This window comes from Mesoplodon densirostris, chromosome 3 (genome assembly GCF_025265405.1).
Source record: "Mesoplodon densirostris isolate mMesDen1 chromosome 3, mMesDen1 primary haplotype, whole genome shotgun sequence".
In the NCBI taxonomy this organism is placed as follows: Eukaryota; Metazoa; Chordata; class Mammalia; order Artiodactyla; family Ziphiidae; genus Mesoplodon; species Mesoplodon densirostris.
In genome coordinates, this window is record NC_082663.1 from 174,120,147 (window position 1) to 174,408,504 (window position 288,358).

At 42.4% G+C, this 288,358-nt stretch overlaps 4 protein-coding genes and 1 non-coding gene across 11 annotated transcripts; 2 read left to right on the plus strand and 3 right to left on the minus strand.

Annotated features, from left to right (window-relative positions):
• Positions 1-48,148: 48,148 nt before the first annotated feature.
• On the plus strand, positions 48,149-80,642 carry PWWP2A (PWWP domain containing 2A). Of its 6 annotated transcripts, XM_060094976.1 has the most exons (4): positions 48,149-48,811; positions 67,389-68,353; positions 77,621-77,740; positions 80,209-80,642. In XM_060094976.1, exons 1-4 carry the CDS (start codon positions 48,222-48,224, stop codon positions 80,220-80,222), a joined length of 1,689 nt encoding a protein of 562 aa, XP_059950959.1. In that variant the 5' UTR covers positions 48,149-48,221; the 3' UTR covers positions 80,223-80,642. The 6 variants fall into 6 exon arrangements, with proteins under 6 accessions (XP_059950959.1, XP_059950962.1, XP_059950958.1 ...); XM_060094979.1 differs by lacking the exon at positions 77,621-77,740; XM_060094975.1 differs by lacking the exon at positions 77,621-77,740 and having other exon boundaries at positions 67,389-69,090; positions 80,209-80,267.
• Positions 80,643-89,791: 9,149 nt separating this feature from the next.
• Positions 89,792-145,536, minus strand: TTC1 (tetratricopeptide repeat domain 1). 2 transcript variants are annotated; one of them, XM_060094980.1, is made up of 8 exons: positions 145,460-145,536; positions 144,041-144,402; positions 111,218-111,278; positions 109,859-109,971; positions 105,782-105,818; positions 101,360-101,508; positions 98,835-98,889; positions 89,792-90,422 (listed from the first exon to the last, which is right to left on the minus strand). In XM_060094980.1, exons 2-8 carry the CDS (start codon positions 144,368-144,370, stop codon positions 90,289-90,291), a joined length of 879 nt encoding a protein of 292 aa, XP_059950963.1. In that variant the 5' UTR covers positions 144,371-144,402; positions 145,460-145,536; the 3' UTR covers positions 89,792-90,288. The 2 variants fall into 2 exon arrangements, with proteins under 2 accessions (XP_059950963.1, XP_059950964.1); XM_060094981.1 differs by lacking the exon at positions 89,792-90,422 and adding an exon at positions 92,765-93,189.
• On the minus strand, positions 108,647-108,753 carry LOC132487323 (U6 spliceosomal RNA). Its single transcript, XR_009531606.1, has one exon. It is a non-coding gene; the product is annotated as a U6 spliceosomal RNA (small nuclear RNA).
• LOC132485870 (large ribosomal subunit protein uL13-like) lies at positions 119,558-131,747 on the plus strand. Its single transcript, XM_060092470.1, is given in 3 exon segments — positions 119,558-119,897; positions 130,628-130,694; positions 131,123-131,747. Coding segments are annotated over 3 exon segments (1,032 nt in total).
• A 34,114-nt stretch (positions 145,537-179,650) lies between the features above and the next one.
• Positions 179,651-238,115, minus strand: ADRA1B (adrenoceptor alpha 1B). The gene is made up of 2 exons (XM_060092619.1): positions 237,167-238,115; positions 179,651-180,258 (listed from the first exon to the last, which is right to left on the minus strand). The coding sequence occupies exons 1-2, from the start codon at positions 238,113-238,115 to the stop codon at positions 179,651-179,653; spliced, it is 1,557 nt and encodes a 518-aa protein (XP_059948602.1).
• Positions 238,116-288,358: the final 50,243 nt, after the last annotated feature.

The window sequence follows — 288,358 nt, forward strand, 5'->3', positions numbered from 1 at the left end:
CCGCATGGACTGAGAGTGGAGGAGGGATTGTTTCTGGAAGGATAACTGGGGTGCCGCTAACAAAAGGAGGGAAGTGGGTTCCAGGCGAGGGGAAACCACAGACGTCCTCTCTACAGAGAGACACCTACAGTGTGAGAAAAGCTGGATCGTAGTCATGGACTCACAGTCTCAGAAGGTTGAAAGGCCCCTTAAAAGTGAACTCCTGGGCTTCCCTGGTGGCGCAGTGGTTGAGAGTCCGCCTGCCGATGCAGGGGACACGGGTTCGTGCCCCGGTCCGGGAAGATCCCACGTGCCGCGGAGCGGCTGGGCCCATGAGCCATGGCCGCTGAGCCTGCGCGTCTGGAGCCTGTGCCCCGCAACGGGAGAGGCCACGACAGTGAGAGGCCCACAAAAAAAAAGAAAAAAAAAAAGTGAACTCCTGCAGCCCTTTTGTGACAGCTGCTTGCCTGGTGCCTCAGGGAGCACCATCCTGTCCCTGGCTGATGCCTGAGCCTAGGGAGCCTGAGAGGTCAGGGGAAGGGTCCCCCTGGTCTTCCTCCTCCCTGCTTACTTCTGTTCTGCTGGAAGATTCTGGGTCACAGCTGCCCACCAGGGGCCTTGTTTACGCTCCTTCCCAGTGTGCTCTGGGCTCTGGCCATCTGCCAGGCTGGCGGTCAGCCATGCTAACCATGGGCTATAAACTCCCTGCTTGACACAGAGGCCCAGTTGGAAAGATATCCTGGGCTCCTTGGGAGCTAGAAGCAAGCCAGGGAGCAGGCAGCAGTCCAGCCTGAGGCTGAGGCCCAGGGCCCGCCTCTGGCCTAGGATGCTGAGTGCCCCCTCCCCTCCCCCTCTCCATCAGCCCTGGGAGCCAGGGCACCGCCTCTCCAGCCACAGACCTGGGCCTCCTGTTCAGACCTGCTCAGACACTCCTGAGGCCTGGGGCCATTATGTTTCTCCCAAGTGAGAACTGAAAGCAATGGAGAGGATGGTTTACTAAACACAGCCTCCCGGACTAGAAGGGCCAGGCCTTCCTCTCCTCCTCCCCCTCCCCCTCCCCCTCCCCTCTGCTGAACTAGCAGAGGTTCACAGGCTCAGCAGAGGCCAAACCAGGTCTCAGAGAGATTCCCCTGTGGCTCCTGCCATCTCTCCTTCTTTCCTGTCCTCCTGCTCTCTTCACTTCTCCCTCCACAGAATGTTCCAGCAGAAAGGGAGCTTTAAAAACACCGGCTCCAGAGATTGCAAATGGGTGGATCACAGTTCAGAACATGTATTTGGCCCTCCCACTGTTTAAGAAAAATTTGAGCCAACATTCTAAGAATTGGGAGTTTCGCATAAAAATTCATGTGTCTGGCTTCTTTAGAAAGTGGGTAAGAGACTTCACTTGTCGTGCAGTGGTTAAGAATCCGCCTGCCAATACAGGGGACACGGGTTCGAGCCCTGGTCCAGGAAGATCCCACATGCCATGGAGCAACTAAGCCCATGAGCCACAACTACTGAGCCCACGAGCCACAACTACTGAAGCGTGCGCACCTAGAGCCTGTGCTCGGCAACAAGAGAAGCCACCACAATGAGAAGTGCGCGCACCACAACAAAGAGTAGCCCCTGCTCGCCGCAACTAGAGAAAGCCCACACGCACAACAATGAAGACTCAACGCAGCCAACAAAATAATAATAAAATTTATTTTAAAAAAAAGGAAGTGGGTAAGGTCTGCTATCACCAGGTCTCTGTGTCCACATTGGTGATGCTGAGTGTCAGACGCTCCTATAGACAAAGAATCGGCATCCCACAGCTGCCCCTGCAGACGGGAAGTGGGCGACAGTCCCCTTTGGTCCCCTCCACTGAGACCAAGTGCTCATTGCCATTTTCTTCACCGCTGACAGTTTTGTCTTTATTACTTTGGATAGTTTGCCTCCAGGGCTCCATCAGAAATAGAAAAAGAGAGTGGTCTTCTTCTTTGTAGAGGAAATAAATATTCCTAGATATTTCTATCATTAGCTTGGCCTCAATGAGCTTTTGGGTTTGCAGCCTCAATCTAATCAACGCCCCCTAGTTTTGCAGAAAGACTAACCTGGGCCCAGAAACATGCAGTCCAGCCTCTGACCAAGCGTGCATAGCAAGCCAGCAGAAGGGTATCCGCACCTGCACTTCTTGGATCAGGAGGGCTCTTTAGGCTCCTTCCATCCATACCTGCTCTCAGCAGGGACAAGGACATCCTTTGTGGAGCAGCATCACCCTCATCTCTACTTCTCTTGCTTCAAGAGGGAGACAAACAACTAGATGAGAGGCCAGGGCTCCCTGCCTATCAGAAGCTTTCCAGGAAGCAGGGGTGGGATGGGATGGACCCAGGGCTGTCCTTTGAAGAGCTGTCTGGGAGCTGGAAGCTGACTTGCTCTCCAAGACTCCAGGCTCTGTGCAGCAGGCTCTGGGAGGCAACATCATCTCACCAGAGAGGAGAAGTATCTATTGAATCTTGCTGATTGAAGAATGAGCTGCCTGGGAGGTAGGACGTTCCCACTCTTGGAGATGGTAGAGCCAGGCTAAAGGACAATGATGGAGCATGTTAGGGGGAGATTAGAGGGTCTGGATTGAAATGAGGTTACTTTTTGGAGGTTTTCTGATACATATCAGACAGAGGCTTTGGGAAGCCCCTAAAATCACAGAGAGTTATGTGTCTGAAGAGAGTATTTATGGCTTTGTTTTTAAGATTCACAAAGGGTCACCTGAGCCTACAAACAGCCTACCAACAGGTTATCAAGCAACTGGGCAGGTCATTTACCAAGAGGCAGAACAGGGCAAAGTGCAGACACAAGATTGCCTGTGGCTTGCTTGGGTTCAGCTCCCAGCTCCACTCATTGGCCATCAGCCTCGCCATTCCAGTGGCCACTTTCTTAACCTCTCTATGCCTCTGTTAGACAAGAATAATAATGGTTCCTACTTTGTAGTCTTGCTTTTAAAGTTTACATGAACTTACAACAATAGCTGACACAGTATTAGCTGTTATTATTGCTAATACTCCTGTCACCTCTGAGATTCTACTGTGAACAGATTCATACATTTTGAATATGTCCATAACTGCCAGGGCTTAGTATAGTCTTATATACTATACCAAGTATAGCATATAAGATGCTATGATCCCTGGCGGTACAGTGGTTAAGACTCCATACTTTCAATGCCGAGGGCCCGGGTTCGATCCCTGGCGGGGAACTAAAATCCCACATGTTGCATGGCATGGCCAAAAAATAAGAAAAAAAAAGATGCTGTGATCCTTAGGCAGGACTCTTTAATACTGGAATGTCAATCTGTGGTGGGGCAAGGAGGCAATGCCACATAGTTCCACTTAGAGCTTCCTTATTTTTAATTTTAAAAAATTTTTATTTATCTTTTTTTTTTTTTTGTCACACCGTGTGGCTTGTGGGATCTTAGTTCCCTCACCAGGGATTGAACCAGGGCCCTCGGCAGTGAAAGCGTGGAATCCTAACTACGGGACCACCAGGGAATTCCCTAGAACTTTCTTAATATGACCTTGAACCAGTTAAACTTCTTATGGTCTTAATTTTCACATCTATAAAATGGGAGTCATGACAGCTCCTACTTCCTAGGATTGCTCTGGAGAATAAATAACAGTCGTTTTAGGCACTCAAACTATGTCTTGTACATATGAGAAAGCACTCAATAGACTGTATTAGTTACCATCATTCTGGATAGGAGATTCTTTCTGAAGATCCTAATATCACAAGGCATGGGTCTACTTGACTACACATACTAAGCCTCATTTGTCATCCTTGTAGTTTCCTGAGATTGATTGATTGGTTTGTTTGTTTATTTATTATTATTATTATTTATTTATTTATTTATTTGCATTACGTGGGCCTCTCACTGCTGTGGCCTCTCCCGTTGTGGAGCACAGGCTCCGGACGCGCAGGCTCAGCGGCCATGGCTCACGGGCCCAGCCACTCCGCGGCATGTGGGATCTTCCCGGACCAGGGCACGAACCTGCGTCCCCTGCATCGGCAGGTGGACTCTCAACCAGTGCGCCACCAGGGAAGCCCCTGAGATTTATTTTTTACATATTCAGGTTCCCCTCTTAGACCCAAGGCCCTGGGGACAAGAGATGGCAGCCACAACAGATAGAGGACAGAGCATGAACTGGGAGCAGTGAGTTCTAAGCTCTGCCACCTACTGGAGTCATGTCTCTACGCTAGATCTCAGCATTTCATCTGAATGAAAATATAGCTAAGAATGATTCTGCTGCTTCTCTGTGCTGAGTGCTGTTACAAATGAGTAAAGAAGACAATTCAGGGACTTCCCTGGTGGTTCAGTGGCTAAGACTCTGTGCTCCCAATGCAAGGGGGCCCGGGTTCAATCCCTGGTCAAGGAACTAGACCCCGCATGCTGCGATGAAGAGTTTGAATTCCACAACTAAAGATCCCGCACGTGGCCATGAAGATCCCACATGCTGCACCAAAGACTCGGTGCAGCCAAATCAATAAATAAATATTTTAAAAAAAAAGAGGACAATTCAGGTGATGCAAACACTTTATTTAACACTTCATGAAGCAGGCAGTCTCGGTTCCCAAGTTTCCAAAGAATTGCAAACTGGGACAGAAGGCAGGAAGCTTTTATAGGATAAAGAATAAGGGACAAGGAAGAGCAAATTAGTAGATGAATAAGGGACAAGGAAATAAGTATAGAGCCCAGAGTTAGCTCGGCTTTTGGGGATTGGCTGCCTGGGTATACTGTGTTCCTGGTCAGGTGGAGCATTTGCTGGGACATGAACGTTATCTAAGTTTTGGTTTGCTGACTTGGCACCCCAGGTGGGAGTGACTCCATCTTGGGACTAGAAATGTATTTCAGTAGCACACTATGCTAACTGTTGGGTGACTGATCTCATTTAACCAGGGAATAAAGTACCTTGTATTGTACCTGTACCAAGGTACTTGTAAAGTACCTTGTATTTTCAAAGTGCCTTGTATTGTTATCATCCCATTTCACAGATGAGGAAGCTGAAACCCAGAGAGGAAACAAACCTGACTCCAGATTGTTACTGAGCAAAGGGCTCACTGCCCTACATGCATAGAAGCCAATACTATGGCACCGGCATTTGAGAAAAGAAAGAATTTATTGCGAGGTTGGCCGGCAAGGGAACAAGAGGCACAGCTCAAATCTGTCTCCCCATCTGGGGTTCTGTCAAACTTTTTTTTTTTTTTTTTTCTTGCGGTACGCGGGCCTCTCACTGTTGTGGCCTCTCCCGTTGCAAAGCACAGGCTCCGGACACGCAGGCTCAGCGGCCATGGCTCACGGGCCCAGCCGCTCCGCGGCATGTGGGATCTTCCCGGACCGGGGCACGAACCCGTGTCCCCTGCATCAGCAGGCAGACTCTCAACCACTGCGCCACCAGGGAGGCCCCTGTCAAACTTTTATGAATTAGGGGAGGAGGGTTGGTATGTTGAAGGTCTGGCCAGGCAGGTTCTGATTGGAGGGCTCTGGAACTTGGCCATTTAGGGTAAAAGGTGTGGGAAAGGGGCTTCACCACCAGATCTTCCTGGACAATGGATCCTTCCCTTCTGGGTTCCGTCATTCAAGTTCTGGTCATGTCCCAGGTCCTTTGGTTTCTTGAGGGGGTGGGGGGATGGGGGAAGGGAGCGAATTTGTTTGAGGTCAAAATTTTTTCCTCTGCAGATGCTTTGGCTGCATGACTTGCGGTTTTGTTCTGTCGTCTCTGAAAAACAGCTCAGGGTCTTGTTAGAACCAGAATAAGCCACTGTGGGACTGGTTCTGTGGTGACAAGATCACACAGGAGGTAAGGGATGAACCTAGGTTTGGACCCACAGCCTATGTATTTCACTACTATGATGCCCTGGTTCAATACAGTGCTTTCTAAGAACCCAACTCTGCAACGTACTGCACAGCCAAGAGTCAGAATCCTAGAAAAGCCAATCCCCACTCTGGGTTATCTTATTCCCCCCACTCAGCCTTACCCTCCTCACATCCATCTTCTTCCCACCTGTACCCTCAGAATCCCAGTGTTTCTCCCACGTTACCTGAACACTGGGTTCCAGCAAAGGAGGGACTGGTACCAGAGGCCTTCATTTTATTTACTCTCCTTGTCTAGGCCTTGGAGATATGAACTACTTCTGGTCCACACAGCTAAATGTATCTCTCTTAGGCTGATGACTTCTCAACAGTTACTGAAATAATTTACCTAAAGTGCCCATGCCCATGTGTTGTATGGCAGTTTGAAGAAACGAGGCTTGATCTAACCCCAGAGTAACTCTCGAGGGCCATTTATTCCACAAACGTTTACTAAATGCCATTAATGTGCTAGATCCAGCCCTAGCTGCTGAGCCAGAGTGGGTCAGAGTTACTTTCTGGTGGAGGAAGGGGGAAGAATAAAACCAATGAGTTGGGGCTTCCCTGGTGGCGCAGTGGTTGGGAGTCCACCTGCCGATGCGGGTTCGTGCCCCCGTCCGGGAAGATCCCACATGCCGCGGAGCAGTTGGGCCCGTGAGCCATGGCCGCTGAGCCTGCACGTCCGGAGCCTGTGCTCCGCAGCAGGAGAGGCCTCAGCAGTGAGAGGCCCGCGTACCGCAAGAAAAAAAAAAAAAAAGAAAGAAAACCAATGAGTATACACATAAACAATTTCAGGTGAGGATAGATGTCAGGGAGACAATAACACCAGGCAAGTGATGGAGTGTGAAAAGATGTGGCTGGTACAGAGAGCATTCTCGGAGGAGGTGCAGCCAAACTTCCCTCCAGCCAGCTGCCACGAGTTGAAACTTCTCCTTGACCTTCATCCCTCAGAAGATCTCCAAGAGACAGGTATTACTATCTTTATTTTACTGAGGAGGAATGAGGCTTCCAGAAGTTAAAGAACTTGCTCGAAGTTGCACAGTTTGGAAGTGGCCAGCTGGGATTTGAACCATAGCCCTTGCTCTCCAAGTCTGTCGACTTCCTTGGCGTTGTGCTGGCTTCACTGTGAAATGAGTGGGTTAGACTAAGGTTCCTAAAAGTCTTTCCCCTAAAATGGTATATGTATAAAGAATGCCCCGGGGAGATCTGGCGCCAACTGACGCCTCTCAGAGCAGGTGCTCTGGCTACTTTCTCTCTACACAAGGAATAGAATACTAATTATGACACAAAAGCCGGGAAGGCCAGGCTAACTTGTTTTCTGTCTGCCCATTGGGTTTCAGAGAAAGCATATCATGGTTTAGCAGCTGCTGGGACAGGTCAGCAATCAAGATACCAAATGCAGATGTCCCCAGGCCCAGATATTCCTGCCTGGTGAAGACAAAGTATGGGCCCTCAGGCCCTTATGGGAAGGGCTCACCCAGGCAGACCACCGCACCCCTCCCCCCCACCCCCCAGCTCCGTGCAGAACCCCCTTCTAGAGCTTGATAGTCGTGGTGGTTTCAGGCTCAGAGGAGCTGCAGCTTTGGCCTCTCAGAGCCTCCCCCTCCAACTCTGTAGCAAAGTCTCAGTCCAGTATCATCTCAGCTGTGAACGGTCCCTGAGGCAGACCACACACAGTTAGCCAGCTTGCTTGCTTCTGCGCCCCTAGCTCTTGGTTCCTCTCTTTATTAGAACACTTCTAGGAAAAAAGTGATAATAATGAATATTTGTCCCTATGCTAAGAGGCCTTATAAAATGATCTCATTTAATCTTTTTGTCGTGGTGGTGGTAAAATATATGTAGCATAAAATTGACCATCTTAACCATTTTTAAGCATGCAATTCAGTGGCATTAAGTACTCTCACATTGTTGTGCATGGTAACCACTGTTCTACTTTCTGTCTCTATGAATTTGCCTATTCTAAGCATCTCATAAAAGTAGAATCACAAAATATTTGTCCTTTTATGTCTGGCTTATTTCACGTAGCATGACATCTTCAAGGTTCATGTTTTAGCATGTATGAACATTTCATTTAGTCATGTATGAATAATATTCTTTGGTATGTATGGACCACATTTTGTTTATCCATTCATCTATTGATGGACATTTGGGTTGCTTCTACCTTTTTGCTATTGTGAATAGTGCTACTATGAACATGGGTATACAAATACCTGTTTAGGTTCCTGCTGTCAGTTTTTTGGGGTATATACCCTATCGACTGAAAGAAAAATGCGTAATGTCAAAGTTGTGAGTTAAGTTTTTTTTAAGTTTTTTAAATAATTAATTAATTAATTTTTGGTGGCATTGGGTCTTCGTTGCTGCGTGTGGGCTTTCTCTAGTTGCAGTGGGCAGGGGCTACTCTTCGTTTCGGGGCGCAGGCTTCTCATTTCAGCGGCTTTTCTTGTTGCAGGGCACAGGCTCTAGGTGCGTGAGCTTCAGTAGCTGTGGCCCATGGGCTCAGTAGTTGTGGCTCACGGACTCCAGAGCACAGGCTCAGTAGTTGTGGTGCACGGGCTTAGTTGCTCCGCAGCCTGTGGGATCTTCCCGGACCAGGGCTTGAACCCATGTCCCCTGCATTGGCAGGCGGATTCTTAACCACTGCACCACCAGGGAAGCCTGTGGGTTAAGTTTTATTTGGGGACCTTACTGAGGACTCTAGCCTGGGATACAGCCTCTTGGATAGCTATGAGGAACTGCTCTGAAAAGATAAGGGAGGAGCCAGAATATCTGTGAACTTTTGCCAGGAAAATATGTAGTCAAGCGTGAAAAAATTACTGCTAATCACAAAGAACAAAGAACAGACATCTCAAGTTAATGATATTAGTGCTTTTCTATGTATGGGGTAATTTGAACTTTTTCCTTAGATATGCACCTTAACTATCTAGGAGCCAGTATATACAAAGCACAGAATGTTTCCTGTTTTTTTCTCCATCCTGAATTCTCCTCAGGTGGGTGCCTACAGTGGCCAATGGCTTGACTCTTGTAAAACTGGAATGGCAGGCAACATTTCTTCTTTACAACCCAGAAGTGGAATTGCTGGATTGTTCATTTAATCCTAATACTTAGGTAAGAAGGAGGGTTATCAGTATCACCTGCATTTTACAGATGAGAAAACCAAAGCTCAAAAGAATTAATTTGCCCAAGTCTGGGAAGTGAATTAAAAGTTATGCCATCCCTGCCTTCTTGGAGCTTCAGTCTAGGGGGGAGAAGAAAGACATTAAGCAGTTAATTATGTTACTGAACTGAATTTGGGTCCACTCGCCTGCTATGCAGCAAAGCCAATACACTGACACCAGGTTGTGGTAAAGGAAAGCACAGCACATATGTGCAGCGTGCCGAGCAAGGGGTACAGTGGCTTGTGCTCAAAAGGCCTAAATTCTTCGATGGCTTTCAGAGAAGAGTGTTTAAAGGTAACATTTGGGGTGAGGGTGGCAGAGGGCATGATTTTCTCCTGATTGGTTGGTGGTTAGGTAACAGGGTGGTGTTTTGGAAGTCTTAATCACCTACCTCCTGGTTCCATCCAGGCTGGGGTCTGTGTGCTTATGCTCAGCATGAAGTCACCTTCCTCCACTTGAGTGGGGGATCTTAAGTTCCATCAGAACAACTCAAAGATATGTGTCAGATGGTTGTGTATATCCCTTGAGGGTGAACTAGGACTCTTATGCTGAACTATTGTTTCTTGACTGCTTTTCCTTTGTTTCTGCATTTCCTCGCTTCCCTAATTAGTAAAAGCTTGAATCTGCTCTTTGGAACTCAGGGAAGATCTAGGAGACTAAAGCCTTTTTCTACAAACAAGAACAGGGCACAGAGGGCCTTTTGTACCCAGGAGGGCCGTGCAGGGTCCTGCTCAGTTTCAGTTACACAAGAAGTTATTGAATCACAGTTGTAACAAGTGCTAGGTCTTCTCCTGTTCTACCACAGCCCATCACCAAGCTCCACGGTCCACCTTCTTTTCTGTGTCTCCATGGCCACCACCATCAACAGCCTCCCCAGAGGTGTCCCAGCTTCCATGCCCTCCAGTCCGTTTCTCACCAAGTAATTAGGGGGTGTCAGGGAGGGGAAAAATTTCCCCTCTACCCTTGTTGATTGCTATGGCTGGACTAATAATAAAATTGGCACAAGGGTTAAGATTAGGGGACTTGCCTGGCGGTCCAGTGGTTAAGACTTGGCGCTTCCACTGCAGGGTGCGTGGTTTCCATCCCTGGTCGGGGAACTAAGATCCTGCATGCCTCACGACGTGGCAAAAAAAAAAAAAAAAAATTCGGGTAGGGGTAACACATATGTTTCCTCTAGCATGCCAGCCCTCATGGATTGCTGACGGCTACCCGGAGCACAGTCTGGAGGAGAATTCTGAAGCCCCATATTGACTTGGAGAAGAAATGCAATGTCTGAGATTTCCCTGGTGGTCCAGTGGTTAAGAATCTGCCTTCTAGTGCAGGGGACGCAGGTTCCATCCCTGGTCGGGGAACTGGGATCCCACATGCCACAGGGCAACTAAGCCCATGCGCAGCAACTACTGAGCCCGAGCACGCTGGAGCCTGCGCCACAGCTAGAGAGACGGCTGCACGCCACAATGAAAGATCACACATGCCTCAACGAAGATCCCACGTGCTGCAACTAAGACCCGACTCAGCCAAATAAATAAATAAGTGAAATGAAATGTGATGTCTGCATGAGCACATGTGATGGATCCTGAGACAGGTTTGTGACTCCAGGACTGAGTCATTTAGTCACCCGTCAGGGGGGAGTGTTGTTGGGACCCCTCTCCAGGCCTTGCCCTTGGCTGAAGAGCACCGCCCCACTGATCAATGTGGGTCAACAATAGGAGGCAACGCTGCCCAGGTCACTCCAGCTCCTGAGCTCCCGGTAGAATGCACTGGGGCCTTTGTTGCATGTACATCATAATTCAACTTCTCCAGTGCTCCATCCTGCTTCCTCCCCTCCCCACAGCTGTTGATTCTGAAAGCATCTTCAGTAAATTTTTCACGTGTAAATTTCTGTCTCACAGTCTACTTCCCAGAGAACCCAGCTCTTAGCACAGTGATGGGGGGTGGGCTAAGGGCAAGAGATTGGTGGTACTTGGGCCATGAACTTGCCATCTAGGGCCTACAGAAATTATAAACCAAGTTTTCCCACAATGGCCCCGGGTACCTATACTACATGACAAAAACAGTAGCCCAGCTACAGCCCTGCTTCTAGGAAACTGTATTCCCACCTGCATCCAGCATCTGGTGCTGCTATTGTTAAGCAGAAGCCAAGTGTGAAAACCAGAGGGAAAGCCCATAGTTCACTAATCTCTGACGGTTCTTTCCAGCTTCTGCCTTGGCCAGAAGACTGTGAGGCTGCTTTGAGCTCCCTGGCGTGCTGGCAGGCCCCAGGGAGTGTTAGAAGGGCAGAGATCTATCTGACATTGACAGAAGAGACAGCCCTGGGAGGAGGGCACTTCAGGCAGCACAGGTCAGGAGCCCCTTGTCCGGGCTTCTCTGCTGTGTGGGATGGAGAGGGGAGCAGAACAGGGTAGAAGACAAGTCTCTTGGTGTACACGTTTGCTGGATGGGTCTGTGTTCCCGGGTGCAAGCAAAAGGTATATTACAAGCATTATCTAATTTAATTTGTACAACCCTGTGTGTGTTAGGGACACTGATCCTGTTTTACAGAGAAGACTAAACTGAGGCTCAAAGAGAACTAACTCACCCAAGATTGCAAAACTAGTAAACGGCACCATTGAGATTCAAACCCAGGACTTTCTGATTCTAATGCCCATGTTCCTTTCTACCACTCCCAGGCCCAACCGCTGCCGTGATTGCAAACTTAGGGGCTCAGATTCATCAGGATATTAGAAACAACCCAGTTCAGGCACATGGCTAGTAGGTGCTAAGCTATGTGCTAAGCTATGGGCTAACTCTGACCCATTGGTGGTATGGTAGCTGATTAGAACGCTATATTGAGAAGGATTCTGTAGCTGAATCTCAAGGGTGGTGTGATCCATTAGTGACGTCTGCATGGCAGGGGTATGTGTAGCATAATCCAGATCTGGTCTTATTCATCCCAGAACTGGTCCAACCCTCTCAGTTTACAAAAGGAGAAACAAGGGCCCAAAAAAGTGATAAGATTTAAGTAAGGTACAGGTTTAGTCGGTGCAGAACCAGGACCAGAATTTGGGCCACCAATTCTTCCCATTGTCTCCATGGGTCAGTCTGCTTTTTGTGCCCTCTGCCGCAGATCCCAGTAAAGGGGTAGCTCGCTGTACTTGCGGTCAGAAATACCACTTCCGGTGGCATTCAACTGGGTGGTGAGCCCTCGGGGGTCAGGGGTCTCAGAGCCACCCAGCGCTGCCTGTATCACTGGACTGGGATTAGGGTCCTGACACGGAAAGCCATGAACTCACATAGAAACTCAAAGAACTGTTCTGCGCCAGAGTCTGGACTGCAGGGCTTGGACTGTTGAACAGAGGCCACAGCCTGACCAACTGGCAGTTTCATCCTCTAGGACTCTCTCATTTGTCAACCAGGTTTATGTAAGAGCTGGGGAAATTGCCAGGGACTTCAACAAAACCAATGTGTTTAGTCCATGGCACTGATTTTGAGAAAATGTTTGCTTTATTTTCTGGTTTTCTCTGCAATTGCTGAATGATTTCTATTTCACTGCCCCAAGGGGAGGCAATTTTTGCTATCTCCCTCTCTCCCACCAGACAGAGAAAGGGAAAGGTGCTATGTAAACATTTCACAAATCAGATGGGCACCAAGTTGAACAAGGAAACAGATTAGTCAATCAGAAAAGGCATCGGTGGAAGCTGAGATTTGGCCATGGAATGACTTCCTATCACAGGGCCTGCAGGAGCTCAGGGGATGTTTGCGGAAGGAAGGAAGGAAGGGAGGAAGGGAGGAAGGGAGGGAGGGAGGAATAATTCAGTTAAAGGCCACCTCCTCAAAGAAGCCTTTCTTAGCAACCCTATTTAAAGTAGCTCACTTCCCTTTCAACCAGTCGCTTCCTATCTTAAAACCCCCATTTAGTTTCTTTCGAATTAATCAGTTAACTGGCTAGTTAATTAATTAATTTATTGAAATATAATTGACCTACAATACCTTGTTAGTTCCAGGTACACAACCTAGTGATTCAGTATTTCTATTCATTACAAAATGATCACCCCCCCATTTCATTTCTGTATAGCATGCATCGATATCTGAAATGATCTCTCTAAAATTTCTTTTTTTTTTACTTTTTTTTTTTTTTTTTGGCCGCACCATTCGCCATGCGCGATCTTAGTTCCCGGATCAGGGATCATAGCCGTGCCCCCAACGTTGGGAGTGCAGAGTCTTAACCACTGGACCACCAGTGAAGTCCTGATCTCTCTAAAATTTCTTGGTCTATATTCTGTCTCCCTGCATTAGAATATAAACCTCGTAAACGCAGGGCCCTTGTCTGGTTTGTACACCACTGTATGCTCAGGGCCCAGAATGGTGCCTGACACAAGGTAGGTATTTAACAAATGTTTGTTGAATGACTGACTGAATGAGAAACTGAGTCCCTGACAAGCCATGTGATAACCCAGGCCTTATTTTTTTAACAGCTTTATTGAGATATAAATCAAATATGGCTCATTCATTTAAAGTGTATGGTTTAGTGCTTTTTAGTATATTCACAGAGCTGTGCAACCATCACCAAAATCAATTTTAGAATATTTTCATCATCTCAGAAAGAAGCCTCTTTTAGTAGTCACTACCCATTTCCCTTTGACTCCCCTCAGCCCTAGGCAACCACTAATCTACTTTCTGTCTCCATGGATTTGCCTATTCTGGATATTTCATATAAATGAAGTCAAATGATATGTGGTCCTTTTGGGTCTGGCTTCTTACAGTTAGCATAATGTTCTCAAGGTTCATCCAGGTTATAGCATGTATCAGTACTTCATTTCTTTTTTTTTTTTTTTTTTTGCGGTAGGCGGGCCTCTCACTGCTGTGGCCTCTCCCGTTGCGGAGCACAGGCTCCGGACGCGCAGGCTCAGCGGCCATGGCTCACTGGGTCCAGCCGCTCCGTGGCATGTGGGATCTTCCCGGACTGGGGCGTGAACCCGTGTGCCCTGCATCGGCAGGCGGACTCTCAACCACTGCGCCACCAGGGAAGCCCCAGTACTTCATTTCTTTCTATTGCCAAATCGTTTTCTGTTGTATGGATATTCCACACTTTATTCATTCATCAGTTGATGGGCATTTGAGTTGTTTTTGCTTTTTGGCTATTATTAATAATGCTGCTATGAACTTTCACATACAAGTATTTGTGTGAGCATATGCTTCCATTTCACTTGGCTATTTATCTAGGATTGTAATTGCTGGGTCACGTGGTAACTCTGTTTTAACCTTTTGAGGAACATCCAGATGCATCTCTTCAAAGCAGCTGCACGTGTTTTTATGTTCCCATCAAGAGTGTATGAGGGTCCCAATCTCTCCACATCCTGACCAAAGCCTGCTGTTCTTCATCTTTTTTAAATTATAGCCATCCTAGTGGGTGTGATTGGTATCTCTTAATTTTAATTTACCTTACCTGATGGCTAATGACATTACGCAGCTTTTCATGTGCTTTCTGCGCTCATTTATATATCTTTGGAGTAATGTCTACTCAGTGTCTTTGCCCATTTTTAAATTGGGTTGTCTTTTTATTATTGAGGTATAAGAATTCTTTATATGTTCTAGATAAAGCTCCCTTATCAGACATATGATTTGCAAAAATTTTCTCCCGTTCTGCAGGTTATGTTTTCACTTTCAACACAGGTTTTAAAATCAGAAAGATTGGGTTTAAATTCCAGTTCTCCTATCAGTAAGTTACTCAACTTCTCCCATCCTCAATTTCCTATCCATAAAATAGGCATGAAAATACGTACCTTGCAGGCATATTGTGAAGATAAAAAGAGATAAATAGTACAAAGCAATTGGCATATGGCTGGACACCACACATGGTAACTACTAGCATGATTGTCATGTGAAATCAATGAATAAATCAGAAAAGCAACAACACATCAAACCCCCAACAGCTTCTGGTGCAATGTGCCCAAACTTGTTTGGGGGACACCTAGAAAGGTTTCTAGTACCCTAGGGAGATCCTGTGAATACCTGTAAAAGAGGTAATGTCAATTTATTTTAGACCAAAACAAAACCTAACCCCACATGTCCTAAAGGAGTCAGGGGTGGGGCTATCTCTGTGTGTTGGGAATGAGTAACAAGGAGAGAGGTGATGATTAAAAATCAAGAAGGGACTTTCCTGGTGGCGCAGTGGTTAAGAATACTCCTGCCAATGCAGGGTTGCAGGGTTCAAGCCCTGGTCCGGGAAGATCCCACATGCCGCGGAGCAATTAAGCCCACGCGCCACAGCTACTGAGCCTGCACTTTAGAGCCCACGAACCACAACTACTGAGCCCACACGCCTAGAGCCCGTGCTCTGCAACAAGAAGCCCGCGCACCACAGTGAAGAGTAGCCCCCGCTCGTTGCAACTAGAGAAAGCCCGCGCGCAGTAACAAAGACCCAAGGCAGCCAAAAATAAATACATAAATTTACAAAAAAAAAAAGAAGCAAACTCACTTTCTCCTGGTGGTCACTGCTGAGTAAGCATCACTACTGCCATCCTATTTAGTCAGAGGCTCCCAAAGAGGGCCAACAGCTGTTACGCTCTTCATTAGAGGCTTTTGCTTTGAAACAACGGATGCTAAGGAGCCATCTTGAGCTGTGGGGAACCCTCGCTTGCGGACTGCAGGTGGGAGAGGTCCAAACACCAAGTGCTCCAGGGCTTTAGGTTTGTCCGCTACACCACTGTGGAGGAGGAAGACACGGCCGTGGATGGAGGCACATGGCATGGTCATGGAACCAAAGAGGGCTGTGTCCAGAGAACATTCTCAATGACCAGATGCCTGCTTAACAGTGAAAAAGGTTTTGTTGGCAGCATTAAAGAAGACACTGAAGAACATCACCCAAGAGGTTATTTTTATTTATTTATTTATTTATATTTTTGGCTAATAATTAAAATACATTATTTTAATTAATTAATTTATTTTGGCATGTGGGATCTTCCTGGACCAGGGCCGGAACCCATATCCCCTGCATTGGCAGGTGGATTCTTAACCTCTGCACCATCAGGGAAGCCCTGTTTTTTCTTAAATTGAAGTATAGTTGATTTACAATTTTGTGTTAATTTCTGCTCTACAGCAGTGATTTTGGTATACGTTTATATACATTCTTTTTTTATATTCTTTTCCATTATGGTTTATCACAGGATATTGAATATTGTTCCCTGTGCTATATAGTAGGACCTTGTTGTCCATCCATTCTGTATGTAATAGTTTGCATCTATTAACCCCAAACTCCCACTCCGTCCCTCCTCCAGTCCCCTCCCCCTTGGCAACCATAAGTCTGTTCTCTATGTCTGTGAGACTGTTTATGTTTCATAAATAGATTCATTTGTGTCATAGTTTAGATTCCACATGTCAGTGATATCATATGGTATTTGTCTTTCTCTTTCTGACTTACTTCACTTAGTATGATACTCTCTATTTGCATCCATGTTGCTGCAAATAGCATTATTTTGTTCTTTTTTATGTATTCCATTGTATATATATACCACATCTTCTTTATCCATTCTTCTGTCAATGACATTTATGTTGTTTCCATGTCTTGGCTATTGTGAATAGTGCTGCTATGAACATAGGGGTGCATGTATCTTTTTGAATTAGAGTTTTGTCTGGATATATGCCCAGGAATGGGATTGCTGGATCCCAATTATTTTTAGTTTTCTGAGGAAACTCCATACTCTTTTCCATAATGGCTGCACCAACTTCCATTCCCACCAGCAGTGTAGGAGGGTTCCATTTTCTCCAAACCCTCTCCAGCAGTTGTTATTTATAGACTTTTAAAAAACAATATTTACTTACTTACTTACTTACTTATTTATTTATTTAGCTGCGTGGTGTCTTAGTTACAACACGCAGGATCCTCTTTGCAGCGAGCAGTCTTCTCTCTAGTTGTGGCCCCCCGGGCTCAGAGCACGCCGGCTCAGTGGTTGCTCCGGGTGGGGTTAGTTGCCCTGCAGTATGTGGGAATCTTTGTTCCCCGACCAGAGATTGAACTCGCATCCCCTTCATTGGAAGGCAGATTCTTACTCACTCGACTAATAGCGAAGTCCCAACATTGGTAAAATTTATGTCAGAGAATGTTTTGCCTATGATCTCTTCTAGGAGTTTTAACAAAGGGTTTTAATGTAGGTTTGGGTTTGTTTGTTTTGTTTGTTTGTTTTTGCATCTGTGCTGTTGATGGCTAAATCTAATAGTCTGATCATGATGCTGGATAAGTTTGTCTTTAAAAAAAATCAAGCAAATCCAATTAGATGTCCATAGGCAAAAAAAAAAAAAAAAAAAAAAAAAAATGAACCTCAGTATAAACCTCGCACTTTATACAAAAGTTAAATGAAAATAGATCATAGACTGTAAAACTACAAAACTTTTAGAAAAAAAAAGAGTGAAAAATCAGTATCTAGAACTAGGTAAAGAGTTATTAGACTTAACACAAAAAGTATGATTCATAAAAGGAAAAACTGATTAATTGGACCTTGTCAAAATATAAAATTTTCGATCTGTGAAAGCCCACATGAAGACAATGAACAGATAAGCTACCCAATGGAAGAAAATATTTGCAAACCACATATTTGACAAAGGACTAGTATCTAGAAGATATCAAGAACCCTCAAACTCAGTAATAAAACAAAAAAGCAATCTAATGAGAATATGGGTAAAAAAACATGAAGAAAAAGCTTATCAAAAAGAATAGATGACAAATAAGCACATTTTCATGTTCAACATCATTAGCTATTAGGAAATACAAATTAAAACTACACAAGGTATCACTACACATCTATCAGAATGGCTAAAATAAAAACTAGTGACAGGCTTCCCTGGTGTAGCAGTGGTTGGGAATCCGCCTGCCAGTGCAGGGAACATGGGTTGAAGCCCTGGTCCCGGAAGATCCCACATGCCACGGAGCAACTAAGCTTATGTGCCACGACTACTGAGCCTGCACTCTGGAGCCCACAAGCCACACCACAACTACTGAGCCCACATGCCACAGCTACTGAAGCCCGCATGACTGGAGCCCGTGCTCTACAATAAGAGAAGCCACCGCAGTGAGAGGCCCGCTCACCACAACGAAGTGGCCCCCACACGTTGCAACTAGAGAAAGCCCACGTGCAGCAACGAAGACCCAACGCAGCCAAAATAAATTAAAAAATAATAAATAAATTTATCAAAAAACAAAATAAAACAAAAAAAACTAGTGACAACACCAGATGCTGGTGAGGATGCAGAGAATATGAATCAGTCACATATTACTGGTGAGAGTGTCAGTGTACAGCTGTGGAAAACTGTTTAGCAGTTTCTTTAAAAACTAATTATGCAACTAGCATACAGCCCAGCAACAGCACGCCTAGGCATTTTCCCCAGAGAAATAAAAACTTACGTTTACGCAAAAAGCCAGTATACAAATGCTCATAGCAACATTATTTGCAGTAGTCAAACACTGGAATCAACCCAGATATATTTCAGTGGTGACTGGTCAAACAAACTGAAGTAAGTACATATCATGGAATACTTACCACTTAATAACATAAAGGAATAAACTACTCACCCATACAACAACCTGGATGAGTCTTCATGGAATTTAGGGGGAAAAAGTCAATTCCAAAGGACTGCATACAGTATGATTCTATTTACATAACTTTTTTGTCTGTTTTTTGGCTGCTCCACACGGCATATGGATTCTTAGTTCTTAGGGATCGAACCCGTGTCTCCTGCATTGGAAGTGTGGAGTCTTAACCACTGGAATGCCAGGGAAGTCGCATACATAACATTTTTGAAATAACAAAATTTTAGAAATGGAGGATGGATGAGTTGCATGGGTTGGGGATGAAGCGGGGGGTGGGTGTGGTTACAAAAGGGCAACACAAGGGATCCTTGTGGTGATGGAGCTATTCTGTATCTTGTCTGCAGTGTGGACACAGGACACTATATAGATGATAAAATGACAAGTCCCCAGCCTGTTGGAACCACTGTAGTACTTTCTATCTTTCTGAATTTGACTACTCTAGGTATCTCATAAGTAGAATCATACAGTATTTGTCTTTTTGTGACTGGCTTATTTCATTTAGCATAGTGTCCTCCAGCTTTATCCATATTGTAGCATGTGTCAGATTGGTCACCTTCTTAAGGCTAAATAATATTCCATTGTCTATATGGACCACATTTTGTTTAGCCATCCATCCATCGATGGACATTTGGGTTGCTTCCACCTTTTGGCTATTGTGAATACTGCTGCTGTGAACATGGGTGTACAAATATCTCCTCAAGATCCTACTTTCAATTCTTTTGGGTGTCTCCTCCAATCCCAGCCTGGTGAAGGCTTCTGTCCTGCCTCCAAACCCATACAAGGACTGTTCGACCCCCCAGGCTCGAATTCCTGCTGTTTGCTGCATTTGTCCATATTTTTTCCAGTAATTTCTGAAAGGTCTTTGATTTATCCAAAGTGCTTGGCACACGGCCTTGTTACAGTCACAACTCTAAAAAGCTTTGGGCTGGTTGCCAGAGTTGCCAGATGGCTGTGTGAGCCGGCCCTGCCTGCCCTTGAACGTCACCTCACACCTCCCTCTCACTCTGTACGGCCACACTGCCTTCTCCCAGTCCCTCCTGCAAATGCCTTCCCTTTGCAGGGCCTTTGCACATGCTGTTCCCTCTGGCAGAAAGACATTTTCCCTCTTGTTTTTAACTCCTAAAATTCTTCAGACACCAGCTTAAATATCATTTCCTGGCCAGGCATGTTCTATGCCTGTACTTCTCCTTTATGGCACTTTTCACAGTTATGCATGTACGGTTACTGGTTTATTTTATTTTATTTTACTTTAGTTTTTGGCCACGCCACATGGCTTGCAGGATCTTAGTTCGCCAACCAGGGATCAAACCCGGTTCTCCTGCAGTGGAAGCTTGTCCTAACCACTGGACTGCCAGGGAGTTCCCACGGTTCCTTAATCAGTGCTCTTCCTCACTAAGCTGTAGGCTTCCTGAGGCCAGAGCCTGGGACTCTATGCTTATCGTGGTATCCTCAGTGCCTGCCATATAGAATGGGCTCCATACATATCGGGTGATGGAAATAATTTACAGGAAGCAAAATGCTTGGACTAGGAGATCTGATGTTATGTAACACCTTGGGGTGCAGGGGAAGATAATAGTTGTACCCAAGAACCTGAGAACTGGGGTAGAAAGAAGGCTAACTTTTCACTTTATTCTTCTGAGTGGTCTGAACTGTTCACTATGTGCATGTATTTATTAGAAAAATGTTTTAATCTGAAAAAAAAAAAAGAGGAAATCAGGAGGCCTACCTAAAAAAGGGACATATGGACCTGGATCTTTGTGTGGACTCCCTCCTGTACCCCTTCCCCTATTCCCACTGGTACTTGGGAGAGTGACTTCAAGAACAAGTGGTCCATCGCCCTTGCAGGAGAGGTTCTGCCAGTTGTTTGCACTGCCAGGCCGGAAGTTTACTCAAGCAACAAAAGACCCATGGGGAGGTGCTTTTGAGTCTAATATTTCCTTATGCTTAAACATGCCACAGTAGCCTGTCCCTACAAAGACACTGTCCTTGGGCTTTCCTGGTGGTGCAGTGGTTAAGAATCCTCCTGCCAATGTGGGAGACATGGGTTCGAGCCCTGGTCCGGGAAGATCCCACATGCCGCGGAGCAACTAAGCCCATGCACCACAACTACTGAGCCTGCACTCTAGAGCTTGTGAGCCATAACAACTGAGCCCACATGCCACAACTACTGAAGCCCACACACCTAGAGCCCGTGCTCCACAACAAGAGAAGCCATCGCAATGAGAAGCCCGTGCACCGCAATAAAGAGTAGCCCCCACTCGAGGGAACTAGAGCCAAGTCCGCGCGCAGCAACAAAGACCCAACACAGCCCCAAATAAATAAATACATAAAACTTCTTTAAAAAATGTTTTTAAAAAAAGGCACTGTCCTTCCTAGCTTGTCATGGGTCCTAGTCAATACTCAGGTCATTTGGAGTCCCAAATCATTCAGTCCTTTAAAAAAAAAAAAAGACCTTTGTCTAGAAAGAAAGAAAGCAAGGGAGGGAGGGAGGGAAGGAGGGAAGAAGAAAGGAAGGGAGGGATGGGGGAGGGAGAGAGATGAAGGGAGGAAGGAAAGCATGAGTAAAGACGCTCCCCTTTTCCCCCCATTTCTGCTTCTGAGCTGCTGTCAGAAGAGAGGGCTTGGCTGGCCTTGCCTCCATTCTCAGGGCAAAATTTTTTCTCTCGATTCTGTCCTTTACAGCTTCCCCATGTGGCTACTTGTCCAAGGCCCTGCTTTGGCCACCTCTGGGAATTCAGAGCCAGGTCTAACAAGTCTGTATCCTAGATACCTTGGAAAAAGAAGAAGACCGTGATGAGAGATGAGCTAGAAATAGCAGAAGTGTTCAGTGAGGGAGCAGGCAGACGCAAGCAAAGGCCACAGCTGCTTTTGTGTCTCCTCTGGAGAATGTTCATCGGAAAAAGCTAGAGCCTTATTAGAACAGTCTTTAGACTGAATTGCAGAAAGGGAAAGATTGATTAAAGAAAGGAAACACTGTGTTGTCTGCCTCCTGCCCGGTATGATGCATCATGGGAGATTGTTTCATGTATATCAGGTCATCTAATCTTCATAATATTCTTGAGGGTGATAATTACTAGCCTACATAGCAGATGGGAGAACTGGAGTCCAAAGAGGATAAGTGATGGACCCAGGATGTAATCTCAGGGGTGACTTGCATCTCTCTGATGGCTGGTGCTTGGCCACGTTGCCTGGATATTCTGTTCAGGCCTGCCCAGGCAGGCATTAGCTCTAGTCTCCAGCAGGTGAACTGTGGGTGTGGCTGCTCCACAGGCCATTAATTAAACCATCAATCAATCAACCACCATAATATGAATTAGTCAAGAGTTTCAACTACGGAGCTTGACTGCTTGGGTTTGAATCTGGGCTTTACAATTGACTAGTATGGTGTGTTTGAGCCTTTTCGACCCTTAAGTGACCACTTGGTCTTTCTATGCCTAAGTTTGTTCATCTGTGAAATGGGAATTAGGTCGTTGTAAGAATTAAGTGACTTAATATATATGAAGTGCTCAGCACAGAACCTGGCACATAGTAGGAGGTCTATAAAGATTAGCTATAATTTACTGAGCACCTACTACATGCTAGGCCTGGGGCTAGAGTTTGGAGATAAGCAACACAAGGCCTAGTCCTTGCTCTCTTTGGTCCAGTGCGGGGGGAAACAAATAATAATCACAAGTAAGGGGCTTCCCTGGTGGCACAGTGGTTAAGAGTCTTCCTGCCAATGCAGGGGACACGGGTTTGAGCCCTGGCCCGGGAAGATCCCACATGCCACAGAGCAACTAAGCCCGTGTGCCACAACTACTGAGCCTGCACTCTAAAGCTCACGTGCCACAACTACTGAGCCCACGTGACACAACTACTGAAGCCTGTGCGCCTAGAGCCTGTGCTCTGCAACAAGAGAAGCCACCGCAATGAGAAGCCTGTGCACCGCAACGAAGAGTAGCCCCCACTTGCTGCAACCAGAGAAAGCCCGCACACCGCAACAAAGACCCAATGCAGCCAAAAATAAAAAAATTAATTAATTAAAAAAATAATAATCACAAGTAAATAGGAAAAGTTCTGTGGGAAGTTGTGATCTGAGAGATGGAGGGGTATATGCTAAAGAGGCAAGGAGGAGGGTTCAGGGTTCCAGGCTGAGTGAAAGGTATGTTCCTGGGCTTGAAAGATATTATTAGATCATCTGGGTTTTTGAGATCCTTTCTGTTAAGAATCCTCTGAGCTTGTGCGCTGGTTTCCATTACTCCAAAGACAAAGTCACATCCTGAAAGCTGATATTTGGACCAAAGCCTTCACAAAGATCAGCAGTGGTTCTACCAAAGATTCTTCTGGGGAAGTAACAAAATACGATTAGTACTGGGTCCAAGCCAAGTGAGTGGTTAAAAAGGTGAGTTTGGATTAAGACCAAACAGGGCCTAAGTCTTCAACTTTTGGTAGGTTTCAGGTCACCTGTGGAGACTTTTCAGTACATCCCAGGGCCAGACTCTGGGAAATCCTGAGTTGGTGACTTCAGGTGGGGTCTGGTAATCTCCATTTCCTCATGCTTAGCAAGGGGTGAAAACCATAATGCTCTCACTTTGGATGCCACCTCCATCACCTGCCATCTGGGTGACCTTGGGCAAGTTATGTAACCCCTTTGAGACTCAGTTTCTTCAACTAGAATAATAATATCTACCCATAGGGCTATCATAAAGATGAAATAATATTAATACACAGAAACATTTCTATTAACACAGTCCTTGGCATGTGGTAAACATTCCAAATATGGGAGTTTTTTTTTTTTTTTTTTGCGGTACGTGGGCCTCTCACTGTTGTGGCCTCTCCCGTTGTGGAGCACAGGCTTCGGACGCGCAGGCTCAGCGGCCATGGCTCACGGGCCCAGCCGCTCTGCGGCATGTGGGATCTTCCCGGACCGGGGCACGAACCCATGTGCCCTGCATCGGCAGGCGGACTCTCAACCACTGTGCCACCAGGGAAGCCCGGGAGTTATTTTTATTAACATTTTTGGCCAACAATGAATTATTCTTTTTAAGGTTGGCAATGGACATGGAAATCCTGATCCATTGCAGGCTGTCAGTGGTTCGTATACCAGTGGCCAGATGGATCAGAGATATTTTTATATTACGTTCTTGTCCTTCCCTTCTCAGTTTCTCTTCTTTGAACTCCTGACTTGAGTGAACATAACAGCACTCTGGCCTTAGGGGAACGTCAGGGCAAGAGTGAATTCATTCCTTCTACAAATCTTTGTTGAGGCCTAATGACAGCTAGAGACTTATCTCAGTGCAGGGGTGGGGACATTGGGGGAGGGGTACAGAAGGGACAACAATCATTTCCTATAGTGATCAGTGATGAAAAGAAAAGAAAACAGGGCTTCCCTGGTGGCACAGTGCTTAAGAATCCGCCTGCCAGTGCAGGGGACGCAGGTTCGAGCCCTGGTCTGGGAAGATCCTACATGCCACAGAGCAACTAAGCCCGTGCACCACAACTACTGAGCCCACGTGCCACAACTACTGAAGCCCGCATGCCTAGAGCCCATGCTCCACAAGAAGAGAAGCCAATGCAGTGAGAAACCTGTGCACCACAACGAAGAATAGCCCCTGCTCGCTGCAACTAGAGAATGCCCGCATGCAGCAGGGAAGACCCAACGCAGCCAAAAATAAAATAAATTAAATAAATTTTTTTAAAAAAGAAAATAAGTAAAGGGGAGTAAGTAAAGAAAGGAAAGGGGGAGGTGCAGAGTCTGAATAAATTATCATGCTTCCTTCAAATTAGTCACTTTGAGTTGCTTTACACTTAGTCCAAAGATATTGATATTATTCATTATGAATTTCCTTCTCTTGGAATAGCTTTCAAAGACCAGACCACATACTTTTTGAATACTCTTTATAATGGCCAATGTTTATCCATTAAGGGAAAAATATCCTTATGGAAAAATTTTTTTTTAATTGAAGTTTAGTTGATTTACAATGTTGTGTTAATTTCTGCTGTAGAGCAAAGTGACTCAGTTTATATACATATATATATATATATTCTTTTTTAATATTCTTTTTCATTATGGTTTATTCTAGGACATTGAATATAGTTCCCTGTGCTATACATTAGGACCTTGTTGTCCATCCATTCTGTATGTAATAGTTTGCATATACTAACCCCAAACTCCCAGTTCGTCCCTCCCCCACCCTCCCTCCCCCTCGGCCACCACAAGTCTGTTCTCTATGTCTGTGAGGCTGTTTCTCCTTTGTATATAGGTTCATTTGTGTCATATTTTAGATTCCACATATAAGTGATATCATATGGTATTTGTCTTTCTCTTTCTGACTTACTTCATTTAGTATGATTATCTCTAGTTGCAGCCATGTTGCTGCAAATGGCATTATTTTGTTCTTTTTTATGGCTGAGTAGTATTCTATTGTATATATGTACCACATCTTCTTTATCCATTCATCTGTGGATGGACATTTATGTTGTTTCCATGTCTTGGCTATTGTGAATACTGCTGCTATAAAGATAGAGGTGCATGTATCTTTTTGAATTAGAGTTTTGTCTGGATATATTCCCAGGAGTGAGATTGGTGGATCCCAATTATTTTTAGTTTTCTGAGGAACCTCCATACTGTTTTCCACAGTGACTGCATCAACTTCCATTCCCACCAACAGTGTAGGAGGGTTCCCTTTCCTCCAAACCCTCTCCAGCATTTGTTATTTGTAGACTTTTTAATGATGGCCATTCTGACTGGTGTGAGATGGTACCTCTTTGTAGTTTTGATTTGCATTTCTCTAAAAATTAGCAATGTTGAGCATCTTTTCACATGCCTATTGGCCATCTGTATTTCTTCTTTGGAGAAATGTATATTTAGGTCTTCCGCCCATTTTCAAATGGATTGTTTTTTTGTTGTTGTTGAGTTGTATGAGCTGTTTGCATATTTTGGAAATTAAGCCCTTGTCGCTTGCATAATTTACAAATATTTTCTCCCATTCTGTAGGTTGTCTTTTAGTTTTGTTTATGGTTGCCTTTGCTGTGCAAAATCTTGTAAGTTTGATTAGGTACCATTTGTTTATTTTTGTTTTTATTTCTATTGCCTTGGGAGACTGACCTAAGAAAACACTGGTACAATTTATGTCAGAGAATGTTTTGCCTATGTTCTCTTCTAGGATTTTTATGGTGTCTTGTCTTATATTTAAGTCATTAAGCCATTTTGAGAGTTTTTGTGTGTGTGCATGGAGTGAGGGTGTGTTCTTCATTCATTCTTCATGTAGCTGTCCAAATTTCCCAGCAACACTTCCTGAAGAGACTTTTTCCCACTTTATATTCTTGCCTCCTTTATCAAAGATTAATTGACCGTAGGTGTGTGGGTTTATTTCTGGGCTCTCTATTCTGTTACATTGGTCCATATGTCTGTCTTTGTGCCAGTACAACACTGTTTTGATTACTATAGCTTTGTAGTATTGTCTGAAGTCTGGGAGGGTTATATCTCCTGCTTTGTTCTTCTTCCTCAGGATTACTTTGGCAATCCTGGGTCTTTTGAATGGTTCCATATAAATTTGAGGATTATTTGTTCTAGTTCTGTGAAAAATGTCATGGGTAATCTGATAGGGATTGTGTTAAACCTGTATATTGCTTTGGGTAGTGTGGCCATTTAAAAAATATTAATTCTTCCAGTCGAAGAGCATGGGATATCTTTCCATTTCTTTGAATCATCTTTAATTTCCTTTATTCATGTTTTATAGCTCTCAGCATATAAGTCTTTCACCTCCTTGGTCAGGTTTATTCCTTATGAAAAATTTTAATCATGCAGAAAAATAGAAAGAAGAAAAATTACAATGGCTTCTATTTCTAACATTCAAATATTAAATATTCAAATGTAAAATATTAATATTTTAGAGTGTTTATTCCCAGGAATTTTTATGCATTTAAACATTATCGTAGTACTTTCTATCCTTTTAGAGTTATGTCATAAGCACTTTTCATGTTAATGCAAATCTTTATGAATACAACTTTTAAAGTTACATAATATACCATTGGGTGGCCATATTATAATTAATTTACCAAACCTTGTTGGTGAAATTTAGGTTGTTCCTTTTCCATCTTCTTTAATAAAGTACATAGTGAGGAATTTCCCTGGTGGTCCAGTGGCTAAGACTCCACACTCCCACTGCAGGGGGCCCGGGTTCAATCCCTGGTCAGGGAACTAGACCCCGCATGCCGCAACTAAAATACCCCACATGCTGCAACTAAAAGACCCCTGCATACTGCAACTAAAAGACCCTGCAAGCTGCAACTAAGACCCAGTACAGCCAAATAAATAAATATAGAATTTTTTTTTTAAAGCTGCATCAGACTTCCCTGGTGGTGAATCACCTGCCAGTGAATCCACCTGCCAATGCAGGGGACATGGGTTCAATCCTTAGTCTGGGAAGATCCCACATGCCGTGGAGCAGCTAAGCCTGTGTGCCACAACTACTGAGCCTGCACTCTGCAACAAGAGAAGCCACCACAATGAGAAGCCCACACACTGCAACAAAGAGTAGTCCCCGCTCGCCACAACTAGAGAAAGTTCACGTGCAGCAACGAAGACCCAATGCAGCCAAAAATTATTTATTTATTTATTTAAAAAAAGAAAAGAAAATTAAGGACTTTGTATATATTATCAAATTGCTATTCAAAAGGGAAACATCAAATTGCAGAGGCTTGAGTGCCTGAAGGAAAGCTCATCTCACTCACCTTCACTCACATTTGATATCATCATTTCTTTCATCTCTACAAGTTTGCTGGGGAAGTCATGGTCTCTCATTTTTGTTTTAATTGGAATTTTGGCTCAATCACTTACTAGCCATGACATGACCTTGGGCAAACTAGTTTTGAGTTCTAAGCTTTGGAGTCTGATAGACCAGGTTTGGGGTCTTGGCTCAGCCATCACCAGCTATGTGACATGGGCAAATCACTTCACTTCCCTTAGCCTCAGTTTCCTCATTTGTATGATGAATAAGAGTTGCTATGATTCGATGATTCCATGTTTGCAAAGCATCTACCAAGCAATAGTCATTATAATCACAAGCCCAATATGACTAAAAGACATAAGGGCCTACCCTTAATCTTGTGGCTTTAAAATGCCAGCCTCCCTAATCACCCACCCTGCAAATCTGCAACTTCAGGATTTGAATTTGGAGGTTAATGCCAAGCAGGTTTCCCCTCAGCTTTCAAAGTCAAGTGTGATCTCCCTGAGGGCTGAGCTCTGAGAGCTGAAAGCCAGGAGGTGGACAAGTTAGAAATCAATTGTTGATCAGGCATGGGAAGCTCGTTTCTAAATCCCCTGTCAGGTGGAAAGAGGGCTGAAGTGGAGTGGTCTCCAGGGCCTCAGGCACTGCCTGGAAGGATGCAGATGAAGCCGTGTGTGAAAAAGAGGCAGGCAGCCCAACTACAGCCTGGACTTCTCTAGAGCTTCCTCATCAGAAGGGAAAATGAGAAGGGCTAGTTAGATAGAAATCCCTCTTTCATATTCATGCAGGATGAAGGCAGAGGTGTTGATTTCCTTTTAAGTACATGTGTCACTTCAACTGTAATTACCTTTCCCCAAATTCAAATACAGACTGAGGTGGGGAGGGAAAGGATATAAATCTATAATGGAATTCTAAAAAAAAAAAACAACAACAACAACAAAAACTCATCAAATTTACAACCTAATGCAAACTGCAATCACTTCCTAGGACAATTATGGGGAGGTAGAACTGATAGAGAACAGGCTTTGGTTGACCAGATGTGGGTTCTCATAAAGGAAATTCATATATCAGGACCCACAAAATGGAGGCTGCCCCAGTGGCCCAGCCCAAGTCACAAATCTAAACCTAAGTCAGCCCCCATCTTTTAAAAACAACCTATCCTGGGCTTCCCTGGTGTGCAGTGGTTAAGAATCCACCTGCCAATGCAGGGGACACAGGTTCGAGCCCTGGTCCAGGAAGATCCCACATACCACAGAGCAGCTAAGCCCGTGTGCCACAAGTACTGAACCTGTGCTCTAGAGCCCGCAAGCCACAACTACTGAAGCCCATGTGCCTAGAGCCCGTGCTCTGCACCAAGAGAAGCCACCACAATGAGAAGCTCGAGCACCGTAACTAGAGAAAGCCCGAGTGCAGCAACGAAGACCCAACGCAGCCAAAATTAATTAATTAATTAAAAAAAATAAAAACAACCTATCCCTCAGAGTGAAAAACAATATAAAATAGTGGGGTTTTCAAATAAGGTACAATGAGAATACCTATCAAAACTGGTCCAGATGACCCTAGGACCAATCTCCAGCAATTCTACCTTTCTACTTTGTGACTCAACCTCTTTCGAGTTTAATGGGCTAAGATCTTTGATCTAAATTACAAGGACAAGGGGAGTTCCTTGGCGGTCCAGTGGTTAGGACTTGGAGCTTTCACTGCTGTAGCCCCAGGTTCAGTCCCTGATTGCAGAGCTAAGATTCTGCAAGCTGAGCGGCCAAAAAAAAGAACAAAAAAAATTACAAAGGCACATAAAGGTCATGCCCGATGGAGAAATAACCCTTGAATTCCCTGACCAACCCGAATCGCAATTATTATGTGCTCTACAATTTGCTATAGATAGTATCGAAGATGTTTCACCCTAGGAGTTATCTGGAGTTCTCCAGAATCTGTGGGCAAACTTATCATCAGACATTAGAAAAATCAAGAGTGCTGAACCCATAAAAATACACTCCACCAAACCTTTGCCTAAATTGATTCAATATCCACTAACATCAGAGGCTACACAAGGACTCATCCCCATTGTTGAATCTTTAATTTTACAAGGGTTAAATTTTACAAGGGCTGGCTGCACCAGCCCTTGTAACACTCCCATCCTCCCAGTTAAAAAGCTAAGTGGGTGGGGCTTCCCTGGTGGCACAGTGGTTGAGAATCTGCCTGCCAATGCAGGGGGCACGGGTTCGAGCCCTGGTCTGGGAAGATCCCACATGCCGCGGAGCAACTGGGCCCGTGAGCCGCAACTACTGAGCCTGCGTGTCTGGAGCCTGTGCTCCGCAACAAGAGAGGCCGCGACAGTGAGAGGCCCACGCACTGCGACGAAGAGTAGCCCCCGCTTGCCGCAACTAGAGAAAGTCCTTGCACAGAAACGAAGACCCAACACAGCCAAAAATAAATATAAAATTAAAAAAAAAAAAAAAAGCTAAGTGGGCAAGGATGGCGATTTGTCCAAGACCTAAGGGCAATAAATAAAATTGTGATTCCTCATCTTCCAGTGGTACCCAATTCAAAGACGTTATTATCACAGGTCCCACAAACTGCTAAGTGTTTCACAGTGGTAGACTTCAGCTCATCTTTCTTTAGCATCCCTCTGGACCCAAATCACCAACATTTTTTTGCCTTTCCTGGAACAATTGGCAAGATACTTGGACCATAATGCCTCAGGGACTTACTGGAACTTCTACACATTTTCCCAAGCCCTCTAGGAAGATCTGAGCACCCTACATTCCCTAGCCTTTACAATATGTGGATGATCTGTTGCTGTGTTCTTCCACACAGGAAGCCTCTAAATTAGACTCAATGCATTTACTCCAACAGTTTGCAAGCAAAGGTCACAAGTCCTCAAAGGAAAAACTTGAGTTTTGCGATCAGGTTATTTGCTATTTAGGACATGATTTACAGCACTAGGGGAGGTTCTTCCCTGGTGGTGCAGTGGTTAAGAATCTGCCTACCAATGCAGGGGACATGGGTTCTAAGCCCTAGTCCGGGAAGATCCCACATGCTGTGGAGCAGCTAAGCCCATGCACCACAACTACTGAGCCTGCGCTCTAGAGCCCACGAGCCACAACTACTGAGCCCACAAGCCACAACTACTGAGCCCATGTGCCACAATTACTGAAGCCCACACTCTAGCACCCAAGAGAAGCCACCGCAATGAGAAGCCTGCGCACTACGACGCTGCAACTACAGAAAGCCTGTGCACAACAACGAAGACCCAAGGCAGCCAAAATAAATAAATGAATAAATTACAAAAAAAAAGCACTAGGGGATTTCACTTTTCTCTAAAGTACATACAATGAATACCAAACTGTCCAAAACCTACCACAAAAAAACAACTTAGAGAGGTTTTAGGCCTGGCAGGATATTGCAGGCTTTGGGTTCCTAATTTTTCCTCAAAAGCTTCCCTGCTTTATGAACTCACCAAAACCACACCAGAACCCCCATCGTGGGAAGACAAACACAAACAAGCACCTACTGATCTTAAGACAGCCCTCCAAAATCCTCCGGCACTGGGTCTACCCAACTATGACAAATCTTTGACAGGAGTCGTCCAAGAAAGGAATAATCAGGCTTTAGGAATGTTAACTCAAGACTCCAGTGGAAGAATGAGACCTGCCGAATATTATAGCAGGCCGCCAAACTCAGTAGCCAGAGTTGACCCAAATCAGCTTAAGGCAGTCGCAGCTGCAACTCAGTTAATAGAAGCCTCAACAGATCTGACCTTAGGAAATGTATTTATCTTCCAACATTTTCTGCTGTTGTTCTAAGATCAGCATCTTTCCTCAAGTAGACCTACTACTTATGGACTCCACCTTTTTTTTTTTTTTAAGGTCTTTATTGAATTTGTTACAATATTGCTTCTGTTTTATGTTTTGGGTTTTTTTGGCTGCCAGGCATGTGGGATCTCAGTGTTAAGCCAAGTTCTCCAGTTCGTGTGCCCAACTCACAGTGAGGCCAAACAAACTGAAACGTCGGAGTTTGGAGCAGAGAAAGGTTTATTGCAAGGCCATGCAAGGAGACCAGGGGGCTCATGCCCTGAAAAGCCTCAAGCTCCCCGAAGGGTTTTGGCAAGGCATTTTTAAAGGCCAGGAGAGGAGGGCGTCACAGGGTACGTGACCAGCTTGTACTCAGTTCTCTGATTGGCTGGTGGTGGGCAGCGGGGTGGTGTCACAGGGGTTAACATTATCAGTCCTTAGGCTCCAGGAGGCCTGGAGCTATGTGCTCATGGTCATCAAGGAGTTCTTCCATTTGGTGGGGGGGAGTGGTTCACATCTGCAAAACAACTCAGGAAATGTGCATCAAATACTGTTACCTAGGTACTTCAGAACAGGGCCGAAGCAGAGGACGTGGGGAAGCACTGTCCTGGGAAGGCCCCATAGGGTCCTGCTCACTTATATTAGCTTCCCGACCAGGGATCGAACCCTCACCCCCTCCACTGAAAGGTGAAGTCTTAACCACTGGACCACCAGGGAAGTCCCTGGACTCCAATTTTTTTTAAAAAATATTTTAAACTGCTTAGTTTGTAATATGTATGTATTTATTTTTGGCTGCGTTGGGTCTTCGTCACTGTATGCTGGCTTTCTCTAGTTGCAGCGAGTGGGTGCTACTCTTTGTTGCGGTGCATGGGCTTCTCATTGTAGTGACTTCTCTTGTTGCGGAGCACGGGCTCTAGGTGCACAGGCTCAGTAGTTGTGGCTCGCAGGCTCTAGAGCACAGGCTCAGTAGTGGTGGCGCATGGGCTTCGTTGCTCCACGGTATGTGGGATCTTCCCGGACCAGGGCTCGACCCCGTGTCCCCTGCATTGGCAGGTGGATTCTTAACCACTGCACCACCAGGGAAGTCCTGGACTCCTGCTTTTATGTCCATCTAACATACATCTTAAACTCTGCAACGTTCTTTTTTTTTTTAATTAATTAATTTAAAATTTTTTAAAAAAATTTTTTGGCCGTACTCTGAGGCATGAGGGATCTTAGTTCCCCGACCAGGGATGAAACCTGTTCCCCCCTGCAGTGGAAGCATGGAGTCCTAACCACTGGACCACTAGGGAATTCCCTTTTTTTTCTTTTTTGAATTTTATTTTATTAATTTTTTTATACAGCAGGTTCTTATTAGTTATTTATTTTATACATATTAGTGTATACATATCAATCCCAATCTCCCAAAGGGAATTCCCTTTTTCTAATTTTAATTTTTGTTTATTTTTTATTTTTGGTGCAACGTTCTTAATCCTCCTGCCTTACTTCCCTTATCAGATGTGGAAGAAGAACATGTCTGTGAGACCGTCACTTTCCAATTAGTTACCCCACGTCCAGATCTAAAGGACATAGGCCTACATAACCTAGATTTAATTCTCTGTGTGGATGGGTCTTATACCGAAAATAAACAGGGAAAATATCAAGCTGGTGATGTAGTCCCTACTCAGTATGAGTTCCTTGAACACAGACCTTTCTCACAAGGTAATTCAGCACAACAGGCAAAATTATTTGCCTTGACCAGAAGAGCATGCATGATCACTCGAGAAAAATCAGTTAACATTTACACTGATAGCTGCTGTGCCTCTGGTGTGGAACATGGCTTTGGAATGTTATGGAAACAAAGAGGTTTTCCAACTTCAAGCGGCACTCCTATTCAGAAGAGGGCATAAGTAGAAGTACTTCTCTCTGCCATTCTCCTCCCTTCTAAACTTGCTCTCGTGAAGATCAAGGCTCACACCAAAAGAACTGAGCCCGAATACCAGAGAAAGGCACCGGCAGATTTTCATGCCAAAGCCACTGCGTCCACAGAGATGGATGAAATTTACTGCGTGGTTCAAAGGTCCATTAATATTCTAACTCAACCCCTAACATCATAGGTCATCATTGTACAACATACTTCTTTGCCTTCTGGGGAACACTGATACTGGAAATCAGAGGATCTTATATAAGTAAAACCTCCAAACTCTGGGAGAGTCAGGATGGCCACTTGGTTCTGCCATAATCTCTCAGGGTACCATTTCTCCATACCTTATGTTCCATGACACACCATGGGAACAGAAAAAAGCTTTTACAAGGTATCAGCACGTTTCTTTCATTTGGGGGAAGGAGTGAGGAAAGTACCAAACAGCAGCAGACTTTTAAACTTTAAATAGTTCTGAGTGCCTGAACTTGCTTTTTTATTTTACTTCATCCCCTAAGGAGTTTAATCACTTGGCATGTCTACTTCACTTCTTTTAAGAGAAAGAATAAGTTTTTTTAAAAGAATTTACTTATTTCTTTTTCTACAAGGAAAACTTTTCTAAAGTTTTTTTTTTTTAATATGTATTTATTTATTTATTTGGCTGCACTGGGTCTTAGTTGCAGCGTGCAGGATCTTTTAGTTGCAGCAGGTAGGACCTAGTTCCCTGACCAGGGATTGAACCCAGGCCCCCTGCACTGGGAGCACAGAGTCTTAACCACTGGACCACCAGGGAAGTCCCTCTAAAGTTTTTAAATGTAGCTTTGATATGATACTGTAAATGGAATGATGAACTTGAAAGTGCCTATAAAGTTAAAATTGAACTTATGATATTTATTTTTTGACTGTTAAAAAGTTTTCTTTTAATAACGTAAATAAAATTCAGACCTTTCTGATTAGAATAAAGAACTAATTTACTGGGGGAAAAAAAGGCCCAAATTATGCCATAAGCCTGCAACTACAGTTTTTAATCGGTGCTTAACCTGTCAAATTTATAATCCTGGTAAAACCATCCAAGTTTGGGGGGAATAGCTCCACCCCCAAAGGTACCATTTGAACATTTGTAACTCCCCTCAATTTGCATTATCAAACAAAACAGGAATTACCAGGAGGCATTCATGATTCAGAATTCCTTTCCTTTAGCAGATCCCTCCTCCTCTGGCTTGAAGTAAGTGCAAAGGAGGCTATGATCAGGAATCTTTCCTTAACTCCCAAAGCCATCACAGAATCTGCTGCTAAAGCAATAGCTGTCCAACAAAAATCCCTGGATTCTCTGGCCAAAATTGTTGTTAATAGGATAGCCCTTGATTATCTTTTAGATGAGCAAGGAGGTATCTGTTCTGTGCCCAACACCACTTTCTGCACTTGGATTAATAGTCTGAGGAAGTTGAGACTCAGCTACATATCACTGAGCAAGCCATTTGGTTTAAGAAGGTGACTCATTCAACAGGGTCTTTCTTTGATCTTTCTGATCTGAGTTGGTTTGGGTCATGGCACCTTGGCCTCAGAGTGCCCTCCAAATGTTGGGTACCATCCTGCTTATAATCATTCTAATAGTCTCCCTTGTGTGCTGTGTTCTCTCAAAGGCTATAAATGCATGCATGCAGCCGCTGGGGACCAGACAAATGATCTCCCTTTGCCTAGAACGCCCAAAATGGCATGAATTCCAGTCAGAGATCCAACCTGCCACCAGCATTCACAAAAAGCAGTAGCTCAGAGCTGAGTTAACACCTTAAATTTTGATCAATACTCTAGTACAACTGAGAGTATTGATCAAAAGTGGGGAATTGATAAAGGACATTCCTATATCGGTACCCACAAAAAGGAGGCTGCCCAGTGGCCTGGCCCAAGTTACAAATCTAAACCTAAGTCAGCCCACATGGACAGGAAACACCTCACTGTCTAGGAAACCTAACTACACCAGTAACAGTCCTCCACCTCAGCTAAAGCTAGTTCACCTTATCCTAGAAAACAGGACCTGCTGGCCTTATAAGGAATCCCTGACCTCCTAGCCAATCATACCCTGTTTCTGCATTGCCTCATCTAATGCTCTGTAAAACTCGCTTTTGCCCAGAATCCCTCAGAAGGAGTGCTCCACTGCTTGTGAGGCACTGTACTCCCCCAATCCATGGGTTGTTTTCCCTTAAGTAAAGGACATGATACTCATTACGAAATTGTATTATTTTTGTCATTTGACAGTTCAAATCCTGTTACCTGAAAAATGGGTTTGCCTCTTGGTGGGTGTTGAACCAAAGACACACCAAGCCAAAGATGGGGAGAAGGAAGGATTTATTATTACTTGCAGGAAGTAAGGAGATCACTAGGGATCTTTCCCAAAGCAGTGTCTCCCCAACAGCAAAATTGGGGAATTTTTAAGCTAAGTGTACACACGTATTCATGAAGGGGCTTGAGCAAAGGAGGATTCACCGTAGAATTGGGGCCAAGGTCACAGAGTCTAAGCTTTAGTTGATTGAAGTCAGGAGGGTCAACATCATCATTCCATTCCCCACCTGGGTGGAGGCCTTAGTTCATGAAGAACTCAAAGATATATTGTTATGTATATCCCTTGAGGAGGAACTAGGACTTTGCTTTATCACTGCACTGTTGTTTGACTGCCTTTTCTCTGCTCCTGCATTCCTTTGTTCTTGAAGATCATTGATTACTGCGACCTGTTCAAGGGCAAGCATTGTGGCCAGGCTTAGATTACAAAATGGCTTAGGCCAAAATGGCTTCTCTTACGTCAAGAAAGTCATTCCCGGTTCTCTTTCTCCAGGGACCCTGTAACCTATCTTCTTACAATCCCACAGCCAGAGCCTCAGTCTCCTCATCTGTTAAAGGGTGATAATAGTACTGACCTCATAGATTTTACAGAACTGAATAAAATAAAGCATATATTAACCCAGTGCCTGCAAAATAATAAACTCTTAAGGAATGCCGCTCCTTTTTTTTTTTTATGGGAGACAGTTGTTGGTGTCAATGTACTGTCTTATTTTACATAGTTGAAATTTTCAATTTTATTCTTATTAAAGAAGTCTTTTCTTTATGAAATGATGATAGTACATAATAATAGTGATTTGGTGACCTTACCTGGCAAAATGAAGGGCTGGCACCCCTAAGCTTGTCCTCCACCAGTAAAATGTAGGTAACGATACTTTCCAGATAATGTTGTGATAATTAAACTACAGAAATGTGAGGAGGTGTCCTACATAGGTCAGCTGAGCTGGAATTAGAGTATTCTATACTAGCTCAGCCTTAGAAAAATACAATGTGAGCCACATATATAACTGAAAATTTTCTGGTAGCTATATTAAAAACATCGAAAGAAATGGGTAGGGGACTTCCCTGGCAGTCCAGTGGTTAAGACTTCACCTTCCAATGCAGGGGGTGCGGGTTCAACCCCTGGTCGTGGAGCTAAGATCCCACATGCCTCACGGCCAAAAAACCAAAACATAAAACAGAAACAATATTGTAACTAATTCAACAAAGACTTTAAAAATGGCCCACATCAAAAAATCTTTAAAAAAAAAAAAAGAAATGGGTAAGATTAACTCTATTAATATATTTTATTTTATTTTTTAAATGTATTTATTTATTTATTTTTGGTTGCATTGGGTTTTCATTGCTGCTCTGTGCCCCACAGTGGAAGCACCGGGTCTTAACCACTGGACCACCAGGGAAGTCCTAATTCTGCATTTCTAGATCTAGGTGCTAACAATTACTGAGCTATGCTCACTATGATTTTGGTTCTGTGTTAAGCACTTCATATATGTTACATAATTTAAAAAACAAGCCCTAGAGGAAGGTAGTTATTATTATTATTTTAAAATTTATTTATTTATTTTTGGCTGCGTTGGGTCTTTGTTGCTGCGCATGGGCTTTCTCTAGTTGTGGCGAGTGGGGGCTACTCTTCGTTGCGGTGCGCGGGCTTCTCACTGCGGTGGCTTCTCTTGCCCCGGAGCACGGGCTCTAGGCGCACGGGCTTCCATAGTCATGGCAGGCGGGCTCAGTAGTTGTGGCTCGTGGGCTGTAGAGCACAGGCTCAGTAGTTGTGGTGTAGGGGCTTACTTGCTCTGTGGCATGTGGGATCTTCCTGGACCAGGGCTCAAACCCGTGTCCCCTGAATTAGCAGGCAGATTCTTAACCACTGAGCTATCAGGGAAGTCCCAATGTTGTTTTATTTAAAATATCATTCCAGGGACTTCTCTGGCAGTCCAGTGGTTAAGACTCCGTGCTTCCACTGCAGGGGGCATGGGTTTGATCCCTGGTTGGGGAACTAAGATCCCATATGCCACATGATGCAGCCAAAAAAAAAATCATTCCAATGGGAAATCAGGATAAAAATTATCAATGGGATATTTATTTTTTAAATTTAATTGTTTATTTTTATTGAAGTATAGTTGATTTACAGTGTTGTGTTAATAACTGCTGTACAGCAAAGTGATTCAGTTATACATACATATACATTCTTTTTATTTATTTATTTTTTTATTTTTTTATTTTTGCGGTACGCGGGCCTCTCACTGTTGTGGCCTCTCCCGTTGCAGAGCACAGGCTCCGGACGCGCAGGCTCAGCGGCCATGGCTCACGGGACCAGCCGCTCTGCGGCATGTGGGATCCTCCAGGACCGGGGCATGAACCCGTGTCCCCTGCATCGGCAGGCGGACTCTCAACCACTGCGCCACTAGGGAAGCCCTTTTTATATATTCTTTTCCATTATGGTTTATCATAGGATGTTGAGTGTAGTTCTCTGTGCTATACAATAGGACCTTGTTGTTTCCAATGGGATATTTTATAATATTTTTCTCGTACCAAGTCTTTAAGATGCAGTGTGTGTTTTATATTTACATCACATCTCAATTTGGACCAGGTACGTTTCATGTTTCCAGTAACCACACGAGGCTGGCGGCCACCGTGTTGGGCAGCATAACTCTGGAGGTATTAGCAGCAAGGCTATAGAGGGATACAGATTTCCACTCTTCCCTTGTCTGAATCTTTTAAAAATGTGAAATCAAGCTATGAAAAGCATCTTTCAAATTCACCTTCCTCTCTTTGGAATGTCATTTTTTCATGTGCTCTGTTCCTTGGCTGACACAAAGGAAAGGCTCTGGGCTCTGGGTGAACCTGGAAGAGGGGTGTAGATTTTCTCTTTTTGTGTGTGACCAGAAGTTCTAGCAGGAGAGAGTACTTTCTAATTTTGGAATAACAGAAACCACTTATTAACCCTCAGGCACAGGGCTAAGTGATTTACATGCATTACTTTATTTAATCCTCACAATGACTTATGAAGTAGGTTCTATTATCATGTTTTTACAGATGGAGAAATAGAGGCTCAGAGAAGTTAAGTAACCTGCCCAAAGTCACACAGCAGGGAAATGGCAGGATTTGATCTCAGTGAATCTGAAGTCATTGCCTGTACTAATGAGCTATTGTGCCATCCTTTATCATTAGTAAATTGCAGAGTTAGCATTCAAATTCACCTCTGACTCCAAGTTTACCCATTCAAACACTCTGAAGACTCAGATTTCTCAATTTAAAAGGGAATAATAACCGTCACTTTGCAGGGCAATTTTAGGGATTAAACGAGCTAATTTACTTGCAAATCTGTACTGGAAATGGAAGGGTTTTGTGTCACTACAGGAACTCTAGTTCTAGCCTTTCACTAGGGGCTCATCACTATCTGATTACCAGTAATTCGATAACGTTTAGTAACAGTCCCAGAAAGTATGCCCAGTGCTTGGCACAAAAGGCCAAGACGTTAGAAAATCTGGAGTGAGAACATGGGCCCTACGCGCACCCCTGATGATGGAGTGCAGTGAGCAGTTGGCCAGGAGTCAGGGCTGTCATATTCCAGTTGGGGCTGTCTCTCGAAGGGCTGAGAAACCTTGGGCAAGTCCTTTCTCCTCTGTAAACCGGGGGGACAGAACCACAAGGGGTCTGAACCCCTCCCCAGTTCTGAACCTTCCCTCTGCACGGCAGAGGACCACCTCCCCGCCATGCGCCACCCCCTACTCTCCTCACTCTCCACCCCCGCCACCGCAGTTTAAAGGCCCAGTGCGTCAGCCACCTGACTGTGAATGCACTTGGTGCCTGTTCCGCAGTGGGCGGAAAAATGCAGAGGTGGCCTTATTATGAATGAATATCCATCAGAAACCATAGGGTTGAGGCTTCAGAGAGAAGTCACTATGGTGACCAAAGCAGAGAGAAGGAGCGCGGGCTCCAAGAGCCCTTCAAGGTTTCTAGTCTTTCGTCCTCGCACTCTGCCGGGCTCCCCCCACTGCTAGCTCTGCTGAGTTAAGTGCCTCAAGGTCAAGGGAACAAAGAGAGGATGACAACTAAATTGGCTTGTCTGTTCCCTTCTTCGTCAGCATCCACAGAGCTGGGTGGAGTGGGCTGAGTTTGTAAGGAATTCGGATTTGGACACGGGGGCCAACACTTGCAGAAGAGGGTGGCCTCTGAGGGTTCAGGGACTGTTGGGGTGGGGGGGAGGGCGTGGGAGCGGCACCACCTCCAACGCAGCAACGCGAAGACAGCCAAGGTCTATGAGCTCCCTATGAATCATTTACAACCCTTGAAAAACACTCTGGGGACTTGCTTCTCGCTTTCACCCAGTAAACACATGAGAGCAAAAAAAAACGATGTCTTGTGGGCCAAAGGAAAACAGAAAGGGCAGGCTGGTGGAGCCTCTGGGTTCTAGGATGGGGACTCCTGTTCCTTCTCCCCATCAGATCCCAGGCAACCGAGTCATGCACACCCTGTCCAGGCAGCCCATGTTTGGAATCTTCCTATTACAAGGCTACCCAGGCTCCATTTTATTCACTTATTTATGTATTTATTTGCTGAAGTAAGATTTTAAACATTTTCCGTGAGAAATACAGGTTCATTGTAGAAAAATGAGAAAATTAGGATAACTGGGACATGTAGATGGGCAAAAAGAAAAAAAAGCCCACAGTGATCCTACTTCCTAGAAATAACTATTCATTTAGTCATTTGTTTATGAATTCTACAAATATTTTTGAAGGCCTACTGTACTCCAGGCACTGTGCTCTGTAGGAGAGGTGCAAATGATGCACAAGACGGACATCACAAGGGTTTTTTTCTATGTATAGCTGTACATACATTCCTTCCTAAAAAATCTCTGCTGTTTTAAAAACAAACAAATACAAATAAAACAGAGAGTAGGAATTTGGTATAAAAATGAACCAAAGCTACTTAGAACTGAATATTCAGTTCATTTTTTATTTGCATATGTAGCAAGTATGTAGTGAGAGAAATGACTGGGGGTAAACACTGAAATAGCTGCGTGGAAGTGAATAGCCATGAACTAAATGCTAAGACCAGGGTCTGGCCTGCAGCTTCTGGCTCAGAATTTACACTGGACGAACCAAATGACCTCCATGCTCCCGCCCAGGCCTCTAGACCTTTGGGAGGGATAATAAGAATAGTTGCTGCTTCTTAGACCTGGTCCAGTTTTTTTTGAGGTAGAGATGATTATTATCATTTGATGTAGAGATGAGGAAACCAAGACAGAGAGAAACTGTGATGACACAGAAGCAATTCTATCAAAATGATCATGGGTTCATGATTTTTCAAGAATGGATGGCATATCACATGTAGCTCTTTAGCTGAGGTTTCCACCCGTTTTTCAGAAAGCTTCACTTAAGTCTGTCAGAACAAATGATAGTCTTTCCAGAAAAAAAACACAGGGAACTCTTTATAATCAATGAGCAAATAGATATTATTCTTTGGTACCTATACTTACTAGCTGTGTGACCTTGGGCAACTTACTTAACCTCTCTGTGCCTCAGCTTCCTAATCTGTAATGGTGATAATTATGCGATGTAGCTCATAGGGATATAAAAGGCTTAATTGATTTAAGGCCTGATGTGAAGTAAGCACTTGATAAATATTAGATATTACTTGGCCCAGCACTGTGCTAAGGAAGCTATAAAATAAAGTCCTTACTTTACAAGGGTCTAAAAAGCTAATAATAGCTATCACATTTGAAATGATGGTAGAACCCAACCTAGAGGAATGTCAAGTAAATACAAGTTCTTAGAATTTTTTGATGGGGTGGGTACAATCAGGGGTGTTTAGAATTTAAGGTCAGGTTTTGTTTTTGTTTTTTCAAATTTTCTACTTTGATTTTTAAGGTCAGATTTAACCTGTGGGCTTGGAACTAGAAGGCTAGACACAAAAATGCACACTTACCCAAGGATTCTGTCCCAGGGGATGGCTAAGGAAATACAAGAAACAGCCAAAAGATCAAAGTTGCCGAGAGCACATTCTTTGGAGACTGAGGGGCCCTGTCTTTAGCTTTGGAAGCTTTCTTTAACCTTTCTGAGGCTCCCTTTCTTGCTGGGTTGTTGCAAAGATCAGTGTTCATTTCTGCAGGACATGAAGCATGAACCCTGACCAACCATTAGGGTTTGCCTAGGACTGTCCCACTTTTAACACGGAACATCCTGTGTCCCAGGAAACCCTTCAGTCCCAGACAAACTCAGATGATCAGCCTAGAACTACTCCCTCCCTTGGGGTCCATTTTTAAGGAACTACGTTGACATGGCAGCTGTTGAGAATATACGGAGGGCGGGGTGGGGGGAGCATGTGAAAGGACACCCGAGACCTTGGAGGAAGATGTCTCAGGAAGTGCCCACCTTTGATGTGCTTGATTCCCCACCCCCCCAGGCTAATCTGGCTGCTATCTCAGCCTGACACATAGTAGGTGCTCAATATGGTTGGGTCAATGATGGCTCTCCTTATGGGGATTGTCCTCAATACTGGGATTTACTTTTGTAATATGATGGCCTCTTCCACCTGCCAGTTTGAAGTGAGGGTCTGTTACAAGGGAGCAGGTAGTGTGGGGTGGAAAGCATCCACATCGAACAAGAGGCTTTGACAGCATCTGTGGATGAATATGTTGGGGTGGGGGGAGGTTTGGGGAAACATCTGGAATACTTTTCATTTTCTTGTTTTAAAAACTTTAAATGATGTGACCCTCAGCTCCCAATGATCCCTGCCTCTTGGTATTCATGCCCCTTTATGATCTTCTCCCCTTGTGTTTGGGCTGGATCTAGTGACTTGCTTCTGAACAGAATACAGCACAAGTGACAGGACGCCTCTTCTGAGATTAGGCTATAAAAGACTGTGACTTCTCTCTTCCTTGCATCATTTCTCTCTGGCTCTTCTCATATGCTTGCTCTGATGAAGCGAGCTCTAAATCACAAACTGTTCTATGGAGAGGGCCACTTGGCAAGCTGAGCACAGCCACTGAGGAACTGAATCCTGACAAGATCATATGAATGAACTTAGAAGTGGGCCCTTCCCTAGTCCAACTTTCAGAAGAGACTGCAGCCCCTGCTGGCATCTTTTTTTTTTTTTTTTTTTTTTTTTTTTTGCGGTACGCGGGCCTCTCACTGTTGTGGCGTCTCCCGTTTTGGAGCACAGGCTCCAGACGTGCAGGCTCAGCGGCCATGGCTCACCGGCCCAGCCACTCCACGGCATGTGGGATCTACCCGGACCGGGGCACGAACCCGTTTCCCCTGCATCGGCAGGCGGACTCTCAACCACTGTGCCACCAGGGAAGCCCGCTGCTGGCATCTTGATTATAGCCTGGAGAGAGACCCTAAATAGAGGACCCAGCTAAGCCATGCCTGGATTTCTGCCCCCAGACACTATAAAATAAATATATGTTGTTTAAGACACTTAGCAGTAAAAGATAACTAATACAAAACTATACACAGAAAAGCACATATGTACACAGCTTGATGAATTTTTATAAGCTGAACCTTCCTGTATAACTAGTGAGTAGATGAAAAACAGAAAATTATCAGAATCCCAGAAAACTCCACTCGTATTCCCTTTCAGTCACTCCCTGTACTGCCCCCCTCCCCCTGCCAAGAATAACCTCTATCTTGACTTCTAACAGCATAAATTTGTTTTGCTTGTTTTCATATTTTATATAAATGTGATCACACAGTATGTAAAACATAGCTTTTTAGTGGATTCTCAGAGAGATCCCTCAATACATTGAGAACTGCTGAGACACATGGAGAGACAGCCAGTGATTGACATGTCTGTTAGTAGTTATCTATCACAATCTTGGTCTGGAAGTGGGCGATCTGATTTTAGAAGAGAAATATCGGTTATTTGGACAAAAATAGGCCTAGAACAGGAGGAGCGATTTATTGGCACTGTGGCTTCTCAGCCATGTGCTGTCAGTTAGTTCCTTTTGTCCTGAGTCTCCACTACCCATGCTCTGTCTGTCGGTAATTTGATTTCCTGAGAGGCCAGGCCCACAAAACAAAACCAAAAACTACTAAGCCATAAGTAGCCATTTATTTCTCTCCATGTCACCCCAGTGTCTGGGTTTTTACTTAGTCTCTCACAAGTTTGGTTATTAGGAGTCAGAGCCCCTGGAGTATGATCAACCCCAGATGCAATGATAATTCTGCATTTCTTATTTTTTTGGCCATGCTGCACAGCATGTGGGATCTTAGTTTCCAGACCAGGGATTGAACCCCCATGCCCCACAGTGGAAGCACTGAGTCTTAACCACTGGACCACCAGGGAAGTCCTAATTCTGCATTTCTAGATCTACGTGCTAACAATTATTGAGCTATGCTCACTATGCTTTTGGTTCTATGTTAAACACTTCATATATGTTACATAATTTAAAAAACAAGCCCTAGAGGAAGGTAGTTATTATTATTATTTTAAATTTTATTTATTTATTTTTGGCTGCATTGGGTCCTTGTTGCTGCGCACGGGCTTTCTCTAGTTGCAGTGAGCGGGGGCTACTCTTCGTTTCAGTGTGCGGGCTTCTCATTGCAGTGGCTTCTCTTGTTGCGGAGCACAGGCTCTAGGCGTGCGGGCTTCAGTAGTTGTGGCACACGGGCTCAGTAGTTGTGGCTCACGGGCTCTAAAGCCCAGGCTCAGTCGTTGTTGCACACAGGCTTACTTGCTCCGCGGCATGTGGGATCTTCCCGGACCAGGGCTTGAACCCGTGTCCCCTGCATTGGCAGGCGGACTCTTAACCACTGTGCCACCAGGGAAGTCCCGGAAGGTAGTTATTATTAAGACATTTTATAAATGAAGTTAAGCCACTTGCCTAAGATTATGCCCAGATCATACGCTAGTCAGAGGCCAACTGAGGAGTCACATACAGGTTCCTTCGTTCCACTTTCTGAGTTTTTAGCCACCAAACTGTAGTACCCACAGAGCTCAGAGATCAAAGTCGGCTTGTGACAGTGAGGATGCACTTGGGTAGTCAGCTGGATTCCTTATCCCTGCCATTCATCTATCCACCCCTCCATCCACCCATCCATCCATTCAACGATTTGTCCAATCAACCAACTATTCATCTGTTACAGTCTGAATGTTTGTCCCTCCAAAATTAATTTGCTGAAATCTTAACCATCCAGGTGTTTATTAGGAGGTGGGGCTTTTGGGAGGTGATTAGGTCATGAGGACAGGGCCTTTATGAAAGAGACTAATGCACTTATTTATTTATTTTTATTTTTTATTTTTATTTATTTATTTTTTTTGTGGTACGCGGGCCTCTCACTGCTGTGGCCTCTCCCGTTGCGGAGCACAGGCTCCAGACGCGCAGGCTCAGCGGCCATGGCTCACGGGCCCAGCCGCTCCGCGGCATGTGGGATCTTCCCGGACCGGGGCACGAACCAGTGTCCCCTGCATTGGCAGGCGGACTCTCAACCACTGCGCCACCAGGGAAGCCCAAGAGACTAATGCACTTATAAAAGGTCCAAGAGAGCGCCCTTGCCTCCTTCTGCCAATGAGCATACAACAAGAATTGTGCAGCCTGGAAGAGGGCCCTCACCTGACTGTGCTGGCACCCTGATCTTGTACTTCCAGGCTCCAGAGCTGTAAGAAATAAATTTCTGTTGTTTATAAGCCACTCAGTCTGTGGCATTTTGTTCTAACAGTATGAATGGACTAAGACATCATCCAACCTTCCAACCATTCATGAAAACCTCTATCCATTCAGCACCAAATACCATGTGGCTATCCATTCCACAAATACCAGGGGCCTCTTCTATGCTGATCCTATGCCAGGAGGAGACAGAAGGCAGGGGAGACTAGGATACAACAGCACATGTAAAAGCTGGGGTCCCAGTATATATGGAACCCCCCCCGAGGGCAGAATCTCATTTTTGTATTTGCCGTACATAAAATATGATTTGACTACTGTCTTCCTTTCCAAACTTAGCTACTTATCTTCTTGCTTATTCCTCTTCAACCACATTGGTCTCTTCCTGTTTCTAGAGTAAGCCAAACCCTCTTTGGCCACAGGACTTTAGCAATTGCTGCTCCTTTTGACCCAAGTGTTCATTCAGCAATGTCAATAGCTGGCTCCTTCTTATCCTTTGCATTTTAGTTAAAATGTCTTGTCTTCAGAGAGGTCTTTTCTGACCACCTTATCTAAATGAGACACTCTCTGCCCCTCCCCCAGCTATTCCCTATCACCTCACCCTGTTGATTTCTCTTATGGCATTGCTCATAATCTGTGAATCATGTTATTTATTCACTGCTTATTTTCTAGCTCCCTAACTAGAAAAATAACTCCAAGGAGGCTTTCATGTTCTTTCTGCATGGCTTCTGACTGCCTAGCCCAGTAACTGACATATAGTAGGCCTTGAATATTTATCTGTGGAATAAATCGATGAAAGATCTTCCCAGTATTAGAAAGCTTGAAGAATAGTAGAGAACAGACCTTGAAAGATAAAGTAGGAATAGAGAGGGCCTTGAATGACAAGCAGAAAAGGATACACTTGATGTGAACATAGGGAACCAGTAGAGGATCTTGAGCTGCAGGCTGAAAATGGTGATTTAGAAGGGTGACTTGATATGCCACCATCTGCTATAAATCCTTAATTTAAATGATTTACTGCAGCGTCTTGCAATGAATTACTGCAAGAGGTAATCAGTTCGTAGGACCTGAACTGTATTTTTCTCCATGTGGGATACTATACAATGTGGGAACTCAGTGTGGGTCTACAAGTTTCATAGGACTAAGTGTTATGTTTAATTAATTGATTGTGTTGAAATATAGAAAATTGATCATGGCAAAAACTCTGTAAGGCGGGATCCATGCCTGTTTTCTGCAGACATCTAGCCTGCAGGGGATAAATTATTTGTTCAGTGAATGAGTGAAACAATCATGCACTTGGAAACACCTGGGTTCTATAGGATCTGCTGCTAGCTATCTGTGTGACTGCTAAGAAGACCTTTAACCTGGCTAAGGATCAGTTTCCTCACCTGTAAAAGAGGGAGAAGACAACTCACAGGATTTTAAATGAGAGCTTATGGGAAAATCTCTGGTACAGAGTGGACACTCAGTAAATGTATTTCCTTCTGTTACTTTGCAGATGCTGATCCTGCCCTGACTGGGATTTCCTACGTGCCTTTCCCAAGAGCCGCAGGGCTTGAAATAGAGCATATGCTGATATTTACTTTTTCCCATTTTCAGTCCTATCAATGTAAAACTAGAATTTTTTTTCTTTTTGCTATTTTATTTTTTTAATTGAAGTATAGTTGATTTATAATGTGTTAGTTATAGGTGTATAGCAAAGTGATTCAGATATATATATAGAGAGATATATTCTTTTCAGATTCTTTTCCATTATAGGTTATTACAAGATATTGAGTATAGTTCCCTGTGCTGTACAGTAGGTCCTTGCTGTTTATCTGTTTTATATATACTAGTGTGTATCTGTTAATCCCAATCTCCTAATTTATCTCCACCCCCCAAAAAAAACAAAACTGGAATTCTGACTATGCAACTTACTAGCTGAGTGACCTTGAGCACCCTTTTTGTGCCTCAATTTCTTTATTTATAAGACGGGTATAATAACAGTACCTGCCTTACAGGAATATTGTAAGGATTAAATGAGGTGTTATACTAAATATTTGTACTAGTGCTTGGCACATAGGGGGTGCCCAATAAGTGCTGGCTGTAATTAGTCTTTAGAATTTCATTTTTTACTCCCCCTCATGTTGGCAACTTTCCTCTCCTCGCTCCTGCAGGCATTCTCAGTGCTTACAGTCTCTTCTGGAGAAAAGGCTCACTCTGAGCCTTTTGAAAGAAATAGGTTCAGTAGATTCTTCCAGACAAAACAAATCAAGAAACTTAAAGTGGGAATAGAGAAGTAGAGGCATTAGGACGCTGGAGAGGCTTTTTGCACCTGTGGCATACGAGCGGCAAGGAAAGATAAAGGCTGAAGCAAGTAACCAGGTGCGACCACTTTCCAGTGAATTTGGGTTGAAAATTGGTGTTCACGTGGAAGTTCAGCAGTGCCTCTGTACTGCTCTCTGGAACATTCATCAGCTTAATCCAGTGTGCATGGTATCCTTCCTGTTTTCATTAGCATTTTCCTACTTTGAAATAAGTAGGTGCATTGTTCCTAGAAAGTGGAAAGAACTCAAGGAAACACCCCTTGTGTGGGAGCTGAAGTGGCTGCCATGAGGTTATGGAGAACGTCTTGCACATCATTCTATCCCCAGCACCTAGCACAGTTTCTAGCATAGGAGGAGCTCAAAACTGTTTGTAGAATTATCTTCAAACTTTAGTTGTCCTTCCCAAAGAAGCCTGTCGTGCTCACACGCGGCTGCAAGCAGGTCCGCGCCTAGAAATAACATTTATTCTAAGGACCTCTGCGCAGAGATTCTTGGGAAGCGGTTCCCCTCCCTCATTACCTCGTTAGCCCTCCCCTCCGTAGCCTTTGAAAGAACAGGCACGCCACGTGATTCCCTCCTTTATCCCACCTCTGAAACCCTGGCTGATAATGGGCAGGAGCGTAGTCCAACCATAAGACTATATTTTCTCTTCCATCCAATAGAAAGAGGCAATAAGTATAAGGCTCAGCTTTTTGACTTCCCCCCGCCCCCTTTGAGCCCGCCCCCCACTCCTCCTCTAAGATTCTCCATTTGACAACTAGTCCGGCCAATGAGAAGTTCCTACTCTGTATGGGAGGGATGGACTGACTGGATGATAGACGTCCCCACCTGGCCAATGGAATATTGCAAGTGCGGGAGGGCTGTAGGACAGAACCAATGGCGCGGTGCCAATAACAAGCATCGGGGTAAGGGCGGGACAAAACTGTTCGCTGGAGGGAGGGGAAGGCCTAGGGAACCAAGCAGCGCTGCCGCCGCCGCCGTAGACTGAGTTGGAGGAGGCAGAAGCCAGGAAGAAAATGGCGGCCGTGGCTGCAGAGGCGGCAGCGACTGCAGCGTCCCCCGGGGAGGGGGGCGCCGGCGAGGCCGAGCCGGAGATGGAGCCCATTCCCGGCAGCGAGGCCGGCACTGACCCCCTCCCGGTCACGGCAACTGAAGCATCTGTGCCGGACGGCGAGGCCGACGGGCAGCAGTCCTCTCCTCAGGCCGACGAGCCGCCGTTCCCGCCGCCGCCGCCGCCGCCGCCGCCGGGGGAGCTAGCCCGCAGCCCGGAGGCGGCGGGGCCGGAGCTGCAGCCTGAGGAGAAGCTGCCCGCCCGGGTGGTGGAGCCGGCGGCAGCCGCGCCACAGGAAGGGCCTGGCCTTTCACCTTCCCCTGCATCGCCGCCCGAGGAGCCCGCGGCTCCCGAGGAGCGCCAGGAACCGCCACTGCACCAGCCCTCAGCCCCGGCGCTCGTGCCACCGGCGGGCGGGGATTCCGCGGTGTCGCAACTGATCCCCGGCTCGGAGGTGCGGGTCACGCTGGACCACATCATTGAGGACGCGCTCGTCGTGTCGTTCCGCCTCGGGGAGAAGCTTTTCTCCGGGGTCCTCATGGATCTGTCCAAAAGGTACCGCGCCCGCCCCCAGCACGCCCCGGCCCGCTCGGTCCCCGGGGAGGGAGCGAGCCCGGGCGGCCCCTTCACGCCGGGCTCCCGCCTCTCCGGCGCCCAGCCGCCTGCGCCGCCCTCGGGTCCCGCGCGGCGCGTGGCGCGCGCTCCGAGTGGGGCAGGCGCGCGAGGCTGTCAGAGGGCGGTCCCTGCCCCAGGTGGGCGCCTGCGAGGCAGGTGTGCCGCCGGGTTGGGGGGGGGGCGCGGGTGCTTGACGGGCTCGCGGGTCTCACCGCCCTCCAACCCCGGCCTCCTTCCGTGACCTGGCACTGGCTCACCCACACTGCGGCGGGTGGGTCAGTGCAAAACGCAGAAGGATTTTCGCAGAGAACGCGGTGCTGGGTAGGGGAGATTGCGCTGTTCTCAAATTAACCTTTAACTTTAATGAGGTCGGAGAAAGGGGTGTGTGCATTGGGGTTCCCAAAAGGTTAACTGCCACTCCTTATAAAGGGAAGAACATTTATTAAAAATGAGCTCTTCGACTGTTATTCTTACGGTTAGAACTAATTCCCCCTGGCACATTTGGCTCATTGGCTAATGATAACTTTAAGAAAGGTCTAAAGAAGAGATGGGATTTTTTTTTTAAACCTTTAATATCAAGATGGTGTGGTATAAAAGTGTTAAGATACTGACTTCTAAAACTGTAGATACAGTTTAAATGGTTGAGTTCACCCACAAACCTCTTGTTTTAGCACATTTTCATTTTTTAATTTAAATTGTTTATGGGCATTGCTTTAAACAGATGAAGATACTGTGTTCTAAATCTAGAGTTAAGTTAACCTTTTATTCTCTTTTGCAGATATGAAGTTCAGAGGTTCCCATTCACGGCTCTCCATTCTGTTTCCTGCAACAGCACACACTCTGATGGTATCTCACCTGTTTAGAAATGGCTTATTTTAGTATGTTTTACTTGTAACTGCTTGCCCTCCCATAAAGACACAAGAATCTTCTCATTTGGGGAAGAAAGCCATTTAAAATACATAATTGAAGTATGGGAAAAGATGGGAGCCTTTACAGTTACTTCAAACATTGTTAAATCTCAAAAAAAATTTTTTAATTAGTTTTTTTTTTTTTAAAGAATTTTGGGTTAGGACTTCTGCACTTTTGTTTTCGGAATTAGAAAGCAGAATAAGACCAGTACTGATGTATTTAATAATAGCAAGAGACAGAATGTGTATGTTCAGTAGTGTGTATGCTATTGAATCAAACAGAAGCGAAGGCCAGTGATTGTGTGAGAATCTGGATTTCAAATCTGCAAAAGGAAGGTGCAAAAAGGTAAGTTGTTTCTGGAAATGGAATGGACAGTGCTGTCCTGTTTTGAGGTGCTCATTGTCTTGGTGTTTTGTTTTTTAAAATTTTCTTTCATAGGGAGAGCCATTCGTTTTTTGAGTTTTGGTCTGTTTTACCTACAGTGCTTATAAACAGCAGCTTCTTTTGTTGGGGGTGCTACTCTTATTATGAACCTTTTACAATTTAATGTTTTGAAGTGAAAGGATCCTGTCATTAAAGTATTTTTTAAAATGCCATTAAGGGAACCATATCAACTTTTCATTCAACAAATATTTATTGACCACATCTGTATAAGGCACCCTCCTAGCTATTCTGAATATTATATGTATGAGACAGTCTGTGCCTTCTAGAAGCTTATATGGGAGTCACACACATTGTGGAAGTGGTGAGGAAATAAAGCAGTGTTTTTAAAATTTAGCACTTCAAGGAATTATTATTGGACCAGTGATTGACTAGTTGAGTATCTTTTTTTTCATAATTTAATATAATTTGGAAAAATATATCTGCCAATATGTTTTGTAATCTGTGCTTACGTTGATTGCATACTTTCATGCACAGTTTTGGGGTTAACCGATGATCCAGGAGATAACTCTTTACAGACTTCACCAAGACCGTGACTGTAGTCATCAGTTGCTTTAAAAATAGGAATTCCCTGGCGGTCCAGTGGTTAGCACTCAGTACTCTCTGCCCGGACCCAGGTTCCATCCCTGGTTGGGGAACTAAGACCCCGCAAGGCGGCACAGCCAAAAAAAAAAAAAAAAAAAAAAGTTTGTATCCTATTTGAATTGGCCATTGAATGAAACCATTAGGTAGAAATAGCGAGAGCTTCCTCTTATGGGAAATGAATATGAAAAAGAATAGACATATGTATATGTATAACTAAATCACTTTGCTGTACACCTGAAACTAACACAATATTGTATATCAACTATACTCCAATATAAAATAAAAATTAAAGTGAGAGCTTCCTCTTATGGAAAATGAATATGAAAAAGAATAGACATATGTATATGTATAACTAAATCACTTTGCTGTACACCTGAAACTAACACAATATTGTATATCAACTATACTCCAATATAAAATAAAAATTAAAGTGAGAGCTTCCTCTTATGGGAAATGAATATGAAAAAGAATAGACATATGTATATGTATAACTAAATCACTTTGCTGTACACCTGAAACTAACACAATATTGTATATCAACTATACTCCAATATAAAATAAAAATTAAAGCAAGAGCTTCCTATTGAGTGCCTGTTAAGCACCAGGCTTTGTACCACATGCTTTAACCTCCATAACTCTGGTGGTATTTTTCATTTATATAGGAGGAAATTGAAGTTCCTTCAATTTGGCTAGCTTGTAAATGGCAAAGTAAGGGCTCAAATGTAGGTTGATCTGATTCTAAAGTCTGTGCTTTTTCTAATTTCATATTAGGAAGGTAGTTGGGCTGGCAGATTTCCTGTTAAGCAGTAAGTAAAGAATTGCATATTTCTGAAATACAGTGCTTATCTTGATGTTAATAGCTATATGGGATAATCAGAGGTTGTGTATGGGTGTTGGAGGCAAAGAGATTCTTTAGTCAGCTCATAGCCATAGAAGCTGCTCTGGAGACTCCCCATTTCCTTAGCTGTCTACTGGGAATGTAGTAGGCTCTGAGGTCTTGGTTCTTGCCTCTTCAGTGAGATCATCAGGAAAGAATTAACATTTGGGAGGCTACTAGGTGCATCAATGTATGTGTGCTTTTCTCCGGTCTTCCAAGTGTCCAGTTATTGCTTTTATTTTTTTATTCTGACATGCACGGTACAGAAATGTCTTAGGGTTGTCCAGCATGTAGAAAAAGTGTTTGATCTTAGAGTACAGGATTTCATATACATGTGGATTGATCAAGAGTCTGCTTTTGTAAGCATTTGTTGGACATTCTTCACCTTCCTGTTAATTGTATTATTTTTTTGCCTTATTTTTAGAATTATTTGATTGAAGAACACATTTTGAAGAGACTCTTTTTGTGGAAAAAAGGAGCAGGACCCATGTAATTAAAAAAAAACCAAAACCTAAAGAGAAGAAAATGGTACTAAATAGTAGATTGATCTGGACAGTGTCAGGGTACTGGGTGCTGACTTCTAGTACCTGCCTCTTCAATTAACACCATGACTTTGAGCAAATCTCTGTGCCTCGCTGGGCTTCAGTCTCTAGTGTGTATGAAGCTAATTCATTTTGAGTTTAGGCAGTTCACTTTAAACACAAATAAACAAACAAACTTAATGCCTCAGTTTATATAGATAAAGTGAATAGGGTGACCAGGTGGTCTGGTTTTCCTGTACCATCCTGGTTTGATTCTTACCTCCTCCTTTCTTTATTCAAAGTAGCTTGCTTTGGCAAATAAATGACTTGGTCACCCTAAAAATGAGGATATTTGAATATCTGGTTAAAAATGGATTTTATGTAGTGGAGTATTTATTTGAATGCCTTTAAGTTGAGGTATGCGTTCTCTAGCTTATTCTAGGCCTCTCCACTATAGTTTTATACGCAGCCCTCTTAGGTAGTTTAAATTACCTGCCTACTCCTGAATTCATTAGCAATGTCTAATGACAGTAGTCTAATACTAGTAGATAAAGTAGATAATCAACTAACTCACAAATTCAGTTTGGTCTTCCTATTCTCTTTTCTTCCTTAACCTTCTTTGAAATTTTGACATAGATACATTTGTTTCTTCATTTAGCATTATATAATAAGCATTCCTTCAGGTTGCTAAACTGTCTTATTTTAGACAGAATAATCAGTGGTTGTATCATATTTGTTTAATTTTCTTATGGTAAATGAACATCCATGTATTATATATTATGGTAAATGAATGTCCCTTGCTGCGACATTTATCAGCTGTTAGCCAAATGTGTTTCATCATATGCCCACCTCCAATGGATTATTTTGAAGCAAATCCTAAACATATAATTTTACCATAAGTATTTCAGTAGAGATCTGTAAAATGATAAGAACTTTAAAAATTTAATTGTACTACTGTTGTTACACCGAAATTGATAGCAACAATTCCTCTACATCATCATGTGCAGTGTCTCAAAATTAACATCTAAGTTTTGTTCAAATTAGAAATCAAGTAAAGTTTATACATTGCCATTGGTTGAGAAGTTTCCTAAGTTTTTCATCTGTAGTTCTCCTGCCATTACTTTTTTTTTTTTTTTTTTTTCTTTTTTGCGGTATGTGGGCCTCTCACTGTTGTGGCCTCTCCCGTTGCGGAGCACAGGCTCCGGATGCGCAGGCCCAGCGGCCATGGCTCACGGGCCCAGCCGCTCCGCGGCATGTGGGATCTTCCCGGACTGGGGCACGAACCCGTATCCCCTGCATCGGCAGGCGGACTCTTAACCACTGCGCCACCAGGGAGGCCCCTGCCATTACTTTTATTTCCTTGCAGTTGATTTGTTAATCCATAGACTTTTTTTGGTAGAATTTTCCACATTCTGGATTTTTTTCCGATTGCATCCCCTTGGATGCATTTCCATAACGTTTTAAAAATAGGCCTTTTCCCTCAAGAGCAAACAGAAGGGACAACTGTAGTCCCCTAAGGGCCTTGTTTTGGGTCAGTAGAAATGATACAATATCTCTTGCCTGCCTGCAAACTTCTAGGCCTATCCCTTAAACACACCTCCAACTTAAGTAATTCCAAACGTAGAAAAATTTAACCAGCCTTCAGCCCAGTCCTCTGAAATGGTAGTTTCTCAGTCTTCTCAATCTATTCTTGAAGGGACATATTTAATGGGACCTGTGGTTTCTTCCTACAAGAGGGATCATTTAAACTGTTTGTTACTGTTCTCCACATCTTTAAAGTTATAAAGCTGCTTTGAAATCCTGAAAAACCTTTCTGATTCCATTTTTTTGGTACGTGATACGAATTAAGGGATCATGAAGTAAATGCTTATGCTTAAAAACCCTTGTGCATTTTAATTTTGTGGTACATGCTTATTAAAGGTTGTAGCTGGTTGTATTTCAGAATTGATCTTTCACAAATACTGCCTTTTCTGTGTGTGTGTGCGGGTTGCATTAAAAAGAATTGAGGTGATTTCTTTAGAAATCTTCAGATTTCACTAAGTTCTTAAGACAAGTTGTAGATTTACTTGTTTTTTAAGGAAATATAAACCAAGACAATGATTTTTTTTCTTTACAGAGATCATGAAACGTATGGTGCAATAGCCCTACTTTTGGTGGGAAAAATATACAGCCATTCTGGTGAAGCAGTGAGTAGTGGTATGAGTAGCTTATACTAAGTGTCCAGGTTGAGAATTTAGGCCCTCAAGTAGTATGCTTGAATGATTGTGTTGAGTTGTACCTATTTAAAACACTTTTAATATTTTTTGATGATTATTCTGCTTATACCCCAAGGTGTTGATAAAAGGTTTCCACAGTGAAATAGCACTGAGACAAGTGCTAATCACCTTCTGACCCAGGCAGCTTTAGGACACCTACTGCTGTACTTGTATATACAGTATTGAGAGTGAGCTGTTGATCACTTGTTGGACTGCAGTGATTTATTTTTTTTGGAAATGATTAGTTGTTGGACATTAAAAGTCTAGTTTGAATGTAAAGAATCTGTGTAACATCACAGTATTAAATAAATTTCATGAACTAGGTAAGTAGATGTGTTACACACAAATTATGCCAGGCATGTTTTATTGGAGTTGGGTCTCTAATGAGGTTAATTTTCAGCCTTTTATGTGTAAATAAGACCATACTTCACAGTGTACTGTTTTAAAGCAAAGCTGATGAAACTAGGTTTAATCTTCCTAAGATCAGTTTTTCTGTGGGGGCCATTAAAGAATTTGTGTATTATGTGTTCATCTTCTCTGTTATGGCTGAGTTAATTTCACATTGATTAAAAATGAAAGATGTTCTTAGTAGTTATTTGTGCCTCTGAAGTGCATCCTTATTTCTTGATATTTATTCATCCTGTTCTACCTTAATTCCCAAATTAATTCAGGCACACCAGCAGAACAGAGCTTGCTTTCGTGGCAGATCTTGCAGGAAAGTGGAGGTTAAGTTATACTCTGGGTGGATTTAATATAGAATGTTTTGGCTAAACATCTTTTGGGCAGTTGTTCTCAAAACAAATGTGCTTAAGATTTCTGAGCTCCACTCCACCAGTTTTTTTTTGGGGTGGGGGGCATTGGTATTCTTGTTTTTAATTAATTTATTTTTGCTGTGTTGGGTCTTCGTTTCTGTGGGAGGGCTTTCTCTAGTTGTGGCAAGTGGGGGCCACTCTTCATTGCGGTGCGTGGGCCTTTCACCATTGCGGCCTCTTCCGTTGCGGAGCACAGGCTCCAGACGCCCAGGCTCAGTAGTTGTGGCTCACGGGCCTTGTTGCTCCACGGCATGTGGGATCCTCCCAGACCAGGGCTCGAACCCGTGTCCCCTGCATTAGCAGGCAGACTCTCAACCACTGCGCCACCAGGGAAGCCCCCACCAGTTTGTTTTTAACAAGATGATTCCCATGCAGATGATTCTTAGAGCATATTTGGAGATAACTGACTTTTAGGGGATAGTTTTGCCAAAATAGTGGGACCGTAAATTTGTTAAACCTGTTTGTTTTTTGCGGTACTCGGGCCTGTCACTGTTGTGGCCTGGCTCAACGGCCATGGCTCACGGGCCCAGCTGCTCCGCGGCATGTGGGATCTTCCCCGACCGGGGCACGAACCCGCGTCCCCTGCATTGGCAGGCGGACTCTCAACCACTGCGCCACCAGGGAAGCCCGTTAAACCCGTTTTTTAAGTTATTGGGTAATTTGCTTGGAATGTAATTGTAAAGTAAGCAGTACATATGGGGATGGGCCACTTGGGTGGCAGATCCAGATACTTTTTGTAGAACTGGTAATTAGACTTGCAAATTGTTTCTTAAATCCGGCTGCCCACTAGAAATTCAAGTAGTCCATAATTTTTGTCTCTCTCCCTTTGTACCAAGTGGCCTTAAAACAGAATAATGTTTTTTTAGCTTTTTAAAACACATACCTTCCATAGTATTTGACTTCACTTTTCTGCCTATTCCCACCATCTAGGAAGGTTGCCAAGTTTTACTTTGTAACTAATAATACCTACTATGTATTTCCCACTCCTGTTTTAGGCACTGTGCACTTTGTGTACATTGTTTCATTTTACTCTAGAAAATCGAATGAAGTAAATTCTATTAATACACATTTCACAGATAAAGACAGGAAGGCTCAGAGAGATTAAATTGCCTAAAACTATAAGTGGTAGATATTAGTAGGTGTATCGAGATGCCTTTTTGCCTATGGAATAAGATGAACAGCTGGGAGTCACAGCAGTTTGTGAGAGTTACATTTTGTGATTTGAAGAGGAAAGCACTGAGAAATTGAAGATGCTTTTCTGAATGATATACAATTCTCTAAGGTTTGAAAACAACCCTGTTCTAATACATTTCTGTATTTTGCCATTACCACGTAGCTTATGATTTTGGTGGGGAATTACCCTGGTAGGTAGAAATGGCAGAGCGCTCTATTCCTCACTCAACCAGGAATAGCTGCTTGGTTTTAAAATAAGAATTGCTCTTCAGTTCAATTTAGTGAATTCTTCAGGCATTTTTGAAAATGGGGTTTCTTCTTCATATATGGTCCTAGGTCTTAAATGTTTTGCCTTGGTTGGCCTGGCCCCGGCAACAGTGGAGTCCACTTCATCATGGGAGGAATCACAAAATGTCAGATTTGAATCTTGTTGAGCACGAGATCAGCATTAAGTGCTGGATGATTGAATTGGAAAAGAATTTAAAGACTAACATATAGTAAGTTGTTGGACAACGTGTTTTTGGTAAAATAGAAATAGTGAAATAAATCGAATAATTTGCCTTTTAGAAAAAGTCCATCTGTTGAGAAATCACTTAGACCTCTGTGTGGTAGACTCTATTGGACATAATACAAAAGAAATATCAAAAGTACATAGAAATCATAATGGAAACATAGAGAACTTAAAACTGCTTATTGGTGTCTTAGGGCCAGGACCAAGGGAATTCTTTTCAAGTGTTTGAAAGCTGTGATGAGTATTTATGCTAATAATTTAAAAGATTCTTTTATATCAGTGTTCATTTTCTTGGGAAAATGTCCAGTATCTTTCTCTAAGTGATGTTGTACAAAAGTGAAGTCGAGATCTGTCTGCTCTTAAAAGTATTTTGCCACTTTGTGGTCATTATCATTTTCTTGGATGGTTATTTTAAAAGAATTTACTGTTAGGGAGTTAAATAATATGAGTACCATACAGATGTTGTGACTATTTTTGCTTTTATAAAGGCTGAAGCGTCAGTGTTTTCTCTATAGTTGTTTCCATCTTTATTTCCAAAATATCCAGGTAAGTTGTTTTTAGAGGATTGTTTGAAGGTACGTGAGTGGGAGCTTAAAATCTGAATTAATTCGGATTTAACTTCTTTTTTCCTTCCCTCCAAAAGCAAAGCTATATTTATAAAAGGGGATTGCATAGACTTTTTAAAAGATTGAGTAAATTCTTACGGTTACAGAGATATTCTTTTAAGACTTTTATGCAGCCCACCCTCAGTTAATTTTGAAAGATACTTCCTGGCATTCTTGTTCATAATTGGTGGATGTTTTGTTTGTATGTTGATAAAGTCATCCTCCCTCCCTCCTCACCCATTTGGGTACCCACAGTCCCTGCAGATTGCCCTTGTAATACTTGGGGCTTTTAATTAAAAACACCATCCATTCACTTAGTTAACAAAATTGAGTATGTTTTAATTTTACTCTAATAATAGTTACCATGTATCATGCCTACTTACTGTGTACTAGGCTGTATGGTAAGCAATTATGTATATTCTTAATTAATCTTGACAATTCTGTCAAGTTACTTAACCACAATTCCGATATCCAGAAAGCTCTGAAAACTGAACTTCCTGTTAATTTTTTGGTGGCAGACCCTAACCTGGCTGAAATTATGTGAGCATATTGTATTTATCCCATTTAGTGTGAACGTTCTTTCATTTCATTTTACTGCTGAAATAGTAATATGCTTGATGATAGGGTGCTTATTATCTTTTGAAAACTGGGAAAATTCTGAATTCTGAAGCCTGTTCACCTCCATGGGGTTCAGAAGAGAGTATGTGTACCTGTCAGCTCCTCCACTTCCTTGGTGGGGCGTGGAGGTGGAGGGAGGGGCGTTAAGTGACTTGAAGTGAGGGGAAACAGTAATAGTAGTAGTAGTGGTTAAGAACCTGACTTTGGGCCGACTGCCTGGGTTCATGTCTTGGTTCTGCTGCTCACTAGCTGTGTGATCTTGGGAAGGCCATTACACTCTGTGTGCTTTAGTTTCATCAGCTACAAATTGTGATGATTAAATCATCTGATGCAAATAAGTACATATTTAGAATAGTGCCTGGCACATAGTAAATGCTATATAGTTGTTAACTAATAATACTTGTATGAAGTAGCTACTAAGTGGCAGCACTAAGGTGACAGCAGCTATTATAGTCACTTCAATGGGTTTGCTTGAATAGCCACTCAACCTAAATGAATTGTGGCCTACAGTATAATCTGCATCTTCAGAATACCTTGAAAAAGCCTGTGGAAGCTTCAGGTAATACTGGTGAAGTATAACTTTCCCCTTTTAATAAGGAAGGGTGACATTTATATTTTAGGAGGGAATGAGATAACTAGGAGTTTTGTGATGGATGGTAGGGGATGTGTCTCAATCTTTTCTTCCCAATACCCCTTGGGGGCAGATGGCTTATGAGGAAATTTTGGGCTTTGTCACGAAGAGAAAGTTATAGTCTCATTAGGGCAATTTAGTCCTTACAGTCTCTGCTTCTTACATGCTTCTAAAACATAATTGAGGGACTTCCCTGGTGGTCCAGTGGTTAAGAATCCAACTTCCAATGGAGGGGACTAGGGTTCTATCTCTGGTCGGGGAACTGAGATCCCACATGCCGCAGGGCAACTAAGCCCACACACGAACACTCTAGAGCCTGCCGGTCACCAACTACTGAGCCCGTGTGCTCTGGAGCCTGCACGCCACAATTAGAAGCCCTCGTGCCGCAACGAGAGATCCCACAAGCCACAACTAAGACCCGATGCATCCAAATAAATAAATATTAAAAAAAAACCATAATTGAGAAGGGCTCACATTTGAGAATGACATACTTCAAAGTTAGGGAAAGGAAGATGTTTTTGTGTTCTTTGTACTTATTAAATGGTGGGAACAGACTAGTAGCTAAACTTTTTAACAAAGTGATGTACACTTTTGGTCTCATCACTATATTTAATCAGAAGCCTTCACTGGTCTTGTCTTTTTAAGAGACTAGTATTTTTTTTTTAACATCTTTATTGGAGTATAATTGCTTTACAATGGTGTGTTAGTTTCTGCTTTATAACAAAGTGAATCAGCTATACATATACATATGTCCCCATATCTTCTCCCTCTTGCGTCTCCCTCCCACCCTCCCTTTCCCACCCCTCTAGGTGGTCACAAAGCACCGAGCTGATCTCCCTGTGCTATGTGGCTGCTTCCCACTAGCTATCTATTTTATATTTGGTAGTGTATATATGTCCAAGCCACTCTCTCACTTCGTCCCAGCTTACCCTTCCCCCTCCCCGTGTCCTCAAGTCCGTTCTCTAAGTCTGCCTCTATTCCTGTCCTGTCCCTAGGTTCTTCAGAACCATTTTTATTTATTTATTTATTTTTGAGACTAGTATTCTTCATCCATCACACTCTTACCTAACCCTCCCTTATACACTCACCAACATGCCCTGTTTTTCCACCAGATGGTTATCTGTATTTTATTGCTTGTTTAAGCCTCTGAATCCTTACCTGTCTCCTATGGAGGGGGGCTGTTTGCTGACTGGTAATTCCTATGCTGCATCTTTTCACCTGTTGGCTTTTCTGCACCTGCTCAGTGTTTCACTTTTTAAAACTAACTTAAGTTGGTTACCAACATTCAGAAGTGGGCAACCACTCTCTGCCTCTACCGTTTTGCTCTTAATATGCTTGGACCCTTCCAGGTGTAGTCAGTTTCCTGCAAAGCTCATTGCCTAATCACTAATCCTCAGTGATTTCTTTCCCTCTAGTCTATAGCCTCTTTTGGCAGTGACTGTGGTCTCACCTACTACAGTTAGGTCCTAGGGTTGGGACCTAGTTTTATACTATATGACTAATTAGCATACTTGTATTTGAATAGATTTTGTGCTTAGTGGTACTTCAGGTGAGTTTACTGGCATTTATGCGTAAGTAGAACAAATCTTTTTTATATACTTTCTTTGCTTGAAAGTTTTTTTTCTTGGCCATGCCACAGCATGTGGGATCTTAGTTCCCCAACCAGGGATCAAACCTGTGCTCCCTGCAATAGACACCCTGAGTCTTAACCACTGGACAACCAGAGAAGTCCCTTCTTGAAAGTTTGGTGGAACTGAGGTGTAAACTAAATTTAAGATTATACTTTTTAAAATAATTTTTAAACTTTATTATGAAATAATTTCAAAGCAGAGAACTCACTCTTTATCTAGATGCACTGATTTTTAACATTTTGTCACATTTGCTTTATCATTCTTTATATAAACATGTTTTTCACTTGAACTATTTGAGAGTAGGTTGCATACATCATTCTCCTCACCCCTTAATACTTGAGTATTTATTTCTCAGGATCAAAGATATTCTCGTACATAACCACAATATAGTCTTCAAATTCAGGAAACATTGATAAGAGAACTTTTATCTGTTTTGTAGCCCATATTTCATTACTCTGTCAATTTTCTCAAAAATGTCCTTTAAAACTTTTTTCGTCCAGTAAAAGATCATGTATTGCATTTAGTTGCAATATAATATAGAATATATGTAATGGGGACTGTTTCTCAATTTAGGGTTGTCTGATACTTGCTTAGGAGAGGCTCAGGTTATACATGCAATGTTGTGTGCTCAGGGCACCACATCTGTGGGCATGTGATCTTCATGTGCCCTCACTGGTGAATGTTCACTTGAGTCCTTCCTCAGGTCAGGGTGTTGTCCTGTTATTCTCCAGTGTAATTACTATTTCCCCTGGACTAATAATTCCTTTACTACCATGGAAATATACTGCTTCTCGTCAAACTTAGCCCTCTTCATTAGGTAGATAGACAATTAAAAACATTTTTAATTGTGGTAAAAAACACATAAAATATACCATTTTAATCTTTTTTTTTTTTTTTTTTTTTTTTTTGCGGTACGCTGGCCTCTCACTGTTGTGGCCTCTCCCGTTGCGGAGCACAGGCTCCGGACGCGCAGGCTCAGCGGCCACGGCTCACGGGCCCAGCCGCTCCGAGGCATGTGGGATCCTCCTTGGACCGGGGCACGAACCCGTGTCCCCTGCATTGGCAGGCGGACCCTCAACCACTGCGCCACCAGGGAAGCCCCCATTTTAATCATTTTTAAGTGTATATAGTTCAGCAGTGTTAAGTACATTCTCATTGTTGTGAAGCAGATCTCCAGAACTTTTTTTTTTTTTAAAAGGGATGTTGTTGGTTAGTTACAGACCCAGCCAAAGCTATTTAGCAAAGTATGTGATTGTCCTGCCTGATGGAAATTTTTTTTTTTTTGATGTTGGGGGTAGGAGTTTATTAATTTATTATTTTTGCTGTGTTGGGTCTTCCTTTCTGTGCGAGGGCTTTCTCTAGTTGTGGCAAGCGGGGGCCACTGTTCATCGCGGTGTGCGGGCCTCTCACTATCGCGGCCTCTCTTGTTGCGGAGCGCAGGCTCAGTAGTTGTGGCTTATGGGCCTAGTTGCTCCGCGGCATGTGGGATCCTCCCAGACCAGGGCTTGAATCCGTGTCCCCTGCATTAGCAGGCAGATTCTCAACCACTGTGCCACCAGGGATGCCCATCCAGAACTTTTTATCTTGCAAAACTAAAACTCTATACCCCTTAAACAAGTCCTGATTTTTCCCTCCCCCAAGTCCCTGGCAACCATTCTACTTTTTCTTTCTATAAATTTGACTACTTCAGATACCTTATATAAATGGAATCATACACTATCTTTTTGTGATGGACTTATTTCACTTAGCATAATGTTTTCAAGGTTCTTACATGTTGTAGCATGTGACAGGATTTCTTTTTGAAGGCTGAATAATGTTGCATTGTATGTATGTACCACATTTTGTTTATCAATTTGTCTGTTAAGAGGCATTTGGGCTGTTTCTACCTTTTAGCTATGGTGAGTGCTACTATGTACATGGGTGTGCATATATCTCTTTGAGATCCTTTTTTCTCAATTATTTTGGCTGTATACCCAGAAGTGGATGTGCTGGCTTGTATTTTTAATTTTTTGAGGCATAGATATACATTTTATTTTGTAAAATTTTCTATTGCGTGTAGCTGACTATTGAACTAATTTCATTTGTCCTGAGATTAAACTCTGCCATAATAACCAATCTTGCAGATGCAGTGTGAACCAGGATAAGCTTGCTTCACAGTTTTCCCTCCTTTATGATTGAACCTGTTGCTAATTTAAGGAGGGAGGGAGTTTCTGAAAACATCTGCTTGAAATGAAATACATCTAGATATTTTTTAAAATGAGTTAGTTGCATGTAATTTTTTCCTACTGTAGCTTCTTTAAGAGAAAAGAATTAAGAGAGGGAAAGCTTTCTTTTTGTCTTTCCTTGATATATTTATTGGAGGGAGCTTTGGTCCAGAAAGAACACTGGGGCCTGTCTCAACTAACACGCCTGAACTTTTTTTCTGAGCATTTGTTTTCCATTTACATTAGCTGAAGATTCTTTTTCACAGTGACTTTCTCTTGCTTTGACACAAAATAACTAGTAAGCCTCAGTATTCTCCCTCCTCAGAATTTTGACACTCATTACTCCTAAATTATTAAGATGATAGCTAGTTTTAAAACTTTTTATAGATTCACAGGAATTTGCAAAGATAGTGCAGAGAGGTCTCTTGTATATTTTACCTAGTTTTCCCCAAAAGCTATTTTAAATTAAGCCATAATACCTGAGTAATTTTCCTTTAGAATTTTTGGGTACAAAAAATTGTAAATGGGTAAGGGTTAGAATGAGTCACTAATACATTAATAAATACCCTCTTGCTGCACAAAGAAGGGGAGGGGAAGGAGCAGAGATAGTTTGAGTCTTATTATTCAATTCATGGAGTATTTGTAAAAGTTCTTTTAGGAAAAGCTCAAGCAAGGGACACTAGTCAGCTTTCCACATCTCCACTGATCATTAAAATCTTCCTCTGCTGAGGTCACTCTTTGGTGAGCATTCATATGGGACACAGATATCTTCACCTTAGAAAAAGCTAAAGCAGACATGCCTGCTAAAAATTTAGATCCTGGGTTCCACCCTAGGCGAGTCTTACCATTCAGTCTTGGGGCAGGGCTTAAGAATCTCCATTTTCAAACACCACCGAGTGTTGTTGTGTTGCAGATTTCCCCGACTATATTTGAGAAATTAGATTTTAGGCGTTTTAGGAGACCATAATTTTGTTGCTACTTTATATTCTTATTAAGGTAATAGTTTCATAAGTCAGTGGCTTTCAAACTTTTGAGCATAGTTACAAATATATTTTATCTGTAGACCCCTGTATATACATATATACATGAAACAGATTCATTGCAGTTACATATAGTTACACTGTTTTTTAATTTAAATCATAGCTGTGACCCATGAAATTTGATTTCGCAACCAACCTCTCCACACTCAATTTGAAAACATGGCCATGGTATTAAATGTTGTCCATGGAAGGGTAACAGAATGATTACTAAGATGGAGTAGGACACTGATTCCCCTTTTCCTCTTACAATAATTTATCCTTCTGGTCTTTGAGGAAGTTTTATTATTAGTTAAAAATATTTTTCTACCTAGAGTCTGTCATACAGAGTGAAGTAAGTCAGAAAAACAAATACCGTATGCTAACACATATATATGGAATCTTAAAAAAAAATGGTTCTGATGAACCTAGGGGCAGGACAGGCATAAAGACGCAGACATAGAGAATGGGCTTGAGGACATGGTGGGGAGGGGGAAGCTGGGGCGAAGTGATAGTAGCATCGACATATACACACTACCAGATGTGAAATAGATAGCGGGAAGCAGCCACGTAGCACAGGGAGATCAGCTTAGTGCTTTGTGACCACCTAGAGGGGTGGGATAAGGAGACACAAGAGGGAGGGGATATGGGAATATATATATAACTGATTCACTTTGTTAGAAAGCAGAAACTAACACACCATTGTAAAGCAATTATACTCCGATAAAGATGTTAAAAAATTTAAAAAAATTTTTTTTCTGCTTTTGCCAATCCACTACCCACAATTACCAGTCTTTTTTTTTTTCCCTTTTTCTTTTGGTGCCTGCAGTTTCCATTCATCATTACACAATTAAGTGCCTCCCTATGTTATTTGTTTTTTTTTTTTTTTTGCGGTACGCGGGCCTCTCACTGTTGTGGCCTCTCCCGTTGTGGAGCACAGGCTCTGGACACGCAGGCTCAGCGGCCATGGCTCACGGGGCCCAGCCGCTCCGCGGCATGTGGGATCCTCCCGGACCGGGGCACGAACCCGTGTCCTCTGCATCGGCAGGCAGACTCTTAACCACTGCGCCACCAGGGAAGCCCCTCCCTATGTTATTAAAAACATTTAATGCTTGTATTTTATATGCTTAAAAGGAAAGGCAAGGAAGAAGAAAAACCCAGAAGTGAAATTAATGTTCTTATTAAACTCCATAAAGGTAGACGTATCAGATTTCACAGCTTATTTGATATAAACAGCTTTAAAGTAATTGGCTGGATCATCCTCACATTGAGATAATGAATTAGAGATACAGAAAGGATCCCAAACTCTGGTAAATTATTAGTTGAAAGTAAGATCATATTACTTAAATGAAGTAAATTAAATGAAGTTTAGCCAAGAAAAATGGCTAATATTTGTTGACCTATTAATCCTCCCCTGAATTCTCTAAGGTAGGAAATAGTGTTACTCCCTTTTACATATGCAAAAACTGAATTTAGAGAGGTTTAGTTACTCCTAATAAAAGGAGGAAATTTGTTCTCTCAGTTAATGGAAACAAGTGAAAGTGTAATGGGGCAAAATGATGGCTTCTTATACAAGTTAGAAAATTTTATTGTTAATACAAATAGTGGTCTCACCTCATAAGTTATATTGTTTTATGTAGCTCTAGATTAAAACACAAGAATAACCTCTGTCTTCCTGTCACCTTGAAAAAGTGGTTGTTGAGCACCTCCATATAAGCTAAGGCCAGATGCTCAAAGTGCCTTGCAGTTAAGTAGTCAGGAAGCAAACACTTGGTTACGAAATACTGTGCTAGAATAGAAAGCTGCTTATTTATTTGTTTGTTTGTTTTTAATTGAAGTATAGTTGAATTGAAAGCTACTTTTTGCAAAGTTTGATATAGTGAGGAATGTGTTCTTCCTTTGTGGATTAGCCCAGACCCAAACTTGTCCCACTCTAGGTAAAAAAGGCTTTCCTCTTCCTTTGTGGTTTGTATTTGCTAAAAGTTGTTGGTTTGTGGTAGCCAAGCTAACAAGACTTCAGGAAAAAAACCATTTAGGTGTTGGAACCAGATATCCTGGTGTTGGCTCTTCCTATATCCCTGCCCAAGTTTAGATGTATCTGCAGCCCTAAGAACTTAATCTCAAGATTTCTTTCCAACAAAGAATTCTGTACCTTTTTGGGGACATAAAGACATTTTCGAGAATCTGAGAACCAAGACTCATTCTCCAGAAAAAGAGATCTATACAAAACATTTGCATCTAAGAATGTCAGGGGTTCTACCTGACTACTTGAAGCCAGTCCTTAGGTTCTAAGCACCTCTGCTTTAGAGGATTGGTGTTAGAATTGTATTGTGTTCAGTACTGTTTGGCCCAGTGAGTGCCTAAAATTAGCATGTTAGCATGTACATGATGAAATCATTTGGTAGTGTGATTTTATTTTTATATGCAGGAATCTGAGTATAGCAAGTTTAGATTTAAGGGTTCTTGATGTTTAGCCCAGGCAGATTAAACCACAGTTTATAGATATAGAAACAGTATATAGAAAGGATCCCAAACTCTGGTAAATTATTAGTTGAAAGTAAGATCATATTACTTAAATGAAGTAAATTAAATGAAGTTTAGCCAAGAAAAATGGCTAATATTTGTTGACCTATTAATCCTCCCCTGAATTCTCTAAGGTAGGAAATAGTGTTACTCCCTTTTACATATGCAAAAACTGAATTTAGAGAGGTTTAGTTACTCCCAATAAAAGTCTACATGAGAAACAAGGTTATTTGACCCCTGTTTTATTAGAAACTGATAATTGTAGAGATTTGTGTTCTATACCAGTGCTTTGCAAACTGGGTCTGGACCTGTAAGGGAGTTTTGAAATCCATTTAATGCATCTGACTAGCATCAAAACAAATGAAAATAGACCAGAGTAGAAAAAAATATAATTATGTATCACATAATATAAGGTCAAGTATTTAATGAAACTTTTGCTTAAGTGTGTGTATTTATGTGCATGCATGTATACATGCATAAACATTTTATTGGATTGCAATGTGAAAATATTTCTTAATGTATGATGTGATTTTTAAAAGCTAGAAAGCTATAGCTTTATACCTGTCTGCTTTTGAGGTTATTTGAGTATCTGAATTTCTAGTATTTTTGAGGTTCTTTTCTTGGCAGGGAGTGGCTGGGTTGGATGAAGGCCTTAAGAGTTAGGGTAGAACAGTAGAGAAGCAAATGCCTTTGAATCTTTATAGTGTTTAAACAATAAAGTTGAGTTGGGATTTTACTGATTCAATATTTTGGGGTAGTTAGGGCTGAATTTGTTTTGTGAAGCTTTTGAAAGCCATTATAACCACAGGAAGATACATATGTTACAAATTTATAGTTGCATTTACTAGACACGTTATCTATAGTTGAGTGAACGTTATATCAAATGATATTAACTATTAAGCTATCTGATAGAACATCCTTACTGATTCAAGACTGGAAAGATCTATTTTAAATAACATCAGCTATTATGGCATTGCTTAGAGCAACTATTAAGTATTTCTTTTTGAATGTAGACCTAAAATGTAAGCCCCCCAAAAATGGAGGACTTTGGGACCCGGGGAGGTTGTCTAGGTTTTTGGTTTTGTTTTTTAAAGTGAAATAGTTTTCAGGAAAGGTCATATAAATAAACATTAGGTGGTGTTTCAAGAAACTGAATTATAGACACTAACTTAATGGCTTCTTTTCTCCTTTCATTTCTTTCAAAGGTTTGGGCCCCATGGGATCCCTGTGACAGTATTTCCCAAAAGGGAATATAAGGATAAACCTGAAGCCATGCAGCTCCAAAATAATACATTCCAAGAAGGGACCGATGTCAAGCGTGAAGTGAATGGTGCTGTTCCTGAAGACCCTTCTCCTGTCCCGCCTCCTGAGCTGAGCTTGGCCGAAAGCCTGTGGACTTCCAAACCACCACCTCTCTTCCATGAAGGAGCACCTTATCCTCCCCCTTTGTTTATCAGGGACACATATAACCAATCAATACCTCAGCCACCTCCTCGGAAAATTAAGCGACCCAAACGAAAAATGTACAGGGAAGAACCTACTTCGATAATGAATGCTATTAAACTACGACCCAGGCAAGTCTTGTGCGACAAGTGTAAAAACAGTGTCGTTGCTGAAAAAAAAGAAATGAGAAAAGGTAGTAGTGCAAGTGACTCTTCTAAATATGAAGATAAAAAACGGAGAAATGAAAGTGTAACTACTGTGAACAAAAAACTGAAAACTGACCATAAGGTGGATGGGAAAAACCAAAATGAAAGCCAGAAAAGAAATGCTGTGGTTAAGGTTTCAAATATTGCTCACAGCAGAGGCAGAGTAGTCAAAGTTTCTGCTCAGGCAAATACATCAAAAGCTCAGTTAAGTACTAAAAAAGTGCTCCAGAATAAGAACATGGATCATGCAAAAGCTCGGGAAGTGCTGAAAATTGCCAAAGAAAAGGCACAGAAGAAGCAAAGTGAAACCTCTACGTCCAAAAATGCACATTCAAAAGTCCACTTCACACGTCGATACCAGAATCCTAGCTCAGGTTCCCTTCCACCCCGGGTTCGTTTAAAACCACAGAGGTACAGGAATGAAGAAAATGACTCTTCTCTGAAGACAGGACTGGAGAAAATGCGGAGCAGCAAGATGGCACCAAAGCCCCAGTCCCGCTGCACCTCCACCCGCTCAGCAGGTGAGGCCCCTTCAGAAAATCAGAGTCCCTCCAAAGGCCCTGAAGAGGCCAGCAGTGAGGTTCAGGACACAACTGAAGTGCTTGTGCCTGGTGAGCAGGATGAACCACAGACACTGGGCAAAAAGGGCAGCAAAAGCAATGTCTCTGTTTACATGACCCTAAATCAAAAGAAATCTGACTCTTCCAGTGCTTCAGTGTGTAGCATTGATAGCACAGATGATTTGAAATCCTCCAACTCTGAGTGTAGTTCTTCTGAAAGCTTTGATTTTCCTCCAGGCTGTATGCATGCACCTTCCACATCCTCTACTTCCTCCTCTTCAAAGGAAGAGAAAAAGCTCAGTAATTCCTTGAAAATGAAAGTCTTTTCCAAAAACGTCTCTAAGTGCGTCACACCAGATGGCAGGACCGTATGTGTAGGGGACATTGTTTGGGCCAAGATATATGGCTTCCCCTGGTGGCCAGCCCGTATTCTTACTATAACTGTGAGCCGGAAAGATAACGGCCTTTTAGTCCGGCAGGAGGCCCGTATTTCATGGTTCGGGTCTCCAACAACATCTTTCCTGGCTCTTTCACAGCTCTCCCCCTTTTTAGAAAACTTCCAGTCACGCTTTAATAAGAAGAGAAAGGGCCTGTATCGCAAGGCTATCACAGAGGCAGCTAAGGCTGCCAAACAGCTGACCCCTGAAGTGCGGGCTCTGTTGACACAGTTTGAGACGTGAACATGGACAGTAAGTAAGGTAGGCAAGAACCTTTGGAAGGCGCCACAGATTTTCTAGTCTAGTTAGGGGTAACTTCTATGAGATAGGTTGGCCAGATTGGAGAGAGAACTTGCACTCAGTTGGCTGCTTTTTTATACTTAACCTTACAGCCATTTTTAGCCTGAGAAGCTTACACTGAACAAGCAATCATTTTGTCGTAAGGAAGTGAGATTTTAGTATTTTCCAGTTTTGCAGTCTAAAACCACCCCAAGGCATAGGGAGCCATAGCCTCAACTGAAAATGAATTTTTGCAGGGACTGTTAATTGCCATTTGTACCTAGTACTGTGTGTATGTGTATACGTATATACACACGTGTAAAATAGATGTGTGTGTATGCATAGATACATACATGTATCAAATATAGCCTGTCACTATGTGACACAGGTTGCATATCTGGAGTCATAGTAAGGGCTGGTGAGCTAGGGGGAATAGTGAGGATATTTAATGACTACTTGTTTTTTAATTAATGAACACTTAACCTTTCCATGTGCATAATGGCACGGGAGTTTGATAGTTAGATGTTTGACAAACTGAGATGCTTGCTGTTGAATTGCACACTGGGGAAATAGCCCAGTATTTGGGATTAAGACTGTCAAGGCTGGCTAGGTCTGAATCAATCTCTCTCTCTCTTGTCCAGTGGGGACTTAACAAAAACTTTCAGACTTCTGGTTTGGGAGGTTAGGTAGGTTTGTCTTTGGATATGTAAATAGGTGATTGCTAAATTTGGTCAGATTTCTCCTGACTGGCTCTTCCTAAATTCTTAGGATACGTCCTGGTAAATTACACTTTGTGAATTAATTGTCATATATGTAATTGTTGCATTTTGGATGTACCTAGTTTGATAATTTTTAAAAAATATTTCCATTTAAGGTATCTGTTTGCAGGTCAGAAAATGAGAAAATGTAATTGTGTAATGCTCTGAAATGTAAAAAAAACAAGCTGTAAATAAAATCGACTAAATCCAAATTATTTGTGTGTGTTTCTCAAAAAGCTTTGAAAAATTTCAAGATGGTAGAAAATTATTCTTTGTAATAGTGTATAGAGGAGATGAAAAAATCACTTATTTTCCTATTTGCCCTATCAGAGAATATATAATCTGAGCATGATAAAATTCAAATAAGTGACTAATCAATATATTCTTAAAATGAGGTTTTGTAGTATAGAGGTCTGATATGCTTCTAGACTTGAGACCCTCCTTCAGCCAATTTCTCATAAGTGTATGGATTTTAATTATTTCGTTTTTAGCTTTAATATTTCATCACATGCTTTTTCTTTTTTTTCTTTTTTTACATTTGTGTAATTAAAATCAATCTCTTTTCTGCTTGATCTTCTGCCTCAGGTATCATTGCTTTTGGGGCTTGTAACTTAGCTCACTATTTTTCTACACGGTCCATCTGTCCCTAAGATTTGATTTCTTATTTTCCATTTTTAGCTTTGTATTGTTAGTGAAAAATCTGATTGATTGCCTGTGGAGGCAAGTTTGTCCCAAGATTTTTTAAGTTGCTTTCATATTTTAGGCATCCAACTTAGCTTTTAAATGTGATACAATGTCAGTTTGACACTTTTGGAAACTTGGAACTTTTAAAGAGAGCAACTTCTTGTGGATTTCTAAGTAATGCAGTTTGAAATATCTTAGTTACTATGGAATTAATTATGAAAAGATTAATGGAGGTTGAAAATCAGTAGTCTTCGGTCAGCTTCCTTAAGGTAATGTACCGATTTCTGCAAAAGCAAGTGGAATTTCTTCTGGGGAACTCAGTCAATGCTTTTTGATTATAATAAACACACAATTTAAAAAAATGTTTCACTTGAATAGAACATATTCTTTCCTGCAAACAGAAATAATTATAGTATTTTAAAAATTCTTTGATTATAACAGGTTGAAAGAAGTTCATAGTGTGATTGAGGGGTTTTAAGGAAGTATCTTAAAAGATTTTCAGAGTATTTGTTTCAGATTAGTGAATTTGTTCATTCAGACACTTGCGAAAGTTTGAAATCTAAGGTTCAGGAAGATTTAAACCAGGCAAAGCAAAGAGTCACCTAAGTTATGTAATTCTAAGGCTTTGGGTAATGATCCAGGTGAGTTTTATCCTAACATAGAAATGGTTTTGACAGTGGATACTGCTGATGTAGTTAAGTGCTTGGGCAAATGTGCTCTTGTGGGATAAACTAAATTTGATTTGTTTCAGAAGCCATGGAGAAAAGGAAGAAAGAAAAAGATAAAATCATGATGAGTATAAAAGTAACACCTAATTTGATATAGTCCATACCTTTAAAGAAAAGGTTGAAGCATAATCACAAATGTGCATGATCTCCTATTATGCCAAATAATCCCTCTGTTTTAAACCAGCAGTCTGGCATATTTCATCTGAAGTTTCAATAGGGAAACAAGTTTGAAAGAATTTCTGTAATCTTTAAGATGTACTCTGTGTTCTAAACACTAAACCAATAGCTGCATACTAAACTGTTTTCAAACAGGAATTTCTTAAGCAGCTAAGATATATTAGTCCAGTACCCACTGTAGATGGAGATAGAGTTGAATTGGGTAATTGTAGCCATTTTTCTCTTACATTTCTCTTTAACAACAACAAAAAAGGAGACACTGAACTCTTTATATGGAGACAACCAAATGGGTATTTGTTTTCCCCTTGCAGAGAGAAAACTAGGCTTAGGCCAGATCTCTAGTGGTCTAAGAAAAGTGGTTAGAATAGGATTAGCAAGGGGGAGAAACTAAGGGAAGTAAGAGCTGTGAAAGCAAAAGATGTCTTTATTTCTAGAAATCTTTGGAAATGTAAAGCATCAGAGTGTTTTTATCTTTCGGTTTTCTAGAATTTATAGACCAGAAAAGGTCTCTTCTGTAAGTTTGGAAGGGACTCTTTATAGATGTGGAACCAGAGACCTGAGATATCAGTGAGACCAAGAAAGTAGAATTCACTAGTCTGAAGCCTATTTACAGAACTAGATGGTGTGACCCTACTTGGTTTTCATGGGGAAAACCTATAGTAATTTTAGATTGGTAGTAAGTAGAAAGGACAACAGACAGGAATATAGATATGAAGATGGACTGTAGGCAAAGGATATGGAACTTACTAAATCAGCTAAATGAATATCTCCTTTAGCGGGTCTGAATTTCTAATTTAAAATTAGAGTTGCACCCCTATTTGAGCAGGTTGTACTTACTATTGGTTATGTTGAAGATACACATTTATATTCTTTTATATACATACACATTCTTTAATATAAAATAACTGAATTGAGAATTGGAAATACCTTAAGAAACCTATAATTTGGATCTAAAATTAGATTTTTCCTTTTAAGTTGTGAATTTTTCTATAGCTTGGGCTGCACTGGTTCACATTTGGTAGTACTCAAGAGAAGAGATTGGCAAATGTCTAGAAAAGTTGATAATGTTTAAATTCAGGACAATGTTTTGATCTGTATCCGGTGATGGCCTCCAATAGGGAAGTTGCCAGAGAGAATTCTGAAGACCCTGTTTCTAAGTTGGGACAAATTTAGTGTTTGCTTTGGAATTGTATTAATATGGTTGCTATTAAAACAATTAAAATGCCTGATAGAGGGAATTCAGAAATAGAACAGGAGGCTGGTGCCGTGCCAATAGCCTGGAGAAATAAAACAGCTAAGCTGCCTTAATTACCTTTACCTGGTTCTGACTTAGTTACTAGGCTCTTAATATTCTGTATTTACAGTTTGTGTACATTTACTGTACTCCATCCAACAAAGAGTGAATAGAAATAAAAAAAATGAAAGCTTCAGTAATTTAAGCCATATAGGTAATCTATATATTTTTAGTTTTCCAGGGTATCTTGGTGTTTTTACCATGGATAGTTGATACTGAGATCAGAGGAGAAACAGCTCAACTCTTTTGTTTATTCTTTACTCAAGTAAGAGATTTAACCTCTATAGACTCAAACAGGGTTTTTTTCCGGTTTACTTTCTTTGGGACTTCAGGTGGAAATCATTTTTTCCTTCATATTAATAGAGCATTGTAATTTGCTGGGTTTTTTTTTTTTGGTATTTAAAAAATTATTAAATATACCTAACATACAGTTTACCATTTTTACCATTTTTTAAAGTACAGTTCTGTCGCACTAAGTACATCCATGTTGTTGTGTAGTCATCACTACCATCCATCTGTAATTTGTTTTTTGATAGAAATCTTTTAAGTTTGGATGGTATTGTTCTGGCAGCCTGGCTTCCAGCCTTCCTTCCTAATCAACCTGCAGTCCTGCACAGGGCTAATGGTGCCCCTGTTTTTAACAACTATCCCTACCTCTTGGTAAAATTTTTAGGTCAATTAGTATGACTGCATTTACCTATTAAATACTCTTTAACAGTAGGTTTTAGGTTAAAACCATCACCTCCTAATGACAAAAAATTTTGTGAATATGGAAACCATTTAAATGATTTTAGTAATGGAGTTAATTAAATTAGTTTCCAAAACTTTAATTATTTACATACCATCACACTCTTTACCATATTTTCATATGTGTACCGTTTTTCCACTTTTTATGTCAGTACTACCAGTGGAAAACAAATATGCCTTGACATGTAGATAATTTTATTAAAATGCTAAGATCATCTTGTATACTACACTTTGGTAGGAAATACTGAATTTTTGTATCCTGCCTTAAAATCCATCATGGATAGAATCAAATTTTAATGTATCTAATTAATCTCTGAAAAAACTAATTGCCAAACTTGAATTTTTTCTTATAGATTCCTATGTTAGCATAAAGTAAAGATTGATTGTGGGGATATGTAAAGGAAATGAAGAAAATAGACTCATGTTACCAGGATTTATCATAATAGTGAATTTCTGAGTCAAATTCTCATTTTCAACTGAATAAATTACATGGCTGTAGTATATGGTCTAAGCTGTGGGCCTTCTTCCGTTAGACACTTTGGTTTGTAAAACAATTTCATAAAACTTTGATGTTGAAAACTGGCCAGTTCTAAAATTACTTGTCTTAAAAGTTGGTTTAAAAGTGCATGAAATATTTCTTCTTTAAATTCCTGATATTTGTAAGATCTCGTTAAAAATAAGTTGAAAACACAGCCATTATTTAAATATGGAATTTTCCTTGTATCATAAGAATGTGACAGTTAACCTTTTGCTGCCTTGGAAGTCTTAGTGCCAGAAACCTCCTTATAATTTTTTCTATCCAGTGTGGTTATCTAGAAGGAATACCAGATACCCCATAGCCAAAGTGTTAAGGCTGTGTTATAATCACTTTTTCCTTTTCATGTAAACTAAAAAACTTGTAATTATAACACATATCAAGTTTTAGCAAGAGCTTGTTTTTTATTTTTTAAATATTTAAGATAATTTTGTAACCCTCAGTATCCCTCACTTAGTTCTCTGCAGCACAAAGATTCACTTAAAAGCTACTGAAAAGTCCTGGAAGGAATACGTTTTTTCCCCCCAGGTAAAGTATAATAGGGTTTTTTTTTTTGGCTTGCCTGGGGAGACTTTTTTCTTTCAATAGAACTGTGAGAGGATCATCCTGTTCAGTGTAAATGATAGAAATACTTATGAGAATGTAACTTGCCAGTGATGCAGGTGAGTTGGGAGTGTCCGTTAACATTTTTGCACTAATAGTGCTCGGTATCAGTCTTTTTATTGAGCAAAGGATCATTTTTTTTTTCACTTTTCAGGCACATGGTTGAAAGTACAGGCTCTTGAGCCAGATTTCCTAGGCAAAGCCTGACTTGGATCTGCCACTTACAAGCTCTGTGATCCTAGGCAGGTTACCTCAGTGTCATGATCTGTGAGATGGGGGAGAGAAATAGTACCTCTTCAAAAGGTAATTGTGAGAATTTAAATGTTTAAAGCAATAAAGTGCCTGGCACAAGACTTACGTAAATACTTGCTGTCATTACCACAACTAGCGCTTTCTGTATGTGGCATAGAAATTTCATTCTGGTAGCTTTTGATAGTATCTTTCTTCAACATACAGGCAGTATAAATTTTAAAAATGTTACAGCGACGTTATTCTTACCTGAAAATTCCAATAATCATAGTATGATGATCATCCACAGATTTCTAGAAGTAGGCATGGTCTGACTAGTCCCAACAGGCATTTGTGGAGGGCAAGTGGGTTGGAGGTCATGGGGAATATGGTGAAGGGAGAAGTCCACTGACATTTGAACTCTTGAATGAGGAAAAGGAATTATGATTCAGACACTTTTGTACTAATGATCAGTAACCATCTGAAAAGCCCAGCACACCCCAGATCCTTTCAAAGGCCTGAGAAGTATCTGAGCTGGTGGGGCTCAGTGGAGTAGACGTCCTCTCAGGACTTTCCAAAGGTATTAGGACCACAGAGCTGGACTTGTCAGCTTGTCAGTAGTGTAAATTAGCTTTTTTGTACAGATACTGTGTTTTCCTGGAACCCTGGTGTTTTATTATTTTAATATCTTGCCACATGGTGAAAAAGTGGACATTAATTTGAACATCCCCTTTTATTGCCACTGGTATGATTAAGTAGATTGTTTCCCATTTCTAGGAGGGAAATACCTCACATTCCAAGGCCTTGATCTGTGTGCGTCGTGGCCATATTTTCCAGAGGGTAGTCATTTCTACCCATGGCTCATGTTTGAGATGCTGTTGATTACAAACGTATGATTTCCCCACACCGTTTAGTTTTTAGCAGGGAATCCAGCTGGGAGTGGCACATCTTGGTGTTTATCCTGGTATGCTGGGAAGAGCTATGTGCAGTTTGTCTAAAACCCTAACGAAATAACTGGTTAGAAAAATAGCATTAGGGCTGGAAAACCAGAACGTCTATTGTAAAATGAGGCACTATGTATTCTTTTCCTGGTTGTTCATGTTGCATCACGCTACATTGTATTAAGAGAAAATTTATATTGAGTGTTCAGGAAGATAGTAATCTTAATTCTTTAGTTTTTAATTCTGGGCTTTGCTCTAAGAGTGTGACCTCTACTTCCCTCTTTCGTGCACTCTACAAAGAAGACTGAAAGTTCTTACCGCGTTCTGATTTGCCCCTTTATATCTGCTGCCTCCCAGGAGTAGTTGCCATTGTTGAATGTAAGCTTTCTCTTCAAGGACAAAACAAGTAATTTCCAATGAAATCTCTGCCTTTCATGAGGGTCTCCTTCCATTTACTGCCTCACTGCTGGGGCTTCCTGGCACTTCCTCATGGATCCTGCAAGTGTGGTCAGTTTCTAAAGAAAAACCTTGAGACCCTAAAAAGCATTGACGGGATACTCATCTTAAACATGAGCACAAGAGACTCACGGGCCAGGCTCTGTGGACTGGGGTCTTGCATGTTACTATGTTACACGGCATTTCTGGGCACTGGAGGGGTAAATGCACAGGAATAAGATCATTCTTTGATTTGACTTTCCTCTTGCCTAGAATTGAAAAGGAGATTCTTTAGAATGATTGTTGAAACCTAAGTTTTACCCATGGAGGGAGAGGTTCAAAAGATAAATTCTTTGTGCGTTCATATTTCTGTTTTTCTTGTGTGACTGCTGTTGGGTTGTAGCTAATAGTATATTTACGTTTTCCCATGAACAAAAGGGTAAATAACCTCATTATTAAACCACATTTAAGAAAATTGTTCCCCTCTGAGTTAAAATTCAGAAGTAATCATGTTTCTTTATAGATCAGCTGTATAAAGTTTCTCCTTTTCAGTGTCAGAAAAGCCTTTTTTAAGGTTTTGATTATATGCTACTGCTTCTGATTCAGCATTAAAAAAATATTACAGGGACTGGACATTATCTAAATCAGTGGTACCAGAGTTGCTACACTGATATGATAGATGAATTTTTTCTTATTTATACTGTACTTAAAGTAGGGAAAGTAAGGAAACAAGCAAATAGGTTAATAAGAAATAAGCCTTAAAATAGTAATCCTTCATTTGCTTAGTATTTGAAGTCTCTGTTCTGAAAGCCTAAGAGAAAGCGTACCTTGTCAAACTTATTTCAAGTAGGTGTTACCTCACTAAGTTCAGGTGCTGAATAGTATGCACAGGTGCCATTGGCATTAAGGAGAAAGGGAAGGCATTCAGGCAGTTTTGGTGATTCTTCAAAACGGTGTCTCTGAGCTCATTAATGATATGATACAGATAGGGATGACAACTTTGGCCCTTATTGAATACTGAGAAGGTCAGGACTACTCCATCACTAGGCTAGTATTAGGCTAGTAAAAATTTTTTGTCAGGAGCATTAAATTGTGAGTTAGCATTGGAGGGCAACATCTTCATGAGCCTTAAGGCATTTTGCAGCTCAACTGACTTGGGCTGGAGAGTGCCCTCTCCTGGACAAGACTGGTGTGTACACACCTCAAGTCTTTCCCTTTAGTACCAGAGCTTCACATTGTGTGAAGCCAGCAAGTTATGTAGAATAAATTCATTATAAAAATTCACCTGAATTTTGGTCTTATTTTTAAATTTTTTTTTGGTAAAATGGGTGAAAAAGAACTCAAATGCTCTATTTTTGTTAACTTGGTTTTTTCTACCATAGGTCTCAACAAATGGCAGCTATTACATCAGACAGTGACGAGTGCTGCTGCTCCCTTACAGTGTCTGACAGACCACTGTGGATTCAGACTGGGAGCATTGAAGTTAACAGTGAAACGGGCAGGTCTGTCTGTGTTAAGCCCTGCCACAAAGTGAAGAGGGCATCATGTCATCACTTACCATTCCCAAAGTAGATTAGGCTAGACGTAAAAGAATGCACTAGTTCTTTTTCCTTTGTTTTCACTGACCTTGGTAGCTGGGTGTACCTCATGTTGGTGATAGTTTTCATGAGTAAAAATAGCTTTCAGTCAATATTACCTGCTGTGTTTTGTTTTTTAAAAAAAGGTAGAGCCGGCCTCCTGAGAGCTTCCATAAATCCAGAGGAATTTCTCGTAGGGTGGTAGAAGTTGGGTGTCAGACTGCAGAATTATGTCAAGTAGCAACTGAGTCTCCATGGAAAGTCAGCTAGTGGATTTCTTTATCTTTTCACTATCTCAGTCTTCCTTTGTCACTTTTATATTCATTACTTTAACTTCTCAGTCATTACTTAATATATAAGAATATATATATATATCCGTATAGGAACATATATATATATTCTTAATTAAACCAACCTCAAAACCATTGTCGTTTACATAAGGCAAGTCAAAACTTAGAGGGTGGCGAGAGATAATGCTGAGGTGTAGTTGTAATCTATTTAAGTACCTTTATTAAAACCTCCTTAGATAATGCTCAGAATCCTTATTTGGGGCTCTTATATGGCAGGAAGGGTTCAGGGATTTTGGTTGTGCTGCTTTTTGAACTTAGGATCTTGGCTTTGCTTTCTTGAATTAAGGCTATTTAACTCTGGTGTTTGAAGCCAGTGAAGAGCTGTAATTGGACTGTATCATTGTGTATGAGCTATAATTTGCAAACCGGGTCAGAATGGCACATTTTGGATCAGAGATTAAGGCTGGGGTATTTTGGGCTCTTAGCTGTATAGGGGTTGTAGCTACCTGGTGACCCCTTGAGGGAACAGCATTTTCAATTTTCTGCACCCCCCACGGGAGTAGTAGTAAGATCTGCTTCAATCTTTGGCTTTCCTGCCAACTGGAATAGGCCTCACTAAGGTTGAAGCCAAATATTGAGAGTCATAAGCAGAAGGAAATGGACTTGTACATGGAACTGGCTGTTTACCTTTTCTTCTCTTTCAGTTTATAAAATGGGGATATTTACTTGCAAATTTCCATGAGTCTAAATTTATTAGTATTATCATATATCTTATTTTTAGAAAATAAAACCTTTTCTTAGCTCAATGTCAAATTTTAAAACCATGTTAATGATTCTTTTGCTTTAGTAAGCAGGGACTGCTGTTGTTTTGATGTGTGCAGTATTTATGGCTAGAAGCAATTTTTCATTGCTTGAGAAGAAATGTGATAGAATGCCCTGTGAAATTTATTTTATAGGCCTTGATCCAATAAGTGGATGAAGTATGGCAGCACTGGGAAGTTAACATAAGATCAAGAGTTCTATCAAAGAATGAGAAATACATCTACTTTGGAGTGTTTCATAGTCAAATACTGGGAAGAATGGGGTGGTTTTTCTTTTTTCCTTTTTGCATTTTTGTTTTGTCTGTTATTATTCCACTGAAGATACCATATCTTTGGTTTAAAAATACATTTGACCAAAAGTAATCATTATTATTTCCACGGCTCACCTCTTATGGAATTCAAACTCTTATTGGTACTTAGGCTCCCAGGTTTGAGAGGCATAACCAGGGATTGTAGAGCATTTCAATGGGATTCTACTACTTCTTGATAGCAAAGGGAGGTCGGTAATGTTGGGCATTCTGGTCATGCTACTTAGCAGTAATTTCTATAAGCCTTGCCCTTTATAAATGTTCTGCTCAGAGCCCGGCTTTTTGTTGGAGGTATGGTGCTGATAACTTGGTTTGCTGTTGTAACGAGGGACACTGGTCAATGGAACCAGTGTACCTAAGTTCTCTTCCAGTAGCAAAATGGTGCTCTTGATGCCTTCTGATGTGCTGTGTGTGTCTACCTCTGGGGAGGCACCCTCCACCCCCCTCTGTTGTGCTCTTGCACATATGTAGACAGTGTCATCTGCAGCTGTTTTTTCCATAGTCTGGTTTTGTATATAAATTTGCTTCTTAAGCCTGTGCTAGAGGAAGGCTCCTGGTGTTTCATACTCCACAGCGGCGAAGCTGACTTGCAAACTTTTATGGTTACTTACTTGTGAAATGGGAGCATAAAGAACAAAGCTAAAATTCCCTTTATTAGGCAAATATTCATAAATAAGTATTTAAAAAAATACACTCAAGTGCAGATTGACTACGTGAAGGTGAAAACCATTTTATTTGTGTTGGAATTTGGCCAGATATACTTCAGAAAGAACATGAATGCTTCTGCTGGTTTACAGTGGCAGTAAGTTGTTTTCTCAAAAAACCTACACTGGTCAGGTTTAACTGATTTAAAGTAAAATATCAGGTGTGATCCCACAGTCTGTATAGGGCTTAATTTAAACAGGGACATCATTTTTCTCATATAATTACTTGTGCTTAACTACCTTTTCTTCCTTTTCTTTACTATATTTCAGCGCAAAGACATTAGCAGACTGCTGGTTTCATGGACCTGTACCACAATGACAGAGAACACCAGAGCATCGGGACTGAATGAAATTGGAGACTCAGATTTTTAAAGCTGCACTAAGAAGTACATATGCAGGCAGTGGTTAAAACCAACAGTCTATAAAGGGGCACTTGCAAATTGTGCTATATTAAACCGAAGAAAAGGTATTAGGGGAATATTTTATAAAAAAAACTATTGCAATAAATTATGCATGAGATGAGGAGAAAAGTGATGTGAAATACGCAAAGAACTCTCTTGAATTTTATGTGTGAAGACTCACTGACAGTACCTTCTTTTGAACATGACGTTCTTCTCAGTACAGTTTGGACACGCCTGAAAGGCATGTGATGATGACAGAAATGCTGAATTATTTTTCATATTAAAACTTTGTGCTTTCTCCAAGGTTTATGTTAATCAGCTCAGATATGAACAAAGGTATTTCTAAAATGGCTCTTCTAATGAAACAGCAATAGTCACAAATGCCGAGGCCAATGTTTCCTTCAGGATGCCAATGGAAACAAAAGATTATCTAACAAACACATCCTACTAAAAGGATGGCAAAAAGTGTCCCCAACCCACTAAGAAAATTTGGATCTTTAGTTAAAGCAGGGCTATATTATCTTAAGTATACATTTGCTTGTTAGAACATATTAAGATGTATTTATTTGCCACCAGTATTTAATATTTTGTGCACATTTTCATAACTACATTCTTATCTTTCAAATTCTGACTCAAAGTGGATCAGGCTAGTGTTGATCTTGGAGTGAAAATGTACTCTAAGAGCCAGTTCATCATTCTGCTGAGCTGGAAAGGCTTGTACTATTCTCCCTATCCTTACTGATTTCTGAACTAGTTCAGAAAAGGTGATAATATCTGAATTTTGGTGTTGACCTCTCTCCACAGAGAGCCTCTCTTTCTAAGTGCAAGAAATCCTCACAGGTGTCAGATGGGACTTGACCCTGGGGAACAAGCAGCAGGAACAGATGCATAAAGATGGTGAACTTTTCATGCATAAAGTATGAATTCTTATTAATGGAGACTGTAATGTTCTTGTCTATGAAAAATACATATTATGAAAAACCTTAATTTTTCTTTTTTAATGAATGGAGAAAAAAACATTAACGAGAAAACCAGATGGACCTGTTAGTACTACATTTTTAAGGCATTTTATATTTGATGGTGCCGTACTTTTAATAAACCTGAAGTTTTTTAGTGGCAATACTGATTTATTTTTTAAACCAGAAAGATAATCCATATTGATTACTTAATACAAAAAAAGGAAAAAAATAGAAAATTCATTTGAAGCAACATAACTTAAGCATTTGGCTCAAGTGTTCAAGCTTTGCATAATCTTACAGTATAGGTTTGGAATTACTTATTAACCCCACACTCAAGATTAACAAAAAGTTCTGGGAGAGTTTTAGAATACTTACTATACCTGACTAGGATTTGTTTTACAACTCAAGAAAAGGTAGGCAGTCTTGCTTCTAGCAAGTTAATGCAAATCCTAATTACACTGTAAGTAACTAAAAGTCTAGATTGCATTCTAAAATTGTCTTTACAGAAAATCATTGATCATGAAGTCATTATACATTTGATCAAGTCTGAAAAAGTCAGCTCAGGAATTGTAGCAGCAGGGCATTCTGAAGATGATGCACACTTCAGTGGCGCCCTGCTCTCTGGCCCCAGAGCTTAGGCTCGGGTCCCTCTTGTTCTTTCAGATATGTAACCCAGCAGTACCTTTCAGGCTCACTTCAAGAACCAGATAACTCCCAGGTCATAGCAGATTTTGTGTAATCAAAGATTCTAATTGCAGAGTGATGGAAATGACCAAGAAGTAATATAAAGGCAAAAGAACTGGGAGAGATCAGGTTGTAAGTATCTAAATATTTTTTAAGACAATTCTCAGTGTTTGTTATAAACCAGATTTTCATTTTTTTAAAAAATGAAACTTGGTGGTATTTAAAATCTAGACATACCATGTTGCTATTTCACTTTCACTGCTTTAGTTGCTTAATATTTAAGCTTTGCTTCGTGCTTCCTTTGTCTGTATTTCAAATCTTCACAAGCCTATTTCATTTTGTAGACTTGAATGACAAAAATTGTTTCTCATCTAAACTATGCTGAGACCTAAATGTTAAAGAATGTTGTGTAACATTTATCCAATAAAGTCTTGATTTTTTTTTTTTAAATTTAGTTATTTAAAAACTATTATTTACTTTTTAGGAGTTAGTTAGTTAGGTTTTAAAGGTTATTTTTTAAATTGTTAAAATTCAACCACATGTCCTCGAGGGACCTGTTTTAACTAGCACTGCTTCCTTAGGAGAACAACCTGTAGTTTTTAATCACTGGGAGATTCAATGGGATGTCTTTATGAAGATAGAGAATAGAGGAAAGGAGAATAGTTTAATTAGGAACCTGTGCACCAACATTACTGTTTTCTTTTCTGATGGAAACGAATAACCCATCATTCAGAGTTGGATGTAATTAAACACAAAGCAACTTTACAGAAGATGGTGATGGGGGTGATTCACATGTTTAAACGCATCTACTGCTGGGCTTGTCCTAATTTTAATTAGCCCTGCCCTTATGGATAAATGGTTGCTTCTTTAAAAGCCCAGTACATCCAACGTTAGGTCAAGTGTTTGACCAGAAACACTCAGTTGTCAGGAAAAATTAGCCTCTTGATACCTACCAGACAGTTGAGATTTTTTTTAGGGCTGACCCGGAAACTTCAGTCAGTGTACGTTTTTGGTTTTTTTCTTTTCTTTTCTTTCCCCATTTGAGTAAAGCAGTCCTTTAGAAGGCTTCCTGTTATTCCAGAGTATCATGGAGTCTTTAATAGCAAACATTCTCCCATTTCAGTTTATCTAAATGAGTGTAAGAAGGAGGCCACTGGAATCTGGCTCCGTTATCTTTTTTTTCCCCTCATGTTTCCCACAAATGAAAATGGAACGAGAGAACCAGGGAAGGTAAACAAGTCATGTGCATATCATCTGGGAAGGCCTTAGAAGAGACCCCCTGCCATACCATTCCTAATCATCTTGTATACATGTCAGTATATTTGTAGATACAACTCCTACAAGATAGAGGGAATGAGTAACAAAAGCCGCAGATGGCAACTTCGGGTGCTGTCTTCAGATAACAGCATAATTTAGATCCATGCCCTCAAATCACGTTAAGGCTGTATCAGTGTCTCCCTGCACACGCTGGGTGTGTCACTGCACGTAAAAGTTAGCCGTTTTCTTGCTTTTATACCTGACAGCTCGTCTCCACTCTTTCAAGTAATGAGTCTTCCCTCAGAGCTTTGAAGAGAGCATACTATGTGTTTTTTAAGCATACTTTCTTCTAGTGATGAGCATCCTGCCAAATCTTTGCTTACTCACAAAGAACTTTCACGGCCTAACTCCTTTGCTTTGATATCAAGAAGGCGATGACCCTGGGATGAAAGAGAATACAACTAAGGCATCCTGTGCCTGAGAAAGAAAGAAAGAGCTGGCCAAACTGAATGCTGACCTGGAGAGTTAATACTTCTAGGGTTAGCCCTTTCTTCATTCCCTCCTGAAGCCCATTTGTAGAAGCAACTTTCTAACATAAAGGAGGGAAAGAGAGTGGGTGATACTAAGATGACGCTTTTATTTGAATAACCTGCTTTATTTAGTCTAAGGTAGAGACATAGACTCTAATCTTAGTTCTATCAGTTACCAACAGAAGAATCACTTAGTGGCCACACTGGCCAAAATGGGGTATGGAAAGTAAGTGTCTCACTCAACTAGCTCTTTAGTTCCTACTCAGCCAAGGCCAAAAACATGGGCAACATCAGGGAACCTTCTTCCCTGAGTGAAATAGTCTATCACCTTAGGCTTCTGAACTCTGTCTGCGCTCAGTGCCTGACTCCTTTGGACACTGAGCGGACCGCTCAAACCTGGGATCTAAAGGAGGTGAACGAATTCCGAAATGGGAAGTGCCCTGAGGCGAAGGGGAGCTTGATGTGTCACAGCCCTAGGAAGGCACAGCCAGGGGCTTCAGTGAGACACAGAGCACCTTTACAGACGATGGTGATGGGGGTGATTCACATGTTTAGACGCACCTTGCTTTAATGCCTGTAGAAAGGGAGCGGCTGGAAAAGCACAAGCTGAAGCTGTAACTCCTGGTCTGATGCCAACCAGCCAGTGGCAGAATCCAGTCAGTGTCACAGACAGAGCTCTAGGAAATTATCAGACCTTTTCTTCCAGTTAACTTCCTGAGGCAAAGTTGCAGACAGCGTATTCTCTTTTGGGGCAGTCAAACCATCCCTACACAACAGTCTAGTGCACTTGAGAACAAGTACCATAGCGTCCACCAAAGCCTATATCCTTTGAAATTTATCAATAAACACTTCCCACCTCACTCGGTTCCCTTGCTCCCCCATCCCTGGCCTCCTCCTGTCTTCAGTTTGCTTGACGACTTTCACGTTTGTGGATTTCCGACTTGCTGAGTTTGGGGAGCTGGAGGGCACCTGTGTGCCTGGCGGCACAGGGCACCTGCCTGGTGTGAGTCGGTGGGGTGTCTGATACAGACATCAGCCTGGCAAAGCACCACACCAAGAACAATGAGGTTCCACTATCTGCAGATCTAGCTCCTCACGTTTGGAACGAAGGGCTTCCCGAGGAGCCTCTGGGTTGACTCCCTTCACATCTCTCATGATGCCTGATGGCTGAGGAGTCCCAGTGCCTGATAGGAGTTGCCATCTGGGTAGGCTGTATTCTTCAGCAAGCCGGAACTAGCAGCCGGGACTGACTCATGGCCAGATTATTAGCTGTGGGCTTCCTTGGCAGTGGGGCAGCAGGCTCTGCCATGCTTCAGCGAAGGGGCAAGTGGGAGCTTACAAGGTTCCCCCTGAGTGAAAGGCAACGGTGTGGGGAGTCGTATTTCTAGTCTGGCTGAACTAACTTCTGTGTGATGGAGCTTATTCCTAGCTGATAGCCCTCAGAGGGTTGAGAAATTAGAAGAAAATGGAATATTTTTTTCATAGACTATTTCAAACATTTGTGAAGTTAGAGTATAACAAACCCCATATACCCATCCCTCCCTCCAACAATTACCAACTCTTAGCCAGGAAGATTGAAATTTTTGATACTTTGAAACATGAGGACATCCTCACTAGTTTTCATAAACTGATTTTATCATTAGTTTCTTTGATTGCCCTTTGAAGGGTCTTAAGCAGTCACTCTGATGCTCTATGGTTTATTTTAGCCCCACCACCTCTTGGACTAGCTGGTAGCAAGTAGTCCATTTCTCATTTTCAGCAGTATTAATGGACTTGGTCTAGTGTGGGCTCAAGGCTGCTCTCCAGACAAGAGAAAGTGACTGGAAACCTCCCTTCTCTGCGTAGCTGTGCACCTCCCTGAAGGAACAGAGTTTTCAGCCACTTCTGGAAGTATGTGGTGGAACGTCCACATAGTTCCTTTTTTAAAGGAAATCCAGGTGATGGAAGGACTAAGCTTGTTACTACTGAAGTGCAGAGGGGGCAGGCTGAAAAGGATCATGAACATCTCACTGAAATTGCTTCCAGGAGATCTTACTAGGGTGTGGGGTGTGTATCGAGTACACAGTATACACCCACAAGAGCAGAAGAGGAAGAGTACAGCGTCTTAAGGAATAATGGAGGGACGAGGCAGGGAGGCGAAAGGCAGGGTCAAAAGCGGAAGTGATCAGAGCAACACCCAGAGAACAGTGGGCTGGTGGCGACCGCTGGGCTGCAGGCTCAGTCCACCAAGGAGACGGCTCGGGCAGCCGCAGGCTTTCCCTTCACACGGCGGGAACACACAGAGCCCAGAGGGAAAGGGCAGGCGCTTAATGTTAAGCTGCTGGTTTCTCCTGTCCTGTGCCGTCGGTTTGGAGGGTTATTGGGCCCTTCCCTTTAAAGATCTTTCTCAAGAAGATTAAAGCAGCCATTAACTTGCACGGCTGTTCCCATCCTCCTTAGTCTCCTATCACAGCCTTCTCTTTTGACATTCCAAGTTTTGCTAAACCAGTTGTAAAAGACAGAATTTGCAGGTCTGCTTAGCTCTTGGGAACAGACAACCTTCCAAATACACCTTCCAATCAGGTTCTGGCTCCCCATTCCACAGCAGTCCAGTCAGACCGGAACACGCCTCTGTAAAGGCCCTGTGCCTGGTCTTCCTAAAGCGGTCTGGATTCTAGTTTGAGAGCTGTGTGAGATGTAACTCAGCGATAGGCTTGGAAACCACCACAGAGACCTGAGGAGCACCAGAAATAAAGCACCTAAAGGAGCACCTAAAGCAGTTCCCTACCTTCCACTACACAAAGTGTTGTAGGATTCAACAAACATTCACACCTTTGACTGTACCTGAGTAACTCTGGAGGTCCAGTGTGTGAAGTCTTGTCAGTTTACTGAAGCTCACATGCGGCCCCTGGCTGCTATGTTCAGGTCATTAGCTAGCAGGCTTGGCCACTCCCAGCCTCCACATCTCGGCATGGTGTTAACATTCTCTAGGCCTATAAGCACAAGAACTGAATAAGAGACGGCGTTTGGTGGGGGGGGAGCACAAAGAGCTAAAGGGCAGGGGAACGAGAAACCAGCTGCAGTGCCTGTGATGGAAGGAAGACGCGTGTGGAAAGTCAGAGTTCTTAGAAAAAGAGGTTGGATTTTAAGACTAGGATTCAACCATACTTCCATGATGTGTGGAAAATGAACTAATCCACAGTACAGTCTGCACAGAAAAACTACCATTCAAGTGTGAATTTGTTGTAGTGACAGTGCCATTTCCTGGGCAAGCCTTCTGCAGAGGCTCCCATGAACGGAAAAGCTGCTCATGTGAGAACTGGGAGACGGTGTGGAAACATATACGGAGAACACAAGATGACCTGGGAGGAGGGGAGCCTGAAACTAGAGGAAAAGTTGGGGATTTCTGAAAGTCTCAACACAAATCCTTGTAAATATACAAGATGCAAAAATGAAAATTTAAAAACCAGGAGGCAGGGCTTCCCTGGTGGTGCAGTGGTTAAGAATCTGCCTACCAATGCAGGGGACACAGGTTCGAGCCCTGGTCTGGGAAGATCCCACATGCCGTGGAGCAACTAAGCCCATGTGCCGCAACTACTGAGCCTGCGCTCTAGAGCCCGTGCTCCGCAACAAGCCACCACAGTGAAGAGTAGCACCTGCTCCCCACAACTAGAGAAAGCCCGTGCAGCAACGAAGACCCAACGCAGCCAAAAATAAACAAAAACAAACAAAAAAACAGGAGGCATATGTTTACAGGCCAGGTTGAATGATCACCATCTGAGGACATTCTACGTGGCTGCACAAGATGCGGTCGACCAGCTTAAAGGGACTCTTTACGAATGTCTTTTTAAGCGTCAAAAAAACAGGTACTAAATAAAGGCCACAGAATCTAGAGACGTTTGGATAGAATGGTTCACTTTGAGACCACTTCTCGTGGAACATCCTTTAATACCCATTTACTAAATTTCTAGTAAAGCAGTAGCTGCTGGTGCTATTAAGAATATAAATATGGCCCTTACCTTCCGGAAGCTCTTGGTCTATTCATGGAGGCAGACAGGGAATAGATCATAGTATTTTTAAACATGTGTTTGAGGCTTCAGGGAAATTCTAGAAGGAGATCCAAAATTATTTTGATCCATTGCAATGTCACTGGCATAAGTATATATATGATGTCACAGTGTGATTACCTTAAAAGTAAATTCTCCTATACCTTTTTTTTTTTTGTGTGAGGGGAGGAAGGCATCACAGAATTTTAAATCATACATCTTAGCAACAGGCCACCTTCCTCCCTCGTACGTACACTCTTCCTACTTTTCAACCCTTTCACGATTTTTCTGTAGGTTTGAACAAACATTTTCAAAAGGTTTGAATCTATCTTTTCTTCCAGATTTTGGAAGCAGAAAAGTAACAGTGATAGATAAACTCCTTGGCTTAAGCAAACTCACACCTACTTAGGTTTCCTTCCTTTCCTCTCCAGGTATAGTACTTGCTTGGCCCAATCACTAGAAGCACTTAATACTGGCCTTGTTTAGCCTCCTTTAAGATTTCAGCGAGGAAGGGGGGAGGAGGAGGAAGGATGCCTAAGAAGCAAAGCCTCTACCCCCTGCAGCAATGGGATTGGGTTAAGAAAGGCTGTTTCTAGGCAAACAAGTTTATTTCCTATTCCTTGGAAACTCAGATAGCCTTCAGGAATCTCAGCCCTGACCATTGCTTAGTCTCAGCAACTGAGCTCCAAAGTCATAATCTGACAAAGTGGTTTTTTCAAGGTGGTCCAAGGCTCCCCAGGGGTTCCTGAGACGCTTTCGTAAGAGGTTATTTGCGTCATTCTGTCACAAGTACACAGGTATGCAGAATTTTCCAGGCTACATGTGATATTGTGACAAAATGAGTCCATAAGCAGATGTGAGAATCCTTCTATATTCTATCAAGCCACACGTTTCTTAACACTGGGAGATTTGCAAAAATGTAAAACGATGTCTCTCTTCTTACTAAAATGTGATTTTGTTTTAGATTTTTTTCTAAAATACTTGTATTAACATGAAATGTATTTTGTTGTTTTTAAAGGAATTAATATTTAAGAAATTTGTTTTAATTTCAAATACGGTAAGTATGAAGAGATGTAATCCACATCAACCAAAGCGCTCTTTAAATTGTTTTGAGTGTGGAGGGGTCCTGAGATCAAGAGGTCTGAGAAGGGCTGCTCCTGCTGGAGCAGCAGTGCACAGCACCGGCTGCACAGGATGCATTCATCACCGTTGGGTGGGCCACACGGCTTTCAGCAAAGCTTTCTGTACAACTTGTACGATTTCTCACACACACCTTTCGGGAAAAATCAGATGCCAGATTTATCATAAAGATAGCAAAGCAAAATTAAAAACCACATTCTCCTTCTCCCTTTCCCCTTATAAAGTGTATGAGGAATTCCATTTCAATCTGGGAGAAAGGCTTCGCAAATCACGAAGTGTGGATATAGCATATGATTCCACTGCCTGCCAACACGCGCTGAGGGGCTTTGAGGAACAAAGCAAAACAGCAGCACAATTGTTAACACTGGGAGCACACCTACTGCATGTCACTCACAGAATTATACGTGTACTTCATGTCTAAGATGAAACCTGCATGTCACTGCCCTTGACACTCGAACCATAACAATTAAAAGCTTTTCACCAGCACTGATGACTAGAAAAAAAAAACCTACCTTTGAAACTTCTGAGTTCATGGAGTCTAAAAGAATATGGTTTTGTTCTGGGATTCACATACCACCATTCCTGAATGAAGCTACTTTAAGTTGAAATTACTAAGTTTGATACTTGATCAAAAACACTGATTTCATAATTATCTGCACAAACCTGGAGAGGCCCGGGACAGCTTGTAAGGTGGAGTTTCTGAATCCTAATACGTGGTACGATGGTCAGCTCTTCAAGATCATCTTCAAGGTGGCAACTAAGACTCTGGGCAGATTTGTGGAATCCAGTAACACTGCTTGAAACCAGCACTGCTTTAGCTGTTGTTACGGGGACAAAATTCACAACCCAGCTCAGACTGTCACAGAAAGCGTTTATTACCACAGAGGAAATTAGGAGATGTTGGAGCCCACGCAAGGCAGCCTGGGCAGTGCGTGTGATCGGGGCGAGGGAACAGCAGGTGGGGACCCCATCGATCGTGGTTGGGCAGTCTCCAACCAGCAGGTTTGCTCGGCCCAGGAGACACCAGCTGGGCTTGTTTTTGTGGAGCCCGGGGAGGTGAGCCTTGACAAGCAGGCTTTCTCCCGGACAAAACAAAGAACAGCCAGAACCAAGGCAACAGCTGCACAGACACCACCTTAAAATGGAAATCAAATTAAATTAGGCTCATTACATCAGGAACTGCGTTTCACCCTGATCATAAAACAAGGGGGAGAAGGGAGCACTGGCCTCTACTAGATAGCCTGTCTTTGAGATAAGAAGCTGTTAAACGTTAAACACTGGCAGGGCCTTTCCCCTTGCTAACACAGGCAGCATACAATTTCCAAGCCAGCTTTAAAAGCCATTGTTATCTTTGTTATCTGTTATTATTTGGATTTTGAACAAAATTGATGGAGTAGGAGCCAGTAGAGGAATCCTGTTTGATCTGGAAATTCTCTGTGGAGAGTCCAAAAGGCCGAAGAACCAAGTTCCCAAGATCTTTTAGTTTACCTGCAATGTAAAAGCAAAAAGTCCAGTAAATACAGGGAGTCAGCAGAAGCAGGAAGACCCCAGGTGCCTCACTATCTGATTACAAAATAAAAAGAGATTCTCTGCAGTTAAAAAGAAACTCCTGCTTTTAAAATCATGAAACCCTCAGCCCCCAATGTACAGCAGAGCAGTCACTTCAGCGCCGTCCACCCTGAGCCATGGCTTGCGTAGAGGAGCACGAGGGAGCCCTGCTGTGACAGCAAAGCTCCTGTCCAGACTGGCCAGAGCCCCCAGGGAACAGGCTCTGGGATGAGCGATGGGCTGCTCTTCCTGGGGCCTGAAGGCCAAGCCTGGCGGAGAGGGCCAAGCACCCCCCCGCCCCACGTCTGTTCTCCATGAAACAGCAGAGCGACTTGCTGAATCTAATTCCACTCTGCAGGTTTCTACTGAACCTGGGTTCAAACTCAAGAGCCTCCTCCTTTTCCAAGTCTCAGCTTCCACACCGAACTCATCATTTCTCAGGAAACGGGAGATCTTGTTCTCTTGCACAGCACCGTCACCTCAACAGCCCAGTCTCCCTCCCCAAGTTTCAGCTTCCCTTATTAATCACCAGGTGCGTTCATGTCATAAAGACAAAATGAAGACACACAGTATAACCATGGATTTTTATGCTGATTCTCCATACAAGAGGGCCATGGAGTTTATACAGAAGTTGGAGTTTCCAGGACATCTGAGAGATTTATAGGGATATGTGGGCAACAGGATGGAATATCTGAAGCTAGGAGTGTTTTGGAAAATCTTGGCGAGGATGGGTGAATACGTATTTCGACCATTTCTACACTGTTCTAATTTTTCTTGCAGGTCTGCTTCCAATGGAGATGAGGACGAGGGTAAAAGGGAAAGAAACCCCAGATCATCAGAGGTACAGGCTCCTTCCCACATTGCCCTTGTCAGCAGCTTTGTCCCTCTGAGGTCTCCCACCTTGAAATAAACCCCAGGTAAAGAACTTAAAGGTGCATGGCCTTTAAATGTCAAGGCCTTTTCTAGTAACTCTTGGAAACTTTTGGACTCAGTCTAAGATTTAGCCCCCTGGCAGCTCACCATATTTACAGTAAGTTCCCAAAACCCAGACTGACCACTCTCCAGGCAGGCTTCCCAAACTTAAACCTGGAACACATATGCTCAGTGCTGCTGATTAAGGAGAATCACCGGCACAGGCCTTGTCCCTGCGCACAGGTGGCAGCACAGAGAAGCCCAGAGCACTGCTGCAGGTAGATGGATGCATGAACAGGGGATCGCAACAAGCCAAGGAAACGGAGGGCCCCCCGCCCAGGAGAGCGTGAGTTAGCCAGAACTTCGGCAGTCTGTCTTGGGGCTGAGGAGAGAGGAGAGAGGACAGGGAGGAAACAAACATTTAAAGAAGCCCAATAAAATGTCACTGCTGGCACCATTCTTGGCTCTTCTGACACGGAGTGAGTAAAAAGTAAGGAGCCTCAAGGGCCACTCACGTCACAGTCCCCAGGAAGAGCCTGTCCCAGGGCCACTGTGGACTGTCGACCAAGCCAGGGGCCACCACCTGGGCTGGAGGGATCACTGCAAGTCCACCTCGACTGCCAGAACAACCATTTGAAGCGCAAATGTACATGTGACTTGGTATCTACTATAGGAGGCACTGGGATCTAAAGAATACAAGTTATTCTTGGCTTCTGAGATGCTCACAGCCTAGTGGGCAGCCAGACACAAGACTGAGGTGAGAGCAGAGTTCGCAGGCCTGTTCAGGGTGTGAGGAAGTCGTTTCGGGAGAGACAAGGCTCTGAAGGACGGGGAGCAGTTAGAGACGGCGGCAAAGCACGGGCACAAGTACTCAAACTGCAGATGGAGAGGGGGCAGGGGCCTTGCGCAGGCCCGGACTTTGCCTAACTGGCTGGAGGACCTGCCCGCCACGAGGAGCCCTGGACCTTAGCTTGGCTGATTCCGTGCAGTGGCAGCCGTGAACACATGCTTCTCCAGACGCAGGGAGCGCAGGTCCCTCCATGCAGAGGTCGAGGGTCCCACGGCTGTCAACAGTCAGTGACGGAGCGGGGCCCCCGTGACTGTGGCTTTGCTGCAGTGCGGGCCTCCTCCGCACCACGCCCTCCCTCCTCCCAGGGCCCTGGCGGGCTCCGCCCACAGCCCGCTCCTGCCCCTCTGCCGCACTGTCCCTCGCAGGCGTTTTCTGCAATAAATCTCGTGTTTCTTTTCTTTTCTTTTTTTTTTAAATTTATTTTTGGCTGCGCTTGGTCTTCGTTGCTGCGCGTGGGCTTTCTTTAGTTGAGCCAAGTGGGGGCTACTCTTTGTTGCAGCGCACGTGCTTCTCATTGCGGTGGCTTGTCTCTGTTACGGAGCACAGGCTCTAGCTGTGTGGGCTTCAGTAGTTGTGGCTCACCGGGCTCAGCAGTTGTGGCTCGCGGGCTCTAGAGCACAGGCTCGGTAGTTGTGGCGCACAGGCTTCGTTGCTCTGCGGCTTGTGGGATCTTCCCGGAGCAGGGCTCGAACCCGTGTCACCTGCATTGGCAGGCAGATTCTTAACCACTGTGCCACCAGGGAAGTCCTCTCTTGTGTTTCTAATCAAATCTTGCCTTCTGTTTCTCCAAGGACCCAACCTAACACATATGGCATCATTCTTTTTTCCTTTTATTCTCGTATCTCTGCCTTTATAACATTCCACAACAGCTTGACTATTATCGCCAGAACAGTAGAACAGGAGATGGGAAGTCTGCTTGCTAAATAGACAACGTACATGAAGTCCCTGGAAGGTAGCAGACACGTAAAAAAGACACATGATTAAATAGTCTCCCCATCAGAGAAGACCTGAGGTTAACCTGACTTGAACTAATTCAACCAACATGTACCAAGTACATATGTGTGGCGGGGAAGCAAAGATACAGGACACTGTCTTTACACCAAAATAAGCTTAGATATGATGGAAGATAAGACACACACAGAAGCCAGTTCATATGTAGCTGAGATATAAAATGCTATGAGAGTCAATAAGAAGAAGATGCCCTCCAGCTTGGGCAGGGAGGAGGGAGATCTGGCAGAGCTCTGTGTGTGAGAGCCTGCATTTCAATCCCCACCAAAGGACAGGCAGGACTGCAACCATTTGAGATAGAGGGAGTGGGCAGGGCAGGCAAAAATGGTAGGATCAGATGTACGGAGACAGGCAGGCAAGGGTGGGCAGTGTGTCCCAAGGGCCGAAAGGGAGGTGGGAGGACGCGGCAAAGGCCACTGATGGTTTGAGAACAGCTTTCAGGGTTAATAATGCTACGGGGCAAAGTGAAGAATAAACCACCAGAGGAGAGCCTGGAGGTGGTTCTGACAGAAAGCTGGTGAGACAGAACGGGAAAGAGGCCGTTTATTCACTGAACAAACATCTGATGTTTACACTGTCGGGTGAAGAAGCTCCGAAATTAGGGGTATGGAAATAAGAGACACACTATATATATAAAATAGATAAGCAACAAGGATATACCGGGAATTATACCCATTATCGTGTAATAACCTCAAATGGTGTATAAACTGCAAAAGTACTGAATCGCTACGCTGTGCACCTGAAACTAACACAATATTGTAAATCAACTACACTTCAATTAAAAAAAGCTCTGAACTTAGCGTAGGGCCAATGGGAACATGAGGAAAGAGAGCACAACACTGAGGTACAGCCAACAAGTTTCGGTGTCTGCAAGATTCACCTTTTACTGTTGATGGTGGCAAGAGAAGCACCTCCAGCAGAGATCATGCTCCTTCCTAGCTCTGTACACCCACCATCTTCCTGCTGCTGTTCACAGTCAGGTCGGGCGCTCAGAGACAAGGGCAGCTTCGCTGAACCCAAGACAGGATCATCTGCCAAACTAGCCTATCTGCCACACTTTCCACGGGCTGCCAAATCCCACCCCTCCCCTGATCTGGGCAGTACTGGGTTCCTTTATTTCCACTTGTAGCAAATCTGACACCATGACTCAGCGTGAATGTGTCCACACGTCCCTAACTGTTAGCATCTCATCTATAAGAGATCCCATGGCAAAGAGAAGAGTCCAACACTGCTTGTGCTCAGACAAGAACATTTATGACTAGAGATCAAGGCTTGGCACTGGATCCGGTTCTGATAAATACTAATTTCTGTGTCTCCAAGCAACACTGTATTATAAAAACCCAACTGACTCATTACACATAATTTCTCTTCGGAGATACTGACTGTGCAGTAGTCAGTTTACCATCAGGAGAGCCCGGAAGGCTATTTGTTTTCACCTCCTTAAGATCACTGAGGTTGGGCCCAGTGGAATAGATCCTTTAGGACTTTCTCCTATTAGGAGAACCAAACTGCATCCAAGTGAATCCTGACACTGCATTTCCTCTTATGAGGCAGAAAACTAAGCCATGAAGCTGTGACGCTTGCTCTCCTCTGAGCAAAACACAAATTAAGAGAGCACAGGATAGAGAAAATAAAATTCACACTCAGTTCAGATGCTTACATATTAGTCAGCTCTTGGGTGAAAGGAAGTGGAAAGAAGCCTTACCGAGAGCTATCAAAGAGGAGAAGCTACAGGAGCAGCAACTAGGTAACGAAGCAAGAAGCAGGACATCAAACACCCAGAACCGACATTCCCTACTGAGGGGGTGACAGCGACACGGAACTGGCTGAGAGATTCTCCAGGGGCCAGAGCACACGGCATGGCAAGCGTACAGTCCGTAATGAGTATCAGGCAGGGCAGCAGGAAGAGAAGTGTGAAAAAAGAGCCTGGATTTCCATACCCACATGTCTGGCTTCAGCAGTTTTAAGGGACAGTAACAATCTCAAGGCTCTCTTGTGATATTTGGCAAGGCAGCTGATTCTAGGCCCCTCTGTCACTTGCAGAGAGGCACACAACGCGCAGGAAGAGCCAAAAAAGATCTGCTGCGTCCTCACAATGACAATGAACAAGTGACTTCCGCCTCCAAATCTAGCTTTTGAACATGGAACATACAAGGTGGTGTTCTTAATTCAGTTCACAACTACACACTCATTAGGATGCTAATGGCCGGGAGTGAACACCTGAGTAACTGCAGGAATCAGGAGACCAGCAACATGTTCCAAGAAGGTGGAAGGAGGGCACGGTACAAGTGGAAAACCTGGGCCGGAGGCGGAACAAGGCCCCTGTGTGTGCCGAGCAGCTGGGTGCCAGGGAAAGGAAGGTAGGGTTTCTGGGGCAGTGCCTCACCCACGTCTCTTGATCCTTTGGGGGAATCAAAGAGTTTCATGTCACAGCTCTAGGTTTTCCAGGTCAGGACGGCCTCTCGACTGAGGTAGGAAGAGCAGATCCCCCGGAATGGTTGGAACAGAAGCTAATGCTCTGAGCCTCCTGGGGTACTCGGTCCAGGACATCCTTCCCGCCTCATCACACCACTGACTATACCCTTAAGGCATTCCCTGGCTATAACAGCCACCAGGCTACCTTCCCAGAGAAAAGGACAAAAGGAAACACTCCAGTTACTGACCCCTTTCCTCAAATCTAAAGTCAGCATGATCGTCCCTCTCTGGCAAGGACTGTGGCACTATCAGTGACTGCCACCCTGGGTCTCTACTCCTGCTCTAAGGATGACATTTATAAATGACAGACTAAGAAGAGAGAAGCAAGTATGTTCCACCCATTCATAATTCCAATTAGAATTTTTTTTTCCCAAGAAGGGGGGTATGTAGCTCTTCTTTCTAACAAAAAGGAAGTCAAGTTACAGAGAGAAAAGGAAAAGCAAGTCAAGATTATCGAACAAACTTAAAGACAATCTCATTTTGTTAAATAATCACATAACGTAGTAAATGCCAGTGACAAATGGTGTTAAGCAGTTTTAAAAATCTTTAACTGCCAACCTTCCAGCAGAAACCATCATTCCCAGAGAAACTTAGCACTCAAAATCGTGCAGTCCACTGCAAAAAGCTTGCTCAGAACTTCTAAGCAAGTGACGTTACTCTGCGCTTCTAGAGGGACCAGCCTCCAAAAATCTCAAAGCACACAAATCAAAGCTGGTTCATCTGTAACAAGGAAGGAAGAACACCAGAAAGCTCTTGTGGGGCTGAGAGAGATTTCTCCCTTTAAGGCTCTCCTACGGGAGGTGACACCCAGAACCAATATTTTATTCATGATCCTTATATTCATTAAGAATATAAAGGAAGGGGCTTCCCTGGTAGTGCAGTGGTTAAGAATCTGCCTGCCAATGCAGGGGACATGGGTTCAAGTCCTGGTCCGGGAAGATCCCACATACCGTGGAGCAACTAAGCCCGTGCGCCAGAACTACTGAGCCTGCTCTCCAGAGCCCGTGAGCCACAACTACTGAGCCCATGTGCCACAACTACTGGAGGCCATGCGCTGAGCCCATGTTCCACAACAAGAGAAGCTACTGCAATGAGAAGCCCACGCACTGCAATGAAGAGCAGCCCCTGCTCACTGCAACTAGAGAAAACCTGCGTGTAGCAAGGAAGACCCAACGCAGACAAAATAAAAAAAAAAAGAAAAAAGAAAAAAAGAAAATAAAAGAGTCCAGCCATTCAGACTACTGATGTGTAACAACAAACTGACATTACTTACCAAGCAACTTAAGTTGTTTATGAAGGGAACAACATAAGTAAAAGCCAAAGCCACAAGACAGGAAACATCAGCTCATTAGAATTGAGTGACAAGGACAGATGGAAGTTTTGATTCCATCTGGAACTGACAATGGCAGTAGGATTCAATTTATACCGATCCCTTTATTTTTCCATATTGTTTCAAAACAAATGGACCCAGAGACCAGTGCCTAAGTGTCTTTTCCAAATCCACTGTGCTCATTCACCAAGTCATCTCTTTCAGCATGAAATCCAGCTCAGCTAAAGGCAAATTCTTTCCTTCCTTTTTTTGCTAAAATAAAGCATCATTGTGAATAGGTAAGAAAATGCTCTCTTCCCTCTTCTTTGAAGAAAAAGTACCTCCAAAATAACTTTTCTGCTCAAACATGGTGTCAAATTTAATTAAATATGTAAATTAGGGAAAGAGCCAATTTTGGAAAAACTGAGGAAGGCTCCAGAAATCTCCCCAAGTCTGAAGCATCTCCCCTTGGAGTCTGAGTCTATCCAGCAGGGGCCGGAGGGCTTTGGATCAACTAGGTTAGTGGCTTCTTCTCAATCAACTTCGCTATCAGAGTGATCTTTGGGGAAATTTGTCTCATTCTCTGGATACTGATGCCTAAAGGCCATAAATAGCCAGGCCCGATTTATTTTAAATGATTTTCCTTTAGTCCCATGTGATTGCAATTCACAATAGAGATTTAGAAAATATTCATAAGGAAAAATATATAGGAGACCTTAACAGAGAGCTATCAGACAGGTTATATAAGCAGACTACGCTGGGCAGGTTCCTGTCCAGGGACATTTACCCCCCTTCGTCAAGCAGGCTGTTCACGAGAGGAACTCTGTAATTCCAACTATAAACATGCTTTGGCAAATACAAGAAGTGACTAAAACATGGGTCAAATGAAACCATTTCCCCGACTCCCCAGCCCAGTCTTTTCCCCCTTCCTAGTTACTACTAATTCTTGCCCGTGCACGTGTTCTCAAACACTAAAGGGACTCTGAACGCCATTTTCAAAACAAAAGTCCCCTTGGTTTTGACATGGTATTGGTTTGTACTGATTGCATCCTAATGAACTTAAAACCTGAAGGTGGGACTTCCCTGGTGGCGCAGTGGTTAAGAATCCGCCTGCCAATGCAGGGGACACGGGTTCTATCCCTGGTCCAGGAAGATCCCACGTGCCACGGAGCAACTAAGCCCATGCTCCACAACTACTGAGCCCATGTTCCACAACTACTGAAGCCCGGGCGCCTAGAGCCCATGCTCCATAAGAGGGGTCACCGCAATGAGAAGCCCACACACCACAATGAGGAGTAGCCCCAGCTCGCCACAACTAGGGAAAGCGCACACACAGCAACTAAGACCCAATGCAGCCAAATATAAATAAATAGATAGATAAAAAACACAAAACCCCCAAAACCTGAAGTTGTTTACTCAAATGAAGAAATTCAACTGTTTTTATGAAATTCATGATCTGAAATAGAGGTTGGTGGCAGCCCAGGTTGGGAGTTAATTATGTTTGCATTCTTGAAGGGAGGAAAATTTTCCAAAAAAAAAAAAAAAAAAAAAACCACCCCACAAAATGGAAGTTTAGTTTTTGAAAAGCTGCTATCCACTCTAAACCACACTGCTCCTTCTAGAGTTAAAAATGGCTAAGAACTCACTAGCCCCACGGTACTGGTGCCCACAACAAACAAAGGGTCCCACAGCTATTTCTAACGGCTGTATTCTCCTCTAATGAATAAAAGTACTGATGGCCCCATCCCCGGCTTCCTAGCTATTTATGGTCAAGAGAAGGTAAGGGAAGCAGACTTACCTAACATATCTTCCTTTAGTCTTTCATTACGTTCCTCAATTTGCTTAGGTAACCTCTGAGGGAAAAAGCACCAAAACGTGGGTTGTGAAAATCTTTTGGCTTTATTTTGAATTTGAGAAACATTAAAAACCTCATGTGAAAGTGAGACCAGGTTAAGTACATATACATGAGCCTATTAAACACAGAGAAGAACAAATGTCTGTCTGCGGGGGAGCTACAGAGACAGGAATTCGGTTTGGTTCAATGCTATATTCCCAGTTCTTAGCAGAGTGGCCCAAGGAGGACCTCAATAAAAACTTGGTGAAACACACACACACACACACACACACACAGAGAAAATGTCTGAAAGGATACAAACCAGATGTTTACAGGGGTATGTTTAGGTGGTGGGATTACAGGTGATATTTATAGTATTAATTTTTTTGCTCATTTGTATTTTTTAACTTGAAGTCCTTTCTTTATATAATCTAATTTGTTGAGAAAGCATCAGATCGTTTCAACCTTGGCACTACTGATATTTTGGACTGGGTAACTGCTGTAGGGCTGTCCTGCGCATCGTAGAATGTTTAGAGCATCCCTGGCCTCCACCCACCAGATGCCAACAGTACCCTCCCAGTCATGACAGAGTGCCTCCCCACACTGCCAAATACCCACTGGAACCAAATCACCTCCGGCTGATCTAGATTAGAGTCTTCGATGGTCTCTTTTAGCTCTGTAATTGCCCCCAAGTACTCTGGGAGTCCAGTATTAACTCAGCTGTAATAATTCAAGATAAAATAAATTCTTTATGTATATAACAGCTAGCTTTAAGACAAGGCTCCCTTTCACGGAACTCTTTTTTTTTTTTTTTTTTTTTTTGTGGTATGCGAGCCTCTCACTGCTCTGGCCTCTCCCATTGCAGAGCACAGGCTCCAGACGCGTAGGCCCAGCGGCCATGGCTCACAGGCCCAGCCGCTCCGCGGCATGTGGGATCTTCCCGGCCTGGGGCACGAACCCGTGTCCCCTGCATCGGCAGACGGACTCTCAACCACTGCGCCACCAGGGAAGCCCTCACGGAACTCTTAAAACTAATTTGACAAGGATAAAGGCCACCAAGAATTTAGCCAAGATTTTAAGAACTCTATTCCCTTTCCTCATGTCAAATTTAAGTTAATCCTAATACCATTCAGAGATATGTTAAAAGTCAGATAAAGGATTAAAACTGCTTTCAAACTGCTTATGTATTTTAATTACCCAAATGAGCCCTTCTCCCATTATTCAAAAGATCTGTTATTACTGAAGGAATTCACCTCAAGTGGGTATAAAAACAAAGCAAAACAAAACCCAAACCACCTAGAATATTAGTGCAGGGAGATGAGTCAACATTTCTCAGGTCTGCTTGGTGGAATAACAGTCCCGTGAACTAGACGGGAACCTGTATAGCAGGGGCTCAGATGCCCTCAGGGGCCAGAGGGGAAAGGTAGTAAGTAATGGACCAGGTGTAAGGCAAGAGTACGGGCATGCTCAGTGTGGAATCGAGAGCGCCAGCTGAGCGCCAGCGTGTGGGAGCTCAAGGAGCAGCCAGCACGTCCGCATCTTCCAATTTCAAGAGGAGCCCGACTTAGATTTTCATCTAGTAAAATCTTTCCATTTGTAAATGTTGGCAAGTGCCCTCAATTCCAAAAACAAAACCGAGAAGTCTGGCTTAAATAAAAGACTCCTGTAGCTCCCCGGCTCCTGCCACCTCTGCGGCATACTGGGTTCAGAACGGACCTCTCCATCCTAATGGCCCACTGAAAAGTCTGGCAGCGAAGAAACCTGTTTGGTTAAAGCCAGTGTTTGTCGAACTTACTTGAACACGCATTATTTTGGGGCAATAAGATATACACATCCAATACTGCAGTATAACCTTCAGAGTGTATGTTGCTCTGTGCGTTAGAGATAATCGAAGAGTGGTGCTAAAGGTAAGAGCACAAATCTGGAGTTATTTTTAAAGGGAGGAAAACCAGTAACATTTAGTTAACTTACAACTGGCATAAAAAATATTATGTCATTTAGAAGCAAAAGGATTTTTAGTGCCAAGGACAAGAACTAGAGTCATTTTAAGAGAGATAAGAAAGTTAGTTTAGGATATATTAAATTGGAAATGTGCTGGCCAAATAACAACAAATAGAAACTTGGTGACTGAGTAAGGAAAAGGACGACAAGAAAACCAGAAATTTGTTACCTATAATATTAAGACTCACTTTCAACTAAACCAGGCACCTACAAGTAGACAAGGTTTCCCTAGTCCAACAGTGAAATAAAGTTCTTGTTAACCCTAGAGGTTAGAGGTTTACACAGATAACACTTTTAGAATGAAGATTAAACAGTACATGGTACAGTGGGTGTGTGGCCACCACTTCAAAGTTCTATCTCCCATATATTCTGATAAGCTTCTCAAAAGCTTAGAAATGGCATACAGTTGTGTCTCTAAGGATCATTTAACATTCACTGAGTAGCAACACAAGGAATAGAAAATATTTCTGTAAAAAAATTAGGTTTACCATACAAGCTTCTCTTGCTTGATGTACTGACGGATCTTTTTCTAGTATGGATTTATAGTCTTCCAGGGCTTCATCCAGCTTGTCAGTCTTCTCGTACAACTCCGCTCTCCTCAATATTGCCCTGATATAGCTGGGGTTTAACTGAATTGCTATAAGAAGAGAAGAAATCATTGTCACCATGAGGATAAAGGGCCTATACATCCTCAGCTATATCAAGTTTCTTTATTATTCTCCATGGGTCCCTAAGGAAAAGTTATTTGTCAAAGGACATACCTACAGTTGGCAAACTTCTTCTGTAAAGGGCAGATAGTAAAGATTTTAGACTTTGTGGGATAGACTGTCTGTTACAACTACTGAACTCTGCTGTTGTAGCACGAAAGCAAGCACAGACGATGCATAAGCAAGTAAGGTTAGCTGTATTACAATAAGCCTTTATTTATGAATACTGAAATTTGAAGTTCACATAATTTTTATGTGTCTTGAAATATTACTGCTCTTTTATTTCCAACCATTTAATGTAAAAAGCATTCTTAGCTTGTAGGCTGTACAACAGCAGGCGGCATGCAGGCTGGATGTGGCCTGTGACTGTAGCTTACCAAGCCCTGGTCCACGCCCAAGCCGTGCGTACCACCTACTTGCCCTTCACCCACTCCAGAACAGGCCAAAACACAGAGCTCAAGGCACAGTGAGAAAATAAGAGGTAATCTGAAGGCATGTATTAAAAAATTGAGGGAGAACGTTGGTGGCAGACTCTGCTATCCTTCTCTCTTTTCTAGGCCTCAGCTACTGCGGTTGTGCCTTGACTCCTGAGGTTACATTTTTAGCTAAATCCTCACTGTTCCTTCAAACTCCTGATCGAACACCCTTAGATCACTGGCACATAACATCCTCTCCTTTTTCCAACAACAACCCTTCCGATAATCCAGGGCCCGCGTTTTGGTTCAAGTATACTACATTCTTGTATTCTTTTTGGAGTTGTTTCTTTCTCTGTTAGAAAGCAATATCACGGCTCTAGAACTTTTTTTCTTTTCAAGTGATATACCCATTTTTAAATTCACTCATGCTTTCAGTAATTATTTATTTAGTACCTAACATAGGCACCGAGTGCAGTGTATCTCTGGAGTATAGTAGTGGCAAACAGAACAGACTACGTCCACGTTCTCATGAAGCTTTAAGCTATTCTAGGAGGCAAGAGAAGATGGCATACAAATAATTTCAGATAGTTTTGTGCTGTAGAGGAAAATAAAACGAGGTGATGTAAGTTCAGGTGAAGAGGGGAATAAGTAACTTTAGAGAGTGGTCAAATACGAAAAAGGATTATTTGAGGGAGGCCAGCCGTTTGAAAAGCTGAGGAAGAGCATACAGGAAAAAGGACTAACAAGAGTAAAGGCTCTAAAGCAAGAATAACTTTGACGTGTTTGTTGGTGACTAGGTAAGGGCTGCGGAGGAGATGAGGTTGAAGATATGCAACAAGCAGGTCATGGATGCCTTGGTGGCCAGGGAAAGGAGCTTGGACTTTTTCTTAAGTGTGATACGAAGCCACTGGAATGTGTCCAAGCAGATTAAGACATAATCTGGTTTACAGTTTTGAAGGATCACTTTGGCTACAGTGTGGAGGGGACGAGGGGAAGCAGAGACAGCTGGGACGTCACTGCAATGGTCCAGATGAGAGAGGATGCTGACTAAACTGCTAACAGTGGAGATGGAAGGGAGAGGCCAGATTAAGGAAATGTCTTTGAATCAGAGCCCAAAGGATTTGCTAATTAATTAAGCCATGGGGAATGAAAGAAAGAGTAATGAGGGATGACTCCAAAGGTTTTAGTTTCAGCAAGTAAATAATGGATAATAATGCCATTCATTAGAATGAAAAAAACTAACCTCAAGTTGTATTCACGTATGCATGCATGGGGACTGCGGAGGCACCAGAGTCTGCTCTGGGCACGTTAAATCTGCAATGCCTACTAGACATCCCAGAGGAGATGTCAACTTTGCAATGTGATACAGGGCTCCAGACTACAGGGCAGAGCCAGAAATATAAACTATAGCATAGAGATGGGTTATTTAAAGTTGCAGAACTAGATGAGATCCCATAGGGAGAAAATACAGAGGGGAAAAAAAAGAAGAGGGCCCTATAGATGAAGAAATAGGGACTTCCAAAGTGATGAGGCTGACAGAGAAACCAGCAAGAGAGACTAAAAAGGAATAGCCAATGAAACAGAAGAAAATGAAGGATGACACACTGTGTTAAAAGCTTTTGGGAAGTCAAGTAAGATGAGGGTAGGGAAGCAACTACTGAACAAGAGGAAGGTGCTGGTGACCTTTATAAGATGGGTTTCAGGGGCGTGAATGAAACAGAAGTCCAGTGGATGTGTGAGGAGAGAAGGGGAGAAGACAAAGGAGACACAGGAGGTATAGACAATCTTTCAATGAAGCAGACCAGAGAAATGGGAGAGGGGTTGGAGGGGGATATTGGTTCAGGAGAAGGTTTTCTGAAAGAACCCAAACCTCAACATTTCAACTTTACATGCTGTCAACCTCCCCTTAGTCCAGCACATCAGTCTCTTAAAATATTCCCAACTACATAATACTCACAGGGAAAAAAAAAAATACTCCAATGACCTTTACTACATCTTTTAAAAAACTGAACCCCCTAATTTACATTTTAACTCAGATACTGCCCCCTTCTCAACTAGTGGATAGCTTCTAACAATGCAAATATGTATTGAAGAGAAAGAATTCTTCCCATGATTACTTTTTTTGGCCACGCCTCAAAGCTTACAGGATCTCAGTTCCTTGACCAGAGATTGAACCCGGGCCCCGGCAGTGAAAGCACTGACTCCTAACCACTGGACAGCCAGGGAATTCCCCATGATTACTTTATAAAAACCTCAAATGTCAACTTTTCACTCTAACTTGTGATTTTCTTTCTCAATCCATATAAACAGAATTAACTTAAACTTTATTTATGCCAAGGCTAAAAGACCAAAGGTGACTAGCATTAAATACTGTTCCATATAACTGGTAGTAATGAGCTCCAAATATGACCTCAGAAATAAGTTAAGTCCTTTGCCAGGGTTTATGCACTGAGTGGGAATGTGTTTGAGGGGTTAGTGGGAGGAGAAGGGTCCTTAATACAAATAAACCATACTAGTGTCAACGTATTTGGCCTATGGGTTCAACAACTCATATGCAGCCCATAACAACTAAGTATAAGCACATGAATACTGATTTAACCAAATCCAAAAACAAATCTGGAACACTTTCCTCCCCCTTCCTCTCATTTTCTTGGCTCCTACACTGAGGGTTACTGCTGGAAATGAATTCTCTTTCCTAGTGTATACCCTGCTAATCAGGCTTACAAGGCATTTTCTCACCATTTGGTTACAGAGAAAAGAACTGAAAATCAGAATCTTCTTCCTAATTTAAACTCTTCAAACCCACACATCTCACAGATTAAGGTTGAACACCTTCTTCCAAACAAAACAGTACATTCAGAATTAGTTGCAGCCCAAGATAAACAGATCAGAAGAAGTTTGCTAGATTCTAATGTAGTAACAGGTTCATTCAGATACTCTATAGAAATATCAAGGATAAAGAAAAGAAATCCAGTAGAGAGGGTGACTAATTCACATTAAAAAAAACCTAAAAAACAAAACAGAAGAGGGAATTCATGGTCTGAGAGTGGGATTAGATAATATATAAGGTTCTTTCTAACTTTATGATTCTCTCAGAGAAAATATTATCCAAAGGAGGAAAATGGAAAAAACAACAACAACCCACAAATTACAAGAGTAGTAAAGAAAGACTAGAAAGACTAGTCTCCACACCAAGACAAGACAACCGTCTGGCCTATCAGGAAATTTGTGGAAAAAACAATGGTGATCCTATGTCTGGGGCTGTCTCTATCAGTTGGTAGAATGAAAAGACCATGATGGAACTCAGATAGCAGAGGCTTGATTCACTGTGTGGAACCTGAAAGGATAATGAAAATGACGGCAAGGAGGTCTGGATTAAGCAGTACACCTGAAGAGAGTACCCATTCCCTAACAGCAACGGCCCTTCCAAACACACAGTCAGCTGCCCCAAGAGCAGCTAACTAAGATCTTCAACTTCAGTTTCAAAGGAGAGTAATTTGGACATACAGGGAATAAACTCTGTTTCTGTGGCCAAGGTAGCTTGGAATTATTCTCCATATATTTACCAATACAGGATAAACGGACAACTATCCATTCAAAAGCATGCTTACACTAAGACAACTACTGGGCAGTACCTCTAAGAAAGGCCGAGAGCTTCTTCTTTAACTGCCTCAGAAGAAGAGTACATGTGTACAAGTACACACCTGACTGAGAGCCTCCTTATTTGCTTGTCTAGCTGAGGTAATGCTTTTGTATGTTAACATGCAACAAGACCAAAAAGCTGTACCTTTGCTGCAGTCACTGATGGCCACCTCTTTCTTGTCCTAAAAGGAAATAGATCATTAATATGTCACCCTAATTCTGTCTCAATAGCCCAAAGGCTCAATGACATATGCTGATCATTAATAATTGCTTATGGAGATGCAGAATGCTTTTCAAGGAAATAACACCAAAACACACGTGTTACTTCCAAGCTAAAATTCAAACTATGCTCACAGCTCTAACTTGAAAGCCTCCTGGTGACAAATTATTTAAGTAGCTTCTTCCTAAAGTATCTTTAAAGACTGTTGCAATTGACTTGTTATATTTGCAAGACGCTTTACATTAGAATGTTGACAGTGAGAAAACTCTGTGATCAATGAACAGGGCACATGACTGATAGATGAATACCTGAATTAATAAGCCTCCTCTTTGGCTACAGCTGTTATACATCGCACCCAAAGTGGTATCTTGAAAATGTATACAGATGGTCCATCTACAGACACTGTATGGCTTCTCGCGTAGTCTCAGTTATGAACCTTAATTTATCCACTGATGAAACAAAAATACAAAACATGGGCTTCCCTGGTGGCGCGGTGGTTGAGTCCACCTGCCGATGCAGGGGACGCGGGTTCGTGCCCCAGTCTGGGAAGATCCCACATGCCGTGGAGTGGCTGGGCCCGTGAGCCATGGCTGCTGAGCCTGCGCGTCCAGAGCCTGTGCTCTGCAATGGGAGAGGCCACGGCAGTGAGAGGCCCGTGTACCGCAAAAAACAAACAAACAAACAAAAAACAAAACAAGTCACTAAATAAGATATCTAACTAATATAACTTGCTGAATTGAGAAGCATGGCACAGTGGAAAGAACACAGGATATCAAAAGAACTAGATTCTAGTTTCAGCTCTGACACTAATCTGCTATTTAACTTTTCTAAGCTCTAAATGTCTATTTTCCCCAAATTAGAAATTTTCTACAATGTTAGAGAAATGTTAGTTCAAATAAACGTTCAATACTTCCATAATGTCTACTGTAGCAAATGCCAAATATTTTGCAGAACATTTTAGAGCAATGTCTACCAAATGGAGTTTCAGGATTCAATCAGAAACAGTTCCAGGATGGGGAGTGACTGCTTAATGGATTTCCTTTTCGGGCCATAAAAAAAATTTTGGAACCAGACAGTGGTGACGGTTGCCTAACACTGTGAATGTATCCAGTGCCACTGTGAATGGCACTGAATTGTATACTTTAAAATGGTTAAAATGGTCAATTTTGTAGCATGTGTATTTTACCCACAATAAGCAAAAAAGGTTCCAGAGTCATTTGGGAAACACTAACTATATTATCTCTTCCAATGTTCATCATAGCAATTCACATATTAAAAACTCTAACAAGAAGTCCTGTAGTAAAGAAATCTGTAAGTCAGTATTTCCCCAACTTATTAGATTTCTATAAATCTAAGATACAACTTCATATTTTAAACTGAAATAGGAGTAAATCTTTATAACTTTTTTAATTTATTTATTTATTTATTTATTCATGGCTGCATTGGGTCTTCGTTGCTATGCACGGGCTTTCTCTAGTTGCAGTGAGCGGGGGCTACTCTTTGTTGTGGTGCGCAGGCTCTATGCACATGGACTTCAGTAGTTGTGGAATGCAGGCTCAGTAGTTGTGGCTCACAGGCTCTAGAGTGCAGGCTCAGTAGTTGTGGCTCACGGGCTCTAGAGCGCAGGCTCAGTAGTTGTGGCTCATGGGCTCTAGAGCGCAGGCTCAGTAGTTGTGGCACACGGGCTTAGTTGCTCTGCGGCCTGTGGGATCTTCCCTTACCAGGGCTTGAACCCATGTCCCCTGCATTGGCAGGCAGATTCTTAACCACTGCACCACCGGGGAAGTCCCAAATCTTTATAACTTACGTTTACAACTGCTGTGGTGGTATTCTTTGTGCCCCCAAGTAACTACTTTTAGAGCCTATTTTTTTAGGGCTTTGTTTGCTCTTGTGTAGTCAGGCCTAGAGCTGAAACTCTGTCCTAACTCCAGTATGCCTTTTCCCTCTCCAGACATGAAACATAAAGCTTGCCCAGGCACACCCAGTCAGGGATGCTGAGCCTGCAAACTTGCCTTTCAGAAATTCTTCTTAAAGCAGTTAACCCATCACTTCCTTAAACTCAGAACATGCTCCTTAAATCACTTCAGTACATTAATCCTGAAAGTCTCCAAGTCTATAATTTTAGGATCTTTTAAAAATATTAGGAATGCAAGTTAAAAGAACAAAACAAACAAAAACCCCACTAACAAACCTATTCTTTGTTCAGGCAAGAGTCACAGAGCAACTCTCTTTTGAGTCCTCCTCAGCTGTGACAGACAGAAGACTAGCAAGGCCATACATTTTCCTAATTCAAGAACCAGTTGATCATACCAGCCCAACACTAGCAATGCCAGTAACTTGGCAATTGTGGGAACAAAGAATCCCCAAACCCAGGAGCCAAATGGGTATGGTACAGAGTTTTCTCCGACACTGAAGGTATACTTGATCTCACTTCACAATGACAATTTCCAGTCTAAGAATGTGGCTAGATGTCTCCAAGAGGCAAAAGTGAAAGACCAGAATTTTCGAGCTAAGTGTAAAAACTATTAGGTGTGAATTCTGGTCAATGGTAGAATATATTAATGACTGTTTTTTTTGTTGTTGTTGTTGCTTGTATTTAAAATAAACTCTTTATTTTGAGATAATTGTAGTCATATGAAATGTAAGAAATAATACAGAGGTATTCCATATACTCTTTATCCAGTGTCCTCCACGGGTAATGCCTTGCAAAAGAACAATACTATAGAACAATACTATAGAACTATTGTTCTATACTATAGAACAATATCACAACCAAAATGTTGACATCGAAAAAATATGGAACGCTTCACGAATTTGAGTGTCATCCTTGCGCAGGGGCCATGCCAATCTTCTCTGTATCGTTCCAATTTTAGTATATGTGCTGCCGAAGTGAGCACTGACTGTTGTTTTAAATAAACTTAAAACAGTTGTTTTATTTCCCCTAATACAAAATGTCTGTTTGTATACTCTAGAATTATTCCTTCTCTCGTGCCACATGAATCACTCTAAAAAACTTCACCTTGGACACTGAATCCAATAATAAAACATACGCGTCTGGGTAGAAGTAAAACTTTTTGCATGTCCAAATATTCAAGCACACCCCCACCCCCCTTTAAAAACCCTGGCCATCCAAAGTGACTTTGGTAGAAGCACTAGAGAATTCCAGTCAACATCAAAAAAGAGAGTGATGTAGATACCTGATCTAAACGAACAGAAAACCACTCCACCCAGTCTTGGGCCTGCTTCGTAGCTGCTTAGAGGTGTGTTAAAAAACCTACCCTTTGTGCTTGGAATACAAGTAGTCACAGTTAAACAAGTGGTATTGTTTTTTTCAAGCTCTCGTCATTTCAATCTGGCAAGATTTACTATGTTGACTAAATAGGAATATCAGACAAATCACACATCTAACTTTTGGTACCCAGCACGATACCAAACAAATATATTTACACTCTCATCTATTCTAAATTCACCCTGTTACACCAGGTTCTCAATCCTTTGGAAATACAAAATACCTTTGAACTTTCCCTGACACCTACTTTGCATTTAAGCGTACCTCTCACCCCAACTCTTGGACGTTTCTCCCTATGTCCACACTTTTAACAGAAAATCAGAATCTCAGGGATAAGCATCTTGAAGCCCAGTTTTAAGCACTGTTTCCTATCCCTTTGGGTCTTTATCTAGAGTTCCAGAGGCCTAAAATAAGCAGCTGTAGCTATTCTAGGAGATGCACTAGGCTCTTTGCTTCATTAACCTGCCCTAGTTTGGCGGAAACTTTGCCAGGCTTCCTTCCATGGAAGTGTTCACTCAGCCTCTTTAATGAGGAATGTGAACAGTAATCTGACTGCAGTTTTTCAAAATATTTTTTCTATCTTCCCCGTGCCCTTTAAATCAGGGAGATATATGGGTAGGAAAAGAGAGGTAGCAACTTTAGAGCCCCTGTGCTTGTTTCTGGAGAGAAGCTATCGTACAAAAACACTAAGTTCATGTGTCAAAGAGACATACCTGTTTCATCCTTGCGGCAGCTCTATTTGAAAACAGAATAGACCTGTCTTTCTGGAAGGAGGATGGACACATCTGAAGGGCTCGACTGTAAGTACTTTCAGCTTCTATATAATCTGAGGATAAGGTAAAGTATGAGAGGTCGTTATGATTTTACACCTGATATCACTGTATTCCAAAAGATCTCAGAACGCACAGCTTTCCATTCACGGGACAAAGGTCTCCAACAGAATGCTCTCTGTATGTTCACCTTTCATTTGGCTTATCAATTTAGTAAAGAGTTTTGAAAGGGGATTAGGGAACTGGACAGATGAAAGAGACTGAAATCTGGGATTAATGGCCCCGGATGAAGAAAAAATTTCTCTGTATATATTTTCATTAAAGACATTGTGCTTTCATGGAGTCAACCCGGCTAAAACTGCTTCCATGAAATGTTTGGAGAGACATTTTATAGAGCCAGAAGCAACAATGTAAAAATCAGCAGTTGACTAAACACCTTAAAAGAGAAAATGGTGATAAATTTATATATTCATTGCCACACAAAGAATTATGGTCAGGGTACTAAAAGAAAAATTGTGTACTCACTCCTTTCTCAGATTTGAAATATTTAATACTAAAATACAAGGAGATACGCTTTCAGAGAACCTTTAGTTTTCTTAGAAAAAAAGAAGTGATGATTGCTAAACCAGGATATAAGAAAAAAAATTTTTTTAACCTAAAAATAACTAGGGGAAGATGTTACTACTCCTAGATTTCTAAAGCATGCACACTCTGAGATGTGATAGAATTTGATCATAAGATCAAATAGTTCCCCCAAATTATAAGAACGAACCCCACTTATTCCTAAGCAAATATAGGAAATGCAGAAGGAACATCTCGCTACTTAAGGCATCCACAGAAAAAGGCACATGAAAGAGCAACCAAAATACAAGCAAAATCCTTCCCTCGGCCACACCGGATGCACTGGGCCAGTATTCACAGCACTGTCACAAGTGAGTAACAGGGACCCTGTTTTTACAGCAATGTAGCAAAATAGCCTTTTAACATTCCAGTTTAGAGTTTCCTAAAGCAAAAACTCAAAAGAGTTTTTCCTTCTAATCTCTGGGTTTATAGACAGTAGATTACAGAAAAGAAAAACTATTCCTGTGTCTAGAGACACATGGTAACTGGTCACTGTCACTTGAGAATAATTTGGACCTGGTAAAAAAAAATAAAATTCCAAGGTGTTGGGAGGCAACAGGGTATTATTAGCAGTTTAGGCCTGCTAGTTGTTTCCAAATGTTCCTTGGTGTTTCTTCACAGAATCTACAAAAGAATGAGGAGTCAAGACGTCCAGCATCAGTGCTGAAATAGGTACCTTACCTCCTTTTTTAAACTGCTCATTTCCCTCCTCCTTTAGTCTAGAGCTCTCTTCTCTCCTTTTCTGAAAGAGATCAGAGAATGACATAAATTCTCACCATATTATGATAAATGAACAAAAAGGTCAGCTTTCATTACACATTATGCTATTCAATAGGCAGCAGCTTGACTTTTGAGAACTGGGTCAGTTTTATCTAAATCTCAAACATACAGAAAAAAACACATGACCATCTGGCTAATCATCAAGTGAATTCTTGATGTTTAAAAGATAAAACCCAGGTTTTCTATGTTTCTAGCTTTTGCATGGAACAGTAATTTCTATTTACTAAAAATGAAACTAAGTATACCCACTGGTAGGCTTACCATTATAAATTCAAATTCTAGATCTGCTACTTACTAATTATAGAAGATCCTGGACAAGTTCCAGATCGTTCTGAGCCTAGTTTCTTCATCTAAAAATTAAGGCTTTAATAGATTTATTGATTAATGTGATAATTTATGTAAAACTCCCAATACACCGACTGGCAAATAAGGGCTCAATAAATATGAGATATTATTTTTCTGTAAAATAAATAATGTAATACTTACTTAGCTACAATGGCAGTTTGTATCATAAAGGAGACATACAGTAGCCAGCAGAGCGCATTATGGAGGACAAGTCTTATCTGCAGGGTCAGGCAGTATGCAGTTAGCAGGCTAACACAGGGAAATCTGAAGAAACCCAGAGGAACCTCTCTTTTCTTAGCTTCTTCTAACAACTCAGAAATTAACACAGATGGCCAAGCACTCTTTGAACTCAAAGGCAGAGGGAATGTTATTCTGTAGAGCAAAGATGACATGTGCCGAGTCCCTATGTGCTTTCAGCCCTGAACATCTTAGCAATATGGTCGGCAGAAGCAGAACCGGCAGCAGTGTCTGCCGGCCACCTTTTGACGGCATTTTTTAAAAAGAGGGAATCTCCAAAAATCTCTTCCTTCATTCTTGAAGCTTCTGACTAAATAAAAACTTCACAGGGAGGAAATAAAGTTAGCAGGGGTTTTCATCCACAATACAAACTGCGAGCCTAAACAACTGGTGCTCTTAAGATTAGGAACTAAGCTAAAAATGTTACGTCTCTGGAGAAGATTTGTAAATGAGCTGTTGAGACCAGGGTGCTTTCCAAATACCTTATTACTATACTCTGGAGGAAACAGAACACTTGAGGAATCTCAATAAAGAAACTAAAAGGTAGGTATAAACTGAATTTAGTTTTTAGGACATCTATTAATGTTCAGCAGACACAATAATAATTCATTTTAAGATACAGCACATCTGAAGAAGGACTACTCTAAGGGAATACAGGAAAAAATAAAATGGGTAGTGGTGATGGCAATCAAAACACAAAAATGGGGCCACATTTACCTAGTACTACCCAGGAAGGAGGTGCTTGAATTATAATATCCTCTATTGTACTGGTTACGATTTTTGGATGCTAGCAAAAGGACTATCTTAGGCAAAAAAAAAAAAATTTAAGGGAATATTTACTGGAAAGCTACTGTGGGGCTCACACAATCAAAGGGAGGCCTAAAATATAGGCTTAGAAAACAGGCAGGACTCAAGGCAGCTCTGTTAAGTCAAAAAGCAAGAAAACATTAAGTGTCTTTTAGTGGAAGAATCTGGCCAAGATAGGACTGTAATAGCAGCCAATAAATCCTAACCATTCCCCTTTCCTTGTCCTGATCCAGATTTAAAGTTTTGGTCAGAAACATGCAATGAGCCAAGCGTAGGTCACATGCCTTGGCTGCCAGAAAACAGAGTGAGGGAATCGGGGGATTGACTGGCACTCAACATGGTTACAGCACAGGGGAATTTCCTTCACATGAGAAAGGGGATTTGATGCTGGAGGCCAAGAAAACCCCATAACAAATCCAGTTAAAAGTTATTTCAACCCCAAATAGATAAAGCAATCTTGAGAAAGAAAAACAAAGCTGCAGGCATCATTCTCCCTGATTTCAACCTATATTACAAAACTATAGTAATTAGAATAGTATGGTATTGGCATAAAAACAGACACATTGATCAATGAAACAGAACAGAGAGCCCAGAAATAAACCCACACACATGGTCAATTAATTTACAATAAAGGAGCCAAGAATATACAATGAGGAAAGGACAGTCTCTTCGATAAGTGGTGCTGGGAAAACTGGACAACCACATGCAAAAGAATGAAAATGAACCATTATGTTATACTAGACACAAAAATTAATTCAAAATGGATTAAAGACTTGAACGTAAGACCTGAAACCATAATACTCTTAGAAGAAAACTAAGGCACTAAGCTCCTTGACATAGGTCTTGGTAATGATTTTCTGAATCTGACACCAAAAGCAAAGGCAACAAAAGCAAAAATAAACAAGTGGGACTGCATCAAACTAAACAGCTTCTGGACAGCAAAGGAAACCATCAACAAAATGAATGGAAGAAAATATTTACAAATCATATACCTGATAAGGCATTAATATCTAAAATACATAAAGAACTCATACAACTTAACAGCAAAAAAACCTCAAACAATCTTATTAAAAAGTGGGTGAAGATCTGAACGGACATTTTTCCAAAGAAGACATACATGGCAAACAGGTACATGAAAAGACGTTCAACATCATTAATCAGCAAGGAAATGCAAATCAAAACCACAATGAGATATCACTTCACACCTGTTAGAATGGCTATTATCCGGCTTCCCTGGTGGCGCAGTGGTTGAGAGTCCGCCTGCCAATGCAGGGGACACAGGAGTCTGCGCATCCAGAGCCTGTGCTCCGCAACGGGAGAGGCCACAACAGTAAGAGGCCCGCGTACCGCAAAAAAAAAAAAAAAAAAAAAAAAAAAAAAAAAAAAAAAAAAAGAATGGCTATTATCAAAAAGACAAGAAATAACAAGCGTTGGCAAGACTGTGGAGAAAAGAAATCCCTTGTGCACTGCTGGTGGGAATGTAAATTGGTACAGCCACTATGGAAAACAGTATGGACGTTCCTTAAAAACTTAAAAATAGAACTACCATATGATCCAGCAATTCCACTTCTGGGTATTTATTTGAAGAAAATGAAAATACTAACTCAAAAAGATATCTGCACCCCCATGTTCACTGCAGTGTTGTTTACAATAACCAAAATATGGAAACAACCTAAGTGGCCGTCAATGGATGAATGGATAAAGAAACTGTGGTGTTACACACACACACACACACACACACACACACACACATACATACAACGGAATATTATTTAGCCATAAAAGAGAATGAACTCTTCCCATTTGCGACAACATGGATGAACCTAGAGGGCATTATGCTAAATGAAATAAATCAGTCAGAGAAAAACAAGCACCATATGATCTCTCTTATATGTGGAATCTAAACAAAACAAAACAAAAAACACCAGGCTCATAGGTTGGGGCCGGGGGGGTGGGGTGGGTGTGGGAGAATGGGTGAAGGGGTTTAAGAAAAACTAAAAAAAATTTTTTAATTCTAAAACAACTTCAATTAGGGTAAAATCAAAACCCTATAAATATTAGGGAATTCATTCGATCAATTTTAAATTCACTCAAAACCACACACACACCCATGTATCACTGGCTAATAAAGTTGTAACAATGAAATGAAAAGTTGTTTTCACATTAGAAAATATATTAATGCAAGGTGACATGTTAATAAGTTAAAAGAAGAAATTATAAGATCATATGAATAAATGCATCACAGGTCTTAAAGGTCTGGAATATATTTTTTAAAAAACAGTTATATCAAAAAAATTCTTTAGAGAAGGGCAACTCATCAAGTTATTAGAGTTTAATGTCCATACATTAACAATTTCAATCTATTTTAACTATAATTTCGAGCTACTTTCTGGTCTATCATCTGTTCTCCAGTGTCAACTTATCAGGAATGTTCTATGAACACAGATGAGTCTTTCAGACTGCCAGATCAGGCTCTTGTGAAGCTCACGTGAGCGCGTGCGTGCATGCGTGCGTGCCTGCATGCGTGCATGTGTGTGTGTGTGTGTGTGAGTGTGTGTTTTAAGAGTTTAATCATTATTTGGTAAATTTAGAACATTAACATTTCAATGAGAAAAGCCTAGATCCAAGGTACACCCAGAAGGAATTACTGATAGGGGCCAGCCTGAGCAGGCAGCCCGAGAAAAGCTCACGGTGTCTTTATAACTAGGCCTGAAAGTTGAACTGGCCAAGAGGTGAGCTCCAGAGCGTACTTCAGAGGCCAATTATTCTAAGGAAGGAATTTTATTCTGTGGTCTGATAAATCACAACTCAGTGATCCATTAAGCAGTAAACCCTGGAAAAAGAGCTGCTGCTTCCACAGATTGTGTAAATTGAGGAGTAATTCAAGTATCAATATCATGCTGAATATCTCCTTGGCAACAGCTAAAAATAGCACTTTGAAGAGAAAGCTGCACTATCTCCCAGCTGTGCCAGGAGACTAACTTGATCCCAGTACAAAGACTAGGATTTATTCTGCTGCCGGAACATACTCTTTTTTCCAAAGGATGGCACGCACACTGTGTCATGCTTTGGAATCCAAGGACAGATTTCATCGTGTATAAGTCTTACTTAGCATGCTAAGTGCCAGCAGTATTCACACATAAGTGAACTGGTAGTACTGGTATCCTGCTGCATGACTGGGTGCAAATCTTCCAGGTTCTCGTCTAACGTGGTCAGGAGCCCTCACACATGCCTCCACAATGCCTTTTAACACATTGCAGAGACCCCACAGGGTAACATCTGTTCTGGAATTGTATTTCCATAAGAATGGGGACAATTCTTACAGGGCTCTTAACTCAGTAGTCCTCCCCATCACTAAAAACTCAGGGAGAAATAGTGACTTTACCTTGCGCTGGAAATCATCACAGGAACTGCCAAGGAAAACCTCAAAAAGACAACGCCCTTGACGAATGGAGTTTATTTCAACAGTTATTACCACAACTGCAAACTTTTCAGCCTGGCACTCAGAGTTCACTAGAACTTATACCAGTATAGCACTTCATTGCTTAACATCTGCTGCCACATACACTGGCTCAGCTCACCTGCTTCCCAAGACAATTCTGAGAGATGGGCATGGAGGTATCTACCTATTTTACAGGTTAAAAAAAAAAAAAAGAAGATTCAGAAATCTTTTATTCTTTGCAACAAACTTCTATTCCAACCTACTCAACCTAATCTCCCATTACTACACAAGTCCTCTCTTCTAGACAGCTGGCTCTCTTATTCTTCACTCCATTCTTTTGCTTACCTACCCACCTTGGAATGCCCCTGTTTTTCTTCTAGATTTCCCTTCCAGCTGCCCAAACCATATTTTCCTGTTTTCAAAGTCTAGCACAACCATATCTCCTCCCCAGGACTACCTTTTACTTCCTTCCCCACATGATCTTCCTTTGAATGTAGACTGTACATAATGCCTCTAACTGGGCAACTCAATTCTACCTCACAGGTTATTTTTAAAAATTACAGGAGGACTTCCCTGGTGGCACAGTGGTTAAGAATCCGCCTGCCAATGCAGGGGACACGGGTTGGAGCCCTGGTCCGGGAAGATCCCACATGCCGCGGAGCAACTAACCTTGTGTGCCACAACTACTGAGCCTGTGCTAGAGTCCACGAGCCACAACTATGGAAGCCTGTGCACCTAGAACCCATTCTCCTCAACAAGAGAAGCCACTGCAATGAGAAGCCCGTGCACCACAACAAAGAGTAGCCCCCGCTCGCCCCAACTAGAGAAAGTTGGCATGCAGCAACAAGGACCCAATGCAGCCAAATAAATAAATAAATAAATAAGAGAATTTTAAAAAGCACTGCAAACGTCTGGAATGTTATAAAATGCTCAGATGGTTTCATGGGTTGAAGAACACTGTACATTCCTTAGGCCTGAGCAAGAGGGGCCCGTCAAGGTCCTCTTCTGACCGCACCCTTCCTCCTGTGGGGCTCCTTTAGACCATGCTCCAGATTTCTTACCTAAGTTTTCTTAGCCCACTTCTAGGATCTGCGTAAACCTTTGCTTGGATCTATCCCCCAAGGGTGAACTTTGCTGCAGGTGTACATTATATCCCAGGTGCAATACTTTGTACCCTGCCTTCCCCATACCTGGAATCAGCCATTTCTCCAAGGAGTCCTGGATTCTTTTAGTGGGGAATGGCATTTAGAAACCAAGATCTAGGTGTTACTAGGGAGTCACTGCTTTTAGGCCCTCTCAATGAAGATACCCATGAAAATACATCTTAAATAAAATAAAAATCCCAGGAGTCAGAGAATACATACAAGTGAAATCTTCTATTATGTATTCAAGTAAGTGAATACCACACCAACTCCCACAGTGAAAACTCTAGTTCCCAGTAACAGCAATATATTTACTCATTTGCTCTATCCTACAATAAACAAAAAGGTTCAAAATTACTATATGACTATCACTACCTATAACCTACTATGTAAAGTTCAAGATTTCATTGCAGTTCTTTCCGACTTTAGGATACATTCTACTAAGGGTATATAGCCAGAATATTATGTCCAAAGTTATTGGAATTATCTTCTCTATGTAATCAATTCGATATAGTTATGTTAACATGTAATCAATTTGATATAGTTACATTAATTTGTTCCTGCTTGTAATACATTTATGCTTAATTTTCCTTATACTTTCTGATTTAATTTTAACATTTGAATGTGTAAAATGTTTAAACAGTTTAAAACTCAATACTAGGTGGGACTTTTATTTTTTTAAAGACAAGCTTTTTTTTTTTTTAATTTAAAAAATTTTTTGCTTGTGTTGGGTCTTCGTAGCTGTGTGTGGCTTTTCTCTAGTTGTGGCGAACCGGGGCTACTCTTTGTTGCGGTGCACAGGCTCCTCACTGGAGTGGCTTCTCTTGTTGCGGAGCACGGGCTCTAGGCACGTGGGCTTCAGTAGTTGTGGAGCACAGGCTCAGTAGTTGTGGTGCATGGGCTTAGTTGCTCTGGATCTTCGCGGACCAGGGATCGAACCCGTGTCCCCTGCATTGGCAGGCAGATTCTTAATCACTGTGCCACCAGGGAAGTCCCTAGGTGGGACTTCTGATGTGTCTAAATGAGGAGGTTTCCAAACCCTCTAACCCAAAAGCAACTACAAAACTGGACAGAAAGATAAAAAAACATTTCAGTGTCCTGGAAATTGATTACAGGATTAACAACAAAGTGAATAACACTTATTTCAGGAAAAACTCATTTAGGAAATAACCATGAAAATCTGTGGCATACTTGCTAGAGACTGCTCCCCTTTTTCTCCCATCATTCAATGTCGTAATTCTAACACCGCAAGGTAGGTTGTGAATAACCAGCAGTTTCACTGCTGGAGGACTGACTTGATTCAAAGAAGGTGAAATAATCCATGCCCAGTGGTGTTGCAATCTGAGTGGCAAGCAAACAGGGAAGCCCAGGGGTTCTACTAATCTGTGGTAGCGGTCCTGGTTGGGCAAACAAGGGACCCATGGGTCAGACAAATGTAACAGGAGGATACAAAGAGACGGTCATAGAGGCACTTGACAAGCTCTTCAAATATCCTGGCTGACTGGAGTTGGTGTGCACACTTGAGAGGGCTGAAACTATTCATGCATCCTTGTTCTATTAGAAGCCTGTGCACATGTGCTGAGGAAATGCAAGAGGGTCCAATGGGGCAGACCTGAAAACTATCTGAACTTGGAACACACTTCTAAATCCACACATAGATCCAATGACTGCAGGTGGAAGCCATAGCGATTTGATGTGTTTGAACATCATCTCTGACCAGTACTGCATGGCCACTAAACTGTGTGGAAACAGAAGCAACCTCAAGAAAGCCAGACTTAAAAATAAAAACAGGAACAAAACCAAAAACCAACTGAGCAGAGCCATCATCAGTGGCCACACATCCCAGAGGAAATGAATCACACAGCTAGGCCCAGGTAAATTACTAAACAAATAAGCAGACAGGCAAAATAGTAACAACAAAAATAATTGGGGAGGTAGGGGAAGGTCAGACTTTAGAGTTGCTACAATATTACTTAAAATGCCCAGATTCAACAAAACAAAAAATTGTAAGACATGCAAAGAGACAAGAAAGTTTGACCCACAATCAGGGGGAAAAAAGCAGTCAACAGAAACACGAGTATATACAGATCATCCGGGGAAGCCCCCTCCCCAGTGGGGAGGTCAGCTGGGACAGAAGGGGAGCTTTGGGGGCTCGGAGGTAGAGCCCAGCACCCCGTCTGTGGCAGGCAGGACAGAGTGAGACCCACACAGATGGCGCCTGCCACAACCCTGAGCTCCCCAGCCTGAGACGTGTGTCTGCTGGTGCAGATGGGGGCTGGGGGCTGGAACCTGGGGTCTGCAGAGCAGACCCAGGTAGAGGACTGCTGTTGGCTGCGAAGAGACAGCCTGAGGGATGGGAGTGAGGAGCTCCGCAACCCAGAATGTTCGTGGAAGAAACCTGGGCCGCCACAGATATGCAGCTCCATGGCTGAGTGGTGCATGAAGGGTGGGGCTGCCACTGCAGCCTTTCCCCATGCACCGGCCCCTGCCTCCACAGGCACTAGGAGGGGCTCCCACTTGGGTGGACTTGCTGCCCTGGTTGCTACCTTGGCCCCGTCCCGCCTGGGCAGGCTCATGTGCCCCAGGGCAGCCTCAGGAGCAGACGCAGGTGGGTGGGTAGCCCAAACGCAGAGGTGGGGCTGAAACCACAGCTGGACCCCAGAGGCCTTGCAACTAAGAAAGAAGAGCTGAAATCTCTCCTCACGGCTGTGTGAACCACGGATTTACACCCCCGCTGCCAGCTTTGTAAATTCAGTGCCTGCAGAACATCCAAACAGACGAGGGCTCCTGCAGCTGAGCCAGGTCTAGCTTTAGCAGCCATGGGCTTTGTGGGCACATACACACAAGGGGTCGGGCCAGGCCAGAGTCTGAGCTGCTTCCATAGCTCCCACAGTGGGTCCAGGTGCACGATAACTGCAGTCCTACGACCTGACTTCAGGGGATCTCTGCGGGTGTCCTGGTGAAAACAATGCCTCACAGACACCAGAGCCAATTGCCAGCATACCCACAGTTAAGGCGGGGCCGAGAGCAGTGCCAACAGTGTAATTTTGTGAGTGCACACAACTGGTGAAGGGTGACACAGCAGAGCACACTCACGGGTGAACAGCTCCAGAGGAGGAATACTCAGTGGCTTCTCTCCCAGTGGGAGCGCTCCAATCCTGCCTATCTTGCACCACAGATCAGAAACGCACCTCAGAAATGGATCTGGGGGCTTCTACTCCAATAACTGGCTAGCAGACCCTGCCCCTGACGGGGCAGTGACAACCACAGAGCCAAGGGGAGGCCCTGCTCAATATCCAGTGCAGGCTCTGGTCACCACAACATCAGTCACACCTCCTATCAAGGGGATAACAGCCAGCATACACTGAGGAAAGAGGTGGCAGACATTCATACAAAAAAAAGCCCTTGCACCTAAAAATATTAAACCCACACAGGCTACACAGGGATGCTCCTACATAAAAATAGCCCTCTAAGACAGTCTGAGGGTCTGGCACCAGGAGGAAGAACCCCAGGGCATTTGGCATTGAACGCCAGTGGGGCTTGAGCGCAGGAGCTCCACAGGGCCAGGAGCTCTTGGAGGGTGCACACAAGGTCTCACATGCGCTGGGACCCAGCACAAAGCAAGGAATATTGATTGGCAGCCCCACCCAATAGCCTGCAGGTTCCAGTGCTGGGATGCCTCAGACCAAACAAGCAGCAGGATAGGAACACAGTCCCACCCATCAGCAGACAGGCTGCTCGAAGCCACCTCAAAACACACCCCTTCACACGGCCCTGACCAAGAGGGACAAGATCCAGCTTCACCCACCAGGGCGCAGTCACCAGAAGCAAGAGGAACTACTATCCTGCACCCTGTGGAAACAAGACCACAAACACAGAAGGTCAGACAAAATGACATGACAGACGAATATGTTTCAGGCAAAGGAACAAGATAAAAACCCACAAGAACAACTAAATGAAGAGGAGATAGGCAATCTACCTGAAAAGGAAATCAGAGTAATGATAGTGAAGATGATCCGAAATCTCAGAAAAAAAAATGGAGGCACAGACCAAGAATCTACAAGAAATGTTTAACAAGGAACTAGAAGAACCGAAGAGCAAAAAACAGAGATGAACAATACAATAACTGAAATGAAAACTACACTAGAAGGAATCAATAGCAGAAAACTAAGGCAGAAGAACAGATAAGTGACCTGGAAGACAGAATGGTAGAATTCAATGCTGCGGAACAGAATAAAGAAAAAAGAATGAAAAGAAATGAAGACAGCCTAAGAGACCTCTGGGACAACAGTAAATGCAACAACATTCACATTACAGGGGAGAAGGACCAGTAGGAGAAGACAGAGAGAAAGGACCAGAGAAGATATTTGAAGAGATTATAGTAGAAAACTTCCCGAACATGAGAAAGGAAATAGCCACCCAAGTCCAGGAAGCACAAAGAGTTCCACACAGGATAAACCCAAGGAGAAACACACCAGAAAACACAGTTATCAAATTGGCAAAAATTAAAGACAAAGAAAAATTATTGAAAGCAGCAAGGGAAAAACGACAAATAACATACAATGGAACTCCCATAAGGTTAACAGCTGATTTCTCAGCAGAAACTCCACAAGCCAGAAGGGAGTGGCATGATATACTTAAAGTGATGAAAGGGAAAAACCTACAGCCAAGATTATTCTACCCGGCAAGGATCTCATTCAGATTCGATGGAGAAATCAAAAGCTTTACAGACAAGCAAAAGCTAAGAGAATTCAGCACCACCAAACCAGCTCTACAACAAATGCTAAAGGAACTTCTCTAAGTGAGAAACACAAGAGAAGAAAAGGACCTACAAAAACAACCCCCCCCCCCCAAATTAAGGAAAGGGTAATAGGAACATACATATCGATAATTACCTTAAACGTGAATGGATTAAATGCTCCAACCAAAAGACAAAGGCTTGCTGAATGGATACAAAAACAAGACCCATATATATGCTGTCTACAAGAGACCCACTTCAGACCTAGGGACACATACAGACTGAAAGTGAGTGGATGGAAAAAGATATTCCATGCAAATGGAAATCAAAAGAAAGCTGGAGTAGCAATACTCATATCAGATAAAATAGACTTTAAAATAAAGAATGTTACAAGAGACAAGGTAGGACACTATACAGTGATCAAGGGATCAATCCAAGAAGAAGATATAACAATTATATATGCATCCAACACAGGAGCACCTCAATACATAAGGCAACTGCTAACAGCTGTAAAAGAGGCAATCAACACCTTAACACCTCACTTACACCAATGGACAGATCATCCAAAATGAAAATAAATAAGGAAACACAAGCTTTAAATGACACAATAGACCAGATAGAGTTAATTGATATTTATAGGACATTCCATCCAAAAACAGCAGATTACACTTCCTTCTCAAGTGTGCACGGAACATTCTCCAGGATAGACCACATCTTGGGTCACAAATCATGCCTCAGTAAATTTAAGAAAATTGAAATCATATCAAGCTTCTTTTCTGACCACAACGCTATGAGATTAGAAATGAATTACGGGGAAAAAAACGTAAAAAACACAAACACATGGAGACTAAACAATACGTTACTAAATAACCAAGAGATCACTGAAGAAATCAAAGAGGAAATCAAAAAATACCTAGAGACAAATGGCAATGAAAACACGACAATCCAAACCTATGGGATGCAGCAAAAGCAGTTTGAAGAGGGAAGTTTATAGCAATAAAAGCTTACCTCAAGAAACAAGAAAAATCTCAAATAAACAACCTAACCTTACACCTAAAGGAACTAGAGAAAGAAGAATAAACAAAACCCAAAGTTAGCAGAAGGAAAGAAATCATAAACATCAGAGCAGAAATAAGTGAAATAGAAACAAAGAAAACAATAGCAAAGATCAGTAAAACTAAAAGCTGGTTCTTTGAGAAGATAAACAAAATTGATAAACCATTAGCCAGACTCATCAAGAAAAAGAGGGAGAGAACTCCAATCAATAAAATCAGATGAAAAAGGAGAAGTTACAACAGACACCGCAGAAATACAAAGCATCCTAAGAGATTACTACAAGCACTCTATGCCAATAAAATGGACAACCTGGAAGAAATGGACAAATTCGTAGAAAGGTATCACCTTCCAAGACTGAACCAGGAAGAAATAGAAAATATGAACAGACCAATCACAAATAACGAAATGGAAACTGTGATTAAAAATCTTGCAACAAACAAAAGTCCAGGACCAGATGGCTTCACAGGTGAATTCTATCAAACATTTAGAGAAGAGCTAACATCCATCCTTCTCAAACTCTTCCAAAAAATTGCAGAGGAAGGAACACTCCAAAACTCATTCTATGAGGCCACCATCACCCCGATACCAAAACCAGACAAAGATACTACAAAAAAAGAAAATTATAGACCAATATCACTGATGAATATAGATGCAAAAATCCTCAACAAAATATTAGCAAACATAATCCAACAACACATTAAAAGGATCATACACTATGATCACGTGGGATTTACCCCAGGGATCCAAGAATTCTTCAATATACAGAAATCAATCAGTGTGATACACCATATTAACCAACTGAAGAATAAAAACCATATGACCATCTCAATAGATGCAGAAAAGGCTTTTGACAAAATTCAACACCCATTTATGATAAAAACTTTGCAGAAAGTGGGCATAGAGGGAACCTACCTCAACATAATAAAGGCCATATATGACAAACCCACAGCAAACATCATTCTCAATGGTGAAAAACTGAAAGGATTTCCTCTAAGATCAGGAACAAGACAAGGATGTCCACTCTCACCACTATTATTCAACATAGTTTTGGAAGTCCTAGCCACGGCAATCAGAGAAGAAAAAGAAATAAAAGGAATACAAATTGGAAAAGAAGAAGTAAAACTGTCACTGTTTGCAGATGACATGATACTATACATAGAGAATCCTAAAGATGCCACCAGAAAAGTACTAGAGCTAATCAGTGAATTTGGTAAAGTTGCAGGATACAAAATTAATGCACAGAAATCTCTTGCTTCCTATACACTAATGATGAAAAATCTGAAAGAGAAATGAAGGAAACACTCCCATTTACCATTGCAACAAAAAGAATAAAATACCTAGGAATAAACCTACCTAGGGAGACAAAAGACCTGTATGCAGAAAACTATAAGACACTGATGAAAGAAATTAAAGATGATACCAATAGATGGAGAGATATACTATGTTCTTGGATTGGAAGAATCAATATTGTGAAAATGACTATATTACCCAAAGCAATCTACAGATTAAATGCAATCCCCATCAAATTACCAACAGCATTTTTTACAGAACTAGAACAAAAAATCTTAAAATTTGTATGGAGACACAAAAGACCCCGAATAGCCAAAGCAGTCTTGAGGGAAAAAAACGCAGCTGGAGGAATCAGACTCCCTGACTTCAGACTATACTACAAAGCTACAGTAATCAAGACAGTATAGTACTGGCACAGAAAAAGAAACATAGATCAATGGAACAATATAGAAAGCTCAGAGATAAACCCACACACTTATGGTCAACTAATCTATGACAAAGGAGGCAAGGATATACAATGGAGAAAAGACAGTCTCTTCAAAAAGTGGTGCTGGGAAAACTGGACAGCTACATGTAAAAGAATGAAATTAGAATACTCCCTAACACCATACACAAAAATAAACTCAAAATGGATTAGAGACCTAAATGTAAGACCGGACACTATAAAACTCTTAGAGGAAAACATAGGAAGAACACTCTTTGACATAAATCACAGCAAGATCTTTTTTGATCCACTTCCTAGAGTAATGGAAACAAAAATAAACAAAGGGGACCTAATGAAACTTAAAAGCTTTTGCACAGCAAAGGAAACCATAAACAAGACCAAAAGACAAACCTCAGAATGGGAGAAAATATTTACAAACGAATCAACGGACAAAAGATTAATCTCCAAAATATATAAACAGCTCATGTAGCTCAATATTAAAAACACAAACAACCCAATCCAAAAGTTGGCAGAAGACCTAAATAGACATTTCTCCAAAGAAGACATACAGATGGCAAGAAGCACATGAAAAGCTGCTCAACACCACTGATTATTAGAGAAATGCAAATCAATACTACAATGAGGTATCACCTCATTGTATACACTGGAATATTACTCAGCCATAAAAAGGAGAGAAATTGGGTCATTTGTAGAGACATAGATGGATCTAGAGAGTGTCATACAGAGTGAAGTAAGTCAGAAAGAGAAAAACAAATATTGTATATTAATGCATGTATGTGGAACCTAGAAAAATGGTACAGATGAACCAGTTTGCAGGGCAGAAGTTGAGATACAGATGTAGAGAACAAACGTATGGACACCAAGGGGGAAAAGCCACGGGTGGGTGGGGATGGTGGTGTGATGACTGGGCAACTGGGACTGACATGTATACACTGATGTGTATAAAAAGAATACTCTACCCAGGGACTTCCCTGGTGGTGCAGTGGTTAAGAACCTGTCTTGCAATGCAGGGGACACTGGTTCAATCCCTGGTCGGGGAACTAAGAGCCCACATGCCAGCATGCCACAACTAGAGAGCCCATGTGCTCTGGAGCCCACGAACAACTAGAGAGAAGCCCGTGTGCCACAACGAAAGATCCCGTGTGCCACAGCTAAGACCTGATGCAGCCAAAAATAAATAAATATAAATTTAAAAGTAATAATGATAATAAAAAGAATACCCAGCAAGGCTCTCATTCAGATTTGACAGAGATATCAAAATCTTTAGAGACAAGCAGAAGCTAAGAGAATTTAGCACCACCAATCCGGCTTTACAGCAAATGCTAAAGAAACTTCTCTACGTAGGGGGATAAAAAACAACAAAAAATGGCCATAACTAGAAACAAGAAAATCACAAATGGGAAAGCTCACTGGTAAAGGTAAACAAATAGTAACAGCAGGAAATCATCCACACACAAATAGGATATCAAAACCAGCAACCATGAGAAGATGAGAGTACAAATGCAGAAAATGGGAACTGCATTTGAAAATAAGAGCCCAACAACTTAAAACAATCTTTTATGTATATAGACTGCTATATCAAAACCTCATGGGAACTGCAAACCAAAAAACTACCGATACACACACAAAAAAGAAAAAGCAACCCAAACACAACACTAAAGATAGTCATCAAATCACAAGAGGCCTACAAAAACAAAAAGATCTGCAAAAATCAAAAACAATTAAGAAAACGGAAATATGGCAATACAAATGTACATATCAATAATTACCTTAAATATATATAAAAAAATTAGAAATGAAAAAGGAGAAGTTACAACTGATACCACCGACTATACTACAAAGCTACAGTCATCAAAACAGTATGACTGGCACAAAAACAGAAATATATATCAATAGAACACAAAAGAAAGCCCAGAGATAAACCCATGCACCTATGGTCACCTAATCTATGACAAAGGAGGTAAGAATACACAATGGAGAAAAGATAGTCTCTTCAGTAAGTGGTGCTGGGAAAGCTGGACATCTACATGTAAAAGAATGAAATTAGGACACTCCCTAACACCATACACAAAATGGATTAAAGACCTAAATATAAGGCCAGACACTATAAAACTCTTAGAAGAAAACACAGGCAGAACACTCTGACACAAATCACAGCAAGATCTTTTTTGATCCACCTCCTAGAGGAATGAAAATAAAAACAAAAATAAAGAAATGGGACCTAATGAAACTCAAAAGCTTTTGCACAGAAGGAAACCATAAACAAAATGAAAAGACAACCCACAGAATGGGAGGAAATATTTGCAATCAATGTGACCAACAAGGGATTTATCTCCAAAATATACAAACAACTTATGCAGCTCACTGTCAAAAAAACCCCCAAACAACCCAATCAAAAAATGGGTGGAGGGGCTTCCCTGGTGGCACAGTGGTTGAGAGTCCGCCTGCCGATGCAGGGGACACGGGTTCGTGTCCCGGTCCGGGAAGATCCCACATGCCGCGGAGCGGCTGGGCCCGTGAGCCATGGCCGCTGAGCCTGTGCGTCCAGAGCCTGTGCTCTGCAACGGGAGAGGCCACAGCAGTGAGAGGCCCGCATACCGCAAAAAAAAAAAAAAAAAAAAAAAAGGTGGAATATATAAATAGACATTTCTCCAAAGAAGACATACAGATAGCCATACTAAGTGAAGTAAGTCAGAGAAAGACAAGTATCATATGATATCACTTATATGTGAAATCTAATAAAAAATGATACAAATGAACTTATTTACAAAACAGAAACAGACTCATAGACATAGAAAACAAACTTATGGTTACCAAAGGGAAAAAGGGGATAGGACGGGATAAATTAGGAGTTTGGGATTAACAATATACACACTACTATATATAAAATAGGTAACTAATAAGGACTGACTGTATAGCACAGGGTACTCTACTCAATATTCTGTGGTGACCTATATGGGAAAGGAATCTGAAAAAGAATGGATATATATATATATATTATATATATATATAAATAACCGATTCACTTTGCTGTACACCTGAAACTAACACAACATTGTAAATCAACTAAACTCCATAAAAATTTTTAAAAATTAAGATGCTGATGTTAAAAAAAAGCAGCTATAAACAATTTGTTGAAAAACTAAAAGGAGGGCTTCCCTGGTGGCGCAGTGGTTGAGAATCTGCCTGCTAATGCAGGGGACACGGGTTCGAGCCCTGGTCTGGGAGGATCCCACATGCCACGGAGCAACTGGGCCCGTGAGCCACAGCTACTGAGCCTGCGCGTCTGGAGTCTGTGCTCCGCAACAAGAGAGGCCGCGATAGTGAGAGGCCCGCGCACCGCGATGAAGAGTGGCCCCCGCTTGCCACAACTAGAGAAAGCCCTCGCACAGAAACGAAGACCCAACACAGCAAAAATAAATTTTAAAAAAAAAGAAAGTATAATTATAAAAAAAAAAAAACTAAAAGGAATGTGTTTAAAGACTTAAATGAGCATGATGACAATGATTAAAAAAGAGAATCATGAAAAAGGGACAGAAATTATTTTTAAAAAACAGAACAAGAAAACAAAGACAAAAAGTTCAATAACTGAAATAAAAAATTCACAGATGGGCTCAACAGATTTGAACTGGCATGAGAAATAAGTAAACTTGAAGTTAGAGCAACAGACATCCAATGTGAAGAACTAAAGGCAGAAAAAAAGATGGAAAAAAACGAAGAGACCCTTCATAATATATGTGATAAGAGTCCCAGAAGAAGAGAGACAGAACAGATATTTGAAAAACAATGACTGAAAATCTCAAAACCAGTGATGAAAAATGTTATCTAAAGATCCAAGAAGCTCAGCAAACCCCAAGTATGTAGATCTGTATCGAGAGACACCAGAGTCAAATTATTCAACGACAGAGAAAATCTGAACACAATGAAATTAAAAACAACTTATCAGGTATAGGCGAACAGCAAAACTATTAATACCTGATTTCTTACCGAAAACAAAGAAGGCCAGAGGCAGTGTAACAACACATTCAAAATGGTAAAAGAAAAAAGACTGTCAATCAACAATTAGATATTTAGCAAGACCATACCTCAAAACCAAAGCAAAATAAAGACATTCACAGATAAAGACAGAGAGAATTTGCTGCTACCATACCTGCCTTACAAGACATACTAAAGAAGTCCCTTGGACTGAAAGATGATAAATTTTCATGAAGAAATGAAGATCATTAGAAATGGTAAATACATCAAAGGCTCTATAAATATGTTGTTTTCTTTCTTCTTTTAATTTCTTTAAAAGGCAGAAAGATTTATAAGATAGTAATTATAACACTATATGGTTGGGTTTACAAAATATATTGATATATGATGATGGTAGCACAAAGGAGGGGGGAGGAAATGGAGCTATACTGAAGCAAAGTTTCTATTTTTTATTGGAATTACGTAGCATTAAAGTAGACTGTAATAAGATGCGTAATGTAAACCATAGAGCAACCACTAGGAAACTTTGGCTAAGAAACAGATGGTTAAAAAATCAGAAGTATTAAAATGATACACTAAAAAAATTAACACAAAAGAAGGCAGTGAAAGAAACAGGAATAAAAAAGACAAGAGACATGCAGAAGACAAAATGGCTGATATAAATATAACCATGTCAATAGCACAATGTGAATGGACTAAACACTCTAACCAAACAGCAGAGACTGTCAGACTGGAATCAAGAAGATCCAACCATATGCTATCTATAAGACACACTTTAGATTCAAAGACACAAATAGGGTGAAAATAAAAGGATGTAAAAAATATATCATGCAAACAGTTAACCATAAAAGAAAGAGTGGCTGTCTTAGTCAGTTTGGGCTGCTATCAACAAAAGTACCAAAGATTGGTGGCTTATAACCAACAAACATTCTGGAGGCTGGAAGTCTAAGATCAAGGGACTGGCAGATTCACTGTCTGGTGAAGGCCTGCTTCCTGGATCATAGGGGTATTCTCACCATAGCCTCACATGGCAGAATGGTCAAAGGAGCTCTCTTTGATCTCTTATTAGGGCACTAATCCCATTTATGCGTGCTCTACCCTCATGACCTAATAATGTCCCAAAGGCTCCATCTCTTAATACCATCACATTGGGAGTTAGTTTTTAAGATGTAAACTTTGGGAGGATTAAAACATTTACTCTATAGCAATGCCTATAGAAGTATGAGACAAAATAGTTTTTAAAAAGAGAGATATTGCTAGAGACAAAAAAGGAACATTTCATGATGATAAACGAGTCAATAACTCAAGAAAATATAACATATAAATGTATATGCACTTAATGGCAGTTACAAAATACACAAAGAGGACAAATTGCCAGAACCTCAGAAACTTCCCATGTGCCTCTTCCAAATCTGTAATACCCTGTCTCTCACCCCAAGCTCATATCCCCAGGCAAACACTCAATTTGTTCTTCATAAATTAACTTGAAGGATAATTTATGGATTATTGACTGAGGTTAGCATAATTCTAAAAATTTGTAATATTCATTTATGACTGCCACCTTGGGGGAAATGTGTCCAAAAATGACTCTTAAGAGATCTTAGAGGTTCCAGACCCCTAAGCATTTTGCAGTCTACACTCACCATTGAATTCTGACTTAGCTACAACTAACACTTTCTGAGTGCTTTTATGTGCTAGTCATTTAATCCTTACAACAACTTTGTGAGACAGGTACTATTATTATCCCACTTTACATCAAGTTAAATGATGGAGCTAGGACAGATCTGTCTAACCTTTTATGCTTTTAACCACAAGACTATATTGTCTTCCACAGGTATGGAAATAAAGAATTGTTCGCAGGAGGAAGTAACTGAGCAAGACACAGAAACTGCTGCAAAAAGGTAATAAGCACAGAGCTTATATGTTTCACTGTCCTAAAGAAAAAATGACTTTAAATTCCCTTGCTACCAAGAATTAGGGCACTTGAAAAGAAGATGACACTGCTCTAGAACATGTCATCAAGTCCTAGAGATCTGATGTTTAGTCATTCTGGGGTAGATGTTTATGTTAAAAATAAACCTCTACCTCACTGAATCAGGGACTTGCACCACAGGTCTTGGGTTTTTCTTCTATAGTTAATCCAAGGCCATTTTCCACTGAGTTAGCAAAATGGATTCCTTGCAGAGGGATGAATTCAATCTGCAAGTGTTTAAAACTTATTCTTTGCCTTTACAAATACAGGGATGCTCGGGATCTTTTATTTTATTCTGTTTTCCAGGAAATTATTTTCTTGCTTCATTGGGTAAAAGAAATTCACATGTTTTCCCAGGCGGCTGGTGAAGGTGGCGAAGGGGCAGGTCCTGCTGCTTGATGGCCGAGGCCATCTCCTGGGCCACCTGGCGACCATCGTGGCCGAGCAGGTGCTTCTGGGTCAAAAGGTGGTGGTTGGGCGCTGTGAGGGCATCAACATTTCTGGCAATCTCTACAGAAACAAGTGGAAGTACCTGGCCTTCCTCCGCAAGTGCATGAACACCAACCCCTCCCGCGGCCCCTACCACTTCTGAGCCCCCAGCCGCATCTTCGGGCGGACAGTGCGAGGCATGCTGCCCCACAAGACCAAGCGAGGCCAGCCCGCTCTGGACCGCCTCAAGATGTTTGAAGGGATCCCGCCACCCTATGACATGAAAAAGCGGCTGGTGGTTCCCGCTGGCCTCAAGGTTGTGCGCCTCAAGCCCACGCGGAAGTTTGCCTACCTAGGGCGCCTGGCTCATGAGGTTGGCTGGAAGTACCAGGCAGTAACAGCCGCCCTGGGGGAGAAGAGAAAGGAGAAGGCCACGATCCATTACCAGAAAAAGAAACAGCTCACGAGGCTACGGAAGCAGGCCGAAAAGAACAGAGAGAAGAAAACTGACAAATTCACAGAGGTGCTCAAGACCCATGGATTCCTAGTCTGAGCCCAATAAAAAATGACTGTTTACTCTTCATGCTTGGCCTGGCCTGCCCTTCCTCCATCGCCACCCTAGGATGTGGGGGACCCCCAGGGGCTGCCATCCAGGTGCCACAGGCAGCCTGGGGCTTAGAAGACTGGATATAGTGAAGGGGCCTTAGCCACTGCTGTTAAAGAAAGGCCTTTTAAAAAACTTTTAAAAAGTTATAAGGGCTGTGCAGGCGTAATTTGCCTGTGACCTGTTCATTCATGAGACTTTTAGGACATGGGCAGCTGGTACAACCAGCGCTGTCCTAATACTGGCAAAAGTGAGCTGGAAGACCTAATTGGAAGGGACCCCCGCATCGCTTACAGGGAGTCTGTTTAAGCTTCCCACGTGGTCGGATACTATACTCTGCAGCTGTTAGGATGTGAGAATGCTTTGGCAGCATGAGTCTGGGGTTCTAAAAGGTGTTTATGGAAGGGAAGTACAGCCCAAGGGGTCACAGGCATAGCCCGTGTGTTAGTCTTCCCTATGTTTTGTGAGCCAAAACTAATAATTTATTTTTAAAGGAAAAAAAAAAAGAAATTCATATGACATGGGGAACAGTACTTTCTTAAAGATGAAAGAGTTGAAATATATTGCAGAAAACCATCTCAACAGCATGCTTCTTACTTCTATACTAACCAATTCTCCAGTTATTTTGAAATTTTATTACCACACAAATCTCTGGTGCCCCAGTCTGAGTCTAAATGAGGTTCTCTGTTTTGACAAATAATGCCACTATAAACTAAGTTAGGTTTTAAATGATTATCTGACAAACAGGAAGAAGGTAAGCGTTTCGGAAAGGATACAAACTTGGTCTTAGTTGATACTAAAATTTAACTAGATCACTGAGGCAAAGATGGACTTTTAAAAACAGTGCTGGGAGAAGTTGGTAGTCATTTGTAAAAAGATAAAATTAGATTGCTATGTCACACCATACACAAGAATAAACTCCAAGTGGATTGCAGACCTAAATGTAAAAAGTGAACCCATATAAGTACTAGCAAAAAACAGGTGAATTCCTTTTTAAGCTCAGTTGTTGGATTGGCTTTCTGTGACTCAAAATCCTAGAGAACTCCAACTGATATAACTTTAAATACTGGCGTAACCTGGCAAAAATGTCAGAAGGTGTTCAACCATTCCCTTATCAATCATAAAACAACCACTCTCCACCAGAGACCCACTCAATGAAGTGGCTGGCTAGGGATATTCCCTATACTTTAGGTCAGTGGACACAACATAAACACACTTGACTTGGAACTTAAAAGTGTATATCCCTTCTATCATTATTTCATTATTAAATGATCAAAATTTGCACTTGCAAAAAATTTTTTACATTAAAAAAATCTTCTCTTAACACGTTACTGACCGGGGGATTTTTGCAGAAACTAACGCCTGTGGCCAGCAATTTGTTATGTAAATGAACATTGAACAGCCGCATTTGAGTAAGTATCAACAAACTTTTTTTGCACTTTATTTGAAACTTTGTACATGTCTCACTAAAGCATTCTAATATTTCGTTAGAGTGTGTGATAGGCAGTACAGCAGGCACCTCTGTGCAGGGGAACAGAACATCTATTACAAATATACTGGGTTTCACTGCACTTTCCCCTGGAAGAGCAGACTCTACACTTTCTGGCAGCATTTTTTTTTTCTTTTTAGTCCTGTGGGTATTATTTCCTCTAGAATATGTTCTTTTATTTTACCTGATAGTCAGCAAGGTGGATCTTTGCGGGGGGCTCTTTTAGAAATGCCACAAGAAGGACTAGGCGCGGGACTACCACTACATTCACCAGCATGGTCAGTTACCCATTCCCTAGCTACTGCTAACAAAAATTGCTTGTAAGTCATTTTATTCTGTGCATTAAAGCTATAATAAATCTTAAACGCACTGAATAAACCGCAATTACTCAAATAGAAACCCACTTTCTTATACCATTTTCGAGTTTTCTGGAAGATACTGAAGTTTGCCAGATATTGATCAGACTGATCAACTCCTTTCATATATCTATTATACTCTGATATACAAGTGGGCTTAGTTATCTGATGGCCAGTCTTCCTTTTCTGTAGATGCCAGGGAGGCGTCATGAATAGCTGTCACCATGTAGACTAGCCTCTTGTCTTTCCATAGAAGAATCACTTCTCCCTTCCGTAAGAATGTCATTTCTCCCCTCTGTAGGTTTTTAGATTTCTCCTTTAATTGGTTTGGTAGACCACAATTCTCCCTTATAGCCCCACAAACTCTGGTTTTATTTTTCAACAATATTTCAGATGTGGACACACTGTTGTAAATCCCTGTTGTAAATCACACTGTTGTAAAAGGTTGCATATATATCCAGTTTCACTTTCCTTAACCATACTGACCAGAATTCCATATTTTGTAAGTTTTCTGGGATTATAGGTTTTGAATCTGCATGATCCTCTCCACTTTCATTGCCTCATCAAGTGATAGCTCTTGTTTGGGTACATAGATTGACTGGAACTTTGGTAGAAAATAATCCAAAAGAGGTTTAACTTTTGAAATTCTGTCTGCAGGAAGTGGAGTTTCCGAGTTATCGTTAAAGTGAAGAAACATCATTATTTGTTCGAACCTTCTTCTCGTCATAACCTTTGGAAAGATAGGTGTTTCATGTAAGGGATCAGTCGACCAATATTCTTTCCAGTGTGACTTTCTTATTTGTCCCATCAAAATTATTAATTCAAGAAACTTCTTCACGGGCTTTCCTGGTGGCGCAGTGTTTGAGAGTCCGTCTGCCGATGCAGGGGACATGGGTTTGTGCCCCGGTCCGGAAGGATCCCACATGCCGCGGAGCGGCTGGGCCCGTGAGCCATGGCCGCTGAGCCTGTGCGTCCGGAGCCTATGCTCCGCAGCGGGAGAGGCCACGGCGGTGAGAGGCCTGCGTACCGCAAAAAAAAAAAAAAAAAAGAAACTTCTTCATGTCACTATTGGTCACATCAGTCCATTTTAAGGCCTCATCATACTTTTTATATGATTTTTCATTCTGTTGGTGATTCAAGTTTGAGAAGCGACCAACTCGAAAAAGTCATTACCAAAACTTGTTATTTCACTAACACTTTGTGGGTGATTATATTCAACAGTTACACCTGACACACCTGTAAAGTCTTCTAATTTTTGTGAAATGTTGTCTTCAATCCACTCTTCTGTAGAAGCAAAGGAGCATTCTCCAGCACCGTAAGTTTCATTTTCACTTTCCGTGTTAGAATCAATCACTAAGGTTTTTTTCTCTTTTTACTGGTCTAATACTCACATCGTCTGAATCAGAACTATACTCTGAAGAACTGTCATCTTCTGAGACGCTAGTATATATGTCGCTCGGACAATCAGAGAAAATATCTGCATAAAATTGACTGAAAAATTCTTCTTCATTCAAAACTTCACGATGCGTCATTTCTGAAAATCTTATGGTAATAAACTTGCATTTATAATATACACAAGGTTGGAACAAAAACCTAACGGAGCAAAATGTGAATGATAACGGCAATCAAAAGTTGTGTAATGAACCCTTGATCAACTTAAGCTCTAACAACTTAGCATGGTGATATTAATTAACTGTATCATTCTCTAAAAACATATTGATACGTCTCCGGTCAATAACATTCAGGTAACAGAAACGTATTAATATGTCCCTGGTCAATAATGTGTTAATTAAATAATTCTACAGTGAGCATGTGTTTAATAGACAACAGGGAGAAAAACAAGAGGTTCACATCAGCAAGTTAATTTCCATACTGTAACTCTATCAGCAGCTATCTGCTTCCCCCTGCAGCTTTGTAAAGTAACTGCTACAAAATAAAACGGCACAAACTTAAAGTCAAGCACAGTTAAGCAGAGATCAATCACATCTGGGTAAAAAGGATGATTAAAAAAAGCTACACACTTGCTAAAAGGCTGGAAAGTGGAAGCATATGCAACAAAACTTTCTGTTTCAGTCCTATTTAGGTGGGATAAGGAAACCTCAAACTGAAAGGGCTAGGGACACCAGTCCTACAAATTATTCTGAAGGGAATTCTTTATCATTAAAAAGGGAACAAAAGCTTCAGTTTTGTTTTCTTTGAAATCAGACATCACTTGCTTTACAGATATAGACACACTTGCTCTTTCCACAAGTCATTTTTACTAGTCCACTAGGAGTTTGGAGGGAGAATCTCTAGATTTCAGTTGTAGTCAGAACCTGACTCTCATTAAGTCTTACCCTTCTGAGGAAAGATGACTGATCTTGGAAATACTTCGTCGTTTCTTAACTCAGAAAATCCCATCTCCCAAAACTCAATTTAACAGAAATAAATTTTCTTATTTTGGTACTGCTTAAATTCTGCCCCCAAACTCTTTCTTTAAGTTTTTTAGACCTTGGGCACAGATCAGGGTAAAAGAAAATATCCTATTATTGAGCTCTTCTGATGCTGGATGGAGTCACTATACAGGCTAATCAATACTTCTTGTTTTGGAAGCTTAGTCATCTGTGTTCATCTCGCCCTCTGTCTCCCGAAGTGTGGCCACAGTTCTACCTGAACCAAAATGATCTGGGAGATAAGCAACAAGGATTTACTGTATAGCACAGGAAATTATATTCAATATCTTGTAATAACCTATAATGGAATATAATCAAGAAAAAATATAACTGAAACATTTTGCTGTATACCTGAAACTAACACAATACGTAAACCAACTATACTTCAATTAAAAAAACCCAAAAAACCTGCGGATGCTCATTAAAGTAGAGTCCTGGCTGCCACCTCACAAGTCTCACAAGATACCACCTCACAAGTGGTAACAAACACTTCTGAGGGCTTTGCATGTTTAGTAAGTTTCCTGTGATTCTTAGACACAATTAAGTTTGAGAACCACTGACCTACACAAAGAGATCTTCCTTAATAAACACCGGAAACACTGAATGCCACTTTAACTTTTCCATCAGCAGATAACTTCCAAATGTTTTAGGGTAAAACAACCCTTATTTCCCCTGGTTTAAACTCAGAATCAGAAATCTAAGGTCCCTTCCTTAGAGACTGTCACACAGAGTGAAGTCAGAAAGAGAAAAACAAATATTGCATATTAACGCATATATGTGGAATCTAGAAAAATGGTACAGACGAACCTGTTTGCAAGGTAGAAACAGAGACACAGATGTAGAGAACAAACATATGGACACCAAGGGGGGAAAGCTGTGGGGGGGGAGGTGGTGGTGGTGGTGGGATGAATTGGGAGATTGGGATTGACATATATACACTAATATGTATAAAGCAGATAACTAGTAAGAACCTGCTGTATAAAAAAAAAAAATCTAAGGTCCCTTCCAGTTCTTAAATTCTAGGATTTTATTTAATCACTTGCCAATAGCATTCATTAAACTCAATACTGGTAAACTCTAAGAAATTGGTAAATATGGCAACCTTAGTTCAAAAGGATGCCCATTAGAAATGAAAAAAAGGGAAACAACAAATCAGAAAGGGTTTTCTCATGAGGTTAACAGAATATGCAGGCCACTATAGAAAAGTTACTGAAAACTTTCTGGAAGCAACCAAGAGAATTGTTCCCTGCAAACATGTCCATTGTTACAATAACACTGATAAGATTATGAAAATATTGCAACGAGGCAGGAGAAACATGGAAATCAAAAGGATTAAGTAATGTGGGATTTAAGAAAAATGAGAGCGACGGGGGAAAGACTGATATAGAACTTTGGCACTAAACCAATACTTCAATAATGGCTCCTGTTTAAAGACTAAACAGCCTTAAAGGAAAAAACAATCCTTTACAGTTTCAGAACCTAAGGAAAACGTTTTAAAATCCCAGAAACCATATGTTGTGAGCCCATGTTCACCAAGCAACAGACTTTTCTATCCATTACTTAACTGGATCTATGTATTTGTAAATGAACACTATGTGCCCGCACCAGGGAGCAAATCCATTAAAAGGATGAAATCTGCATTTGGGCTTACAAATAAAAAAACTTTTTCATTTGCAAGCAAGAATTAAATCACCAGAGCCCTGACGAACTCCAAGTCCCTCCATCATCTCCCTATTTGTAAAGGGCATCACCACCTACCCAGTAGCCAAAGCCAAGGAATCAAGCTTATTTCTCACTCCAGCCCTCCCAACTGAATCCAGTATGTCTCGTCAACTCCACTTCCAAAATGTAGCCTGAAATCATTCACTTACCTTCACTCGATTCGCAGCTCAAGCTACCATCATCTTTGCCCAGCCCGCCATGTTAGGCCCTAGCTGGTCCCCGTGCTCCACTGTGCCCCCACCCCCTGCGTTCTCTGCACAACCACCAGAATACTCTTAATAAGACGGAAATAACTTTCATCTGTCCGCTGGCTTAACTACCCATCTGTTTCCTACTGCACTTGGAAAAAACTTCATATCCCTTACCATGGCTCACAAAGTGTTCTATCATCAGACCCTCTCTTACTTCATCCCCCGATTCTCTTCCTTAATCACTATGCTCCCACTAATGGCCCTTCCGCTCCTCTCATGCCAAGAATACAGCCAAACCTGCAGGGCCTTTTTACTAACTGCTCCCCTTCTATGGAATAGTTTCCTCTCAGATACACATCTGACTCCTTTTCCCCTCCAAGTCTTTCCTGAAATGGCACCTCCCCAGAGAGGCCTTTCCTGACCAACCAATTTTAAGTAGTCCTGCCCATGCTTCCAACTCCCATGCCTTCTTCACTTCATCTTATCATTCCCCCCACCCCACCCATACCAACTAGAATATACATATGAGAGGTGTGTGTCTTATTCACCACTGTATTCCTAAGTGCCTCAAACAAGGCCTGGCATGTGGAAGAAATGCAAACATTTCTTGAATAAATGAATGATAAAATCTCTGTAATTTGTAAGACCAATTACTGGCCCTCATGGGAGAGAGAAAATATTATTCAGCTATTTAATGAAGGAAGACTATGTGCAAGGCCCCATGACAGTGGTCCTCAAACTTTAGTGTGTGCACAAGAACAACCAGAGAATTTATACGTGAGGCGTAAGAACCCCACTTTGACAAGCAGCCCACAAAAGATGATTCTCTTACATCAATATCACCACAATGCAGTATATTCTGTAGGTCCCCAAACTATAAGCATCTTTGTATCAGAATATTATTATAGCAATAATTCTCATCTGCTACCAGATATGTCTTCCTCAGCCAAGCCTTTAAGAATCACTTATTTGGGGCTTCCCTGGTGGCGCAGTGGTTGAGAATCTGCCTGCCAAAGCAGGGGACACGGGTTCGAGCCCTGGTTTGGGAAGATCCGACATGCCACGGAGCAACTAGGCCCGTGAGCCACAACTACTGAGCCTGCGCGTCTGGAGCTTGTGCTCCTCAACAAGAGAGGCCGCGACAGTGAGAGGCCCGCGCACCGCGATGAAGAGTGGCCCCCGCTCGCCGCAACGAGAGAAAGCCCTCGCACAGAAACGAAGACCCAACACAGCCAAAAATAAATTAAAAAAAAAAAAAGAATCACTTATTTGCTTTGCAGATCTAGTACATCTCAAATGTAAGCTAAAATCCTATTCTTCTGGGTAGTCATAGCTACATTTAAGGTTTCACAAATAGTTAAGATTGCTGCTGAAACAAACACACACATAGTGCTTTCCTTAAGAGATTTTGCCAGTTTTAACTGAATTTTAACTGCCTTCCTCCTCTGTTACTCTTGAACTGCTGAGAACTGGCACCCTCTTGAGCCTGGATCATCTTCTCAGCCACAGGGCAAGTCAAGTCAGCTTGAATAACAGACTTTAGCTATTAATACTTGATACATTTAGTAATACATATATCCTATGATAGCATATCTTTCCCAAATCCTCAAAGGTCAGCTTTTGTGCTTTTTTCTTTAGTAGAAAGTCCACCCTGGTTGTAAAGAATCAAATTTTTATTTATTTATATTCTCAAATTGGAATAACTTTTATTGTTGTTGATCATAAATGTAATACATGCTTACCATAAAAAAGCAAACATTACAAAATTATATTAAATATAAATGAAAACTTCCCAATAATCACACCCTTTAGAGCTACTCACTTTTTATAATTTGGTGTATATCCTGCCAAATTTTCATGTATAAACATATTTTCACACAGGTTTTTGACGTAAAAGGAATCATCACTGACTGTTCCATAACCTGCTATAAAGAGAAAACACCTGGGTGTCTCCTCTCCTCTCAACACTCACTCTGAACACTTCTGTGACCAAACGTGTAGGAGTTTCCCCCACACCAAGCAACTCCAGCTCTGCAGTGGACTCCAGCCAATGTCCCACACTTTAACTCAATTCTGACACTATCTACCTAGAGATAGGGTCAGACCCCACAGGTTAAGCGCTGAGTTCCACAAGACTGGCTCCATCCTCACTTCAGATACCAACTGCAAGTCCAGGTTGTCATTTCTGCTTTTTCTGGTCTGTTTATATATTTTTTCTTTTTTTCCTAAAGTATAGTAGATGTACAATATTATATAAGTTATATAAAAGGTGTACAACATAGTGATCCACAATTTTTAAAGATTATACCCCATTTATAATTATAAAATTTTGGCTATATTCCCTGTGTTGCACAAGATATCCCCATAGCTTATTTATTTTGCGTGTAATAGTTTGTACCTCTTAATCCACTACTCCTATCTTGCTCCTCCCTCCTTACCCTCCCCGGTGGTAACCACTAATTTGTTTCCTGTATCTGTGAGTCTGTTTCTTTTTTGTTATATTCACTAGTTTGTTTTGCTTTTTAGATGCCACATATAAGCGATATCATACAGTATTTGTCTCTGTCTGACTTCTTTCACTTAGCATAATGCCCTCCAAGTCCATCCATGTTGTTGCGGTCACCTCTGCTTTTGACCCACGGGCTATACGTTGGCAGCTTCCACGATCACCTCCTCAGGTTCAATTAATTTGCTAGAGGGGCTCACAGAACTCAGGAAAGCAGTTTACTTATTAGATTACCACTTTACTATAAAGGACATAACTCAGGTACAGCCAGATGGAAGAGATGCATAAGGCAAGGTATGTGGGAAGGGGCACTGAGCCTCCATGCCCTATGGACATGCACCCTCCCACCACCTATACGTGTTCACCAACTATGAAGCTCTCTGAACCCGATCCTTTTGGGTTTTTATGGAGGCTTCATTAAGTAAGCATGACTGATTAATCACTGGTCATTAGTGATTACTGGTCATTAGTGATTAACTCAACCTTCAGCCCCTCTCCCTTCCCCAGAGATGGGGGTGGAGTGGGGTGAGGCTGAGAGCTCCAAACTCTGACAACTAGACCTCATCCTTAGGGGCTTTCCAAAAGTCATCGCATTAACATTAACTCAGGTGTGGTTGAAAGAGGCTTGTTAGGAGTAACAAAACGAACCTTTATCTCTTTCCACCTAGGAAATCCCAAAGGTTTTAGGAACTCTGTGCCAGGAACTGGACAAACACCAAATACATATTTATTATAAATCATATTATCACACCTGCTTATTAATACATTTAACATTCAGGCATTACTCCGTGCCAATACTAATATTTATCTCTTTAATGACTACATTGTACACTACCACATAAATATGCCAAAAATGTTTAAAGTAATACACTCTGTTCAACATTAGTTCTAGTTTTCTAAAATTTCTAAAATTATGAATGATCCTGCAATGTATCTTTATATATACACCTATACATATTTTTAATAACTTCCTTAAAATAAGTGATTAGAAGAGAATCAGGTTTAAAGCTGTACTGTCTAATATGGTACTCACTAGCCACTTGTGACCACTTAAATTAACTAAAATAAAAAATTTAAAAATTCATTTTATCAGCTGTACTAGCCACATTTCAACTGCTCAACAGCCAGATGACTGTTAAAATGTGGCAGCCAATGGCCAGTGGCTAGCATATTGGACAGTGTAGATGCCGAACATTCCCATCATTGCAAAAGGTTCCACTGGTAGCCCTGATCTAGAGAAATGTTCATATAAAACTTTGATATCTGTACCCCACAGAAATGATGTAGCAATCCAAACTCCCAATGTTAGTACACGAATTCCTACCTCCTCTTCTTGTCAACATCAGATCAATGTTCTGATCTGAGAGATGAGACATAATGTTTTAATTTGCATTTAAAAAGTATTAGTGAGGCTGAAAGTCTGCACATTTTGTGGCCATTTGTGTTTATTTTCGTTGTTGAATTATCTGAACTTTGTCTACTTTAAAAGAATCAAGCTTAAACATATCCGTTTCCCAATGACTCATAAAACCAAACCTTATGTGCAGCAAAGAGACATTTCTTCATCTGTTTTGCTGGTTTCCTATTATTAATTTCATAAAGATATTTATTAAAGCAGCATAAAAATAGCTAATACTACAATTGGGGTGAGTTACCCAAGTGTACACAGTTGTCAAAACTCACTGAGTGGGACTTCCCTTGTGGCATAGTGGTTAAGAATCCACCTGCCAATGCAGAGGACATGGGTTCGAGCCCTGGTCCGGGAAGATCCCACATACCACGGAGCAACTAAGTCCGTGTGCCACAACTACTGAGCCTGCGCGCCTAGATCCCGTGCTCCGCAACAAGAGAAGCCACCACAATGAGAAGCCTGCGCACCGCAACGAAGAGTAGCTCCCACTCACCAAAACTAGAGAAAGCCTGCATGCAGTAACAAAAGACCCAACGCAGCGCCCCCCACCCCCGCAAAAAAAAAAACAAACAACTCACTGAGCTATACACATCAGAGCTTAAACAATTTCACAACATGTAAATTATACCTTAATTTTTATCATGGGAATGGAGAGCAGAGTATGTAACATTTTGAGGCAAACCACTCAATTGTCAAACCGATGGCAACCCACTGTATCAGGGCAAAACGTATTAAAGTATTAGAAAAGCATTGCTAACATTTTAACATAGACGTTTAATCAATGTTTCTAAAAAGCCTGCGCCAGTGATGTGAAAGCTGAACCAAACACTCACTTTCTGGAAAATCATTGCCCTGATGTTACTGTACGGTACTTGATTTAATTTTCTGAGCCATTTCTGGTGAGGTCGTTCATGAACTTGGCTCATTTTTGCCCTTTATGCTTCTCTTCTGGCAGCACACGCTAACACAAAAGCTAACATATGCATGTTAAAACCAACAGATTTGATCATGAAAAGTGCCTAAGGAAGGACACAGACAAGATGCTTTTCCTCACCTCCCACTACCTCCCCACTCCCATTCTTACACTGCACATTTACCATCTCAGTCCAGCACCAATCCATCGTAACCTGTTCAGTGAGTGAGCTCTTCAGAGGCATAAGCCACAAGTCTCATTCACGTTCTTTGCAAACTCAGATATTACAGTAACTCTTCAGGAGACCTTGCTTATGGGATCAGAAGGAAGGATATATGGAGGACACTAAGCCTCTCTTTCCCAAAGTGAAGGCTTGCTCAGTTACTAGCCCAGGGCAAAGTAGCAGGAAAGTGTGCCTTTTATTAGGACATCTGCTTTGTAGGAAGACAGCTGTTTTTGTTATTAAATTCTACATATTTTGGCTTTGGAATCAAGGAGATCTGGGTTTGAGAATCAGTTCTGCTATTTATTAGATATGTGATTTCAGGCAAGTTTCTGTACTACTCTAAGCTGTTCTCTTACAGGGATGTTAACAGTATATGTCATAGGCATGTTGAGAAGATTAAATGAAAACACAAGTAACATTTTAAGCTCAGTGGTTGGCACATTACTGGTGCTTAACAAATGACAGCTACCATCACACACAATTCTGTTCCTCAAGAATGAAATGTAAATGACACAGGTCCCAGTCACGGCTCTCTGTAGCCAAATCACCACCACCAGGAAATTCAGGCAGTCTTTTTGCTAACAATGGATTAGCATAAACAAGCAGCATACTATAATTCTATAAAGTCTGACCAAAAAAATAGCCATTACGGGAATTTCAGCAGCCAACCATAGATCATTAAAAAAAGCTAAAAGGTATACATATGTTAGAAACAATTACACAAGATGAACATAAGAACTCATACACAAGATGAACATAAGAACTCAAAGTTCACAGGAAAAAAAGGAAATTTCTTTGCTAAGCAGACACACTCAATGCTCCCCCACCGTGCCACTGATTTATCTCAGATCCATCACTACTAAAACAATAATCATATAGATGGGCAAGTCACTCTTTACCACAAATGAAGCAGTCTATGATAGAGCATCAGTCACATTCATTCACTTTAAAAAGCAGTTTACATGGCAGATCATGCACAATTAACAAAATAGTTACCTTTTTCTCTTCATCTGGCATGTTTTTTTCCAGTTCCATTAGGTATTCTTCATCTAGTTCAGAGGAATTCACATCACGATCAGGTTTGTTCTCAACCTCGTCCACTCCTGGCTCCTCCTTCTCAAATGAGGCACTTGCGTCGTGAAAGCACTCCTCTTCTTGGTCCTCCTGGGGATGGGCCTCAACATCGCTGAGCAGCTTGCTCTGGGAATGGTGATCTTTGGCATTAGACACTGGGGGGTCAACACGCTCTGCTTCCTGGAGCTCTGTTACTTTCAAACCACTGAACAGATCCTCTGGAACCCCACAGTTTTCTGACTTCTCCCCCATGCTGAATCAGTAAGGGAGGTGAAGCTGAAACCCTGGGAAAGAGAAAACATGTTAGGTAATGGTATCTATCTACCAAATCCTACCTATCACACCTAAACAAACTTCTGCATCAAAGCCCAAATCACACCCTAACTTCCTTTCACTGGAATTAATTCATTTATATATTCATATATAAAGGTTATCATACGCTCATAAATAATGCCAAATGTAATTTTAACTGATACCCTTTTCAGACTTCTTATAAGCAACGAGACACCGATTTTAATGTGAGTCTTCCACTTTCCACCGCTCCTAGTTTGTCGGGGTAGCAAAAAATAGGCAGAAGCGAAAACAATGCCAAGAAAAATGAAGCGTCTCTAATTTTATTCAGAGCGAATAGCCAGATCGTAAATAAGGAACTATGGCCTGTCTTTCCAGCACCACCACACGAAGCTCAAAAATAAGTTTCTGGTGGAGCTAAAAATACAATCCGTGCCAAAAGAATAATCATCAACTTCCCCCACATGCGTGTGGTAGAGCCAACGCAGGTTATAGTGGGAGGTCCTGGCTCAGGTGGTCCCAATCAGCATTCCCGAGGGGGTCAGAATCAGCCACGAAAAGCGTGGTTCTCAACCCTGGCTGCACAACGTTAACACCTGGGACGCTTTAGCAAGTTCTGCTGCCCAGATCTTATACTCCACAGATTCTGATTTGTTGCTCTGGCGTGGAGCCAGGGCACCTGTATCTTTAAAAAGGCATCCCAGGTGATTCTCACGTGCAGCCAATTGAGAACCAGTGCTGTAGAAGCTGAGTCAGATCGTCAGCACCGCCGCCTCTCTGGTCGCAGTAAAATCACGCCAACGACCCTCGTGTTGCGACAAGAACCCGAATTCGCTCCAGCTCGTCCCAAGAAAACTTAAAACAGCACGATTTTATTACGGAGACTTTGCCTCCACAGAAACGTTTTGTTTCTCCCCGCTCCCAAGTCTAGTGGAAGAACACAGGGGTTTGAGGCCTCAGAGTTAAGGAGGGCCACCCCACCCTTCCCAAAGGTTCGTCCCGTAGCTGTATCCCTCACCGCCAAGAAAAGAGAACCGTGGGGCTACTCACAGCTTCACAGCTCCTCTCGTCCTCACCTTCTTCTCCTCTGAGATCCTCTACTTCCGCTCAGTCAGATGCTCTTCCGTCGGCGCTGACCAATGGCGTCACTGTTGCCGAAGCATCCTGGGAAATGTAGTAAAATCTCAGGGTGACAGGGCGTTGCTGTCGCTGTGTGACGTCATTGTACGGGCTTAAATATGAGCGACGGTTACCGTCTTGGGTTACGGCAACAGTCCGCGCTACTACGCACTGCAGGAAAAAAAGGAAAAGAGAAAGGCTGTCTCTATGGTGTTCCTTTTACATCTCCGATATGACCTCTTTCATGTCAGCTATGCTGTGTATAGCAGCATGAATCTGAAGCATGAACCTTGTCCAGAAATAAAGTTTTCCCTCTTATGTTTCTCAAAATGTGTCTTTCAAGGGGTCTACCGCTAGATCAAAACAGTGTTGACAATAATACTAAGTTGTTATCTGCCTTTTCCATACTCCTTCTTTCATGAACGTACAATGGATTTTTCCAAAGGTTATGTGTCCTGTGATAGTGCAATGAACTGAACGCAGAAGGAGTGATAAGACTCCAGATGTCTTCTATTAAGGCAGAGGTTTGCAAAAATGTAAAACAATGCCACTCTTCTCACTATATATATATTTTTTGTTTTGGAAAACATAGTATCTATAAAAAGATTATTTTTGTTGCATATAATGGGTGTATTGTTATCTTAATTGACAAATTAACATTAGAATGTTTTCATTTCTACTAGTAAGTATTGACAGGTATAACTCACACAAACAAAAGCTTTTCGTGGTCCTCAGTAATATTCGAGAGTGTTAAGTGGTCCTGGAACCAGAAGTGAACTGTTGGCCTATAATTCATTCAAGAAATGTTTACTGAATGTTTATTAGACCCCAAGCATTGCCCACTAGGAATACAGAATTGAGATATCCCTTAAGGTAGCCAGACATGTTACCAGCAAGGTATTAGTTTTCTATAATTCACAGAATCTATTGCAGAGATAGCTGGGAGGGACTTTTTACAGAAGGATATCAAATTTATTTCTTCAATTTATGTCTAAATGAGGTTATGCATAGTTATATTTTTGTGTAAATCAAAAGCTTTAATATACTGAATGTAAACATTAAAAATATATCCGAATTTTGGAAACCTTTTAATATTTCTTAATTTTCTAAATACAGCAAGAACTATAAAAAGGTAAGTGGTTAGGTCTTATGATCTTTAAGAAGTCCTGTTAATAAATTCTGGTGTGATAGAAAGGCTACAAATTTTAAAGCAAACTAAATAAGTAAATAAATAAGTTAAATAAATGCATTACAACGTCAGCTTCTTTACTAGCTGTCCAACTTTGGACAATAATTCTAGTAGCTAACCTTGATTGATTATGTGCTTATTAGGTGCTACATGCTGTGAAAAATGCTTTAGATGGATTATTTGATTATTTGAATTCTAATTCTGGCTCTGCCACTTGACTAGCTGTGTGACATTGGGACAAATTACTTACTGCTTCTAAGCTTAATATATACATTTACCTCATACGTAAAAACTGGGATGGGTAACAATGGTTCCTCCCTCTTTAGTTTTTTGGCAGAAAGAAATGATATAATCTAGAAGACAAGGCCTCACAGGACTCGGCACATAATATTTAATTAATGTGAGAGACCATAATAATATGTGACAGGGCTTGTGACAATAACTGTGTACCGGAAACCTAATAAGAAACAGTCCCTGCCCTCCCCCATCCCAAGGAACTCACAGGCTAGTTGGGGAGGGGAAGGGGGGGATAAAGACACTACTGAGCCTAAAGGAAGAAGCAATCCATTCTTTTCTTTTAACATCAAGAAGAACAAACATCCAGTTGGACCAGCTTGGTAGATCTTCACTAATAAGATATTTGAGTTAGTTTGTTGAAAGAGGAATAATTCATTAAGAGGACAAAAACTGGAGAGGCTGAAGGACATCTTGAAAATATTAGGAGCATTCTGGGGAATGATAAGCAGTCGGATGTTGCTGAGGTAGACAGCACAAAGCAAGAAACATTTTTAGAGATGCAAGCCCACCAATCACTTCTGGAAACCATGGAGATTTTGTCTCTGTGCTTACAACCCCTCTGTAAAAGGAAAAGAAATGTTTTTCATCTAGAGGGCAGTTCTGTTATTTTCCCAGCGCAAAGACCATGTCTGTCTTGTTTACAGTTGTAAAGGGTCAGTGAACATCCTGTTATCACATGGGTGAATGATCCTCTTTCAGGAATTTATGGCCAAAACACTGAGTAACTCAGTGCTCTGATGGGTTGCGTAAGAAGATTTTGAGACTTCTGGAACTTCCTTATACCACTGTTGTAAGAATTAAACACAGAAAGTAAAGGGCTTAAGATAGAAAAAAATACTTAAATATTAATAGCACTTAGCGTGGCAAGTGCCCAATAAATATTTGCTGTTATTGGAATCATTATTAACGAAGGTGTTATAGTATTCCCACTAGTATGACCCATGACTAATAGTAATAGTAATTTAATTATTACTTGTGTTACTAATGATAACCAACAATATTACTAATAGTGATAATATGTGTGAAGTTTTCATTCACCGCCCCCCCCGAGACAAGGGACTGAACACCTAAGTTTGTTGAAAGAATGGAAGCTGAACATGAATGAATGAATAATGAATGAATGATATGAATGAATGCTAGGCAGCATACTAGACCCTGTGGTGGGTGCAGCCATAGATCTGGAGAGTAGCAACATCATCATTTACTCTTTGCTTTTCTTCCTGGGGGGAGCAGCTGGGTGGTTTCTCAGTGGCACATGCCCACCTCTGAATCATAAGGAGTTGCCCACTTGGTCTGGGCCAGCTAGCTCTGGGCTGGGAGCAGAACAGGGACTAGGAAGTGGGTGAGCAAGTCTCAGCAATGGGGAGAAGTGATGGAAGGTATTAGAGAAGGAGTCTTATACTCAAGGGGGCTCCCCTGGGTCACTGGCATGGCAATGGGACTGTTGCCCAGTATGGTGGTCAAGAGTGTAAGTTCTAGTGTCAGACGGCCTGGCTTTGAATCCCTGCTCTCCCTCTTAGCAGCTGTGTGACATGACCTTGGACAAGCCACTAAACCTACCTCGGAAAGTTTCATGAAGCTTAAATGGGATAACGAACCTAAAACACTTTGTACAGACCCCGGCTCAAACGTTAACTGTATTTTAAATTAAAGCAATTTAGTTTAATTGCTTTGTGGAGAATCTGCAGGCAGAGATGGAAATCACTCCTGCCTCTCCCAGTGACTTATTAGGTACACACTGTCCTAAAACTTTAGGAGGCTTTGTGCATCTATGCTCCCTGGAGCTGGAGATTTAAGTCTATGCTACACTGATTCAGTCCTTTTTGTGCTCAATGGGAATATATTAATACCACAAGGCTACTGAGCCCAGCTTTGGGGACAAGGCTTTACACTCTGGTATCCTCTAAGTCCTGGGCTCCTTCTCCCAGAGTTGGGGTGCTTGAATTTGCTAAAGCAGGGTCCAATATCCAGGAATAGTCAGGGATGTATATAAAAATATATAATTAACAGGTAGATCCTGTATTCTTATAGTGTTTCCAAGGGATGCTAAGGCTTTTCATTTTTTCCCAGTTCTAATTTTCAAATTGAGATTTCTTGATAGGACACATAATCAAGAGTTAACAGCCTGTGCATCTAAATTTCTAGATTTCTGTTTCCCTGTGATCAGCATGTCCAATAGTGATAGATGTGAGACATGTATGTGTAACAGAGAAGAACAAACATGACCCCATGTTAGATCTATTCCTTTAGCTCTAACCCTCGTGCTCTGTCGCCTGTGCTTAGTCATGCTGGCCCTGTACCTTTGTAAAAGAATGTTGCCTAGAGCCTGCAATAGACCAGACAGCTCGTTCTCAAGGCTCTGACCTTTAAAGGTATAACACTTTCCCATTAAAAAGTTGCAGAACAGAGAATACCATTTGGCTTGTTGGAGGTTTATAGGAACATTGTGGCCACATCTATGTGGACAGCTGCAAGAATAAAGGATTTCTGGCATCAAGAAGTTTGCAACAACTAGCCACACACCCTCCCCTTTTAGTACGAAAGAAGCCTGAATTCTAACTCAGGTAAGATGGTTTTTTGGATACACTAGTCCACCATCTTCTTGGTCTGCTGGCTTTCTGAATAAAGTCACTATTCCTTGCCCCAACACCTCATCTCTCGATTTATTGGCCTGTCGTGTGGTGAGCAGTACAAGCTTGGACTCGGTAATGTATGCAATTTTTAAAGTTCTGGCAGGGTGCTTCCTTGGTGGCGCAGTGGTTAGAAATCTGCCTGCTAATGCAGGGGACACGGCTTCAAGCCCTGGTCCAGGAAGATCCCAAGTGCTGCATAGCAAGTAAGCCTGCAAGCCACAACTACTGAGCCCACGTGCCACAACTACTGAAGCCCGCGCGCCTACAGCCCTGCTCCACAACTGGAGACGCCACGGCAATGAGAAGCCTGCGCACTGCAATGAAGAGTAGCCCCCGCTCACCGCAACTAGAGAAAAGCCCGCTCACAGCAACGGAGACCCAACGCAGCCAAAACAAATAAATTAATTAATTAAAAAGAAAAACTTGAATCTGTACTCAGATTTCATAAAATTTACAGTTAAAAAATAGATTCATATATCCAAAATTTTCAAAAATACTTCCTAAATGACTGAGTCAAATACTAGTTTTTTAATTTAAATTTAATTAATATGAAATAAAACCATTAATATGGTTGCACTAGTCACATTTCAAATGCTCAACAGCCACATGAAGCTAATGTCTACAGTAACAGATAAGAGAGGCTTAGACTTTCCAGAAAAACAGCTAACATTCATAGAGAACTTAGGTGTGTCGGGGGTGTGCGCATTATTTTACATCTGTAATTGTAGGTAATCCTTACAACAACCCTGGCCTCCCTACTTTCACCCTTTCTTCCTATGATCCCATCACCATGCAGTAGTAACCAGACTGATCTTTTAAACACACGAGTCCTGGTCAAGTCTTAACCATTTTCACTGGCTTCTCAGTCTGATTAGAATAAAATCTAAAATTCCTTGTCATGACCCATAAGGCCCATGTAAGCTGGCCTCTACCTGCCTCTCTGACCTCATCTTGTACCACTGTCCCTCTTGGATGCTGACTACCCTCTTCCTTCCTAAAACACAATATTTTCCCCATCTCAAGACCTTTCTGTTCCACATTCCCTCTGCCTGATGCCATTAACAGCTCTTCCCATGGCTTGCTCATTCTCATTCTGCAGGTCTTGCCTAAATATCACTTAAGTAGCTCACTCTATTACATCACCCCATCTCCTTCATACATTTACCACATCTGTAACAATCTTGAGTATTTATTTACTTGATTATCATAACTCCTTCTACTAGACTGTAAGAGCCACAAGGATTGAGTTCTTGTCTGTCTTCTTTGCTGGGAAATCCACACAGCCCAGCACAATGCCTGGCGCACGGTAGACACTCAAATATTGTATAAATGGATGACATTGATAGGTATTATTATTACAAATGATAAGACTGAGGCTCAGAGAGGTTAAAAGTTTTCCCCAAGGTCACACAGCTAGTCGAACAGAACAAGGACATAAAGCTGGGTCTAACCACAAAGTCTGTGTTTTTCTAAAGAACAAAAGGGGTGGGCAGATATAGTCACCTTAACTGTTAAAGGAGAAGTGGCTTTGAAGGTGATTTATATCTATAAAAATAATATGGATGTATACTTGGCAGGAAAACTCAGCAGTTTTTCATTGTCAAGCTAATGGCTCAGAGCCTGGTTAAAGATGAGGCCTTTAATGCTAGTAATGGATGGATGAAGGTACCATATAAAATGGAGTCTGACAGTCCTGGAGGGAGTCATGCAGAAGACTGCCAAGGCAAGCACCCTGCACCCACTTGCCCTACTGCCCAAGCCCCCCTCTGCCCTCAACCTTGGTCATTTGGATCAAGAAAGGGAATTCGTGCCCCAACCACAAATGGAATGACTGAGCTAGGACATTTTTTCCCCTGGGACTCATCCGCTGGACCAAACAATTTATTCTGAGTTAGGACACAGACTTCCAACCCTCACTTTACTATATTAAATGTCAATGCCCATTTTAAAGCATAAAGCATTGTGTTCAAGATGTATAAACCTTTGCAAGTTCAGGCAGCAGGCCAATTTGGGTCCAGCAGGTGTCCAGGACGGGAGTCAGAGGGAAGAAGGGATTGTTTGCTGAGTGCCAACTGGTTGTCAAGCACTGTGCTCAACATGTTCATCTGTCACTCCCCTCACTGACTCCTCCCAGGCTCCCATTTAAAGGGGGAGGAAATCTTTTCACTCCAGAAAGGAGACTGGTTTCTTTGTCATCCTTCGTTCAGGTCAAAGCAGAGGCAGTGGATATTGGGGGAGCTAAATAACCTACAAATTCCACAGCAAGAAGCTCTGTCCCAGGTTTCAGATCTCAGCTTGGAGGTCCCCTCTCTGGAGGCTCACATTTTAAAGAGAATGCCTCTAACCACACCCCACCACTCCAGTGATTCTCTTTCACAGGGCTCCATTTCATGAATCATGGCACGTTAAAAAATTATTTTCAATTATTTTACTTACTTCTTGTCTTTTCTGCTACAGAGAAAGCATAGCAGTTTTAGAGCAAGAGTTGGCAAACTTTTCCTGTAAAGGGACAGGTAGTAAATATTTTAGGGCCTGTGGGTCATGTGGTCTCTGCTGCAACTGCTAGACTGCTATTATCACCTGAAAGCTGCCAAAGGCACCATGTAAATGAATGAGAACATGTGTGTTCCAATAAAACTTTATTTACAAAAGCAGACATTGGGCTGGACTTGACCAGTGACTGTAGTTTGCCAACCCCTGTTTTAGAGCACGGATTGTGGCATCAGACTGACTGGCTGAGACTGAATCCCAGCTCAGCCCCCGACTAGTCCTGTAAACTTGGACAAGCTCCTTAACTTTAATAAACTCCCCATTCCTTATCTATAATGTAACATGGGGTAACAGTATTTTCCTTCTAGGGTGATTGGGAAGCATAAATGAATTAACATAAGTAAAATACTAGAACAGAGCCTGTCTCTTAAAATTTTTAATGTTATCGACATTAGTCTTAAGTGTCAGGAGGGCAAAGGCCACATCAGTTGTGCTTGGCACAGTGCCTTGCAAAATGTAAGCAGTCAAGGAACACTTGTAAACAAATGAATGAGTAAATGAATGAATGAATGAATGATCTCTCACTAGGATCATAAGAAAACCAGGGTTTATTTTCTGTTTTTATTTATATATATATAAAAGTAGACTTTTCTTAATTTGTTTTTAGTAGCATAAAAATTTCCCCTAATCCTAACTTTTAGCTGGGTTCTTCTCTATGAGGCTCAGACACCAGAATCAGAAGGACATTTTCTTGAAGCCAGAAAAAAAGGGCAGCTTCCATTGTGCAAACCAGACATCCTCCGCAACAAAAACATCCTAAAGTATTTCCATAAATCCTTGGGGAAACCAATCAAAATACCAGCTTGTTTAGGAACCATCTTCCTTGGCCAAGCTGACTACCTCCCAGTATCCTGTGTCTTTGAGTTTAAGACTGTGAAAGCACTAAGTAACACCCCAAACATAATTTGAGGTCATTTCTAAAATATGATTTAGCAAGTTAAGATATTTGTAGATATTTACTTTGCTATTTAAAACATTAATTATGGTCACCTCAGCAGATTTCTTGGATGAATAAATATTTGATAAATATTCACAGATATTTTAAAGGCACAGATTATGAAACAAACCAACTTTCTCAATTTTCCTGTCATTTGTCCAATTATCCCTGTATTTAAGAGATTACAGAGGAAATGACTGGCTGATCTATGATTTTTTCTTTTAACCATGGTACATTGGCTTAAGTTTTTCAGAGCCTTAAGATAACTGGAGTTATATGACCCATTGGAGAAATCTCATTTTATCTCCTTGTGTTCATAAGTAGTTCCATCCAAGTGCATTTAAGGTACAACTTCCTCTTTATTATTGAATTTTATACTAGTTCAATCCCACTCTGGCACTAGGAAAATATATGGCTGTCTCAGGACACTTATCTAGAAGTGACAGAAAAACATCAGCATCTCTGGGAAATAGGTTTAAGGTTGGATAATTTAATAACCCTTATCATTTACTTAGTACTTCAGAAGCTGACTCTGCATAATTGAAAAGGCATAAGCTCTGCATCTGTGTGTGCTCACGTGCAGATTTCTCTGGTTCTCCTAGCAGCTCTGAATTAGATAAGGCAAGTATTATTCTCATTTTACAGAAGAGAAAACTAAGGAAATGGAGAGCTGAAGGGTCTTGTTCAGGATGACCATGATAGCTAGTGGCATAGTTTCATTTACAGCCAGAGGGGCAAAGAGATCTCATATTTCAGAAGCTTTGTCTCATTTGTTCCATGGACTCCTTGGTAGTCTGCTGAAGGCTATGGACCCCTTCTTAGAAAATGTTTTTAAAGGCATAGAGCAAAATACACAGGGTTATGAAGAAAATAAATTATTTTGAAATATAGTTACTAAAATATGAGAAAAAATGTGTAAGGTAGATCTATATAAATATATGTCTCTTTATTAACACATTAAATATGGCAGGTCTAATAAGTACCATAATTTTGAGGTAGTGATGAACATAAATGATAACATATCTGAAACAACTATAATATGCTCTAAAATATCTGTGATTTCTTTTGGTGAAAAAGTCACAGATTCTGCTAATATTACTGTGGTCCGTTGCCTACAGTCATAATAGAAGGAAATGCTAAATTTCAACTAGAGGTTAGGGAAAACAGGAATGAAATAGTTTTCCCCATCCAAATTCACACCCCTTCTCCCTGAATTTTATCCATGGTCCCGACAAGGGTCTGCAGACCTTAAGTTAAGAACGCCTTCTCTAGTCTGGTCCTTCATAAAGCAGATGAGAAAACTGGGGGCCACAGAGAGAAAGTGATTATTTAGGATTGCTTAGCTATGTAATAGCAGGGATAAAACTAGAACCCAGGGGTTGAAAAGGCCTTCCTTACAGGGCTATTATGAAGAGTAAATACAATAATATATGTAAATGCTGGCACAATATCAGGCACACAATAGCCACCTTGCAAAAAAACATGGCCACCTGATGCAGTGGAAGCACACAGAGATGGGACTTTCTGGAAATCTCCTTAAATAAAAGGGGGACAGAGTCAGCTGTATGTGCCTTTTGCCCGTGTCCCTTTCCTTTTCCTGCCTGGAAGGGAGACATTGTGACCACATTAGAAGGACAGTACAGGCAAATGCTAGAAGGGACACGGGGCTCTCCTCATGGTATGGAGCGGCCGCATTAACCCTGGGTCACCTACCCCCAGACTTCTCACACGACAGAAAAAAAAATCTTCTGACTTGCTCAAGCCACTGCTACTTGTGTTCTGTTATGTGCAGCCAACTCCCTCACTGACACACAGCTCTTGCTGGCTGGGTGGCTGACTGTCTCTGAGCTTCTCAGTTTTCTGGTGAGGATCAGAGGATGCAGAGAACTTAACACAGTGCCTGGCCCAATTCCAAGTGCACAGTTAAAGGCAACTGTTGTTACTATTACTGTTTCAGTGCCTCGCAGTTCAGTGCTCTTTCTTCCGTATTGGCTCACAGCTTCAAAACCACACTCACAATTCCTATCTACCCCCCACCTACCCCCAGCACCCCTCTCCCCTCCCTCTGGTACACATGCCTCTAATTCAGCCTTGATTAAATGCTTATCATGTCTCACAGAAAGGAACAGTTTATGAAAATGCTGACAGGCAGAACACCTAATAATTAGTGGCTAACAACCACAGACATGGAAGCAGTTAGGAGGTTTATATAAATTCAGGGGATGAAAGCAACTTCTCATTTATTCCTCAGAAATCTTGCATAAGCCCTTGAGATGTTATTTCTGCCACCAATGCTGACGTCACAGGAAGAATGTGGGATGAGAAGTGAGTGGTTGTAGGGGGCTGTGAATACCCCTTCCACCCCGCTCCAAACACTCCTTCAACCCCGCTCCTGTGGTCACTCTGCTGGACCTTTACCATCACAGCTGGGGCCCTACGGGTGGTACTCTTGGCCTATGGTCTTGTCAACAAGACGGTGCTATTTCCCCACCTGGTCCTTTCCTTCCTTGGACATCCCTTTCCCCAGCACTGATGGACTGGGGACAACTTGGGATGCTAACGCCTTCCAAAGTAGGCTTCCTGAGCCATGGGGCTTAGAAGCGAGGCACATGGCTCTCTACACTCAGGGCTGCCTGGGCCTCGGTAAGTGTACTGGGCAGGCTAAAATTTGGCACCCCTTCCAATTAATATCCTCTTATCATCATCTGTTAAAATAATATCACTAAAAAAATTCAGGTAGGAGGAAAAAAATGCCAGTAGAAGAAATAAGACTAAACTGGAATCCCAGCACCACTCCCCAGAAGTGGTATGAACAAGTTTGTTGCATATCCTTCCAGAAAATGTTCATACACTGTAATGGACTGAATTGTGTTTCCCCGCTAATTCATATGTTAAAACCCTAACTCCCAATGTGACTATATTTGGAGATAGAGCCTATAAGGAGGTAATAAAGGTTAAATGAGATCATAAGGGTAGGGTCCTACTCCAATAAGACTGATGACCTTATAAGCAGAGGGAGAGACACCAGGGATGCGTAGGCCAGAGAAAAGGCCATGTCAGGACATGGTGAGAAGGCAGTCATCTGTAAGCCAAGGAGAGAGGCGTTGGAGAAACCTGCATTGCCAACACCTTGAGCTTAGACTTCCAGCCTCTGGAACTGTGAGAAAATAAGTTTCTGTTATTTAAGCCACCCAGACTGTGGTATGTTGTTATGGCCGCCTGGGGTGACTAATACTCTGACTTCATTATGTAAGTATATGGGCAGGACAATTTATCAAAATATTTCATTGTGCTTAAACTCTCTATTTCTTCCTTCCCCCTCTTACTAAGGAGGCAGTCGGCATCTGCAATTCCTTAGCTCAGGGGTGGCTGAAGTGTCTTCCTCCTTAAGAGGTTTTCTTCACTTCCATTCCCAGGAGTACTATACATGTTTGCCAACATTCTCTCCAAAAGTATATCGTCAAACTTTGCCCTTCAGATTTTGTTTAGTGAGGATGAGGATGAACAGATTTTCTACAAATACAAATGCATAGGGAATTCCCTGGCAGTCCAGTGGTTAGGACTCTGCACTACCACTGCAGGGGGCATGAGTTCAATCCCTGGTCAGGGAACTAAGATCCCGCAAGCCACATGGCACGGCCAAAAAAAAAAAAAACCCAAAACAAAACACATAGAAATAGATTAACCACCCAGTAGGGCCTATTAATGTTCTAAGAAAAAAATCCAGGGGAGCATCTCTTATTGTTCCATGGACTTAGTCTCTTGTTAACTCTCTTTTGTGATTTTTCTGAATCAGACTTTTGGGGAGGTAGGTTAAAGGCTACAAAATTAAGATTATTTAACAAATGATCCAGTCCTCATAAACAGGTGCATTATATAGTTTCAACATTTCACCTCTGGTGAGGTGCCCACTGATTTTGTGAGGCTAACTTCAATTATTTTCAGCACCTGCAGGGTTCACATGAATTAATCACTCTTTACCACCAGGCACTTAGGAAGAAAACAAATTAATTATTTTCTGGTGTGGGCAAAAAGGAACAGCAAGAAGCAACATCAACTGTCTACCTTCCACTCCTCTTTCGCCTGACTTCCAGGCAGAAGACACCCACAGATTGAGACTCCTTTTCTAGGTGGAAGTCTCTTACCGAAAGTTTAACACTCTTTCTGGATCAGTGCATAGAACTCGGGTCTCCCCCTCCTGTGTCTGGGAGAATCCCAGGACAGGGCTGCTTGTGAGGCCATGTGCTGATGGTGACATACAAACAGTCCCGGGGTTCGACAAGGACCCCTCCCATGCCTGACCTTCCAGTCTTGTCCCTTAGCTTCCTACCACCCATCTCCTCCAAGTTTGTAAACAGGACTAGTCTACTCTAGGAGCTGAGTTCAGTTAAGGAGGCTCTTCTTTTGTCTGGGTTCTGCTGGGGAGTTGTACAAAGTTATATCTTGATTTGTGATACCTTTTGAGCCAAAACATAATCACCATTTGAATACCTTTTTTTTAAGCTCTGTTTTTAAAGGGAGAAGAAACATTTGTATGAGAATGTTCCCAGGCACAGGCAGCACTAGAGCTTTCAGAAACATACTCTTTGCCGTGATTACCAGTGGTTTGTTGACTCTGACCAAACACGTGCACTGTACAGAGTTAGGTCTATGTTAGGAAAGAGTGGATTCTAAAAAAAAATCTCCCCATCGAGAACTGCCTTTTAGAGCAGGAATGAGACCAATTAACTTGTCCACTCATTTATCCCAGTGATGTTTTAGCATTTCTTAAAGATCCTCCCTCCCCTCAGGAAGCTACAGAGCTGGTTTGCTATTTAACCCAGCTGTCTACGCTCAAGTTCTGGGGCTCTCAAGGCATCAGTTTGAAGGACATTGGAAACTCCTCAAAATGTTTTATCTAGGAAGATTTTTCTAAGAACTAAAGCACAGAGAGCTGCTTTTATTATATCTTAAAATGAACAGCCCTTTAGATCTTAGATTTAGAAACAGTACTTATTTGGGGGCTTCTCAGTAATCCCTGCTCTGAGGGGCTCCTTGAATAGGATGTATGATGAGAAGAAGTCTGAGTGCTTGTGGAGGCTGCTTGGAGAGCTATTATGACCTCTTCTCCCAGGAACGGACTCTGCCAGTAGCATCCTCTTGGGAGGGTAACTGGGGCCAGCAGGGTGAGCACAACTCATGAAGACCTGTTTCTAACAGATCCTCTCACTTCGGGAGGATGAGGTGGGGTTTGAGAAGCAGTGAGTCTGATCAGGTTGATTGATTCTTTTCACCATTCATCCATCCCTTCCCCTGCTGAGGATTTCTGTGAGGGAGTCACAGCTGAGTCCCCAGTTACCCTCAAGGTCAGCTTCAAGGGCCTTGGATGAGAAGCCAGTTCCTGTCTCCTCAGCTTTAATTTCCAAGCCGCAGGCCTCCCTGGCTCACTCCCCTTGCTCCATCATACTGACACAGTGACAGGGTTGGGGAGAGGGCTGGTACTAGCTGAGTCTTAGCCAGAACTTTGTCCACAACCCATAATTTCCACAGGTTTGATGGCCTCTAGATCCTGAGAAGTAGCAGCAGTAATTGAACAGCGTACTGTTTCCCAGACTTCAGTCATTAGCATAGCCACACCATGATTTTTGCTATTTCTGTGGTCCTCTATTATTTTAAAATATATATTTAAAAATAATTTCCCCACTTAATAAAATCTATTTTAAAAGAAAAACTTTATGTCATCTGCATAGTTGAAATACTAGTGCCACTTGCTCTAAAGAGAAGTTTTCAGCAAAAGTAAATACAATGAAAACAAAACAATATGATTAAAATTGAGCTCTGAGGCTGCCTGCCTAAAGGGCTGCACCTGAGGTGTGCTTTCTCTGTACTTAAACAAGAGAGGGAGGGAGAAAGAGAGAGGTTGAGAGAAAGTGTTAGAGGGGTGTTAGGGCTTTACTAGTATCAAAGTCAGACTTTCAATTTGATGTAATGGGAAGGACTAAAAGACACTGAAAAGAGTACTTCCTCATTTTATGGTCTAATATTATTGCCTATTCAGTGTTTTACTTAAGTCATCCTGTGGGTGGGCAGAGTGCAAAGTACACTAGCTGAGCAGTTATGGCATCTTAAAAAGTTAGGACCAGAAGCATTAAATGAAATCAACTTCCTTCTTGCATAGATGAGGGGATATGAGGACAAACTAAAATTTTTTATTATAGTAAAATACACATAACATGAAATTTACTATTAGTGACGTTTAGTATATTCACAGTTTTGTGCAACCATCACCGCTATCTAGTTCCAGAACACTTTTATCACCCCAAAGGCCTACCCATGATCAGTCACTCCCCATTTCCCCCTCTCCTAGCCCTGGCAACCACTAATCTGATTTCTGTCTCTATGGATTTGCTGACTCTAGATATTTTATATAAATGGAATCATACATCTGGCCTTTTGTATCTGGCTTCTTTCACTTAGCATGATGTTTTTAAGGTTCATCCATGTTGCAGCATGTATTAGTACTTTTCATTCCTTTTTATGGCTGAATAATATTCCATTGTATGGATATACCACATTTTGTTTATCCATTCATCAGCTGATACACATTTGGGTTACTTCCACCTTTTGGCTATTGTGAATAGTGCTGCTAGGAACATTCACATACAAGTTTTTGTTTGAGTCCCTGTTTTCAATTCTTTTGGGTATATACCTAGGAGTGGAATTGTCAGGTCAAATGGTCATTCTATGTTTAAGTTACTGAGTAACTGCCAATCTGTTTTCCTTAGGGGCTGTACCATTTTACATTCCCACCAGCAATGTACAAAGGTTCCAGTTTCTCCATATCATTGTCATCACATGTTACTTTCTGGGCTTTTTGTTGTTGTTGTTGTTGTTGTTGTTGTTTTAATTATGGCCATTTTAGAGAGATGGACTAACTAATTAACTTTGATGGAGCATTAACTCTCCGTTTCTTCTCTAATTAATTCTCCACTCAGCAGCCAAATTAATCTTTCCAAAATGCACATCTGATCACATCACCCACTTTTTTGATCCCAATCTCTTAGGATGAAGACAAAAAAACCCACCTGAAGTCCTCCAGACCCTGCATGGTCTGGTCCCTGTCTGCCTTTCAATCAGCACCATCCACCCTGGCCTTTCAGAAAGCATCCTCTTGCCAGAGCATGGACTGTTCCCTCTGCCTGGAATGCTCCCTTCCCACCCTTTCAAAGCTTAGCTCAGGCTTCATTTCCTCAGGAAAGCCACCCCCCACCAGGCCAGGGGGCTGGTCCTCAGCTGTCAGAGCACTGTGCATCTTGCCTTTTTAACACTTACCCCTGTCTGCAGTTATACATTTATTCATGTCATTATTTGATCCCGTCGGGGAGCTCCACCTTCACTCTGCTTGCAGAGCAGAGTCAGCCAACGAAGCTTTGGACGGTGCTTGAACCTGGAGCAACTGTCTTTTCTCTTTTCCATTCAGTCCTCCCAATGAAGAAGGACAAATTTTTCCTTTCTCTGCATTCTTTTGCTCAAAGACCAACTTTTCCTCCCCAAAAGCCTCATCAAGCATGCAGGGTTGTCTGCCGGGTTTGCTTGATTCTTAAATTCAAAATTTACTTATAGGACAATAAAGAGCACGAACACTGTTAAGGAAATGAAAAGACAAGACACACTGGAGGAAAATATTTGCAAAGCACATACATGTTAAAAGAATTGGGCCTAAGATATATAAAGAACTCTTAAAAATGAATAAGAAGATTTAAAAAAACAATAAGAATGAGCAAAAGGTTTGGACACATGACCGAAGAAGATGTACAAAGGGCAAATAACACAAAAAAGATGTTCAATATCATTAGTCATTAGGGAAATGCAAATTAAAGCCACAAGGGAAACTATACACCTACTAGAATGACTAAATTTGAAAGGACTAACAATACTAGATGTTGGTGAGGATGTGGAGCTTCTAGAAATCTCACATATTCTTGGCAGGAATGCAAATGGTACAGCAATTTTGGAAAACAGTTTGGCAGTTTTGATAAAGTTACCATACAACTCAGCAATCTCACTGCTAGGTATCTACCCAAAAGAAAGGAAAACAGACATACATTCACACACAAAGACCTGTAGGCAAGTGTTTACAGTAGTTTTATTAATAATACTCCCAAACTGGAAACAACCCAATGTTCAGAAACTGGGGAATTAATAAACAAATTGTGGTATATCCATACAATGGAATGCCAATCATCAATAAAAAAGAAATGAATTACTGATACATGCAAAACATAAATGAAAAGCACAATGCTAAGTGGACAAAGCCAGATACAGAAGGTTATATACATATGAAAAAGTTTTGATGCTAGAAAGACCTCCAAGCAGCTCACAAGATCCCACTGTGAGAGACAGGGGGTCTGGAGACCAAAGCGGGGGGAGCGGGGTGTGGTGGTGTGATGAATTGGGAGATGGGGATTGACATATATACACTAATATTTATAAAATAGATAACTAATAAGAACCTGCTGTATAAAAAATAAATAAATAAAATTCAAAAAAAAAAAAAAAAAAAGAGACATGGGGTCTGATGAGGGGAATAAGACTCAGGTTTCCCATATTTAGTTCCTCCAGGGAGGATTTCATCTATATGACACTGGGGAAAACTGTAGGGGAGATCAGTGGTTTCTAGGACTGAAAGTGGGAAGAGATTGACTGCATAGGTGCACGAGAGAAATTTGGGGAGTGTTGAAAATCTTCTACATCTTGATTTTGGTATTGGTTACACGAATGCATACATTTGTCAAAATTTATCAGACAATACTCTTAAAAAAAGAGTTAAAAATTTTTTAAACCATTTTAAAAAAATTGAAGTATAGTTAATTTACAGTGTTGTGTTAGCTTCGGGTGTACAACAAAGTGACTCAGATATATATATATATATATATATACACACACATATATATACACACATATATATATGTATATATATATTCCTTTCCAGACTCTGTTCCATTATAGGTTATTACAAGGCATTGAATATAGTTCCCTGTGCTATACAGTAGGTCCTTGTTATCTATTTTATACATAGGTAGTGTGTATATGTTAATCCCAAACTCCTAGTTTATCTCCCCCAAGAGTGAGTTTTATTTTATATAAATTATACCCCAATAAAACTGACTTAAAAACTTACTTGAGGGGCTTCCCTGGTGGCGCAGTGGTTAAGAATCCGCCTGCCAATGCAGGGGACACGGGTTCGAGCCCTGGTCTGGGAAGATCCCACATGCCGCGGAGCAACTAATCCTGTGCGCCACAACTACCGAGCCTGTGCTCTAGAGCCTGTGAGACACAACTACTGAACCCACATGCCGCAACTAATGAAGTCCGCGCTCCTAGAGCCCATGCTCTGCAACAAGAGAAGCCACCGTCATGAGAAGCCTGTGCACCGCAACAAAGAGTAGCCCTCACTTACCACAACTAGAGAGAAAGCCCGCGCGCAGCAACTAAGACCCAACGCAGCCAAAAATAAGTAAATTAAAAAAAATTTTATATAAAAAAAACTTACTTGAAACTCAACAATAAAAAATAATTTAATTTAAAAATGGGCAAAGGACTTGAATAGACATTTCTCCAAAGAAGATATACAAATGGATAACAAGCGTGTGAAAAGATCCTCAGCATCACTAACCATTAGGAAAATGCAAATCAAAACCACAATGAGATATCACCTCATACCCACTCAGATGTTACTATTTTTTTAAAAAAAACAGAATATAACAACTGTTGGTGAAGATGTGGAGAAATTGGAACCCTTGGGCACTGTTAGTGGGAATGTAAAATGGTGCAGTCGCTATGGAAAACAGTATGGCAGTTCTTCAAAAAATTAGAATTACCAGATGATTCAGCAATTCCATTTATGGATATATATGTATGTAAAAGAATTGAAAGCTGGGTCTTGAAGAGGTATTTATACACCCATGTCCATAGCAGCATTATTCACAAAAGCCAAAAGATGGAAGCAACCCACATGTTCATCAATGAATGAATGGATAAACAAACTGTGGTATATACATACAAAGGAGTATTATTCAGCCTTAAAAAAAAAAGGAAACTCTGACATATGCTACAAAATGAACATTATGGTAGGTGAAATGAGCCAATCACAAAAAGACAAATACTGTACATGAGGTATCTAGACTAGTCAAACTCACGGAAACAGAAAGTAGAATGGTGGTTGCCAGGGGCAGGGGCGGGGAGGTGGAGGGTGGGTGAACTGTTGTTGAACGAGTTGCAGTTTTGCAAGATGAAAAAGTTCTGGAGATTGGTGCACAACAGTGTGAAATGTAAATATATTTAACACCACTGAACTGTACCCTTAAAAACAGGTAAGATGGTAAATTTTATGTTATGTGTATTTGACCACAATTAAAAAAAAAACCTTAGAGTACTTTAGGAATATATGTATATATTTTCTGTATACAAAAAAGCCAAGATAGGGAATATATGAAACAAAAGGAGAAGACCTTCTCTGCTCCTCTTTTTTCCCTAGTACATACTCTCATTCCCATTTCCGGCTGAGAATCATACATTCAAACATACAGCTTTAAAATGTACGTAAATAGAATGAAACTATATGTATGGTCATGTAATCTGCCTTTTCCATAGTGTCCACCTCATTTTAGAGATTTTCTATGTCAGTATACAGCCAGGGACCTCAGTCTTGCTAACCACCACGTTGCATTTCACAGCGGGGATGTGCGTCATCTATCTAAGCGTTTTTCTCTGGATGGACAGTTACATCATTTCCATTTTTCCCTTCTACAGACAAAGCTGCAGTAAACATCCTTGTACATCCCTGTGGGCTTGTAAGAGTCTCCTTGTGGGTCAGAGGCCTACAAGTACTCTGCTGAAGGAATGTTTACTTGAAATGTTTCAAATATTGCCAACCTGTCCTCCAAAATGTCTGCACTAAGATCACCCCTTAGCACTGTATGAGGTTGCCTTTGTCTTCACACAGATTATCAACAGATTATCAATTTAAAAAATATTTCCTGCTGTGCTTTCAGAGGCCTCCAGAACACCACAGCCACGCCGCCCACTTTTTCCACTGACACAGTGGGGACCAGCTAGGTTGTGTTTCTGTTGTCTCTCCCTCTAGGAATACCCTCCCTTCCTCTCCCCTCACTTCCCCCCCACTTTGCCTTTCCAAATCCTTCCAGGTGGGCTGCAGCTCCCCCTCCTCAGCAGTCCTCCTGGCCCCTGCCTCACCTTCTCCCCGGAGGCCTCCATGTAGTCAAGGCTTACCTAACTGCACTTTCCACTGCTTCTTCAACAGCTCCTGTTTCTTTATCTAGAGCTTCTCAGATTTTCCCACTAAAAGATCCCTAACAGCAGGAGAGACTGAATGCAGAACCCAGAATGTCTGGGGAGGTCAACTGCAAGTGGCTATAGGGAGAGGAAAATTTCTTTCAAGTCCCTTGTTTATCTTAAAATTCTAGTTTTATATTAAAAGTGTTTTAATTCTTGTTTTACCCCATAAAACTGGCGCTCCAGGAGATGCCCCACATTTATCCCCTAGTTTCGTGAAGTCCCTGGCACGTCTCTGTATAGCCCAGGGAGAAAAATGCAGTCTGAATCTGATCTTCCTCACTAGTCCCAAAGCTCTCCAGAAAGGGACTCAGAGGTACACCTACCTGTCGGGTACAGGGAAGAAGTTCAGTAAATCCACTCCCTTGGTGTTTGGTGCACTTCCGTCTCTTTGACTTGAATCCCGGGGAGGCCAGGGAATTGCAACGCAACTTGGTGCGTTCACACTCCCGTCGCTTAGGCGCGTTGGACGGCAGGTGGCGCCCGGGCCCGCCTCACCGCCGAGCTTGCCCCACTCCCAGCACCAGCTCGGGGGAAGGGGCCGTGGAGCGGTCTCGGTCACTGCGGTGTCTAAAGAACTGTTTCCCCGTCTCTGCACGTACAGAGGAAGGAAGCCCGGCTCTGGGCGGCAAGGAGAGGCCCCGGGGGGCTTCATTTCTGCTGCGCACAGATGGAGACGCGGCAGCGGCGGCGGCGCCGGCCCCGGGCGCCCGCAGGAGAGCCCCGCGCACCTGGGCGTGCACTGCGCCCCCGCCCGGAATGGCGAAGGTAGCTTGCGGGAGTTGCAGAAAACACAGAAACCGAACGCCAAATGTTAAGAGCCTGCAAGAGGCGGAAATGGAAACTTCCTGGTGTGACTGAAAAGGCATGAAAACAGCTGCTGTTTGCTTTCTGGAAACCGTCTCCCCGAGCTCGTTACAGCATCGCCCTTTTACCCCCTGGCCTAGCTTCTTCCTAGCTGGAGGCAGGGGTGGGGAGGCCAACAATCTGGGGCAGAAGGGTCAGACGAGAGGTTTCCTTTCTCTGAAGCCACCTGGGCTTAAGGCAGGTGGCAGACAAAAGTCAGTGACTAGGGGAGAGAGGAATGGCTCTTCCAACTCAGTGTTTACAAAAGTGGGTCCCCGAAGACAGTAAACCCTCTAGGGGATCTGGAGGGGAGTAAAATCTGATCCTTTTCCTGACGGGGTGCATGTTAAAGTACAGTGCTTCTTAACATGTTGTCTACAGACCACCTAGATCATTTGCTAAAAATGCAGTTTACGGAGCTTTACTAAATCAGATGGAGGCCAGAGGTGGTCGCGCTGAGTCTGTATTTCTAATAAGCCCCTGAGTAGCTCTTCTACCCTCTGAGTCCGAGAACCACAGCCCCAGCTCTGTGTACTAAAAGCTGGCAGCTCTGGGCTTCCCTGGTGGCGCAGTGGTTGAGAGTCCGCCTGCCGATGCAGGGGACACGGGTTCGTGCCCTAGTCCGGGAGGATCTCACATGCCGCGGAGCAGCTGGGCCCGTGAGCCATGGCCGCTGAGCCTGCGCGTCCGGAGCCTGTGCTCCGCAGCGGGAGAGGCCAGGGCGGTGAGAGGCCTGCGTACCGCAAAAAAAAATTAAAAATAAATAAAAGCTGGCAGCTCAGATACAAGAACCAGCCTCTGAGTGCCCATGTCCTTCCAAACTGGGCTATAGCTCTAGTCCCACCCGTCAGAGGGTGCAAATTTGGTCATACAAATAAGCATAATCAATATTTCTGCCTAGTAAACCTCCATCTATCAAGCCTCAGGCCCTCTGAGTCTCCCCCAATATTTCTGGAGCCCCTGTGAGTTCCTTTTCTCCCCGCACCTCCGTAATAACTGCTTCCTGCAAGTTGCATGAAAGAGTAGCCACAAGTGTGACCAGTGCAGCTCCTTCACCTGGTGCTTCCAGAGCTCACCCTCTCCTGTGGGGTTAAGTCCCCACCCGCCCAAAGCTGCAAACCCTCAAGGCCAGTTGGAGGTGTCTTCCCTTTAGGTCTCACAGCACCCAAACCAAGCTTTGTTCCAAACAGAATGCTTCCATTTCTAACTCAGGATCAGATTTTGTCATCAGGGCCCAGAGGTAGCGCTGCTTGGGCTCCCAGTGTCCCAAAGTTCTTTGAGGAAAGAGCTTCTTCAGTGATTAAAAGTGGTATACTGGTAAACTGCTTTCCACAAAAGAAAAATCAGAGCCCCGATTTGTCATGTTTACCGATTTCTGTGGTATAAGTATCCCCATCACTGCAGATTTTCAGCCAAGTTGGAAAGAGATGCTCATCATCAGCCTCACAGCTGGGAGAAGGCAGCACTGGCCCGACACTGCCTGAGGGCTGGCCAGGGACCAGATACCAACACGTCCTTCACTCATTCAGCGCCTGCTATAGGCCAGTTGCCATTCTCTGACCTGGGGATCCGGAAGTAAATACGAGGGATCAAGCTTTTGCCCAGGTAGAGTTCACCTTCTAATGGAGGAGACAGCCCATAAATAAATAAGTAAACAAACAGGTCAGCTCTGGGTAAGTGCTATAAGATAAGGAAAGCCAGGTAAGGAGCTACAGTGATGGGTGATCTATTTTAGAAGGAGTGATCAGCAAAGGCCTGTCTGAGGTGGTGACATCTGAATGGAGTCCCAAAGGGGTGAAAACTGTAAATATCCGGAGTAGCACAGGCAGAGGGAACAGCAAGGGCAGAGACCCTAAGAAAGGCACATCCCTGGTGTGTTCATCAAGGGGGCCAGCGTGTTTCTAGAGCAGAGGGAGGGGAGAGTACAGCAGAGGAGGTGGGAGAAGACATGGGGGAGCGGAGCATTGCACGCAGTGCGGATTTCTTGTAGTGGGAACTCACTGGAGTGTTTGAGCAGGGCGTGGTCTCATTTACTTTTCAAACGGACCATTCTTGCAGCTGGGGAGGGTGGTAGAGATGGACAGTTTTCTAAGGGGGAAGCAGGGAGTTGAGTTGGGGGGCAACTGCTGGAGAAGGTGATGGTGGCGGTGGTGAGAAGTGGATGGATTACAGATACATTTTGCAAAAGAGGCCATCAAACCTTTTGATGGTTGATGTGGGGTTTGAGATCCACAGGGAAGTCAAAGAGACTCTGGGATCTTTGGTTTGTGTCATCAGGTGAATGGTGATACAGTTACTGGGATTCGGGAGGAACCAAGAGGTCAGCTGGGAGCCTGTGAAGTTTGAGCTGCCTATGAAAGGCCTGGGCTGGTGACATGACTTGGGAGTCATCACGGTGTGGATAGACTTTAACACCGCGGGAGTGGATAAAGTCACCAGGGAGGGAAGAGGAAGGTCCAAGGACGGAGCAGTGGGGACCTTCAACACTGAGAGGATGGGAAGATGAGAAGGCTCTCTGCTGAGAAGGAGTCGTCAGCGAGCTTGGCAACTGTGCAAAAGAAGTGCTTAAAGGTACATAGCAGCCTGATCAGTTGTGCTAAATGCTGCTGAGAGGTGTGGGAAGATGAGGACTGAGAAAAGGCTTGGCTTTGGCAGCATCGAGGCCCTTCGTGACAAGCATGGTTCCCAGGAAGTGGTGGGGATGAAAGCCTGTTTACAAAGGATGGGAGAGGAAACGGGGGAGAGCAAGTGAAGACATGGAGTGTAAACATGAAGGGGGGTTCTGTCAAGGGGAATAAAGAAGTAGGTTGGCAGCGGGAGGGAAGGCACTGCAGGTCGGCAGAGGGAGAGTGGTAGAGACCAGTGATGCTGGGAAAAAGACAGTATTGTCTCTCTGTCCCCTGATGCCCACCTACAAAATTGCTCTTGTAGACTCCTTTGATTTCCTGCATGTCAATTCATGCCCAGCAGATGCTGGGGAGGGCCCCTGGGCCACCGGCGCAGGAGGCACAGTCGGACTGTGGATTCCAGTTTCCATTCATCTGGCACTCCTGCCACACCCCCATCGCCGAGGCAGAGAGGCTGGCTGGCTCCGTCTGCTCACCACTGTATCCTAAGCATGCCTGGCTTGGAGGAGGCCTCAGCGATATGTGGCAAATGGTTGAAAGAACAGCGGTCCCTCAGAGACCTTAGGGACAATGCTCAAGGACAACTGTGCTGGAATAGCTGGGGCTTGAACCTTGCAGTGGGGAAGATCCAGTGCCTTCTGACATCTCCGTCTAGGTGATTTCAAGTGGGGGGCGGGTAAGGGGGAGAATCCTGCCCAGGTGTTTCCTTGGGTGCATCACAGCCAGGGGCTGGCCAGCCTCTCGGGCTCTCTTGGGCAGCAGAGTGTTCCGGTTGGGAAGGGGAAGCTCTGCTGACTCTGCTGTATCAGGACAGCCACCAGTCTCTGCCCTGGGAGCCCGCCCCTTCCTGTGAAACCCGCTGGCTTGTCCTGGGGTCAGCTAGGGAGGGATGGAAGGAGGCTGCTTCAACCCTGATGCTGTAGCAGGTGCTTCCGCATCAACCCCTCCTTTGCGGACGCTCATAAGGGATGGTCTTGAGCTAGATTAGCTGTGTGGACTGGATTCCTCAGCCAGGTGTGGAGCCAGCGAGCTTCATCCTGACGTGTATCACACATGCGGAGCATCTAAGTGGCTGGATTCACCCTTTGGATGGGGATAGACTGGACATTTGGGTCGTGAGTGACTGGATGATATTTGTGATTTTCATTCACGTTTCTGCCCCACGCCTTTCTGCCCTTTCCCTTCATTCAAGCAGACAGTAGGCTTTGTGCTTCATTCCTTCCAGCGAGGCATGGATGGCGGAAGCAGGAGAAGCTCGCAAGGTTTCCCGGCTTTTGTTTTCTAAAAGCTCAAGACCAGAGACAGGGCAGAGTCAGAGGGAAGGAGGAGGGAGCTTGGAGAAGCGGAAGGTGAGAGGTGCTTCCTTCAACATACAAAGAAGGTTGTTCCAGGTAAGGGGTGTGTAGAGCAAAGTCAGAGGGGCTGCTCAGTTCGAATTCTGGCTTTGCTACCTGGAAACCACCTAATCTTGGACTAGTTACTTAAACTACTCTAAGCCTAAAAATGAGACAATAATAATGTCTACCCCATTGATGTTTTCTAACATTTTGGCTTTAGTCCCAGGGTTCTTGGGGTACCTGTTAAGGACTGAAGTGTGTACTCCCTGCTGCTGCCTGCCCCCCTCCGCCAAGTTCATATATTGAAGTCCTAACCCCCACTACTTCAGAATGTGCCTGTATGTGGAGATAGGGTCATCAAAGAGGTCAGCAATATAAAATGAGGTCATTAGAGTGGACCCTAATCCAATATGACTGGTGTCCTCAGAATAAGAGGACATTTGGACACATACAGGCACAGAGGAAAGACTGTGTGAGGACACAGGGAGAAGACAGCCATCTACAAGCCAAGGGGAGAGGCCGCAGAAGAAATCAACCCTGCTGACATCTTGATCTAACTTCTGGCTTCCAGAACAATGAGGAAAAAAATTTATACACACACCCAGGACTATTATTCAGCCTTGAAAGAGAAGGAAATCTGTTTGCAACCATATGGATGAACCTGGAGGTCATTATGCTAAGTGACATAAGCCAGACATAGAAGACAAATACTGTATGATCTCACTTACATATGGAATCTAAAAACATTGAACTTACAAAAACAAAGAGTAGAATGGTAGTTGTCAGGGGCTGGGAGGTGTGGGAAATGGGGAGATGTTGGCCAAAGGATACAAAGTTTCAGTTATGCAGGATGAATAAGTTCTGGAGGTCTGATGTACACCATGGTGACTATAGTTAATAATACTGTATTGTACACTTGAAATTTGCTAAGAGAGTGTTCTTGCCACACACACAAAAAGGTAACATGTGAGGCGATAGATGTTAATTAGCTTGATTGTGGTAAGCATGCTCATATCAAAACATCATGTTGTACACCTTAAATATATACAATTTTAACTTGTCAATTATACCTCTATACAGCTGGGGGGAAAAATCAAACCACAAATGACAAACCCTTCCTGGCCCTAGGAGTAATGGTTATAAGTGTGGGTTCCAGAGTCATACTGTCTAAGTAGAAATCTTAGGTCTTCCCTTATTTACGAGTTATCTGTTGCCATAAAGCAAAATTGGTGGTGCAAAACAGCAATAGTCCTTCATTATTATCTATCATGATGCTGGGTGTTAATTGAGCTCAGCTGGGTGGTTCTCACTCAAAGGTCACTTACATGTCTGGTGGTTGAGGCTGGCTGTTGGCTGGGACCTCAGCTGGCAGGTACATCTACTGTGGCCTCTTCATGTGGCCTGGGCTTCCTCATAAAATGACAGGTGGGTTCCAAGGGCAAGCATCCCAAGAGAGAAAGACATGGGGACTGAATTATGTTACATGACTTTGGAAGTCCCACGGGGTCACTTCTGCGGCATTCTATTCAAGGAGTGAATAATTAGACTTCACCTCTTAATAAGAAGAACCTGCAGAACTATTTTAAAACCACCACATCTTCCAAAGTCTACATCCTTAGCTTCTCCAAGCTTCAGTTTCCTCATCTATAAAGTAATGGTAAACACAGTCCCTTGTTCAGAGAAATGCTATGAGAATTAAATGAGGAAATGTGTGTGTAAACCCCCTAGCACAGTGCCCGGCACATAGCAATTGCTCAGAGATAGTATAGTGCTTATTCTAGGGATTATCTCATTACTGTCCACCCAAGCCTTTGAGGTAGGCATTTGATCTCCATTTTACAGAGGGTGGGACAGAGATCCTAAGATGATATGTAACTTTCCCAACCCAAAGATCTTCCCAATTCTCAATAAGGGTTCCCCTCTGGGAAGGACAGGTGACATTGGATAACAGTTACAACTGAGTTTCTGAAGGCCAGGGATAAGCAGAAAGCCTCGCCTGGAACAGTGTTCCTCAAACTACGGTTCTTGCACGGTGAAATTAAGTTAGTGAACCACAATTGGCACTTTTAAAGAAGTGACATCTAATAATACAAAATGCGAAATGTCAGAGTACATTTTGTAAGTAAGGATAAAGTTTATGAAACTTTTGTTCCTTCTATCTGTGTGCATTAGTGGTTTTCAACTGTGGGCAATTTTGTCTCCCAGGAGACATTTGGAGATGTCTGGAGACAATTTTAATTGTCACAACGGAAGGGGGCAGGAAATGCTACAGACATCAAGTGGGTAGAGGCCAGGAATGCTGCTAAATATCCTACAATTCTCAAGACAGCCCCCTCCCCACTCCCTAGTGATGAATTATCCAACTCAAAATTTCAACAGTGAGGAGACGGAGAAACCTTGATATCTGTATATCTATATCTACATGTACTGAGTTGCAGTGTGCACTGTTCCATCCTGTGGGTTGCAGTCAAAGAGTGTGAGAGCCCCTAGACTAGAAGACTCCTTGTGAGTCCAGCTTCTGAATCTAGTTCTGCCACCAAGATTTGCTCACCAGGCCCTGGTAGCATCTGCCCCTACTCAGATGACCTGAATGCACCATTCGTTTTCTCCTGGTTTTCTTTTATTGTCAGCTCTCCCCCAGATAGGACTTCTCTCAGAAGAGTTGGAGTGTGGACATAATGCAGCTTTAGAAGAGAACCCTCTAACACCTGTTAACCCTGGTTCAGACAAAAGCCTTTAACTTTCCTGTTGGTCCTAGGTTTTCCCTGTTTCCTCACAGCAAGGATACTGACCTAACCACTATTACTAGTTGAGCATTTCCTATAGGCCCAACACTTCTCAGTTCCAAGCATTGGCTCATTTATTCCTCATAGCAACTGTGTGAAGAAGATTCTATCATGGCAGTCTTACTAGTGTGGGAACTGAGGCTCAGGGAGGTTAAATCACTCCACTGGGACCACACAGCTGATGAATAGCAGAGCCAGGGTTTGAACTCAGCCCTAAAGGACCAGGGTGTACCGCCACTTTCCAAGCTATGTTTTGATTGGAATCTAGGCTTGAAACACATCTATCACACAGACAGATCCAGTAGGAGAGAACAAATTCTAGGTTGGGGCCACGCAGTGTGGAGTCTTGTTCTGACTCTTCCCTTCATCAGCCATGTGACCTGGGAAAGGAACTTTTAGTGGTTCAGCTTCCTGGTCTGTCAGGTGGGGATTCCCGTACCTGCTCAGCCTGTCGTAGGAAAACTGTGCTCTGGCATCACTTTGGACATGCAACTGCTTGGGCCAGACCTTTACACACCCACCCTGTCACCTCTCACATCTCTCACCTCTTTTAGACCCCTCCTCATCCAGGTTCTCATCTCTGACCTCTTAGAGCCTCCTGTATTCGTCAGCTCGGGCTGCCAAACAAACTCCACAGACTGGGTGGCAGACATTTCTTTCTCACAGTTCTTGGGGCTAGAAGTCCAAGATCAAGGTGCCAGCAGACCCTGTCCTTGGTGAGGACCCTGTTCCTGACTTGCAAGTGGCTGTCTTCTCACCGTGTCCTCCCATGGTGGAGAGAGGAAGCGCCAGTATCTCTCCCTCTTCTTATAAGGGCACCGATCCCATCATGGAGGCCCTACCCTCATGACCTCAGCTAAACTAATTACCTCCCAAAGGCCCCACCTCCTAACACCATCACATCGAAGGTTAGGGCTTCCACCTGCATCCTTTCTCCCTTGAATTCCCAAAGCCCTTTACTTACATGCCTCCAATGGCACTGATGATGTCTGTGTCCCTTCAGAATTCTTGTTTGGAGGGAATGTCCCATCTCCTCTTCCAGACTGAAATTTCATGAGTGCAAAGGCTGCATTTTATTTGCCTTTGTTTCTTTGCCTCCCAGATCAACAATCATTTGTAGACGAAATGAAAGAACAAATGGGGGCGTGACATACAGGTGTAAGTGGTTGCCGGATTTCAGGTGGTGTTTGGCAGAGACACAAACATGCTTTCAGCAGAAGCAGCTGGCACTATATGTGAGGGCAGTCACCAGCCCTTTAGCACTTTCCTCTGCTCCCGAGCAGTTCTGGAAGCTTCTTATATAGATGCTGCTTTTCTGAATGAGGCCATCAGCAAGGGCCAATGCTGTTTATCTTACTAATCACGATGACGTTGTCTCCAAAAAGAGCTTGTCTATGAGGATTGTGCATTGAGGAGAGAACAAAAGTGGCATCATAGATCGGCAGAGCTTAGGGGTTGTCTTTGGCTCAATGCTTCTGATTGTCAGATGGTAGACAGAAGCCTAAAGAGGGTGGAGACTTAGGAGCTGGGCTATGACCAGATACCTGGCCTTCAGACTCCCATCTCCACCCAGCCGGTGTATGAAAGCACTAACAATCGAACCACAGTGGGTGTTGGGTAGGCGGGGCCCAGCTGACATTCTTCAGATGCCACTTCCTACAGGAAGCCTTCCCTGACCACAACTGCCCCTTGCCGCAGCTCCCATCATCAAGTTAGAGGTAGGAGCCCCTGCCATGAGCTCCCCTAGCACTCTGTTCTCCTACTATGATGGCACTCCCATACTCACGGTGAGGTGACATACACTCGTTCATTCAAAAATATTCGAACACTTAACCATGTGGCAAGCACTACTTTAGATGCCGACGATACATCGGTGAACAAAACAGAAAAAAATCCCCACCCTCATGGAACTTGTATTTCTAGTGTGCATGGGGAGACAAACAAAAAACATAAAAACAGATAAAATATAAAACATGCTAGGCAGCAATAAGTGCTATGGAGAAAATAAAAGTGGGAAAGGGCTACAGGAGGGGCTAGATGATGTGGGCAGTGAGGAGGTCAGTTTTAAATAGGACAGTCAGAGGAATCAGATGACCCCTGAGAGGTGACCCTTGAGCAAAGATGCGAAGGAGGTGAGGGAGGAAGCCGTGTGGAGAGGAGGGGATCTAGGTAGAGGGGCCAGCAAGTGCAAAGGCCCCGAGGAGGGAGCCAGGCTCCCCAGTTTGAGGAACAGCAGAGGCCAGCGTGGCTGGAGCAGAGTGGGGAAGGAGAGGGCTGAGAGGTTAGAGCAGGAATGGGAGCAGATTGAACATCTGTCTCCTCCCCACTTCCCAACACCCACACTTCAGCAAACTAACTCATACACTGAGGCTCTGACTGTAGCCAAGCCAGCCAGGAGCAAGCCACTCATTGACTAAGGGAAAGGTTTTCCAGGGGAAGCCAAAGAAAAACATGGCCAATTCTTGGTTCTTAAGTTTCAGAAGGCAGGTCCAGGTGTAATGTGGGAAGACTGTGGAAGGATGCAATTTCTTCTACGTTGACCCAGCCATGCCTTTGTATCCTCTCACCCTTAGCCAGACTAAATAAAGATTCCATGGACTGGGGCGGTAAGGTGAAGACCGTACTGAAGGAATCTGCTGAGAGGAGGTGGGGTAGCTAGAGGCTGCCATGTCTGTTTCCAGGGCTGGGTGGAAGTCAACCCCTAATTTGAGCTGAGGAGTGGTTGCTGTTCTACTTTTTGGCATCTGGTGAGGACCTCTTGGTGACAGCATGCAGAAGGAGGCCTGTTCTTCATCCGGAGCAGTGATGCTCAGTACTTTGCCTAGGTCCCATGCAGCCCGCTCCCAAGATCCCAGGGCACTGATCCATCACCTCCATGCCCCAAATGGAAGATGGAGCCTGACACTTGGGGTCTCACCAAGTGAGGGTGGTGGTAGACGCCCAACTCCTGTCACACACTCAAATTCCCTGGTGACCTGCCCACCTCTCATCCAGGCTGGGCTCCCTGAGGGCTAGCATGTCTCGTGTGTATATTTCTCTCTGGATTTGGCTACTTCTGTATATCAAGGGAGTAAAATCTGTTGAAAAGTTTATGGGTTCCATATGTCTGTTGGGAGATTTGGGGGGCATGAATTGTAGGTGACATTTGGGCTGTTATGCTTACTTTTCTTTGGTTTTCACCAGGTTCTTTTTTTTTTTGGCTATGTTGGGTCTTCGTTGCTGCGCACGGGCTTTCTCCAGTTGTGGTTACTGGGGGCCACTCTTCATTGCGGTGGCTTCTCTCGTCGCAGAGCAAGGGCTCTAGAGCGCAGGCTTCAGCCGTTGTGGCTCGCAGGCTCTAGGGCGCAGGCTCAGCAGTTGTGGCGCACTGGCTCAGTTGCTCCGTGGCATGTGGGATCCTCCTGGACCAGGGCTCGAACCCGTGTCCCTTGCATTGGCAGGCGGACTCCTAACCACTGCGCCACCAGGGAAGCCCTCAGCAGATTCTTAAAGGAGCTTCTGGTTTAAGAAAGTTGAGAACTGCGAGAAAGGAGGATATGTAAGGTGGCCCACAGGTAATAAAAACAATGCCCAGTTTGGGCCAAGCTCTTTCATATTTTGTCTCATCCCAACCTTGTGAGGTCAGTGCTAACCACATCCCCTATTTCCACACAGGGCAATCAGCCTCAGGCCTAAGTAGCTGGTTCAGACAGTGGAGCTGGGCCTTGAACCCAGGTACATGCTCAGAGCAGCCCTGTGTCCCCTCCTCCCACTACTTCATCGCGGGATGCACTATCCCTAAGACACCCAGACTTCTCTCACACACCTATTCTGGCTTTGTCACTCTAGAATGTTCTATAACATTATTTTATTAAATTTCACTTTTCCTTTTAGTTTGGGCTGATCATCACCTTGAGTAATATGTTTTTTCATGCTGTAAGACATAAAATTCTTTTACTCTGTCATAAACTTGTGTCTTTCTTCTTCAAGGTGGACCCTGAGTCCTAAAACCCTGATATCTCATGAATAGCACCAAATTTGTTTTCTTTGTCTTTTTACTCAGATTTTCTAAACTTCATATATCAAAGTAATGAATTAAATAACCAATACCTCTGCAAATAGCTACCACTTATTGGATGTTCTCCAGGTGACTGGCATGGTGTCATTTTTACCCTCATGATCTCATTTGATCCTCCTAATGCCCCTATGAAGTAAGTACTATTATTATCCCTATTTTACATTTAAGGAAACTGAGGTTTAGAACCCATGGCAGGAGTGGGATTTGAGCCCAGAGCTGCAGGATTAACTACTACCCTTGCCAAGCCACTTCCTTCTTTACTTCGGCTGGTGTAAAGATGTATCCCTGTGTGTGCCTCAGGGGTGACAAACGACCCAGCAGTATTTGGGTAGTTAGAGATGATAAAGTAGGCTGCTTTGGGGCCAATTGTGAGGTCAGAGAGAACCTGTTCACCTCAGGGTGAACTCCTGATGAACTCGTGGCCTTCCTTGGGGTAGATAGACCACAGTGAGGCAGCCTGGAGAGGTCAGCATAATGCAGGCCCTGGCTGGGGGCACATATGGAACCTAGCACTCTCCAGGGATGTGAGCCACTGCTTGGCCAACCTTCCTTCTGGAAAGAGGTAGGAGGCTGCCACTGCTTCTTTGTGCTGCCTGGGTGGCCTCCAAGAACCAGTAAAGTGTGAGGTCATTGTAACTGAGCAGCTCAGGAAATACCTTTGGTGACTGTGGCTTCAGATATCTGAAGTCCAAATTATAACTTGCATTTTCCCAGTGATTCACAGTTCAGTATTTATACCACAGTGATCTCATCGAATCCTTTGTGCTTCCTGCTAGGCTGTGAAGATCATGTCCATTTGATAGATGGAGAAACAGATGAGAAGAGGCAGGTAAATTGCCCAAGGTCACCCAGAGCCAAGACTTGAACCCAGGTCCTACTGACTCCAAGTCCCATTCACCAGTGATTTTCAAAGTTCACGCTGTGGAGCCCTCAGGTGCTTGAGGCAGGCAAGGGGAAGGGGCTCAAGATGTGGAGGAGGAGGCCAAGGGGGCGAGGCTCTGTGCCCTTTTCCTCACTTCACTGCAGACTGCACTTGTATCAGGATTCTGTGTCAGACTTGTTTGAAAGACTTGTGTTGCTAAGCAAATGTTTCCAGAGGACTACCCCAAACTGTTCCTTCTTCTCTGGGAATTGGGTGCAGGCTCTTCCTTCCCTAGGACTCCCTTTTCTCTATAGCAGCAAGAAGAAACCTACTCTCTGTTGGAGGATATACTCAACCCCAAGATGGCAGCACAAGGGAGGAGAAAATGTACTGCACAGGGATATAGCAGATCCAGGTCTTAGTCCTAGGTTAGTGTGACTTGGCAAGTTATTTACCTCAGTCTCTCCATCTGTAAAGATGAGAGGATTGGCCTAGATAATTCTGAACATCGTTTTTTCAAACAACTAGTGAATCTGGGATATCATGCTTAGTTCATAGGATCTTAAACAGAGGTGAGTCACTTGAAATTGTATGAAAATGTAATTTTTTTATATGTGCATTTTTTTTCTGGAAGGTATATCTATAGCTTTCATTAGAGTCTCAAAGGGGTCTGTGATACGGAACATCTAGCTTCTCTGGATTTTTTCTTTATTTTTCTTTTTTGGGCAGATATGCTGGGAAATCTTATTTCTCCTTGGGGAGGGGGCTCAAGTTGTAAGAATGGTGTGAGAAAGCTATTTGCAGAAGGGAAATAAGTGTAACATATAAAGATAAGCAGAGCTAAAAGATGGGAGCTAGATGAATGATAAGAGCCAGTGAGCAAGCTAACAATACTGTTTAAGCCCCTGGATCCAGCCATGCCTGATACTCCTACACTTTTCAGCTAAATGAATGACTGCCCCTCCCCCATTAAGGGATTTTCTATTTCAATCGCCCATAGAATAAATGACTGATGTGCTAATATTACTGGGAGAAGCTCTCACCATTTGAAAAATTAATGAATCTCAACTTAGAAAAAGCAAAGCAGGAAGAGAAAGGGAATGGGGTGGGGGTTTTCCTCTTAGGCTCTTTTTTTTTTAATTTCAGGGAAGAAAAGTGCTCCCTGTTTTGTTCCCTATCCTTTATTCTTTTAGCAAACTAGTGGCTTTTAGAGACAGAAAAGACCTTAGAATCAATCTTTTTTTTTTTTTTTTTTTTTTTTTTGGTACGCGAGCCTCTCACTGCTGTGGCCTCTCCCGTTGCGGAGCACAGGCTCTGGATGCACAGGCTCAGCGGCCACGGGCCGCTCACAGGCCCAGCCGCTCCGCGGCACGTGGGATCCTCCCGGACCGGGGCACGAACCCGTGTTCCCTGCATCGGCAGGCGGACCCCCAACCACTGCGCCACCAGGGAAGCCCCTTAGAATCAATCTTGGAATTACATAGATGGGAAACCAAGATCCAGAAGAGATGTGACCTTCTCAAGGTCATAGAGTAAATTGTTAGCAGCACTGAGACTAGAACGGAAGTTACCTTCTTCAAGGTATGCTCCTCCTCTCTGCATGACTTTCCTCAGTGCTCTTTTCCCAGGCAGGCTTGCCAGTTAGCCGAGCTTAGGAGGGTTCCTGTGCCCGTATGTGTTGCATTGACATATGGATCCTTATCTTGTCCAGAAAATTCTGCAGTCTGGCTCTCTTTTTCAGGTTCCATGGGCACAGGCAAATAATGCTGTGTTTGGTCAGAAGATGCTGGAGGAGGTAAGGGACCAGTCCCCTCACAGGTGACAGGCCCACCTAGGGTGCTGGCCTGGTAGCTCCAGCTAGGATCGGGGTCCTGGAGATCAGGGCCAGGCCAGACATTGCCCAATGTTGCCCACAGCAGGAAGATTTGGATATGGGAACGGTCAAAAAGCAGGCAGGCAGGATTTATGGGACAAGTCCAGGGCGTCACTTTCGGCCACAGGGTCAGATTTATTTAGCCCTGAAGGGCAGGAATGGCAAAGGCAGAAACGGGGTCAAGGGGGGCCGGCGGGAGAGACAGGGGCACACCTTAATGTGAACGAAAAGGCAACTCAAGATCTGCCTGCCGCCCCGTTCACAAACTACTCAAAGCCGCACAGGAGAAATGACCTTTAATGTCCGACTTTGCTTCCAACCCCGCCAAAGTGCCACCGTTCAGTGAAGTACAGGAGGGGCTTGCGAGGTACGAAGTCACGAGACAAACAACACCCTGGCTGCCTCCTGGGCACCCACTCGCTCTGCCCCCGCGCGGGCGGCCCCACACACGCACACACGCAGACCACACGTACACCGCACAGACACACGCACGTGCACCCACGGTTAAATACATGTACAGAGGGACTCATTTAGATATATACACAGAGAGAGAGACGGAAATCCCGGCTGGCGTCGGGTCCCCCAGGCTCTCAGCATGCTCGGCCCAGCTCTCCGCGCTGTACCTGGCACCCATGCCCCTGCCAGAAAAGCAGCTGCCCCTCTCCCCGCCCCCCTCCCCCCGCTTCCCCGTGAGGCCCGTGTCTACCGGGCGCCGACACTCCCCTCCCTCCCTCCGCCCGCCCGCCCCCCACGATGATTGGCTCCCCAGGGAAAGGAAGCGGTGCGCGGGGGCCCTAAAACTGCCCGGGCGCCAGCGGCATGTTGCTTTTGAAGCCGGGCTGCCCGTTGGCCACGTCGGCTGCGGCCTCGTGGCCCCCGTGGCTGGCGTCTCCGTCGGTCCCGGGGCTCTCGGGCTCCGCCAGCAGCTTGAAGGTGAAGAGCGGGCTCGAGCCGTGGCGGCCGCGGCGGCCCGGGGGCTCGGGCGCGGGCAGGCTCAGGAGGGCGCCGGGCGCCTTCCACTCCGGGAAGGCGCACAGCTCGACGGGCGGCGGCGCGCCGCGGCCCAGATAGCCGGGGCTCGGCGAGGCCGAGGGCAGGGTCCGCTGGCTGCCGCTCAGGCAGCTGCCGCTGTCATCCAGCGAGTCCTTGCGCGACTGCGAGCGCTCCAGCGAGCCGCCGCGCGTCCACGGCCGGTAGGTGTAGGCGCAGCCGCCCAAGAGGCGGCGACGGCGGCGGCGGCGGCGGCCGCGGCACTGGCACCCGAGGATGCGCACGAAGGCGCGCTTGAACTCCTTGCTGGAGCTCGGGTAGATGATGGGGTTGAGGCAGCTGTTGAAGTAGCCCAGCCAGAACACCACCTTGAACACGGCGTCGGGGGGCTTCAGGGTGGAGAACAGGGAGCCTGCAGGGGGAAGGGGTGGGGTGGGCATGGGCAGAAAGACAGACAGCGGTTGGTGAGTAGTCAGACCCCTCTCTTCGATGGGATCGGCCCAAACACTGTCAGCCTGTGGCATTCCTGCCTCCAGGCCTTTGCCCAGGCCAGTTCCTCTACCTGGAATACTGCCCTTTACATCTCAAAATAAATGACTCCTACATTCTTTTTTCAGGCCAATCTCCATCACTTAACCTTCGCCCATAAAATCCTTTCTGATCTAGCTAAAACAGCATTCAAACTCCCGTATCTCTAGATTTCCTAGGGCAGTGCTTACCACTTTCTACTCAAATGATAATAATAATCACCCACAATTGTACAGCTCTTGGGTCTGAGGCACTGTATTGGCGCTTTACCTGTATTATTTTATCCTTCACAAAATGCCATGAAGTATTTCCATGGCAAATATGAGATGTATTAAAGACCTAAAGGTGAAAGGTAAACCTTTATAAGGTAAAAGAAGACACGGTAAAGGATGATCTTTTTGATGGAGGGGTGAAGAAAAACAACTTAACACTTCAAAAAGATAAACTATGGGGCAAGAATGGGAGAAGATTACTTACAATGTCTAAGACAGTCAAGGGGTTGATATTTAGAATATATAAGGACTCCTGAAAGTCAACAAGAAGAAGACAGCATTCCTAGTAGATAGTGGGCAAAGAAAAGGAACAGGCAATTTACAACATAGGAAACCCGAGGTCTAATGAGCATATGCCAAGATGCTCAAAATATTAGGCAGTCAAATGAAGTGAAAACCACAAAGTGAGAGAACATCTGTCAGGTTGGCAAAAATTAGAAAACTCGATAGTGCCAAGTGCAGACAAGGGTGTGGAGACATGGGAAGTCTCCTGCTGGTGGGGGCAGAGGCTGTGAAGACCTTCTGATCCCATTAGGTACATAGATACCTCCTGACCCAGCAATTCTGTTCCAGGGCAGAGCTCTCAAAGAATTTTCACACAGGTCCATCGGGGCCCATGTATGACTATGCTCAGGGTGGTGTTTATGGTGACAGAGAGTTGAAAAACACCTGGGTGCCCCTCACTGGGAATTATGGAAAGGTAGAGTGGAGTACATGCATAGCACAGCAATTATGCAGTACTTAGAAGTCCTGGATGACATGTCCAAAAAGCAATATGGAAAGATCTTAAATACATTGTTCTCTGTGAAAAAAGTAGGAAACAATGAGATTTATAACATAATATCTTTTGTTATAAGATACAACCAACCACACACATTTTCAAAAACATTTTCAAGTTAAAAAATATTATACATATCAAATACAAAATGGGTGCCTAAGGGTGAGGCAGAGGGAAAGGGGAATAAGGGATGGGAATAAAAGGAAATAAATCAATAAAGTAAGAGAGAGGCCTGGCTTAGATCGATGACAATGAGGTGCTGTGAATTGGGAAACATGATTAACTCATCTCTGTGAATTTGAGGTCCCAAAGCATTTCATGGCAATATTAAGTTAAAAACAATTCCATTTTAAATGCAAGGCAGTTGAGACTTGGAGAAGTTAAATGACTTGCCCCAGGCCACGCAGCATGTTTGTAATATAGCTGGAGTTTAAACTCAATTCTGTTTGAATATGAAACGTGTTTTCTTTGTTTTTAATGCTATTAATCATACCCTTTGTGGAAAAATGAGAAACTATTAAAAAGCAAAAAGAAAAGAAAAAATATTTTAAAAGCACACATACCCATAATGCAGAGACATCACAGTTTGGTACATAACCTTTCAGATTTTTTTCCTGTTGTATATTCGTATGTAAATGCTTTAAAAAATGCAAATATACTTTACAGAACATTTCGTAACTTCAAACCATGTCCCTAAGCCAGCCACTCCACCTGCAGTACAGTGACTTTTGTATTCCTGTCTTATCTCCTCTGTTACACTGTGAGCTTCCTGAGGGCCTGGTCTTTGGGATCACCTTTGAATCCATTTGTTGAAGGAAGAGCATCTGAATGGGAGAAATCTTAGCAAATCACGAAGTCCAACCTCCTCGCTTGGCAGATGGAGACACCGAGACCCAGAAAATGGCTGAAGTCCCCACAGTTGTGGCATAGATGCCACAAGAATCCCTATTTTGGATTGCACTTGAGTTTCCCCCCTGTAACACTTGCCCTTCTTGATTATTTGAGCTTTGGCTTATTGTTACAGGGAGCCTCCAACTTCTCTGCTTGGCAATACAGGGGTGGCGGCTGGGGGGAGATGGCCAGAGTTCCTGGTGCCGGGTTAAACCAGAGAGGGGTTAACTTGGAAAGAAGGTTATCCATACTCCGGGTAAGTGCTAACTATACATACAAGTATGCTGACTCTTCTCAACTGTGGGTTAGCTCTAGGTGGGGGCCAATGAGGGCGCCACCTCGTGGTCTGATTTGTGACAAGGCTTGCACCATTAGGTTTTTGTCCCACTGTCCCAGATTATCCTTTGGAATAAAACACTGGACAGAAGGCCCCAGTGGAAATGCAAATATGACGTGTGAACACCTAGTACCCATGATGAGGTGAGTTGTTTTTGCCCAGGGGGATGGTCTTGTTTCTGTCACCGACTCTAAAGGGCATAGTTAAACTGGTCTTGACAAAAATGGGAAACTGGAGAATAAATTTGGGGAAGTGGAGAGAGGGAGGTAACACTTGGAAACCTTGTGAATTACCCTGGACGGTAAATGCTGGTGAGCGTGTGCACAGGTAGGCACAGCACCCATGAGGACATGTTAAGGCCTGGGATAGAGGCTGGGGAGTCACAGACAGCTGCGGCAAAGGTGGGCAGGATCCAGAGCAGGAAAGCATACTTGCTGAAGACAAACTTGTAACTCTGCTTGCCAATCCTGTTGAAGATGTTAGTAAAATGGTCAGTAAATGGCTTAAAGGGGGTGTATCCTGAGGGACCAGCTTTTAAAGGATACACAAATAACAATAGTGCTAATAGCTAATATCAGAACCGTCAGTCCCATTGTGTGTGCTCTTGTACACATCTTACACTAAATCCTTTACACCATTTGCCCATTTAATGATCAGAGTAATCCCTAGATGAACTATAGTTGGTCCTATTTTTTTTTAAAATATTGACATATGTTGTGAATTTTAAATTTTATTTATTTATTTATTTATGGCTGTGTTGGGTCTTCGTTTCCGTGCGAGGGCTTTCTCTAGTTGCAGCAAGCAGGGGCCACTCTTCGTCGCAGTGCGCGGGCCTCTCACTATCGCGGCCTCTCTTGTTGCAGAGCACAGGCTCCAGACGCGCAGGCTCAGTAATTGTGGCTCACAGGCCCAGTTGCTCCGCGGCATGTGGGATCTTCCCAGACCAGGGTTCGAACCCGTGTCCCCTGCATTGTCAGGCAGATTCTCAACCACTGCGCCACCAGGGAAGCCCCCAGTTGGTCCTATTTTATGGATCAGGACACCAGCATATAAGAGTCGTAGGTTTTTACATTTTTATACATCCATTCATTCATTCGACAAATACGGAGCTCTGCTAAGTGCCAGGCATGAGGCCAACCTGTGGGGATACAGACAAACAGGGGTGTGGTCTCTGCCCTGTGGCAGTCCACAGGCTTGTGGGAAGGCTGATGCATTCACAGTCCATTGCCACAGAACACATATGGCTTTATGATAGGGGCATAAATATCATTCTGTACCCCTGTGCCACGTGGCATTTCTTTCTAGGTTCTTCTTGACCTCCATCACAACGGAAGCACCTTGTCAGGGATAAAGACAGTCTGGATCTTTCTCTTTATTTTCTTACAAAGCACTCTCCAAGGACCATGGGGCTGAGATGTGCTCAGCCAAAGGGAAGGGGGTGATGCTGACTTTTCTTATGGCATTTACTTATAGCCTCAATTTGAGTTTGGGCTCCCTGAGTTACTTGTTCCTCTGAGAAGAAGGTCATTCTTTGCCTTCAGCCGCTTTAGGCAATGTGGCCTGGTGACTTGAGCTCAGAGTTTGGGATCACAGAGGCCTGGTTTTGCATCCTTTTGGTGTACTGGCTGTTTGACTTTTGAAAAGTTAATTGGCTCTTTCAGGCTAAATTTTCTTATCCATAAATTGGGGATAACATCTGCTTCATAGGGTTATTCTGAATACATGAAAAAATCCATGTAAACATACTTGACCCAGGGTCTGGCACCTTGAAAATTCATAAATGGTGGCCATTTTCCAAATATACTTTATATCCTGGCCCATTCATTGCCCTCTTGAAGGAACTCTGCTCTGATTAACCCTACCCGACTCAGACTGAATTCTTCATTCTGTACCCCACAGAATCTATACAATCAGATCTTATTCTGTTACTTTATTGTTTGTCTGTGAATTAAGCCATCCCAGGGCTGGCTGAGTCCTTGTTTACCACCCAGACTCTAAATTCCTTCTGGGCAGAAACCATATTTTTATTTCTTTTCTTTTCCTTTCCAGATTTGTATATTTTTATTACAAAAGTGACACAATGGAGAATGAATAGGGGGAGCACAGGGAATTTTTAGGGGAGTGAAACTACTCGGTATGACGCTATATTGGTGGATATATGTCATTATACCTTTGTCAAAACCCATAAGATGTACAATACCAAGAGTGATCCCTAATGTAAACTGTGGACTTTGGGTGATTATATGTCAATATGGGTTCATCACAGTACCTTCCTGTCAATTTGAATGTGAACCTAAAACTGCTCTAAAAAATAAAGTCTATTAAAAAAAAATCTCACTGACCCTTAAAAAACTAAAAATAGAGTTACCTTATGATCCAGCAGCCCCACTCCTGGGCATATATCCGGAAAAGATGAAAACTATAATTCAAAAAGATACATGCACTCCAATGTTCATAGCGGCACTATTTATAATAGCCAAGACATGGAAGCAACTAAGTGTCCATCAACAGATGAATGGATAAAGAAAATGTGGTGTGTGTGTGTGTATACACACACACACACACACACACACACACACACACACACACAGGAATATTACTCAGCCATAAAAGAGAAAGAAATAATGCCATTTGCAGCAACATGGATGGACCTAGAGATCATCATACTAAGTAAGTCAGAAAGAGAAAGACAAATACCATGTGGTATCACTTATATGTGGTATCTAAAATGTGGCACAAATGAACTTATTTACAAAACAAAACAGACTCACAGACATAGAAAACAAACTTATGGTTAACAAAGGGGAAGTGGGGGAGGGATAAATTGGGAGTAGGGGATTAACAGATGCATACCACCATATATAAAATAGATAAACAATAAGGATTTACTATATAGCACAGGAAAGTATATTCAATATCTTGTAATAAACTATAGTGGAATCGAATTAAAAAAAGAATATATATATATATATATATATATATATATATATATATATCCGAATCACTTTGTTGTACACCTGAAACTAACACAATATGGTAAATCAAATATACTTCAACTAAAAAACCCCTCACTTACAAAAGTGACACCTGCTAAATTAAAAAATTACACATTACAAAAAAATCTATATAATATAGACTGAAAATTCTTTCTTCATTCAAGTAGACAGGACCAGAGTTAACAGTTTTGTTTTGATCCTTTCAGACAGATTTTTTTTAATGGGGTCATACACATACCTTTCCCCAAATTTCTTTCTTCACTTAGAATACATAAAAGCTATTTCCCCATGTCAGAGCATTACATCCTGCCCTCTGGATATAAAGTAGTTCACTAAACTCTTTCCTGATGATAGTCAAGTAGGTGATTTCCAATTTTTGGCTATTACAAACTGCAGTAATGACAAGCCTCACGCATTTCGCTTTTTGCACGTTTGAGTGTTTCTGCAGGCTAACCTCCTTCACGAGCAATCACTGGGTCAATTCCACATTTAAGTCCTGACAACTAGCCAAATTGCCTTCTGAACTGGTTGTACCAATTTACCCTCCTCCCATCGACTGCGTATGAATGTGATATTTTCCCTACACCTCCACAACTCTGGGTGTGGTCAGTTCTTAATCCTCATGTGTTTGGAAGCTGAATAATGACCTCACCTACCCTCTTGTTCCATTTGCATTCTACTTTGCTTCCTCCTCCTGTAGACCCCAGCATGACTCTCGCACCCTGAGCAAGCCCTCAGTGACTTCTGACAAGGACTGCCCTTTTCTCGTTAGATTCCGATTCCTGGGATAGAATCCTGGTTCTCTCACCAGACACATGACCTTGGGCAAGTTTCATACTATACTTAAGCTTCAGTTTCCTCATCAGTAAAATGGAGCTAATAAGAATACCACCTTCCCTAGGTTGTTGTGAGGATTAAACATGGTAAAACATGTAAAGTTCTTACTAGCTTGTTGGGTACTAGGTTCCTGCCACCTAAATCAACTCTGCATTAATGCTTATTAACCAAATAATAATTATTCCTGTAAACCACTCATTGGGCTGGAAATCTAATTACAGGAAACCTGTTTGATAACTTGATGTGTCATTTTGGGTAAGTTGCTTTCCCTTTCCGGGCCTCAGTTTCCCTCCTTTAAAAATGTATTTATTTATTTTACTGAACTAGAGTTGATGGACAATATTACGTTAGTTTCAGGTGCACTACATAATAATTTGACATGGTTTCCCTGCTTTAGTTGAGTGGTTTGATCTGAGTCTTGTCCAGCCTTAACATTCAGAGTCTCCACGAGGCCAGAGCTAGAAGCCCTGCCCATCTCCAGACCCACCACAGAGGGGCAGTGCAGGTCAGGGACTGGACTGCCAGCTGCCTTGGATTCCACACATATGTTGGACCCTTCCCTCCTCCCTCACTTGCCAGCAGCAGAGCAGCCACGTGGATTAGTGGCCCTGTCTGCTACGCCAGCCTGCCCTGGGGGGAGCCAAGAAGCCCTCGTTAATTAGGGAAGGTGCTGAGGCCCTTGGGGCATGAAAGCGGATTGGTGACAGGGATCTTTTTCTCTGGGCACCCAAACAGACCTGTGGGGGCCAATGAAGCTGCCAGGAGAGGAAGCAAATATCAATGGGAAATGTGGGTTCCTGGAAGCCTGCTCTCTCTGCTGGAAGTCAGGGCTATGCCTGCTCTTTGCCAGGGCCACTAACTCGCAGTGCATGTCCCTGAGCCTGGCTCCACTTCTCTTGCTCATGAAATGGTCCCACGCTCCTTGCCCTGTGTCTTAGCATCATGGCTTGGCAGGACTCCGAAACCTTCTTCCTTAACAGAAGGTCAGTCAGGGTGAGTAACTTGCTCAAGGTCGCTCAGCTGGTGAATGGGAGAACGACAGCCAGAACCTGTTCAAATGTCCTTCAATTGATCCAACAGAGATTTATCGAGACAGTGGAGTCCAGTGGTTAAGGACCTGTTCAGACATCACAGGCAGGTACAGCTGGGTTCAAGTGCTGACCCTGACTTCCCAGACGAGTGAACTTGGGGAAACTACTTGAGGTCTGTTTCCCAGAAAGTGGGGATGGTGATTTCTTTTCTGCATGTATGAGTTGAGCTTAGGCTTGGTAAGTGCCTGGCATGTTGAAAGCACTCAAAGCTGTCCTCAAAGTCCAGTTTGACTGCTTCAAACACAACTGCTGTTACTATTGCCAACACTGCTATTACTGCCAGTACTACTGCCAAGAAGATGAGGAAGGTGGCGGAGAGGATTAGGTCTCCCGTGCAGACCAGGCCTCGGGACTCTCACCCTGCTGCTCTTTCCAATACAGGCCCAGGAATGGGACTCCAGGTAGTTCTGGAACTTGATGAAATTGTATGTGATGTTCATGCATTTTTCTGGGGGAGAATCCATAGCTGTCATCATGGGCTTGGGTCAGCAACCCTGAAGGGTTAAGCCTCACCCATCTCAAGTCTAGGGCTTCCTAAGCATCAGTCATTCTACCACCCGGACCACCTGTTTCTTTAAATCAACTCACTTTTGGTATCTAAGTTAAATTTTTTTTAAAAAAGGAAGCTTTCTATCATCATTTAAAAACCTGCATCATTTGCTATAAGCAGAATGCAATGGTAGAGAAAAATAAGATGAAAACTAAACAATATTAGTACCTCTGGATGCCTCCATACAGTAGTGGGTCTGAGCCTGCTCCCTTGTTCAGAAAGGGAGATTAGCCGGGGTTGAGGGGTGTTGAAGACTTGCTGGCCCTAAACTGAGAGGAATTCGTTCCTCTTTGAGGACCCGAAGGATTGAAAGAGAAGTGAAGAGGGAATATTTTCTCACTGCAGAACCCAGCCCCTGGAACATAGTAGTGCTAAATAAATATCTGTTCATCGACTGACTGATTGAATACGTGACTCAGAGTTTTTTGTGCCATCTCTAGCTGTCACTTCAAGCTATCTTGCACATCACTCAGATCTGTAGTCATTTTGAGTAGCATTATGGGTGCAGCCCTGGGAAACCATTTGTGGGAGGCCACGTGGCTCCACTCGGTTGCCTCTTGCTAGCCTCTTACTGAGGTTTTTTAAACAGGTCAAACCAGACAACACCTCTGAAAGGGCTTGGAGGGGTTGAAAGCTGCACACCTGGATGGGGCGAGCAGGAGGCAGAACTTGAGAGCGGAGGGATGAAGCAGCAAGCAGATGGTGCAGTGAAGCCACTCACATCACTTGGGCTTTGCATGCCTGAGGGAGACTTAGAGGCATGGTGAAGGGCAAGGATCAAAAGCTAAAGCGGGGACTTCCCTGGTGGCGCAGTGGTGAAGAATCCGCCTGTCAATGCAGGGGACACGGGGTTGAATCCTGGTCCCGGAAGATCCCACGTGCCGTGGAGCAACTGAGCCCGTGCGCCACAACTACTTAGCCAGCGCTCTAGAGCCTACGAGCCACAACTACTGAAGCCTGTGCTCTGCAACGAGAAGCCACCGCAATGAGAAGCCCGCACACTGCAAGGAAGAGTAGCCCCCACTCACCGCAACTAGAGAAAGCCTGCACACAGCAATGAAGACCCAACACAGCCAAAAATAAATACATAAAATAAATATATTTTTGAAAAAAAGCTAAAGCGGAGCAGGACCAGCACAAGGAGAAGGACTTCTTGGCTGGACCATGGTCCCAATGGGTCACCTTAAGGTGCTATTTAACAAATCTGAACAGTGAACCTCCCTCCATTCTTCAAAACCCCAGGGTATGTTTGTGGAGTAGTAGCTACTATTTAACAAGCTCTTATCCTGTGTCAGCCACTGGCCAAACGCCTAAACATCTTTACGCCCATTACTCCTTCAACCTGTCTGTTCCCAAGGCAGCCCAGCATGACTGCGCCTGGCACAGCTCTAGGGGGCGCCATTTCGCACTGCAGTCTATAGCGTTCCTGGTGACTGGGTCCAACCTGCCGTGCCCGCTGGAGGCCACAACTGCCACACTTGGGGGAATGGAAGGCAAGTTGCTCCAGGTCACAGACCTAGTGGGGGATAGAGTTTGAATATGAATCCAGGAAGCCCTAACAGAAGCTGTCAATCACTTCCAATACAGTTCATGGGGAAACAAAATACACAAGCTGGTGTGTATAAAGGACAGGAAAAATATACATGAAAGGAGACATCAACCGTGTTTATCTTTGGGGGGTGAAATTATGCATGAATTTTCCCTCTCTGGGCTTTTTGGTGTTTTCCAACATTTTCTCCATAAACACGAATTACTTTTGTAATTGGGAAAAATCCAATGAATATTATTTTAAAAAATGAACAATGAATCAAAAGATACTGTGTTTATGGGGTCCTAGATATATGTCAGCCAACTATCTTATGTTCTATTTCATTTAATCCCCCTGACAGTTCTATGAGCAAAGTGGGATTATCCCTACTTTACAGATGAAGAAATGGAGCTGCAGCTAGAAGGCAGCACTTGTGCAAGGTCCCCCACAGGTAAGAGAGAGAGAGAGAGAGGTTGGAAATCGGATTTTTTGTTGTTAAGCCCAGCAGCCTCCTCTGTTAGCTCCTGATGTGCCTGTAGGTCCCCTGATGTGCCTTATCCTCTTACTATAGGGCCCTTTAATATTCCTTCATTAAATACCGGTTGAAGGAATGACCAGTGTGTGGGCTTGGAGACTGCAGCAAGGCATAGAGGGATGTAAAGCATCATTTATCTGGTCCCCCCCAGGGCTGGGTGGTTTGTAACATCCCCCTGAGCTCTGACATTCTGGGTCTGTAGGATTATAAATCTGATTTGACTTATTTCACAGTCAGCTTCACACAAGCAGACATCTCAAGGGAGCCAGTGGGTGGTGAAACCGTTTCGATCAGCTTGTAAATAGAGTGGAGCTCCCTTTCAATGTGGCTGTTATTAGGAGCACTTGGCTACACCTTTAGCCAAGCCAAGTCTCCCCAGTGGAAACAGTCTGGTCCAAAAAAAATTCAAAAATTGAAAATACTAGTTGCTAATTCTTTCAGCACTGGCTTTGTGAAGGAAGTTTCCTTGGATTTGGAAATTCCCTTCGAGGTTTTTCCATTTTCATTTGCTGCTTAACCCTGGAATGAGATCACAAAATTGTCCAACAAATACAATATCCTTGGGGCCAAAGAGACACATGTTAAGATTTACAGCAAATACTGAAAACAATAATAATCACCAGAGCTACCATTTATAATGAACTAGGAACCAGTTATTAGCTACTATGTTTATAACCATTCTCTCATACAATCCTTCCAGAAGCCTTGCTATTAATATATCTCATTTTACGGATGAGGAAACTGAGGTTTAAGACAATGAAGTCACATGTCTAGTAAGTGGTAGAGTTAGGATTAAAGTCTAACTCTGAAGTCTACTCACTGGTTCTTACTCATTGTTTAATAACAAGAAAAAGAAGCTACTATTCATTTCCTTAAGCACCAGGCAATTTCTCCCTCAACTGGGAACAATCTTTCTCTTCACCAAATTGTCATAGTATTTTATCTGAGGCTAAAATACGGCATTTATTACTTTCTGTATTGAATTACAGTTGCTTAGGGCTATGCCACATCTCCTCAGATTAGACTGTGAGCTTCTAGAAAAAAGAGTTCATGTCTGATTCTTCTCTTTCTACTCAGGGCCTAGCACAGTGCCTAACACAGGACAGGCACTCAGCCAACATGTGTTACAAGAATAATATTAGTAATAAAAATGACAAAACCAAAAATACGTTAGCCTCTGGCTACTCAAAGTGAGGCTCATGAGTAAACAGCATCAAAATCACCGGAGTGCTTGTTAGAAATGCAGAATCTCAGTGATCCAGTGAATCAGAAGCTGCTTTTTAACAAGATCCTGAGGTGAGAAGCATTGCCTTAGTCCACATTATAATTTTATTGTAAAAATTGTTTTCCCGGGTGTCTTGGGCTTCATGATGGGCAAAGGCTGGGTTCAGAACCACCTCACCATGGGATTGACTTCCTTGTCCCAAACCCTCCAGTGGCTCCTGTAGGTTATAGGATAAAGTTCAAGCTGCTTCAGCTGGAATTGAAGACCTGCTCAACTTGGCTGCAATGGACTGATTCTTCACAACACGAGTTGACCTTTCCGGCTCCTTTCCCTGTATCTACTCTGTCCACTGGTCTGAGATGCCCGTTCTTTTCCCCTCCTCCTCTCCATCCCTTCCAGGCCTGGCTCAAATTCCTCCTTGTCATAACCACAGCCCATGATGCAGAGCTTCCTGTGACGTGTGAAAGCAGAAGGAAGGAGTGAGCAGGCTGTGAAGACCTGCTCAGATCCAGGTAACCGACACACCTTAGCTAGTTTCACTCCCACAATAAGGCACGAGGGAGGACTGGGTTCTGTAATTCTCAATTTTCAATTTACAGATGAGGAAATAAAGTCTCCAAGTGTATGGAGCTCACCCGATGTTACACGGCTATTAAATGGTAGAGCTGGTATTCGACCCCAAAGCTGCCTGGTCTCAAAGCAGTTTTCACAACAGATGATACTGCCTCTCAACTCTTAGAGTAGTTCTGGGTGGGGGAAGGCTAGAATTGTTTACTTCTTATTTATCATGGTCTTTCTATATATTTTATACGGTCATTAAAACACAGAAGCCAAGAATTTTGTGGCACTCTACCTCGATGGTTCTTAACCTGAAAATGCTGGTTATGCAAATAATTCAGCATCATATAATTTCAGGGGCTCACAGACTCACTGAATCCCATCCATGGGTACCCAGGAGGTGCACAGTCACCAGATGAAGAGTCTTCTGCTATCCTCTCCACAGAATTCTATCACAACAGCTGTTGAACTTATTTATTTAAGAGTCTGTCTCCCTTGTTTACAAGCTCCTCAAGGCCAGGGTCAATCTTACTTGTCCTATTTCTCTAGCCCCAAACACAGAGCTTGGGTTATAGTGAAGGTGTAAAACTATTTGTTGAGCACATAACCTCCTCTTCATGTGCCTAGCCCAGTATCTGGTTCATAGTAGGTGCTAGGTAAATGGTTGTGGAGTGATTCTCTTGCTTGTAACGTGCTTCCTTCCTCTTCTTTATTTAAATGGTAACCACAGGCCAATGCCTAGTCAGTTTTCATCTTCTTCCTGAAATCTTTCCTGACTGCTCCAGGCTTCTTCTCCTATATCTCCCATCAAAACAAAGGCCATACCACATGGATTCATATGGAATGTCATTCTTAAGAGATGTGCCACTTGTCTCTTTGGGCAGCATCAAAGCTCTTTGAAGACGGAGTCTGTGTTCTATACTTCTAGCACAGGACTGGGCATGGGGTCCGTGCCATCAGTTGCCTGCTGGTTACTTGATGGACCCATTCCAACTTCAAAGAGGGAAGCGACCTCTTGGCTCAGGCCCAGAGTTGGGAGAAGATGGGATGGAGGAGTTTCTGCAGCACTTAAGGGTCTATCTTTGATGCCAAACTGAGTGTGTTCCATGCTTTGACCTCAATAGCAATTTCCCCATAGAACCCTTTTAAAACTGAGTGTTGGGGGGAACCTATGTGAAGGAAGCGATACAACTTTATGAAGGGGCGTAAAAAGAAGACATGTATAAATGGAGAGACACAGCTTGCTTTAGTCTAGAAAGTCTCTAACCAAGAAAACTTCAGTTCTCCCCAAATTCATCTGGAAATTCAAGATAATCTCATTAAAATACCACCAGGTTTTCTTCAGGGGGGTGGTAGAGAGGGGAACCTAAATGATCCCAAACTAAATATATGGAAGAATATAGATTATAGAAGAATCACCATAAAAAAATAGCCAGGTCAATTAAAATAAATAAAGAGGAATGGTGGGAGTGGTGTGGGAAGATGGGGAAACTTACCCCTACAGAGAGTAAAACCTATCATACAATCATATCATACCATAAAAGTAATTAAAAAATACCAGGGAAGGAGGTGCAAGAAAATGCAGATAGATCAATGAAATTATACAGTTTATAAACAGAACCAAATATCCATGAGAATTTTATATGCCATTTCAATGCTTGTGGGGAAAAAACAGATTATTCTTTAAGTGGTGTTAGGACAACAGTCTCTAGCTATTTAGAAACAAATAAAGCTGGATCTCTACTTTCTTACATTAAAATAAACCCAGATGGATCTAAGATTTTAAATATTAAAAGATTATTAAGATATAAGAAGATGGAAGTGAATATTTTTATGATTTTGAAATAGGAAGGACCTTTTTAAGCATGACCGAAGTTCAGGATCCATAAAGAAAAGTATTGCTGTGTTTGCCTAGACATTTCTACAAGGTCATAAACTTTGAAAACAAAGTTATCAGAATTGACAGAAACATTTGTAAATTAAAGGACAGTAAAAGGAATATTTCTAATACATAAAACTCTCTTTCAAATCAAGAAGACAAAGCAACTCAATAGAAAACAAAGCAAATCATATGGATAAGGAAATAACAAGAATAAGTACAATGGACAGCCAGTGAATTAATGAAAGCCTCATGAAATCCTTTACAAAGCAAATAATGCAAATTAAAAAGCAGCAAAATATTTCAGGTCTATTAGTTTGGCAAAGGTATGAGAAAACAGACATTTGCATGCATTCTGTGTGGGGCTACAGATTTTGGGTGGAAAACTGGTGTTATCTGATACAATTTAAATGAGCATAACTTTAGCTTTTGATGTAAGTACTCAACATCCAGGAATTTATCCTACAGAAGTACTCTTAAAAGGGAGCAAAGATAAAAATACAGGAAACTGCAGTCATGTTCCCCCCAAATGGGAAATAACCTAAATTCCAGCCATAGGGGATTATGAAATAAACCACGTAGCAGTCACGCATTGAAAAACCATACATCTATTAAAATGGTAAGCTAGGTCTACATGGAATGAGGCCCATGCCAGAGCTAAGTAGAAAAAAACCAAATTTCAGGAGAGAATGTCTAATATCTGATTTTTATAAAAAACATTTTGTGTGTGCGTGTGTGTGTGTTCATAGAAAAAAATCTGGGTGAATGTGAAAAAAACTGTTCATGATGGTTATCTCTGGAGGATGGCTTTATGGGAAGATTTTCACTTTTTATTTAAAATTCTTTTTGCAATGAACAATCATTGCTTTTGTAATTAGAGGGAAACAGGGAGAGAGGCAGGGGGGAAAATGAGAGAGAGAGAGAAAGAGATAGAGAGAGTGGTTGAGAATATAGGGGGAAAGACCCAGCCTAGGGCTAGAAGCTGGCCGACCTTTATTCAGGGTCATCACAGTTGTGGGCCTCATTTCCTCATGTATGAAATGAGGGGGTTGCATTAGCTACCGGGGCTCCCTGCTTCTTGGATTGTCAGCTGTGTTCACTCCATTGCAGAGGTGGAACAGAGATGAGGGGAAAAGTTACAGATATACCTGTGGCCAGAGTGTCTTTGAGCCTATAACAAAAAGGCTGTGCAATACTAGATGCTGCCCTCAGAGGGAGATGAACCTGCTGCTTGGCTGAGAAGCTCGGTACCTTCAGATGAAAGGCTCCAGAGAGAACAGGGACAATTACTGGCTTTGGGGAATCAGGTGGTAAAACGCTGAGATTGGACCACTTAAGCCATTAGGCACCATGCAATGCCTTTCATCCCTTCTCTCAGCAGCTGTCCACTGACGCCCCTGCCTTCCTCTTTCTGACTCATCCCTCTGATCTGTCCTTTGGCTGGTGGTAATCCAAACTTTTTCCTATATCCACTGGCTTGCCAGGTTCAGGTTGGGACCCCTACACAGCTCTGCATCTCCTCTCCACCTGTCAGGCCTGGTCTGGGATGCACTCCTCCTCTGGGGGCCACACCTGGGCGTCATGCCTGCCTTGTCACCTGCAGCCCTTAGAGTGAATGATGCCAGCCTGCTGTCTCTAGGGCGTCTTGTCTTCTCACCAGAGCCCTCGCCTGCCTTTCTTTATCCCGAGGGCCAGGCACATCGCTGGTGTCATGAATATTGTATGATGAAATGATTAGTCTTTGCTACTGCATACGTGCCGCTGTCCAGATTTTAGCAAAGCAGGGCCTTCTCCTGCTTCTCAGTCCAGGTCCACAGACATGCCATAAAATGACCCTGAAATTGCTGCCCTTTCTCATAGCTTGAAGGCTCCTCATTGCTACGAAATTTGCAGATGCAAGTGCCTGAGGGACAATTTACTGCTCAACTCAGAGATGGCCTGTAGGACAGAGAGCTGGCTGGGCTTGCTGCAGCCATGGGAGAATGTTTTCGGAGGGTTTCCATGAAGGGACAGGATGTAATTCAGTATTTACAGGCTATGCTGTTTACATATGTGTAGCCCAGGCATCAGCTGGGGGCCTTTCCACCCCTTGAAAGCTATAGGCGAGATGATCGTGAATGTCCCTTTCCCATAACCCTGGGATGTCCAAAGCCCTCCCTCAAAGCCTCTGGATTCCTGGAGTGGGGCAGGGGGAATAACTTCATTCCCACCACTCTGCTTCTTGGGCTCCATTTCCCTTGATGTCTGCTCTGCTTATACCACCTGGAAGCAGTGATTCCACAAGAGGAAAATTACCCACACCAAGCGTTTAAGGTACTACTCAGTGCTGGGCTCCCTGGCCCCCTCCTTGTCCTCTCTCACCTCAGCTCCTCTCCTCGCAGATTGCTCCAAGAGTTCCAAATTCTTATTGCTTTTTTTGGCAATAATTTCTGTTCTCTCTTGTGGTAGCTTTGGCATCAGCCTTGTTGAGGGCAGCGAGGAAGAGGGGCATGTAGGTTGTGACAGGGGGAAATGGGTTTCACTTTCTACCTTCAGCTCTATTTAAGATTTTGCCTAAAGACAGTTCCTCTCCTCAAATTACTAGATTTTCAGAAAATACAATTTCTTCACCTTTTTCATGTAAATATACATGAAACCTATTCTCCGTTTGATGCAGGTTTTTAGATTACTGCTTGCAGCGGGAGGTCCCCAAGCTTTGTCCCACTTTACAGAGAGTCTTAGTTGAACATCCCTTAGGTACCTGGAACTGGTTGAGAATTTAATCCAGGAGATTAACATTGACTGGGGAAGCAAGGAGATTTCAACAATTATTTTATTCAGTACCTATAATAGCCGGTGAGGTGAATACAATTATTATGCCCATTTTATGGATGAAAAAAACTGTGGCTTAGTGTAATTAAAGAAATTGCTCAAGATTACATAGTGGTGGAGATAGGATTCAATTCCAGGTCTGACCCTGGAGCAACTGATCTTTCTGCACCTCAGTGCTGATTCCCACAGACTGGGGACTTGTTATATCCCTGGAACATTCTGTGTGAAAGCACCTAGAGGAAAACCAGGAGGTGCTGGTTACATGTGGGGATGGAGAGATAAGTGTGGGTGATAGTTTGGGAAGGAGGCGTTACTTGACTTTGCTACTTTCAGAGAACTTTCCTGCAAAAACGATTTCATCTTTGCACATTTTGAGGAGACAGGAGCTGGAAAGGCAGGGAATTGCATCCCCTTTGGGCATGAGGGTGCAACGGCAGTGGGGCAATGTGTCTCAGAGAGCTGGTGACCTCAGGCTGTTTAGAGCCTGAGAGAGGAGGCCTGACTTCCTGTGCAGTGTCCTGATCAGAAGGAAGGTGGAGAAGTCGTGCTGACTCTCGTGATAGTTAGAAATGGACTCAACCTTTATGATGGTGCCCAAGAAAATACAGAAGATGGTGGTGATCTGAATTTAATAACAACAACAGTAAGAATCGCAGTTACCATCTACTGGGAGCTTACAGGAGGCAAGTACATACATTACCTAACATACATTACCTAACATACATTATCTAACTCTGTACTCAAAACATTTCAACATGGGAGGTAGAGTTACTGTCCCCATTTTACAGATGTTGAAACTGAGGCTTAGAAGAGAAGTAATTTGCTCAGAGTCACGGAGATATTAAGTAGTAGAGTTTTTGCTTTCCCATCTTCTGCTATTTGGATCTGGTGAGGAAGGCCATCAAAACACCAAAGACTAAAAGGACATGTAAAAAAACTGAGCAGATTCCACAAGAGAGTACGGGGTGCAGGGGGAAACAGAAGAGCCATGTTTGGGTGTGAATATACTAGTTTTCAGATGACTCATGTTCCCAGCCAAATCCAGGAGGAACTGTAATTATTTAGAATTGAAAAGTCATCGTCTGCCATCTCCTGGCCTTGTGAATGTAAGTCCCAGGGAGACAGGAGTCCCAGGAATGTAAGTCCCACCAAGAAGGTGGGAGGAGAATGGATGTTTAACCCACAAATCCTTCCATCATCTGTAGATGGGCAATGCCAAGAACATAAGCGAGAGGACAGGGCATAGGATGGAGAAAAATTAATAAATAGAGATCAAAAGATAGAGTTAAGCCAGACAATAAAAGGGCAGAACAGCCCCCTTTCCCATCACCACTCCTCCTCATATTTCTGACAAGGATATGGTGGTCTTGTGCAAAATGAGACCCCAAGGTGGCCATGGACGGGCAGCAAGGACAGGGCAGCTCACGTTCCGGCCTGAGGAGCTGCCTGCATCCTCTGTGTGTGTCTCATGGTGGTCTGGCAGCCCTAGCCTGTCTATCCAGATGGAGCTGAATTCTCCACTGGGTCACCCAAAAGGTGACCAGTGAATTAGCAATTCACTCCAGAGTGCTAATTCCTCTGTCTACCTCCTTCCTTGCAGGCTGGGACCAGATGTTCCACCCCCAATTCTGAAAATGCCACTGAGCCTCAATGGATCATTATTAAACACAGACCCAAAAGCACCTGCTCAGGCCAAGAAAAGTTCCCAGAAAAATCTTCCTGGCAAAGCAGCATCACAGCAGATGGATGGGCAAGGTCCTGGCCCTCATGCTCCCCTCCCCTCTTGTCTTCATCTGATGATTGTGATAGGAGAGGGGTGCGTAGGGTGGGTGGAGGCTTCACTGATCTGGGATGAGGCTTTCCAGACCATAACGGAGCAGGATGCGAGGGGAGATCGTGAAAGACAAGAGTGTGTGAAGAAGAGCAATTGGCAGAAGGAGCCTTGTTCTTTGGAGGCTGCTGAAGCGCACCAATGGGGTCAGGCCCAGTGATGGCCTGTCCATCTGCTCGGAGGTCTTACTGGTTTGGTGGAGGACAGCGCGACCTCAGGAGAGAGTTTTGACCGGGGTACCTCCACTCCACAGGGCAAATGGACCATTTTAGTGCCTGGGCATTTTATTCCAGCCTCTTCTGATCTGGTTCCTTACACTGCAGGACTGTTAAAAAGAACAGTCTGGTGAAACCAGCATTTGACTGGGTTCATTAACCCTGTTTTTAGTTTTAGTTTCAGTATTGTTGATATATCGATCCTCTAGCAAGCATAGGAGTTAATGGTGTCTGTGAACTCCTGAAAAATATGGGGTTATTTGATGTGCACATGTGCATTTTCTGTGTAGCTGCTTCATAGCTTCCATCAGATTCTCAAAGGGGCCCATGTACCAAAAAAAGGATAAGAACAATTCGATTAAAGAAAATCAATGTTTCAGTTGGGAGTTGGGTTGCACGCATGCTCTAAAGAGCATGAATAAGCTATCAGAAGTCTGAGCTTCATTTCTCAAATGACAATACAAATTAATAGTGTCTTATGTTGGCGATGATGCAAGTGAGTGGGCATTCATATCCTGACGGTGGGAATATTGATTGGGACATGCTTTCTGGAGGGCAACTGGGCGATATGACTCAGAGACCTTACAATTTTATGTATTTAGTTATCCTGAAATTACAATTCTAAGAATTTATCTTAGTGATTAAGGGTGCTGCCTCTAGAGTCATTATCTATGTCACTGTGGGCAAATTACTCAACCTCTCTAGGCCTCAGTTTCCTCACCTGTAAAATGGAAGTAATATTTCTTATTCATAGGACTCCTGGGAGGGTTAAATTAGATAATACAAATGAGGTACCACCTCACACCAGTCAGAATGGCCATCATTAAAAAGTCTACAAATAACAAATGCTGGAGAGGGTGTGGAGAAAAGGGAACCCTCCTACACTGTTGGTGGGAATGTAAGTTGGTCCAGCCACTATGAAAAACAGTATGGAGGTTCCTCAGAAAACCAAAAGTAAAATTAGCATAGGCATATACCCACTCCTGGGTATACACCCGGACAAAACTCTAATTCAAAAAGATACATGCACCCCTATGTTCCTAACAGCACTATTCACAATAGCCAAAACATGGAAACAACCAACATGTCCATCGACTGATAAATGGATAAAGATGATGTGGCATATATATATACAATGGAATACTACTCAGCCATAAAAAAGAATGAAATAATGCCATTTGCAGCAACATGGATGCAACTAGAGATTATCACACTAAGTGAAGTAAGTCAGACAGAGAAAGAAAAATACCGTATGATATCACTTACATATGGAATCTAAAACATGGCACAAATGAGCCTATCTACAAATCAGAAACAGACTCACATAGAGATCAGACTTGTGGTTGCCAAGGGGGAAGGGAAGGGGGAGAGGGGAGGACTGGGAGTTTGGGGTTGGTAGATGCAAACTATTACATATAGAATGAATGGACAACAAGGTCCTACTGTAGAGCACAGGGAACTATATCCAGTCTCCTGGGATAAACCATAATGGAAAAGATTATAAAAAAAAGATTATATATATATATATATATATATATATTATATATATATATATATATAATATATATATATTCTTTTATCTTATATATATATATATTATATATATATATATATATATATAATATATATATATAACTGAGTTGCTTTGCTGTACAGCAGAGAGTGGTGCAACACTGTAAATCCACTATACTTCAATTAAAAAATAAAAATAAAAAAGATAATACATGTAAAACAGTACAGTGCCTGAGTAATAAATACTCAATAAATGTTATTATGATTAAGATACAAGGATTTTATTGCCACATTATTTATCATAACTAAAATTTTGAAACAATCCCAAATATCCAACATAACTGATTGGTTTAATGATCCGTATATCTCAACCATTAAAGACTAAATTAGTGAATATGATTCACAAGGTGTTCATAATATATCAAAAGACAAAGAGTAGGTTACAAAATAGTATGTACAATATCATCCCATAGAAAAATGGCTGAATAAATATGCATCAAACATTTCAGTAGTTATGTGTGAAGGATGGCTTTTTTACTACCTTCTTTTTGTTTTTCTGTATCTTCTAAACTTTTCTATAATGAGCATATATAACTTCTTGCAATAAGACAAAACAAACCCAGTAAAAGTTACTTGAATTAAAAAAAAGGATGACGGGAGATTGGTTCAAGATGGCAGAGTAGAAGGACGTGCTCTCACTCTCTCTTGCGAGAGCACTGGAATCACAACTAACTGCTGAACAATCATTGACAGGAAGACACTAGAACTCACCAAAAAAGATATCCCACATCCAAAGACAAAGGAGAAGCCACAATGAGATGGTAGGAGGGGCTCAATCACAATAAAATCGAATCCCGTAACTGCTGGGTGGGTGACTCACAAACTGGAGAACGCTTATACCACAGAAGCCCACCCACTGGAGTGAAGGTTCTGAGCCCCACGTCAGGCTTCCCAACCTGGGGGTCCAGCAACATGGGGAGGAATTCCTAGAGGATCAGACTTTGAAGGCTAGCGGGATTTGACTGCAGGACTTCAACAGGACTGGGGGAAACAGAGACTCCACTCTTGGAGGGCACACACAAAGTAGTGTGCACATCGGGACCCAAGGGAAGGAGCACTGACCCCATAAGAGACTGAACCAGACCTACCTGCTGGTGTGGGAGGGTCTCCTGAGAGGCGGGGGGTGGCTCTGTCTCACCGTGAGGACAAGGACACTAGCAACAGAAGTTCTGGGAAGTACTCCTTGGCGTGAGCCCTCCCAGAGTCTGCGTTAGCCCCACCAAAGAGCCCACCAAAGAGCCCGGGTAGGCTCCAGTGTTGGGTCGCCTCAGGCCAAACAACCAACAGGGAGGGAATCCAGCCCCACCCATCAGCAGGCAAGCGGATTAAAGTTTTACTGAGCTCTGCCCACCAGAGCAACAGCCAGCTCTACCGACCACCAGTCCCTCCCATCAGGAAACTTCCACAAGCCACTTAGATAGCCTCATCCACCAGAGGGCAGACAGCAGAAGCAACAAGAACGACAATCCTGCAGCCTGTGGAACAAAAACCACATTCACAGAAAGATAGACAAGATGAAAAGGCAGAGGGCTATGTACCAGATGAAGGAACAAGATAAAACCCTAGAAAAACAAATAAATGAAGTGGAGATAGGCAACCTTCCAGAAAAAGAATTCAGAATAATGATAGTGAAGATGATCCAGGACCTCGGAAACAGAATGGAGGCAAAGATCAAGAAGATGCAAGAAATGTTTAACAAAGACCTAGAAGAATTAAAGAACAAACAAACAGAGATGAACAATACAATAACTGAAATGAAAAATAAACTAGAAGGAATCAATGGCAGAATAACTGAGGCAGAAGAACAGATAAGTGACCTGGAAGACAGAATGGTGGAATTCACTGCTGTGGAACAGAATAAAGAAAAAAGAATGAAAAGAAATGAAGACAGCCTAAGACACCACTGGGACAACATTAAACGCAGCAACATTCGCATTATAGGTGTCCCAGAAGGAGAAGAGAGAGAGAAAGGACCAGAGAAAATATTTGAAGAGATTATAGTCGAAAACTTCCCTAACATGGGAAAGGAAATAGCCACCCAGGTGAGGAAGCACAGAGACTCCCATACAGGATAAACCCAAAGAGAAACACGCCAAGACACATAGTAATGAAATTGGCAAAAATTAAAGACAAAGAAAAATTATTGAAAGCAGCAAGGGAAAAACGACAAATAACGACAAATACAAGGGAACTCCCATAAGGTTAACAGCTGATTTCTCAGCAGAAACTCTACAAGCCAGAAGGAAGTGGCATGATATACTTAAAGTGATGAAAGGGAAAAACCTACAACCAAGATTACTCTACCCAGCAAGGATCTCATTCAGATTCGATGGAGATATCAAAAGCTTTACAGACAAGCAAAAGCTAAGAGAATTCAGCACCACCAAACCAGCTCTACAACAAATGCTAAAGGAACTTCTCTAAGTGGGAAACACAAGAGAAGAAAAGGACCTACAAAAACAAACCCATAATGATTAAGAAAATGGTAATAGGAACATACATATTGATAGTACCTTAAAAGTGAATGGATTAAATGCTCCAACCAAAAGACACAGGCTTGCTGAATGGATACAAAAACAAGACCCATCTATATGCTGTCTACAAGAGACCCACTTCAGACCTAGGGACACATTCAGACTGAAAGTGAGGGGATGGAAAAAGATATTCCATGCAAATGGAAATCAAAAGAAAGCTGGAATAGCAATACTCATATCAGATAAAATAGACTTTAAAATAAAGAATGTTACAAGAGACAAGGAAGGACATTACATAATGATCAAGGGATCAATCCAAGAAGAAGATATAACAATTATAAATACATATGCACCCAACATAGGAGCACCTCAATACATAAGACAACTGCTAACAGCTATAAAAGAGGAAATCGACAGTGAAACAATAATAGTGGGGGACTTTAACATGTCCCTTACACCAATGGATAGATCATCGAAACAGAAAATTAATAAGGAAGCACAAGTTTTAAATGACACAATAGAACAGATAGATTTAATTGATATTTATAAGACATTCCATCCAAAAACAGCCAATTACACTTTCTTCTCAAGTGCGCATGGAACATTCTCCAGGGTAGATCACATCTTGGGTCACAAACAAAGCCTCAGTAAATTTAAGAAAATTGAAATCATATCAAGCATCTTTTCTGACCACAAGCACTATGAGATTAGAAATGAATTACAGGGAAAAAAACGTAAAAAACACAAACACATGGAGGCTAAACAATACGTTACTAAATAACCAAGAGATCACTGAAGAAATCAAAGAGGAAATCAAAAAATACCTAGAGACAAATGACAATGAAAACATGATGATCCAAACCCTATTGGATGCAGCAAAAGCGGTTCTAAGAGGGAAATTTGTAGCTATACAAGCCTACCTCAAGAAACAAGAAAAATCTCAAGTAAACAATCTAACCTTACACCTAAAGGAACTAGAGAAAGAAGAACAAACAAAACCCAAAGTTAGCAGAAGGAAAGAAATCGTAAAGATCAGAGCAAAAATAAATGAAATAGAAACAAAGAAAACAATAGCAAAGATCAATAAAACTAAAAGCTGGTTCTTTGAAAAGATAAACAAAATTGATAAACCATTAGCAAGACTCATCAAGGAAAAGAGGGAGAGGACTCAAATCAATAAAATTAGAAATGAAAACGGAGAAGTTACAACAGACACCGCAGAAATACAAAGCATCCTACGAGCAACTCTATGCCAATAAAATGGACAACCTGGAAGAAATAGACAAATTCTCAGAAAGTTATAACTTCCCAAGACTGAACCAGGAAGAAATAGAATACATGAACAGACCAATCACAAGTAATGAAATGGAAACTGTGATTAAAAATCTTCCAGCAAACAAAAGTCCAGGACCAGATGGCTTCACAGGTGAATTGTATCAAACATTTAGAGGAGAGCTAACACCCATCCTTCTCAAACTCTTCCAAAAATTGCAGAGGAAGGAACACTCCAAAACTCATTCTATGAGGCCACCATCACCCTGATACCAAAACTGGACAAAGATACTACAAAAAAAGAAAATTACAGACCAATGTCACTGATGAATATAGATGCAAAAATCCTCAATAAAATACTAGCAAACAGAATCCAACAACACATTAAAAGGATCATACACCATGATCAAGTGGGATTTATCCCAGGGATGCAAGGATTCTTCAATATACACAATTCAATCAATGTGATATGCCATATTAACAAATTGAAGAACAAAACCCATATGATCATCTCAATAGATGCAGAAAAAGCTTTTGACAAAATTCAACACCCATTTATGATAAAAACTCTCCAAAAAGTGGGCATAGAGGGAACCTACCTCAACATAATAAAGGCCATATACGACAAACCCACAGCAAACATCATTCTCAATGGTGAAAAACTGAAAGGATTTCCTCTAAGATCAGGAACAAGACAAGGATGTCCATTTTCACCACTATTATTCAACATACTTTTGGAAGTCCTCCTAGCCACGGCAATCAGAGAAGAAAAAGAAATACAAATTGGAAAAGAAGAAGTAAAACTGTCACTGTTTGCAGATGACATGATACTATACATAGAGAATCCTAAAGATGCCACCAGAAAAGTACTAGAGTTAATCAATGAATTTGGTAAAGTTGCAGGATACAAAATTAAGGCACAGAAATCTCTTGCATTCCTATACACTAATGATGAAAAATCGGAAAGGGAATTGAAGGAAACACTCCCATTTATGATTGCAACCAAAAGAATAAAATACCTAGGAGTAAACCTACCTAGGGAGACAAAAGACCTGTATGCAGAAAACTATAAGACACTGATGTAAGAAATTAAAGGTGATACCAACAGATGGAGAGATATACTATGTTCTTGGATTGGAAGAATCAATATTGTGAAAATGACTCTACTACCCAAAGCAATCTACAGATTCAATGCAATCCTTATCAAATTAGCAACGGCATTTTTTACAGAACTAGAACAAAAAAATCTTAAAATTTGTATGGAGACACAAAAGACCCCGAATAGCCAAAGCAGTCTTGAGGGAAAAAAATGGAGTTGGAGGAATCAGACTCCCTGACTTCAGACTCTACTACAAAGCTACACTAATCAAGACAATATGGTACTGGCACAAAAACAGAAACATAGATCAATGGAACAATATAGAAAGCTCAGAGATAAACCCATGCACTTATGGTCAACTAATCTATGACAAAGGAGGCAAGGATATACAATGGAGAAAAGACAGTCTCTTCAATAAGTGGTGCTGGGAAAACTGGACAGCTACATGTAAAAGAATGAAATTAGAACACTCCCTAACACCATACACAAAAATAAACTCAAAATGGATTAGAGACCTAAATGTAAGACCGGACATTATAAAACTCTTAGAGGAAAACATAGGAAGGACACTCCTTGACATAAATCACAGCAAGATATTTTTTGATCCATTTCCTAGAGTAATGGAAATAAAAACAAAAATAAACACATGGGACCTAATGAAACTTAAAAGCTTTTGCACAGCAAAGGAAACTACACACAAGACAAAAAGACAACCCTCAAAATAGGAGAAAATATTTGCAAATGCATCAACAGACAAAGGATTAATCTCCAAAATATATAAACAGCTCATGCAGCTCAATATTAAACAAACAAACCCATCCAAAAATGGGCAGGAGACCTAAATAGACATTTCTCCAAAGAGGATATACAGATGGCCAAGAAGCACATGAAAAGCTGCTCAACATCACTAATTATTAGAGAAATGCAAATCAAAACTACCATGAGGTATCACCTCACACCAGTAAGAATGGGCATCATCAGAAAATCTACAAGCAACAAATGCTGGAGAGGGTGTGAAGAAAAGGGAACCCTCTTGCACTGTTGGTGGGAATGTAAATTGATACAGCCACTGTGGAGAACAGTATGGAGGTTCCTTAAAATAATTAAAAATAGAACTACCATATGACCCAGCAATCCCACTACTGGGCATATACCCATAGAAAACCATAATTCAAAAAGACACATGCATCCCAATGTTCATTGCAGCACTGTTTACAATAGCCAGGTCATGGAAGCAACCTAAATGCCCATCGACAGACGAATGGATAAAGAAGATGTGGTACATATATACAATGGAATATCACTCAGCCATAAAAAGGAATGAAATTGGGTCATTTGTAGAGATGTGGATGGACCTAGAGACTGTCATACAGAGTGAAGTAAGTCAGAAAGAGAAAACCAATTATTGTATATTAATGCATATATGTGGAACCTAGAAAAATGGTACAGATGAACCAGTCTGCAGGACAGAAATTGAGACACAGATGTAGAGAACAAATGTATGGACACTCAGGGGGGAAAGTGGCGGGGGGTGGGAGTGGTGATGTGATGAACTGGGAGATTGGGATTGACATGTATACTCTGATGTGTATAAAATGGATGACTAATAAGAACCTGCTGTATAAAAAAATAAATTAAATTCAAAAAAAATTAAAAAGGATGACTAATCTTAGTTGAGAAATACTTTGTGGCCTTGAGTAATCATTTCTGCGAAGGTTCCTTTCTTCGTGTCTAAAATGAGAGCTGTACCTCTTTCTTCTTGAGAAACCAGGAAACCCAAATGAAAGGGTGAGGGTGGATGTGCTTTGTGTAGGGTGAGACCTGGCATGTGCAGAAAGGCAGGGGTTCTTAACCTGAGAAGCTTTCACAAAATAATCTGTGTTGAAATGCAGGAGGGCCCCAGAGACCCAGCTGTCTGTACTTTGAAAACCTGCCCCTGGCTCTGGACTGAAGTCCTGCTATGATCAACTCTGGAGAACTTGGTATGGATCGAGGATGCAAGGCAGAGTGACTTTCAGCTACAAAAATTGGTCTGCAGTCAGGATCCCAAGTTCCATCTCTGTGAAACTGATGGGCAAGTGTGGCCACGCTTACTAATTAGGCAGCAGCAATGTAATTAATCAAATCAATTCCCTTCATGACGCAAAGCCAAAGAACCCAGGGACAGCTTGAGCTTGGAAGGGCTTACAGAAAGCCAGAGAACATGAATTACTCTGCCAGAGATGTTAACATGGTTAATCTGGATTGCTTTGTTAATTGCTGGCTCCCTTCTCAATAATGGATAATATGGTGACACAGTGTGGCTCCCGTGTCCCTCACGTGGCCAGGCTCTGGGTTGGGTGATTTAAATGATGCTTTTGTTTATTTTTTCCCTGGATTTACAGCAAGCATTAAACTTCATCAGGCTTAAAGAGCCTTTGCTTTCTGGAAGGAAGTAAAGTTATAGCCAGGTTCCCCATTTCATTTATGAACAACTTTACCGTTAATTTGAAAGTCCATGCATTAAGAAAAAATGTAAATTGGGCTTCCCTGGTGGCGCAGTGGTTGAGAGTCCGCCTGCCGATGCAGTGGACACGGGTTCGTGCCCCGGTCCGGGAAGATCCCACATGCTGCGGAGCGGCTGGGCCCGTGAGCCATGGCCGTTGAGCCTGCGCGTCCGGAGCCTGTGCTCCACAACGGGAGAGGCCACAACAGTGAGAGGCCCGCGTACCGCAAAAAAAAAAAAAAAAAAAAAAAAAAGTAAATGGGAAACCACTAGAAGAAATGCAGCTTATTGTAGGAACCAAATGTTGAGATCAACATTTTCCATTTCTTAAGTACTGATCAGAGGAAGAAAAACATGAAAGATGCTGCTCTGATTGACTGAAATGAGCTTGGGATAAGAAGACAGACAGAGTTGTTTCCAAGTCTGGTCACTATGAGTTCTGAGAACTTGGGCCAATTATCTCACGTTTCCTAGACTTGGTTTTCTTAGTTATACAATGAAGAGAATGGTATCCTCAAAGGGTTGTGAAGGTTAAATAAGATCACATACTGAAACACCTGAGCTCAGTGCCAGAGACAAAGTAAGTGCTCAGTAAATATTAGTTCTCTGCCAGTGTCTTGTCCCCTGGACAAAGCCTGGAAATCATGGCTTTGCTCTATTACAGACTCGTGTATCCCAGTCCCACTGTCTGTGCTGTTAGATTTCCAGACTGTTCTTCTAGACAACAGCAACTTGCAGTCTTTCCAGAATTTGCACACGTGATTTTTAAGAGGGGGGCCTAACAGAATCTGGGAGTGGGAATTTATATCAAGTTTGAAAAAAGCACATTCAACATTATATTAGATTTTTTTATATGAATACACTTGTTGTTCTCATACTACCCATCACAGAATACAAAGCTCAAATCTCTTGGCTGGTTGTACAAAAGAATCTCTGATTGCAGAGGGCATGCAACTTTCAGTTTGGAAAAAGGGGTCATGGGTTAAGCAAGATGGAGAAAAGTGATTTACAGAATGTCATTCTGGAAAAACATACTTGGAATGCCAGAGATTGACAGGAAGCGGGTATGAGGGGAGCTTCAGGGTGTGGATAATCTTTTCTTTCTTGTTTTGGGTGCTGCTTACAGAGATGTGTTCACTTTGTGAAAACTGACAGGGCTCTACCCTTATGATTGGTGCACTTTTCTGTATGTATGTCACACTTAAATAAAAACTTTAAAGAAAAACAAGTGGCACATAATTCGCACGCATTCAGCATGAGATGGGACAAGGCCTGAAGATACCTCATGTCAGCTTAGTAAGGAAGGTTGGGTTCTCTGTGAAGCCTAGATCGTGTTTTTTCCTGGATGGTTTCGCTTTTTATATGTTAAGGACAGAGCACAATCCCAAACCCCCATCACCTCTCTCCTGGACCACTTCTATGGCCTCCCAAGCGCCCTCCCTGCCCCCACTCTTGAGCCTCTACAATCCATTCTCCACTTACCCACAGAGGTCTTTAAAAAACATAAATCAGATTATATTATTTCCTGCAAAACCTTCCAATGGCTTTCTACTGCATTCGGAGAAAACTGTAAACTATCAAGACCCAGCAGGCCGTACAGAATGTCCATGCTATCTTTCTGCCTGACATCCTTTGTCATCTCTCTCCTCTTTCTCTTCACTCCAGCACTCTGGCTGCCACTTTCTTGTCCCCTCTAGTACACCATCTCTTTAGTACATATAATTATATATTATTTTCAATTACATATCCAGTATTTGTCCATACCCACCCCCCAAGAATGGCAGCTTCATGAAAGTGGAGGCTTTGCCTGGCTCATTCACTCTTGGAGCCGTAGTGCCTAGAAGAGACCATGACATGTAGTAGGTACTTAACATGTGATCTATGGGATCTTTGTCAGCCTCTCAACCTCTGAACTTCAATGCCTATGTCTGTAAAATAAGGCTAATAATAAGTCTCTCCTCTCATCTCTAGGGCTGTTGTGGAGATTGCAGGAGATAATGTATGTGAGGCACTTAGCACAGCGCCCAGCACATTGTACAAATGGTGGCTGTCCTCTCTGGGTGCTAATTGCAGGGCTTTGTTAATCTTACACCTACTAGAGGCCTCTGATTCATTTATCATAAGCAATCATCTTTTGTGAGGGACACTTTGACAAAATTGTAACGTGGCATGTCGAGAGACCAGATTTCCCAACATCATTCTGATGTTTCTTTGGCTGTTAGCCATTCTCTGCATGTCAATCAATTACTGACTGATTAACAGAGATTTTGTGCTACCGATCATTCTTCAAAAGACAGGGCAGATGAAATTTGTATCTAGAAGAATGAGCAGCCTGTGGGACACTGTGCCAGGGTCAGACATATAAGAAATGGAAACACAGGAGCAGGACACTCAGGCCAGGAGATGTTGGCTGGTGAGAAAGCAGATTGCCAAGGCTCTCTGCTGTAAAAAATGGGGTCATTTGCTCCTGGGGCATCCCGAGTACATTGGTATCTTTAGAAGTGTTTTGTTAAAAAAAAAAAAAAAAAAAGCCTGCTTGAAAGGTTCACAGGGAATAGGACCTGTCTGTTTTAAGAAGTTCCCAAAGGTAAAATTGGTCTCTATAAGATGGTGATGTAAATAAATGGGCAAATCTTGGGTAAAGACCCTCATTGAATGATATACAGCTACTGATTTGAAAGGAACAGAAGACCCAGAAAAATAAAACTGGGGAGTGAGAGTCAGAGAAAGAGAGAGAGAATGAATGAGAATGAGAGCCAATCATGGTCGTAAGTCAGTCACCCAGTAATAATATACTGATTGGAAGAAAACCATCGCAGAATTTTAGCTACAAAATGAGAAAGTATTCCTTTGTGCTCTTTTTTATTTTATCATTTTTCTTGTGATCTGGTGAAGAGAAGACTGAAAAAATTTGGGAAAAATCAAATGAAAAGCAAATCTCTTCTTCTCTCCAAACCCTGAAAAAAAAAATCTGCTAAATAGGTCACATGCAATGTCTTAACCATCTCAGCAGAGGCATAGGCTACAGGAAGCATAAAAGAATTTCAAGGTTTTACCTAGATAGAGCTGGTTAGTGAGAGGTGATGATAGGTGACACAGAGAGGAAATCATCCAACTAACAAATATAATCAGGTTGGAGCTCAGGCCCTTCAGGTCTGGAGCTCTCTCAACAGGGAAACCAGAGGAAGTAGCCCCACGGGAGTATTTTCAGCTCTAGAGGGTTTAGGGATAGGCAAAGTTTAAGAGTAAGTTTGTATTCCTGGGAGAATATAAGAGGTCAGTTAACAAAGTATCTGATTATACTTAGGTAGCTTATTTCTTTGAAGCATGCTCTTTGTTATATTTTTCTTTATTCCTACAGGGATGATCTAATTTATGCTTTTATTTTTAATAAAGAGAGCTTTAACAATTGTTAATTATACACATAAATGAATACTTTTTCTTTGTAAAAATTCAGAACCTATCTTTTGAACACTGCTCCTAATGCCAGGCCCTTCCTTCACAGGTAGCTACTGTTGTTGTCTTTTTGGTGAATAACCTTACAGTTTTTTTTTTTTTCTTCGTACAGGCATTCGGAGATATTGCAGGTTTGGTTCTAGACCACTGTGATAAAGCAAGTTATCACATGCAGTAAAGCGAATCACCCGAATTTTTTGGTTTCCCAGTGCATATAAAAGTTATGTTTACATTATGTACTCTATTAAGTGTGCAATAGCATTATGTCTAAAAAAACAATGTACATACAGTACCTTAATTAAAAATACTTCATTGCTAAAAATGCTAACCATCATCTGAGCCTTCAGTGAGTCATAATCTTTTTCCTGGTGGGGGGTCTTGCCTCTATGTCCGTGGCTGCTGACTGATCTGGGTGGTGTTTGCTAAGGCTGGGGTAGCTGAGGCGATTTCTTAAAATAAGACAACAATGAAGGGTGCTACATCGATGGACTCTTCCTTTCATGAAGGATTTCCCTGTAGCCTGAAATGCTGTTTGGTGACATTTTACCCACAGTAGAACTTTCTAAATTGGAGTCCATCCTCTCAAACCCTGCTGCTGCTTTATCAACTGAATTTATGTAATATGCTAAATCCTTTGGTGTCATTTCAACAGTCTTCACAGCATCTTCACCAGGAGCAGATTCCATCTCAAGAAACCACTCTCTTTGCTCATCCATAAGAAGCAACGCCTCATCCACTGAAGTTTTACCTGCGATTGCAGCACTTCAGTCCCATCTTCAGGCTCCACTTCGAATTCCAGTTCTCTTGCCATTTCTGCCACATCGGCAGTGACTCCCTGCACCGAAGACTTGACCCCCTCAAAGTCATCCATGAGGGCTGGAATCAACTTCTTCCAAACTTCTGGGTTTAAAAAAATTTTTTTAAATTGAAGTATAGTTGATTTACAATGTTGTGTTAGTTTCTGATGTACAGCAATGTGGTTTGGTTATACATATACATATTTTCATATTCTTTTCCATTATGATTTATAACAGGATATTGAATACGTTCCCTGTGCGATACAGTTGGGCCTTGTTGTTTGTTTTATATATAGTAGTTTGTATCTGCTAATCCCAAACTCCTAATTTATCCCTCCCTCACCCCCTTTCCCCTTTGGTAACCGTCTATGTCTGTGAGTCTGTTTCGCTTTCATAGATCAGTTCATTTGTGTCATACTTTATTTATTTATTTATTTATTTACATCTTTATTGGAGTATAATTGCTTTAAAATGGTGTGTCAGTCTCTGCTGTACAACAAAGTGAATCAGCTATATGTATACATATATCCCCATATCTCCTCCCTCTTGCGTCTCCCTCCCACCCTCCCTATCCCACCCTTCTACGTGGTCACAAAGCACCGAGCTGATCTCCCTGTGCTATGCGCTGCTTCCCACTAGCTATCTATTTTACATTTGGTAGTGTATATATGTCCATGCCACTCTCTCACTTTGCCCCAGCTTACCCTTCCCTCTCCCCGTGTCCTCAAGTCCATTCTCTACGTCTGTGTCTTTATTTCTGTCCTGCCCCAAGGTTCTACATAACCGTTTTTTTAAAATTCCATATATATGTGTTAGCACACAGTATTTGTTTTTCTCTTTCTGACTTACTTCACTCTGTATGACAGACTCTAGGCCCATCCACGTCTCTACAAATAACTCTGTGTCGTATTTTAGATTCCACATATAAGTGATACCGTAAGGTATTTGTGCTTCTCTTTCTGACTTATTTCACTTAGTATGATCATCTCTCTAGGTCCATGCATGTTGCTGTAAATGGCATTATTTCATTCTCTTTTTAATGGCTGAATAGTATTCCATTATGTATATTACCACATCTTCTTTATCCATTCATCTGTCGATGGACATTTAGGTTGCTTCCATGTCCTGGCTATTGTAAATAGTGCTGCTGTGAACATTGGGGTACATGTATCTTTTCGAATTATAGTTTTGTCTGGATATATGCCCAGGAGTGGTATTGCTGGATCATATAGCAACTCTATTTTTAGTTCTTAAAGGAATCTCCATACTGTTTTCCATAGTGGTTGCACCAATTTACATTATCACCAACAGCGCAAGAGGGTTCCCTTTTCTCCACACCCTCTCCAGCATTTATTGTTTGTAGATTTTTTGATGATGGCCATTCTGACTGGTGTGAGGTGATACCTCATTGTAGTTTTGATTTGTATTTCTCTAATAATTAGCAATGTTGAGCATCTTTTCATGTGCCTATTGACCATCTAATGTCTTTGGAGAAACGTCTATTTAGGTCTTCTGCCCAATTTTGGATTGGGTTGTTTGTTTTTTTGTTGTTCAGTTGTATGAGCTGTTTGTATATTTTGGAAATTAAGCCCTGTTGGTCACATCATTTGAAAATATTTTCTCCCAGTCCGTAGGTTGTCCTTTCTTTCATTTGCTTATGGTTTCCTTTGCTGTGCAAAAGTTTATAAGTTTGATTAGATCCCATTTGTTTATTTTCGGTTTTATGTCTATTGCCTTGGCAGAGTGATCTAAGAAAACACTGGTATGATTTATATCAGAGAATGTTTTGCCTATGTTCTCTTCTAGGAGTTTTATGGTGTCATGCCATATATTTAAGTCTTTAAGCCATTTTGAGTTTATTTTTGTGTATGGTGAGAGGGTGTGTTCTAACTTCATTGATTTACATGTGGCTGTCCAGCTTTCCCAACACCACCTGCTGAAAAGACTGTCTTTTCTCCATTGTATAATCTTGCCTCCTTTGTCAAAGATTCATTAGCTATAGGTGTGTAGGTTTATTTCTGAGCTCTCTATTCTTTTCCATTGATTCATATGTCTGTTTTTGTGCCAATACCACGCTGTACCAAACTTCTGTTAATGTTGATAGTTTGACCTATTCCCATGGATCATTAATGTTCTCAATGGCATCTAGAATGGTGAATCCTTTCCATGAAGTTTTCAATTGACTGTGTCCAGCTCCATCAGAGGAATTACTATCTATGCTGGTTACAGCCTTATGAAATGTATTTCTTAAATAGTAAGAGTTGAAATAGAAATTCCTCCTTGATCCATGGGCTGCAGAACGGATGTCATGTTAGCAGGCATGAAAACAGCATTAATCTCATTGTACATCTCCATCAGAGCTCTTGGGTGACCAGGTGCATTGTTGATGAGCAGTAATATTTTGAAAGGAATCTTTTTCCTGAGCAGTAGGTCTCAACAGTGGGCTTAAAATATTCAGTAAACCATGTTGTAAACAGATGTGCTGCTATCCAGGCTTTGCTGTTACATTTATAGAGCACAGGCAGAGTAGATTTTAGCATAATTCTTAAGGGCCCTAGGATTTGTGGAATGAGAAATGAACACTGATTTGAACTTAAAGTCACCAGCTGCATTAGCCCCTATCAAGAGAGTCAGTCTGTCCTTTGAAGCCAGGCTTTGACTCTCTAGCTATGAAAGTCCTAGGTGAAATCTTCTTCCAACAGAAGATTATTTTCTCTACATTGAAAATGTGTTGTTTAGTGTAGCCACTTTCATTAATGATCTTAGCTAGATCTTCTGGATGATTTGCTGCAGCTTCTACATCAGCACTTGCTGCTTCACTTTGTACTTTCATGTGATGGAGATGGCTTCTTTCCTTAAACCTCATGAACCAACCTCTGCTAGCCTCAAACTTTTCTTCTTCAGCTTCCTCACCTCTCTCAGCCTTCATGGAATTGAAGACAGTTAGGGCCTTGCTCTGGATTAGGCTTTGGCTTAAGGCAGTGTTGTGGCTAGTTTGATCTTCTACCAGAACACTAAAACTTTCTCCACATCAGCAGTAAGACTGTTTCACTTTCTTATTATTCTTGTGTTAACTGGAGTAGCATTTTTAATGTTCTTCAAGAACTTTTCCTTTACAGTCACAACTTGGCTAACTGTTTGGTACAAGAGGCCTAGCATTTGGCCTATCTTGGGTTTCCACATGCCTTCTTCACTAAGCTTAATCATTTCCAGATTTTGATTTAAAGTGAGAGATGAGTGACTCTTCCTTTCTCTTGAACACTTAAGAGGCTACTGTAGGGCTATTAATTGGCCTAATTTCAATATTGTTGTGTCTCAGGGAATAGGGAGGCCCGAGGAGAGGGAAAGAGATGGGGGAGTGGCCGGTGGGTGGAGCAGTCAGAACACATACAGTATTTATTGATTAAGTCTTAATTACACAGGCACGGTTTGTGCCCTCCCCCCGGCCACTGAATTACTATAGTAACATCAAAGATCACTGATCACAGATCATCATCACAGATATAATAATAATGAAAAAGTTTGAAATATTGTGAGAATTACCAAAATGTGACATGAAGACATGAAGCGATCAAGTGTTGTTGGAAAAATGGTGCCCACAGACTTGCCATAGCGTGGCCACAAACCTTCAGTTTGCAGAAAACACAGTATCTGTGAAGTGCAATAAAGAAAAATGCAACGAGATGCCTGTATTTTCATACATACACTCAGAGGAAATAGAATATTTGGGATTTTTTTAAATGTTACATTTTATACTGTATGCAACTCTCTAAAACTTGTTTCCCCCTGTAACAATTTGTCTTGAAGATGTTTCTTACCTACATCTAATTCATTCTTTCTAACTGCTGCATTGAAGTTCACTGTATGGGTGTGTCAGGGATTTTTCCTCACTTGCCTATAGATGGACATTTAGGTTGTTTCCCAATTAGAAGAGTATTTTTTTTTGTTTTTAAATTACAGCTTCACTGAGACTTATCACCATAAGTGATAAGTCTTACATCATAAAATCCATCCTTTTAAAGTGTACAATTAGTGGTTTCTAGTGTGTGCACAGAGTTGTACAACTATCACCACCAGCTAATTCCAGAACATTTTCATCACCCTCAAAAAATACGTAGTACCCCTTGTCAGTCACTCCCATCTCCTCCTCTCCTCAGCCTCTGGCAAACACTAATTTACTTTCTCTCTCTGTGGATTTGCCTACTCTGGATATTTCGTATAATGCAATCACAAAATATGTGACCTGTTTGGTTCCTTTGCCTTAGCATATGCTTTTCAAGGTTCATCCACGTACCGTATATCAGTACTTCATTCTTTTTCTTGTCTAAATAATACTCTATTGTATGTATATATCAAATATGTTTATCCATTTTTCAGCTGATGGACATTTGAGTTATTTCCAATTTTTGCCTATTATGAATAATGCTGCCGTGAACGTTCACATACAGATTTTTGTGCGAGCATATGTTTTCAATTCTTTTCGGTAGATATCAGAAGTGGGATTGCTGGGTCCTAAGGCTACTCTATGTTTAGCTTTTTGAGGACCTGCCAAACTGTTTTCCAAAGTCACTGCATCATTTTACACAGCCACAAATATCTATATCTATATCTATGTATATTTAAGCAAGATATAACATATTCATAGGGCAAACTGATGGGTTTATTCTCTTGAGATATCACCAACCATCTTTGGAGCAAAAGCTGAGAAACACACTAATTTAGTGTTGTCTGGTAGAACCTTCTGCAATGATGTGCTGTCCAGTATGGTAGCCACCAGCCATATATGGCTACTGAACACTTGAAATGTGACTCCTGTGACTTAGGAACTGAATCTTTAATTTTATTTAATTTTAATGAATAATAAGTTGGATTCGTCTTCTGTGGCCCATGGCTACTATACTGGACAGCAGAGGACTTACTCTCTCCTGTCTGTAAAAACTCATGGTTCCCCAAAAGGTCACCTTAAAGATACTGAGAAAGTGACTTGCCTTCTGGTCTGCACCTCACGGCTCCAAACTGGCTCCTGTCACAGACATCACAGAGAATAAATTCAGAGACCACAAGGCCTTAAATCAGAACCGCACCACATTGAAATTCAGGAAATTCCTAACTTTTTCAGAGATGTGTTTGGAAAATCAGCCCTTTGTGTACCTCCTTTATGCTTTCAGCTCACTCGACTTGAAGAAGTGTTTAGTTTCTTATTACAAGAGCAATACATATTCCGCATAGAGAAGCATGAGAAGAAAACAAAAACAATTACAGGTAGTTACTGCTAATATCTTTTTTTTTTTTTTTTTTTTTTTTTGGTACGCGGGCCTCTCACTGCTGTGGCCTCTCCCATTGCGGAGCACAGGCTCCGGACGTGCAGGCTCAGCAGCCATGGCTCACGGGTCCAGCTGCTCTGCGGCATGTGGGATCTTCCCGGACCGGGACACGAACCCGTGTCCCCTGCATTGGCAGGCGGACTCTCAACCACTGCGCCACCAGGGAAGCCCAACTGCTAATATCTTGAGGGGTGTGTGTGTGTGTGTTTGTGCACATACATGGAATTTATTTATATTTCAGCTTTGGGGACAGAAGCCAAAGTGACAATGGAACCAATCTTGTTCCTTGTTCACAGTCCCTTCTCATAGTACCTGTGATAAGATTTTATTCACTTACTGTGTTCTCACTGTGTGCCAGGCCTGTGCTGGGTGAGACCCAGACTCCTGGGGGAGAAGGACATCAAAAACCCATTCAGCCCAGTGTGACAAGGTTCTGATAGGGGTGAAGCGAGGCCAGGGAAAGCACAGGACAGGAGTAGCTACTGCCTGGGGAGCTGTGGAAGACTGCAAAGGTGAAATGACATTTGAGCTGGACTTCTGAATTGGAAGAATTCATGATGCAGAGAAGAGGGTGAGGGGCGTTGCAGGCAGAGGGGAGAGCGTGTGCAAAGGTTTCAGACATGAGGGAGCCACGTGTGTTCAGGGAAGGGAGAGTGTTCCTGTGTGGCTGGAGAGGTAACAGCACAGGTCACGGTGGCTTACCTGCTTTACTGTCATTTAATTCTCCTATTCCCCTGATAAGTAAAATGTCATCCCCATTTTATAGGCAGAAAGGGGAAGCTGAGAGAGATGAAATAATTTGCTCAAGGCTGCCCAGCTAGTGAGGGCAGAGCTGGGATTCCCGTTGGTTGAGCACAAAGCTCAGTCTTGAGTGATGAGGGAGGGTGGCGCCCAGTTGTGAGGAGACTTTTCTGCCACACTCAGGAGCTCAGAAGTTACCCGCTGGGTAGTTCAGCAGGATGCTGGCGTGACCGGATCTATGTTTTAGGAAGACATTGTGGCATCAATGCAAAGACAGTGTTGGAGAGAGCTCAACCCACACTGTAAGTAGGTCTTCAGTTTACCTGGGACTGAACCACTCTCAACACACAGACACACACACACACAGACACACACACACGGCTTAAAGATAGGAGCCCCTGAGAATCCAGTGCTTTTTGTTTCTCTCTCCCTTCCCAAGTGAAAATCCATGCTAGCAGCCCAAGTTCTGGGTCTTTTCCAGACCATGGTGGGAGGAGGTTGGGGGAAGGGCACATTGCTTCTTGCTGGAAGACCTTGAATAAATCACTTCTCAGGCCCTCTTCTGTAAAGTGAAATTCTTAGAATTTCCATCTTTAAATATCTTTTCCATCTTTTAAACTGTCTGGCTCCTAAGAGCAGTGGGACCTATTAAGGGATTTCACTCTGGCCACACATCCTGGTTTTTGGAGAGCTAAGATAGTCTCAGACCAGCTGCCCCCAGATTTAGAGCCTCTTAGCAATTCTTGCATGAGTCTAGGGATCTGGCTTTCTAGGCATCCCTGAAGACATAACAGAATCTTCTTTTGTTCCCAGGCTAGGCCAATGGCAGCAAATAACCTAATTAGGACTTCACAAGCAGCTTGCCCAGTGAAAGGTAATTTAATTAGAGTCTTATTAGTTGTTATAACTACTTTTTAATGAAGCTTTATTACATTCAACTATGCAGATACCAAGCAATTGTGTTAAATGTTGGCAAACAGGTCATTAGTCTTTGATTTCACTTCTTTTTTTGCATTGTTCCCACCTATCCTGATATTCAGATGCCAGGAGCTCATTTTTCTCTTCAAAGTCAGGGGCAACCTTGGAGGCATACTTCCCCTTCTTATCCCATTTCCCATTTCTCTGGGATCCCCTGTCTATTAGAGTTGAATTGGAACAATATGGATGGGGAAAGCTTCCCACTGGCCTTCCGTATTCCTTAATACTTCCATCATTAATCCCTCCCAAGCTGTACAATTTCAAGGACTTGGGGCCCCTGGTTGAAGTGCAAATGGTATGTTGGAGGCAAACACAGAAAACCATTATTATGAATTAATACCTTAGTGAAGATTAGCTCCTCATATTAGCTAATTGGCCAATAAATGAGACTGCAGTAGAATCAACCCTGGACTGAGTAGTTTTGATATTTGTTAGTGTGTAAAGCATGGGGGAAAAAAAAAAAAAAAAGAAGAGCTTTTTTTTTTTTTTTTTTTTTTTTTTTTACTATGCACGAGACACTGGGCTAGATATTTTCATATTTATTATTCCATTTAATCCTTTTAACAACCTTGATATGAATGTATTATTATAACTGATTTACAGATGAGAAACAGGAGCACAGAGAGGTTGAGTCAGCTTCAAAGTCACACAGCTAGTAAGAGGAAGAGTGGGGATTTGAAGTCCCAGGGCATCAGACAAAGGCTACAAGAGCACTGAAGTGTGGGCAGCCTTAGCTTCTAGGGGATAGTATCAGGTCACTGGGGGTTAAGCATCCCAGGGGGTCACCTATGGGCAGGTGAACCCCAGGACAGAGGATTGAGGGGCACTAAAGACTAACTTGGCAAGGCTTACAGTTTGGCCCCAGCAGGGCTGATCTGTTCATGTTCTGTCTCTCTTCATCATCAATAGGCAGTGTGATGTCATCATTAAGAGGACAGGATTTGGCGGCAGGCTGACCTAGATTCAGATCCTGATTCCAGCCCTTTTCTGTAGGTATGACCCTGGTCAAGCTGTTTAAGGTTTCTCAGCTGGGACTTTCTCATCTGGAAAAAGGAATAATTGTATCTTCCTTATATTTTTGCAGAAGTTAAAATATGTGTGAAGCTCCCAGCCCAGGGGAAATGCCAGTAAGGAGTGGCTCCTCCATTTCGGAATAGGTATTGGTGAGCTGTGTGGCTACAGCAGGGAGGGCCATGGGCAACAGGAAATGGACCCACAGGGAAAGTGAGATCTGGTCTTATTAGGTTATTGCTTCTTAATCTTGAGTGTGCATCTGAATCACCTGGAGAACTTGAGCACCCAGATTGCCTGGCTGCACCCCCAGTTTCTGACTCAGTAGGTCTGGGGTGTCATCTCTACCAAGTTCCTGGGTGATGTGGATACTGCTGGGCTGGGGACCACACTTAGAGACTCAGTGCAAAGGCCTTTCATAGTGGGTACCCTCTGTGTGTAACAGTGGCTCTAATCCCTGGACAGAACATTTGGAGTCCAGCCGAGCCTGGGGTGAATCAGAGAAGCAGAGCTCTGGCCTCTCTCCTCTTCCCCGTATTCTATCCCGCTTCTGTAGTTTCTTGAGGCTTTGGGATCCAGTCCTTGTGAACAGGGGTCAAAAAGGCTTAATTATGATGCCTTAATTTTTTGCCATGCCAGTCCTTGGGCCTGCTTAGGTTGAAGGGATATTTGTGGTTTAAATGAATCCATTTTATGGCTGCAAGTGCTGATATAATTTGTTCTTCACAGAGACAAGGAGGGGTTAGGCTCTGAGTAACAACTTCCAATTAATCTATTAGCCTGAAATTTTATATTTTCAGTAAGTTTACCACTTTAACAAGCAGGACAGAGAGTCTCAGACAAGCAGAAGCAACTGTGTTTGCCTTCTACCATTCTTTTTACCAAGAAGGGGCAACTCACGGAATACTAGTGAGATAATGCACGTGGAAGGGTCTAACATAATATCTTAACAAATAAAAAAAATCATAATTTTTTACTGTTCATTGAATAAGTATTTTTAAGCCCTTGCGATAGTGTGCTTTATATTAGGCTTTCTCTACTTGGGCGCTAATGAGATCTTGGGACTGAGTATTCTTTCCTGTGCATTGTAGGATGTTCGGCTGTACGCCTGGCCTCTCCCACTAGATGCCAGTGGCACACCCCAGTTGTGACCATCAAAAATGTCTCCTGACATTGTCAAATGTCCCCTGTGGGGCAAAATCATCCTTGATTGTGAACCACTGCTTTACATGAATAATCTTATTTCATTCTCACAAAACCCAGTGAAGTAGGTGTTATTTGTCCCATTTTAGAGAAGCGTGAGGGAGAGGAGGAACAGAGAGGTTGAGCAATTTGCCAAAGACCACCCAGCCAGTAAAGGAGCAGGAGCGGAATTTGAACTCAGGACTGACATAATCCAAGGCCTCATTTTGGACCTTCTAAGAGGAAGGAAAATGTAGAGAAGAGCATCTGCTTAATCATATGCATCCTGGTGATTGCCTCTGAGAAGGAGAGAGATGAATGGGATGAGGAGCGGGGCCTTTTAGGTGTGTTTGCAACATATTATTTAAGAGGAGAAAGAAGATAGGTAGCAAACTCAGCAACATGTTAACATTGGTTAAATCTGGGTGGACAAGTCATGGGTGTCTCAAATTATTTTTAATCCCCCAACCTTTTAATGAGAAGGAACTGGTCCCATTTTTATTTCCCCCAAAGACACAGCCCATTTGTAGAATTACTCATAATCCCAATTTATCAACAGAGCCTTATTAAATGTATCCTCCAAAGGTGATATTATATTAGAGGCTTCACATACATTAATAGCTGATGTTTCTGAATTATTTACTCGTGTCTGGCACCCAGCTGAGTCCTTTTCATCCATTCTCCTATTTATTCCTCACTCCAATCCTATGAGCAGATGATTTCAGTCTCGTTTTACAGATGTATTAACTGAGGCTTAGAGAGATGAACGGCAGAGCCAGGACTGCAGACCTGGATTTGCCTGATTTCAATGTCCCTGTTCTTTCTAGTACTCCAAGCTGCCAGCCAAACAGAACCTGTGAAGGGCTTCCTTGGAAGGAAGGAAGGAAGAAAGGAAGGAAGGAAGGAAGGGAGGAAGGGAGGGAGGGAGGGAGGGAAAGGGAAAGGGAAAGGGAAAGGGAAAAAGGGAAAGGGAAAAGGGAAGGTACCAGCCCTCTTTACTGGATGAGGGGGGCGGTGGGATGGCAGTGACAGAGACAGGTGGCAGGAAAGGCTTTCCTGAGGTTCTGAGACTCCCTGGCTGATCTCAGTTCCTGGCTTAGGATCTTCTTGATCTCCCAACTTGGTGGCAGTGGGTCAGAGTTCATCTCTTCCCTGCCCTATCCTGGATGCTGGTTCCAACACCTCTAGATTTAGTACAGTCTGAAAATAACTTTGCCTCTCCATCCTGACTAGCAGTTCAAGGTCGGGATTAAATTACCACCCTGACTAACCAGGGCTCATTGCCTGCCTCTCAAAAAAGCCTCCTTCCCCAGAAGAATCTGCTCCACATGCCATCTCCTTGCTTCTTAAGCAGTACTTGATTAAATTTTCCATTCGTGAGGCTGGCATCTTCCGAGCCAATTTGAATTTTGCAACTAAAATGTGGTGCATTTGCCATGCCCTTGTCTAAATATAGACTGTCCACTGAGTTCCCTGGATCAGCACAGGCCCCCATGGTCGGTGCGGCAAGCTTGGATGCCCAACGGAATCCTTCCTTATTAATTCATCCTTGAGTGCCTCAAAGTTGATTGTTTTCCTGGGGTGGGGGGGAGTATCTTATTTTGTTATGGTTTTTAATCAGTACATCAGCCCCAGAGCCTCGAACCACTGATGTGGATCGTGGTGGCCCTGGCAGCCATGTGAAAGATCAAATCCGTTTACACACTGTTGGGTGACTGCTTTTTGTTCTCAGATCCTGGGTAACATACACACATTCCAAGGCTGCTGCTTGCCCTGGCTCCCCTGATGGATGGGGTGTTGCATTCCAAGAGGGCAGCTTGCTAGCCCTGAAGTCTGGAAGGCTGACACCGAATTAGTTGCGAGGATTTGAAGCTTTCAAGCCATCTTATCACCTCTGAGGGGAAGCTGACTTGTCACGCAGATGTCTGAAACTTCCCCAGGCAGTGAGGAACTATCAGCATAAAAAGTGGTTTCTTCAGCTATGCTGAAACACGCTTAGTGGGAGTGTAAATTGCTACATCCTTCCCAGAGGGTAATTTGATAATATGTGTCTGAGGCCTTTCACATGAGTCTACCTTTTGATCCTAACCATTCAAAGTGGATTTCATCCTCAGGCAATCCTAAAGGGCAAGTGTACAAAAGATATTAAAGAAAAAAGTGCATGTATAAGAAAATCTGTCACAGCTAAAAACTCAAAACAATTGTACATCAAGAGGGGATGGATTATCAAACATACAAAAAGATCCTTAACCTCATTCACAGGTATTTCACATATCAAGTTGGCAGAGATCAAAAAGTTTGATAACAAACTGTTAGGGAATGAATTGTCACTCTCAAATGTCAGTTAAGGAAATGAAAATTGGAACAATCTCTATGCAGGATGATTTGGCAGTATTTATAAAAATTAAAAAAAAATTTACTCAGAAGAGCCCACTTTCAGGATTTTAATCGTATAATGTGGGAAATAGTGAAGTATGTACAGGAATATTCACTACAGTGTTGGCTGTAATAATAAAAGATTTGAAACAACCTAAATGTCCTTCTATAGAAGTCTTTTTGGAAGAAAAAGGAATACTATGCAGTATCAAAAAGAATGAGGTTGCTCTATTTATACTGAAGTGGAAAATTTCCAAGATGCACTGTTCAGTGAAAAAAGCAAAGTGCAGAATAGCATGTTATTTCTATTAAAAAGAATGTATAAATATATTTTTATATGCATAGAATATCTCTGAAAGGATGTGCAAGAAACTGGTATTAATAGTTGCCTCCAGGGAGGGGAATTCGATATGTGGGGACCAAGGAACTGAGAGGGACATTCTTTTCATTCTACACTTGGGCCTTGTGAATGTGATACCTTGTGTGTGTCTTATCTATTTACATAAATATGACCACTATCGTCATAAGTGGATTGGTTATATAACACATTATGGTACCTTCTATTATGGATTGCAATACATCATTTAAAAGATGTGAAATACAGGGCTTCCCTGGTGGCGCAGTGGTTGGGAGTCCGCCTGCCAATGCAGGGGACACGGGTTCGCGCCCCGGTCTGGGAAGATCCCACATGCCGCGGAACGGCTGGGCCCATGAGCCATGGCCGCTGAGCCTGTGCATCCGGAGCCTGTGCTCCGCAACGGGAGAGGCCACAGCAGGGAGAGGCCCCCGTACATACAAATTAAAAACTGAAATGATTCAGTTTTATTGAAACGGCAAGAAGTCCACACTTGATACTTAGTGATAAAAGCACTAGGTGATGTACTTTGTGTATACACACACACACACGTGAAATAATGTGAAATATGAAATACAGAGGTGTATAAAAAAGTTAATAATCTACTCCTCCTCACTTCTCTCTACCCCTGGAGGTGACTAATAGCTTTTAAAAATAGGATTACATAAAACCCTATGACTTGTCTTTTTCACATAAATATCATGACAACCCTCCTACACGATAGATCTAACCTATTTATTTTAACAACTTTACATTTTAATATATTTAAAATTCCTTATTTAGTAAAATTGAACATAATCAGGTTAAACCTAAAATATCAAATATTTCTTGCTCCAGTGATTCTGTCTCTAGGAATTTATCCTGAATATGTGGGCACAGACACATAGACAAGAGTACTCACTGCAGCACTGTTTTTAGTATGGAAAAACCAAAAATAACCTAATGTCAATGAGCTGGGAAATTGTTAAATAAGATAGGATATTCCATAGATGGATTACTATACAGCCATGAAAAGGAAAGCAGTAACTATACATCCTGACAGAACTATGCCCAAGATATGCTGTTGAGTGTAAAACGTAACCTCCACTATAGTGTTTATAAAATGATACCATTTGTAAAAATAAACAGGATGTAAACATACATTCCACACACATACACACTCAAATATTTACACATATATACCTATGTATATGGATGCTTACAGATAAATAGACTATTTCTGGAACTATACACAACCTGGTAACAGTGTTTGCTCCTGGGGAAAAAGACTGAGAGTGCTGGATAGAGGTGGACCTGGGGTCTGGTGTGGGAATGATTTTTCTTTTTTTTTTATTCTTCTTGATTTAAATAAAAGTCTCTGCACTATGTTTTTTTTTTTTTTTTTTTTTTTTTTTTTTTTTTTTTTTTTTTTTGCGGTATGCGGGCCTCTCACTGCTGCGGCCTCCCCCGTTGCGGAGCACAGGCTCCGGACGCGCAGGCTCCGGACGCGCAGGCTCAGCGGCCATGGCTCACGGGCCCAGCCGCTCCGCGGCATATGGGATCCTCCCAGACCGGGGCACGAACCCGTATCCCCTGCATCGGCAGGCGGACTCTCAACCACTTGCGCCACCAGGGAGGCCCTGCACTATGTTTAAATAAAGAAAGTAGATTTAAAAATTGCTACAAGTCATCATGCAAGACAGTTACAAAGCACAATGGCACAGTCCAAGTTCCCTGTGGTCCTAAGACTATATAATTTGAAAGAAAAAAGTATAGAAAACCTCATGTCCTGAAGTACATCTTTATAATGTCATAGGACAGGGTTCTTATTCTGGGGTTAGGGAGTCCCTGAACTTGGATGGGAAAAATTATTTATTTTTTAATTTTTTTTAAAGAATTAACCTTTGGCTGAAAGTTAGCATTTTCTTCCACAGGAATGCAGGCAACAAGCCACTGTAGAATTAGCAGGATTTGTCGCCCACAGAAATCAGATTTACGATATTATATTATGTTTGTTGCAGATATCTTGAAATATTTCCACTTGCCACTACTTCAAGTTATAGTAGTTATTTATCTGACTTGCTGCTAGATCTTGTTTAATATGTTAATAATGAAGAACATTGGTTTACTCTACAGTAAATTTGTTTTTTCAACATTATAATAGCTATTTCAACATAACTGATTTTCTTTGATATCCTGTGTATCTTATTTTATGTATCTATTGTAAGGGGCTTCACCAGATTGCCACAGGGGCCCGTGCAACAAAAAAGCCCAAGAACTTTTGCTTAAGATAAAGTCTGCAGAGCTGGGGACAAGGAGTCACAAATGACACTATGAGGGTATACCTGGAAGCAGGTACCACTTCCTCTTGATGCCAGAGGGTGATTGATGGCCTGAATATATAAATCAGAGATGTAACTTTTTTGTTTGTTCCAGTTGGTAGCACCCCCTCCTCCCCCACCAGCTGCCTCTCTGGATCTCTGCCCAGCCCTGTGCTGGTGGCGTGAGCCCTGGGGCCCATGCCTGTGAATGACAGTGAGCCCGGCTTGCCCTTGGTCCTATTTTAACCTCCTTCTGGGCCATGGCCAGGGTGCTGAGCTCAGCCTCAAAGCGATGCATGTTAGCTTGGCAGGAAACTCTATCTTAAAGAAGAATTTTAACAAGCGTGCGAAGCCAAGGCCCAAATGCATCCCAGCTTCAGGGGAGCAAGACACTGTGCGCAGATACCCCTGGAAAAAGTTAAATGGGGCTCTGAGAGGAATGGTCCACTTGCATGTGCTAGGGACATTTCTATTTCTGAACATTTCGGCATGAACTGTTCATTGGTGCGACTTTTACAGCGGACTTTGTGTGCTCACACCAGAGAGGGGCACTTGAGTGCTCAAAGGAGACTCACGTGTGCTGCCCCTGGGTGTGGTCACGAGTGTGCTGTTGACACAATCTAAGAACACAAGCCTGCCAGTGAGGACGGTACAATGGGCTGACCTACGCTCTGTCATGTCAGGAGGGGGGTGATGAATGGGTGAAGATACCCCTCCCCTACCATCATTCCAGCCTGACCAGTACCTAGGACATAGCTCGCTTTTCTTCTCTTCCCCCCAAATTCACTTTGGCCCACCCTTCTTTCCGTCTCCTCTTCATTCTGGAGACACTCATCGTTCAGATCATACCATCTGCCTTGTGCTGAAATGGATCCACTCCTTCACTGACTCACTCATCTAAGTATTTAGGGTCAGCCAGCCATGGATTCAGATCCCAGCTCAGTGACTCACTCGTGCAAGTAGGGTAAATTAACTGAATGAAGACTTAAAAATTTCCAACCAACCTTTACATTAATTCCTTTTTCCCACAAAAAACACACACGTGAAGTTGTGCCTTTCCTCCTTCAATTAATGTTCACTTCATTCTCTCATTATTAATCTTTCTCTGTACTGCTGAGGCCATGGATGCCAGACTCTCTCCTCCCCCATCTCAGGCTTCTCAGTGAAACCAAGGCACCATTGGATGTTCCATTGTAAACACTCTTACTCCGGGAGTTAAAATATCGAGGTACTTTTATCATTCAAATTGAGACATTTTGAGAATATGAGAGGGTTACAATAATCATCATAGTGCCCTTGGTAACAGACGTAAGTGGAGACTGGCTCAGGGAAAGTGGGATGTCTGGTCACCCCATTATAGAGCAATGCTATATCACCTACAAACAGACCCAGTGTATCTTTGGTGCATTAGCAAAGCTGGACACCTTCACTTTTTTGGAGAAATGCTTTGATATTAAAGACATCAAAGTAGACTTCATGGGATAAATTAGAATGTTGGCCTTCCTTCCATTCATTTTAGGGCATGTGTGTGTGTATGTCGTGTGTGTGTGTGTGTGTGTGTGTGTGTGTGTGAGAGAGAGAGAGAGAGACAGAGAGAGAGACAGAGAGAGAATTTAGAATTACATTTGGAGGTGGGGGCAGCATTCACTTCTCAATACCTTGGGCCTTTCTGAAGGTCTTAATCAGGCCCTGCTATAAAGTCACCAGAATTGTGTCCTCCTGTCCTACTTCTGTGGGGACCAACTCTGACCATATCCCTCCCAGAGGTGAGAGGCAGGTGACAAGGGCTGAGAAGGTGAGGGAAAATGGGGACCGACTGGCAATAGACAGGTCTCCCCCAGAGGTGGCGGAATGGCAACTTTTATGAAGAATGAAGATGTTGTCCAATTTTCAAGCTCAAAACTTGGGTCCACTCCGGTCTTCATCTATCTAATCTTTCTTCATTGGGCCCATAACCAGACCCATATTGGCCTTTTGGTTTCACAAGAGCAGTCAAGACAGTTTCGACGTGCTTGTGGTATTTTCAAGGAATGGGACAAGTCACCTAACCTCTAAGCCCGTTTCCTCATTTATAAAGTGAGCAGAACATTAATACCTATCTGATGGGCTATTGGGAGGTTCAAATGGTAGATGAAGTCTGGCACATACTGTGTGAATCAGAGCTGCAATTGCTACTTTTATTGGGAGTCTAGTAGGTACATGTCTCTGGGCATGGAGGACAGGAAGATAAGTGAAACCTGGACCATTTCCTCCAGAGGTTTGCAGTCCAGTAACACTGCTGAAGATGGGCCAATCAGTCCTGATTCCCATGAACAAATGTGACAAGCACTATACACAAGGTAGAAAGGCAGCCATCACCGCCAGGGAAAGGGGTGGGGACCAGGAAAGACTTCCTAAGAGAAGTGTCCACAGAACTGGGGGTCTACAGGTGGACAGGATTTGGATGTTCAGAGGGTATGGGAAGAGCATTCCTGCCAGAGGGAAGAGTATGAAAAAACAGATAGGGTAAGAACAAGGTAAGGTGTATATGGGGAAACAGCAAACCGAGTTAAGGTGCGCTCCTAGCACCCGTGTTAGGCAAAGAGGAAAGACGCCGTCACTGCTTACAAGAAGTTCACACATAAGTCCATCAGTCATGAGGCTGCTAGAGAGAGCCACCCCGGCAGTGTTTGGGGTGGACCATGGGCACTTCCTTAACCTCAGAGGTCCTCTCTTCATGGGACCCTCCAAATCCCTGGGTGGGATCCCAGCGTGTCTCTTCTGGGTAGTATTGTTTTGCAAAGTTTTCATGAGTAAGATCTATTACTTGCAACTGGTGAGGACCACTATCTAATTCCACTCCAACTTCCCTCTATCATATTTCCCTTCATGTGGGTGTTAGTATAGGGGCTGTGGGCATTTTTGGGAACTAGCTAAGAGTTAAAGATACATTTCATTTGGGTTCTCTTGAATATACACATATGGTGTGCATATACGTATATTCTTATATACATATATGTGCATTTTCTTTCTGTATAGCTAGGTTATCACTAGTCAGGGGTACTGCAAAGTGGAAAAACAGCTTCTAGAAATACTCTCTTGTCCACGATGCCAGCCTTTGTGACATCAAGAGGTAGGACCAGAGGCTGATCCAAGGTAGGAGAGAGTCCTGTGGTGCTGAGATCACACGTATGTGGTGAAGAGGTGAATCAAGTTCTGAAATGTATGCAGCCAGAAATTAGGCTGTGAAAAAGTGTTGTAAATTTTATGTGTTTAACCCCAAAGCCCCAATTTGATAAAAGCCTTAAAGGTATATGGCACTACCCGTAATATGTTGTGAAGCTGAAAAAAATCTAAAGCACCCATAATAAGAGAAAGAGAAATTTTGACTTAGCTTGCTAGGGGAAAGACCCAATTATTTTTATATTCCTTATGTTCTCACCAGGCTATGGTGCCTTTTGGTTGCTGAATAATAGGCAGCCACTTGCCCTTCCTTTCCATCTTCTCAGAATAGACTCTGCTTTCCCTAGGGCCTCTTTGGGCTTCCATAAATCAGGGCTCAGAGCCCCACACCTAGTATACTCCCAGTAATGAACCCTTTAGCTTTATCTGATTGCCTAGATGTGAATCCAGGTTCTGTCACTAATCAGCTGGGTGGCCTGAGGCAAATCACCCAATCTCTCTGAACTTCAGTTTTCTCATCTGTAAAATGGAGACAACCATAGTGTCCATTTGGTAAAGCCTCTGGAGAGGAGTGAATGAGAGCATGCATAGAAGGCACCCTTAGCCTGGTGTAAGCCAGGCACATGGCAAGACCTAATCAATGGAGCTATTAGTATTACTATCATCAGATGTGGTTAGGGAGCACAGTGACTGCGGAAACATCCTGCAGATGTGGGAGAAAGCAATTTCCCATTGTGGCCTGGTGGCCATCAGTTATTTTTATGAGCCACACATACTCAGGTACAGGTATCTCCTGCAGTAGAGATCTTAATAGGCCCATCTGTGATGGCACTGCAGCTACACACACGCCCACTGGCATTTCTGTGGTCTGTTGCACCCCAGAAGGACTGGGTGCTTCCACAAATGGCCCCCATCCTAGCATACCTGACAAGCATGACTCCACACACATCATCCTTCCCCCTCACCACCCTCCCTGCCCCCTGCCCTACGCCTTGACTCTTATGGCAAAGCTGAGGCTAATTTGTTTATCCATCACGGAGAGGATAAATCACCCTCCCCCTTTCTTCCTGCTTTCTCCCACAAATATTTATCGTGCCTAACTATCATGGTGTCTCCCATGATTCTAAGACTTTAGGAGACTCACAGTAAAATTTCAAAACAAATTTTTGGTGGGGACAGCCATAGGGTTAGTAACCCTTTATTTTGCCAAGTAGAATACTGCACACACACACACACACACATACACACACACACACAATGACTATCACCGTCACTTACTACCATCATTCCACTAAAGAAATGTTACTTCAGTTTCCCCAAATAGATAGGACACAGTCTTTAGAATAAAAGAACAGTCATTTATATTGAGTACATTTGGAAAAACACAGAATTTTCCTAACTACTCTTTCATTTTGTCATGAGCCAGTAAAAATTTTATCACCCATGGGCACCAGACCCCAGACAAATGTCTGGAAGCACTCTAGTGACAACAAGAATAATATAACATATGTTTATTGAGTGCCAAATATGGAGTCTAATAGATCCTATCATTTACTAGCTGTGTGACCTTGGGCAATTTACCAAACCTCTCTGAACTCTAGACACAGGGGGATGATCCTTGCTCTGCAGAGGGGCTGTGAAAATTACAACCTATACAGAACATTTAGTGTTGAGCAGCGTTACCTGCTACATTGAAGACCTGCTTCCACAGTGCTCATTCTCCTCCCCTTCTCCAGGGACGCTCTGGTTTGAAGAGTTCACCTTCCCTCCTAACAATCTTCTGCTTTCCTCTGTATGGACTGGCCCGAGGGACTGGGCAGGACTGGGGATGTTTCTGGCTGCACTGGGGGAAGTTTAACCAAACTCTGGTTCTCCAAGGGGTGTTCATTCCAGGTTCCCAGGCATGGGGAGGACTAGTGCTATGCTGGTAGCATAATTGCCTGTGAGAACTGGTTAAAAATTGAGATTCATGGCCCCATCATGAAAGATTCTGATACAAAGGTCTGTGGTAGAGCTCAAGAATCTGTGCTTTTGAAAGCAGTCCCCTGCCAGATGTTTCTAATGAGCATCTGGGTTTGCTGATGGTCATGGCTCCTGGTTTTTGGGTTGGGCCATTTTGTCCACTCACCTCATAAGAGTGTCTGGCGTATCATTCCTAGCATGGTATCTTGTGAGCCCTGATGAATGGGATCTGAGGAGATCCTGGGAGGAATCCTCTTGGTTGTGTTTCACCCAATAACCTCAGGGCTATTCCAGATACATCTTTTATTCTCCTGTATCATAACCAACCCATCCCCAAGTCCTTGAATCTGTCTACTTCTCTCCACCTCCACTGCTACCAGCGTGGTCTAAATTACTTACCACCAGCGCTCACTGGGATTACAGCCTCCTAACTGCCCCATCTCTGCTCTGTGCTCCATGTAGCTGCCTGAGTCATCTTTTAAACACATAATCAGATTGTATCTCTTGTCAGCTTCAAATCCTTCAGTACTGGCCAAGGCAATTAATTTATCATAAAATCTAAAATCCTTAATGCGGCACAAAAGCCCCTGCACGGCCCCACGTGTGCCTGCACCTCCAGCCTCGACTTGCACCTGCCTCCCCTCTGTTCTCCAGGCTCTGGTAGCTCCCTACCAGCGCCTCCCTCAGGACTTTCAGGTGTGCCCTTCCTTCTGCCTGGAGCTCTCTTCTTCTACCTGCCCCTTTCACTGAATTAGCTCCTCCAAACTGTTCAGGGTTCTGCCTAAATGCCACTCAGGGATCCCTGTGATATACCGATCCCTGTTGTATACTTCTAATAGCAGCATACCCCTTTTCTTCAAATGTATACTTCTAATAGCAGCATACCCCTTTTCTTCAAATCTTTTTTCACGATTTGCATTTATGTTTATTTGCATGTGTGTATTTTTCAAATTACCTGTGTTCCTCACTAGAACTAAATTCTACGAGAACGTGAAACACAGCTGCTTTGCTCCACAATCTCCAGCGCAACGCCTGGACCTAGTAGGCTTCCAATAAATACATACTTATTCAGTGAATGAATGAATGAATGATTAAAGATGTGGAAACAAGTCCCTCTATGAAGGGCAAGATCCCACTTTTTCTTCCTGGTTGGGGAGACTAAATGCCCAGTGTTGAGAGACCCATGTCATGCACAGTGCAGGAGGTATAGAGAAAGCCGAGCCCTGAGCTAGAATGTGGATGACCTTCCCTGATAGTTTATGAGTGAATTTTTTTCAGGGGTGAGTGGGGAATGGAAGAAAGACAGGGTTTTGTAACAGAAGTAGAATAATCAGCTTTTGACAAGGTGGCTCTGGGGTTTCTGGAGAATATTTGCTATGAGAGCAGGTTGGGACCAGAAAGCAAAAAGGTCAGACATCTTTGTGCACTGGACCAGGCAAGTGCCTGTTCTGACAGACACGGATTCAATTCTTGTCTCTACCATTTACTTGCTGTGTGACCTTGGGCAAGAAGTCTAACCTCTCTGAGCTTCAGTATATTTAACTGTCGAGAGGGAGCAATTACTTTCCCCTGTCAGGGTAGCTGTGAGGATTAGTGAGATAATGTCTGTAGAGGGCCTAGCAGAATGTCTGGTACATAGTATGTGCTCCATGATAATAGGATCTCACTGGGCTGTGAGCCTCCTGCACGCAGGGGCCATGTTTGCTTTGGTTCAACCACCCAGTGATTAGTACAATGCCTAGCACATAGTAGGTGCTTTAGGAAGACTTCATTAATGATTTTATAAATGACAATGTATTTTCCTGCAGTAAGATCTCCCTCTTCTAGGAAGGATTCCCTGTGTGTAAAATCTTCCCTCACTCAAACCAATTGATTTCCCGGTGAGCAACTCAAATCCCTGTGTTTTGAAACCTCAGAACTGGAGGATCAGTGTGTGTCTGCGGGGGTGGCTCTGTCCTAAGACATCTCTGAGACCCCCAACCTCCCTTATGCTCTTGTGGGAGCTGGAAATTCATCAGCCCTAATTTAAATGAGAGGACTGGAGGAACAAATCAATGGAGAGAGGGATTCCGATTTGGTTCCAGTACTATAGAGATTACAACTGTTTCTTTGAAACTGACCATTTATTTGGAGGGGAAAGCAGTTAGTTCAATAATGGCTTCCTGATGCCTGCCTTTCAGCATTTTAAAAGACGGAAGAAGGATTTGGAGCGAGGCAAGGTTCCAGTGTTTTCGAAACAACACACACAGCCCAGCTACCAGTTGGCTGCCCAGTGCTTCCTGCTACCCACCCGCACCCCCATCTACCACACACCCCCTGCACCCCAGTGCAACGCATATCCCTCAATAGCCCAGCCACTTCTTGAACCCTGACCAGGCGGGTGGGAGTTGGCCTTCATTGTAATGCCAGGCAGCTGAAGATTCCTTGGACACCGTGCACATCGCCCATCAAGTAGAAATGCTACTATATTATATTCCAATTATTTCCTGTCCCTCCATGGACTGATTCCAGGGGCTGAATAAAGAGGCCCTTGTTTAGTGGATTCATCCCTGCTCCTGAGTAAGTGAGAGCTGGTCCCTGGCCCAACTTGGTCTGAGGCCACAGGGAAAAAGGGTGGGGAGGAGATAGGGAGGGTGTTACAGGTGGGGAGGGCTCCACAGGAGATGGGAGGCCTGTCTCTGCAGGCAGCCCAACCTTGCTCCCAAAAATAAAAACAAGGGAGGAAGGAAAACAAATGGGGCCCCTGACCAGGACCCTGTAGGGGGCAAGGCTATTTTCCTTCCTTCCCAGGAGGAATCCCAACCCTCCTCTTCCACAGAGAAGACAAACACAGTGATAGAAATCTCGTGCCATCCAGGCACCTGGAAGTCTATCGCCAACTGGAAGTTTACTCCTACCTGGGCTTCTCTGTTTGCCAACCACTGTCTTCCCCCAGATCTGCTTTCTCCCCTTCTGAGTGAAAAGCCTTTCATGGAAAATTGAGAATTTGGAACCTGCATCAGATTCCAAAGGAGTTATTGTTCTACATCAGGCTACTTTTATTTGGGTGTTATTTGAACTCAGACGAAGTAGAAGCCCAGATGCTCAGATGCTCTTTCTATTGATAAATTACTAAGAACATGTTAATTAAGCACCTTCTCTGTTTGAAACTCTTGAGTCACTTTCGAAGTCCATCCCAAATTCAAGGCCTGGAGTCCACACTCCTTACCCGCCAAGGGTTGGGTTTCCAGGGGAGAAGTATGTGGATGGACTCAGCTCAGGGACAGCACACTGGGAGAGTTCTGGGAGATAACGGTTGGTCAGGAAGTCTTCAAGTCAAGGAGAAGAGAAACAAGCTCTGATAGCATCAGGGTGGCAAGAACATCTCACTTTCTGTGGCATGGAAGCCAAGGACCTGAGATGTTAGGAAGATAAGGTCTCAGAAAGGCATGGATAGAAAGAGGGGGAAAACTGAAATAGTGTAAGTGAGAAGAAACTGAGGGTGGGTGTGAAGAGCAGGACCCAGAGAGAAGCCACATCGTCCTGCACCACCACGTGGGTGGTGAAGTGCTAACCTTTGCAGCGTTTAAAAACCTGGGTGTCCAGGAGCTTGGAGCCTGAAAGGAGCTGAGGCATCCCCTGGCCGGTGCTTCTCAAAGCCTGGTCTGCGGATCACCTCTTCAGAATCACCTGGTGGGCTGGTTAAACGTGACTCCTGGGACTTCTCTGATTTACTGGCTCGGATTCTCTATGCGTTAGGTCTTAGAAGCTGAATTTTTATCTAGTTCCACAAATGATTCTGATCCTTACTGAAGTTTGAGAGCCCTTGATCTAGTCCAACCCTCTTGGTCCCTGGAAGTGAGACCTGAAGCCCAGCTGGTAAAGCAACACACCTAAGTTCACAGAGCTAATCGATGGCAAAGCTCACATGCATAATGCTATTGCTCCTGACCCTCAGAACAGTTCTCTTTCCATTTCAACATGCTGGCAGCCTCTTCAGTTGTTTCCCCTGCCCCCTAAAGTGAAAGCCTGCACCTTTCATCCACTCCTGCATCCTGCTGGGGCTTTGTCTTTCCTGAGGATGCTCTGGTCACAGCCTCTGCCGGCTGAGGATCAGGGGAAGAAGGAAGAGAGGAAAAAGATCTAGTTTCCTTCTGAGCCTTTAATAACAGGTATTGGCAACTGAATGGAGAAGAAAACACAGTTTTAGCTGCAGGGGGTATTGGGGTTTGGTTTGTAGTACTAAGAGCTAACTTTCATTGAGTATTTGCTGTGTACCAGACACTGTACTAAGTCCTTTCCACGCACTAGCGCAAACCCCATGGAGCAAATAGTAATTAGCCCTATTTTGCAGATGAAGAAATTGAGGCTCACAGAGAAGTCATCATTTGCCCAAGGTCACATGGCTAATTGTTGGCCAAATCACTCCATGTGCGACCACGATCTTTGTATGGTCCAATGGAGTGTGAACTGTCATCCACTTTAACTGGACAAGCCTGCAAAAGGACCCTGAGACCTTGGGAAAGAAAAGAAAGCTGGGCAGCGGCATGTGATCACTACTTCGGGTAGAGCTTCAAACCCTCTCCACTTTACACGCTGAAAATATTTCTGAAAGGCATTAGCTCGAAAGCTAGCCTTAGAAATGACAATATGGAGAGTAGGTTAAACAATTTTTCTTTATCATTTTTAAATGGAAACTCCTGACATCAGTTTACCCTCTTTCTATTTGGCTCTTTCTCTTGGAAGCAGTGTGTCTTTAGGATTTTTGTTACTTTGGGGATTTGTTTATGTTCAGTTCCAACTGAGCCCCTGGTGTGACTGCAGGCGTTAGTGGTCCATGGCAAGTAGCAGCTGTTGTCTCTTCTGATAGCACAGCACATGACTCTGTCATAATTACCTCCCTCCATTCATTTTCTGGAGTGTCCCCCAGGGATAGAAAAAAGAAATCAAAGCAGATCACTGCCTCAGAGAAGGGACAAGTGTTTCCTGAGCCGTGTGGACAGCATGTCACAGTACCCTCCTCTAGGTTTACCTCCTATCCAGACCTTGGCTTCATCCTTAGAGGAAGTCAGGTAGCCTTTTGAACAACTCACTTAGTAGGACTCCCAAACAAAAGAAGATGGGCACATTTTCATAGGAGAGAAAGGGCTCAGTTTCATACTAGCAGGAGTTGGTGTCTGGTAGCTGAAGGTGAAGCGCAACTATAATTTAATTCTGGACATTCCATGAATCACCAGAGTTAGGGATATTTTGGGGTGGAAACTGAGAATGTGTGACCCTCTGGCCGTCTTCCTTCTCTTTCAAATCTCAAGTTTTAGCTAAAGGCTGGTTGCGGCTGTGAGGCTGTAAAATGCTCTTATTAACTCGTAAAGGAGGGAGTGCGTGGAGGTGAGAGCAAGTGGTGAAAGGACGAGGGGGAGAAGGCAGCCTCTGCAAAGCTCTTGAGGAGCGTGGACCTCCGCAGGAGCCCTGGAAATGCTGAATGAAAACTGCCTTTCTGCGTACGAGCTGCCTCCCTGCTTCCCAAATGCCGTGTCTGCGGTAACTACAAACTCTTTTGTATGCTGCTTTAGTGACGCCGCCTTAGCGGGCACATGATCACTACTGAAATAACGCTGGTGTGATGTTCGAGTCCAGTGTCCTTTTTAATTATTAAACCAAGGCGGTTGAATGAGTCATTGCACATACCAGATTTGCCTCCCGAGGTTCTATTTCAAGTGACTCGTACCTTAGCGCGTTCCACGAACACCTGAGTTGGTTCTTAGCCACCTACCCAATCTGCAAAGCCTTTGCAGAACAAACAATATTCCCCAACCTCCAAACACACACAGACTGCATAAAACACTAAAACCCACACAAAACTTTAGAGTAAGCTCATCAGTAGACCCAAGATCTGAAAATGCCCCGTTCCCCTCCACCCGTCCCCAACTTACCAAGCGGCAGAGCGATGAAGAACGGTAGCCAGCACAAGATGAACATGCCGACTACAATGCCCAAGGTCTTGGCCGCTTTCTTTTCCCGGGAGAACTTAAAAAGTTTGACAGCTATGGAACTCCTGGGGTTGTGGCCCTTGGCCTTGGTACTGCTGAGGGTGTCCTCGTGAAAGTTCTTGGAGTGGATCCTCAAGGTCAGCTCCTTGGAGTTGGACATCTCCTTCATGACTCCAGCCTCCAGGTTCTTGGTGGTCCTCTTGGCGACGATGTAGACCCGGCAGTACATGACCAGAATGACCGCCAGAGGGATGTAGAAGGAGCCCAGGGAGGAGAAGAGGGCATAGAAGGGTTCTTCAGTGACCCCACATTCCTTGTCATCATTGGGCGCCGGCTCCTTCCACCCAAGAAGAGGCCCAATGGAGATGACCGTGGACAAGACCCAGACACTGAGGAGTGCCAAGATGGCCTTCCTCCTGGTGACCAGCGACGGGTACTGCAGAGAGTAGCGCACCCCGATGTAGCGGTCGATGGAGATGGCGCACAGGCTCAAAATGGAGGCTGTGCAGCACAGGACATCCACGGCAGCCCAGATGTCACAGAAGATACGGCCCAGCACCCAGTAGCCGAGCACCTCCAGGGCCGCAGAGAAGGGAAGCACGGTGAAGCTTAGCAGCAGGTCAGCAATGGCCAGGTTGACGATGAAGTAGTTGGTGGGCGTCCTCAGGTGACGGTTGCAGGCCACAGACAAGATGACTAGGATGTTGCCCACGATGGCAAAGAGAATGAAGGCGCCCAGCACCAGGCCCACGGAGATGGCCCTGGTGACGTCCAGCTGGGGCAGTGTGGAGTTGCTCGAGGTCTGGTTGGGGCCAGTGAAGTTGGCATTTTTCAACTCTCCCCAGTGGGCAGGTGCTGATGTGTTGTGGCCGGTGTCCAGATCGGGATTCATTTTAGAGTCCGCCCTCCATAGCCAGAGGGGTGACAGGGCTGGGAAGGGCTGGCAAAGGCTCCTCAGCTGCCCTGAAACTTTGCTTTCCCCGTGGTCTTCTTCCCAGAGGCGCCCTCCTGGCGAGAAGTCATCTCCCCCGGGCAGCCCAGCCCGGCAGCACGTCTCCTGCCTGCACCAAGCCGATCGCTCGCCTGTCACAGCGAGGAGGAGGAGAGAGGGGACGAAGCGGCAGCTCCAAGTTTAATGGTCCACGTCAGGCGCGCCGGGCCGGGCTCGCGGGGAGCGGCGGGGAGGAGCGGGCGGCGGGGCAGGGGGCGCCCGGCTCTGCCCGGCCCGCGGCGGGTCTGCGGACAGCGGCGCCTCCGCCCAGCTAGCGCCGAGGAGGGTCTGCTTTCAATGAGCCGCCTCTGGGCTGACTGCACGGCGGTGACATCAGGCGGGGGAGCCCGGCGCCCTGACTCCGCGCGGCACTAGGGGGCAATGCGGGTCCAGCGAAGGCGCCCGCAGCCCCGACGCCGCCACCCTGCTCAGCCCGGAGGCGGGCCGCGCCCCCGTCTCCCCCAGGGCAGGCCAGTAGGGGGAGGGGAAGGGGGGGGCGGGGGGCTGGGGGTAGAGCGACCTGAGCCTGGGGATCCCCCTGTCCCCCATCCCCCGGTGGCCCACTGGGATTCTTTTTCCTCCTATTCACTCCGCAGTTTCAAAAGTGGGCTGGGGGTGCTTGCCTTTGGCGAGGGGCGTCTGGAGTCAGCACTCAGATATAGCGGGCTCCGCAACTTGCGTGGCACCTAAAAGAGGAAGAATTCCAAAGTTAGTCAAATGAGAGGGACTTGAGTCAGATCTGACAACAACCCCCATCCTTCCCTCCCTGTGAAACCTCTCTGGTCTCATAAGAAAACTCGGAAGCTTCTTGTCATGCATGCATTCATTCAATCACTCATTCATTTAACAGATTGTTAACTGGGAACCCCCTGTCTGCCCTGGCTTCTGTTCTAGGCGCTGTGGGTAGAGTAATTGAACCAAGTAGACAAAGACCCCTGTCCTTGGGGAGCTTCCATGCTAGTGGGAGGAGACAAACAAATAAGTAGGCAAATTCTGAGGTGCGCCCTATGCTGACAGGTGTAGCAGAGAAAATAAAGCAAGACTGGGGAAATGGAATGCTGTGGGGCGCATTTGGAATTTTATATGGGTGCTCGGGATTTTCCTGAAGTGATGTTTGAGCCAAGACCTGAAAGAAATGAGGAACAAACTGTGGGCTATCTGGGGGTAGGAATGGGGTAAGAGACCTCCAGGCAAATGGGGAGGGGACTTGGGGAATCCAGATTATTTGTTTGAATTCTTTTCCCCTTTCTGCCTGATTTCCAGGTTGGACATTCAGCTATAGGGACACACTTCCCAAGGTGGGTGAATAGTACTTAGGAAAGAGGGTATGGCCAAGGATGCCGAGGGAAAGCCTTATGTTAGTTAACATTTATGCACTTGTCGCATTTTCTCACGACCCTAGGAAAGAAGGACTATTCTCATAATCATTTTCATTTAGTGGATGGGACACCAAGGTGCAGTGAAATTTAACTATGCGTAAATCCACATGGCCACCAAGGAGTGAATTTGGGAGTTGAACCCAACTATGGATCTATCCAAAGTTGAGCACTTAGCTGTTATGTCACACTTTTCCCCCAGAAGCAAGGAAGGGGCTGAATTATCAACCCCAGCTTTATTGAGATATAATTGACATATAACATAATGTAAGTTGATTTGAGACACATATATTGCAAAATGATTACCATCATAGTGTTAGCTAATACTGCCAACATGTCACGTAATTACCATTTCTTTTTTTGTGGTGAGGGCATTTAAGATCTACTCTCTTAGCAACTTTCAAGTATATGATATAGTATTATTAACTACGATCACCATGATGCACATTAGATCCCCAGAACTTATTCATCTTATAACTGGAAGTTTTCACCATTTGACCAACAATTCCCCACTCCAGCCCCTCCCCACCCAACCCCTGGTAACCACCACTTAACTAACTCTGTTTCTATGAGGTTTTTTTTTCTTTTAGATTCACATATAAGTGATACCATGTAGTATCTGTCTTTGTCTGACTCATTTCACTTAGCATAATGCCCTCAAATCTTATCTACGTTGCTGCAAATGGTGGGATTTCTTTCTTTGTCTTGGCTGAATAATACTCCATTGTGTGTGTGTGTGTGTGTGTGTGTGTGTGTGTGTATATATATATATATATATATATATATATATATATATATATACACATATGCCACGTCTTCTTTATCCATCCATCAGATGATGGACATTTGATTCCACGTCTTGGCTCTTGTGAATAATGCTGCAGAGAACATGGGAGTGCAAATGAAATCCTTTATTCATTTGCTTTGGATATATACCCAGAAGTGGGATTGCTATTTTTAATTTTTTGAGGAACCTCCTTACTGTTTTCCATAGTGACTGTGCCAGTTTACATCTGAGGTAGGGGTGGATTGATTGTTATAGATGGAGCAGCTGTCTTCCAAATAGTCCGTTTTGGGACCTGAGCTACTAGTGCTGGGAGGGAACTCACATTTATTGAGTTTCCACTGATAGCCAAGCATTTACTCATTTTCTTTTATTCTTCACAACCACCTTTAACAGAAGCATACCATTCTCCATTGACAGTTGAGAAAACCATGGTTCAGAGAGAGTTAGTATATTCCTGAGGTGTATGGCTAGTAGACACGTGGCAGAGCAATGGGTAGTGAGAGCTGGAGACTGAAAAGTAAAGCCTGGGGATTTCCCTGGCAATCCAGTGGTTAAGACTCCATGCTCCCAATGCAGGGCGCACGGGTTCAATCCCTGGTCCGGGAACTAAGATCCCACATGCTACACAGCAAAAAAAAAAAAAGAAAAAGAAAAAAGTAAAGCCTGATGCCTTCTTTTACTCTAGCCCAGAATCCTGCATCCAGGGCTTCCTACTTCCTGCTCTTGATAATCACTGTAGCCTGGCATTCAGAGGTGGGGAACCAGGAAGCCATTCAGGGTGATTTACATTTAAGCTCTCCATCCTAAAGGTGGGTCCCTAACCTCATATATATATATATATATATATATATATATATATATATATGGAGGTGGTAGGGTATCATACACCTATCTAGGGATTTAATCTCTCCCATCAAAATTTACAGACCCTCAAATGCACAAAATACACAATTTCAAGGAGTTCCCTGAGATTAAGGAATCTGTGATAGAGATAGCCCTGAAAACAGACTTTTTCTATTTCAATTAAACTGGCTAAAGTTGTATATGAAGATTTTAAAATAAGAGAGTCACTGGTTTACAGTGATTTAGCTCTTCAAGAGCTAGCAGAACTCTTGCTTGCCCATTTTCCCATTTTGGAGGTGGTCGAGGAGGCAGAGCAAATTGGTAAACTCCCACAGCTAGTCAGGTGCAGAGCTGGTTCTCAAACTCCAGTTCCCTGCCCCACAGAGCGGTGCACCTTCCTCTGCCCCAGACAGAAGCCACACACGGCAGCTACTCATGACTTATACATCAGAGTGTGAGACAGGGACGACTTGGGCAGGCCTCTGCCAGGGGTCCTTATGAAGAGGAGAGATTGTCCTTGGTCCTGGGCGGCTCATGTACTGATCTGTCTGGAGATAGGGCCTGGGCCAGATGATCTTTTGAGGTCTTCTAGTTCCAGGTGGTCAGCTTCCTTTAATGGATAAAGAGGCCTCTGAAGGCAACCATGCTGCCCCTTCTCCAATGCATTGTCCACAGCGGTGGTGGGAGTGGGGTCTCATACACTCAGCTCCCACCATGCTCATATATCTTTAAGTCTAGGATGATGGTGCTTCTGTTGAACTGGTTTACTCCCAAGGGGAAGTGGGAGGAGGAACAGAACGCCAGCAGGTTGGCAGAAAGCTGGTGATTATCACAAAGACAGGGAGGTAAGAGGGAAAGAGCGGGGCAGAATGGAGAGCAAGTTTTGAGTCCACCTTTTGATTGTGGTGGCCCATTCCCCACTTCCCTGGGCATTAATTTCACCAGCTCTTGAACAGCCAGCAACACACCATTGAATTTACAGAGGCTGTGTCTACATAATCACAGTAACCAGCTGCAATGTGAAAACTTAGCCTATCTGACATTTTCCTATAGTGGCAAAAGGCCAGGAAGAAAAAGAGCAAGTCTGAGATACAGATGTGGTTTACACTTGTTACAAAAGAGGACAGCTTGTTACCTAAATGAGAACTTATGTCTTGATTCAGGTGTCAGGATGTGGAAGGGATTATTGAGCCAGATCGAGGGGTTCAAAATGCTTGTAGATTTCAGACATGTTGTCATTTAGCAGCACCTTTCACAAAAGCAAAACAAACATCCCATCATAAGGCAAACAGGTATTAGCCTTAACAGGAGCCATGTACCAGGACCCCACTAAGCACCTTGCTCATGGTACTTTCCCTGCTGCTCCTTTCCTCCCTTCACTGGAGATGCCTTTTAACCCCTCTGGCTGATATTTGACCCAGAGAAATGACCATTTGTTTAGGTGTCATGAGGATACAGACGATCTTTCATTTTCTTGGTACTCCCTGGGGCAAAGCCAAGCACAGAGCTCTGACTCACTCAAGGCTCAGGGAAGAAGAACCTTTTCATTATCCATCTGATTACATTAGAAACCTCTGATATTGCAAACTCCCATTTCTGTGAGCCCTCTAGGAGAAGCTGCCACTGAGTTTGACCTGTGGGGAGACCAAGGCTGTGGGAGATTCAGAGATCTGTTTAGAGGACCTGTGGGATGAGATCTGTCATCTGTGATCATGCAGTTTTGCATGGTATTCCCTCTCTAGCTCTCTCCAGTTTTCAATTCAACCAGCCGTATACAGGAGCATCTACTCTGTGTAAGGGACCATGCTAGGTGCTGCGGGCGAATCAAAGGTGAATTAAATCAAGCAAACAATAACCTAACACTGAGCTAGGTGCCATGGGAGATGATGGTATTGGTAAAGTGCCCCTCAGAGAGTACCTACTATGTGGCAGGCACTGTTTTAGGTACTCTATGTGCACTTACTTAAATCTTTACAACAATGCAAGGTAGGAATTATCCCCATTTTACATATGAGGAAACTGAGGTTCAGAGAGGTTCTGTGACATGGCCAAGGCCATTCGATGAGTAAGCAGCATTGGTATTCAAAGCATTATTGTCTGGCTCCAAAGCTTGCATCCTTCTCTCTGCACCAGACTGAGATTAAGGAAAAAAAAAAAGAAAAGAAAAGAAAAGGCAGCAGAAGGTTCAGTGTTAGCCCTGAAACTACAGTAGAAGGAAATTACAGCAGAAGACAGAATGTGATCAGGTTCCCGAGTGAGGCAGAGGTCAGGGAAGGGACGGCACGGCAGAGCTGTCTGGGTGAGAAGGTTCTGCCCAGGAGCTCCTTGGGTCAGGCTTTCTTGCCTCCCAGGCCAGCACTCAGTCTGCTGAAGATTTGAGAGCCAACTTGGAATCTAAGCCTGCTTCCCTTATTTAATAGCTGCTAATGTGACCTTGGGCAGGATAGTCAAGTGACTAAGAGTCTGAACACTGGCATCAAACAGACCTGGGTTTATGTCCCACATCCACTAATTTATTAGCTGTGTGTCCTTGGGCAAGTCACTTAACCACTCTGAGCTGTGGTTTCCTCATCTGTGAAATGAAGATCATAAGAGTGCCTACCTCAGAGGGCTGAGGTGAGGATTACATGTGATAATGTGTGTAAAGTGCCTAGCACAGAGTAATAGTGAAAATATCAGCACTTAATAATGTGAGTTATTAAGTGCTTACCACAATGCAAGCGTTGTGCCCCAAATGCCTTATGTACATTTTTTGACGTAATACTGTTAATAATATTATGAGGTGGATGCTATTACTACTGACATTGTATAGATGAGCAAACTGAGTCTCAGAGTGGTTGCCCAAGGCCACAGGGCTGGCAGGTGGCACAGCTGGAATACAAAGTACCCAGTAAATGAGACTAAAACTGGAAAAAGAAACGGAGGTATGAGGCCTCTGCTTCATGAGGTACACTAGGGTCTCTGGGGACCTGAAGGAGGATTTTTGCCCCTGCTGCAGCCCAGATGGGAGAGAGACGTACCCTTTCTTCTGAGCAGAGGACACTGGCTGCACTAGAGGCATTTCCTCTAAAGGCAGCAGGTCAGAAGCTCCCAGGAGGGAGGGATTTCAGCCCCCTCTGGGCAAACTTGCTTTTCTCTCTGGTAATTATAATTTGTCAATCTTTGGTGAGCAAGGATTCCCCCAGCCCAGAAATTCTAGATGCACTGCATGTCTCCGTAAGTGAGAGAGAGCTTGGAGCAACCACGTGCAGTAAACTTGTGAAGATTAATTGCCAAATCATCCAGGGGCTGACATCACATCACATGCTCGGGGAGCACCTGGGAGCCCTGAATTGGGGGCTGGGGTGTGAGGGCACCAAAGCGTGGAGTGTGAAAAGCCTACTGAGTCTGGAACCAAGAATGGGTCCCTGCTTCCTTATGCCCTAGCAGCTTCTCCTGTGGGACCAGTAAACAGGTCACCAACACCAACACGCAGTGCTGCAGAGTTGAGGGCAAAGGGGAGACGTTTGCCGTTTTCTTGAAAGACTCTGGCAGTCCCTTTACCATCCATGGGCTTTGCCCACCACTTTGTCCAGAAATCTGTCGTGGGCCCCAAATTTCTCAAGAAATGGCCTTTGGGTTGCAATATGGTTTGAAGATGGGCACGCAGCTGTGTTTGTACCAGGCTCTTCAGAAGACAGAGGTAGTTGTCCATGTTATCGATGGAGATTTTGCTGGGTCTAAAGCTCTTCCAAGCTGCCTCTGTATTGCCACTGCCAGGATTTACTTTCTAAACACACTTGTTGAAACCGTCAAAGGTTAAAGCAAAACATAACAAAACAAAAGTTATGGCAATAGGCTCCGTACAGCTGACTTTTCAAGGCACTGGTCCCCCTGGGCTCCACCTCTACAATCAGGACCCGGATTTCTGAAATGTCAGACTCAGAAGGACCCTACAGATCATCTGGTCCAGGGTCAGCAAGCTATAATCCCGTGGAACAAATCCAGCCTTGTGCCTGTTTTTGTAAATAAAGTTTTATTGGAACACAGCCACACCCATTCGCTTGGGTATTGTCTACGGGTACTTTCACGGTACCCTGGCAGAGTTGTGGAGCTGCAACAGAGACAGTCTTGTAAAGCCTAAAATATTTGCTCTCTGAACCTTTACAGAATATGTTTGTTTCATGTTCTAGAAACATTGTTGCATCAAATGTTTGTTTATCTAGTCTAACTCCTTATTTTACATGTAGGGACACAAAGGCCCAGAAAGGGGAAGGGATTTACCTAAGGCAGAACCAGGGTCCATAGCCTGGAGATTTGACTCCGCCCCCATGGCTCTTTTTTTTGCCACTGCTGTTATCAATTTCTGCAGCCTGGCATGGAGTCTGAGTTGGAATCCTAGCTTTGGCTGGCCAGATGTGTGACCTTGGGCAAGCTACGTAACTCTTTCAGCCTCCATTTTTTCATCTGAGACCTGGAGATAATCCTTTCTATTTCTTGAGATAATCTACAACAACATAGGTGGTTGCAAGAATTAAAGGAACTGTAGTCTATAATGCTTAGGCTGGGACCTGGCTCATAAACAACACTCAGCGAAAAGTAGCACTATTACTATACTGATGTTCTCTGTAATTTTATATGTATTAATCTTATTCCCCTCCCCTCCAAATTTCATAAGAAAAAGTGATATCCCTTCCCAGTGGTTCTTTAACTTTTTGGGTGCTAGACCTTATTAAGAATCTACTGAAAGCTGTGGAACTTTTGCTTTACTCCACACTTTTTCTGAATTCCTTATAAGGGCCTCTTCAGTGCCAAGTTCTTGGTAGGGCCCCTTGATCAATTGATCTCCACCCTGTTACTTCTTATTTTTGTTTGCTGAGCCTCTCTCCTGCTAACTCTATCTTGGTGTAACCTCTTCCACTCTTGGGCAACAGAACTAATCCAGTGTTTTACCATTCATTATGGAGCAGAACTTGCACTGAATAAAGTAAATGGACGCTGGCCTTTCTTGTCCTCCCAGAGTTCACAGTCTAAGCTGAATAACGGGAATGTGCGTTTGAGGACGTAGAGAGAATTGTGCCTGACACTGAACAGTGATGTGAGTTAAATAAGGAAACACATAAATACATGACATAGGTCTCATGTTTCTCCCACCTTCCTCTTCCTCTTTTGGGTTCTTTGAACCAATTACTGTGGTGGCCACCAAGTTCAGAAAGGTCTAAAGGAAGTGGTGGGAACCTTTTTCCTTGGGGGCATCTAAAAATTGTATCTGGACAAAGTGTTAGAGCCCAGCTTTGGAGAGGACAGACTGGGCCCCTGGGGAGCAAGGCAAGGAATGATGTCATAGAGTGATTTCTGCCTTCTCTGGCAGGGGTGACAGGGTAGGACCCTGGGATGCAGGTGGGCATGCTTGGGAAATGTGTGTGACATCACTTCAGGCCCCGGGGTATGGCAAAGCAAGGAGGAATGTGAGAAAGAGGCAGTTTTCTTTGCCCATCTCTATTGTGTCCTGAGGAATGCTGGGACAGGAAATGCCCAGTGTTTCTCTACTGTTTACTGGATGCCAGACGGACGAATTTGGAAGGCTGCCTTGGGAGTCGTGAAAAGATGAAGGGAGAAGGAGGAGCCTTGGTTTTCTGACTCTTGTGGGACTGCCCTGGTAAGTGCTGGGGGGTAAGGTATGTGGAAGAGTTTGTGGAAACTTCTAGATAGGAGCACCTGGGATAATCGCAGTTCGATGCATGGTGTGAATTACAAGTTCTTGGAAGGGCTTCCAAATATCTCCCCAATCCTTTGGAGTGTTATCCATTTAGATGTAAGCATTGCCCTCTTCCAAATCACCTATGTTAATTAACTATGAGTGCAGTTATGCACCAAGCATGTGTCAAGCTAATTCACAGGCATCATCTCATTTAACCCTCCAAACATCTCATTTAACCCTCCAAAATAGTGTCTTTTGTGGAAGACACTATTGGCTCCAATTTACAGGTGAGGAAACAGGATAAGAGTGATTAATTAACTTGCTCAAGATTATTCAGAGATGGGATTAGAACAGAGGTGGTTTGACTCAAAGTTGATACTATTCACCTCTCAGATAACCCAAGTTTGCCTGCAGGCTGACCTCACTGATAAAATGACAGAAATTTCTGGGCACCTCAGCAAGCCAGAGACATGGGTCAGAAAGGCTGAAGTTGATTTGGTCTCTGTACTAATCGCACAATGCAAACATGGGCCCTTCTCTGGGTTGGATCTGAGGATTGCATCTCTCCTCCTAACCCCTCCCTGGGAAACTCAAATGAGATCAAGGGCTTGTATCAGCCTTGAGTCTTAATTCTTCCAAGAAGAAGGTGAAGAGACCTGATCTAATCATTGCTTTTAAGGACTGCAAAGGTTATTGGCCCCATGATGGCAATCAACTGTTGTCTATCTCAGAGAGAGAGAGAGAGAGAGAGAGAGAGAGCAAGAAAGAGAGAGAGAGAGGGAGGGGGAGGGGGGAGAGGGAGGGAGGGAGGGGGAGAGAGAGAGAGCGAGCAGATGTAGCCTCCAAATACAGCATGAGAGATACCAGTTAGACCTAAGGAAATAGCTTATTAAGCATCAGATCAAATTCTAGTTGCTGCTACTTCCTAGGTTTGTGACTTTGTGACTTTACTTCATTTATTTAAGCTTCTGTCTGTTTATCTGTAAAATGGGGATTTAGTATTTACCCCATCAAGTTATTATGAGGATTAAATGAAACTTTGCCTAGCACCTAGAAAGCTCGCAGTAATTATTAGTTATTGTTGATGTTTTGTATAGTCTTAACATACAACATATTTCTCAGTATCTGGAGTATTTAGGTACAGATTTTCCTAGTTGATCTCTCAATGATACTTTCAACCCTTTACTTGCCAGTTGATATAACTGATTTCTTTCTTTCTTTTTTTTCCCCTTATAAATACCCCTGAACAAACAGTGGCTAGAAAAATATCAAAAATATAAAGAACACTAACTAACATTTGTTGACAGCTTACTGTGTGCTAGGCTGGTGTTATGTGCTTTACATGCACTACCTCATTTTAATACAAGAATTCTATCAGGTAGGCAGAAATAATATACCTGGCCTTTGAGAAGCAACCTGTGAGATTGGCTCTACCACACCTAGAGACCCCAGGACTTGCTGGAAATATTTCTTCACACAGAGAACTCAAAGTGAGGTCGGAGACCAAGCCAGTAGGGCTATTGGTGGCCTTGGGCAGTAGGTCCTGTGAGCTTGCTGTGCAGAAGGAAAGGGAAATGGCTTGGTCCAGCAGGCAAGACAGCCAGATCTCAGCCTGTAATTCTTGGTCCCTGGTACAATTAGTGTCAACAGGAGTTTTCCCTGTGTAGCAAGCCAAAGAGGCTCACAGACTATAAACCATCATATCAGAGGCCGACCATTTGTGCCCTAGAAAGGCACGGGAGGAAGGGGGACCCATGTGAACCGCCACTGGCCCCCAATACTTCAGAGAAACAGATCCATGAGAAGGGAAAGAAGAAAAGGAGGGAAAGGGCAGGGAACAGACTTCATTGAATATGTATTTTTAAGTAAATCCCAGGGGTGGAGTGGAAAGTGAAGAGAAAAAAAAATTCAGCCTGGAGCTATTTTCTCTCAAGTCAAGCGGTCCCTAAAGCAGTTGGACCAGGTCCAGGTATAAAAGTTCAGACTTTTGTTGTCACCTGAAAACTTTAGAATGTTTCTTTGCTCAGTCTGGAGGACTGCCCACTTCACCTCTTCTTGGTGCTGCTCCATCGAGAACCTAGAAATTTAGAAAGAAATAGGGAGCTATTTAGCAGGCAAAAGTTTGCCTACACAGCCTGTGATGCTCAAACTTTACTGAGCATGACAGTCACCTAGAGTGAGCCTTAAAAATGTAGATTCTTGGGTCCTAGTCACAGATATTTTGATCCAGTAGGTCTGAAGTGAGGTCCAGGAATTAATATGTTTCACAAGCAACCCAACTGATTCTACTGCAGAAGACCAGCACATCATATTTTGAGAAACATCACTTTAGTCTATTATCCCCATTTTACAGATCATCAAATGGAGGCCCAGAAAGTACAAATGACTTAGCTAAATGTCTCACAGAGAGGGTTCTTGGAGGGTCTACGTCTTAAACTTAGATATTCTGATTACCAGTATTGTTAGTCTTACCTCGGCTGGACCCATGAAAAGTGACTTTGGCCTCAATGTGCTGTGGCTTATTCCTTGCCAGGGGCCTATGGTTCTTCACATCTCAAGTCAGGGGTCAATTCCTCAGGGAGACTGTTTGGCCCCTCCCCACCCCAGTCTAGGTGAGGTTCCTTTCTTCTCTGCTCTCAGAAAACCACACCCCTCTCCTTCATGGCATTCCCCCTGGTTTCTGTTTACTCAGTCCTCCATGCGATTATTGGATCAATATCTGCCTCTCTTCCCAGACTTCATACTCAATGAGAGCAGGCACAGTGTTTCTTTTTGCTCATCCAAGGAGTTAGCACACTGCCTGATGGATTGTATGTGCTCAATAAATATTTATTACATGAGCAATAGAATGAATGAGTGAATGAAAAGGACAGGTTGATTTCAGCCTTAACTGAAGGTCAAAATAAAGAAAAATTTGTGAAACTTTGGTCCTTCGATGGGCTTTCTCTGCTTAGACTTTTTTTGGGGGTTCTTTTTTGGACCCACCTTTTTGATCCCAACATCTAATCCCATCCCTAAAACCAGAGCTTCTTGCAGGCAAAACTGTGTAGAAGGAGGTTTGCTTTCTTTGATCATCTGTCTATTTCTTTAATCTTTCTATCCTTCCAGTGAATTCTGTGTTGGAAATCCATTCTCCTCTATGCAACCCTCCCTCACTTTCAATTCTAACCCTTGCCTAAGATCCCAATGCTCTCTGACAGGTGCGAGGTGATATCTTACTGTGGCTCTGATTTTCATTTCCCTGATGATTAGTGATGCTGAGCATCTTTTCATGTGTCTGTTGGCCATTTGTATATCTTCTTTGGAGAAATAGCTATTCAGGTCCTCTGCCCATTTTTATTTTCTTTTATTTATTTTCTTTTATTTTTTAACATCTTTTTGCGAGTATAATTGCTTTACAATGGTGTGTTAGTTTCTGCTTTATAACAAAGTGAATCAGCTACACATATACATATATCCCCATATCTCCTCCCTCTTGCGTCTCCCTACCCGCCTCCCTATCCCACCCCTCTAGGTGGTCACAAAGCACCGAGATGATCTCCCTGTGCTACGCGGCTGCTTTCCACTAGCTATCTATTTTACATTTGGTAGTGTATATATGTCCATGCCACTCTCTCACTTCATCCCACCTTACCCTTCCCCCTCCCTGTGTCCTCAAGTCCATTCTCTACGTCTGCATCTTTATTCCTGTTCTGCCCCTAGGCTCTTCAGAACCGTTTTTTCTTTTCTTAGATTACATATATATGTTTTAGTATACATTATTTGTTTTTCTCTTTCTGACTTACTTCACTCTGTATGACAGACTCTAGGTCCATCCACCTCACTACAAATAACTCAATTTCATTTCTTCTTATGGCTGAGTAATATTCTATTGTATATATGTGCCACATCTTCTTTATCTATTCATCTGTCGATGGACACTTAGGTTGCTTCCATGTCCTGGCTATTGTAAATAGAGCTACAATGAACATTGTGGTACATGACTCCTTTTGAATTATGGTTTTCTCAGGGTATATGCCCAGTAGTAGGATTGCTGGCTCGTATGGTAGTTCTATTTTTAGTTTTTTCAGGAACCTCCATACTGTTCTCCATAGTGGCTGTATCAATTTACATTCCCAACAACAGTGCAAGAGGGTTCCCTTTTCTCCACACCCTCTCCAGCATTTATTGTTGGTAGATTTTTTGATGATGGCCATTCTGACTGGTGTGTGGTGATACCTCATTGTAGTTTTGATTTGCATTTCTCTCATGATTAGTGATGTTGAGCATCCTTTCATGTGTTTGTTGGCAATCTGTACATATTTGAAGAAATGTCTATTTAAGTCTTCTGCCCATTTTTGGATTGGGTTGTTTGTTTTTTTGGTATTGAGCTGCATGAGCTGCTTATAAATTTTGGAGATTAATCCTTTGTCAGTAGCTTCATTTGCAAATGTTTTCTCCCATTCTGAGGGTTGTCTTTTCATTTTGTATATGGTTTCCTTTGTTGTGCAAAAGGTTTTAAGTTTCATTAGGTCCCATTTTCTTATTTTTGTTTTTATTTCCATTTCTCTAGGAGGTGGACCAAAAGGGATCTTGCTGTGATTTATGTCATAGAGTGTTCTGCCTATGTTTTCCTCTAAGAGTTTGATAGTATCTGGCCTTATATTTAGGTCTTTAATCCATTTTGAGTTCATTTTTGTGTATGGTCTTAGGGAGTGTTCTAATTTCATTCTTTTACATGTAGCTGTCCAGTTTTCCCATCACCACTTTGAAGAGGCTGTCTTTTCTCCAATGTATATTTTTGCCTCCTTTATCAAAAATAAGGTGACCGTATGTATGTGGGTTTATCTCTGGGCTTTCTATCCTGTTTCATTGATCTATTTCTGTTTTTGTGCCAGTACCATACTTTCTTGATTACTGTAGCTTCACAGTATAGTCAGAAGTCAGGGATCCTGATTCCTCCAGCTCCCTTTTTCGTTCTCAACATTGCTTTGGTTATTCGGGGTCTTTTGTGTTTACATACAAATTATGAATTTTTTTGTTCTAGTTCTGTGAAAAATGCCATTGGTAGCTTGATAGGGATTGCATTGAATCTGTAGATTGCTTTGGGTGGTACAGTCATTTTCACAATGCTGATTCTTCCAATCCAAGAACACGGTATATCTATCTCTTTGTGTCATTTTTGATTTCTTTCATCAGTGTCTTATAGATTTCTGAGTACAGGTATTTTGTCTCCTTAGGTAGGTTTATTTCTAGGTATTTTTTCTTTTTGTTGAGATGCTAAATGGGAGTGTTTCCTTCATTTCTCTTTCAGATTTTTCATCATTAGTGTATAGGAATGCAAGAGATTTCTGTGCATTAATCTTGTATCCTGCTACTTTACCAAATTCATTGATTAGCTCTAGTAGTTTTCTAGTGGCATCTTTAGGATTCTCTATGTATTCTCATGTCATCTGCAAACAGTGATGGTTTACTTCTTCCTTTCTCATTTGGATTCTTTTATTTCTTTTTCTTCTCCAATTGCTGTGGATAAAACTTCCAAAACTATGTTGAATAATAGTGGTGAGAGTGGGCAACCTTGTCTTGTTCCTGATCTCAGTTGAAATTGTTTCCATTTTTCACCATTGGGAACGATGTTGGCTGTGGGTTTGTCATATACGGCCTTTATTATATTGAGGTAAGTTCCCTCTATGCCTACTTTCTGGAGGGTTTTTATCATAAATGGATGTTGAATTTTGTCAAAAGCTTTTTCTGCATCGACTGAGATGATCATATCGTTTTTATCCTTCAATTTGTTAATACGGTTTATTACATTGATTGATATGTGTATATTGAAGAATCCTTGCATTCCTGGGATAAACCCCACTTGATCATGGTGTATAATCCTTTTAATGTGCTCTTGGATTCTGTTTGCTAGTATTTTGTTGAGGAGTTTTGCATCTATGTTCATCAGTGATATTGGCCTGTAGTTTTCTTTTTTGTGACAGCTTTGTCTGGTTTTGGTACCAGGGTGATGGTGGCCCGATAGAATGAGTTTGGGAGTGTTCCTCCCTCTGCTATATTTTGGAAGAGTTTGAGAAGGATAGGTGTTAGCTCTTCTCTAAATGTTTGATAGAATTCACCTGTGAAGCCATCTGGTCCTGGGCTTTTGTATGTTGGAAGATTTTTAATCACAGTCTCAATTTCAGTGTTTGTAATTGTTCTGTTTATATTTTCTATTTCTTCCTGGTTCAGTCTCAGAAGGTTGTGCTTTTCTAAGGATTTGTCCATTTCTTCCAGGTTGTCCATTTTATTGGCATATAGTTGCTTGTTGTAATCTCTCATGATCCTTTGTATTTCTGCAGTGTCAGTTGTTACTTCTCCTTTTTCATTTCTAATTTTATTGATTTGAGTCCTCTCCCTCTTTTTCTTGATGAGTCTGGCTAAAGGTTTATCAATTTTGTTTACCTTCTCAAAGAACCAGCTTTTAGTTTTAGTGACCTTTGTTATTGTTTCCTTCATTTCTTTTTCATTTATTTCTGATCTGAACTTTATGATTTCCTTCCTTTTGCTAAGTTTAAGGGTTTTTTGTTCTTCTTTCTCTAATTGCTTTAGGTGTAAGGTTAGGTTGTTTGTTTGAGATGTTTCTTGTTTCTTGAGGTAGGATTGTATTGCTATAAACTTCCCTCTTACAACTGCTTTTGCTGCATCCCATAGGTTTTGGGTCATCGTGTTTTCATTTTCATTTGTTTCTAAGTATTTTTTGATTTCCTCAGTGATCTGTTATTTGTAGTGTACTGTTTAGCCTCCATGTAGTTGTATTTCTTACAGACTTTTTCCTGTAAATGATATCTAGTCTCATAGTGTTATGGTAGGAAAGTTATCTGATACAATTTCAATTTTCTTAAATTTACCAAGGCTTGATTTGTGACCCAAGATATGATGTCTCCTCTAGAATGTTCCATGAGCACTTGAGAAGAAAGTGTATTCTGTTGTTTTTGGATGGAATGTCCTAGAAATATTAATTAAGTCCATCTTGTTTAATGTTTCATTTAAAGCTTGTGTTTCCTTATTTATTTTCATTTTGGTTGATGTGTCCATTGGTGAAAATGGGGTGTTAAAGTCCCCTACTACTATTGTATTACTGTCAATTTCCTCTTTTATGGCTGTTAGCATGTGCCTTATGTATTGAGGTGCTCCTATGTTGGGTGCATAAATATTTACAATTGTTATATCTTCTCCTTGGATTGATCCCTTGATCATTATGTAGTGTCCTTCTTTGTCTCTTGTAACAGTCTTTATTTTAAAGTCTATTTTGTCTGATATGAGAATTGCTACTCCAGCTTTCTTTTGATTTCCATTTGCATGGAATATCTTTTTCCATCCCCTCACTTTCAGTCTGTATGTGTCCCTAGGTCTGAAGTGGGTCTCTTGTAGACAGCATATATATGGGTCTCATTTTTGTATCCATTCAGCCAGTCTATGTCTTTTGGTTGGAGCATTTAATCCATTTACATTTAAGGTAGTTATCGATATGTATGTTGTTATTACCATTTTCTTAATTGTTTTGGGTATGTTAATGTAAGTCTTTTCCTTCTGTTGTGTTTCTTGCCTAGAGCATTTGTTGTAATGCTGGTTTGGTGGTGCTGAATTTCCTTAGCTTTTGGTTGTCTGTAAAGCTTTTAATTTGTCTGTCAAATCTGAATGAGATCCTTGCTGTGTAGAGTAATCTTGGTTGTACGTTTTTCCCTTTCATCACTTTAAATATGTTCTGCCACTCTCTTCTGGCTTGCAGAGTTTCTGCTGAAAGATCAGCTGTTAACCCTATGGGGATCCTCTTGTATGTTATTTGTTGTTTTCCCTTGCTGCTTTTAATATTTTTTCTTTTTATTTAATTTTTGATAGTTTGCTTAATATGTGTCTTGCCATGTTTCTCCTTGGATTCATCCTGTATGGGAGTCTCTGTGCTTCCTGGACTTGACTGACTATTTCCTTTCCCATATTAGGGAAGTTTTCAACTATAGTCTCTTCATATATTTTCTCAGTCCCTTTCTTTTTCTCTTCTTCTTCTGGGATCCCTATAATTTGAATGTTGGTGCGTTCAATGTTGTCCAAGATGTCTCTGATACTGTCCTCAATTCTTTTCATTCTTTTTCCTTTATTCTGCTCTGTGGTAGTTATTTCCACTATATTATCTTCCAGGTCACATATCCGTTCTTCTGCCTCAGTTATTCTGCTATTGATTTCTTCTAGAGAATTTTAAATTTCATTTATTGTGTTGTTCATCATTGTTGTTTGCTCTTTAGTTCTTCTAGGTTCTTGTTAAATGTTTCTTGTATTTCTCCATTCTATTTCCAAGATTTTGGATCATCTTTACTATCATTACTCTGAATTCTTTTTCAGGTAGACTGCCTATTTCCTCTTCATTTGTTTGGTCTGGTGGGTTTTTGCCTTACTCCTTCATCTGCTGTGTGCTTCTCTGTCTTCTCATTTTGCTTAACTTACTGTGTTTGGGGTGTCTTTTACACAGGCTGCAGGTCTGTAGTTCCCATTGTTTTTGGTGTCTGCCCCCAGTGGCTAAGGTTGGTTCAGTGGGTTGTGTAGGTTTCCTGGTGGAGGGGAATGGTGCCTGTGTTCTGGTGGATGAGGCTGGGTCTTGTCTTTCTGGTGGGCAGGACTGTGTCAAGTGGTGTGTTTTGGGGTGTTTGTGACCTCATTATGATTTTAGGCAGCCTCTCTGCTAATGGGTGGGGTTGTGTTCCTGTCCTGCTAGTTGTTTGGTATAGGGTGTCCAGCACTGTAGCTAGCTGGTTGTTGAGTGGAGCTGGGTCTCAGTGTTGAGATGGAGATCTCTGGGAGAGCTTTCGCCATTTGATATTGTGTGGAGCCGGGAGGTCTCTGGTGGTCCAATGTCCTGAACTCGGCTCTCCCACCTCAGAGGCACAGGCCTAACACCCGCCTAGAGCACCAAGACCCTGTCAGCCACACAGCTCAGATGAAAAGGGAGAAGAGAGAAAGAGGGAAAGAGAGAAAGAGAGAAAGAGAGAAAGAAAGAAAGAAAGAAAGGAAGGAAGGAAGGAAGGAAGGAAGGGAGAAAGAGAGAGAGAGGAAGGGAGGAAGGAAGAAAGAAAGAATAAAATTATTAAAAGAAAAAATAACATAAATTATTAAAAGTAAGATAAAAAATTAAAAAGTAATAAAAAAAAAGAAAGAAGAGAGCAACCAAACCAAAAAACAAATTCACCAATGATAACAAGCTCTAAAAACTATACTAAAAACAAACAAACATAAAACCGACAGAGAGAACCCTAGGAGAAATGGTACAGGCAAAGCTATACAGACAAAATCACACAAAGAAGCATACACATAAACACTCACAAAAAGAGAAAAAGGAAAAAAAAATATTTTGGGAGGTCTGAGGTCTTCTGCCAGTTTTCAGTAGGTGTTCCGTAGGAGTTGTTCCACATGTAGATGTATTTGTGATGTATTTGTGGGGAGGAAGGTGATCTCCACGTCTTACTCCTCTGCCATGTTGAAGGTCTCTCCCTCTGCCCATTTTTAAATTGGGTTGTTTGTCTTTTTGATATTGAGTTGTATTAGTTCTTTGTATATTTTGGATATTAACCTCTTACTGGATTGTATTCAAATGTCTTTTCCCATTCAGTAGGCTGCCTTTTTGTTTCACTGATAGTTTTCTTTGATATGGAAAAGCTTTTTAGTTTGATATAGTCCCATGTGTTTATTTTTGCTTTTGTTTCCCATCAAAAAGACAACAAATAGCAAGTGTTGGCAAGGATGTGGAGAAAAGGGAACCCTCTTGCACTGCTGGTGGAAATGTAAATCTGTGCAGAGATCATAGAAAACAGTATGGAGCTTCCTCAAAAATTAAAAATAGAACTGCCATATAATTCAGCAATTGCACTTCTGGGTGTTTTCCCGATAGAAACAAAAATACTAATTAGAAAAGATACATGCGCTCCAATGTTCACTGCAGCATTATTTACAATAGCCAAGATATGGAAGAAACTAAGTGCCCATAGGTAGATGAATGGATAAAGATGTGATGTAGGTATACACACACACACCACACCACACCACCCACCCACCCACACACGCACACACACACACACACACACACACACACACAGGAATATTGCTCAGCTATAAAAAAATGAAATCTTGTCATTTGTGATAACATGGGTGGATCTAGAGTGTATTATGCTAGGTGAGATGTCAGATAGAGAAATACACTGCGTGATCTCATTTATATGTGGAATCTAAAAAACAAACAAACAAAGCAAAAGGAAAACAGACTCATAGGTACAGAGAACAAATAGAGTGAGGAGGGGTGATGGGGTGGACAAAATAGGCAAAGGAGATTAAGAGGTACAAATCTCCAGTTATAAAACAAACAAATCACAGGGATGTAATATACAGCATAAGGAATATGGTCAATAATATTGTAATAACTGTAAGCAGACAGATGGTTACTAGCCTTATTGCGGTGATCATTTCGTAATGTATGCAAATGTCAAATCATTATGTAGCATACTTGAAACTAATGTAATGTTGTACAGCAACTGTATTTCAATAAAAATAAAGCTCTCAGTGCTCTCATATTGCTTCCAGTCACCCCTAGTCCTGATCTTTCTAACCTTCTGTTCCTGGTCAAAGTCCACCTGTCCAATGTCCTATTTCCTGAAGGCCCTGTGCATATCAGGACAACTCTGTAAAGTGACAGCTTCCTGCCAACAGTGGATAATGACCTAATCTGTTGCTCCTTCTCCTCCCTTTTGATTTGATCATCATTCTCTTAACCAAGGAGGTGGTCAAAACTTTGATATTAGGAATCATCCTCTATGGAGCCCAAGAAGCAGTGATGATAGGAGGAGGTTTCTAATGATCAGCAAATATTTATTGAGCCCTGTGTTAGGGTCTGAGGGACATACAAAGATGAATAAAGAGCATTTCTTCTTCTCAAGGATCTTTATAGGAAGACAAGCATTCAACAACAGTGCAGGAGTCCAGTATCTAGTTGCTTGTCAAACAAATGATGGGAACCACATTATGAGTTTAAATTAGACTGTGTGTATAATACACTTTGTATTAGGTCTGACACATAGTAGGCCCAGTCCGCAATGTTAATTCTTCTTCCCTCTTAGGGAGGGAGAGATTTTTCAGGGCTGGAGCAGGTTAGCTGGCCTCCACTTAGGAGGGGTGTTCTCTTAGCAGCTCTGGGAACATATTCAACTTGTGAAGAAACTTTTTCAACTCCATAAATGTACCCATTTTTATTCAGAACTGATTTCTATTAAGAAACAATTACAGGGGCTTCCCTGGTGGCGCAGTGGTTAAGAATCTGCCTGCCAATGCACGGGACACGGGTTCGAGCCCTGGTCCGGGAAGATCCCACATGCCGCGGAGCAACTAAGCCTGTGCGCCACAACTACTGAGCCTGCGCTCTAGAGCCTGCGAGCCACAACTACTGAGCCCATGTGCCACAACTACTGAAGTCAGCGCTCCTAGATCCCATGCTCTGCAACAAGAGAAGCCACCACAATGAGAAGCCCGCACACCACAATGAAAAGTAGCCCCCGCTTGCGCAGCAACTAGAGAAAACCTGTGCACAGCAACGAAGACCCAACGCAGCCAAAAATTAAAAAAAGAGTGGTGACCTCCAAAAACAACACTGCAAGGGCTGAGTCACTTAAAAAAAAAAAAGCAACAATTACAGAAAAAGAAAATATATATATACATACATATAAATGTGTAACTGAATCACTTTGCTGTATACCTGAAACTAATAAAACATTGTAAATCAACTATACTTCAGTTAAAAAAAAAAGCAATTACAGTTGACGCTTAAATAATGGGAGCAGGGAGAGGGGGCAAAGGAGGGGTTTAGGGGTCAGGAGGGGAGGGCTTACAGTCAGCCCTGGCCCTCTGTATCCGTGGTTCCAACTGGGAATTGCGTAGTTCTGTACATATTTATTGAAAAAAATCTGCATGTAAGTGGACCCGCACGGTTCAAAGCCATGTTTTTCAGGGTCAACTGTGCTCTCTTCACATTCAAGCAGGTCTCCTAGGACCCAGCTGATCCACACCCTTATACTTGATGTGTGTACACAGAAGAGAGAGAATCAGAGCTGGGAGGGACTACAGAGGTTGTATGGCTCTTCCCTCATCTAACAGATGCTGGAACTGAGGTCAGACAAGTGACATGATCGTGGTTACTCAGAGCCAGAACCAGGACTAAGCCCTCAAATATCCAGCCCAAACTCTTAAAAATAAAAAATAAATATACTTAACATAACTGTATATTATTTGTATTATTCAACCACTAAGCAAATGAAAATAGCTTTTAAAAAATGATCAAAGGGGCCTCCCTGGTGGCGCAGTGGTTAAGAGTCCGCCTGCCGATGCAGGGGATACGGGTTCGTGCCCCGGTCTGGGAGGATCCCATATGCCGCGGAGCGGCTGGGCCCGTGAGCCATGGCCGCTGGGCCTGCGCATCCGGAGCCTGTGCTCCGCAACGGGAGAGGCCACAACAGTGAGAGGCCCACATACCGCAAAAAGAAAAAAAAAAAAAATGATCAAAGTATTTGCTTATGGTAAAGCTATGGAAAGGTATAGAAAACAAAAGGGAAACATTATAAATCAACTATACTCCAATAAAACTTTTTTTAAAAGTATTCTCTATATGTAAAAAAAAGAAAAAACAAAAGGGAAATCAATTTTTTATTCCACTATCCAAAGACAGCATCTCTATAAACATTTTTGGCAAATGTTTTTCAGACTTCACACACACATACACACACACACACACACACACACACACACACACACACACACACACACCCATGCTGCTTGGGCCCCTAGCCTCCATTCTACGTCCCTCTGCACCCACAGCTGTCTGCTGAGCTCCCCACCTCTCAGACCCAGGCTGACCCTCCCATGTGGCTCTAGGGGTGGACAATCCGACCCAATCAGAGCCAGTGAGGGCCCAGGGACTCTTTTTTCATGGGATTTGAGGATGAGACTACGTAAGGTTTGGAGCAAGGTCTGGAAGTATTCCAGGGAGGGCCTACCTGTCTGGGTCTGGAGCTGAATGGAGCTGAGTGATATTGTCTGTCCCTCCCACACTCTCCCATAGTACTTACTAGAATAATCCCCGTGCATTAGAGTAGCTAGCTGGCTGTTACCAGTGTATTCGATTCTTAAAGGACTCTGAGCACATCACTTTACCTCTCTGACCCAGTTTCCTCATCTCTAAAGTGGGATAATACTCGGGAGCTTATCGTGAGAATAATCTACCACTACTGCTATCAGTAATGATCCTAATAATTAAATTTACAACTGTCTCTGTTAATTGTTTGGTGGGATCAGGACTGAAGCCAAGCAGTTCAATATATTGTTTCATTTACTTTTCACATCCACAGAGAGTGGAAGGGGGATCTGCTTATGATTGCTTGTGGAAATGGTGAAGGAATGAAGTGCAGGACCAGATTCCAGCTGCTCTGGTTCCTGTCACAGTCATTTTGCTAACTGACCCCTTCTGTCTCTCTGAATGTCTGGTAGGAGGATCATGGTGTATTTCAGAGCCTCTTGGCTGGGGGCCACCCTTGCCTTCTACAGGGGCCAGGACACTGCTTCCAAACTAGAGAGTGAGAATGTTTGCTGGGCTGTCGCCTGGAGGCTGGGGCACTGGCCAGAGCCCTCTCTGTCTGCAGTGCCCCCTCCCTGGCTGGGCCCCAGTGTTCCCTAGGTAACCACAGGGACGCGGCACAGATTTATGGCCCCACTGCTCCTGAGCAAGTACCTTACATGTTCTGTCTGAGAGCGATGGTGTCTGGCTCCCAGATGACTCATCAGGAGAACAGACATAAGTGGGTGGCACAGAAGGAACGAAAACCCATTTCTTACATCCCCAAAGCAAGAACACCAGGAGAATTGCTCCATCACACAGACTGTTAAAAAGGCAGATGTCAAGGCTCCCATTTTATATAGATGGGGACACTGAGGCCCTATTCCATCTGCTTCTTCATGGATGACATGAACATTTGTTGAGCTTTGTGCCAGGCTGGGTTAGATCATGTGGGGAACACAAACATGGAGAAAACACAGACTCTGCCATCAACAGTGCTATTAACTAAGCAAGGGGCTAAGACGGGGAATAGGGAACCATCACCAGGGAGGGACGTTAAAGTGTGGGAGGGCTCTGAGAGTTAGCTGTCAATCATTTGTACTTAAGTAGGTTCAACTTCACTTCACTTCACTTCATTCTTTTAGCATCTACTAGGTGCTGAGGACAGCAGAGATGAACAAGAAATCCCTCAAGAAACTTTTAGAAAAGTGTTGGGATTTTCCTCAAGGTAACATCTGGTTGATTTTAAGAAAGTTAAATGATACAGAATTGAAATTACATTTTACAGCAGGCTCATTAGTTCATACTGGTATTTAGCAAGTTTTATTTATTTGTAAAGTATTGTTCTTACTGGGATTCTATTTGGCCTATTTGGCTGGTGCTTGAGGCAGGAGGGGATGCACCTGCTGAGAAGTCCCCTCACTTTTCCCTCTGAGGAAGGCAAGCACACTGTTCTGAGACAGAGGGAGAAAAATAAGACCTTTCTGGGTCCTTGCAGAGAGTGAACTATTTTTGTTCTCCATTCCTTGGGAGCTTGTTGAAGTAACACATGTATTTTACATAGTGAATATTTCTACATTAATGGGCATATTTAAAAATAATACCAATACTTCCATATGTAGGTGTTCCTCTTCAGAGTGGTCACTTCAGGAGGTGATAAGCTTGTTTCAATAATCCAGTTAAAACTAATTTTTCTCCTCTTTCAATATTGTTTTCAAACCAATGCACATCTTGTGATCATCATGGTGGAGTTAAACATTCATTATTTGAGAGCAGATTTTTAGAAGCAACCGATAGTCTTATGAAGGCATCTAGCACTGGTCCGTGGCCTCTCTGTCCTAGATTCCTTCCATGACTTCCCCTGTGCTGTTCTGTATGGCTGGGGGCTAAGCCCCCACTCCAGGCTGTAGTTCCCAGGCTCCCTTGTCATCTGGCTTCTAGATGGGTTTGGTCAGTGGTGGGCATGGTGGGAAGGAGAGAAACAGGAGAAGTCAGGACATTTCTCTCTCTTCTTCTTTCTCAAGAGTTGTTCCATGACTCCTCCTGCACCAGACAGGTTCAATAATATCTATCTCAGTCTCTACCTCCACCTCCATCTCTATCTCCATCTCTATCTATAACTATATATACCTCAATGGCTTGCTGTATACCAGCAGGAACTTTCTATAAAATATAATACAAAAGAGATTTCACTCACTCAAAATAGCAAACAAATATGTAATACCCAGGAATAACTTTAGCAAGAAATGTATAAGACCCAAATGGAGAAAATGACAAAACTTTAGTGAGGAGCATGAAAGAGGACATGAACAAATGGAAAGATGTACTGTGCCTCTGGAAGTATTGTAAAGATGTCAATGCCCCACAGTTTAATCTAGTTATTTAAGGTAATTTCATCTGAAATATCAGTGGGATTTGGAAGGAACTTAACAAAATGACTCCAAAGTACTTCTGGAAGAATAAATGCTTAAGAATAGCCAAAATTTTTTTCAGAAAAGGAGGGCTATGTGGAGGGAATTTCCCTATTAGATTAAAATGCTGGATAATGACACTGGCAGAGGGTAGGCTGGCAGACCACTGGAATAGAAGAGATCATCTGAAAAAAGATCCAACTATGCATGAAATTTAAAATGTGATAAAGGTGACATTTCTGTTCCTCACAAATGGTGTCAATTTTGGATATTTGGAAAAAAATAAAGTTAGAGCCTTACTTCTCACCTTACATAAAATACAAATTCCACACAAATTAGAGATTTAAATGTGACCATCTAAATCATAAAAAGACCAAAAGAAAGCATAGGTGCATAGTTTTAGCTTCTTAGGGTTAGAGAATTCGTTTTAGCAATGGCATTTAACATCAGAAACCATAAAAGAAAGAGTATAAACACACCACTGTAAAGCAATTATACTCCAATAAAGATGTTAAAAAAAAAGAGTATGTCTATAAATGAAAATGTAAAACTCATGTGGCAAAACCTCCCACATGATGAAGTTAAAACACAAAGGATAGGGACTTCCCTGGCGGTCCAGCGGTTAAGACTCTGTGCTTCCACTGCATGGGGTGCGGGTTCGATCCCTGGTCGGGGAACTAAGATCCCACATCCTGCATGCCATGTGGTGCAGCCACACACACACAGAGAAAACAAAAACCACCCCACAAAGGACATATTCAAAACACACATTCAACTTATTCGAATAATAGATAACTAATATTAGATATTTAAGAAATCCTTTTGATCAATTACAAAAAGATGAATAACATCCAAATAAAAATGTGAAAAGGACATGAAGGGATAAATCTTAAATAAAATACATGGATGATCAATAATCATATACAAACCTGTATATTAATAAAAGAAAGGCAAATTGCATAACAATGATATCTGGTTTTTACCTACTGGGCAGATAGAAAGGAATAAAACTGAGTCTAAAAAGTCTGAAAAGGGTGAGGAAAAATTGATTGTTTCATACAGCGACGGTGGGCTGCAAATTGGCACATTGCTAAAGGGCATTTGACAGTATGTCAAAGGACTTGAAAATATGAAAGCTGTTTAACATAGCAATCCTACTTGTTGGAATTTACCTCAATAAAACAAGCAAACAAATGCATAAAGATCTGTCATCACAGTTTTGATATAAAAGCAAAGTCACACACACACACACACACACACACACACACACACACACACACGCTCGTAACCTGATTGGAAGCAGCCTAAATGTTTGCCACAAGGAAACTGCTTAAGACATTACTGTACATCCACACAGAGATTGCCATGCAGCCATTTAATGACGATGTAAAATCATGATGTTGTATATACTTAAAGACATTCTTCTCATAAAATATTGAAAGTGAAAAAAACCAGGATGCCAAACTATATAAATAGCTCAAATCTACTTTTATAATATATAAATGCTTTAAAAAGAGGTAATAAGCATATAGTCAAATACATTAGCTGAGATTATATCTGAGTAGGTGGAGAGATTATAGATGACTTCATAATTTTCCATATTTTCTGAAGGTATTCTTTTCTTTTTTAAATAATAGACATGTAATCCACTGCCTCCCTCTCCCCCCAAAAATTATTTTGAAAGGGCAAAGTCAATTGGAGCCAAATATGTTAAATAATGTAGGAATCAAGATAGAAGGCTTTTTTCCTTAGAGATCCACTAAAGCTGTACTTACCCATTTTCCCACAAACATTTTGGCCCATTTTGTTCCTTCTGCTAGAAATAGTCTTTCCAAGCTGCCTTCCTCCAGTCCTTTCCACCTATGAGATTCCTACCAGCCTCTGAGGGTTATAGCTGAGTCCCTGTGGACCTCCCCAGCCCTACTGCAGCTGGATCTGCTTGCTCCTTCCTCAGCACTTCCACAGCACTGTGGACACGGCTCTGGCACAGTCCACACCTGCCCCCAAGTGTCATGGTTTCTGGGGATTGTCCTATTCCCCTCCCTTCACAGGAGAATCAAGATGCAGTTTTGCAGGCTGGGATGAGGGTGGGGAAGCCCCAACAGAGAACAAAAGACATCAAGTTGAAAGGGAGCTCAATGCTCATAACCATGAAGGTCCAAATTCAGGAATGAGGGTGTGACCAGATCTGGCTGGGTGGACTTAAATTGGAACCAGAGACGTAAGACCTATCAGATGACCATGTGCTTGTAAGGACACGTGGTTCTAGAAAACTAACTCCAAGTAACTTAAGCAAAAACAGGACTTTATTGTGTTAGTGGGGTATAATAAGCAATTCAAAACCTGGCATGTACCTGGGCTTCAGTAGCAACTGGACCCAAGTGTTCAAGACCCTTTGGATAACTCCTCACATACCATATTTCACCTTTGTTTCTTTCCACAGGATGAAACCCTCTTTCTGTGATCCACAAGATGAGAAACAAGACCACAAAAAGCTCTAATTTTTACATCTCAGCATGTGGGCAGCCAGAAAAAGCCTGGCTCCTTTATAGCAGTCTTGTTCCCAAACTCCCACAGAAGGGCTCAGGTAAATCTGAGGATCAGGGGCTTACAGCTGGGCCAAACGGCTGTCGCTAGGCTTTGGTAGGTGACTAGCCCTGGACCATCAACACTGGCCAGGGAAAGGGGGTCACATTATTTTGGGAAGGTATCCATGGTGACCATATAGATGAGAGAGGGACAGTTCTTAGCAAGAAGGTGCCTCATAGGTATTCACTTCAGAGCACATAAAGATCCAAAATGGGATGGAGGAAAGAAGAGCCTGAGGGTTTGCCTAGAAAACCACTTAACATTTGAAAATTATTTTTATGAGCCAGTCAAAGTGTAATGTTTGGATGGATTGGACATCTGCCTCATTTTTTCCTTCTAAATCATAAATGCTTTGAGGTTCTGGACTTTGCTGTTGTTGTTGTTGCTATCTGTCAGTGTTCGTTATAGCCCCTTCCACCTAATGAGTGGGAAGTAAAGGATTGTTGTAATTTTGATCTAGGGGTTCTCATTGGGGGTTTTGCTAACTGGAACTGTAGACCTTCAGAAAAGAGGACTGGATGTATTTGTGATATTAAAAAAATCCATAGCCTGACTCCCTAGGTGACTGCTTGGCTGACAGCACTCATTTGGAAGTGGACGTCTTAGTAAGCATAGTAATACACTTGTTGCATTTTCCCAGGCCCATTGTGTATGTATGATGTGTGTGGGAGAAGCACTCGAATGGAATCTGGAATGCTCATCATGACATGAGCATCTCAGAACATCAAGAAGACCTCCCATTTCTGTTGGGCTCTTGTCAGTGATACCAAGACCAGTATTGGCCAGGGTTAGAGGGTGTAAAATTCACTCTTTAGATTCATGAATTCATACATTTTCAGTTAGGATACTTTTAAAGTTCCATGACTGCTTAAGCAAAAGGAATTTGTTGGTTCATGTCAGAGAATGCCTGGCTTCAGGAGGAACTTGCTACAGGGCTCATACAGTCTAACTAGAATACAATTTCTCTATGTTTTGATTTTGTGTTTTTGGTAAGGGCTCTGTTTTAAGACAGCATTTCCCTTCATGCTCAACCAACTTAACTGCCAACACTTCCTGAGGCTACATCCTTCTATTCATATCTAGTAGGAAAGATAAAGCCCACTTCAAATCCCTGGACTTGAGTCTCATTGGCTCTGTTTGGATCGAACTCTGAACCAGTCACTGTGGCTGGGGGTTAGAAGGTGGATGAGATGCCTTGCTTGGTTTAGCTTAGTTATATGCTCATGACTAACATAAAGCTTAAAAGCTGAGAGTGGGAAAGGCAGCTCCCCATACCCCAAAACTGGGCTATGACATCACAGAGGGGGAGGAGACCAAAAAAGGTGAACAACAAAGTTTACCACATACACAGTTGGTAGGGATTTTGGGGATCCTGTGGTCCAACAGCTCATTTCATAAGTTATAAAACTGACACCCAGAAAAGTCAAAGAGATTGCCCCAGGACACTCAACAAATTAAGAGCAGGGCCAAGGGCTCTTTACTTCCCATTTGGAGCTCTTTGCACTAAAGCACCTACTCTTTAAGGACCCATCGTTACAGCTCAGGTCATCATCTTCTACCTCAGTTTTCATTTCCATGAGGGATCATAGCAGCAGGGCTGCTGAGCACATTAGTGCAGGTTATGGACTGCACAATTCCAGGGGGTTCCATTTATATCAAAATCTATATGAATGACACTCATTAGAGTTGTGAAGAGCATGTGTATGGGCATAGTAGGAGTCCTTCAGTAGGGATGGAAAATACTTATCACATGTAGTGACACTTCCCCTTCTAGTACTCATGACAGGCATTACCTGTCAATTATGTTACTCTTTCCCACTAAATTCAGATTTAATCTCAGAATCTTTCTCAACCCAACCCTCTTCGTTACCACCAGTGTTCAACTGTAGCTGGCACTTGAGCTAAAATCTATTTGCCTTCCTATACTAAAGTGAGTAGCTCACATCTGTCCTCTGAATGACTCCCCTCCCAAATCTCTACCTTAGCTTCTATTCATTGATACTAGCATCAGATAGTGAGAAAACTCCCAAGCAAAACAAGCAGTCAATACTCTCAGGATAACTTCACAGAATGTTTTATGGATTAAATGAGATAATACAAGTAAAGTCCTTAGACAGTGACTGGCATCTTGCAAAGGTCAATAATTAGTAATTCAAAATTATAATAAAATATTTAAAAATCACCTTATTGGAATCTATAAACATATGTTTAATGTGCTAACAGTCCCTAATGTCTGTATTCTTGATTTAGCCACTAGGTTACAAACATAAGTCAGAGGTATAATTTGCTGAGTATGATTGAGAATTAGATGCTTATCAGAGTTTCAGTTGTCACACCCACACCCCCCACACACACACACTCCTGGGGATCAGGTTCTGTGATCCAGTGTCTTCTAAAATCTAGAAATCTAGGGGGCATAATTCTTTCTGTTCTTATGCCTTATGACTATCTCAGGAGTCAGTCTGCTCTCTCTCTTTTCCCTTGCTTTCTGTGTTCGCAGGAAACCAGTGAACTTGAGGGGTTGTGGTGGTGACAGGGGTCAAGAGGGGCCATCCTTCAGTGGTTCTTATGAGTGATGCAAAAGCAGCCAAACACACTTGGTAGGACCACAGACATCAGCATAACTGGTTTCCTTCTTCTTTTTTTTCTTTTCTTTTCTTCTTTCTTTCTTTCTTTCCTTCCTTCCTTCTTTCCTTTCTTTTCCTTCCTTCTTTTTACATCTTCATGGGAGTATAACTGCTTTATAATGTTGTGTTAGTTTCTGCTGTATAACAAAGTAATCAGCTATATGTATATATATATCCCCATATCCCCTCCCTCTTGCATCTCCCTCCCACCCTCCCTATCCCACCCCTCTAGGTGGTCACAAAGCACTGAGCTGATCTCCCTGTGCTATGCAGCTGCTTCCCACTAGCTATCTGTTCTACATTTGGTAGTGTATATATGTAAATGCTACTCTCTCACTTGTTGCAGCTTACCCTTCCCCCTGCCCATGTCCTCAAGTCCATTCTCTATATCTGCATCTTTATTTCTGTCCTGCCCCTAGATTCATTAGCACCATTTTTTTTTTAGATTCCATATGTATGTGTTAGCATACAGTATTTGTTTTTCTCTTTCTGACTTACTTCACTCTGTATGACAGACTCTAGGTCCATCCACCTCACGACAAAAAACTCAATTTCTTTTCTTTTTATGGCTGAGTAATATTCCATTGTATATATATACCACATTTTCTCTATCCATTCATCTGTCGATGAATACTTAGATTGCTTCCATGTCCTGGCTATCGTAAATAGTGCTGCAATGAACATTGTGGTACATGACTCTTTTTGAATTATATGTTTATTTCTTAAAAAAAATTTTTTTTTTAATTATAGTTGATTTACAATATTTCAGGTATACAACATAGTGATTCAGTATTTTAAAAGATTATACTCCATTTAAAGTTATTATGAAATTATGCCTATTTCCCTGTGCTGTATAATATATCCTTGTTGCTTATTTAGTTTATACATAGTAGTTTATGTCTCTTAATCCTCTACCCCTATCTTGCCCCTTCCTGTCTCTCTCCCCACTGGAAGCACTAGTTTGTTCTCTATATCTGTGAGTTGGTTTCTGTTTTGTTATATTCATTCGTTTTATTTTTCAGATTTCACATATAAGTGATAACATATATCAAACATATTATTTGTCTTTGTCTTATTTCACTAAGCATAATACCCTCTAGATCCAACCAAATTGTTGCAAATGACAGAATTTCATTCTTTTTTATGTCTGAGTAATATTTCATTGTATATGTGTATGTCTATCTATCTAATCTATATCTCTATATATCCCATCTTCTTTATCTATTCATCTGTTGATAGACACTTAGGTTGTTTCCATATCTTGGTTACTGTAAATAACGCTGCTATGAACATTGAGATGCATGTATCTTTTCAAATTAGTGTTTTCACTTTCTTTGGATATATACCCAGGAATGGAATTGCTGGTTCATATGGTAGCTCTTTTTTTAGTTTTTTGGGGAAATGCCATACCATTTCCCATAGTGGCTGCACTAATTTATAATTTACATTCCCACCAACAGTGTACAAGAGTTCCCCTTTTATCCACATCCTTGCCAACATTTGTTATCTGTAGATTTTTTGATGATAGCAATTTTGACAGGTGTGAGGTGCTATATCATTGTGGTTTTGATTTGCATTTCTCTGATGATTAACGATGCTGAGCTTTTTTTTTTTTTTTGCAGTACGCGGGCCTCTCACTGTTGTGGCCTCTCCCGTTGTGGAGCACAGGCTCCGGATGCGCAGGCTCAGCAGCCATGGCTCACGGGCCCAGCCACTCCGTGGCATGTGGGATCTTCCCAGACCGGGGCACGAACCCATGTCCCCTGCATCGGCAGGAGGACTCTCAACCACTGTGCCACCAGGGAAGCCTGCTGAGCATTTTTTCATGTGCCTGTTGGTCATCTGGATGTCTTCTTTGGAAAAATGTCTATTCAGGTCTTCTGCCCATTTAAAAAAATTGGGTTGTTTGATTTTTTGATATTGAGTTGTGTGAGCTATTTATATATATATATTTTGGGGGGTATTAACCCTTTACTGGTCATATAATTTGCAAGCATTTTCTCTAATTCAATAGGTTTTCTTTTTGTTTTGTCAATGGTTTCCTTCACTGTAAAAAAGCTTTTAAGTTTAATTAGATCCCATTTGTTTATTTTTGCTTTTCTTTCTTTTGCCTTAGGAGACTAAGCCAAAAAATATTGTTACAATTTATGTCAAAGAGTGTTCTGCCTATGTTCTCTTCTAGGAGTTTTATGATTTCAGGACTTACATTTAGATCTTTTACCCATACTGAGAGGTTTTTTGTTTTGTTTTATTTTTGCTTTTTTTTTTTGTATATGGTGTGAGAAAATGTTCTAATTTCATTCTTTTACATGTAGCTGTCCAGTTTTCCCAGCACCACTTATTGAAGAGACTGTATTTTCTCCATTGTATATTCTTGCCTCCTTTGTTGTAGATTAAATGACCATAACTGCATGGGTTTACTTCTGGGCTCTCTATTTTGTTCTCTTGATCTATGTGTCTGTTTTTGTATCAGTTCCATGATGTTTTGATTGCTGTAGCTTTGTAGTATAGTCTGAAGTCAGGGAGTGTGATACCTCCAATTTTGTTATTTTTTCTCAAGATTTCTTTGGCAATTCAAGGTCTTTTGTGGTTCTATATAAATGTTAGGGTTATTATTTCTAGTTCTGTAAAAAATGTCATGGGTATTTTGATAGGGATTGCATTAAATCTGTAGATTGCTTTAGGTAATATGGACATTTTAACAATACTAATTCTTCCAATCCAAGAGTGTGGGATATCTTTTCATTTCTTTGCGTCATTTGAAATTTCCTTCATCAGTGTTTTACAGTTTTCAGAGTATGGGTCTTTCTAGGTATTTTATTCTTTTTGATGCAATTGTAAAGGGGTTACTTTTTAATTTCTCTTTCAGACAGTTTCTTATTAGTTCTAATAGTTTTTTGGTGGAGATTTTAGGGCATTCTATACGTAGTATCATGTCATCTGCAAATAGTGACAATTTTACTTCTCCGCTTCCAATTTGGAACCAGCACAACTGGTTACTTTAAATGGAATCATAGGCAGAACCAGCAGAGATACCACAGAACAGCCTTGCCCAGGACTTCTCTCACTGTGGTTTGTCATCCTGGCCAGGCAGAGGGAGGAGAGAGGGAGGGTGAGAGAGGGAGCAGGGTGGGGTGGCGAATGTTATTAGCTTAATGCCATTACAAGTGGAGCTGTGCCAGCCCCTGGGCTCTCAGCCATACTTATTTTTTTCAGGCGTCAGTGCTCCTTGTCCTTATCCTGCTACTGGGCCTTTTATAAGTGCACAAGGAAGAGGTGGCCAAACTCCTTGGATATCCACATAGATCAGAGTGACAGAGAAGGTCCCAACAGGAGGGGACTTTGAAGATCATGTGACCCACAGGCTTTGTTTTATAGATGAAGGAACAGGGAGTCCAGAAGGAAAACCTTGATTCAAATGTTCATCAACAGGGAAAGGCCTAGGTTCTTTTGAAGACCTAGATGGGACAACTTTGTGGACCATTACCTGTTGGCACTTGACCTTGAACAGAAGTGGGCAAGGATTTCAGGAGAAATCACTATGATCAAATGATCTTGGAAGATCATTAGAGGAGATATTTTCAGAGGCAGAAATTTTTTTTTAAATCACTCTGCTTAAAAGATTGGTTTAAGATAGCAGAGTAGAAGGATGTGCGCTCACTCCCTCTTGTGAGAGCACTGGAATCACAACTAACTGCTGAACAATTATCGATAGGAAGACACTAGAACTCACCAAAAAGGAAACCCCACATCAAAGACAAAGGAGAAGCTGCAGTGAGATGGTAGGAGGGGCGCAATCACAATAAAATCAAATCCCACAACTGCTGTGTGGGTGACTCCCAAACTGGAGAACACTTATACCACAGAAGTCCACCCACAGGAGTGAAGGTTCTGAGCCTGTCAGGCTTCCCAACCAGGGGGTCCGGCAACAGGAGGAGGAATTCCTAGAGAATCACACTTTGAAGGCTAGCAGGATTTGACTGCAGGACTTCGACAGGGCTGGGGGGAAAAGAGACTCCACTCTTGGAGGACACACACAAAGTAGTGTGTGCATCGGGACCCAGGGGAAGGAGCAGTGACTCCACAGGAGACTGAACCAGACCTACGTGCTAGGGTTGGAGGGGTTCCTACAGAGGCAGGGGATGGCTGTGGCTCACCTCAAGGACAAGGACTCTGGCAGAAGAAGTTCGGGGAAGTACTCCTTGGCGTGAGCCCTCCCAGAGTCCTCCATTAGCCCCACCAAAGAACCAGGTAGGCTCCAGTGCTGGGTCGCCTCAGGCCAAACAACCAACAGGGAGGGCACCCAGCCCCAACCATCAGCAGTCAAGCAGATAAAGTTTTACTGAGCTCTGCCCAACAGAGCAACACCTAGCTCTACCCACCACCAGTCCCTTCCATCTGGAAGCGTGCACAAGCCCCTTAGATAGCCTCATCACCAGAGGGCAGAGAGCAGAAGCATAAACAACTACAATTCTGCAGCCTGTGGAAGGAAAACCACATTCACAGAAAGACAGACAAAATGAAAAGGCAGAGGACTTTGTACCAGATGAAGGAACAAGATAAAACCCCAGACAAACAAATAAATGAAGTGGAGATAGGCAACCTTCCAGAAAAAGAATTCAGAATAATGATAGTGAAGATGATCCAGGGCCTCGGAAAAAGAATGGAGGCAAAGATCGAGAAGATGCAAGAAATGTTTAACAAAGACCTAGAAGAATTAAAGAACAAAGACTTAGAAGACTAAAAGAGCAAACAAGCAGAGATGAACAATACAATACCTGAAATGAAAAATACACTAGAAGGAATCAACAGCAGAATAACTGAGGCAGAAGAATGGATAAGTGACCTGGAAGACAGAATGGTGGAATTCACTGCCACGGAACAGAATAAAGAAAAAAGAATGAAAAAAAATGAAGACAGCCTAAGAGACCTCTGGGACAACATTAAATGCCACAACATTCACATTATAGGGGTGCCAGAAGGAGAAGAGAGAGAGAAAGGACCTGAGAAAATATTTGAAGATGTTATGGTTGAAAACGTCCCTAACATGGGAAAGGAAATGGCCACCCAACTCCAGGAAGCATATAGAGTCCTAGGCAGGATAAACCCAAGGAGAAACAGGCTGAGACACATAGCAATCAAACTGACAGAAATTAAAGATAAAGAAAAATTATTGAAAGCAACAAGGGAAAAATGACAAATAACAAACAAGGGAACTCCCATAAGGTTAACAGCTGATTTCACAGCAGAAACTCTACAAGCTAGAAGGGGGTGGCACAATATTTTTAAAGAGATGAAAGGGAAGAACCTACAACCAAGATTACTCTACCTGGCAATGATCTCATTCAGATTCGATGGAGAAATCAAAAGCTTTACAAACAAGCAAAACCTAAGAGAATTCAGCACCACCAAACCAGCTCTACAACAAATGCTAAAGGAACTTCTCTAAGTGGGAAATAAAGGGAAGAAAAGGACCTACAAAAACAAACCCATAACACTTAAGAAAATGGTAACAGGCACATACATATCAATAATTACCTTAAATGTGAATGGATTAAATGCTCCAGCCAAAAGACACAGGCTCACTGAATGGATACAAAAACAGGACCCATCTATATGCTGCCTACAAGGGACCCATTTCAGACCTAGGGACACATACAGAATGAAAGTGAGGGGATGGAAAAAGATATTCCATGCAAATGGAAATCAAAAGAAAGCTGGAGTAGCAATACTCATATCAGATAAAATAGACTTTAAAATAAAGAATGTTACAAGAGACAAGGAAGGACACTACATAATGATCAAGGGATCAATCCAAGAAGGAGATATAACAATTATAGATATATATGCACCCAACATAGGAGCACCTCATTACATAATGCAACTGCTAACAGCTATTAAAGAGGAAATCGACAGTAACACAGTAATAGGGGATTTTAACACCTTGCTTAAACCAATGGACAGATCATCCAGACAGAAAATTAATAAGGAAACACAAGCTTTAAATGATACAATAGACCAGATAGATTTAAATGATATTTATAGGACATTCCATCCAAAAACAGCAGATTACACTTTTTTCTCAAGTGCACATGGAACATTCTCCAGGATAGATCATATCTTGGGTCACAAATCAAGCCGTGGTAAATTTAAGAAAATGGAAATCATATCAAGTATCCTTTCCAAACACAAATTATGAGATTAGAAATCAGGTACAGGGGAAAAAAAGTAAAAACACAAACACATGGAGGCTAAACAATATGCTACTAAATTACTAAGAGATCACTGAAGAAATCAGAGGAAATCAAAAATTACCTAGAGACAAATGACAATGAAAACATGACGATCCAAAACCTATGGGATGCAGCAAAAGCAGTTCTAAGAGGGAAGTTTATAGCAATACAATCCTACCTCAGGAAACAAGAAAAACCTCAAATAAACAATCTAACCTTTCACTTAAAGGAACAGGAGTAAGAAGAAGAAACAAAACCCAAAGTTAGCAGAAGGAAAGAAATCACAAAGATCAGAGAGAAATAAATGAAAGAGAAACAAAGGAAACAATAGCAAATCAATAAAACTAAAAGCTGGTTCTTTGAGAAGATAAACAAAATTGATAAACCATTAGCCAGGCTCATCATGAAAAAGAGGGAGAGGACAAAAATCAATAAAATTAGAAATGAAAATGAAGTTACCACAGACACCATAGAAATACAAAGCATCCTAAGAAACAACTACAAGCAACTCTATGCCAATAAAATGGACAACCTGGAAGAAATGGACAAATTATTAGAAAGGTATAATCTTCCAAGACTGAACCAGGAAGAAATAGAAAATAAAAGTAGCCCAATCACTAGTAATGAAATTGAAACTATGATTAAAAATCTTCCAGCAAACAAAAGTCCAGGACCAGAGGGCTTCACAGATGAGTTCTATCAAACATTTAGAGAAGAGCTAATACCCATCTTTCTCAAACTCTGCCAAAAAATTGCAGAGGAAGAAACACTCCAAAACTCATTCTACTAGGCCATCATAACCTTGATACCAAACCAGACAGAGATATTACATAAAAAGAAAATTACTGGCCAATATCACTGATGAAGATGAATGCAAAAATCCTCAACAAAATACTAGCAAACAGAATCCAGCACCACATTAACAGGATCATACACCATGACCAAGGGGGGTTTATCCCAGGAATGCAAGGATTCTTCAGTATACACATATCAATCAATGTGATACACCATATTAAAAAATTGAAGGATAAAAACCATATGATCATCTCAATAGATGCAGAAAAAGATTTCAACAAAATTCAACACCCATTTATGATAAAAACTCTCCAGAATGTGGGCATAGAGGGAACTACCTCAACATAATAAAGGCCATATATGACAAACCCACAGCAAACATCCTTCTCAATGGTGAAAAACTGAAAGCATTTCCTCTAACATCAGGAACGAGACAAGGATGTCCACTCTCGCCACTATTATTCAAAATAATTTTGGAAGTCCTAGCCACAGCAATCAGAAAAGAAAAAGAAATAAAAGGAATACAAATTGGAAAAGAAGAAGTAAAACTGTCACTGTTTGCAGATGACATGATACTATATATAGAGAATCCTAAAGATGCCACCAGAAAACTACTAGAGCTAATCAATGAATTTGGTAAAGTTGCAGGATACAAAATTAAAGCACAGAAATCTCTTGCATTCCAATACACTAAAAATAAAAGATCAGAAAGAGAAATTAAGGAAACAATCCCATTCACCACTGCAACAAAATTAATAAAATACCTAGGAATAAACCTACCTAAGGAGGTAAAAGACCTGTACTCAGAAAACTTTAAGGCAATGATGAAAGAAATCAAAGATGACACAAACAGACGGAGAGATATACCATGTTCTTGGACTGGAAGAATCAATATTGTGAAAATGAGTATACTCCCCAAAGCAATCTACAGATTCAAAGCAATCCCTATCAAACTAGCACTGGCATTTTTCACAGAACTTGAACAAAAAATTTCACAATTTGTACAGAAACACAAAACACCCTGAATAGCCAAAGCAGTCTTGAGGGAAAAAAACAGAGCTGGAAGAATCAGGCTGCCGGACTTCAGACTATACTACAAAGCTACAGTAATCAAGACAATATGGTACTGGCACAAAAATAGAAATAGAGATCAATGGAACAGGATAGAAAGCCCAGCGATAAACCCATGCACCTAAGCTCAACTATTCTATGAAAAGGAGGCATGGATATACAATGGAGAAAAGACAGTCTCTTCAATAAATGGTGCTGGGAAAACTCGACAGCTTCATGTAAAAGAATGAAATTAGAACACTCCCTAAGACCATACACAAAAATAAACTCAAAATGGATTAAAAACCTAAATGTACGACCAGACACTATAATATTCTTGGAGGAAAACACAGGAAGAACACACTATGACATAAATCACAGCAAGGTCTTTTTGATCTACTCCTAGAGCAATGGATATAAAAACAAAAATAAACAAATGGGACCCAATGAAACTTAAAAGCTTTTGCACAGCAAAGGAAACTATAAACAAGATGAAAAAACAACCCTCAGAATGCGAGAAAATATTTGCAAACGAATCAACGGACAAAGGATTAATATCCAAATATAAAAACAGCTCATGCAGCTCAATATTAAAAAAACAAACAACCCAATAAAAAAAATGGATAGAAGACCTAAAAAGTCAGTTCTCCAAAGAAGACATACAGATGGCCAAGAAGCACATGAAAAGCTGCTCAACATCACTAATTATTAGAGAAATGCAAATCAAAACTACAAGGAGGTATCACCTCACACCAGTTAGAATGGGCATCATCAGAAAATCTACAAACAACAAATGCTGGAGAGGGTGTGGAGAAAATGGAACCCTCTTGCACTGTTGGTGGGAATGTAAACTGATACAGCCACTATGGATAACAGTATGGAGGTTCCTTAAAAAACTAAAAATAGGGCTTCCCTGGTGGTGCAGTGGTTGAGAGTCCGCCTGCCGATGCAGGAGACACGGGTTTGTGCCCGGGTCCGGGAAGATCACACATGTCACAGAGCAGCTGGGCCCGTGAGCCATGGCTGCTGAGCCTGCGCATCCAGAGCCTGTGCTCCACAACGGGAGAGGCCACAATAGTGAGAGGCCTGCGAACTGCAAAAAAAACAAACAAACGAAAAAAAAAACAACAAACTAAAAATAGAAGTACCATATGACCCAGCAATGCCACTACTGGGCATATACCCAGAGAAAACCATAATTCCAAAAGATACATACACCCCAATGTTCACTGCAGCACTATTTACAGTAGCCAGGTCATGGAAGCAACCTAAATGCACAATGATAGATGAATGGATAAAGAAGATGTGGTACATATATAGAATGGAATACTACTCAGCCATAAAAAGGAATGAAATTGGGTCATTTGTAGAGATGTGGATGGATCTGGAGAGTGTCATGCAGAGTGAAGTAAGTCAGAAAGAGAAAAACAAATATCGGATATTAATGCATATATGTGGAATCTAGGAAAATGGTACAGATGAAACAGTCTCCAACGCAGAAATAGAGACACAGATGTAGAGAACAAACGTATGGACACCATGGGGGGAAAGTGGGAGGGGTAGTGGTGGTGGTGGGATGAATTGGGAGATTGGGATTGACATATATACACTAATACATATAAAGTAGATAGCTAATAAAAAAGTGAGGTAAAAAGTTTTGTTAAAAATATGTCCAATGAGAATGAATAGTCCAGTCTTTTTAATTTAAATTGCATCTAAATTTTTAATGTGGTTGGAAAACTACCTTTCTAAATTCTTTTCTGACTGAATAAGTTTCCCTAAACTGACGTGCACCCCAAACACTCCATGAACAATAACAGAAAACAAATGCTCTCATGTCCATAGTTTAAGAAAAATAATAATATGATCACCCTTTTGCTAGTTCATTTTTTTTTTACCATCTTTATTGGAGTATAATTGCTTTACAATGTTGTGTTATTTTCTGCTTTATAACAAAGTGAATCAGCTATACATATACATATATCCCCATATCTCCTCCCACTTGCGGCTCCCTCCCACCCTCCCACCCTCCCTATCCCACTCATCTAGGTGGTCACAATGCACCGAGTTGATCTCCCTGTCCTATACAGCTGCTTCCCCCTAGTTATCTATTTTACATTTGGAAGTGTATATATGGCCATGCCACTTTCTCACTTCATCCCAGCTTACCCTTCCCCCTCCCTGTGTCCTCAAGTCCATTCTCTACATCTGTGTTTTTTTTTTTTTTTTTTTTTTTTTTTTGCGGTACGCGGGCTTCTCACTGTTGTGGCCTCTCCCGTTGTGGAGCACAGGCTCCAGACACGCAAGCTCAGCAGCCATGGCTCACGGGCCTAGCCTCTCCGTGGCACGTGGGATCTTCCCAGACCGGGGCACGAACCTGTGTCCCCTGGATTGGCAGGTGGACTCTCAACCACTGCGCCACCAGGGAAGCCCTACATCTGTGTTTTTATTACCGTCATTCACCTAGGTTTTTCAGAACCTTTTTTTTTTTAGATTCTATGTATATGTGTTAGCATATGGTATTTGTTTTTCTCTTCCTGCCTTACTTCACTCTGTATGACAGACTCGAGGTCCATCCACCTCACTACAAATAACTCAATTTCATTTCTTTTTATGGCTGAGTAATATTCCATTGGATATATGTGCCACATCTTCTTTATCCATTCATCTGTCAATGGACACTTAGATTGCTTCCATGTCCCGCCTATTATAAACAGAGTTGCAATGAACATTGTGGTACATGACTGTTTTTTTTTTTTTTTTTTACATGACTGTTTTTGAATTATGGTTTTCTCAGGGTATACCCTGAGTATAGCCCAGTAGTGAGATTGCTGGGTCATATGGTAGTTCTGTTTTTAGTTTTTTAAGGAACCTCCATACTGTTCTCCATAGTGGCTGCATCAATTTACATTCCCACCAACAGTGCAAGAGGGTTCCCTTTTCTCCACATCCTCTCCAGCATTTGTTGTTTGTAGATTTTCTGATGATGCCCACTCTAACTGGTGTGAGGTGATACCTCACTGTAGTTTTGATTTGCATTTCTGTAATAATTAGTGATGCTGATCAGCTTTTCACGTGCTTCTTAGCCATCTTTATGTCTTTTTTGGAGAAATGTCTACTTAAGTCTTCTGCCCATTTTTTGATTGGGTTGTTTGCTTTGTTGATATTGAGCTGCATGAGTTGATTGTATATTTTGGAGATTAATTCTTCATCAGTAGCTTCATTTGCAAATATTTTCTCCCATTCTGAGGATTCTCTTTTCATCTTGTTTATAGTTTCCTTTGTTGTGCAAAAGCTTTTAAGTTTCATTAGGTCCCATTTGTTTATTTTTGTTTTTATTTCCATTACTCTAAGCGGTGGATCAAAATAGATCTTGCTGTGATTTATGTGATAGAATGTTCTGCCTATCTTTTCCTCTAAGAATTTTATAGTGTCCAGTCTTACATTTAGGTCTTTAATCCATTTTGAGCTTATTTTTGTGTATGGTGTTAGGGAGTGTTCTAATTTTATTCTTTTACGTGTAGCTGTCCAGTTTTCCCAGCACCACTTATTGAAGAGGCTGTCTTTTCTCCGTTGTATAGTCTTGCCTCCTTTACCAAAGATAAGGTGACCATATGTGTATGGGTTTATCTCTGGGCTTTCTATCCTGTTGCATTGATCTATATTTCTGATTTTGTGCCAGTACCATACTTTCTTGATTACTGTAGCTTTGCAGTATGGTCAGAAGTCAGGGAGCCTGATTCCTTCAGCTCCGTTTTTCGTTCTCAAGACTGCTTTGGCTATTCGGGTTATTTTTGTTTCCATACAAATTGTGAAATTTTTTGTTCTAGTTCTGTGAAAAATGCCAGTGGTAGTTTGATAGGGATTGCACTGAATACATAGATTGCTTTGGGTAGTATAGTCATTTTCACAATGTTGATTCTTCCAGTCCAAGAACATGGTATATCTCTCCGTCTGTTTGTACTATCTCTAATTTCTTTCATCAGTGTCTTATAGTTTTCTGCATATAGGTCTTTTGTCTCCTTAGGTAGGTTTGTTCCCAGGTATTTTATTCTTTTTGTTGCAATGTTAAATGAGAGTGTTTCCTCAATTTCTGTTTCAGATTTTTCATCACTAGTGTATAAGAATGAAAGAGATTTCTGTGCATTAATTTTGTATCCTGCTACTTTACCAAATTCATTGATTAGCTCTAGTAGTTTTCTGGTAGCATCTTTAGGATTCTTTATGTATACTATCTTGTCATCTGCAAACAGTGAGGGTTTTACTTCTTCTTTTCTAATTTGGATTCCATTTATTTCTTTTTTTTCTCTGATTGCTGTGGCTAAAACTTCAAAACTATGTTGAGTAATAGTGGTGAGACAGGACAGCCTTGTCTTGTTCCTGATCTTAGTGGAAATGATTTCAGGTTTTCACCATTGAGAAGGATGTTGGCTGTGGGTTTCTCATATATGGCCTTTATTATGTTGAAGTAAGTTCCCTCTATGGCTACTTTCTGAAGAGTTTTTATCATAAATGGGTATTGAATTTGTTGAAAACTTTTTCTGCATCTACTGAGATGATCATATGGTTTTTTTCCTTCAATTTTTAAATAAGGTGTATCACATTGATTGATATGTGTATATTGAAGAATCCTTGCATTCCTGGGGTAAACCCCACTTGATCATGGTGTATGATCCTTTTACTGAGGTGCTGGATTCTGTTTGCTAGTATTTTGTTGAGGATTTTCACATCCATGTTCATCAGTGATATTGGCCTGTAGTTTACTTTTTTGTGACAGCTTTGTCTGGTTTTGGTACCAGGGTGATGGTGGCCCGATAGAATGAGTTTGGGAGTGTTCCTCCCTCTGCTATATTTTGGAAGAGTTTGAGAAGGATAGGTGTTAGCTCTTCTCTAAATGTTTGATAGAATTCGCCTGTGAAGCCATCTGGTTTGTTGGAAGATTTTTAATCACTGTTTCAATTTCAGTGTTTGTGATTGGTCTGTTTATATTTTCTATTTCTTCCTGATTCAGTCTCAGAAGGTTGTGCTTTTCTACGAATTTGTCCATTTCTTCCAGGTTGTCCATTTTATTGGCATATAGTTGCTTGTAGTAATCTCTCATGATCCTTTGTATTTCTGCAGTGTCAGTTGTAACTTCTCCTTTTTCTTTTCTAATTCTATTGATTTGAGTCTTCTCCCTTTTTTTCTTGATGAGTCTGGCTAATGGTTTATCAATTTTGTTTATCTTCTCAAACAACCAGCTTTTAGTTTTATTGATCCTTGCTATCATTTCCTTCATTTCTTTCTCATTTATTTCTGATCTGACCTGTATGATTTGGTTCCTTCTGCTAACTTTAGGGTTATTTTGTTCTTCTTTCTCTAATTGCTTTAGGTGTTAGGTTAGGTCATTTATTTGAGAGGTTTGTTGTTTCCTGAGGTAGGATTGTATAAACTTCCCTCTTAAAACTGCTTTTGCTGCATCCCATAGGTTTTGGGCCATTGAGTTTTCACTGTAATTTGTTTCTAGGTATTTTTAAATTTCCTCTTTGCTTTCTTCAGTGATCTCTTGGCTATTTAGTAGCGTATTGATTAGCCTCCATGTGTTTGTATTTTTTACAGTTTTTTCCCTCTAATTGGTATCTAGTCTCATAGCACTGTAGTTGGAAAAGATACATGATATGACTTCAATTTTCTTAAATTTACTAAGGATCGATTTGTGATCCAAGATATGATCTATCCTGGAGAATGTTTTACGAGCACTTGAGAAGAAAGTGCATTATGTTGCTTTTGGATGGAATGTCCTATAAATATCAATTAAGGTCATCTTGTTTAATGTGTCATTTAAAGCTTGTGTTTCCTTATTTATTTTCATTTTGGTTGATGTGTCCATTGGTGAAAATGCGGTGTTAAAGTCCCCTACTATTATTGTGTTACTGTCGATTTTCCCTTTTATGGCTCTTAGCATTTGCCTTATGTATTGAGGTGGTCCTATGTTGGGTGCATAAATATTTACAGTTTTTATAGCTTCTTCTTGGATTGATCCCTTGATCATTATGTAGTGTCCTTCTTTGTCTCTTGTAATAGTCTTTATTTTAAAGTCTATTTTGTCTGATATGAGAATTGCTACTTCAGCTTTCTTTTGATTTCCATTTGCATGGAATATCTTTTCCATCCCCTCACGTTCAGTCTGTACATGTCCCTAGGTCTGAAGTGGGTCTCTTGTAGACAGCAAATATACAGGTCTTGTTTTTGTATCCGTTCAGCCTGTCTATTTCTTTTGGTTGGAGCATTAAATCCATTTACATTTAAGCTAATTAATTATACGTATGTTCCTATTACCATTTTCTTAATTGTTTGGGGTTTGTTATTGTAGGTGTTTTCCTTCTCTTGTGTTTCCTGCCTAGAGAAGTTCCTTTAGCATTTGTTGTGAAGCTCGTTTGGTGGTGCTGAATTGTCTTAGCTTTTGCTTGTCTGAAAAGGTTTCAATTTGTCTGTCAAATCTGAATGCGATCATTGCTGGGTAGAGTAATCTTGGTTGTAGGTTTTTCCCTTTCATCACTTGAAATATGTCCTGTCACTCCTTTCTGGCTTGCAGAGTTTCTGATGAAACTTCAGCTCTTAACCTTATGGGGATTCCCTTGTATGTTATTTGTTGCTTTTTCCTTGCTGCTTTTCATATCTTTTCTTTGTATTTAATTTTTGATAGTTTGATTAATATGTGTCTTGGCGTGTTTCTCCTTGGATTTATCCTGTATGGGAATCTCTGCACTTCCTGCACTTGATTCAGTATTTCCTTTCCCATATTAGGGAAGTTTTCAACTACAATCTCTTCAAATATTTTCTCAGTCCTTTTCTTTTTCTCTTCTTCTGGAACCCCTATAATTCGAATGTTGCTGTGTTTAATGTTGTCCCAGAAGTCTCTGAGACTCTCCTCAATTCTTTTCATTCTTTTTTCTTTATTCTGCTCTGTGGTAGTTATTTCCAGTATATTATCTTCTGGGTCACTTATCCGTTCTTCTGCCTCGGTTATTCTGCTGTTGGTTCCTTCTAGAGAATTTTTTTTTTTTTTTTTTTTGCATTACGTGGGCTTCTCACTGCTGTGGCCTCTCCCGTTGCGGAGCACAGGCTCCGGACATGCAGGCCCAGCAGCCATGGCTCACGGGCCCAGCTGCTCCGCGGCATGTGGGATCCTCCCAGACCGGGGCACGAACCCGTGTCCCCTGCATCGGCAGGCGGACTCTCAACCACTGCGCCACCAGGGAAGCCCCCTTCTAGAGAATTTTTAATTTCATTTATTGTGTTGTTCATCACTGTTTGTTTGCTCTTTAGTTCTTCTAGGTCCTTGTTAAACGTTTCTTTTATTTTCTCCATTCTAGTTCCAAGATTTGGGATCATCTTTACTATCATTACTCTGAATTCTTTTTCAGGTAGACTGCCTATTTCCTCTTCATTTGTTTGGTTTGTTGGGTTTTTACCTTGCTCCTTCATCTGCTGTATATTTCTCTGTCTTCTCAGTTTGTTTAACTTGCTGTGTTTGGGGTCTACTTTTCTCAGGCTGAAGATTCCTGAGAATCTCAGGCTGCAGAAATAGTTCCCATTGTTTTTGGTGTGTGCCCTGAGTGGGTAAGGTTGGTTCAGTGGGTTGTGTAGGCTTCCTGGTGGAGGGGACTGGTGCCTGTGTTCTGGTGGATGATGTTGGATCTTCTCTTTCTGGTGGGCAGGACCACGTCCGGTGGTGTGTTTTGGGGTGTCTGTGAATTTATTATGATTTTAGGCAGCCTCTCTGCTGACGGGTGGGTTTGTGTTCCTGTCCTGCTAGTTGTTTGGCATGGGGTATCCAGCACTGGAGCTTGCTGGTCACTGAGTGGAGCTGGGTCTAAGCGTTGAGACAGAGATCTCTGGGAGATCTGTTGCCAATTGACGTTACATGGGGCCGGGAGGTCTCTGCTGGTCCAGTGTCCTGGACTTAGCTCTCCCACCTCCAAGGCTCAGGCCCGACACCTGGCCGGAGCACCAAGACCATGTCGGACACACGGCTCAGAAGAAAAGGGAGTAAAAAAACAGGAATAAAGGGCTTTCCTGGTGGCACAGTGGTTGAGAATCTGCCTCCTAATGCAGGGGACACGGGTTCGAGCCCTGGTCTGGGAGGATCCCACATGCCGTGGAGCAACTAGGCCCGTGAGCCACAACTACTGAGCCTGTGTGTCTGGAGCCTGTGCTCTGCAACAAGAGAGGCCGCGATAGTGAGAGGCCTGTGCACTACGATGAAGAGTGGCCCCCGCTTGCCACAACTAGAGAAAGCCCTCGCACAGAAACAAAGACCCAACACAGCAAAAATAAATTAATTAATTAATAAGCTCCTACCCCAACATCTTCTTAAAAAAAAAACAGGAAGAAAGAAAAAAATAAAGTTATTAAAATAAAAAATTTAAAAAGTATATTATTAAATTTAAAAAGTAATAAGAGAGCAACCAAACCAATAAACAAATCGACCAATGATAACAAGTGCTAAAAACTAAATTAAGATAAGCATATAAATCAGAAACTAGTCAGTCGTATACAGCAAATGCCAAGTCTACAGTTGCTCCCAAAGTCCACCCTCTCAATTTTGGGGTGATTAGTTGCCTATTCAGTTATTCCACAGATGCAGGATACGTTAAGTTGATTGTGGAAATTTAATCCACTGCTCCTGAGGCTGCACGGAGAAATCTCCCTTTCTCTTCTTTGTTCGCACAGCTCCTGGGGCTCAGCTTTGGATTTGGCCCCGCCTCTGCATGTAGGTTGCCACCTGGCATCTGTTTTTCGCCAAGACAGGGGGGAGTTAAAGGAGCGGCTGATTAGGGGGCTCCGGCTCACTCAGGCTAGGGGCAGGGAGGGGTACAGAATGTGGGGCAAGACTGTGGTGGCAGAGGCCGGCGTGACGTTGCAACAGCCTGAGGCACGCCGTGTGTTCTCCTGGGGAAGTTGTCCCTGGATCATGGGACCCTGGCAGTGGTGGGCTGCACAGGCTCTTGAGAGGGGAGGTGTGGACAGTGACCTGTGCTTTCACACAGGCTTCCTGGTGGCTGCAGCAGCAGCCTTATCGTTTCATGCCGGTCTCTGGGGTCCATGCTGATAGCCGCGGCTCACGCCCAACTCTGGAGCTCGTTTAGGCGATACTCTGAATCCCCTCTCCTTGCACACCCTGAAACAATGGTCTCTTGCCTCTTACACAGGTCCAGACTTTTTCCCAGACTCCTTCCCGGCCAGCTGTGGTGCACTAGCCCCCTTTAGGCTGTGTTCACATAGCCAACCCCAGTCCTCTCCCTGGGATCTGACCTCGGAAGCCCGAGCCCCAGCTCCCAGCCCCCACCTGCCCTGGAAGGTGAGCAGACAAGCCTCTCAGGCTGGTGAGTGCTGTAGGCACTGATCCTCTGTGTGGGAATCTCTGCCCTCTGCATCCCTGTTGCTGCGCTCTCCCCCATGGCTGCAAAGCTTTCTCCCTGCCCACCCCCTGTCCCTGCCAGTGAAGGGGCTTCCTAGTGCGTGGAAACCTTTCCTCTTTCACAGCTCCCTCCCAGAGGTGCAGGTCCCATCCCTATTCTTTTGTCTCTGTTTTTTCTTTTTTCTTTTGCCCTACCCAGGTACTTGGGGAGTTTCTTGCCTTTTGGGAAGTCGGAGGTCTTCTGCCAGTATTCAGTAGGTATTCTGTAGGAGTTGTTCCACATGTAGATGTATTTCTGATGTATTTGTGGGGAGGAAGGTGATCTCCACATCTTATTCCTCCACCATCTTGAAGGTCCTCTTGCTAGTTCATTTCTTTACAAAACATAGCAGCGGAACTAAAGACAAGTGTCAAATCACACAGAGGTCTTCCCATTGCAAACTATACAATCTTAGGTAAAGTAGCATCTTTAAGTGTGAGATGCCTCATCTATACAATGGTGATAAAAATGTGAAGATTACTTGAAACAATTAGTGTAAAGAATCTAACATTCAATTATATGGGTACCAGGGAGATATGTATTCCCAACTCCTGATGCTCCATTAGCTAGAGTTAGTGCTCACCCTGGCTTCTCTCCCCTAACCTCAGGAGCCCCTCTCTAGAGGAAGAAGAATGACTTACGCATTGACTGATTGGCAAATTTAAGAAGAAGGAAGCGACTTTCAAGACCTGTCTGTGACAGGCATTCATTTAAGGTCTGCTTACCTGAGCAGACGCTAACATTTTGATCTGCTCAGTACCTCTGTGCAGTAAGGGACCCACTCCTGAAAATGTCTACCTTGACCATGCCTGCTAGAAAAGGCCACCTGACTCAAGAGTAAAGAATGTTGTTGAAAGCTTTCTCTGCATCTATTGAGATGATCACATGATTTTTCTCCTTCAATTTGTTAATATGGTGTATCACGTTGATTGATTTGCATATACTGAAGAATCCTTGCATTCCTGGAATAAACCCCACTTGATCATGGTGTATGATCCTTTTAATGTGCTGTTGGATTCTGTCTGCAAGTATTTTGTGGAGGATTTTTCATCTATGTTCATCAGTGATATTGGCCTGTAGTTTTCTTTCTTTGTGACAGCTTTGTCTGGTTTTGGTATCAGGGTGATGGTGGCCTCAGAGAATGAGTTTGGGAATGTTCCTCCCTCTGCTATATTTTGGAAGACATTGAAAAGGATAGGTGTTAGCTCTTCTCTACATGTTTGATAGAATTCGCCTGTGAAGCCATCTGGTCCTGGGCTTTTGTTTGTTGGAAGATTTTAAATCACAGTTTCAAATTCAGTGCTTGTGATTGGTCTGTTCATATTTTCTGTTTCTTCCTGGTTCAGCCGTGGCAGATTGTGCATTTCTAAGAACTTGTCCATTTCTTCCAGGTTGTCCATTTTATTGGCATAGAGTTGCTTGTAATAATTTCTCACGATCTTTTGTATTTCTGCAGTGTCAGTTGTTACTTCTCCTTTTTCATTTCTAATTCTATTGATTTGAGTCTTCTCCCTTTTTTTCTTGATGAGTCTGGCTAATGCTTTATCAATTCTGTTTATCTTCTCAAAGATCCAGCTTTTAGTTTTATTGATCTTTGCTTCATTTCTTTCATTTCTTTTCATTTATTTCTGATCTGATCTTTATGATTTCTTTCCTTCTGCTAACTTTGGGGGTTTTTTATTCTTCTTTCTCTAATTGCTTAAGGTGCAAGGTTGTTTATTCACGGTGTTTCCTGTTTCTTAAGGTAGTATTGTATTGCTATAAACTTCCTTCTTAGAACTGCTTTTGCTGCATCCCATAGGTTTTGGGTCGTCGTGTCTCCATTGTCATTTGTTTCTAGGTATTTTTTGATTTCCTCTTTGATTTCTTCAGTGATCACTTCGTTATTAAGTAGTGTATTGTTTAGCCTCCATGTGTTTGTATTTTTTACAGATCTTTTCCTGTAATTCATATCTAGTCTCATAGCGTTGTGGTCGGAAAAGATACTTGATACAACTTCAATTTTCTTAAATTTACTAAGGCTTGATGTGTGACCCAAGATATGATCTATCCTGGACAATGTTCCATGAGCACTTGAGAAAAACGTGTATTCTGTTGTTTTTGGATGGAATGTCCTATAAATATCAATTAAGTCCATCTTGTTTAATGTATCATTTAAAGCTTGTGTTTCCTTACCTATTTTCATTTTGGATGATCTGTCCATTGGTGAAAGTGGGGTGTTAAAGTCCCCTACTATGAATGTGTCACTGTCGATTTCCCCTTTTATGGCTGTTAGCATTTGCCTTATGTATTGAGGTGCTCCTATGTTGGGTGCATAAATATTTACAATTGTTATATCTTCTTCTTGTATCGATTCCTTGATCATTATGTAGTGTCCTTCTTTGTCTCTTGTAATAGTCTTTATTTTAAAGTCTATTTTGTCTGATATGAGAATTGCTACTCCAGCTTTCTTTTGAGTTCCCCACCCATTTATGATTAAAAACCCTGCAGAAAGTAGGCATAGAGGGAACTTTCCTCAACATAATAAAGTCCATATATGACAAACCCACAGCCAACATTGTCCTCAATGGTGAAAAACTGAAACCATTTCCACTAAGATCAGGAACAAGACAAGGCTGCCCACTCTCACCATTCTTATTCAACATAGTTTTGGAATTTTTATCCACAGCAATTAGAGGAGAAAAGGAAGTAAAAGGAATCCAAGTTGAAAAAGAAGAAGTAAAGTTGTCACTGCCTGCAGATGACAGGATACTATACATAGAGAATCCTGAAGATGCTACCAGAAAACTACTAGAGCTAATCAATGAATTTGGTAAAGTAGCAGGATACAAAATTAATGCACTGAAATTTCTGGCATTCCTATACACTAATGATGAAAAATCTGAAAGTGAAATTAAGAAAACACTCGCATTTACCACTGCAACAAAAATAATAAAATATCTAGGAATAAACCTACCTAAGGAGACAAAAGACCTGTATGCAGAAAATTATAAGACACTGATGAAAGAAATCAAAGATGATACCAACAGATGGAGAGATATACCATGTTCTTGGATTGGAAGAATCAACATTGTGAAAATGACTCTACTACCCAAAGCAATCTACAGATTCAAAGCAATCCCTATCAAACTAGCACTGGCATTTTCCACAGAACTAGAACAAAAAATTTCACAATTTGTATGGAAACACAAAAGACCCTGAATAACCA

Bases quoted from the DNA above. Each gene is read 5' to 3' on its own strand.
- PWWP2A (XM_060094975.1), top strand. From the start codon at position 48,222: ATGGCGGCCGTGGCTGCAGAGGCGGCAGCGACTGCAGCGTCCCCCGGG. The intron at 48,812-67,388 runs GTACCGCGCCCG...TTTCTTTCAAAG, and splicing joins CTCATGGATCTGTCCAAAAG to GTTTGGGCCCCATGGGATCC.
- ADRA1B (XM_060092619.1), bottom strand. From the start codon at position 238,115: ATGAATCCCGATCTGGACACCGGCCACAACACATCAGCACCTGCCCAC. The intron at 180,259-237,166 runs GTAAGTTGGGGA...TTCCCCCTGCAG, and splicing joins CTTCATCGCTCTGCCGCTTG to GCTCCCTGTTCTCCACCCTG.
- TTC1 (XM_060094980.1), bottom strand. From the start codon at position 144,370: ATGGGGGAGAAGTCAGAAAACTGTGGGGTTCCAGAGGATCTGTTCAGT. The intron at 109,972-111,217 runs GTAAGGTACCTA...CCTTATCCTCAG, and splicing joins TGAGCAGTTTAAAAAAGGAG to ATTATATAGAAGCTGAAAGT. The intron at 90,423-98,834 runs GTAAGTCTGCTT...TTTACATTGCAG, and splicing joins ACTAAAGGAAGATATGTTAG to GTAAACTAAAAGATCTTGGG.